We start from the raw sequence: 288,358 nt of genomic DNA, 5'->3' as shown, positions 1-288,358 counted from the left end.
AATTTGTATTGTACAGAAGGCCGTCACGGACACAAAAGCGGCCGGCGGCTCAAGGACGTGATGCCGCGACAAGGAATGGCTCCAAGCTAATATCAGCCCCTTGTTCTTTCTTGAAAGTAATTAAGTCTGGGTATGTAGAAGAAATGGAGGCAAAACAGTCGTCAAAACTGTCTTCTCCACACTCAGTCGTCTTCAGGGGAAGGCGGGAGAGACAGTCGGCATCTACGTGGCGGTGTCCAGACTTGAACGAGATGACGAAGTCGTACTCCTGAAATCGAAGAGCCCAACGCACCAGTCGACCAGTCGGCTCACGAAGATTCCCTAGCCAGCATAAAGGGTGATGGTCGGTAGCGATAGTGAACGAACGTCCATAGATATAAGGTCAAAATTTGTGCAACGCAAATACAGCTGCCAAGCATTCTTGTTCTGTTACGGTATAGTTGCGCTCAGCTTTGTTGAAAAAGTGACTGGCATAAGCCACTACGTGCTCAGCTCCTTGAGGACGCTGCACAAGTACAGCACCGATGCCGATGCCACTAGCATCAGCATGCACTTCCGTGGGCAAGGACGCATCGAAGTGGCGCAGTTTAGGCCACGACGTTAGTAGAAACTTTCGCTGGCGGAACGCATCGTTGCAAGCTAAAGTCTAGTTGAAAGGGACGTCCTTTTGAGGAAAACATGTTATGGGTTGCACCACGTCGGCGAAACTCGGAACGAAACGACGAAAATATGAGCATAGGCCCAAAAAGCTCCTCAGCTCCCGCACCGATTTCGGTGGTTCCAAAAAGCTGACGGCCTCGGTTTTTCGTGGGTCTGGCCTTACTCCATTTTTGTCAACGAGATGTCCAAGTACTAATTTTCCGTTTCACCAAAACGACATTTCTTAAAGTTTAGGATCAAGCCGGGCTTTTGTATACAATCCAAAACAAGACTGAGACATCTGTTATGCACGTTTAGTGTGCTGCCGAAAATCACCACATCATCTAGGTAGCACAAACATATTTCCCATTTAAGTCCTCAAAGTATTGTGTCCATATATCGTTCGAACGTTGCCGGTGCATTACAAAGACCGAATGGCATAGCATTAAATTCATAAAGGCCGTCAGGTATCACAAAAGCCGTTTTATCTTCGTCGTTTGGGTGCATGGATATTAGCCAATACTCTGATCGCAAATCTAGTGACGAAAAGTAGGCAGCGGAATGCAGGCAATCAAAGACGTCATCAATTCTAGGAAGCGGATACACATCCTTTTTAATGTCAGTGTTTACTATAGTCAACGCAGAACCGCCATGATCCATCCTTCTTTCTTACTAAGATCACAGGCGCTGCCCACGGACTAGATGACTCTTGGGCAACACCTCTCCGTGACATGTCGGTGACCTGTTCAGTATATCACTGCCCTTTCTGTCGACACGCGGTAACGTTTTTTGACGAACGGGGTGTGCAGATCCGGTGTCGATTCTGTGATGAGCACGAGAACCCGGTAGTGAAGTCTCCGTGTGAACTTGTGTGAAATCGAACACTGAAAGATGTCTCATAAGGACTCGTCCAAGAGCTTGGCGTTCATGACTAGCTGATCATTCTTAGGACCAGTTCTTCGGAATTGCTTCTCTGGGGGTCGCTTTTTACAGACTGTTGCTCTTCGCTTAAAACGGTGATAGTGCCGTACGTGATTCCGTCGAACTCGGCAAGCTTCATATCACGCGTAAGAACAGCAAGCACCGAAGAACAATTGAAAGCCCATACGCTTGAGGCGCCATTCACAACTGTCACGAGAGAACGAGGCACAAGTACATTTTTTTTCTTCACGCAATCCGTCGCAAGTGTTTGAATTTGCGCGCCAGACAACGAGAGGTCGGCAACAGCACGATTAATAGGAACACGTGATAGAAACCACGGCGCTAAATGAGAATTGCTCGACACTACGAAACAGTTTTCCCCCGGTAAAGATGTCTCAGCAAGCGTAAACAAAAGCGCGTTATTCACCGTAATTTCCCCTGTGCTACAATTAACAGAAGCACCACAATCCTGAAGAAAGTCGATCCCGAGAATCACATGACGAGTGCACCGCAGTAATACCAAAAATTCAGCGACGAGATATTCAGCACCAAACAAAACACTTGCAATACAAATTCCTAAATTTAAAAATGAAACTTCAAGTTTTATTTTCTCGGCTACGAATTAAGTTATGATTTCGAAGCATATGGTATTAGAGTTGCCAGAGTGCAGTTTGTAAATCTAAAGCAAGTCCTAATTCCTCTTTTGTATTCCTTTAAGGAAGAAACAGACACGGCGCGTATAGTTTGGGGACGAAGTGAATAAACGCACCTACGGACAGTAGTTTCTCGAGGCCTTCAACAAGTTACTCCCTCCTACTCCCGCACAAAAAAATGTTCCTGGCTACAGGCCTGCTTCTAGCACCCCATATCTTTCGAATGAGCTTGATGGATCTCTGCGCCGACCGTTCGGTGCTGAGCAATTCGAAAAAGAATGGCTTAATCACGTATTGTGTTGAATTGTATTTTTTTCCACTGCGTTAACCATTTGTAATCGCTGCTGCTATGCCTCAAAACCCGAGACAGCAGTATTTGTAAATAAATAAATAAATAAATAAATAAATAAATAAAACTGCCAATGTATCAAAAGAGAATGGTAGAGAAGGGAAGGAGGGAGGTCATCCAATCGAGGATAACGTGTTTGCTACCCTACACATGGGGAAGGGATGGGGAAAATTGAAAGAAGGGGAGGAGAGAGACAGAAAGATGGCACATCACACAGCAAGCGCACAAGCGTCTATTCAGTAAGAGTCCATCAATATGGCGTGTAAACACGTAGTCACACAAAGCCGGTTGCTTGTCCAGGTTCTTTTTTAATTAGAAAACCTCAGCAGTTCTTCAGTGGCCCACAGCTGAAATGCCCTTTGTCGAGGACATGCTAGAAGAGATTAAAGAGAAATTTCTCTATTGTGAAGGCAAGCTATAAAGCGCACTATTGATCGTCCCTGCCCATAATAGACCGGACAGTCACAGGGTGACTCGGAAGCCACTGAAACGTCGCGAAGGGGCAACAAAGTATAAAGCGATTTTCGTTTGGTGACGACTATGGCGAACAGTATCTCGGTTTCAAGATGGCAGCAAACACGATTGGGCATCTAATCGCGGAGCAAGTGTCTGCGTGCGATTCTATCCAGAATGAGACGAGAAATGTGGCGTGCCTGCTGAGCATCGCGCCACTCCTGGAAAGCCACTCTAGGCACTTTCGCGTAAACAAGTACACAAGCACATAGGAGGTACTTCACCTATTTAAGAAGACAGCGGAACTCAGTTTCTTTTATTATTCTTTCTTATTTAAACGTCAGTGAGTTAAAGGGGCCCTGAAACACTTTTTTCAAATAACCACGGAATGAATTCGATGGAAAAGCTTATTACCTCACAAATTTAACGCCACAAAAGTTTTAAGAATCCGTCCAGTACAAGCGGAGTTACAAAAATTTGTCACACGCTGCAATCGCATTCTCTCTTCTCTCGTCCCGACGAAAGCGCTGGAAGCTAAGCACGGAAGGGATGGCAACTTTTTCAGCGTTATCACGCGCGCACGCGTGGACAAGAAGCGGCCTCCCGCGGCGATCTCTGTAACGAGCGAGCGCGCCATGTTCAAAATCAGCCAATGGCTGATAGATGGCCTTGCTACGTGTGATTTTTGGGCATATTGCGTGATTTGTCGAGAGAAGAGAAAGCAGTTGTTAGCTGACTTTGATAATTTATTGTGAATTCCAGGCCGCGTGCTGCCCTATAATTTTTGGCTCACGTGTTGTCGGGAGGCTCTACTAGCGATCGGCAGCGTTTTCTGACGACGCTCAAAAAGTGTTCGGGTTACATTCGGGGTTTTGGGACACAGAATCAGTTCATTGACAATTACACTTGGAATAAGGCCGATGTTCCTAATGAGGAAAATGGGAGATAAGAGTCGAGCGAAAAACAAAGGACGCTCGAGCTTCGCCTTCAATAGTAGAGCCCCATAGCGTAATCAGGCCACGTGCACATCACCTCAATTGCTAGCCTATAGCTTCGATCCTTAATGCATGGCAACCATGGTGCAAGAAAACGGAAACGTCGGTGCGTATACCATCGGCCGTTCCGAGCAATCCTATAAAATTCATTCCGAAAGTACAGTCACGCAGTCGCGCCAATACGCCATAAGTCTTCTTTGCCATCCATGGTGAGGGGCTCAACAGGCGTCCGTAAGGCAACACACAAAACTACGCAGCTGCTTACATTGTTGATACTTTTGATGCTGCTGATTTGAGCATGCGCGGGCGCTTCGTAATGTGCGTGCCTTTGAAACGACCGCTCGTTGCGCTATTCTCTTGTTCTGACGCCTGGCGCGATTCTGCGCTTCTGCTGCGCAACACCACACGCGTTCGAAAGGCTCCTGCCGCCGCATGGCTTTTATCGGGTGTCTTTTCCGAAGCAGTTTCCGACAACTGCACGGCTATAGAAATAAAACACCTGCTTTCCACGCAGAAAGCCTGGATTCGATTCTCACTACAGCGTAAGATATTTAGTAACTATTTTATCTGATTGATTGATTGATTTGTGGGGTTTAACGTCCCAAAACCACCATTTGATTGTGAGAGACGCCGTAGTGGAGGGCTCCGGAAATTTTGACCACCTGGGGTTCTTTAACGTGCACCCAAATATGCGTACACGGGCCTACAACATTTCCGCCTCCATCGGAAATGCAGCCGCCGCAGCCGGGAATCGAACCCGCGACCTGCGGCTCAGCAGCCGAGTACCTTAGCCACTAGACCACCGCGGCGGGGCTAACTATTTTATCTGTATTTCTCGATATTTCGCTCACAGACAACAGCATCGACACCGCAACTTCTGCGAAACGAGCTCGTTAGCACTATTGCGTTAAAATCTAGATTATAGATAGATATGTGGGGTTTAACGTGCCAAAACCACCATATGATTATGAGAGACGCCGTAGTGCAGGGCTCCGGAAATTTCGACAACCTGGGGTTTTTTGACGTGCACCCAAATCTGAGCACACGGGCCTACAACATTTCCGCCTACATCGGAAATGCAGCCGCCGAAGCCGGGATTCGATACCACGACCTGCGGGTCAGCAGCAGAGTACCTTAGCCAACCACCACGGCGGGGCTGCGTTAAAACCTATCTTGCTGCTGCCGTAAACCAACGCTACCGTCACTGTAATAAAACGTTTGACGGCCTCCTACAATGTGAACTACGACCACATAGTTTTAGGAAAAAGCCGCAGACCTATGCCCCACGGAGTGCTAGACGGCGTCATTAAAATGCCCTGGTGAAGGTTACGCAAAATACAGTTCGCTGTACGCGTCATGTGCTACGTTATATAATAAGATCAGGCTATATATATATATATATATATATATATATATATATATATATATATATATATATATATATATATATATATATATATATATATATATATATATATATATATATATATATATATATATATATATATATATATATATATATATATATATATATATATATATATATATATATATATATATATATATATATATATATATAGCAAGCCTTCTCATATGTATACTACTCATGCATGTGGCACAAAAGCTGTCCCGTATGCACCAAGAGCCTCGCTATCCGATGAATAATGGGAACAGGTAAATACTTGCAGCAAAAGACGCGTTAGCTTACGAGCGAAGCACTTTTAACACTATAACTGACAGCTGAAACGATGAAGCGGTTACAGCGGTCCTGTCTGGGAAGGAATACCATCAAACATGTGTGAGAACGCTGAAACGAATTGGGTTAACTGTCGCTCAAATGCACGTCAATAGATACACATGTACATGTTTTACTTCCGTTTTAACAAAAATGAAAGCACGTCAACACCCTCGCTATGGCTCTCATCAACGGGAGGCTGTTCTGTTACACCCGAAGGGCACAAACGATGAATGCATTCTCGACGTAAAAAATGACCTCATATCTACGAAGAGAATGACGATGAAGAAGCTTGCTCCGGAGGTTAGATCTGGTAAAGCTAATCACACGCGAGAGCTAAATCCCACTGCTCCACGGACCGAATAGTCACGTGATTGGTTTCATCCAGTGCAGCAACGGGGACGTCGCATACACACAGCCAGAGCTACGCTCGCGGAATTTTCGTGCATACTCTCGACTCCTATGCTTATTATGCAGCGCGCTTATGTGGTCCTGCAGGCCACGCGCTGTGAATGAAAACCACCAATCCACCACCAAAAACCACTCGCCTCTTCTACTGTCACACAAAACACATTCGGTCGTTGCCGCAAAACTAAAATATGTGGATTTGAAGCCGGCAGCCTGCTTGCTAGCTATACGCCAATCCGACCAATGTTGACAGATTTGACGCGAATTCCTCAGGATCGAGAGCAGACCACCGTCAAACGGAGGGACCGAAATAGCGGCGACACATTTCCATCCGTGCCGCGAGCGGAGGAGAGCGGATGAAGCGACGACGACACGTTTCGATGACGCGCACGTCACGTGATGCGCCGTACGCTGCGAAATTACGATGATTGATATAGGGGGTTAACGTTCCAAAACCACCATATGATTATGAAAGACGCCGTATAGTGGAGGGCTCCGGAAATTTTGACCACCTGGGGTTCCTTATAAAACGTGCACCCAAATCTGAGCACACGGGCCTACAGCATTTCCGCCCTCATCGGAAATGCAGCCGCCGCAGCCGGGATTTCAACCCACGCTGCGAAATTTCCTCATGTGAATCCCCCTTAAACCGTGAATTCTCCGTACATCCATCCACTCGACCATCACACAAAGACGTGCCGTATGAGGGGCAGCGAAGGCTTTAGGACGTTAAACCCAAACTTATTATTATTATTATTATTATTATTATTATTATTATTATTATTATTATTATTATTATTATTATTATTATTATTATTATTATTATTATTATTTAGCGAACATTCGTGGCAGCGTCTTCCCCCTCCCTCCCCTATACTCCGAGAAAATTGCCGGATTCGACCGCAAGTCGCAAGCGCCTCTTGGAACGGTGCCAACTGTGGGCGCGCCAACGGACGCCGCTGGCGTCTACGTCGCTTGCGTCTCGCGTGGCAGCTCGCGTTTTGCTAGCGTAGCGTCGCTTGCCCAGCGTGCCCTGCAAGAAGAGAAACATGCGCATCGCGGTTTCATTCCGACCCTGTCATTTGCTCCCGAGGGAGCGTGGCTGCTATACACACGGCGGGATGGACGGACAAGGCTCGAACATAACGCTAGTTATAGCGCGAGAACAAAACGACGACACAGAGACAAGAAGGACACGAAAGACACGAGCGCTAAGGAGCAAGCTGAGGAGACGCTGCTCTCGTCGGAGCGAGTGGACGCGCGTCGTGTCGGCTCCGGTTTCAACGAATGTTTTGCAGCGGAAGTCACCTAGAAGCCCACAAGACTTTGGTACCCGCGTATTCAGCTTGTCATCAGGAATCGCCCGGCACCAAGTTCCAGGTGGGGACTTGAGTTTTGACACCTTTACCGACGCATTTTTGTCAACCACGCTAGCGAGAGAGATAGGCCTAACGCCTGCCAAGCCACCGGCAGCGCAGCTGCAAGATACGCTGCTGCCTAGGCCGGCCTAGCTCTGCGGGCACCAAGAAACGCCGGTCAGCGCGTTTGACGCGTCCGACCTTTTGAGAAGACATGGAGGTCACTGTGGAGGGAGAACCCATTTCTCGTGAAGAATTCGAAGAAAGTACAGGATGGAGCACCGTAGGATCAAAGAAGTCGACCCGCGGGCAATCACTAGAACCCGGTGCGGATTCTCAACGAGGGAATAACAGCAGGAAACGGCGTGAGCAATGCCTGAGTCAAATAACAAGATTAAGCCGGATGCCTCCACTGCCCCGAGGTGACTACAAGATCATCATCCGACCTAAAGGCGGCCTTCGACTCACCGATTATGGAGCCGCCCGACTGGCGACTTGCATTTACCACGCCGCTGAAATTCCGAGAGACGCCCAAGATGAGGACACAATATGCCCAAATTTCCAGCAAAATATCATCGTTGTGAGCACACTCATCGAGGCGCATGCTGATAGATATCAGAAAATCTCTCGCATTGTGGTCGGCAACAAGACGTACGATACCAGCGCATATGAAGCAGCACCAAACGGTACGTCGAAAGGCGTGATACGTGATATCCCGTTGGAAGATACTGCCCGAGATATTACAGCTAATGTGATTACAACAAGGAACCCTACAGCCATCGCTGCAAAACGCCTCAGCAACACAACGACGGTGATCGTACTGTTCGCTGGTCTTCGCGTGCCAACATACGTTCGATACGGTGGGGCAATGTTGAAGTGCTCCCTTTACCGCAAACAGATAGAGACGTGTTACCAATGCGGTCGCCTGGGGCACCGCGCAGATGTATGCCCAAACCCGGAAGACCACGTGTGCCGTGGCTGTGGTACGACCAACCCCCCGCAAGATCACCAATGCCAGCCCACTTGTCAACTGTGCGGCGGCGACCACCAGACGGCCGAGAAGGCGTGCAGGGCACGTTACAAGACGCCGTACCTGGTGAAACGCCGGCGATGGGAGCGACAACAACAACGATATGAAGACTACCCGACGAAGCCAACGCCTGTCGACAACAGCCTCGAGCAGCGGGACACTACTCCTACCCGGAAGCCCGGAAAGAAAGCCTGGTCGAGATCTCGGTCGCGGTCTCGCCCCCGGCCCCGCTCCCGGCCCCGCTCCCGGCCCCGCTCCCGGCGCCGCTCCCGGTCGCAGTCAACATCTCGGAGCCGTACACCTGGACCTGGCGCAACCTTCAAGGTGGGCTGGGTAGACGTAGTCAAGGGGGCGCGCTCGGGGTCTGAGGAGGCCGCTTCTCAAGGCAAACTTGATAAATTAGAGGCTGAAATAGCACAGCTAAAGCAGATGTTAGCACATTGTAACCAGAAAATGACAGCTTTAGGAGAGGAAAACAGGACCCTCAAGGAGGAATTACACCACTATAAAACAACAAAACATGCTCCACCAGTAGTACCACCACACTCAGCTGTTACACCCAGTGAAAAATTGGAGGAAGGTACAACACCACCACCTCCCAAGCGCAGAGCCGAAACCCAGGCCAATGAATACAAACCCGCACGCGTAACGCCCGAGAATAAAGTCCTGAAGGAAGTTCAGCAATCAGTCAAAGAATTAAATGAGTGGATGAGCAACGCATCCCGACTGATCTCATCCCTCACTGACCGCGTAGAGACTATAGCTAAAATTACCCAGCAACAAAACGAACACCTACAACAGCGACTCATCGCTGTGGAGGCTAGAATCACCCCTCTGCCACCTAGCGGACTGGACCCCACAGCGAATGTAAAGCAACCTTCCTCGTCGGCATTCAGTGTGATACAGCCGGCGACATTCCTACCCCCTGCATCTCATCATAGCTAGAAATCACGCCTACACAATTTGGCAATGGAATTGTAGAAGCTACGCGAATAAGCAAGCAAATCTTAACCAATACCTTAAGGGGAAAGTTAAGCCCGATATTATTTTATTGCAGGAGACACATTGTCTCGCTAAATTGGCAGGCTACCGCTCGATCGGACATGTCAACGGGGAGACGACTGTCCTTACCACCCTAGTTAGACGAAACCTTACGTTCACGCAACACGACACGGAAATTACCAATATAGACAATATATTTATTGAACTCGTTCCGCAACGCAAGACACAGGAAAGCCTTTTTATACTAAACATATACAGCAACCCTAAACAAAAAAGCACAGATTTCTCACACTCTTTAAACGCGCCCTCAACATCGCTGGCCAAAATCCCATCTTAATAGCGGGGGACTTCAACGCACCACACACTGCCTGGGGATACTCTTATGTGTTTCCTAAAGGTAGGGCCCTCTGGTTTGACTCGCAGCAAGAGGGATTAACTCTCATCACCAACCCTAGCACACCCACACGTGCGGGCACTAGCTCCAGTAAAGACACAACGCCTGATCTGACGTTCACGAGAAACACATCAGCCGCCACCTGGAAAAATACCCTAGAGGACCTGGGTAGCGACCACTACATCATCGAGGTACATGTTCAAGGTGGCCCACGTAAATTCACGGGAAAAGAGCTAAAGTTGGTAGACTGGACCCAGTTCCGCAAATCACGTGAGAACCAGGTCCAACCCATCAGCGACATAGAGGACTGGATACACACGCTTAAACAGGATATTAATAATGCCACCCGAATCGTACCTCCTGAGGCACACCTCGAAGAGATCGATAGCCGGCTCCTCCACATGTGGGAGGCAAAGCAATCGCTCCAAAAGAGGTGGAAGACACAGAAACACAACAGAAACCTCAGGAAACGCATAGCACTCCTCAACACAGAGATAGAGATGTATGCAACACAGCTAAGCCGGCAACACTGGGATGAAACCTGCGATGCGATGGACAGGCAACTAAGTCTTAGTAAAACTTGGCATTTTCTACGGTTCCTCCTCGACCCAGAAGACAGCAAAACCGCCCAACAACAAACCATCAACAAACTAATACATGCTTACAAGGGCACCGAGGAGGAGTTTCTTAGGGAGGTAGAGCTCAAATATATTTCTCAGGCTCCTACTCAGCAGCATCCAGATTATACGGGCCAGATCAACACTACTCTAGACGAAGAATTCACCGAAGCGGATATCCGTGCCGCCCTACAAAAACTTAACACCAAATCTGCACCAGGTCCGGATAACATCACGAATAAGATGATACGCAATTTGGACGATGAGTCGATCACGCATATCACAGACTATATTAATAACTGCTGGAAGACCGGAATCTTGCCCCCGCATTGAAAAACGGCCAAGGTGATTCTGATTCCGAAACCAGGCAAACCACTGAATACTGACAATCTTAGGCCCATCTCCTTAACATCTTGCATAGGCAAATTGACGGAACACGCTTTCCTGGCTAGACTGACAAATTACCTCGAAGACAATGATTTTTTCCCACACACCATGATTGGCTTCCGCAGGCATCTTTCAACGCAGGATGCCATGTTGAAGCTTAGGCATGACATCATAGACAGTACGGGACGCTCCACTAAGGGCATACTTGGTCTTGATCTGAAGAAGGCTTTTGACTCTGTCACGCATAGCACCATTCTAAATCAGGTAAATACCCTAAACTTGGGGCTTCGCACGTACAACTATATTAGGGCATTTCTTACGGGCAGAACGGCCACGATCACTGTGGGAGCACTCAGGTCGTCCGAAATAACCATAGGAAGTGCGGGCACCCCGCAGGGTTCCGTGATATCTCCCATGTTGTTTAACCTCACCCTCATTGGTCTTCCTTCAAAACTTCAAACCATCCAAGGACTTCATCACACCATTTACGCCGACGACATCACCCTCTGGGTGTGCGACGGCAGTGACGGTTTCATTGAACAGAGATTACAGGAGGGGATTGACACAGTCGAGCGATATTTACAAGGAACTGGACTATCCTGCTCGGCGGAGAAATCTCAGCTACTGCTATATCGCCCTACACTTAGAGGTCGGCCACCCAAACAACATCCCCAAGCGCAGGCACACGCTGATATAAAACTCACTACAAGCGATGGTCACGCCATACCAACCGTGGACAAAATCAGAGTGCTAGGTTTGATCATAGAAAGTAAGGGTACCAACGGAGAGACAGTTCGCAACATTGAAGCCAGAGTGTCTAACACGATGCGCCTCATTAGGCGCATTACCAATAAACACAAAGGCATGAAAGAGGCCAGCATCATCCGTTTGATCCAAGCGTTTGTTCTAACTCACATCACCTATACAGCGGCGTACCACCGATGGTTCACCGCGGAAAAGTCAAAACTCAATTGCCTAATTAGGAAAATTTACAAACAAGCGCTAGGTTTGCCTCAAAACACCAGCACCGAACTACTCCTTCAACTTGGCTTACACAATACCCTTGAGGAACTCATTGAGGCGCAACAAATCTCCCAATTCGAGCGTTTAGCCAAGACTAAGCCAGGCCGCCAGATTCTATGTAATCTCGGTATTACTTACCACACTCAACACGGAGATAAACACGACATACCACGCACTATCCGTGCTAAGCTAACAGTACCACCCATACCAAGAAACATGCACCCTGAACACAACAGGGGCAGACGTGTCAGTAGAGCCAGGACCATGTCAAAGATGTTTGGGCGCAACCATGAGGCAGTCTTTGTCGACGCAGCACGCTACCAGGAGCGTCACCGCTTCGTGGCTGCTGTCGTAGACCACACACAACAATGCAAAAGCAGCGCGTCAATCATAACACGGAACGTAGAAACGGCAGAGGAAGTGGCTATCGCGATGGCCATAGCCCACACTAACGCCTCATGCGTAATAAGCGACTCGCAGACAGCCGTTAGAAACTACGCCAGCGGCAGAATCTCCCCCGAGGCATTGCGGATTCTTAATACAGGCAAAATTCACGAGGCGGACAAATACGTACACATCTTGTGGTTCCCGGCCCACACACCACTAGGTAACGCGGAGGCCAATCCGAATGAAGTGGCGCACAACGTGGCTCGAGGTCTTACGTTCCGAGTCACGTCAGACGAAGCGGCCACCCAAACGGACCTTTCTGCGCCGGTGTGGGAATGGAACGATCGGCTCACTAAATTTAATGACATAATTCAACACTATCGACTGCAAAGGCGGGAGTACCCTCCGCCTCACTCCAAGCTAAATCGGGCCCAGTCCGTTCAGTGGCGACAGCTACAAACACGCACATACACGAACCCTGTCATCATGCACCACATATATCCTGACGTCTATAGTTCTAATCTATGCCAGTACTGTACCACCAGAGCCACTCTCGACCATATACTATGGGAATGTCCAGCATTATTCAGAAATTCTGGGGTCGCGGCCTCCAATGAAGACCTTCGGGCGCGTTGGCGGACTGCGCTGCTCAGTTCGGGCCTGGACAAACAACTTTGGGCGATCCAGCAGGCCAAGGAAGCTGCCGGGAGACACGGTCTCTCCGTTGGCCCCTAGGTGGGAGCCCATGCCAGCAATCTGCCGGAAATTAATAAAGTCTATTTCTCTCTCTCTAAGGAGCAAGCTCCTATAAAGCGCTCGCGGTAACGCCAATCGCGCACACCACACAATTTTCACGCTTGAAGCGAGATTCAAACGTGACATTACAACGACTGGTACTAGCCATTGCTCGAGAACCTGCGCTAACAATTAGCTTGACTCTGATTGATATGTGGGGTTTAACGTCCCAAAACCACCATAAGATTATGAGAGACGCCGTAGTGGAGGGCTCCGGAAATTTCGACCACATGGGGTTCTTTGTAAAACGTGCACCCAAATCTGAGCACACGGGCCTACAGCATTTCTGCCTCCATTGGAAATGCAGCAGTCGCAGCCGGGATCCGATCCCGTGAACTGCGGGTCAGCAGCCGAGTACCTTAGCCACTAGATCACCGCGGCAGGGCAATAATCTTGCCTCGGAACGTGTATATGACAAGAACCGCTGACAATGGATGCAAACTGAGTACGAGCATAACGTGGTATTCAAATGTCGCATTTGAATACGTCAGCGACATACTGCATGATCGACCACAAGCAAGGCAAACACTTCATTAGTAATTGAGCCAGTAAAGCTGGAACGTTCATTCTAATTTACTATGAAAATGCTTGGTACATGACGTGTAATCATGGTGACGGTAAGAACAATGCTTTTTTTCTAATTGTGTACATACAATACGAAGCACTTTATTTAAGCACCCGGAAAAGAGCCACCCTTTAGAGCGAATGGAAGAAAGCATCAGCATCTGTGTGGTCTTGAAAAATGTTTACTTTAGATACCTGTGGGCAACCCTGCACAGTCAGCGTCAGCCGCTTTTCGCGCCTCATGGAACGGTTATCTTCGAGAGTTGTATCGTCTAAATAGCGACGCGAAGACGCGTCTCTGTATAAACCACTCGACGTTCTTTTCGCGGCGCCTTGAATGTCAAAATGGTATACATAAGGCCACATTGCTTAGCGCGGCAGACTTCGTCATTGACTAACTAAGCGCACGCATGCTTAAGCCCGACTCGAGTGGATTAGCATACGTGCAAGGGACGCTTCCCTTCGGCGGTATACCCTCATGTCTGAGCGTATGGATGTCGTCGCAGCACAGCATCCTTCCCGAAGCGAACGCAGCCCCGTCAATAGTAATGCATTTCTCGGACCTATGCTGGATCGCTTAGATCCCTTTATCAGTATAATCAGCGATAAACGAACATAAGCGAATCTGGCCATTCTGCACTATATGCGTCATGCGTTCCCGATACATAGGTGTTTATCGTCATCACCTGGTCGATTACTTGTAGTCGATTGGGCATAAAACATTTAGGAGACATACCATCATGGCGGCACTGCGGTGTACTCAGCTGCTGACGCGGGAGTCACATTTAGGAGAAGCCGGAACGATCGAGGCTCGCCTATACGCTGCGATTTGTGTCAACGTTAAAGAAGGCCAGATGATAGACGAAGTTCTCCGAAACACTCCTCCGCGGAGTATCTCAACGCCTGGCTCACTCTGGGTGTTTTAAAATGTTTACTTAACGTATCGTATAAAAGTATATTTAAGTGGGGAGGGGCAAAGGTTCATGCATACATTACAGACTTCGCTATATGAACAAAATTAACTAAATACCGAATAATGCAATGGCATTTTTAATAAATTTCAGTGACAGCGGCAAAGGAAAGGACAGGCTATAATTGATTGATTGATATGTGGGGTTTAACGTCCCAAAACCACTATATGATTATGAGAGACGCCGTAGTGGAGGGCTCCGGAAATTTAGACCACCTGGGGTTCTTTAACGTGCACCCAAATCTGAGCACACGGGCCTACAACATTTAGGACAGGCTATAGGTGAGTAATTAATGCATTCAGTCAAGTCAACAGACGCGAAAGTGTTGAATGCACTGTAACACCATAGTTCAACCAACCAGCCGATATCGTTCGAGAATTCACTAAAACCGTCACCCTTCAGTATCTCACATGCAACGAGAATAAAATAGGCCGAGAGAAAAACGAACTTTTGAAGAAGCACGATTCATCGGCGGAGTTCAAATGCCACCTAAATTCGGATTCCCTTGCACAGAAATTTGCGCTTACTACGGCACTGATATGGGGCGCACGCATTAACTTTTTTTTTTTCTTTTTCCTCCTACCCACGTCAGTTAGCTTATCAGCGGGGCAACCCGACGCCCCGAACGAAGTATATAGTCATGCGAGTGTTACGTTTCGCCAGTTTTGCGACGCGGTTCAAGTGATGCGCTAAAGCTAGGACTTGACAAGCTTTTCGACGCCATCACGCACCGAGTAGCCGCTGCCACTGAAAAATGCGTGTTCAGAGGCTATGCGGCCAAGTCACTCACAGATGACGCGCTTGAAGCGAGCGGGCAGACTTGACAGATTTCACTCCCCCATGAAACACACACACACACACACAACACACACACACACACACACACACACACACACACACACACACACGCGCGCGCGCGCACGCACACACACACACACACACACACACACACACGCACACACACGCACACACACACGCACACTGGCGCTACTGACAACAAAAACATTTATTTTCAATACCAAGCCGACTAATATACCTGTTTTTGCTACACTACCATAAATGCTCAAGCCCACTCGATTTTGAAAAGGCATGGGTAAGTCTTGAATCACTAGATTATAGTAATGAAAGCTGAACAGATATAAGCTATTTCGGCGAAAGTGTTGTTAGCAAAACGTCACTGTCATTGAGCTAAGAAAGAAATTTGACTTGCGGGCGCGTGTGCTAAGCCCCGTCTTGTTGCCGGCTTTCGAGAAGAGTTCAATTTCGTCGTTGGAAGTTTCCAGCACTGCAATAGTAATTGTGTTCTTTTTGTGTGTTTTCTGAACTGTTCACGTGGCTGTCGCGTGCAAAAATGCCGTGTGCAAAAAACACGTGAACTCCAGAAATGTGCCATTACGTGCTCCCATATGCGTTGAGTTGTTAAAAACGCCTTTTCAAAAATGGTGCATTTTCCCTCTGTATCTTTCTTTTTTTTTCCAGTTCCTGCATCACTTTCTTTTCGTCGGTGCATCGTGTACACAGTCACTTAAGAACGTTCGCGAAACTACTTGCCTTGGTCATATACGGTCATTGCTGTGGCGAACTTTTCGCCTTTCCCACCTAACCTACACATGCAATGTGCTCGATGCAATAAAAAATAAGAACGAAATATGGAATGAGAACGAAATCCGCTGCTGACGATGCAACCCCGTTCGCAGCCGCACCATCGGATCTTCAATAAATAATGTGGCACAGTCGCCATCGTGACAGCTTGCGTCACGGAGCCATCTGTGTGCGCGTTGCACGTATATTCCTACGCTCCGCGAGCTTACGCGATAAAATCCGCGATTCTGAACCGCATCGTCCGTGTCGTCATATAGCGACACGGATGACACACGCTTTCATTTAACGACGACCTGCTCTGCAGATTGGCCTTGCGTTTCAGTCACACCATTTCAAGCGAAGCTTCATGGCAATGAGTTAAAGGGACCCAAAAATCAAATAACAGTTTATGTCACAGTGAAAACTCAATGTCTGACAACGTCTAAAACGACAATATTATCAAGAGCAGTGCCCTACTTACCGAGAAATTAAGATAAATGCGCGAGAGCACATGCGCCACGAGTAGGACGTTAGCAAAAAGATCCTGATGACGTCATACTGACCGCCTACAATTATTAAGTAGTAATCTAAATAGCTGCGCTAAATTAAGAACCTTCCGTTCATCAAGAGACGTCATAAAATGCTGCGTGTTCGTTTCTGTTTGATTCACGGAAAAACGAACCACCGGACGTTACTATGGGGAACGGCGCAAGTGTCGCATTTCATTGTTCCACGCATGACCGTCGTTGTTGCCCGTAAAAAATAAGCGTCACGCTGCCAATGACGTGCGTGAAGGTCCGATTCCAGGCACACAGAAAGGAAAAACAAATATTTGGAGCTAGCAATGTGCAAGTCTACAGAAAAGATGTGAAACAAGGGATATAGACAAGCACGCCCTCTTGTTACGATAGATCGATTGATTGATGTGGGGTTTAACGCCCCAAAACCACCATATAGGATTATGAGAGACGCCGCAGTGGAGGGCTCCGGAAACTTTGACCACCTGGGTTTCTTTAACGTGCACCCAAATCTGAGCACATGGGCCTACAGCATTTCCGCCTCCATCAAAAATGCAGCCGCCGCAGCCGGGATTCGATCCCGCGACCTGCGGGTCAGCAGCCAAGTAACTTCGCCACTAGACCACCGCGGTGGCGCTCTTGTTACGATAGAGAAAGGGCTCCTGTTCTTTTTTTAAGAACTTAATGAAAAACTAATTTGCCGACGTGTTATCTTCCCTTCGATTTTCCCTTGACCCATCTGCCCTTAACGAGCAGAGACCAGTAAAAACCCCCTTCCTTTTCTAATTTTCACTCTCTCCCTATCTCATTTCACAACCTCCCTTTTATGGTTATGGCAAGATTTTTCTCTCTCATCTCCCCTCCCTCTCTCTCTCTCTCTCGCTCGGAAAGCACTGCTAACGGCAACGATCGCTCAGTTTCCTTCTTATAGTACATCTACCGCATTTTTATGTCGCTTCCCTCACTTCATTACAGTGCGTTCGGACGTTTGCACAATCTGCCAGTTTTCTTTTTTTTAACTTTTCTGACCTCGGGCTATGATTCGAAGCACTCCGCGACATCAGCAAGCAACGCCCTGCCATTTTCCCGGCCCAGTCGGCCCTTTGCGACCTTCATTATAAAGAGAAAAAAGAAGAACATCTCCTCGCCCCCCTCCCTTTCCCCCATTCGTGCTTTTCAACAGTAATCAACCGAGCCTCGGTTTCTAATGAACGCGGCGAGGCAGCGCTCTATACGATTAGCCGTCGTCCTTAACCACGATCCCCGCATATTGTGTTCCCTCGTTTTTTTTTTTTTCCCCTATATGTTGTCCACCCCCTCCGCTCATATATGACAAACACGCGCAGCTACACGCTGCATGTAACGTATACGCGGCAGGCAGGAACACATTCTGACTAGGCCCATATTCACGCACGCACGCACACACACACACGCACGCACGCTCGCGCACAGGGAGAGAGAGAGGGGGGGAGGGAGAGAGAAGGAGAAAGAAAGAACGAAAGAAAGAAAAGAAAGAAAGAAGCTTCAATAACAATAATCAGAGACGATAATAATCAGGACTACAGGCTGGTTTTAGCAAAAACAAAAACAAAACAAAAAAGAACAAACAAAAACAACAGCTTGTTTTCAACAAAACTAAACGAAAAGGCCTGAATGACATTGTTGTGCTATTTTCTTGAGCATAGATACATATTTTACCTTTCAAAAATATAAGGGACACTAAAATGAAACATGGATCGGTTCTGATTGATATATTGTACCCTGAGAACACTAATGTCGTTAGTTTAACAATCACAGAATTATCAATCGAGAAAATCAGGGTCACAGTTTCACTCATAAATTTCGCGCCGAAATGGGCGCACATAACGACGGTTTACTGAAGAGCACTGACGCTGACAAGAGCTTTTTCTACCCATGCCCTCTACTTCCTGAAGTGATAAGAAAATAAACATATTAATTAATTATGAATTGATTGATTTGAGCAGTCGAACGGTCCAACACGAACGGAGATGCATGCGCACAGAAACAGACGCCCGAGCACATATACTTCATCCTCTTCACTTCAGTCGCTTTTGGGAGAGATGAGAAATTGATGAGAGACTAGAAATTGCCGCGAAACTGCATAGGGCCTAGACGCCATGAAGATATGTGACGTCACGACATTTGATGCGCAAATTCCAAGGTATACCCGTGGCGAGCTTGCCGAATGGCTCTTCGAGCGTTTTCTCACTTAACAATAAGCGCATACGGCCTCCTGCGACAAACGCGCGGTGATTTTGCAATTTCGAAAGTAATTTACTAATACGAGAAAAAATCGTTTTTTTTTTATTGCGTACCTCTTTCAAACCGAAAGTTGTGTGCAAGTAGATAACCTCGCGTGTCATAAAAAAATACAGTAAAGCCCGGGCTAATATAAACGACCGCCTCGCGTTTTATACTTACGAGGTTGCACGCAACGTATGCATAATAAGCGTGAGTGACAGCGCGTCCTGCAGCCTCGAATTAGAGAAGAAAAGCGCAGCTGGTCCGTCCGGCGCGCACGCACGGGCACAGGCGGAGCGCTACGCTTCTGGGGAACTGCCCCGGGCCCGGCCCGGGACGAAATTTCTGGGAACTGGCAAATGCGCGCAGGCACCGCTTGTGCTATACGCCCGCGCTCCGCTCGATAGGCGCAGATGTCGGGACGCTTCCCCACCGACTCCCTCGATTCCCGGTCGAATTTTTGTGATCGTTAGCTTAGCTTCTAAGTCCCGTGTATCCTATGCCTCCACCCCCTTTTTTTCGTTTTTTTTTTCATTCCCTCTCTTCGTTCTGTGCCATCTTTTTCATGGGCGCCCACAAAGCGCCCACCCTGACGGTACTTGATTTTCTACACGTTGCTCCAGCTCGTTATAGACACGAGTATGTCGCGCACTTGAACGGTGGTGGAGAGGGCGCACTTGGAACAAGTCATTAGCAAGCTTTCACGTTTAGTTTATTACAGCGAAGCTGACTTAGTCTGTTCCATGGTCGTCGTCGTCACCGCAATAGTAGTAGTAGTAGTTAGTAGTAGCAGTACTAGCAGTTATTATTACTATTATTATATTTAGTAGTATTAGTAGTAATTGATGGCATTTAACGTACCAAAACCACAATATGATTATGAGAGATGTGGTAGTGAGGGGCTCCGGAAATTCTGACCACCTGGGGTTCTTTAACGTGCACCTAACTGTAAGTATACGGGCCTCAAACATTTGCGCCTCCATCGAAATTGCAACCGCCGCAGCCGGGATTCGATCCCGCGACCTCGGCGTTAGCAATCGAGCGGCATAACCACTAAACCACCACGACAGGAACCAGCAGTAGTAGTAGTAGTAGTGGCAGTAGTAGTAGTATACGGCGGCGGCGGCAGCAGCAGCAATAGAGGTACGCGTTACAGAGGTCGCGTTGACAGAAGGGTGAGTGCATAATTAAAATAAAATAAATGATCATCATGATGATGATGATGATGAGGAGTAGGATTTTGTTTTTGTTTTTTAGCGGCAGTTATCATCATCACTAAAGCTTCGCTGTTCGGTGGTTTTCACGGTGTGGTACTGCCTGAATTATTTTGTTTTGCTCAAGGGTCGTGCACTGCAGCAGCTTTTTCAGGCATGCCTTTTGATACGCGCACACTTTTTTGATACACGCACGCTGCCGAAGTGGAAAATGCATTCAAGGACATATACAGAAACTGAATAGAGTTACGTTTCTTCTCTCTCGCTCTCCTCTGGGCACACGGGTATACACACACACACACACACACACACACACACACACACACACACACACACACACACACACACACACACACACACACACACACACACACACACACACACACACACACACACACACACACACACACACACACACACACGCACACACGCACGCACGCACAGACAACTTGAGTGATCCTCTTAATCGCAAAAGATGCGCGGTCTGTTGTGAAGTTTTTGCGATGCATTTTCTTCTCGCAAGGACTTTCTCGCATGGAGGGTGAGCTATCTTCGGGGATGCAAGCAGTGGTGTAGGTGTTCAACAAAAAACCAAAATCGGAATTGACGTTGTGCGCCAAAGCCGCAGGAGCTTAATATATTTAACGTCAGCTGCAGGAGTTGTTAAAAAAAGATGCTGAACAAAGGCGGCAATGCTGCTGACCCATAATCTTGAAATAGTTATTCCTACGAGAGCACGGTTAGATGACTCCATAAAAGATAATGAGTTTGCCGCTTGTGGGTTACAACGTGCACAGTAAAGATCGAGAGATCAAAGGTGGGGGTGTAGCTTTACCATACAAGGAGCGTTTCAAAATTATGCCAACAGAGAATATTTTGTAAAGCCTGTCATGGGGCTATTAGATATAATAGGGGCACTTTACGGACCACTTGATTCTTCACCTGATTTTTTCGCTGATTTTCAACGTTACTGGAGTGGAGACTTCAACATGTCAAATGTGGATTGGTCAACCTTCACACCAAATGTTTCAATGATAAGCTACAGAAAGGAGTGTTTGATTTAATCTTCTATTTTGATCTGCGACAAGTAGTCGAAGGTTTCAAAAGAATACAAGGCAACAGCTGTTCCATCCTCGTTTTGTTTTCCCTAAGCCAATCCCTTGCAAGGCGGGCGAAGTGCGAAGTACTGCCTGAAATTTCCGATCAATCCGTTGTGCTGCTAAAAGCATCTCAAGCATCTCTGTTAACAAGTCTGTTGATGTCACTTCCGTGCCAAACTTCTCGCGCGGAGATGACGTTGCTATATGAGACATGCTTTCGTTTAGCTTTGACTCGTTCCGGAGCAGTATAGAGCAGACATACATATACTTCGTAATCAATTTAAAGATCTTATTAATAACTGCAAGATCACTTTGTCCCTAATATGCTAAAGAAACGAAAAGGCCAATCTCCCATAATTTCTCATGACCATTTTCGATTAAAAAGACGACTAAAACGCCTCAGGACGAAAAGAGTTGTTAACGCGCAAGAGATGCTGACGTTTTACCTGCTAAAATTTCCGAGATTCCTTCGAGCTAAGAACTAAAGTTTCTTCGGACAAGGAACGCCATATACTTTGAGGAGAAACTTCCAAAGTTTATCTCAACATCTCCTGAAAAGTTCCGAAGGTTCATTTATCCTAGTAAGCCCATTTTTTCCAAGTAAGCCCAGTTTCTAAAACGGTAATAAGCAGCACAACGTGAACTATGGTCCTATCTCGCTGAGTTCAACATCATGTAAACTTCTGGGGCGTAGAGTACATAAGCACATTAGTGCATTTCTTTAAAAAAAATAATAAGACACTGCTATGCAATCAACATGATTTCATAAAAGGGTTCTCGGCATGCACTTAACTAGTAGCTACCGTACACAATTTCTCTAAGGCAATAAATTCAGGTAGGCAAGTTGATGATTGATATGCGGGGTTTAACGTCCCAAAACTACCATATGATTATGAGAGACGCCGTAGTGGAGGACTCCAAAAATTTTGACCACCTGGGGTTCTTTAACGTGCACCCAAATCTGAGCACGCGGGCCTGCAGCCCTTTCGCGTCCATCGGAAATGCAGCTGCCGCAGCCGGGATTCGATCCCGCGACCTGCGGGTCAGCAGCCGAGTGCCACTAGAGAAAACCACGGCGGGGCCACCTAAGCAAGTGAATGCAATGTTAGTGGACTTGGCAAAAGCATTTGACAAAGCTTCCCACAAAAAGCTACTCCCCAAGTTTGATGTCATTCTGCGTAATGCCAAAATTATTACTTAGCTATATGCTCGCGTTTCAAACTGACAACAATATGTTTCATTCAAAAGCCACGCATCTCAGGCGCGTCCAATTGACGCTGGCGTTCCACATGGTTCAAAACTCGGGCCGCTTTTGCTTCCTGTTTTTGTAAACATTACTGTTAACGACATCGCCATGAAAAATGAACTGTACGAATATTATTGTGTATTGTATTCAAAAATTGATAGTTTGAGCGACTAGACACGGTGACTAAATGAAGCCGTTAAAAGAATTGTAAAATAGTGTAGTGATTAGCAGACGACTATCAAACGTTTGACAAAACACTTTGTATGAAAACTTCACGCAACCGTGTACCAATCTGCATTTTCAGTATTCGGCACGCAATGTCTGGAACTCTGAGGTGGACCACATAAAACATCCAGGTATTTGTAAAGACCTCAGATAGAACAAACACATCAACACTATGTATAATTCTGCCAATCAAAATCTGTTCATCCTCAGGCGGGCTTTGAGGCTGACAACTTCCGAGGTTCGAATCGTATTCTTGCATTTAACGCAATTGTGCAGCCTGTATTAGATTACGTATCAATTCTTTGGTATCTTTTTTATAAAAAGAACATATATGACAAATCAGAAAACATTCAAAAGCGAGGGGTTCGATGTATAAACAAGAGCTTTCGCAATAAGAGCCAGTCTGGCAGTCTTGACACATAAATCGTGCTTAGTTTAATTTTCTTGTTTTAACTAAGTAGGGAAAACTACAGCTTAAATATTGCTGAGGTCATCTCCTTTTCAGCTGCTTATGCTACAACACAGCGACATGAAGAACAATCACCCCCTTCACTGGCCGCAACAACTGCTTTAAATACTTTTTTTTTCATATTAACAAGGGACTGGAATCAACTGTCCACCAACGATGTGGTGTTGCAGCCATCCCTCAATTCGTTCATGTCCCATATTGTGTAACTTGTTTTCTTTTTCGTTGCGTAAACAGCTGTACCTGATGCGCTGTTTCAATTGCACTTGAGGCGTATTTTATCTTACACGTGCATTGCCTTTGTACCACATGCCTTTTTTTTCTTTCGTTCTTATCGTTTTCGTTAGCCCTACTAATCTTATCCAGTCCTGCGAAAATTTCTTATTGGGACTGGAGCATTTGTAAATAAGTAATAAATACTTATTTCATTGTTGATAAATGAACTCATTCCTATGAACATAGGGTGACGTTATTTCCTTTATTTAGACTGACAGATGGTCACGTCGAGGGCCGAAACAAAGCAGCGTTTTTGTGAGGATTGTAGTACAGCTTCCGCAGGCGGCAGCGTGCTTTTGGCGACGCACAGCGCGCACGCAAACGGGGCCGTTGGTGGCCCACTTCCTGGGAGAACCCGCATCCCGTTAAACGAGTACGGAGAAGTGCGAGGGAAGCGGGCACAGGCCCGGCTCCCATCATCGACCCGGAACCGCAGCTGCTTGTGACTCACGGGAAAACTATGTCGTTCCCTCTCCGTCGGGATCCTTCTCGCTGTCAGTCAGGCGACGCTGCGCGCTCGGCGTTCTTCACTCCCTCCCGACACCCCTTCGCTTCCCCGATAACCCACATTCGATCTCTGATGTTCGCAAGCGACATTCCCGCGACCGCTTCCTTTCTGTCCTCTTCGCAGTGCAGGCGCGAGATGGCGGACCACCGCGCTGCCCAAATATTGAACGACCTCTCCTCCCCGTAGCATACGTCGCCGCGTCGGATAATGAATCCACCATGCCTGACAAGTTTGAAGAATGCCACGAGGAAGGCACCCTGTCCGCTTCTTTGCCGCGTGCCTTCTGGGTTCCCCGAGAATGCAATCTAGTCGAATAATATTGAACGCCCATGGTTCCAGGATAGCCTAAGATAACGTCCAGAGACATACGGGCCAAACGTACGCACTTTTGGCCCATATGTATGTATGTATGTATGTATGTATGTATGTATGTATGTATGTATGTATGTATGTATGTATGTATGTATGTACGTATGTATGTATGTATGTATGTATGTATGTATGTATGTATGTATGTATGTATGTATGTATGTATGTATGTATGTATGTATGTATGTATGTATGTATGTAATACTATGGATGGATGGAGCATTGACGTCTCGCAGCCGCTACACTCCGGAGCTCAATAGACCACTCACTGTACCTTACTGCACATTTTTATTACGCATTGGAAGTTGCCAGGAGACTTCTAGAAATAATTTCAACGTAACAATTTTTCTAACCTATAGTTCTACATTCAAACCAGAAGATGAAGCTTCCTAAGCCATAAATCCCGTTGAAACTATTGACGGGTGGCGATGAAACCGTGATTATACCGCAATTGCTCGCTGTGACGTCACAGTTTTAACGGCGTCTAATTAGTCTAGCTCTGGAGTTTGCTCTGGAGAGAGTGACTCTTAAACTAGAAAGTTTTCAGAAAGCTTCACTATACGCCACGACGGCCAAAACATGAGAAAAGGCTTTGAAATCGGTGACGTCACACTAAGTGACGTAACGGCGCTGGAATTCCAGCAAAAAAATTCAACAAATGGAAATTAGGTCCTTGTCACTTCAGTAAGTAGATTTTCCGCATGGAAATAACACCTGATTTCTAAATAATCATTTTTCTGGTCTAGTCAGATAAGGTATACAAAGTCACTTTTAGTGGTTGGTTGGACGTTTAAATACAGGCTATAATAGCCGCTATGGTGAAGGTATCTGGTTAATTTAGACCGAGTCCTTTGACGCGCACTGACACCACGCAGTTCACGGGCATCTTGTATTTCGTCTCCACCGAAACGTGACTGACATGGCCTGAATCGAACCCGCGACTTCTGTGTCAGCAGCCGCGCTCCATAAACACGCATCCACCATGCATCGCGCCCGTATAGGTTGATATAATGCCCTTCTACCTATGGAAGGTGTTGAAACTGAAGGCAAGAAATGTATGGAAGAAAAAAAAAAGGAAAGGACGACACAGACGTCAAGAAAGGTATGCGCTAGCGGGAGGGTCAGCGGTTGTCGGCGCAAGGGTCATGGGGGCTCCCTAATCTGTGCAGCTGCATTCTTATTGGCCGGTCTCAGAATCAGCTGACACTTGCAATTAAAGAAGCTGAGGCCATAGCAGATATGGGGGACGTGTGTGAGTACGCCATAAATGGAATTGACGGATAAAGAATTGTATCTTGGAGTGTGACCATGTATAAGACAGTATAACACATGCATAAGACAGATGTTAAGGACATGAAATAAACAAGTGGATGTTTAGCGCCTACCTTTCTTGACGTCTGTGTCATCCTGTCCTTTTTTTTTTTAAATATGTGCCACGCTAGCCCAAGCTACGTTGTGAAATCTTGCCAAGTGCATCGTCAAACGCTTTCCTCCAGACACGTGTGACACACACCCGTACACAACTGGCCGCTGTATGCGGGTGTGAGCCACAGGTGATCGGCAGTTTATATATAACCAGGAACGGCGAAAACCGACAAATTTAAATTTAAACACAAGAGCCTTAAAAACAGACATCGGCATTGTCGAACCAACGAATGCAAAGAATAAAGATTAGCATCACAGTAGGACTCGAACCCAAGCAATCTGCATGGCAGTCAGGTATATTCTACGAGGTCTTGAATTTGCTCTGAAATATTGCCCTGCACGCAGGCGTAATATCGGTGCTGCGTTAAATGTGGTTGCTGTGCTGGCTACTTTCACTCACTCTCTGGATTTCGTGCCGAGCAGTTGTGCCCCCCCCCCCCCCCCGTTCTCTGACGACAGCTCAGCTCTAGCCGACTGGGTTCGCCCTACGCCATCTCCTGACGCCGACAAGAGCTCTCGCCGAGTGGTGCCCCGTCCTCAGACTCATGCGACCGTGTCCATCTTTCCTATCTCCTCCTTACTTCCGTCGTGTACTGGCGTTCGCTGTCCCTGCGCCTCGCTCTCTCCTTCATCTCGCTATTTCTTTACCATTTAATCCTATCCTTTTAATCCCTCCTTTACCCCCCCCCCCCCCCCCCTCGTGAGCTACTGTTGAGGTGTCCTCCCCATGAGAGACAGTTACGGGGCTCACTTTTATCTTATTTTAAAATCCCACACTCACACGCACTATACCTAATTTCATATGAAAATAACAAGCATCACATGAGTTTTCCTTTGGTACAGGCGTCATGTAGCTTTAACGCTAATTGTGGTCTAAGTTCTGGCTGCGGTTTACGTCAGTCTGATAAGCATTATATTTGTATTCCTATGCTTCAGTAAGCTATATTCAACCGTTGCTCGAGACAGGACGAATACGCAAACGAATGTTAGGTGTGATATTCGCATCAACGCACCATAAAGTGCATTTCAGTTTGATAACGCTCACGTCTGTGCTCTAACGCGACTCGTGAGTTACCCTTTAAACGCCAATGTAGCCGATGTTTGCGGTAAGCCCACGACGTGGACACAACTGCTACACTTATAAAAGCGCGTGGTTTCACCTCGTTACACCCTGCTGAGCGCCTTGAACAAAACGAGACCAAGTCCATGATACCAAATTCCACCTCTCCGTCATGAACAAGGGAGCTTTCTCAAACCACATTAGTTTTCAACCACCAGCTATTTGAGAAAAGATTCAAGAGATGGTTATATCGAGCGTCTTCAAATAATTTTTCCGGGGCCCTCTACTAAGGCGTTTCTCATAATCATAAGGTCGTTTTGGGACGTTCAACCCCACTTATCAACCAATCTTCTAATGGTTTACTTTAATTATTATTGTTGCAGTTATATAGTATACTACGAGGCTGAGCTCAAATATATTTGTTACGTACGAAAGGCAGTACAAAAGCAGGCCATGCAGATTTAGTGCAATTATTGTCTGTCCGAACGCAAACGCCAAAAGCTGAAGTAAATATAATGTCAAAAACAGATAAAAATAGCGCGAAATGGGCCACCTTCGACGAAATCGCGCTCACACACTCCTAAAGCAATGAATGCACCAAAAAGAACGGACTTCATACGTGCGCAAAGAACAAAACGAAAAGCGCCATGCTTGCCCCCCTCCCTCTTTTGATTATTACTTATCAATTATTAACTACGAAAGTGTTCAATGAGTATGCATGCCCGTTATCAAACCCTGTCTAGTCAATGCTGGATAGCCCATGCGAAACCATGCAATGCCGCTAGAAAAAAGTGTGAAGATGTAGCTCGAGAGAGGCGTGAGAGGTTGTTAACCCTCTGGCGTCATCTGCCGGCAGTTAGCGACAACAACGACACAAATACGCGGCTGACGCTGGTGGGACCCACCTCGGCACGCCGTTACATTTTTCTCCCGCCGCCGCGATCCATCGTAGTTCAGTCCGTTCGCAGAGGGCGACCACTGAAATGCGGCGGCTGAATCCGGCCCGATACGAAAAGATGCGATCAGCCCTTTAATCCTCTACAACCTTGCCGCATTTGTGCTGGACAACTTCCCGGTTCTGACGAGCACTGTCGGCACCAACAAAGTACAGCGAATCATTGGGTTGAGCGCGGTGCAAAGCAGCCAGCCAGCGTAGGGCACACGATGGTAACGCGCGATGCCGTTGGGTGGGTACTCGATCTTAACGGAATGTTGTTGTGGACCCGGGCGCACCACACAGGCAACGGTGCACAGTAGTGCACGGGCAGAGACTACGGGCGGGCGAGATTTTGATCGTAGCCGAGGATTTTCGAACTGTGTACTTCGGGGAAGGGCAAGACAAAAAGCGAAAGTTCCGACATCGGCGCAGTTAACCAGTGAGCTCGCAAACAGCGCGGAAGCAGCGCGCGTGTCGCCACCTCGCGGAAGCGACGGTAGATACTGTCTGTATGCACAAAAAAGCTCCCGTGATGGCTGTGTGGCCTGAATCTCAAAGGCCATGCCGAGAACGGCGCTAACCGTGTCGCTTCCGAGAAAACTTCGCTTGGGTCCGCAGGCGCTGATCGCCGCGAAATTTGTATTTTTGTAAAGCGGGGCGAACTATTTCATTGTTTTAGAAGAAAGAGGAAAAAAAAAAGTGAAGAGCTGAGTACATTTCGTTCCAGAAGTCACCAGCGTCTGTGTGCGGAAGGACGTTCTCCATACCTGCGTCAGTCGAGGTATCAGCAGTTTCGGCAAAGATCTTTTCGCAAGTTTTATTGCAAAGTTAACATGGAATCGTCGTCCCAAGCTGACCGCAATGAATGCGTCGAGGCACTCGAGGAGGTTGACAACAAGAAGGTAAGGTTCATGCGACCTTAAACAGTTACATGTATCCATTTTTGAGGTCCCAGCAAAGTAACTCTCTCCATGCAGGCGGTGCAGGCAGAAATAAACGCGCTGCAACAAACGCCGTCCGTGTCAGCCGAAAACTACAACCCCGAACGTAAGTTACGACGTAGGTAAATATTTTTGAACGAGTGTTCTTATTATTTTGCCTTACCTTTGCAGCTGTAGAACCAGCAACACCCGAAAATATGCAGGCCAGTGGCTATGCGTTGGCGGGCGAACGTAAGTGACCCAACGTATGAACGCTGCTCTGGCATTTTGAGTAAGACGAAAGAGGCTATTACGTGGTTACATTGCATTGCAGCATAATACTAGGCTCACATAAGGATGCAATTTGCAAATTTTCATGAGCATGGGTCGGAAAAATTTGTGGAGCTCAATCAGCCTCCCTTATGGAAAAAAACAAACAAAACGGGCGAATCCCACGTACGTTGGAAATTGATGTTATAAAAATCATGCGGATGGAAGGTGACTGTGTTGTAATCTTTTTGTTCATTGAGCGAAACGTCATGAAGTGGCGCTAAATATATGTACAACTGTAGACACAGGCATACGTAACGATGCCTACGGCAACATAGATAGCAACACAGTAGTGGTAAGCTGATATGAAGCGCTAGTGCTCGTGAAGTTATAAGGTAAGCCGGACTCACTCAGACTCAGTAAAACTTAAAGAAACTGTCGAATCGGACGTTCCTCAAACCAATCTACAGCTTCCTCACTGGATTCTTTTTTTGAAGTGTGAATGCAGTTTATAAGCGACCCCAAACCATCCACCGCCGTCGGCGGCGTCCGCAGTCTTCTCTCTATCTTTAAAAGAAAGGAGGACTTGGCGGGCCGCAGCGCGACGCTCTACCGAATAAGCCAAGGACGCGACGCTGATATCGATGTCAGTAACGCGCCTTATACCCCCTCTCCCTTCGCTCGCTCCACCACTCACCTCGCCCGCTGCAGCTGCGCGCGCACCCCTCTCTCTCGCGCGCCCGCCTTCTCTCTCAGTCTCCCGTCGAGAGCGGGTCGTGAGGGGGAGTAAAGTTAAAATCCGTCGGCATTCGCCAGTGAGTTAACGTAAACTCCCCCCTGTGATCAAATTGCGATTCCCAGGAACCATTACACCATAAAGGCACCATAGTGTGAATAATAAATATAATAGTACGAATTAATACATACCCCTCATAGCATCACCCCGTGTATTCGCACTTAACCATGTTCACCCTCGGGGAAATGCTTGGGAGTTTTTTGCAGAGCTGCGTTGCTTCAAAAGTTATTTATTTAAACTACCTAATCCGGTAATTAGGAAGCACACAAAAGCAGTTCAACGTATTCCATGCAAAAGTAGTCAACCTGTGTTTGGATGCGTCAATATGCCCCATAGCTTTTGTTGTTTCGGACATTCACAGTGTCATTGCAATGTTATGCACAATTTTAAATTAATTGTTCACATTTGTTCGGCGTTTACAGGTGAAAATGTGCCTCCTAAAGAACTGGAAAGTTATGGCACAGTCGGGTTTTCATTCGAAAGACCTGATGAACGTAAGTTATCCCGAATAATTGAAACGTTTTAAACGCATGATTTTATCTCTGATTAAGAAACGGGTGCCCATCAACTTCTGAGTGCATGCAGCAGTATAGAACGCTCAGCTATAGTGCATTTATTTATTTATTTATTTAATATTATTTATTTATTCCAAATTGTGCTTTATAATAATGAAAACGCGACATGACAGTTCGCCGTCATGAGCTTGAATTCACATTATTAGGCAGCTCTAGAACAGGGATCGTAGGCAAAGTTGCGCATTGGTTCACATGTGTTCAACTTTTGCAGGTGAAAATGGACTTCAAGAAGAGCCGGAAAGTCACGGCGCAGTTGGATTTTCGTTCGAGAGACAAGATGAGCGTAAGTTACCTAAAAAGATAGAAACATTCTAACCGCGCGATTTTGACTCTGATTAAAAAACGAATGCCCATCGACTTCCGAGTAGCTGCAGCAGTAAAACACCTAGAAAATGAATTTATGTATTTATTTTTATCCGAAATTGTGATTTATCCTAATAAAAATTTTCAATGACAGCTTGCTATCGTGAACTTAAAATCCCATTATTAGGCAGCCTATAGGGAACATGCAGACAATGAGTACCCAGCCCACGCATTGTTTTCAAAACATTACACGCGTACACGCGAGATTATCGTGGGATCCCGACCACCTGGATTATCGGCGTTGTTGTCTGGTGCATGTGCGGAAGCAAAAAAAGCAAACACAGCCCATGGCTTCACTGACCAGGCGACCACCGTGCAGTCGAGGGGGGCTACACGGATAGAAAATCCTCGCTTTAATGCACGTATTGCGTTATTCAGCAGTAGTCTCTTACATAAAACACCTTGAGACCTTCCACGCATTCATGTCTAAGTGGCCCACCGTAATACCGTATCTCTCTTTTCTTTCTCTCTCTTTTCAGTGTTTCCTGAAGACGAGCCCGAAGAACCTGCAGATTCTCCCGCTAATGATGGCGTTTCACAGTTCACGAGTGAACGTAAGTCACCCTACAAACGGTGCGTGTATGTATGTGTCTGTTGCGTTTACAATAATAATAATAATAATAATAATAATACTTCATTTATTTATTTCTCATAAATACAATTGAACTTGGTGGAAGGTGTGAGAGTAAAAGCGAAGAATGCTGTAGGTCTCACACCTTTTACAATGGGCAGCACCAGGAAACATCACTATATTGCATCTGTGTTTACAAGAGAGCAACACAAAATAGAAATAAACTCAAATAGGTAACCCCCGTATTCAGAAACGCTCCTTGACTTGACCTTTGCCCCGCATCAAAGCAGCCCGTTTGAAACGGGCTTGTGCTGCATTGAAGGGGGTGGCAAGTGAGGGATCGGTTCGGGTGTAAGTATGCGGACTTCAAAAATTTTCGCTCTTCACTAAATATGGGGCCGCCGCGGTCGGGATTCGATCCCGCGACCTGCGGGTCAACAGTTGATCACCATAACCACTAGACTGCGTGCGTGTGTGGATGCGATATTTCCAGGGGACGGTTGGGGGGGGGGGGGGAGTCAGTGTACAATAAGTCTGATATCTAGAGATGAGCATGGGGCCTGAACACCACGACTCAGCCCATACATTAAAAAATTACCAAGGAACATTGATACTGAGCGTGATCACAAATACAATGTGAATAACTTGTATCTATATATCTGTTCCCACTCGCTCCATGTTGTTCATTGTTACTGTGTTAAATAAGTAGGACGATCGAAGGATCACGTGACATTCGCAGATGCCTCCATTTTTCTACGCAGGCCTTGGTGCAAGAGTGCATCGTCTGGCCGAGAAGATTGCTGAAGACGCGGGCAAGGTTTCCCAGAATTCCGAAAACCTCGCTCTTCGAGTGTCAGCGCGTCGCGACGATCTCTTTCGACGAAACGAGCAGCAAAAGCAAAACATCGACACCCTCAAAAGCATGCTCCTTGATAATTTGAAGAAGTACTCGAACGATGGCGAGTATAGCTGAGTCGACACTGACAGCAGACAGCGAAGTATGTGTACATGTGAGGCAGGGATAACATATTTGAAGGACTCGCTCCGGGCTAAATTGCATCGATGACACATGTGCTCACTATTTCGCGTATTAGTTTTATTTATTTATTTATTTATTTATTTATTTATTTATTTATCTATTTATTTAGAAATACTGTCAACCCTCTATTGAGGGTCACTACAGAAAAGGTACGACACACTGTACAAAAAGTTGGAGATATAACTATACATCTCCCAATGATAAACCAGATATACATATATACAAATCCGTGAACGCTCTGCATTCCTAACGAAAAACGAAAAACACACACCCTTATTCGCAATGCAACGAATAACAATCGCAATAATATTTACAATAAGTCACATTAATGTAAATCAAGTAAATGCACAAATTCATTAACATCACCCACATTGACTATGTTACTCGGTAACCCATTCCAATCTTCAATGACATCGGGCAAGAAAGTATTACGGTACGCCTTCGTTCGTGCAAAATAAGGTTGCAGTACTCGTGTATGGTTTGACCTCTCGTTTCGTTTCCGAGGTTGTTCTATGTAGTCATTTCTGTTAATTTGAAACTCACCTTCTAATGATTGAAAAAGAAACTTCAATCTATTTTTGCGTCTGCGCTTGTGGAGCGTCTCCAGATCACATAGTTGTAGCATTTCTGTGACTGAGTTGTTCTGCTTATATCTCGAACATATAAAGCAAGCTGCAAGCCGTTGTATGCGTTCAAGTTTATTTACAAGCACTTTTTGGTGGGGACTCCGGACAATACCGGCATATTACGGTATCGGCCGTATGAAAGTTTGAAAGCAAGAAGTTTTACGTCCATGCTATCACCCGACAGTTTTTTTTCTTAATATGTACATTTTTACTTCCAATATACTTCCTTGCAATATACACCTTTTTTTATCACAACACCAATTTCTTGCAAGTTAGCACGCTACTTTCTATTTGTGTTGTTATATGTATATGTACTTATTTTGTTTGTATTTATGTTGTTATGTTCGTGTTGTATTTATGTTTAATTATTTGTTAATAATAAAGAGGTCATATTTTGGTGTTCCACGTCAACAAACACAATCCAGTGTGGTATGTATGTACATATGAATTTAATAAACATTTTAAGCAAAAGTTTCTAAGGTACGTATGCATTGTGAAATGTTTTATGTAGCTTTTGCGAATTTGGCGTTATGGACTCGTTTACTACTACAAATACATGTAGCGCAAATATTAACACGTAAACGAGAAACACGATAGACGAGCGCTACTACCATTGGCGTAGCCAGGCGGGAGAGAAAGTGGGTGTTCATTGACAGTTGTGGTGCGCAGGAGAATAACTTCATCTAAATTCTAAATCACCTGCGATCTCTCCCAAATTATCTCTCCTTTATCAGTCGTACGTCAAAATAGGCGCTGGTCTGACGCATCGGCACACCGTGTCATGTTTGTTTCAGTGCGTTCCTTTCTCAATCCGAAGGCTCGCTGGCTTAGCCGGATAAGGGAGGGGAGTACAACTTTTTTTACGCATACATACGCACTCACGAACATAGAAAATACAAGTAACATTTGCCCCCTTCCCCCACCTCCTGTAAATAAGCTCTAAAGTTACGTCTCTCCTGTTCACCTGTGGTAGACATCATCTAAACATTGCCTAACGAAAGGCTGCAGCAACAGGAATTGTCTGCGGTGCGTGCATGGGCAGTTCTCTTATGGTATCACTGGTATCCCAATCGAACATGGTTAGCGAAAACAGGTGCGCCCATCACCCACACAGCATACGCGCGGGTATGAATATTTCAGCGGATCCAGTAGGCTGTTTGCGACGCACGTGAGGATAATATGTGCATGCGCAAGTGTGATCCGTTGTTTCCTTTGTATGGATTTCCAGAACAAATATATTCGTGCACATGCAAATGAACTTTTGTTCAATAAAGTCAGCGTTACGGTTGCTAAATAAATTGTGCCTTTCTTCGGTCACGTTGTTGTCCACAGCGGTGATGTAGCTCTTACCCTAAAGTTGCGGGCTCGAGCCTGGTCGGGGTGGTCGCGTTGTAATGAGGGCGATACGCTAGTGGCCACCATGGTGTACCTAACAAACATATTGTGGTTTTGGGACGTTGAACCCCAGATAGTATTTATTTTTCATAGTCTGATTTGTTATCCGTGATGTCAGTACTATATTGTAAAAAAAAATCCAAGTGGTAACACCACTCAAAACCACGAAGAACTGAAACCACAGTAACGAAGCAAAAATTCACGACGATAGCGGATCGGATGGGTTTGTGTCGTGGAGGAATGGTTTGTCCGGTGTTCTCTTGTTTTCAGTGTAACTTCGGTTAAACGAACTGAAAAACAAGTCGTCTGCTGGCCTCCTCTTTATTTTATTGGTTCTTCCAGGTTTAGTTTGAGCAAAAAGTCGTTTTGAGCCCGAAAGTACCATGGTTGAGCTTTGGTAACATGACAAGAAAAAGCGCTGCTGCCCACCTTCCGCCCTAAACAACATATTTCACCGTTTCAAATGAGGCGCGCACGCATCAAATGCGCATGTCGCGTTGCTAGCGCCACCTCATAGAAGTTCTGCGTACCTACTGATTTCTCGGTATGGCTCCTGTGATTGCCGCGCAGTGAAAAACTTGGAGGCAATGTGCTGAGCGCTGCCGGCACCGCAGACCGCAAAAATATACGTTTTATAAAAAGAGATTTGTTCGGGCTAGACTAAAAACGGAAATGAAACAATCGATCGGTTAACCTGTGTCTTACAGAAGTAAGCCGTCTGCTTGCAAAAGGTGTAAGCTGTTTGCAGAAGCCGTGCTCATTCTGGGATATCCCACAAGTTATCACTACCTTGTTGCACCAAATGGATTTTTCTGGCGAATGCACTGAAGGGCAAAACAACGCGGTAATGTAACCTTATTTCTTTACAATAACGCAGTTGTATGTAGTCGCTCATGATGGTTGTTAACTGTCTCCATGCAGCCCCTGCTGCTTCAACTGGAGCAAACGCCGACGACATCACCTGAAGACTACGGGCGCGAAGGTTTCTGTCCGCGTACGTCATCGCGTGTTAATACGGCGTGCGTCGCATGCGAATACATTTAAAATATAATGCCGCCGAACACACGTTTTGACATTTACAGGCGGAGATGCGCGCCCGGGAGAAGCTGGAAGCTTTGGCGCTTGTGAATTCTTGATGGAGAGACCGGATAAAGGTATGCCATACAGCAATATATGAATGACACTGCTACCTCTGAGAGTACAATAGAGTGTAACATTACATGCTGCTAACACACTTATCCGTAATAATATATGCGGCGTGTTAAGAAAGCATCGGGCAAATATTTATATAATATGTATTACAAATATAGGCATAATTTAATATCGTGGTTAAGCAAAGACTTATTCAATCAAATATGTATTCATTTATTGAAGGTACACTATAAAACCGCAAATGCTTTCCGTTGACACACGCCCGGCGAATAACCCTTTCCCATAATTTGCCAATCTCATAAGGGTCTACGTTAAACATCGCCATGTCGTTTCAACCCCGTTTATGGAATGTGGCAGCTTGGGCTAGTTGGTATGACAAGTCGATATTTATAGCGCGAAAGCAGAACAACGACGCAGAGACAAGAAGTTCTTCGTGTCCTTCTTATCGTCCGTTTATGGAGTAAATATACCGGTGATATGCGGTTTAGATCACTTGCAAGTTTAGATACCCATTGCAAGTTTAGATTACCTACACAATGAAAGTTTTAAGGTGCTGTTTCGGGAGTATTACGTAGACACTTCTTTTTTCCATCGGGTACTTATTAGGCATAATAGCTAGACATTTCTAAGTGTTAACGTACTTAGGCTGACTTTCTCTTAGCTACTCTTGAGGGACAGGGGGATTGCGCGTCGCCCTCTGTTCCTAATTTCGTTTTACAACTCGCAATCCTGATAAGGCGCCCCTGGAAATTGCACGTTATGGGGCATGGAGTTGCTAACGATTTTTGTATGAACAAAACAATTCTTTTAGTGAACTCGAATGATTCTCCGATTCACCCTTTACCGGTAATTTTTCATCCATGGAGTCACGACTTGTACGTAAGGCGAACTTGCAATATTTGTAATATACGTACCTGTACTGCGTTGCTGTAATCTTTGTAGGCGTTTGCACGAGAGGGAAAAGTGGCAACGCCTGCCCCATACATGTTAACCTAGTGGAGAGGAGGCGGGGACCGCGATGATCTACCACTTCCTGCGCTCCCAGTCAGGTAGCCAGGATTGGCACTCCAGGCCTCGGCCCCCAATCAACACCACCTAGAAAACTTAGGTGGTGTTGCCCCAATCCGAATTCTTTTTCCCCATGCATACATAGCGCAAAATGACCATTTCCCATTGGCGTGCTCGGCAGTGTGGCGTACCAACTCTTTCGCTAGTGGGGAGGGGGGGGGGCAAACTTACCTTCACCTCACCCGTCAGCGGGCATATATAAATATATATAGGAGCCTACAAAAAAAATTACCACAGCGGAAATGTTGGCAAAATTTCACTATGTTAACATAGCCTCGTAACAATTCCATTCTCCCGTAAGAACATAATTGAGTTATTACTGTTGTGATGGAAAACTACGCCCTACTTTTGGTTTTCCCAGTGTGACCACTGTCAAAAGGGAGGGTGGACTAAGCCTCCAAATTTCCTCAATGGGGGGGGGGGGGGGGGGGGGGGGGCTCGCGTTAATTTTGCCTTCCGGCCTATATGGGTGCTCGGCCCCCCACTTTAGACCAAAAAATAGCCTTTCCCCAAAAAATAAAGAAAAAGATTCTGCATACAATCCTGCCCCCTCCCCCATTAAGTTGAACCTAACGCTACCTATGTGTATCTCATGTAACTTAAGTTTGATGGCATCTGATTTTGTGTGCACGTCTCGCACAGGTGATGCAGATAATGACGATCCCGAAGAGGAAGCTGACGGTTACCGTGGGGATGCATCACTCGAGATGGCAATCGAACGTAAGCGGCACACATTTGTGACATCACTTCGTGCTATGCAGCGCGCTAATGCCGACGCCTAGAATTTCATGCCGCTAAATGTAGCAGCTCAAAAGTACTCAGAAGTCCTGAAACAATTTTTCAACATTGTGCGAAAACGTTGTCGATATTCCTTGAACACGTGAACAGAATATTGCACTGCATGTAGCAAGAATTACACAATCAAAAATACCCGAAAAATACTCGCGTGTATCACGCCCGCCCTCGGGGTGTGGCCACGGGCCGATAACACAAGCAGTAGCGTATATGCTTCCTTCAGGTAGCATGCAAGCTATCTGAATCTTAGCAAAGGCATCGTGAGATTTCAGGCCACACCAGCCACCCAAAGAGAACATTCTGAAGGTTCTAACCCGCGGCAAACACCCGCTTAGCGTCGGGTATAGACAGGGTCTGACTGCAGTTTATCCCGGCCGCCTGGATCAGGCGACTGTGAGTTGATTATGCAGATCATGCCCTACACTCACGGGGACGCCACAATCGCAAGCATTCATGCCATGGAGGAAGGCAAAACTCATTCCATGGCTACAGTGTTCTAGCTAGTACACTCTACCATGGCTACAGTGTTCTAGTTCTAGAACACTGTACCATGGCCCATGAAAGAAGGAAAAAAGGAGTTCTTCTTTCCCCCGTGATTCATGTCCTCACGAGCTCTGCTCTTGCGAATTTCCTGCGAACCATCATTCCGGAAATGACGTCAACTTGGCGTACTCATGTACACGCGTACTCGTGTGGTCGATCACGGGCTTTCTAATCCGAACGACGCGCGTCAACACGCGATCTGGCTTGCTCGGCTGAGGCTGACGCTAAGCAGCGCGTTCTGACGCGTTGCAACGCGTTCATGAGGTAGGGGCTAGTACAGACCTTGGCAGCCCCAACCACATGGTAGTGTACAGGTGTTCTGTGGCCCATCTTCCCTTTGCCACCCATCGTCTTCCCTTGTTTCGTTGACACTGCACTCTCGGGGATGGCGTGAGATGCGAAACGCGTATTTAATGCAATAACTCCGCGCGAAAAAAAAAATAAACACAAAAACACAACGAACGCTTTGACAAGAGACTCGTGAGGCAGCGGGATCATTCTGACTTAAAATAATACCTTCGAAAAGTGTTGGCAAACCCAAATGAGTGTGAGGATCGCGGTGTATGGGGGGGGGGGGGGGGGGAAGGCGCTGCTTTTATGTGGACTTTCGGGTAATACTTTTTTTATATATCAGCAATAACCTACACAGCTTCATTACCACGCCCCGTTAGCAGCCTTCAGGATTGCCAGCCAAGTTAGCTCGTTACACACCACTGACTATATACCATTTTCGGTCATGTCATGTGGTTGAAAGAAAAGCAGCCAGTATTGAATGCCCTCTCATCCCCCTCCCCTTCTTCCAGATGCACTGATCTGCAATAAGGTCTGCATACTCCCTTGAAAACCCGTTTAGAAAATGAGAGCATGTTGTTCGGCCAGTGATGCATCGCAGAGCAGTTGGGTGAGAAGGTGCATGTATGCACAAAGGTACATGTGAGAATAAATTATAATAGTGGTCAGTAAGCCCCACCGCAGTGGTCTAGTGGCTAAGGTGCTCGGCTGACCAGTAGGTCGTGGGATCGAATCCTATCTGCGGCGGCTGCATTTCCGTTTGAGGCAGAAATGTTGTAGACCTGTGTGTTCAAATTTGAATGCACGTTAAAGAACCTAGGTGGTCAAAATTTCCGGAGCCCTCCACTACGGCGTCTCTCATAATCATATAGTGGTTTTGAGACGTTAAACCCAAGATACATATCTATTAGGGGTCAGTAAGAGGAATTTACGTTCATTTCGTCCACTCACTGGAGCATGGTGAAGTTTCGAGAATGCAGGGAACATGCATTGGAAAAAGTGAGCATACTTGACAGAGGTCTATCTGGCTGGGTAAAATTGTACGTATAAACAGACTCTCCAGCCACCTTTAGTCTATAGTTTTTAATATTAAAATTTAAAACTGGCTCTGCATATCGAGACCTATTTATTCTCTTCTTCAACCGGTGACTGATTTGGGATGGGTCTCAAAACATCGGGCCAATTTTACTTTTAAACTAGTAGTGGCTGGATAGTCTATTTATTCGTATGGGACAAAGTTGTTCGAGTTAGGAAAAGGACAAGATTTCTGTTGTCCACAAGGCAACAGTGTCACGGGGAATTAGGTCAAGGAATAAATAGAAAGAAAAGGAAAATAAAGCAGTTCAAAACCAATGTGTGGAGTGGACAAGCGAATATCTACAGCCAACAATGAACAACCGTGCTGAAGACCCAATAGATTGCTCCACTACATATCATCGTGGCATAATGTCGTAGTGTCATGTATCAACTTAGCCAAAGACAACTATTTCAACACAAATGTAGTACATAACTGATATTTTCATGGAATTAGCACTTGCTTTTGAAAACTACTCATGCGACACACACAGACGGCAAATATGAACTTGAATCTCAAGTGAGTGAGATGTTCTCATTTTGCAGAACTTCATGCTGACCTCTTTCCTACCTGCTTTACATAAAACATTCATGTTCTTTTCCTAAACTCTTCCTGTTTTCAGACTTGGTTCAGGTAAAGACAAAGTTTGGTGTAACAATGTTTAGTGGTACACGTTGCCAGAATAGGGAATCAGATAGAGCTGCTACGGCAGCAGCTTATAATTCCTCTCCTTGCAAATGTATCACATTATTCTTTTCCTATCTGTTTCCTTGTACACACTACTATTGCATGTATGAACACTGGGCAAGTTTTAGAGGAGAAAAGCAGGCTCAATGAACTTAAACGTCATGCAGGATGTATTGAATATCTGCATATAATTTTCCATTGCAGGTCTTGGCACTGCGGCGCAAAGAATAGTTGCAGAAGTGGGTGACACCTGGCGTAAAATTCTTCAGAAGAGTGAAGAAATCCTTCAGCGTTTATTGAAATTACGGGATGAAGTTCTGCAGCATGAACAAGAGCAATTGCAGAAGTTTGAGCGTGCCAAAGCCATTATGCTTAGTGTTTTTGAAAATCGCACACAGGAGTATATGGGTGATAATGGCGGCACTCTAGTTTTTGAATTGCACCAATGTATGAAAACTTTCTATAACAGCGAGGGCCAGTACGGATGAACAAAATTTCAAAATTTACTTTCTTTTGATCACACATCAAGCCCCTATGTGCAATTTGTTCAGGCAAGAATGCACTTTTACTACCTTGAATACATTTAAGTAAATAAAAAAGTTTTAGTTCCACATTTCTTGGCAGCGTTATCACTATGGGTGAAATGATTACATTTTCTGTCTTGTTATCTCAAACCAAACGTGTCATTTATTAACACGTTGGGACAAATGACGTCATTTCACATAAAACCAGTTCCTGTCCCACTGTGCAAGCATGTGACAGCCAGGTATGGTTACGTCTAACATCTGAAACATCGATAACCTATTTTACAACCACTGCCTCTGCATGTCACAATGAGGAGGAGGAGGAGGAGGAGGAATAAATTAGGAAGGACAGGAAGGTTAGCCAGTTCTCAGACCGGCTGGCTACCCTGTACTGGGGAAGGGGCTAAGGGGGATAAAGGATGAGAGAAAAGAGACGTTGTAAAAAAAAAGAGAGAAGGTCATCAGGCGATCCACGACGCTGTTTACAGTCTGTCTCTAAGACCACTTGCCCGCAGAAAGCGCAACAACGCCCTCAATGCCTTGCGTGCAGAGGACGGTCTCGGCCAGTGTCCTAATACCCTTTCTTCCGACAATTGGCGATTGTCTATTCTATCTAAAGCTTTTGACAGTTCTTTTTCTTGGCACGCTGAAGCAGGGACACTCGCAGAGAAGATGGGAGAAAGTCTCTGCGCAGCCACAGTTGTCACATGTCGGGCTTCTGGCTATTCCGATTCGAAACGAATAAGCATTCGTAAAGGCCACCCCAATCCACAGACGGCACAAAAGTGTCTCCTCTGCTCTGGTTATTCCTGATGGAAGACGGAGCTGTAGGTGCGGGTCCAAATTATGAAGGTGGACGTTGGTGAATGCCGGTGAATTCCACTGAGCGAGTGTCAGTTCTCGTGCAAGTGATCGAAGCCTTGCAGCGGCGTCCGTTCTTGATAATGGTATAGCTACACAAGGGGCATCATCATGAGCAGTTCGGGCTGCTTCATCTGCACGGTCGTTTCCATCAATGCTGCAGTGGCCTGGTATCCATTGATACGCTATGTCATGTTGTTTCTCTATAGCCCGGTGATGAAGCAGTCGTATTTCAGCAATTAGCTGTTCGTTTGGTCCATGACGATACGGCGAGGCAATTCCCTGGAGAGCTGCTTTGGAGTCGGAGAATATTGACCATGTCTGTTGCGGTTCTTCAACTAGAAACTCCAGAGCGGCACGAATGGCGGCGAGTTCTGCCACCGTGGGTGATGTCAGATGCGAGGTCCTGAACTTTATCGTGATGGATTTCTCCGGAATCACCACTGCGCCTGTTGAACTTGTTGAAGTGACCGACCCATCCGTGTAAATGAGAACGCGTCCACTGTGTTTCTCATGCAGAAACAGTAATGTTGTTTGTTTTAGGGCCAAATTTGACAAATTTTTCTTTTTTGCAATCCGGGGATGGCTGTCAGGGCTTCCAGTGGATGTAGACACCACAATGGTAACGACGGTCTTGCTGCGTGCGTGAAGTTCGTGGGAATCACCGTGCGATGTGGGGCAATAATAGAGCAGAACGAAGAGCATGGCCTGGAAGTTGGAAGGGAGGCGAGGTGATGCGATTGAATCCGGGTGGCATGTCTTATGTGCGTTCTTAAAGCATGGACACGAATGTAGGTTGTGATAGGGTGTTCATGAGCGATTGCGACAGTCGCTGCTGAGGATGCGCATCTCGGCAGCCCGAGGCATATTCTCAGTGCTCTAGCTTGTAATGACTGGAGGACGTGTACGTTTGTTATGCGGGTCTTGCCAAGCACAGGTAGGCTGTAGCGCATGAAGCCAAGAAAAAGTGCAGCATACAGTTGAAGCATGGCTCGTACCGATGCACCCCATGATTTTCCCGCAAGAAACCTTAGGACGTGGGTGATCATGGTCAGTTTCTTCTTCGTGTAAGCGATATGAGGGCTCCAAGACAAATCACGATCTATTATTATTCCCAGAAAACGGTGAGTCTTTTGATAGCTGATTGTGTGTCCATTAATTCTGATGCGATATGGCGTCATTGTCTTGCGCGTAAACGCAACTAGTGAGCATTTCTCATATGACAGCTCCAGTCCTCGTCCTTGAAGGTAGTTCACGTCAGTGTAGCCGCTGTCTGAAGCCTGGCTCGTACGTGTAGACGCGTGACCCCTGATGCCCAGATGCAGATGTCGTCCGCGTATATCGACAGATGTACGGATTGTGGCAGGACGTCAACGAGGCCAATCAGCGTAAGGTTGAAAAGTATGGGGCTTAGGACCCCACCTTGAGGTACGCCGCGATAAGTACGATGTTGCCTTGTTGCGCCATCTTCTGTCTGAACGAAGAAGGTTCTGTGCTTCAAGTAGCTGTAGATCCATTGGTAAACGCGGCCTCCCAATCCAATGCTGCCCAAGGCGTCCAGGATGGTTTCATGTAGTACATTGTCGTATGCAGCCTTAATATCCAAGAAAAGTGCCGCTGATAATCTCTTTAGGCTCTTCTGCTGTTGTACAGACGTGACAAGATCAACAACATTGTCTATGGAAGACCGCCCACGTCGAAAGCCGGTCAAAGCATCGGGGTATATATTGTTATGTTCCAGGTACCACTCCAGGCGAGTCAGCACCATTCTCTCCATCACCTTTCCAAAAGAGCTGGCAAGCGCGATGGGGCGATAGGAGGCCATGTGCAGAGGCGATTTGCCTGGTTTGAGCAGGGGCACAAGGCGGCTGCACTTCCACGAAGGAGGAACCAAACCGTTGCTCCACGAGTCATTGTATACAGCTAGAAGGGCACGCCGAGCTGTTCGTCCTAGGTTAGCAAGGGCCGTGTAAGTGACTCCATCGGGTCCAGGCGATGACGAGCGCTTGCATGCTGCCAATGCTGCCTGAAGCTCCTCTAGAGAAAACATATTGTCCATCCGAGTGTCTCTGGACTCCGGCGCGTTTCGTAGGTTACTCATGTTGATCCCGGACCCCTTGTTTGCAACCCTGGCACAGAAGTCTTCCGCTAAATCAATTTCACGCCGGCCTTGGTGGAGAGCAAGGCATTTGAATGGACGATTCTGTTGTGGCAATGTTCGTAGGACGCGGATTATTCTCCATATTTGCGAAAGAGGTTTGTGGGGATCGAGCGACTCGCATAGTGACTTCCATCGTTGCGACTGTAGTGCATTGATTCGACGTTGAATCTTCTTTTATAGACGCCTCACTTCCCTCAAGTCGTAGATGGATTTCGTGCGCCTATAACGTCGTTCGGCGCAACGACGGATTGCGCGAAGTCGCTCCAACTCCACCTCATATTTTCAAAAATCTGGCAAAGGTCCACAATTAAACGTTGCCTCTTGAATAGCGGCCTTCATTATACCTTCTAGGCTTTCAAGAGAACCTTCTTGGTTTCTCTCGCATTGCTTCTTTGTGGATGATCTGTACTTTGACCAGTCTATCCGTGAAGTGGGCGCGATTTGCGACTTGCTCAGCCCCTTGATTTTTATATAGGTGGGGATGTGGTCACTGCCATGCGTTTCATTGTCCGCAAACCACTGCACCTTGGTGTTCAGGCTACTTGACACAAAAGTTAGGTCGAGACAGCTACTATATGTCAGACCCCGTAAAAACGTGGGAGCGCCGTCATTTAAATAATATAGTTGGTGGTCAGATGCAAAGGAGGACACATCTCTTCCCCGATGGTCCATCTTCTGGCTTCCCCACAGGGGGTGATGAGCGTTAAAATCACGGGTAATAATCCATGGCCCAGGTGTCGCTGATGTAATGGCGCTTAATCTTGCTGGGTCGAAGCGGCCTGAAGGCGAAATATATACTGCCACTAGCGTGAAGTTCACGTTCTTACGCTTAACTGTCAGGCACACGTATTGGTTGCTGTCGTCTGGTATTACTGGATGCTCAATATATGTGAGTTCGCACCTGATGTAAACAATGACCTTACTGGTTTCATTACGAGTTGCAGATCTGAAAGCCTCGTATTTAGAAAATCGTATAGCATTGTGAAGACGTGGTTCACAAATTACGATAATTGGAAACTGATTCTTGAAAACATATGGTCGAAAATCCGAAATGCGGGGTTTAAGACCTCGGGCATTCCGTTGAAAAATTGATGCCTCTTTCACTTGTTTACGAAAGGGCTGCAGGGAAAGAGCCATGGTGCTTCTGTAGATTTGATAGCACCGGATTCAAAGTGTCCAATATTTGAAGAGCGCTGTGGGCAGCCGGAGTCTGAATATTATTCAGGAGTACTCGAATTGTCTTCATGAGAGTCTTAATCACGTCTATTATTTCGTTATCTTGACTGTCATGACTTACTCGCTCTGAAGTAGCTTTCAGTGGGCGTTGCTGCCGCTCTACTGGCGGTGTCACTGACGGCAGCGCTGGCCACGCGTCAGGGTCAATGTTTCTTACGTCTTTCTGAGGATGCTTGTTGTTGGCACTTGTTGATGCTTGTGGTGGTGAGTGCGTGATATGGGGTAGCGGTGTATCCCTGGCCTTGGCAGAGGATGTCCTAGGAGTTTTCCTATGGCGCGAACGCCGACGTCGCACTTTGGCAGCAGCCTCCTTGTGGGTAGAACCGTCTCTGACCATCTGCCTCAGCACTTGCATTTCTTTCTTCACATTTAGGCACTGCTTTGATGACGCCTCGTGAGGGCCTTGGCAATTACCGCATTTGCGATGTTCTGCCTGGCAGGCCTCCGTGTTGTGCGACTCCGAGCATCGGGAGCACACAGCAGAACTTGTGCAAACAGCACTCACGTGTCCTATTTTACAGCACTTCCGACACTGAAGAGGTTTCGGCACGAACGGCCGTACTGTGTGTCGAAAATGACCAACTCTTACTTGAGTTGGGAGGCTGTCACCTTTAAAAACTAGTTTCACGCATCGTGAGTTCCCGATACGGCGGGCTTGCAAGATTATAGTAGCTTCCGTCGCTGGTTTGATAAGAGTGGGAAAATCAATATCGCTGATGGAAGTGTCAACGTCGTAGATAACGCCTGCCCTTGAGTCCTTGCCATCTGGTATGAAAGAACGTACGTTGATGTTCCCGAGCACATTCACCTTTGTCAATACGTCGAGAGCAGTACGTTGCGTAACGTCTATCGCCACAACGTTCTTGCGGCCATTGATTCTCACGTCTGTTATTTGTCCCGGAACGAGCGCCTCAAGTGACATAGACGTGACCTGGCGATTAAGTCGGTTCATGCTGTCAGCGGCATTCTGCGGGACAAACAAAATAGTGTGAACCGGGGGCTCTTGAATATTCGTGGTGGCCTTACTTTTGGAAAGAGATGTCGTAAGCAGCCTCCTCTTCGCCTTGTGTCTTGCCACGGGCACAAAGTCACTTTCATCGGAGCTCTCATCACTGGCCGTAGAGTACATGAGCGTGTCCTCACTGTCGACATCACTTGGGTGGCCGGAGCGCTTTCTTAGAGTGGCCACAGACGACGCGGGACGTATGGGTGGAGGCCCTGGTGATTCTACGTCCATTTCCGCAGGCAGAAGAGCGGCGTCTTCCACTAGCACCAAACAAAACGAGAAAAAATAGCAGAGACTGAAACCAGCGTTCCACTCAGGAAAAGCTTCGTCTTCTTCCCATGTCACAATGAAAAAAAAAAAACGAAAGCAGCCAATGAGGTGAAGGCACTGCCTATTTTTTTCTGGACTATTATTTTGTGCTGCTTAACCATATACAGTTGCGGACTCAAATTTCGATAAGCAGTTGATGACGGGCGTGCGCACCTTTTACAAACAGTTATTTGTTTACTTCCGCGGACGTAACGAGACTTATTAGCGTACAGTCGCCCCGTCCTTTTTAACGGCCGTTAACCCCGAATTTTCAGGCGCAATTACCACACGTTACCGGAAAATGATGGGTGTCGCTGTACACCACTCTGTTTTTTGTTAAAACCACAAAGCACATTTACTAAATGTGTCGGCTGTATTTGGAAGACGTAATTGCCGTAAGCCACGTACATTATTCAAAATTTCAGTGTTCGCAATGAAGGTGCAAATGTACTTTAGTGATGCCTGAGTCACTGTAGACGGGTTAACAGGGCTTACTATGTCGCAAAAATAAATCTGCCAACTGCAAAACACACACAGACATATATATATATATATATATATATATATATATATATATATATATATATATATATATATATATAATGTTGAAGCTTTGATGTAATACGTTGAAGGACTGCACAGCCAGCGCGTGTGCGCAGGCATGAACGGAAGCTGTAACGCCATGATGCAATCCTGGTTTCCCGAGGGGGGGGGGGTAGAATATCAGCTATCGGCTTCCGATATAATCAATGTTCAGACCCCATGTCATGGCATTGACACTTAAATTCACATAATGCTCTTTATAAGTCCTACCGGGTATTATCGACGGACACTTTTTTGCGTGGCGCGAGTCACGTATTAATACATCTGTGGGTGTGTCGAGTTCAGCTCAGCTGTTCGCTTGCACAAACACATCATTGATGTCACCGATTCTGCAGTATGTGACAGCTCTGTACTGTACAAGTGCAGTACAGACCTGTTTCTTCTTTTCTTTCCTTTGCTAGATCAGAGACCTCAAGAACACTCAACTAAGCAGTTTTATCTTCCAGCACAGCCGATGCTGTGGCTGTTGTGACTGGCGCCCGAGCTGAAGAGGGAGCGGTTGAAACGCTACGTTCATCACGAAGGAAGAAAAAAAGCTAGGACAGAGCACTGGTTCCCGCAGCCAGCATTCGCAGTCTAGGTTTTTTGGACCCACCGCATGACCTCTGATCGAGGTGCATCGTATTGGCAGAATATCTGAGAGTCTGTGAAGGCGTAGCTTATTAGCCCAATTAGTACTGCCATAACTACAACCCTAATTATACTAATATAATTATAACCGGAATTCCTGGTAGCAAGAAAAAACTGTTTATTTACATCAGCTCCACAGGTGCGTGATTTGTCGTTTCCAATTTGTGATGTCTGTTACGGTTGCAGGCAAACTTGCCAACACAACCTGTTCTGCTCAGAAAAGAGTTTTAAAATACGGGACGAAGAGGAAACGCACGTATCACACTGCTCTGTGTTCGGTGAGACAGTGATCGGCGAATTCCTTTTGCGAAGGTTGCAGGTTCGGTCCGGCCGGCAGATAGCCATCCTTTCGTCTCCTAGCTATACTTTCTCCAAGTCAATATCACAACTACTACAACACTCTGAAACAGCACAGTTAACGTCCCCTATATACCTTCCTTGGCTTCACTACCTACTGGCTTTCGTTAAGGTCGTGTCAAACAAAGAAAAATACGAGCCCTCAAAATTAAAAATTTTGTACGTGCTCCTGTTTTTGTTATGATTTATTCTCGTAAATATTGTAAGGCATCGAGCTTGTATCAATGAGAGTGCAATTTATAGGTACCAATATTATGTAACGATGACACCAGATGACTATAATTACAACATGTTACCCATTCAGACCTAAGCTGATGTTGAAGCTTTGACCTAACATAACACCATTATTTTTTGTTTTGTTTCTTTGAAATAATTCCAGCCAAAACTTTGACTCAAACAGGATGGGTTTCATGGGCAATGATAATGTGTGGTTACGAAAAATCTGCAGATCCCACGTACAGTGGGAATAGATGTTATGCGAAGCACGAATGGGAAATGTCGATATGTCACTTTAGAATCAGCACAACGTCACGAGGTGGAGGCAAATGATGCCGTACATGACTTCCGTGTCATGATTGTCATGTTTGGATGTGTCGTTTACCTTCGTCATCTATTAACGTCACCTGATACCAAATTTAGTATATCTGGAGCTATCAAAACGGCTGCGAGCACGCTACGAGCGTGGTATGTTGTCATGTTCTTACATGACACGCGTGTCAAAATTATCATGTTTGCACAAGTCATATATCTCTCGATCTACTGACGTCACGTAATGGTATATTTGGAGCTAGCAAAACAGCCACGAGCGCATAATGAAGGGCCCAATATACTCCAATGTTGCGTTGACGCGCGCGCACGCTGGGCACAGCGACGCTACGTTAGCAAAACACGAGCACTCTGTGGTCTGACGCCAGGCGAGACCAGCGTCCGTCGGCGGGCCCGAGGGCAACTGGCGTGAAATGCGACATGCTGCATTTCACGCCGATGCATTACCCAGACAACACTGCGTCTCCTTCTTTCCGTGACGGAGGGACGCCGGACGCGCTAAAACGCGCATGCGTCAAAGCAACGCAGCGTGCGTCTGCGAGTATATGGCATGACCGGTGCCTGGCGTGGCAACGACGGCGTGACGCGACAAAATGAACGCTGTGAACAGGCGCACCGCGACACGTCGAAATGTATTGGCGCCTTGACTGTCGCATGTAGTCATGTTCTAACATGACACGCATCTCATTATTATCACGCTTTTACCAGTCACATACCTTCGACATTCATTGGCGTCACGTAATATCAAATTTGGCATATGTGAAGTTGGCAAAACGGCCGTGAGCACATGATCAGTGTGGGACGAAGTCATGTTGTTACATGACAAGCATGTCGTGATTATCATGTTTGGAAGTTTTCAAACCGATGCGTCCGAAACGATGGGTGAATATGAAAGCGCGCAGTGTCTTCAAACTGCCTGAGCTTTCGCATGACAGTTTTCTGTACACAGCTGCGTCTGTAAAATCGTATTGGCTTTCACCCATGAAGTTTTTTTTTTCCAAGACAAAGGTACCATATACACGAAAAGACGGGTGCGTTTTAACTAGCTACTTGCTTTCCATAAAAAAAAATACCTTCGAATAACAAAAACTGATCTATCAAAATGTACTAATATACGAAACATCCCTTCCTGAATCGCAGAAAAAAGAACAATTAGTAGATCACTCGTATCTTCGCAGTCGGTGTTATGCGAAGCCTGCGCATGGAAAGTGACTGTGCTGTAATTTTTTTATTGACTGTAACGTGCTGATATGGCGCTGAAAATACATGTACAAGTGCATGAACATGAATAGCGTTGGAAAAAACGTGTGCCATCCGTTAATTGACCGCAGCGCTAGCGCCTCTAGCAGCGTAAAGATGATTCGTGCTTGTTGCGCTAGAACTGCTGTTATATTTGATAAAACTTGAGCTTTTTTAAATCCACAATCAGAGCTACGTTCAATTTTTTTTAACAGGCCGACGCATATTAGTGGGCCTGAGTGTTTCTTCAAATGGCTCCTTAAAATATGCAAGAAGAAAACAGTAATCTTCGACCGTCGTCTGCACCTAACCAGAATAACACAAGACGTCGCGATGGGTGCTGACCGAGTGCGACCCGTTGTCTGGCATACTTACCTGGTGTCGGGGTAACCGTGGTCAAGATGGCGGTGCCCCCAGGGAGAGGCGTGGGCATTGCACTGCGCTCGTGCTGACCCCTGCCACTACCCCAAACTGGGGCAGATGGGGCATGTAATTTTTGGTAGTGGGGGACTGCGTTCGCGCTCTCCCCCTATTTTACAATCCAAAGGAAGATCTATACGCCTGCTGAGACACTTGCGCGGCGGAGGATAGTGCAAGCTACTGAGAACCGGGTTCTCCGTTATGGTTTCCGATGTGTCGTTTTCTTGCGTTAAGCGAGAGTTATTTAAAGCCCTTAAAATATACCTGCCCAAGGCTGCATCTGGAGAAAAAATTGCGATATTCGAAGTTTTTGCGCTATCTCTATTCGTATTATGTCTTCAAATTGTGGGTGAAGAAGATGAAGAAATATGCCTGAGGTAGGTAAGAGACTTTCTTGATCCTCGGAAGAATCATTTGAGGGCAGGTGGGGCAGGGAAAGTGGAAGCAGGATGACGACGGGCCCTCGGGCCGCTCTAGATGACCGCACGTTGCTGTGCTTCGGCGACCCTTCTGACCCAGCTAACTATCCCGAGCTGTATTCCCGGTTGCGAGCTGCGAAGAGCGCCTTACATCGCTCCTGCTGGGCGCAAAATTAGGTAAAGTAATGTGAAATCGTGATAGCTGGCGATTCACCTAAAGTGAAGGCAGGTAGGTGGAGCCTGGTTCCGAGTGTTCGGGCTTCACCTAAAGTGAAGGCAGGTAGGTGGAGCCTGGTTCCGAGTGTTCGGGCTTTGGTGTCAGCAGCAGTGTTCTGACGAGAACACGCAAACGTAAGCGGCCAGATAGATAGATAGATACCCTTAAAGTCGCCAAAGTTCGCAAAGAAATGCTGCAAATTTTATATAAAGTACCTATAATGCTGTCTTGGTTGTCCTTGACTTTAACATATTTTTTCTTTTTAATCGTGATAATACACAAACAAGCTCAATTTCACAAGCTTTCTCGAATTGCACTAGGAGGTGGAGGAGGTAAGTTTATTTACAGAAAGGCTGAGAGGTTGGCCTGAGCGATAGCTTGCTCTCGCCTGCTACTCTACACTGGGGGAAGGGAAAGGGGAAAAGAAAGATTAATGGATGACGATGGTGGGATATAGAGGTGAGTATGTAGTGTTCTTTCTAGCTGAGACACATCTTATAGCCGCGCACATAGTCCAGTTGTTTCTAAAAAGGTAATAACTGCTCTTGTGACCGCAGTTGCACTGTTGGTGTCTGGCCAAGGGCCCAACATGGTCTCATCAGTTAATGACCTACTGCGATATAGTTCAGTAGAAGAAATCAGTGTTTGTCGTTCACGTGCGTATGCTGGGCAGACACAAAATATGTGCTCAAGTGTTTCTGGCACATCACAGTGTTCACAATTAGGACCGGTGTCACTGCGACCGATGATATGTGTGTAACGTCTGGTGTACGCTACACCAAGACGAATGCGGTGGATCATGCTTGTGAGTTGCCGTTTCAATTTAGGAGGCATGCGGAACCTCATTTCCGGGTCCCATTTGTGAAGTCGCTGGTGTCGCCGTTCCGGTTTGGTCCAGTGCTGAAGTGTGTAGCTGCGCATCATGCAGCGAAGCAGGGCGTTCGTGTCAGCTCGTGAAAACGCAATGCGTACTTCGGGGGCACTGCTTAAGGCATTTTTAGCTTCAGCGTCTGCCTCTTCGTTTCCCATCACGCCGCAATGAGCGGGAATCCACTGGAAAGTTATAAGATGGCCATTTGTTGAAGCAACCTGAATAAGTTCTGTGATTTCTATTCCGTCTGTGATTCTATTCCGAGTTCCGTCGCGCCGGCGGCCAGCCGGCGTGACGGAACGCCCCTGCCTGGGAGCACTTGCCACGCTGGAATCCCTTGACCGGTCCTCTTCGGCCAGCTGTTGCTGAGACTTTTTGACGCGCTTTCGGCGCCGTCGTCTTCTCCGTCACCAGTGCTCGCCGAAATGTGCCCTTTGCGGAGGCCCACATCCGACGGCGGACAGAACGTGCAAAGAACGCTTTCAAGTATACTACGAGGCTGAGCACAAATATATTTGTTATCTGCGAAAGGCAGTACAAAAGCGGGCCATGCAGCTTTAGTGCCATTTTGAGTCTCTCCGAACAAAAACGCCAAAAGGTGAAGTAATTATAATATCAAGGACAGATAAAGCTTGCGCTTATGGGCCACCTTGGACAAAATCGCGCGAACACGCTTCCAAAACAATGAACGCACGAAAAAGAACGGACTTCACACGTGCGCCAAGAACAAAACTAAAAGCGCCATGCTTGCCCCCTCCCCCCTCTTTTGATTGTACTTATCAATCATTAACTACGAAAGTGTTCAATGAGTATGCATGCCCATTATCACACCCTGTCTAGTATACACTGGATAGCCCATGCGAAATCATGCAATGCCGCTAGAACAAAGTGTGAAGATGTAACTTGAGAGAGGCGTAAGAGGTTGTTAACCCTCTGGCGTCATCTTCCGGCAGTTAGCGACAACAACGGCACAAATGCGCGGCTGACGCCGGTGGGGCCCACCTCGTCACGCCGTTACATTTTGTTTTTGCGCCCCCGCGATCCTTCATAGATCCCCTTCAGTCCGTTCGCAAAGGGCGACCACAGAAAGACGGCGATGAATCCGGACCGATACGAAACCATGCGATGAGCCCTTTAATCCTCTACAATCTTGGCGCCTCTGTGCTGGACAACTTCCCGGTTCTGACGAGCACTGTGGGCGCCAACAAAGTACAGCGAATCATTGGGTTGAGCGCGGTGCAGTGCAGCCAGCCAGCGTAGCGCACACGCTGGTAACGCGCGATGCCGTTGGGTGGGTCCTCGATCCTAACGGAGTGTTGTTGTGGACCCGGGCGCACCACACAGGCAACGGTGCACAGTAGTGCACGGGCAGGGACTACGGCTGGGCAAAGCTTTTATCGTAGCCGAGGATTTTCGCTCGAACAGTGTACTTCAACGAAGGGCAGGACAGAAAACGAAAGTTCCGCCAGCGGCGCAGTGACCGAGCGAGCTCGCAAACAGCGCGGAAGCAGCGCGGGTGTCGCCACCTCGCGGAAGCCACGGTACATACTGTCTGTATGCACAAAAAAGCTTCTGTGATGGCTGTGTGGCCTGAATCTCAAAGGCCATGCCGAGAACGGCGCTAACCGTGTCGCTTCCGAGAAAACTTCGCTCGGGTCCGCCGGCGCTTATCGCGGCGAAATTTGTATTTTTGTGAAGCGGGGCGAACTATTTCAAACTTTTAAAAGAAAGAGGGAAAAAAAGTGAAGAGCCGAGTACTTTTCGTTCCAGAAGTCACCAGCGTCTGCGCGCGGAAGGACGTTCTCCATACCTGCGTCAGTCGAGGTATCAGCAGTTTCGGCGAAGAGCTTTTCGCAAGTTTTATTGCAAAATTAACATGGAATCGTCGTCCCAAGCTGACCGCAATGAATGCGTCGAGGCAGTCGAGGAGGTTGACAACAAGAAGGTAAGGTTCATGCGACCTTAAACAGTTACATGTATTCATTTTTGAGGTCTCACCAAAGTAACTCTCTCCATGCAGACGGTGCAGGCAGAAATAAACGCGCTGCAACAAACGCCGTCCGTGTCAGCCGAAAACTACAACTCCGAACGTAAGTTACTGCGTAGTTAAATATTTATGAATGAGTGTTCCTATTATTTTGCCTTACCTTTGCAGCTGTAGAACCAGCAACACCGGAAAATATGCAGGCCAGCGGCTATGCGTTGGCGGGCGAAGGTAAGTGACCCAACGTATGAACGCTAATCTGGCATTCTAAGTAAGATGAAATAGGCTATTACGTGAGTGCATTGCATTGCAGCATAATACTATAGGCTCACATAATGATGCAATTTCCAAATTTTCATGAGCATTAGTCGGCAAAATTTGTGGAGCTCACTCAGCCTCGCTTATGAAAAAAAAAAAAACGGGCAAATCCCACGTACCTTGGAAATTGATGTTATAAAAATCATGCGTATGAAAGGTGACTGTGTTGTAATTTTTTTGTTCATTGAGCGAAACGTCATGAAGTGGCAATAAATATTTGTACAACTGTAGACACAGGCACACTTAACGATGCCTACCGCAACATAGATAGCAACACCAGAACTGGTAAGCTGATATGAAGCGCTGGAGCTCTTGAAGTTATAAAGTAAGCCGGACTCACTCAGACTCAGTAAAACTTAAAGAAACTGTCTAATCGGACGTTCCTCAACCTAATCTACAGCTTCCTCACTGGATTCTTCTTTTTTTTTTTTTCTTGCAGAGCTGTGCTGCTTCGAAAGTTATTTAATAAACTACCTAATCCGGTACTTAAGAAGTACAAAAAAGCAGTTCAACGTATTCCGTGCAAAAGTAGTACCTGTGTTTGGATGCGTCAATATGCCCCATAGCTTTTGTTTTTTCGTGCATTCACAGTGCCATTACAATGTTACGCATACTTTTAAATTAATTGTTCACATTGGTTCGGCGTTTACAGGTGAAAATGTGCCTCCTAAAGAACTGGAAAATTATGGCACAGTCGGGTGTTCCTTCGAAAGACCTGATGAACGTAAGTTATCCCGAAATATTGAAACCTTTTAAACGCATGATTTTATCTCTGATTAAGAAACGGGTGCCCATCAACTTCTGAGTGCATGCAGCAGTATAGAACGCTCAGCTATAGTGCATTTATTTATTTATTTATTTATTTATTTATTCCAAATTGTGCTTTATAATAATGAAAATGCAACATGACAGTTCGCAGTCATGAGCTTAAATTCACATTATTAGGCAGCTCTAGAACAGGGATCGTAGGCAAAGTTGCGCATTGGTTCACATGTGTTCAACTTTTGCAGGTGAAAATGGATTTCAAGAAGAGCCGGAAAGTCGCTGCGCAGTTGGGTTTTCGTTCGAGAGACAAGATGAGCGTAAGTTACCTAAAAAGATAAAAATATTCTAACCGCGCGATTTTGACTCTGATTAAAAAACGAATGCCCATCGACTTCCGAGTAGCTGCAGCAGTAAAACACCTAGAAAATGAATTTATGTATTTATTTTTATTCGAAATTGTGATTTATCCTAATGAAAATTTTCAATGACAGCTTGCTATCGTGAACTTAAATTCCCATTATTAGGCAGCCTATAGGGAACATGCAGACAATGAGTACCCAGCCCACGCATTGTTTTCAAAACATTACACGCGTACACGCGAGATTATCGTGGGATCCCGACCACCTGGATTATCGGCGTTGTTGTCTGGTGCATGTGCGGAAGCAAAAAAAGCAAACACAGCCCATGGCTTCACTGACCAGGCGACCACCGTGCAGTCGAGGGGGGCTACACGGATAGAAAATCCTCGCTTTAATGCACGTATTGCGTTATTCAGCAGTAGTCTCTTACATAAAACACCTTGAGACCTTCCACGCATTCATGTCTAAGTGGCCCACCGTAATACCGTATCTCTCTTTTCTTTCTCTCTCTTTTCAGTGTTTCCTGAAGACGAGCCCGAAGAACCTGCAGATTCTCCCGCTAATGATGGCTTTACACAGTTCACGAGTGAACGTAAGTCACCCTACAAATTGTGCGTGTATGTAGGTGTCTGTTGCGTTCATAATAATAATAATAATAATAATAATAATAATAATAATAATAATAATAATAATAATAATAATAATAATAATAATAATAATAATAATAATAATAATATCATTCATTTCTCATCAATACAATTGAACTTGGTGGAAGGTGTGAGAGTAAAAGGGAAAAACGCCATAGGTCTCACACCTTTTACATTAGGCAGCAGACGCAAACATCACTATATTGCATCTGTGTTCACAAGAGAGCAACACATAATAGAAATAAACTCAAAAAGGTAACCTCCGTATTCAGAAACGCTCCTTGACTTGACCTTTGCACCGCCTCAAAGCAGCGCGTTTGAAACGCGCTTGTGCTGCATTGAAGGGGGTGGCAAGTGAAGGGAGCGGTTCGGGTGTAAGTATGCGGACTTGAAACATTTTCGCTCTTCACTGAAAATGGGGCCGCCACGGCCGGGATTCGATCACGCGACCTGCGGGTCAACAGTTGATCACCATAACCACTAGACCTCGTGCGTGTGTGGATGCGATATTTCCAGGGGAGGGTTGGGGGGCGGGGGCAGTGTACAATAAGTCTGATACCTAGAGCTGAGCATGGGGCCTGAACACCTCGACTCAGCCCATTCATTAAAAATTACCAAGGAAATTTTATACTGAGCGTGATCACAAATACAATGTGAATAACTTGTATCTATATATCTGTTCCCACTCGCTCCATGTTGTTCATTGTTACTGTGTTAAATAAGTAGGACGATCGAAGGATCACGTGACATTCGCAGATGCCTCCATTTTTCTACGCAGGCCTTGGTGCAAGAGTGCATCGTCTGGCCGAGAAGATTGCTGAAGACGCGGGCAAGGTTTCCCAGAATAACGAAAACCTCGTTCTTCGAGTATCAGCGCGTCGCGACGATCTCTTGCGACGCAACGAGCAGCAAAAGCAAATCATCGACACCCTCAAAAGCATGGCTCTTGATAATTTGAAAAAGTACTCGAAAGATGGCGAGTAGCTGAGTCGACACTGACAGCAGACAGCAAAGCATGTGTACATGTTAAGCAGGGATAACATATTTGAAGGACTCGCTCCGGGCTAAATTGCATCGATGACACATGTGCTCACTATTTCGCGTATTAGTTATATTTATTTATTTATTTAGAAATACTGTCAACCCTCTTTTGAGGGTCATTACAGAAAAGGTACGACACACTGTACAAATAAATTGGGGATATAACTATAGATCTCCCAGTGATAAACCAGGTATACATATATACAAATCCGTGAAAGCTCTGCATTCCTAAGAAATAAACGAAAAACACACACCCTGATTCGCAATGCAACGAATAACAATCGCAATATTATTTCCAATAAGTCACATAAATGTAAATCAAGTAAACGCACAAATTCATTAACATCACCCGCATTGACTATGTTACTCGGTAACCCATGCCAATCTTCAATGACATCGGGCAAGAAAGTATGACGGTACGCCTTCGTTCGTGCAAAATAAGGTTGCAGCACTCGTGTATGGTTTGCCTCCTCGCTTCCTTCACGAGGTTGTTCTATGTAGTTATTTCTGTTAGTTTTAAAATCACCTTCTAATGATTGAAAAAGAAACTTCAACCAATTTTTGCGTCTGCGCTTGTGGAGCGTATCCAGATCACATAGTTGTAGCATTTCTGTGACTGAGTTGTTCTGCTTATATCTCGAACATATAAAGCGAGCTGCAAGCCGTTGTATGCGTTCAAGTTTATTTACAAGCACTTTTTGGTGGGGACTCCAGACAATACTGGCATATTCCAGTATCGGCCGTATGAAAGTTTTCGAAGCAAAAAGTTTTACGTCCATACTAGCACCCTGCAGTTTTTTTCTTAATATGTACAATTTTACTTTCAATATACTTCCTTACAATATACACCTTTTACAATGTACAATATTCTTCCTTTAGTGATAAGGGTATCACATCACAAATTTCTAGCAAGTTAGCACGCTAGCTTTGTATTTGTGTTGTTATTTGAATTTGTTGTTTGTATTTATGTTGTTCTTTTTGTTTTGTATTTATGTTTATTGTATTTATGTTTATTGTTTATTGTATTTATGTCTATGTTTATTATTTGTTATTAATAAAGAAGTGAGATTTTGGTGGTCCACGTCAACAAACACAATCCAGTTTGGTATGTATGTACATATGAATTTAATAAACATCTTAAGCAACTGTTTCTAAGGTACGTATGCATTGTGAAATGTTTGATGTAGTTTTCGCGAATTTCGCGTTATGAACTCGTTCAATACCAGAAATATATGTAGCGCGAATATTAATATGTAAACGAGAAACACGCTAGAAGAGCGCTACTACCATTGGCGTAGCCAGGCGGGGGAGAAAGTGGGTGTTAATTGACAATTGTGGTGTGCAGGAGAATAACATCATCTAAATCGCTCGCGATCTCTCCCAAATTATCTCTCCTTTATCAGTCGTACGTCAGAATAGGCGCTGGTCTGACGCATCGGCACACCGTTGCATGTTTGTTTCAGCGTGGTCTTTTCTCAATCCCAAGGCTCGCTGGCTTAGCCGGATAAGGGAGGGGGTGGGGAGTACAACCTTTTTACGCATACATACGCACTCACGAACATAGAACATACATGTAACATATCCCCGCCCGCTGTAAATAAGCTCAATAGTTACGCCCCTCCTGTTCATCTGTGGTAGACATCTTCTAAACATTGCCTAACGCAAGGCTGCAGCAACAGGAATTGTCTGCGGTGCGTGCATAAGCAGTTCTCTTATGGTAAGTCACTGGTTTCCCAATCGAAATTGGTTAGCCGAAACAGGTGCGCCTATCACCCACACAGCATACGCACGGGTATAAATATTTCAGCGGATCCAGTGGGCTGTTTGCGACGCACGTGAGAATATTATGTGCATGCGCAAGTGTGATCCGTTGTTTCCTTTGTATGGATTTCCAGAACAAATATATTCGTGCACATGCAAATGAACTTTTGTTCAATAAAGTCAGCGTTACGGTCACTCAATTAATTGTGCCTTTCTTCGGCCACGTTGTTGTCCACAGCGGTGATGTAGCTCTTACCCTAAAGTTGCGGGCTCGAGCCTGGTCGGGGTGGTCGCGTTGTAATGAAGGCGATACGCTAGTGGCCACCATGGTGTACCTAACAAACATATTGTGGTTTTGGGACGTGGAACCCCAGCTAGTATTTATTTTTCATAGTCTGATTTGTTATCCGTGATGTCCACTTCACTCAGTACTATATTGTAACAAAAAATCCAAGTGGAAACACCGCTCAAAACCACGAGGAACAGAAAAAACAGTAACGAAAGCAAAAATTTACGAAGACGGCGGATTGGATGAATTTGTGCCGTGGAAGAATGGTTTGTCCGATTTTCTCTTGTTTCCAGTGTAACTTCGGTCCAACGAACTGAAAAACAAGTCGCCTGCTTGCCTCCTCTTTATTTGATTGGTTCATGCAGGTTTAGTTTGAGCAAAAAGTCGTTTTAAGCCCCAAAGTATTATGGTTGAGCTTTGTAAACATGGCAACAAAAAGCGCTGCCAAGCGCTGCTGCTCACCCCCCACCCTAAACAGCATATTTCACCGTTTCAAATGAGGCGCGCATGCTTAAACGCGCTTGTCGCGCTGCTAGCGCCACCCCATAGACGTTCTGCGTACCTACTGATTTCTCGGTATGGCTCTCGTGATTGCCGCGCACTGAAAAACTTGGAGGTTATGTGCTCAGCGCTGCCGGCATCGCAGACCGCGAAAATATAAGTTTTATAAAAAGAGATTTGTTCGGGCTAGACTAAAAACGGGAATGAAACAATCGATCGGTTAACCTGTGTCTGACAGAAGTAAGCTGCCGTCTGCTTGCAAAAGGTGTAAGCTGTTTGCAGAAGCCGTGCCCACTCTGAGATATCTTCAAGTTATCAGAATCTTGTTGCTCAAATGGATTTTTCTGGCGAACGCACTGAAGGGCAAAACAGCACGGTAATGTGACCTTATTTGTCTACAATAACGCAGTTGTATGTGCTTACTCATGATGGTTGTTAACTGTCCCACGCAGCCCCTGCTGCTTCAAATGGAGCAAACGCTGACGGCATCACCTGAAGACTACGGGAGCGAAGGTTTCTGTCCGCGTACGTCACCGCGTGTTAATACGGCGTGCGTCGCATGCGAATACATTTAAAATATAATGCCGCCGAACACACGTTTTGCCGTTTACAGGCGAAGATGCGCGCCCGGGAGAAGCTGGAAGCTTTAGCGCCTGTGAATTCTTGTTGGAGAGACCGGATGAAGGTATGCCATACAACAATATATGAATGACACTGCTACCTCTGAGAGTACAATAGAGTGTAACATTACATGCTGCTAACACACTCATCCGTAATAATATATGCTGCGTGTTAAGAAAGCATCAGGCAAATAATAATATAATACGTATTATAAATATAGGCATAACTTAATATCGTGGTTAGACAAGGACGTATTCATTCATTTGTTTATTCATTTATTGAAGGTACACTATAAAACCGCAAATGCTTTCCGTTGACACACGCCCGGCGAATAACCCTTTGTCATAATTTGCCAATCTCATAAGGGTGTACGTTAAACATCGGCATGTCGTTTCAACCCCGTTTATGGAGTGTGGCAGCTTGGGCTAGTTGGTATGACAAGTCGATATTTATAGCGCGAGAACAGAACGACGACACAGAGACAAGAAGTTCTTCGTGTCCTTCTTATCGTCCGTTTATGGAGTAAGTATACCGGTGATCTGCAGTTTAGATCACTTGCAAGGTTAGATACCCATTGCAAGTTTAGATTACCTACACAATGAAATTTTTAGGGTGCTGTTTCGGGAGTATTACGGAGACACTTCTTGTTTCCATCGGGTACTTATTAGGCATATTAGCTGGACATTTTTAAGTGTTATAACGTACTTAGGCTGACTTTCTCTTAGCTACTCTCGAGGGACAGGGGGATTGAGCGTCGCCCTCTGTTCCTAATTTCGTTTTACAACTCGCAATCCTGATAAGGCGCCCCTGGAAATTGCACGTTATGGGGCACGGAGATCGCTAAAGATTTCCGTATGAACAAAACAATTGTTTTAGTGAGCTCGAATGATTCTCCGATTCACCCTTTACCAGTAATTTTTCATGCATGGAGTCACGACTTGTACGTAAGGCGAACTTGCAATACTTGTTATATACGTGCCTGTAATGCGTTGCTGTAATATTTGTAGGCGTTTGCACGAGAAGGGAAGGGGGCAAAGCCTGTCCCATACATTTAACCTAGTGGGGAGGGGGCAGGGGGGGGGGGGGCGACGATTATCAACTACTTCTTGCGCTCCCAGTCAGGTAGCCAGGGTTGGCACTCCAGGCCTCGGCCCCAACCCGAATTCTTTTTCCCCATGCATACATAGCGCAAAATGACCATTTGCCATTGGCGTGCTCGGCAGTGTGGCGTACCAACTCTTTCGCTAGTGAAGGGGCAAACTTACATCCACCTCGCCCATCAGCGGGCATATATAAATATATATAAGAGCCTACAAGAAAAACTACCACAGCGGAAATGTTGGCAAAATTTCTCTATGTTGTAACATAGTCTCGTAACAATTCCATTCTCCCGTAAGAACATAATTGAGCGATTACTGTTGTGATGGAAAACTACGCCCTACTTTTGGTTTTCCCAGTGTGACCACTGTCAAAAGGGAGGGAAGACTCAGCCCCCAAATTTTCTCAATGGGGGGGGGGGGGGGTCGCGTTAATCTTGCCTCCCGGCTGATATGGGTGCTCGCCCCCCCCCCCCTTTAGACCAAAAAATAGCCTTCCCCCCAAAAAATAAAGAAAAAGATTGTGCACACAATCCTGCCCCTCCCCCATTAAGTTGAACCTAACGCATGCCTATGTGTATCTTATGTAACTTAAGTTTGGTGGCATCTTAATTTGTGTGCACGTCTCGCACAGGTGATGCAGTTAATCACGATCCCGAAGAGGAAGCGGACGGTTACCGTGGGGATGCATCACTCGAGATGGCAATCGAACGTAAGCGGCACACATTTGTGACATCACTTCGTGCTATGCAGTGCGTTAATGCCGACGCCTAGAATTTCATGCCGCTAAATGTAGCTGCTCAAAAGTACTCAGAAGTCCTGAAACAATTTTTCAACAATGTGCGAAAACATTGTCGATATTCCTTGAACACGTGAACCAAATATTGTACAGCATGTAGGAAGAATTACACAATCAAAAATACCCGAAAAATACTCGCGTATACCACGCCCGCCCTCGGAGTGTGGCCACGTGCCGATAACACAAGCAGTTAGCGTATATGCTTCCTTCAGGTAGCATTCAAGCTATCTGAATCTTAGCAAAGGCATCGTGAGATTTCAGGCCACACCAGCCACCCAAAGAGAACATTCTGAAGGTTGTAACCCGCGGCAAACACCCGCTTAGCGTCGGGTATAGACAGGGCTTGACTGCAGTTTATCCCGGCCGCCTGGATCAGGCGACTGTGAGTTCATTATGCAGATCATGCCCTACACTTACTGGGATGCCATAATTGCAAGCATTCATGCCATAGAGGAAGGAAAAACTCTTGCCATGGCTACAGTGTTCTAGCTAGTACACTCTACCATGGCTACAGTGTTCTAGTTCTAGAACACTGTACCATGGCCCATGGAAGAAGGAAAAAAGGAGTTTTTCTTTCCTCCTTGATTCATGTCCTCACGAGTTATGCTCTAGCGGATTTCCTGAGAAACGTCATTCCGGAAATGACGTCAACTTGGCGTACTCACGTACACGCGTACTCGTGTGGTCGATCACGGGCTTTCTAATCCGAACGGCAGCGCTAGCTCTTTTCGACGCGCGTCAACACGCGATCTGGCTTGCTCGGCTGAGGCTGACGCTAAGCAGCGCCTTCTGACGTGTTCCCACGCGTTCATGACGTGTCCCCCCCCCCCCTCCAGATGCACCGATCTGCAATAAGGTCTGCATACACCCTTGAAAACCCGTTTTGAAAATGAGAGCATGTTGTTCGGCCAGTGATGCATCGCAGAGCAGTTGGGTGAGAAGGTGCATGTATGCACAAAGGTACATGGGAGAATAGATTATAATAGTGGTCAGTAAGCCCCGCCGCAGTGGTCTAGTGGCTAAGGTGCTCGGCTGACCCGCAGGTCGCGGGATCGAATCCTATCGGCGGCGGCTGTATTTCCGTTTGAGGCGCAAATGTTGTAGACCTGTGTGCTCAAATTTGAATGCACGTTAAAGAACCTCAGGTGGTCGAAATTTCCGGAGCCCTCCACTACGGCGTCTCTCATAATCATATAGTGGTTTTGAGACGTTAAACCCCAGATATATATATCTATTAGTCGTCAGTAAGAGGAATTTACGTTCATTTCGTCCACTCACTGGAGCATGGTGAAGTTTCGAGATTGCAGGGACCATACATTGGAAAAAGCGAGCATACTTGACAGAGGTCGATCTGGCTGGGTAAAATTGTACGTATAAACAGACTCTCCAGCCACCTTTAGTCTATAGTTTTTAATAATAAAATTTAAAACTGGGTCTGCATATTGACACCTATTTAGTCTCTTCTTCAACCGGTGACTCATTTGGGATGGGTCTCAAAACATCGGGCCAATTTTACTTTTAAATTAGTAGCGGCTGGATAGTCTATATATTGGTATGGGACAAAGTGGTTCAAGTTAGGAAGAGGACAGGATTTTCGGTTGTCCACAAGGCAACAGTGTCTCAGATAATTAGGTCAAGGAATAAATAAAAAGAAAAGAAAAATAAAGCAGTTCTAAACCAATGTGTGGAGTGGACAACCGAATATCTACAGCCAACAATGAGCAACCGTGCTGAAGACCAAACATATTGCTCCACTACTTATCATCGTGGCATAATGTCGTAGTGTCATGTATCAACTTAGCCAAAGACAACTATTTCAACCCAAATGTAGTACATAACTGCATACTTTCATGGAATTAGCACTTGCTTTTGAAAACTACTCATGCGACACACACAGACGGCAAATATGAACTTGAATCTCAAGTGAGATGTTTTCATTTTGCAGAACTTCATGCTGACCTCTTTCCTACCTGCTTTACATAAAACTTTCATGTTCTTTTCCTAAACTCTTCCTGTTTTCAGACTTGGTTCAGGTAAAGACAAAGTTTGGTGTAACAATGTTTACTGGTACACGTTGCCAGAATGGGGAATCAGATAGAGCTGCTACGGCAGCAGCTTATAATTCCTCTCCTTGCAAATGTTTCACATTATTCTTTTTCTACCTGTTTCCTTGTAAACACTACTATTGCATGTATGAACACTGGGCAAGCTTTAGAGGAGAAAAGCACGCTCAATGAACTTAAACGTCATGCAGGATGTATCGAATATCTGCATATAATTTTCCATTGCAGGTCTTGGCTCTGCGGCGCAAAGAAGAGTTGAAGAAGTGGGCGACAACTGGCGTAAAATTCTTCAGAAGAGTGAAGAAAGCCTTCAGCGTTTATTGAAATTACGGGATGAAGTTCTGAAGCATGAACAAGAGCAATTGCAGAAGTTTGAGCGTGCCAAAGCCATTATCCTTAGTGTTTTTGAAAATTGCACACAGGAGTAGTTGGGGGCTAATGGCGGCACCCTAGTTTTTGAATATCACCAATTTATGAAAACTTTCTATAACAGTGAGGGCCAGTACGGATTAACAAAATTCCAAAATTTACTTTCTTTTGATCACACATCAAGCCCCTATATGTGCAATTTGTTCAGGCAAAAATGCACTTTTACTACCTTGAATACATTTAAGTAAATAAAAAAGTTATAGTTCCACATTTCTTGGCAACGTTATCACTATGGGTGAAATGATTACATTTTCTGTCTTGCTATCTCAAACCAAACGTGTAATTTATTAACACGTTAGGACAAATGACGTCATTCCACATAAAACCAGTTCTTGTCCCACTGTGCAAGCATGTGACAGCCAGGTATGGTTACGTCTAACATCTGAAACATCGATAACCTATTTTACAACCACTGCCTCTACATGTCACAATGAAAAACAAAAGCAGCCAATGATGTGCAGGCACTACCTAAACTTTTTTTTTTCTGGACTACTATTTTGTGCTGCTTAACTATAGACATTTGCCGACTCAAATTTCGATAATCAGTTGATGACGGGCGTGCGCATCTTTTACAAACAGTTATTTGTTTACTTCCGCGGACGTAACGAGACTGTTATTAGCGTACACTCGCCCCGCCCTTTTTAACGGCCGTTAACTGCGAATTTTCAGGCGCAATTACCGCACGTCACCGGAAAATGATGGGTGTCGCTGTACACCACTCTGTTTTTTTTTTTTGTCAAAACCACAATGCACATTTACTAAATGTGTCGGCTGTATTTGGAAGACGTAATTGCCGTAAGCCACGTACATTAATCAAAATTTCAGTGTTCGCAATGAAGGTGCAAATGTACTTTAGTGATGCCTGAGTCACTGCAGACGGGTTAACAGGGCTTACTATGTCGCAAAAATAAATCTGCTCACTGCAAAACACACACACACACACACACACACACACACACACACACACACACACACACATATATATATATATATATATATATATATATATATATATATATATATATATATATGCGGAAGCTTTGGTGTAATAGGTAAATACGTTGAAGGACTGCACAGCCAGCGCGTGTGCGCCATCGGCATGAACGGAATCGGGAAGGCCATGATGCAATCCTGATTTCCTCGGGGGGGGGGGGGGGGGGGGGGGTAGAATATCAGCTATCGGCTTCCGATATAATCAATGTTCAGACCCCATGTCATGGCATTGACACTTAAATTCACATAATGCCCTTTATGAGTCCTACCGGGTATTATAGCCGGACACTTTTTTGCGTGGCGCGAGTCACGTATTTATACATCTGTGGGCGTGGCGAGTTCAGCTCAGCTGTTCGCTTGCACAAACACATCATTGTTGTCACCGATTCTGCAGTATGTCACAGCTCTGTACTGTACAAGTGCAGTACAGACCTGTTTCTTCTTTTCTTTCCTTTGCTAGATCAGAGACCTCAAGAACACTCAACTAAGCAGTTTTATCTTCCAGCACAGCCGATGCTGTGGCTGTTGTGACTGGCGCCCGAGCTGAAGAGGGAGCGGTTGAAACGCTACGTTCATCACGAAGGAAGAAAAAAAGCTAGGACAGAGCACTGGTTCCCGCAGCCAGCATTCGCAGTCTAGGTTTTTTGGACCCACCGCATGACCTCTGATCGAGGTGCATCGTATTGGCAGAATATCTGAGAGTCTGTGAAGGCGTAGCTTATTAGCCCAATTAGTACTGCCATAACTACAACCCTAATTATACTAATATAATTATAACCGGAATTCCTGGTAGCAAGAAAAAACTGTTTATTTACATCAGCTCCACAGGTGCGTGATTTGTCGTTTCCAATTTGTGATGTCTGTTACGGTTGCAGGCAAACTTGCCAACACAACCTGTTCTGCTCAGAAAAGAGTTTTAAAATACGGGACGAAGAGGAAACGCACGTATCACACTGCTCTGTGTTCGGTGAGACAGTGATCGGCGAATTCCTTTTGCGAAGGTTGCAGGTTCGGTCCGGCCGGCAGATAGCCATCCTTTCGTCTCCTAGCTATACTTTCTCCAAGTCAATATCACAACTACTACAACACTCTGAAACAGCACAGTTAACGTCCCCTATATACCTTCCTTGGCTTCACTACCTACTGGCTTTCGTTAAGGTCGTGTCAAACAAAGAAAAATACGAGCCCTCAAAATTAAAAATTTTGTACGTGCTCCTGTTTTTGTTATGATTTATTCTCGTAAATATTGTAAGGCATCGAGCTTGTATCAATGAGAGTGCAATTTATAGGTACCAATATTATGTAACGATGACACCAGATGACTATAATTACAACATGTTACCCATTCAGACCTAAGCTGATGTTGAAGCTTTGACCTAACATAACACCATTATTTTTTGTTTTGTTTCTTTGAAATAATTCCAGCCAAAACTTTGACTCAAACAGGATGGGTTTCATGGGCAATGATAATGTGTGGTTACGAAAAATCTGCAGATCCCACGTACAGTGGGAATAGATGTTATGCGAAGCACGAATGGGAAATGTCGATATGTCACTTTAGAATCAGCACAACGTCACGAGGTGGAGGCAAATGATGCCGTACATGACTTCCGTGTCATGATTGTCATGTTTGGATGTGTCGTTTACCTTCGTCATCTATTAACGTCACCTGATACCAAATTTAGTATATCTGGAGCTATCAAAACGGCTGCGAGCACGCTACGAGCGTGGTATGTTGTCATGTTCTTACATGACACGCGTGTCAAAATTATCATGTTTGCACAAGTCATATATCTCTCGATCTACTGACGTCACGTAATGGTATATTTGGAGCTAGCAAAACAGCCACGAGCGCATAATGAAGGGCCCAATATACTCCAATGTTGCGTTGACGCGCGCGCACGCTGGGCACAGCGACGCTACGTTAGCAAAACACGAGCACTCTGTGGTCTGACGCCAGGCGAGACCAGCGTCCGTCGGCGGGCCCGAGGGCAACTGGCGTGAAATGCGACATGCTGCATTTCACGCCGATGCATTACCCAGACAACACTGCGTCTCCTTCTTTCCGTGACGGAGGGACGCCGGACGCGCTAAAACGCGCATGCGTCAAAGCAACGCAGCGTGCGTCTGCGAGTATATGGCATGACCGGTGCCTGGCGTGGCAACGACGGCGTGACGCGACAAAATGAACGCTGTGAACAGGCGCACCGCGACACGTCGAAATGTATTGGCGCCTTGACTGTCGCATGTAGTCATGTTCTAACATGACACGCATCTCATTATTATCACGCTTTTACCAGTCACATACCTTCGACATTCATTGGCGTCACGTAATATCAAATTTGGCATATGTGAAGTTGGCAAAACGGCCGTGAGCACATGATCAGTGTGGGACGAAGTCATGTTGTTACATGACAAGCATGTCGTGATTATCATGTTTGGAAGTTTTCAAACCGATGCGTCCGAAACGATGGGTGAATATGAAAGCGCGCAGTGTCTTCAAACTGCCTGAGCTTTCGCATGACAGTTTTCTGTACACAGCTGCGTCTGTAAAATCGTATTGGCTTTCACCCATGAAGTTTTTTTTTTCCAAGACAAAGGTACCATATACACGAAAAGACGGGTGCGTTTTAACTAGCTACTTGCTTTCCATAAAAAAAAATACCTTCGAATAACAAAAACTGATCTATCAAAATGTACTAATATACGAAACATCCCTTCCTGAATCGCAGAAAAAAGAACAATTAGTAGATCACTCGTATCTTCGCAGTCGGTGTTATGCGAAGCCTGCGCATGGAAAGTGACTGTGCTGTAATTTTTTTATTGACTGTAACGTGCTGATATGGCGCTGAAAATACATGTACAAGTGCATGAACATGAATAGCGTTGGAAAAAACGTGTGCCATCCGTTAATTGACCGCAGCGCTAGCGCCTCTAGCAGCGTAAAGATGATTCGTGCTTGTTGCGCTAGAACTGCTGTTATATTTGATAAAACTTGAGCTTTTTTAAATCCACAATCAGAGCTACGTTCAATTTTTTTTAACAGGCCGACGCATATTAGTGGGCCTGAGTGTTTCTTCAAATGGCTCCTTAAAATATGCAAGAAGAAAACAGTAATCTTCGACCGTCGTCTGCACCTAACCAGAATAACACAAGACGTCGCGATGGGTGCTGACCGAGTGCGACCCGTTGTCTGGCATACTTACCTGGTGTCGGGGTAACCGTGGTCAAGATGGCGGTGCCCCCAGGGAGAGGCGTGGGCATTGCACTGCGCTCGTGCTGACCCCTGCCACTACCCCAAACTGGGGCAGATGGGGCATGTAATTTTTGGTAGTGGGGGACTGCGTTCGCGCTCTCCCCCTATTTTACAATCCAAAGGAAGATCTATACGCCTGCTGAGACACTTGCGCGGCGGAGGATAGTGCAAGCTACTGAGAACCGGGTTCTCCGTTATGGTTTCCGATGTGTCGTTTTCTTGCGTTAAGCGAGAGTTATTTAAAGCCCTTAAAATATACCTGCCCAAGGCTGCATCTGGAGAAAAAATTGCGATATTCGAAGTTTTTGCGCTATCTCTATTCGTATTATGTCTTCAAATTGTGGGTGAAGAAGATGAAGAAATATGCCTGAGGTAGGTAAGAGACTTTCTTGATCCTCGGAAGAATCATTTGAGGGCAGGTGGGGCAGGGAAAGTGGAAGCAGGATGACGACGGGCCCTCGGGCCGCTCTAGATGACCGCACGTTGCTGTGCTTCGGCGACCCTTCTGACCCAGCTAACTATCCCGAGCTGTATTCCCGGTTGCGAGCTGCGAAGAGCGCCTTACATCGCTCCTGCTGGGCGCAAAATTAGGTAAAGTAATGTGAAATCGTGATAGCTGGCGATTCACCTAAAGTGAAGGCAGGTAGGTGGAGCCTGGTTCCGAGTGTTCGGGCTTCACCTAAAGTGAAGGCAGGTAGGTGGAGCCTGGTTCCGAGTGTTCGGGCTTTGGTGTCAGCAGCAGTGTTCTGACGAGAACACGCAAACGTAAGCGGCCAGATAGATAGATAGATACCCTTAAAGTCGCCAAAGTTCGCAAAGAAATGCTGCAAATTTTATATAAAGTACCTATAATGCTGTCTTGGTTGTCCTTGACTTTAACATATTTTTTCTTTTTAATCGTGATAATACACAAACAAGCTCAATTTCACAAGCTTTCTCGAATTGCACTAGGAGGTGGAGGAGGTAAGTTTATTTACAGAAAGGCTGAGAGGTTGGCCTGAGCGATAGCTTGCTCTCGCCTGCTACTCTACACTGGGGGAAGGGAAAGGGGAAAAGAAAGATTAATGGATGACGATGGTGGGATATAGAGGTGAGTATGTAGTGTTCTTTCTAGCTGAGACACATCTTATAGCCGCGCACATAGTCCAGTTGTTTCTAAAAAGGTAATAACTGCTCTTGTGACCGCAGTTGCACTGTTGGTGTCTGGCCAAGGGCCCAACATGGTCTCATCAGTTAATGACCTACTGCGATATAGTTCAGTAGAAGAAATCAGTGTTTGTCGTTCACGTGCGTATGCTGGGCAGACACAAAATATGTGCTCAAGTGTTTCTGGCACATCACAGTGTTCACAATTAGGACCGGTGTCACTGCGACCGATGATATGTGTGTAACGTCTGGTGTACGCTACACCAAGACGAATGCGGTGGATCATGCTTGTGAGTTGCCGTTTCAATTTAGGAGGCATGCGGAACCTCATTTCCGGGTCCCATTTGTGAAGTCGCTGGTGTCGCCGTTCCGGTTTGGTCCAGTGCTGAAGTGTGTAGCTGCGCATCATGCAGCGAAGCAGGGCGTTCGTGTCAGCTCGTGAAAACGCAATGCGTACTTCGGGGGCACTGCTTAAGGCATTTTTAGCTTCAGCGTCTGCCTCTTCGTTTCCCATCACGCCGCAATGAGCGGGAATCCACTGGAAAGTTATAAGATGGCCATTTGTTGAAGCAACCTGAATAAGTTCTGTGATTTCTATTCCGTCTGTGATTCTATTCCGAGTTCCGTCGCGCCGGCGGCCAGCCGGCGTGACGGAACGCCCCTGCCTGGGAGCACTTGCCACGCTGGAATCCCTTGACCGGTCCTCTTCGGCCAGCTGTTGCTGAGACTTTTTGACGCGCTTTCGGCGCCGTCGTCTTCTCCGTCACCAGTGCTCGCCGAAATGTGCCCTTTGCGGAGGCCCACATCCGACGGCGGACAGAACGTGCAAAGAACGCTTTCAAGTATACTACGAGGCTGAGCACAAATATATTTGTTATCTGCGAAAGGCAGTACAAAAGCGGGCCATGCAGCTTTAGTGCCATTTTGAGTCTCTCCGAACAAAAACGCCAAAAGGTGAAGTAATTATAATATCAAGGACAGATAAAGCTTGCGCTTATGGGCCACCTTGGACAAAATCGCGCGAACACGCTTCCAAAACAATGAACGCACGAAAAAGAACGGACTTCACACGTGCGCCAAGAACAAAACTAAAAGCGCCATGCTTGCCCCCTCCCCCCTCTTTTGATTGTACTTATCAATCATTAACTACGAAAGTGTTCAATGAGTATGCATGCCCATTATCACACCCTGTCTAGTATACACTGGATAGCCCATGCGAAATCATGCAATGCCGCTAGAACAAAGTGTGAAGATGTAACTTGAGAGAGGCGTAAGAGGTTGTTAACCCTCTGGCGTCATCTTCCGGCAGTTAGCGACAACAACGGCACAAATGCGCGGCTGACGCCGGTGGGGCCCACCTCGTCACGCCGTTACATTTTGTTTTTGCGCCCCCGCGATCCTTCATAGATCCCCTTCAGTCCGTTCGCAAAGGGCGACCACAGAAAGACGGCGATGAATCCGGACCGATACGAAACCATGCGATGAGCCCTTTAATCCTCTACAATCTTGGCGCCTCTGTGCTGGACAACTTCCCGGTTCTGACGAGCACTGTGGGCGCCAACAAAGTACAGCGAATCATTGGGTTGAGCGCGGTGCAGTGCAGCCAGCCAGCGTAGCGCACACGCTGGTAACGCGCGATGCCGTTGGGTGGGTCCTCGATCCTAACGGAGTGTTGTTGTGGACCCGGGCGCACCACACAGGCAACGGTGCACAGTAGTGCACGGGCAGGGACTACGGCTGGGCAAAGCTTTTATCGTAGCCGAGGATTTTCGCTCGAACAGTGTACTTCAACGAAGGGCAGGACAGAAAACGAAAGTTCCGCCAGCGGCGCAGTGACCGAGCGAGCTCGCAAACAGCGCGGAAGCAGCGCGGGTGTCGCCACCTCGCGGAAGCCACGGTACATACTGTCTGTATGCACAAAAAAGCTTCTGTGATGGCTGTGTGGCCTGAATCTCAAAGGCCATGCCGAGAACGGCGCTAACCGTGTCGCTTCCGAGAAAACTTCGCTCGGGTCCGCCGGCGCTTATCGCGGCGAAATTTGTATTTTTGTGAAGCGGGGCGAACTATTTCAAACTTTTAAAAGAAAGAGGGAAAAAAAGTGAAGAGCCGAGTACTTTTCGTTCCAGAAGTCACCAGCGTCTGCGCGCGGAAGGACGTTCTCCATACCTGCGTCAGTCGAGGTATCAGCAGTTTCGGCGAAGAGCTTTTCGCAAGTTTTATTGCAAAATTAACATGGAATCGTCGTCCCAAGCTGACCGCAATGAATGCGTCGAGGCAGTCGAGGAGGTTGACAACAAGAAGGTAAGGTTCATGCGACCTTAAACAGTTACATGTATTCATTTTTGAGGTCTCACCAAAGTAACTCTCTCCATGCAGACGGTGCAGGCAGAAATAAACGCGCTGCAACAAACGCCGTCCGTGTCAGCCGAAAACTACAACTCCGAACGTAAGTTACTGCGTAGTTAAATATTTATGAATGAGTGTTCCTATTATTTTGCCTTACCTTTGCAGCTGTAGAACCAGCAACACCGGAAAATATGCAGGCCAGCGGCTATGCGTTGGCGGGCGAAGGTAAGTGACCCAACGTATGAACGCTAATCTGGCATTCTAAGTAAGATGAAATAGGCTATTACGTGAGTGCATTGCATTGCAGCATAATACTATAGGCTCACATAATGATGCAATTTCCAAATTTTCATGAGCATTAGTCGGCAAAATTTGTGGAGCTCACTCAGCCTCGCTTATGAAAAAAAAAAAAAACGGGCAAATCCCACGTACCTTGGAAATTGATGTTATAAAAATCATGCGTATGAAAGGTGACTGTGTTGTAATTTTTTTGTTCATTGAGCGAAACGTCATGAAGTGGCAATAAATATTTGTACAACTGTAGACACAGGCACACTTAACGATGCCTACCGCAACATAGATAGCAACACCAGAACTGGTAAGCTGATATGAAGCGCTGGAGCTCTTGAAGTTATAAAGTAAGCCGGACTCACTCAGACTCAGTAAAACTTAAAGAAACTGTCTAATCGGACGTTCCTCAACCTAATCTACAGCTTCCTCACTGGATTCTTCTTCTTTTTTTTTTTCTTGCAGAGCTGTGCTGCTTCGAAAGTTATTTAATAAACTACCTAATCCGGTACTTAAGAAGTACAAAAAAGCAGTTCAACGTATTCCGTGCAAAAGTAGTACCTGTGTTTGGATGCGTCAATATGCCCCATAGCTTTTGTTTTTTCGTGCATTCACAGTGCCATTACAATGTTACGCATACTTTTAAATTAATTGTTCACATTGGTTCGGCGTTTACAGGTGAAAATGTGCCTCCTAAAGAACTGGAAAATTATGGCACAGTCGGGTGTTCCTTCGAAAGACCTGATGAACGTAAGTTATCCCGAAATATTGAAACCTTTTAAACGCATGATTTTATCTCTGATTAAGAAACGGGTGCCCATCAACTTCTGAGTGCATGCAGCAGTATAGAACGCTCAGCTATAGTGCATTTATTTATTTATTTATTTATTTATTTATTTATTTATTCCAAATTGTGCTTTATAATAATGAAAATGCAACATGACAGTTCGCAGTCATGAGCTTAAATTCACATTATTAGGCAGCTCTAGAACAGGGATCGTAGGCAAAGTTGCGCATTGGTTCACATGTGTTCAACTTTTGCAGGTGAAAATGGATTTCAAGAAGAGCCGGAAAGTCGCTGCGCAGTTGGGTTTTCGTTCGAGAGACAAGATGAGCGTAAGTTACCTAAAAAGATAAAAATATTCTAACCGCGCGATTTTGACTCTGATTAAAAAACGAATGCCCATCGACTTCCGAGTAGCTGCAGCAGTAAAACACCTAGAAAATGAATTTATGTATTTATTTTTATTCGAAATTGTGATTTATCCTAATGAAAATTTTCAATGACAGCTTGCTATCGTGAACTTAAATTCCCATTATTAGGCAGCCTATAGGGAACATGCAGACAATGAGTACCCAGCCCACGCATTGTTTTCAAAACATTACACGCGTACACGCGAGATTATCGTGGGATCCCGACCACCTGGATTATCGGCGTTGTTGTCTGGTGCATGTGCGGAAGCAAAAAAAGCAAACACAGCCCATGGCTTCACTGACCAGGCGACCACCGTGCAGTCGAGGGGGGCTACACGGATAGAAAATCCTCGCTTTAATGCACGTATTGCGTTATTCAGCAGTAGTCTCTTACATAAAACACCTTGAGACCTTCCACGCATTCATGTCTAAGTGGCCCACCGTAATACCGTATCTCTCTTTTCTTTCTCTCTCTTTTCAGTGTTTCCTGAAGACGAGCCCGAAGAACCTGCAGATTCTCCCGCTAATGATGGCTTTACACAGTTCACGAGTGAACGTAAGTCACCCTACAAATTGTGCGTGTATGTAGGTGTCTGTTGCGTTCATAATAATAATAATAATAATAATAATAATAATAATAATAATAATAATAATAATAATAATAATAATAATAATAATAATAATATCATTCATTTCTCATCAATACAATTGAACTTGGTGGAAGGTGTGAGAGTAAAAGGGAAAAACGCCATAGGTCTCACACCTTTTACATTAGGCAGCAGACGCAAACATCACTATATTGCATCTGTGTTCACAAGAGAGCAACACATAATAGAAATAAACTCAAAAAGGTAACCTCCGTATTCAGAAACGCTCCTTGACTTGACCTTTGCACCGCCTCAAAGCAGCGCGTTTGAAACGCGCTTGTGCTGCATTGAAGGGGGTGGCAAGTGAAGGGAGCGGTTCGGGTGTAAGTATGCGGACTTGAAACATTTTCGCTCTTCACTGAAAATGGGGCCGCCACGGCCGGGATTCGATCACGCGACCTGCGGGTCAACAGTTGATCACCATAACCACTAGACCTCGTGCGTGTGTGGATGCGATATTTCCAGGGGAGGGTTGGGGGGCGGGGGCAGTGTACAATAAGTCTGATACCTAGAGCTGAGCATGGGGCCTGAACACCTCGACTCAGCCCATTCATTAAAAATTACCAAGGAAATTTTATACTGAGCGTGATCACAAATACAATGTGAATAACTTGTATCTATATATCTGTTCCCACTCGCTCCATGTTGTTCATTGTTACTGTGTTAAATAAGTAGGACGATCGAAGGATCACGTGACATTCGCAGATGCCTCCATTTTTCTACGCAGGCCTTGGTGCAAGAGTGCATCGTCTGGCCGAGAAGATTGCTGAAGACGCGGGCAAGGTTTCCCAGAATAACGAAAACCTCGCTCTTCGAGTGTCAGCGCGTCGCGACGATCTCTTGCGACGCAACGAGCAGCAAAAGCAAATCATCGACACCCTCAAAAGCATGGCTCTTGATAATTTGAAAAAGTACTCGAAAGATGGCGAGTAGCTGAGTCGACACTGACAGCAGACAGCAAAGCATGTGTACATGTTAAGCAGGGATAACATATTTGAAGGACTCGCTCCGGGCTAAATTGCATCGATGACACATGTGCTCACTATTTCGCGTATTAGTTATATTTATTTATTTATTTAGAAATACTGTCAACCCTCTTTTGAGGGTCATTACAGAAAAGGTACGACACACTGTACAAATAAATTGGGGATATAACTATAGATCTCCCAGTGATAAACCAGGTATACATATATACAAATCCGTGAAAGCTCTGCATTCCTAAGAAATAAACGAAAAACACACACCCTGATTCGCAATGCAACGAATAACAATCGCAATATTATTTCCAATAAGTCACATAAATGTAAATCAAGTAAACGCACAAATTCATTAACATCACCCGCATTGACTATGTTACTCGGTAACCCATGCCAATCTTCAATGACATCGGGCAAGAAAGTATGACGGTACGCCTTCGTTCGTGCAAAATAAGGTTGCAGCACTCGTGTATGGTTTGCCTCCTCGCTTCCTTCACGAGGTTGTTCTATGTAGTTATTTCTGTTAGTTTTAAAATCACCTTCTAATGATTGAAAAAGAAACTTCAACCAATTTTTGCGTCTGCGCTTGTGGAGCGTATCCAGATCACATAGTTGTAGCATTTCTGTGACTGAGTTGTTCTGCTTATATCTCGAACATATAAAGCGAGCTGCAAGCCGTTGTATGCGTTCAAGTTTATTTACAAGCACTTTTTGGTGGGGACTCCAGACAATACTGGCATATTCCAGTATCGGCCGTATGAAAGTTTTCGAAGCAAAAAGTTTTACGTCCATACTAGCACCCTGCAGTTTTTTTCTTAATATGTACAATTTTACTTTCAATATACTTCCTTACAATATACACCTTTTACAATGTACAATATTCTTCCTTTAGTGATAAGGGTATCACATCACAAATTTCTAGCAAGTTAGCACGCTAGCTTTGTATTTGTGTTGTTATTTGAATTTGTTGTTTGTATTTATGTTGTTCTTTTTGTTTTGTATTTATGTTTATTGTATTTATGTTTATTGTTTATTGTATTTATGTCTATGTTTATTATTTGTTATTAATAAAGAAGTGAGATTTTGGTGGTCCACGTCAACAAACACAATCCAGTTTGGTATGTATGTACATATGAATTTAATAAACATCTTAAGCAACTGTTTCTAAGGTACGTATGCATTGTGAAATGTTTGATGTAGTTTTCGCGAATTTCGCGTTATGAACTCGTTCAATACCAGAAATATATGTAGCGCGAATATTAATATGTAAACGAGAAACACGCTAGAAGAGCGCTACTACCATTGGCGTAGCCAGGCGGGGGAGAAAGTGGGTGTTAATTGACAATTGTGGTGTGCAGGAGAATAACATCATCTAAATCGCTCGCGATCTCTCCCAAATTATCTCTCCTTTATCAGTCGTACGTCAGAATAGGCGCTGGTCTGACGCATCGGCACACCGTTGCATGTTTGTTTCAGCGTGGTCTTTTCTCAATCCCAAGGCTCGCTGGCTTAGCCGGATAAGGGAGGGGGTGGGGAGTACAACCTTTTTACGCATACATACGCACTCACGAACATAGAACATACATGTAACATATCCCCGCCCGCTGTAAATAAGCTCAATAGTTACGCCCCTCCTGTTCATCTGTGGTAGACATCTTCTAAACATTGCCTAACGCAAGGCTGCAGCAACAGGAATTGTCTGCGGTGCGTGCATAAGCAGTTCTCTTATGGTAAGTCACTGGTTTCCCAATCGAAATTGGTTAGCCGAAACAGGTGCGCCTATCACCCACACAGCATACGCACGGGTATAAATATTTCAGCGGATCCAGTGGGCTGTTTGCGACGCACGTGAGAATATTATGTGCATGCGCAAGTGTGATCCGTTGTTTCCTTTGTATGGATTTCCAGAACAAATATATTCGTGCACATGCAAATGAACTTTTGTTCAATAAAGTCAGCGTTACGGTCACTCAATTAATTGTGCCTTTCTTCGGCCACGTTGTTGTCCACAGCGGTGATGTAGCTCTTACCCTAAAGTTGCGGGCTCGAGCCTGGTCGGGGTGGTCGCGTTGTAATGAAGGCGATACGCTAGTGGCCACCATGGTGTACCTAACAAACATATTGTGGTTTTGGGACGTGGAACCCCAGCTAGTATTTATTTTTCATAGTCTGATTTGTTATCCGTGATGTCCACTTCACTCAGTACTATATTGTAACAAAAAATCCAAGTGGAAACACCGCTCAAAACCACGAGGAACAGAAAAAACAGTAACGAAAGCAAAAATTCACGACGATAGGGGATTGGATGGGTTTGTGCCGTGGAGGAATGGTTTGTCCGGTGTTCTCTTGTTCCCAGTGTAACTTCGGTTCAACGAACTGAAAAACAACTTCTTCTGCTTGCCTCCTCTTTACTTGATTGGTTCATCCAGGTTTAGTTTGAACAAAAAGTCAATTTGAGCCACAAAGTACCATGGTTGAGCTTTGTAAACATGGCAACAAAAAGCGCTGCCAAGCGCTGCTGCTCACCCCCCACCCTAAACAGCATATTTCACCGTTTCAAATGAGGCGCGCATGCTTAAACGCGCTTGTCGCGCTGCTAGCGCCACCCCATAGACGTTCTGCGTACCTACTGATTTCTCGGTATGGCTCTCGTGATTGCCGCGCACTGAAAAACTTGGAGGTTATGTGCTCAGCGCTGCCGGCATCGCAGACCGCGAAAATATAAGTTTTATAAAAAGAGATTTGTTCGGGCTAGACTAAAAACGGGAATGAAACAATCGATCGGTTAACCTGTGTCTGACAGAAGTAAGCTGCCGTCTGCTTGCAAAAGGTGTAAGCTGTTTGCAGAAGCCGTGCCCACTCTGAGATATCTTCAAGTTATCAGAATCTTGTTGCTCAAATGGATTTTTCTGGCGAACGCACTGAAGGGCAAAACAGCACGGTAATGTGACCTTATTTGTCTACAATAACGCAGTTGTATGTGCTTACTCATGATGGTTGTTAACTGTCTCCACGCAGCCCCTGCTGCTTCAAATGGAGCAAACGCTGACGGCATCACCTGAAGACTACGGGAGCGAAGGTTTCTGTCCGCGTACGTCACCGCGTGTTAATACGGCGTGCGTCGCATGCGAATACATTTAAAATATAATGCCGCCGAACACACGTTTTGCCGTTTACAGGCGAAGATGCGCGCCCGGGAGAAGCTGGAAGCTTTAGCGCCTGTGAATTCTTGTTGGAGAGACCGGATGAAGGTATGCCATACAACAATATATGAATGACACTGCTACCTCTGAGAGTACAATAGAGTGTAACATTACATGCTGCTAACACACTCATCCGTAATAATATATGCTGCGTGTTAAGAAAGCATCAGGCAAATAATAATATAATACGTATTATAAATATAGGCATAACTTAATATCGTGGTTAGACAAGGACGTATTCATTCATTTGTTTATTCATTTATTGAAGGTACACTATAAAACCGCAAATGCTTTCCGTTGACACACGCCCGGCGAATAACCCTTTGTCATAATTTGCCAATCTCATAAGGGTGTACGTTAAACATCGGCATGTCGTTTCAACCCCGTTTATGGAGTGTGGCAGCTTGGGCTAGTTGGTATGACAAGTCGATATTTATAGCGCGAGAACAGAACGACGACACAGAGACAAGAAGTTCTTCGTGTCCTTCTTATCGTCCGTTTATGGAGTAAGTATACCGGTGATCTGCAGTTTAGATCACTTGCAAGGTTAGATACCCATTGCAAGTTTAGATTACCTACACAATGAAATTTTTAGGGTGCTGTTTCGGGAGTATTACGGAGACACTTCTTGTTTCCATCGGGTACTTATTAGGCATATTAGCTGGACATTTTTAAGTGTTATAACGTACTTAGGCTGACTTTCTCTTAGCTACTCTCGAGGGACAGGGGGATTGCGCGTCGCCCTCTGTTCTTAATTTCGTTTTACAACTCGCAATCCTGATAAGGCGCCCCTGGAAATTGCACGTTATGGGGCACGGAGATCGCTAAAGATTTCCGTATGAACAAAACAATTGTTTTAGTGAGCTCGAATGATTCTCCGATTCACCCTTTACCAGTAATTTTTCATGCATGGAGTCACGACTTGTACGTAAGGCGAACTTGCAATACTTGTTATATACGTGCCTGTAATGCGTTGCTGTAATATTTGTAGGCGTTTGCACGAGAAGGGAAGGGGGCAAAGCCTGTCCCATACATTTAACCTAGTGGGGAGGGGGCAGGGGGGGGGGGCGACGATTATCAACTACTTCTTGCGCTCCCAGTCAGGTAGCCAGGGTTGGCACTCCAGGCCTCGGCCCCAACCCGAATTCTTTTTCCCCATGCATACATAGCGCAAAATGACCATTTGCCATTGGCGTGCTCGGCAGTGTGGCGTACCAACTCTTTCGCTAGTGAAGGGGCAAACTTACATCCACCTCGCCCATCAGCGGGCATATATAAATATATATAAGAGCCTACAAGAAAAACTACCACAGCGGAAATGTTGGCAAAATTTCTCTATGTTGTAACATAGTCTCGTAACAATTCCATTCTCCCGTAAGAACATAATTGAGCGATTACTGTTGTGATGGAAAACTACGCCCTACTTTTGGTTTTCCCAGTGTGACCACTGTCAAAAGGGAGGGAAGACTCAGCCCCCAAATTTTCTCAATGGGGGGGGGGGGGGGGTCGCGTTAATCTTGCCTCCCGGCTGATATGGGTGCTCGCCCCCCCCCCCCCCCTTTAGACCAAAAAATAGCCTTCCCCCCAAAAAATAAAGAAAAAGATTGTGCACACAATCCTGCCCCTCCCCCATTAAGTTGAACCTAACGCATGCCTATGTGTATCTTATGTAACTTAAGTTTGGTGGCATCTTAATTTGTGTGCACGTCTCGCACAGGTGATGCAGTTAATCACGATCCCGAAGAGGAAGCGGACGGTTACCGTGGGGATGCATCACTCGAGATGGCAATCGAACGTAAGCGGCACACATTTGTGACATCACTTCGTGCTATGCAGTGCGTTAATGCCGACGCCTAGAATTTCATGCCGCTAAATGTAGCTGCTCAAAAGTACTCAGAAGTCCTGAAACAATTTTTCAACAATGTGCGAAAACATTGTCGATATTCCTTGAACACGTGAACCAAATATTGTACAGCATGTAGGAAGAATTACACAATCAAAAATACCCGAAAAATACTCGCGTATACCACGCCCGCCCTCGGAGTGTGGCCACGTGCCGATAACACAAGCAGTTAGCGTATATGCTTCCTTCAGGTAGCATTCAAGCTATCTGAATCTTAGCAAAGGCATCGTGAGATTTCAGGCCACACCAGCCACCCAAAGAGAACATTCTGAAGGTTGTAACCCGCGGCAAACACCCGCTTAGCGTCGGGTATAGACAGGGCTTGACTGCAGTTTATCCCGGCCGCCTGGATCAGGCGACTGTGAGTTCATTATGCAGATCATGCCCTACACTTACTGGGATGCCATAATTGCAAGCATTCATGCCATAGAGGAAGGAAAAACTCTTGCCATGGCTACAGTGTTCTAGCTAGTACACTCTACCATGGCTACAGTGTTCAAGTTCTAGAACACTGTACCATGGCCCATGGAAGAAGGAAAAAAGGAGTTTTTCTTTCCTCCTTGATTCATGTCCTCACGAGTTATGCTCTAGCGGATTTCCTGAGAAACGTCATTCCGGAAATGACGTCAACTTGGCGTACTCACGTACACGCGTACTCGTGTGGTCGATCACGGGCTTTCTAATCCGAACGGCAGCGCTAGCTCTTTTCGACGCGCGTCAACACGCGATCTGGCTTGCTCGGCTGAGGCTGACGCTAAGCAGCGCCTTCTGACGTGTTCCCACGCGTTCATGACGTGTCCCCCCCCCCCCCTCCAGATGCACCGATCTGCAATAAGGTCTGCATACACCCTTGAAAACCCGTTTTGAAAATGAGAGCATGTTGTTCGGCCAGTGATGCATCGCAGAGCAGTTGGGTGAGAAGGTGCATGTATGCACAAAGGTACATGGGAGAATAGATTATAATAGTGGTCAGTAAGCCCCGCCGCAGTGGTCTAGTGGCTAAGGTGCTCGGCTGACCCGCAGGTCGCGGGATCGAATCCTATCGGCGGCGGCTGTATTTCCGTTTGAGGCGCAAATGTTGTAGACCTGTGTGCTCAAATTTGAATGCACGTTAAAGAACCTCAGGTGGTCGAAATTTCCGGAGCCCTCCACTACGGCGTCTCTCATAATCATATAGTGGTTTTGAGACGTTAAACCCCAGATATATATATCTATTAGTCGTCAGTAAGAGGAATTTACGTTCATTTCGTCCACTCACTGGAGCATGGTGAAGTTTCGAGATTGCAGGGACCATACATTGGAAAAAGCGAGCATACTTGACAGAGGTCGATCTGGCTGGGTAAAATTGTACGTATAAACAGACTCTCCAGCCACCTTTAGTCTATAGTTTTTAATAATAAAATTTAAAACTGGGTCTGCATATTGACACCTATTTAGTCTCTTCTTCAACCGGTGACTCATTTGGGATGGGTCTCAAAACATCGGGCCAATTTTACTTTTAAATTAGTAGCGGCTGGATAGTCTATATATTGGTATGGGACAAAGTGGTTCAAGTTAGGAAGAGGACAGGATTTTCGGTTGTCCACAAGGCAACAGTGTCTCAGATAATTAGGTCAAGGAATAAATAAAAAGAAAAGAAAAATAAAGCAGTTCTAAACCAATGTGTGGAGTGGACAACCGAATATCTACAGCCAACAATGAGCAACCGTGCTGAAGACCAAACATATTGCTCCACTACTTATCATCGTGGCATAATGTCGTAGTGTCATGTATCAACTTAGCCAAAGACAACTATTTCAACCCAAATGTAGTACATAACTGCATACTTTCATGGAATTAGCACTTGCTTTTGAAAACTACTCATGCGACACACACAGACGGCAAATATGAACTTGAATCTCAAGTGAGATGTTTTCATTTTGCAGAACTTCATGCTGACCTCTTTCCTACCTGCTTTACATAAAACTTTCATGTTCTTTTCCTAAACTCTTCCTGTTTTCAGACTTGGTTCAGGTAAAGACAAAGTTTGGTGTAACAATGTTTACTGGTACACGTTGCCAGAATGGGGAATCAGATAGAGCTGCTACGGCAGCAGCTTATAATTCCTCTCCTTGCAAATGTTTCACATTATTCTTTTTCTACCTGTTTCCTTGTAAACACTACTATTGCATGTATGAACACTGGGCAAGCTTTAGAGGAGAAAAGCACGCTCAATGAACTTAAACGTCATGCAGGATGTATCGAATATCTGCATATAATTTTCCATTGCAGGTCTTGGCTCTGCGGCGCAAAGAAGAGTTGAAGAAGTGGGCGACAACTGGCGTAAAATTCTTCAGAAGAGTGAAGAAAGCCTTCAGCGTTTATTGAAATTACGGGATGAAGTTCTGAAGCATGAACAAGAGCAATTGCAGAAGTTTGAGCGTGCCAAAGCCATTATCCTTAGTGTTTTTGAAAATTGCACACAGGAGTAGTTGGGGGCTAATGGCGGCACCCTAGTTTTTGAATATCACCAATTTATGAAAACTTTCTATAACAGTGAGGGCCAGTACGGATTAACAAAATTCCAAAATTTACTTTCTTTTGATCACACATCAAGCCCCTATATGTGCAATTTGTTCAGGCAAAAATGCACTTTTACTACCTTGAATACATTTAAGTAAATAAAAAAGTTATAGTTCCACATTTCTTGGCAACGTTATCACTATGGGTGAAATGATTACATTTTCTGTCTTGCTATCTCAAACCAAACGTGTAATTTATTAACACGTTAGGACAAATGACGTCATTCCACATAAAACCAGTTCTTGTCCCACTGTGCAAGCATGTGACAGCCAGGTATGGTTACGTCTAACATCTGAAACATCGATAACCTATTTTACAACCACTGCCTCTACATGTCACAATGAAAAACAAAAGCAGCCAATGATGTGCAGGCACTACCTAAACTTTTTTTTTTCTGGACTACTATTTTGTGCTGCTTAACTATAGACATTTGCCGACTCAAATTTCGATAATCAGTTGATGACGGGCGTGCGCATCTTTTACAAACAGTTATTTGTTTACTTCCGCGGACGTAACGAGACTGTTATTAGCGTACACTCGCCCCGCCCTTTTTAACGGCCGTTAACTGCGAATTTTCAGGCGCAATTACCGCACGTCACCGGAAAATGATGGGTGTCGCTGTACACCACTCTGTTTTTTTTTTTGTCAAAACCACAATGCACATTTACTAAATGTGTCGGCTGTATTTGGAAGACGTAATTGCCGTAAGCCACGTACATTAATCAAAATTTCAGTGTTCGCAATGAAGGTGCAAATGTACTTTAGTGATGCCTGAGTCACTGCAGACGGGTTAACAGGGCTTACTATGTCGCAAAAATAAATCTGCTCACTGCAAAACACACACACACACACACACACACACACACACACATATATATATATATATATATATATATATATATATATATATATATATATATATATATATATATATATATATATATATATATATATGCGGAAGCTTTGGTGTAATAGGTAAATACGTTGAAGGACTGCACAGCCAGCGCGTGTGCGCCATCGGCATGAACGGAATCGGGAAGGCCATGATGCAATCCTGATTTCCTCGGGGGGGGGGGGGGGGGGGTAGAATATCAGCTATCGGCTTCCGATATAATCAATGTTCAGACCCCATGTCATGGCATTGACACTTAAATTCACATAATGCCCTTTATAAGTCCTACCGGGTATTATAGCCGGACACTTTTTTGCGTGGCGCGAGTCACGTATTTATACATCTGTGGGCGTGGCGAGTTCAGCTCAGCTGTTCGCTTGCACAAACACATCATTGTTGTCACCGATTCTGCAGTATGTCACAGCTCTGTACTGTACAAGTGCAGTACAGACCTGTTTCTTCTTTTCTTTCCTTTGCTAGATCAGAGACCTCAAGAACACTCAACTAAGCAGTTTTATCTTCCAGCACAGCCGATGCTGTGGCTGTTGTGACTGGCGCCCGAGCTGAAGAGGGAGCGGTTGAAACGCTACGTTCATCACGAAGGAAGAAAAAAAGCTAGGACAGAGCACTGGTTCCCGCAGCCAGCATTCGCAGTCTAGGTTTTTTGGACCCACCGCATGACCTCTGATCGAGGTGCATCGTATTGGCAGAATATGTGAGAGTCTGTGAAGGCGTAGCTTATTAGCCCAATTAGTACAGCCATAACTACAACCATAATCATACTAATATAATTATAACCGGAATTCCCGATAGCAAGGAAAAAACTGTTTATTTACATCAGCTCCACGGGTGCATGATTTGTCGTTTCTAATTTGTGATCTCTGTTACGGTTGCAGGCAAACTTGCCAACACAACCTATTCTACTCAGAAAAGAGTTTTAAAATACGGGACGAAAAGGAAACGCACATATCACACTACCCTGTGTTCGGTGAGACAGTGATCGGCGAATTTCTTTTCCGAAGGTTTCAGGTTCGGTCCGGCCGGCAGAAATTCATCCTTTCGTCTCCTATATAGCTAGACTTTCTCCAAGTCAATATCACAACTACTACAACACTCTTAAAACAGCGCAGTTAATGACCCTGATACCTTCCTCGGCTTCACTACCTACTGGCTTTCGTTAAGGTCGCGTCAAACAAACAAAAATACGAGCCCTCAAAATTAAAAATTTTGTACGTGCTCCTGTTTTTGTTATGAGTAATTCTCCTAAATATTGTAAGGCATCGAGCTTGTATCAATGAGAGTGCAATTTATAGGTACCAATATTATGTAACGATGACACCAGATGACTATAATTACAACATGTTACCCATTCAGACCTAAGCTGATGTTGAAGCTTTGACCTAACATAACACCATTATTTTTTGTTTTATTTCTTTGAAATAATTCCAGCCAAAACTTTGACTCAAACAAAATGGGTTTCATGGGCAATGATAATGTGTGGTTACGAAAAATCGGCAGATCCCACGTACAGTGGGAATAGATGTTATGCGAAGCACGAATGGGAAATGTCGATATGTCACTTTAGAATCAGCACAACGTCACGAGGTGGAGGCAAATGATGCCGTACATGACTTCCGTGTCATGATTGTCATGTTTGGATGTGTCGTTTACCTTCGTCATCTATTAACGTCACCTGATACCAAATTTAGTATATCTGGAGCTATCAAAACGGCTGCGAGCACGCTACGAGCGTGGTATGTTGTCATGTTCTTACATGACACGCGTGTCAAAATTATCATGTTTGCACAAGTCATATATCTCTCGATCTACTGACGTCACGTAATGGTATATTTGGAGCTAGCAAAACAGCCACGAGCGCATAATGAAGGGCCCAATATACTCCAATGTTGCGTTGACGCGCGCGCACGCTGGGCACAGCGACGCTACGTTAGCAAAACACGAGCACTCTGTGGTCTGACGCCAGGCGAGACCTGCGTCCGTCAGCGCGGCATATCTTTCTCTATGGGCGTGGCCCGACGGCAACTGGCGTGAAATGCGACATGCTGCATTTCACGCCGATGCATTACCCAGACAACACTGTGTCTCCTTCTTTCCGTGACGGAGGGACGCCGGACGCGCTAAAACGCGCATGCGTCAAAGCAACGCAGCGTGCGTCTGCGAGTATATGGCATGACCGGTGCCTGGCGTGGCAACGACGGCGTGACGCGACAAAATGAACGCTGTGAACAGGCGCACCGCGACACGTCGAAATGTATTGGCGCCTTGACTGTCGCATGTAGTCATGTTCTAACATGACACGCATCTCATTATTATCACGCGTTTACCAGTCACATACCTTCGACATTCATTGGCGTCACGTAATATCAAATTTGGCATATGTGAAGTTGGCAAAACGGCCGTGAGCACATGATCAGTGTGGGACGAAGTCATGTTGTTACATGACAAGCATGTCGTGATTATCATGTTTGGAAGTTTTCAAACCGATGCGTCCGAAACGATGGGTGAATATGAAAGCGCGCAGTGTCTTCAAACTGCCTGCAGCTTTCACGTGACAGTTTTCTATACACAGTTGCGTCTGTAAAATCGTATTGGCTTTCACCCATGAAGTTTTTTTTTTTTCCAAGACAAAGGTACCATATACACGAAAGGACGGGTGCGTTTTAACTAGCTACTTGATTTCCATAAAAAAAAAATACCTTCGAATAACAAAAACTGATCTATCAAAATGTACTAATATACGAAACATCCCTTCCCGAATCGCAGAAAAAAAAAACAATTAGTAGATCACTCGTATCTTCGCAGTCGATGTTATGCGAAGCCTGCGCATGGAAAGTGACTGTGCTGTAATTTTTTTATTGACTGTAACGTGCTGATGTGGCGCTGAAAATACATGTACAAGTGCATGAACATGAATAGCGCTGGAAAAAACGTGTGCCATCCGTTAATTGACCGCAGCGCTAGCGCCTCTAGCAGCGTAAAGATGATTCGTGCTTGTTGCGCTAGAACTGCTGTTATATTTGATAAAACTTGAGCTTTTTTAAATCCACAATCAGAGCTACGTTCAATTTTTTTTTAATAGGCCGACGCATATTAGTGGGCCATTAGTGTTTTTTTCAAATGCCTCCTTAAAATATGCAAGAAGAAAACAGTAATCTTCGACCGTCGTCTGCACCTAACCAGAATGACACAAGACGTCGCGATGGGTGCTGACCGAGTGCGACCCGTTGTCTGGCATACTTACCTGGTGTCGGGGTAACCGTGGTCAAGATGGCGGTGCCCCCAGGGAGAGGCGTGGGCATTGCACTGCGCTCGTGCTGACCCCTGCCACTACCCCAAACTGGGGCAGATGGGGCATGTAATTTTTGGTAGTGGGGGACTGCGTTCGCGCTCTCCCCCTATTTTACAATCCAAAGGAAGATCTATACGCCTGCTGAAACACTTGCGCGGCGGAGGATAGTGCAAGCTACTGAGAACCGGGTTCTCTGTTATGGTTTCCGATGTGTCGTTTTCTTGCGTTAAGCGAGAGTTGTTCAAAGCCCTTAAAATATACCTGCCCAAGGCTGCATCTGAAGAGAAAATTGCGATATTCGAAGTTTTTGCGCTATCTCTATTCGTATTATGTCTTCACATTGTGGGTGAAGAAGATGAAGAAATATGCCTGAGGTAGGTAAGAGACTTTCTTGATCCTCGGAAGAATCATTTGAGGGCAGGTGGGGCAGGGAAAGTGGAAGCAGGATGACGACGGGCCCTCGGGCCGCTCTAGATGACCGCACGTTGCTGTGCTTCGGCGACCCTTCTGACCCAGCTAACTATCCCGAGCTGTATTCCCGGTTGCGAGCTGCGAAGAGCGCCTTACATCGCTCCTGCTGGGCGCAAAATTAGGTAAAGTAATGTGAAATCGTGATAGCTGGCGATTCACCTAAAGTGAAGGCAGGTAGGTGGAGCCTGGTTCCGAGTGTTCGGGCTTCACCTAAAGTGAAGGCAGGTAGGTGGAGCCTGGTTCCGAGTGTTCGGGCTTTGGTGTCAGCAGCAGTGTTCTGACGAGAACACGCAAACGTAAGCGGCCAGATAGATAGATAGATACCCTTAAAGTCGCCAAAGTTCGCAAAGAAATGCTGCAAATTTTATATAAAGTACCTATAATGCTGTCTTGGTTGTCCTTGACTTTAACATATTTTTTCTTTTTAATCGTGATAATACACAAACAAGCTCAATTTCACAAGCTTTCTCGAATTGCACTAGGAGGTGGAGGAGGTAAGTTTATTTACAGAAAGGCTGAGAGGTTGGCCTGAGCGATAGCTTGCTCTCGCCTGCTACTCTACACTGGGGGAAGGGAAAGGGGAAAAGAAAGATTAATGGATGACGATGGTGGGATATAGAGGTGAGTATGTAGTGTTCTTTCTAGCTGAGACACATCTTATAGCCGCGCACATAGTCCAGTTGTTTCTAAAAAGGTAATAACTGCTCTTGTGACCGCAGTTGCACTGTTGGTGTCTGGCCAAGGGCCCAACATGGTCTCATCAGTTAATGACCTACTGCGATATAGTTCAGTAGAAGAAATCAGTGTTTGTCGTTCACGTGCGTATGCTGGGCAGACACAAAATATGTGCTCAAGTGTTTCTGGCACATCACAGTGTTCACAATTAGGACCGGTGTCACTGCGACCGATGATATGTGTGTAACGTCTGGTGTACGCTACACCAAGACGAATGCGGTGGATCATGCTTGTGAGTTGCCGTTTCAATTTAGGAGGCATGCGGAACCTCATTTCCGGGTCCCATTTGTGAAGTCGCTGGTGTCGCCGTTCCGGTTTGGTCCAGTGCTGAAGTGTGTAGCTGCGCATCATGCAGCGAAGCAGGGCGTTCGTGTCAGCTCGTGAAAACGCAATGCGTACTTCGGGGGCACTGCTTAAGGCATTTTTAGCTTCAGCGTCTGCCTCTTCGTTTCCCATCACGCCGCAATGAGCGGGAATCCACTGGAAAGTTATAAGATGGCCATTTGTTGAAGCAACCTGAATAAGTTCTGTGATTTCTATTCCGTCTGTGATTCTATTCCGAGTTCCGTCGCGCCGGCGACCAGCCGGCGTGACGGAACGCCCCTGCCTGGGAGCACTTGCCACGCTGGAATCCCTTGACCGGTCCTCTTCGGCCAGCTGTTGCTGAGACTTTTTGACGCGCTTTCGGCGCCGTCGTCTTCTCCGTCACCAGTGCTCGCCGAAATGTGCCCTTTGCGGAGGCCCACATCCGACGGCGGACAGAACGTGCAAAGAACGCTTTCAAGTATACTACGAGGCTGAGCACAAATATATTTGTTATCTGCGAAAGGCAGTACAAAAGCGGGCCATGCAGCTTTAGTGCCATTTTGAGTCTCTCCGAACAAAAACGCCAAAAGGTGAAGTAATTATAATATCAAGGACAGATAAAGCTTGCGCTTATGGGCCACCTTGGACAAAATCGCGCGAACACGCTTCCAAAACAATGAACGCACGAAAAAGAACGGACTTCACACGTGCGCCAAGAACAAAACTAAAAGCGCCATGCTTGCCCCCTCCCCCCTCTTTTGATTGTACTTATCAATCATTAACTACGAAAGTGTTCAATGAGTATGCATGCCCATTATCACACCCTGTCTAGTATACACTGGATAGCCCATGCGAAATCATGCAATGCCGCTAGAACAAAGTGTGAAGATGTAACTTGAGAGAGGCGTAAGAGGTTGTTAACCCTCTGGCGTCATCTTCCGGCAGTTAGCGACAACAACGGCACAAATGCGCGGCTGACGCCGGTGGGGCCCACCTCGTCACGCCGTTACATTTTGTTTTTGCGCCCCCGCGATCCTTCATAGATCCCCTTCAGTCCGTTCGCAAAGGGCGACCACAGAAAGACGGCGATGAATCCGGACCGATACGAAACCATGCGATGAGCCCTTTAATCCTCTACAATCTTGGCGCCTCTGTGCTGGACAACTTCCCGGTTCTGACGAGCACTGTGGGCGCCAACAAAGTACAGCGAATCATTGGGTTGAGCGCGGTGCAGTGCAGCCAGCCAGCGTAGCGCACACGCTGGTAACGCGCGATGCCGTTGGGTGGGTCCTCGATCCTAACGGAGTGTTGTTGTGGACCCGGGCGCACCACACAGGCAACGGTGCACAGTAGTGCACGGGCAGGGACTACGGCTGGGCAAAGCTTTTATCGTAGCCGAGGATTTTCGCTCGAACAGTGTACTTCAACGAAGGGCAGGACAGAAAACGAAAGTTCCGCCAGCGGCGCAGTGACCGAGCGAGCTCGCAAACAGCGCGGAAGCAGCGCGGGTGTCGCCACCTCGCGGAAGCCACGGTACATACTGTCTGTATGCACAATGACGCTTCCGTGATGGCTGTGTGGCCTCAATCTCAAAGGCCATGCCGAGAACGGCGCTAACCGTGTCGCTTCCGAGAAAACTTCGCTCGGGTCCGCAGGTGCTGATCGCCGCGAACTTTGTATTTTTGTGAAGCGAGGTGAACTATTTCATTGTTTTAAAAGAAATAAGAAAAAAAATCAAAGCGCTGACTACTTTTCGTTCCAGAAGTCACCAGCGTCTGCGCGCGGAAGGACGTTCTCCATACCTGCGTCAGTCGAGGTATCAGCAGTTTCGGCGAAGAGCTTTTCGCAAGTTTTATTGCAAAATTAACATGGAATCGTCGTCCCAAGCTGACCGCAATGAATGCGTCGAGGCAGTCGAGGAGGTTGACAACAAGAAGGTAAGGTTCATGCGACCTTAAACAGTTACATGTATCCATTTTTGAGGTCCCAGCAAAGTAACTCTCTCCATGCAGACGGCGCAGGCAGAAATAAACGCGCTGCAACAAACGCCGTCCGTGTCAGCCGAAAACTACAACTCCGAACGTAAGTTACTGCGTAGTTAAATATTTATGAATGAGTGTTCCTATTATTTTGCCTTACCTTTGCAGCTGTAGAACCAGCAACACGCGAAAATATGCAGGCCAGCGGCTATGCGTTGGCGGGCGAACGTAAGTGACCCAACGTATGAACGCTAATCTGGCATTCTAAGTAAGATGAAATAGGCTATTACGTGAGTGCATTGCATTGCAGCATAATACTAGGCCCACATAATCATGCAATTTGCAAATTTTCATGAGCATGGGTCGGAAAAATTTGTGGAGCTCACTCAGCCTCGCTTATGAAAAAAAAAAAGGGCAAAGTCCACGTACCTTGGAAATTGATGTTATAAAAATCATGCGTATGGAAGGTGACTGTGTTGTAATTTGTTTGTTCATTGAGCGAAACGTCATGAAGGGGCGCTAAATATTTGTACAACTGTAGACACAGGCACACATAACGATGCCTACCGCAACATAGATTGCAACACCAGAAGTGGTAAGCTGATATGAAGCGCTGGAGTTCTTGAAGTTATGAAGTAAGCCGGACTCACTCAGACTCACGAGAACTTAAAGAAACTGTCTAATCGGACGTTCTTCAAACCGATCTACAGCTTCCTCATTGAATTGTTCTTTTTTTTTTTGCAGAGCTGCGCTGCTTCAAAAGTTATTTAATTAAACCTACCTAATCCGGTAATTAGGAAGCACAAAAAAGCAGTTCAACGTATTCCATGCAAAAGTAGTCAACCTGTGTTTGGATGCGTCAATATGCCCCATAGCTTTAGTTTTTCGGCCATTCACAGTGTCATTGCAATGTTATGCATACTTTTAAATTAATTGTTCACTTTTTTTCGGCGTTTACAGGTGAAAATGTGCCTTCTGAAGAACTGGAAAATTATGGCACAGTCGGGTGTTCCTTCGAAAGACCTGATGAAGGTAAGTTATCCCGAAATATTGAAACGTTTTAAACGCATGATTTTATCTCTGATTAAGAAACGGGTGCCCATCAACTTCTGAGTGCACGCAGCAGTATAGAACGCTCAGATATAGTGCATTTAATTATTTATTATTTATTTATTTATTCCAAATTTTGCTTTATAATAATGAAAACGCCAGATAACAGTCCGCCGTCATGAGCTTGAATTCACATTATTAGGCAGCTCTAGAACAGGGATCGTAGGCAAAGTTGCGCATTGGTTCACATGTGTACAACTTTTGCAGGTGAAAATGAATTTCAAGAAGAGCCGGAAAATCACGGCGCAGTTGGATTTTCGTTCGAGAGACAAGATGAGCGTAAGTTACCTAAAAAGATAGAAACATTATAACCGCGCGATTTCGACTCTGATTAAAAAACGGATGCCCATCGGCTTCCGAGTACCTGCAGCCGTAAAACACTTAGCAAAGGAATTTATGTATTTATTTTTATTCGAAATTGTGCTTTATCGTAATGAAAATTTTCAATGACAGCTTGCTATCTCCAACCTAAATTCCCATTATTAGGTAGCCTATAGGGAACATGCAGACATTGAGTACCCAGCCAACGCATTGTTTTCGAAACATTACACGTGTACACACGAGGTTATCGAGTGATCGCGACCACCTGGATTATCCTTGCCGTGGTCTGGTGCATGTGCGCTAGCAATAAAAGCAAACACAGCCCATGGCTTCACTGACCAGGCGACCACCGTGCAGTCGATGGGGGGCTACACGAATAAAAAAGGCTCGCTTTAATGCATGTATTGTGTTATTCAGCGGTAGTCTCTTACAGAAAACACCTTGAGACCTTCCACGCATTCATGTCTAAGTGGCCCACCGTAATACCGTATCTCTCTTTCCTCTCTTTTTTTTTTCAGTGTTTCCTGAAGACGAGTCCGAAGAACCTGCAGATTCTCCCGCTAATGATGGCTTTTCACAGTTCAGGAGTGAACGTAAGTCACCCTACAAATGGCGCGTGTATGTAGGTGTCTGTTGCGTTCATAATAATAATATTATTATTAATATTATTATAATTTATTTATTTCTCATCAGTACAATGGAACTTGGTGGAAGGTGTGAGAGTAAAAGCGAAGAACTCTGTATACGTCTCACACCTTTTACATTGGGAAGCAACAGGAAAGACCACTATATTGCATCTGTGTTCACAAGAGAGCAACACAAAATAGAAATAAACTCAAAAAGGTAACCTCCGTATTCAGAAACGCTCCTTGACTTGACCTTTGTACCGCCTCAAAGCAGCTCGTTTGAAACGCGCTTGTGATGCATTGAAGGTGGTGGCAAGTGAGGGAGCGGTTCGGGTGTCTCTATGCGGACTCACTGAAAATTGGACCGCCACGGCCGGGATTCGATCACGTGACCTGCGGGTCAACAGTTGATCACCATAAACACTAGACTTCGTGCGTGTGTGGATGCGATATTTCCAGGGGAGGGTTGGGGGGGGGGCGGGTCAGTTACAATAAGTCTGATACCTAGATCTGAGGATGGGGCCTGAACACCTCGACTCAGCCTATTTATTAAAATTACCAAGTAATCTTATACTGAGCGTGATCACAAATACAAAGTGAATAAATTGTATCTGTATATCTGTTCCCACTCGCTCCATGTTGTTCAATGTTACTGTGTTAAATAAGTTGGACGATCGAAGGATCACGTGACAGTCGCAAACGCCTCAATTTTTCTTCGCAGGCCTTGGTGCAAGAGTGCGTCGTCTGGCCGAGAAGATTGCTGAAGACGCGGACAAGGTTTCCCAGAATTTCGAAAACCTCGCTCTTCGAGTAGCAGCGCATCGCGACGATCTCTTTCGACGCAACGAGCAGCAAAAGCAAAAGATCGACACCCTCAAAAGCATGCTCCTTGATAATTTGAAAAAGTACTCGAAAGATGGCGAGTAGTTGAGTCGACACTGACAGCAGACAGCGAAGTATGTCTACATGTGAAGCAGGGATAACATATTTGAAGGACTCGCTCCGGGCTAAATTGCTTCGATGACACATGTGCTCACTATTCCGCGTCTTAGTTATATTTATTTATTGATTGATTTAGAAATACTGTCAACCCTCTATTGAGGGTCATTACAGAAAAGGTACGACACACTGTACAAACAAATTGGGGATATAACTATATATCTCCCAATGATAAACCAGGTATACATATATACAAATCCGTGAACGCTCTGCATTCGTAAGAAAAACGAAAAACACACACCCTTATTCGCAATGGAACGAATAACAATCGCAAAAATATTTACAATAAGTCACAGAAATGTAAATCAAGTAAATGCACAAATTCATTAACATCACCCGCATTCACTATGTTACTCGGTAACCCATGCCAATCTTCAATGACATCGGGCAAGAAAGTATGACGGTAGGCCTTCGTTCGTGCAAAATAAGGTTGCACTACTCGTGTATGGTTTACCCTCTCGCTTCGTTTTCCAGGTTGTTGTTCTATGTAGTCATTTCTGTTAATTTTAAACTCACCTTCTAATGATTGAAAAAGAAGCTTCAACCTATTTTTGCGTCTGCGCTTGTGGAGCGTCTCCAGATCACATAGTTGTAGCATTTCTGTGACTGAGTTGCTCTGCTTATATCTCGAGCATATAAAGCGAGCTGCAAGCCGTTGTATGCGTTCAAGTTTATTTACAAGCACTTTTTGGTGGGCACTCCAGACAATACTGGCATATTCCAGTATCGGCCGTATGAAAGTTTAAAATCAAGAAGTTTTACGTCCATACTAGCACCCTGCAGTTTTTTTTCTTCATATGTACAATTTTACTTCCAGTATACTTCCTTACAATATACACCTTTTTTTATCACAACACCAATTTCTAGCAAGTTAGCACGCTAGCTTTGTATTTGTGTTGTTATTTGTATATGTAATTATTTTGTTTGTATTTATGTTGTTATGTTCGTTTTTTATTTATGTTTAATTATTTGTTATTAATAAAGAGGTCATATTTTGGTGTTCCACGTCAACAAACATAATCCAGTGTGGTATGTATGTACATATGAATTTAATAAACATCTTAAGCAACTGTTTCTAAGGTACGTATGCATTGTGAAATGTTTTATGTAGTTTTAGCGAATTTGGCGTTATGGACTCGTTTAATACTACAAATATATGTAGCGCAAATACGTACACGAGAAACACGATACACGAGCGCTACTACCATTGGCGTAGCCAGGTGGGAGAGAAAGTGGGTGTTAATTGACAGTTGTGGTGCGCAGGAGAATAACATCATCTAAATTCTGAATCGCCTGCGATCTCTCCCAAATTATCTCTCCTTTATCAGTTGTACGTCAGAACAGGCGCTGGTCTGACGCATCGGCACACCGTTGCATGTTTTTTTTTTTTTTCAGTGCGTTCCTTTCTCAATCCGAAGGCTCGCTGGCTTAGCCGGATAAGGGGGGGGGGGGGGAGTACAATTTTTTCACGCATACATACGCACTCACGTAGAACATACATGTAACCTATGCCCGCCCGCTGTAAATAAGCTCTCTATTTACGCCCCTCCTGTTCATCTGTGGTAGACATCATCTAAACATTGCCTAACAGAAGGCTGCAACAACACGAATTGTCTGCGGTGCGTGCATGGGCAGTTCTCTTATGGCAAGTCACTGGTATCCATATCGAACATGGTTAGCGGAAACAGGTGCGCCTATCACCCACACAGCATACGCGCGGGTATGAATATTTCAGCGGATCCAGTAGGCTGTTTGCGACGCACGTGAGGATAATATGTGCATGCGCAAGTGTGATCCGTTGTTTCCTTTGTATGGATTTCCAGAACAAGTATATTTGTGCACATGCAACTGAACTTTTGTTCAATGAAATCAGCGTTACGGTTGCTCAATAAATTCTGCCTTTCTTCGGTCGCGTTGTTGTCCACAGCGGTGATGTAGCTCGTACCCTAGAGTCACGGGCTCGAGCCTGGTCGAGGTGGTCGCGTTGCAATGAGGGCGAGACGCTAGTTGCCACAACGGTCTACCTAACGAACATATTGTGATTTTGGGACGTTGAACCCCAGCTAGTATTTATTGTTCATCGTCCAATTTGTTATCCGTGTTTGTCCACTTCACTCAGTACTATATTGTAACAACTAATCCAACTGGAAACACCGCTCATTACCACGAGGAACAGAAACCACATTAACGAAAGCAAAAATTCACGACGACGGCAGATTGGATGGGTTTGTGCCGTGGAGGAAAAGTTCGTCCGGTGTTCTCTTATTTCCAGTGTAACTTCGGTTCAACGAACTGAAAAACAAGTCTTCCGCTTGCCTCCTCTTTACTTGATTGGTTCAAAAAGTCGTTTTGAGCCACAAAGTATTATGTTTGAGCTTTGGTATCATGACAACACAGCTGCCAAGTGCTGCTGCCCACCCCCCGCCCTAAACAACATATTTCACCGTTTCAAATGAGGCGCGCACGCACCAAATGTTGCTGCTAGCGCCACCTCATAGACGTTCTACGTACCCACTGATTTCTCGGTATGGCTCCCGTGATTGCCGCGCAATGAAAAACTTGGAGGCAATGTGCTCAGCGTTGCCGGCGTCGCAGACCGCGAAAATATAAGTATTATAAAAAGAAAATTGTTCGGGCTAGACTAATCGGGAATGAAAAAGGCGATCAATTAACCTGTTTCTGACAGAAGTAAGCTGCCGTCTGCTTGCAAAAGGTGTAAGCTGTTTGCAGAAGCCGTGCTCACTCTGGGATATCTCACAAGTTATCAGAATCTTGTTGCACCAAATGGAATATTCTGGCGAATGCACTGAAGGGCAAAACAACGCGGTAATGTAACCTTACTTCTTTACAATAACGCAGTTGTATGTAGTCGCTCATGATGGTTGTTAACTGTCTCCATGCAGACCCTGCTGCTTCAACTGGAGCAAACGCCGACGGCATCACCTGAAGACTACGGGTGCGAAGGTTTCTGCCCGCGTACGTCACCGCGTGTTAATACGGCGTGCGTCGCATGCGAATACATTTAAAATATAATGCCGCCGAACACACGTTTTGACGTTTACAGGCGAAGATGCGCGCCCGGGAGCAGCTGGAAACTCCGGCGCCTGTGAATTCTTGTTGGAGAGACCGAATGAAGGTATGCCATACAACAATATATGAATGACACTGCTACCTCTGAGAGTACAATAGAGTGTAACATTACATGCTGCTGACACACTCATCCGTAATATTATATGCTGCGTGTTAAGAAAGCATCAGACAAATATTTATATATTATGTATTGTAAATGTAGGCATAATTCATTATCGTGGTTAAACAAAGACGTATTCATTCATTTGTTTATTCATTTATTCAAGGTACACTATAAAACCGCAAATGCTTTCCGTTGACACACGCCTGGCGAATAACCCTTTCCCATAATTTGCCAATCTCATAAGGGTCTACGTTAAACATCGGCATGTCGTTTCAACCCCGTTTATGGAGTGTGGCAGCTTGGGCTAGTTGGTATGACAAGTCGATATTTATAGCGCGAGAACAGCATGACGACACAGAGACAAGAAGTTCTTCGTTTCCTTCTTATCGTTCGTTTATGGAGTAAATACACCGGTGATCTGCGGTTTGGATCACTTGCAAGATTAGATACCAATTGCAAGTTTAGATTACCTACACAATGAAATTTTTGAGGTGCTGTTTCGGGAGTATTACGGAGACACTTCTTGTTTCCATCGGGTACTTATTAGGCACATAAGCTGGACATTTCCAAGTGTTAACGTACTTAGGCTTACTTTCTGTTAGCTACTCTCGAGGGACAGGGGGATTGCGCGTCGCCCTCTGTTCCTAATTTCGTTTTACAACTCGCAACCCTGATAGTGCGCCCCTGGAAATTGCACGTTATGGGGCATGGAGATAGCTAACGATTTCCATAACAACAAAACAATTGTTTCAGTGAGCTCGAATGATTCTCCGATTCACCATTAAGTGGTAATTTTGCATCCATGGAGTGACGACTTGTACGTAAGGTGAACTTAAAATACTTGTAGTATACGTACCTGTATTGCGTTGCTGTAATCTTTGTAGGCGTTTGCACGAGAGGGAAAGGTGGCAAAGCCTGCCCCATACATGTTAACCTAGTGGAGAGGGGGCGGGGACTGCGATGATCTACCACTTCCTGCGCTCCCAGTCAGGTAGCCAGGGTTGGCACTCCAGGCTTCGGCCCCCAATCCGAATTCTTTTTCCCCAAACATACATAGCGCAAAATGACCATTTCCCATTGGCGTGCTCGGCAGTGTGGCGTACGAACTCTTTCGCTAGGGGGAGGGGAGGGGGGGGCAGACTTACATCCACCTCACCCGTCAGCGGGCATATATAAATATATATAAGAGCCTACAAGAAAAATTACCACAGCGGAAATGTTGGCAAAATTTCTCTTTGTTGTGACATAGCCTCATAATAATTCCATTCTCCCGTAAGAATATAATTGAGTGATTACTGTTGAGATGGAAAACTACGCCCTACTTTTGGTTTTCCCAGTGTGACCACTGTCGAAAGGGGGGGTGGGGTGGGGGCTCAGCCTTTAACTTTTCTCAATGGGGGGGAGAGGGGGCTCGCGTTTCTCTTGCCCCCCGGCTGATACGGGTGATCGGCCCCCCACTTTAGACCAAAAAATAGCCTCCCCCCCCCCCTAACAAAAAAAAATATTCTGCATACAATCCTGCCCCCTCCCCATTAAGTTGAACCTAACGCATGCCTATGTGTATCTTATGTAACTTAAGTCTGATGGCATCTGATTTTGTGTGCACGTCTCGCACAGGTGATGCAGATAATGACGATCCCGAAGAGGAAGCTGACGGTTACCATGGAGATGCATCACTCGAGATGGCAATCGAACGTAAGCGGCACACATTTGTGGCATCACTTCGTGCTATGCAGTGCGCTAATGCCGACGCCTAGAATTTCATGCCGCTAAATGTAGCTGCTAAAAAGTACTCACAAGGCCTGAAACAATTTTTAAACAATGCGCGAAAACGTTGTCGACATTCCTTGAACACGTGAACAGAATATTGTACTGCATGTAGCAAGAATTACACAATCAAAAATACCCGAAAAATACTCGCGTGTACCACGCCCGGCCTCGGGGTGTGGCCACGTGCCGATAACACAAGCAGTCAGCGTATATGCTTCTTTTAGGTAGCATGCAAGCTATCTGAATCTTAGCATAAACATCGTGAAAATTTAGGCCACACCAGCCACCCAAAGAGAACATTCTGAAGGTTGTAACCCGCGGCAAACACCCGCTTCGCGTCGGGTATAGACAGGGTTTGACTGCAGTTTATCCCGGCCGCCTGGATCAGGCGACTGTGAGTTCTTTATGCAGATCATGCCCTACACTCACGAGGACGCCATAATCGCAAGCATTCATGCCATGGAGGAAGGCGAAACTCATGCCATGGCTACAGTATTCTAGCTAGTACACTCTACCATGGCTACAGTGTTCTATAGTTCTAGAACACAGTACCATGGCCCATGAAAGAAGGAAAAAAGGAGTTTTTCTTTCCTCCGTGTTTCATGTCCTCACGAGCTCTGCTCTTGCGAGTTTCCTGCGAATCATCATTCCGGAAATGACGTCAACTTGGCGTACTCACGTACACGCGTACTCGTGTGGTCGATCACGGGCTTTCTAATCCGAACGGCAGCGCTAGCTCTTTTCGACGCGCGTCAACACGCGATCTGGCTTGCTCGGCTGAGGCTGACGCTAAGCAGCGCGTTCTGACGCGTTCCCACGCGTTCATGAGGTATTAGTACAGACCTTGGCAGCCCCGACCACATGGTAGTGTACAGGTGCTCTGTGGCCCATCTTCCCTTTGCCACCCATCGTCTTCCCTTGTTTCGTTGACACTGCACTTTCGGGGATGGCGTGAGATACGAAACGCGTATTTAATGCAATAACTCCGCGCGAAAAAAACACAAAAAACACAACAAACGCTTAGACAAGAGACTCGTGAGGCAGCGGGATCATTCTGACTTAAAATAATACCTTCGAAAAGTGTTGGCAAACCCAAATGAGTGTGAGAATCTCGGTGCATGGGGGGGGGGGGGGGGGCAGGCGCTGCTTTTATGTGGAATTTCGGCTAATACTTTTTTTATATATCAGCAATAACCTACACAGCTTCATTACCACGCCTTGGTAGCAGCGTTCAGGATTGCCAGCCAATTTAGCACGTTACACACTACTGACTACCATTTCCAGTCATGTCATGTGGTTGAAAGAAAAGCAGCCAGTATTGAATGCCCTCTCATCCCACCCCCTTGCAGATGCACCGATCTGCAATAAGGTCTGCATACACCCTTAAAAACCCGTTTAGAAAATGAGAGCATGTTCTTCGGCCAGTGATGCATCGCAGAGCAGTCGAGTGAGAAGGTCCATGTATGCACAAAGGTACATGGGAGAATAAATTATAATAGTTGTCAGTAAGCCCCGCCGCAGTGGTCTAGTGGCTAAGGTGCTCGGCTGACCCGTAGGTCGTGGGATCGAATCCTATCTGCGGCGGCTGCATTTCCGTTTGAGGCGGAAATGTTGTGGACCTGTGTGCTCAAATTTGAATGCACGTTAAAGAACCTGAGGTGGTCAAAATTTCCGGAGCCCTCCACTACGCCGTCTCTCATAATCATATAGTGGTTTTGCGACGTTAAACCCCAGATATATGTCTATTAGGGGTCAGTAAGAGGAATTTACGTTCATTTCGTTCACTCACTGGAGCATGGTGAAGTTTCGAGAATGCAGGGACGATACATTGGAAAAAGTGAGCATACTTGACAGAGGTCTATCTGGCTGGGTAAAATTGTACGTATAAACAGACTCTCTAGCCACCTTTAGTCTGTAGTTTTTAATATTAAAATTTAAAACTGGCTCTGCATATCGAGACCTATTTAGTCTCTTCTTCAACCGGTGACTGATTAGGGATGGGTCTCAAAACATCGAGCCAATTTTACTTTTAAACTAGTAGTGGCTGGATAGTCTATTTATTCGTATGGGACAAAGTTGTTTGAGTTAGGAAGAGGACAAGATTTCTGTTGTCCACAAGGCAACAGTGTCACAGGGAATTAGGTCAAGGAATAAATAGAAATAAAAGGAAAATAAAGCAGTTCAAAACCAATCTGTGGAGTGGACAACCGAATATCTACAGCCAACAATGAGCAACCGTGCTGAAGACCCAATAGATTGCTCCACTACATATCATCGTGGCATAATGTCGTAGTGTCATGTATCAACTTAGCCAAAGACAACTATTTCAACACAAATTTAGTACATAACTGCATATTTTCATTGAATTAGCACTTGCTTTTGAAAACTATTCATGCGACACACAGACGGCAAATATGGAGCTTCACTTGGAATCTCAAGCGAGATGTTCTCATTTTGCAGAACTTCATGTTGACCTCTTTCCTACGTGCTTTACATAAAACATTCATGTTCTTTTCCTAAACTCTTCCTGTTTTCAGACTTGGTTCAGGTAAAGACAAAGTTTGGTGTAACAATGTTTACTGGTACACGTTGCCAGAATGAGGAATCAGATAGTGCTGCTACGGCGGCAGCTTATAATTCCTCTCCTTGCAAATGTTTCAAATTATTCTTTTCCTATCTGTTTCTTTGTAAACACTACTATTGCATGTATGAACACTGGGCAAGTTTTAGACGAGAAAAACACGCTAAATTAACTTAAACGTCATGCAGGATGTATGAAATATCTGCATATAATTTTCCATTGCAGGTCTTGGCACTGCGGCGCAAAGAACAGTTGAAGAAGTGGGCGACAACTTCCGTGAAATTCTTCAGAAGAGTGAAGAAAGCCTTCAGCGTTTACTGAAATTATGGGATGAAGTTCTGCAGCGTGAACAAGAGCAATTGCAGAAGTTTGAGCGTGCCAAAGCCATTATGCTTAGTGTTTTTGAAAATTGCACACAGGAGTAGTTGGGGGCTAATGGCGGCACCCTAGTTTTTGAATTGCACCAATGTATGAAAACTTTCTATAACAGCGAGGGCCAGTACGGATGAACAAAATTCCAAAATTTACTTTCTTTTGATCACACATCAAGCCCCTATGTGCAATTTGTTCATGCAAGAATGCACTTTTACTACCTTGAATACATTTAAGTCAATAAAAAATTATAGTTGCACATTTCTTGGCAGCGTTATCACTATGGGTGAAATTATTACATTTTCTGTCTTGCTATCTCAAACCAAACGTGTAATTATTAACACGTTGGGACAAATGACGTCATTTCACATAAAATCAGTTCTTGTCCCACTGTTCAAGCATGTGATAGCCAGGTATGGTCACGTCTAATATGTGAAACATTGATAACCTATTTTACAACCACTGCCTCTACATGTCACAATGAAAAACAAAAGCAGCCAATCAGGTGCAGGCACTACCTATTTTTTTTCTGGACTATTATTCTGTGCTGCTTAACTATATACAGTTGCGGACTCAAATTTCGATAAGCAGTTGATGACGGGCGTGCGCACCTTTTACAAACAGTTATTTGTTTACTTCCGCGGACGTAACGAAACTGTTATTAGCGTACACTCGCCCAGCCCTTTTTAACGGCCGTTAACCGCGAATTTTCAGGCGCAATTACCGCACGTCACCGGAAAATGATGGTTGTCGCTGTACACCACTCTGTTTTTTGTCAAAACCACAATGCACATTTACTAAATGTGTCGGCTGTATTTGGAAGACGTAATTGCCGTAAGCCACGTACATTAATCAAAATTTCAGTGTTCGCAATGAAGGTGCAAATGTACTTTAGCGATGACTCACACACACACACACACACACACACACACACACACACACACACACACACACACACACACACACACACACACACACACACACACATGCAAGCTTCGATGTAATACTTTAAGGACTGCACAGCCAGCGCGTGTACGCAATCGGCATGAACGGAATCTGGAACGCATGATGCAATCCTGGTTTCCCGGGGGGAGGTAGAATATCAGCTATCGGCTTCCGATATAATCAATGTTCAGACACCATGTCATGGCATTGACACTTAAATTCACATAATGCCCTTTATAAGTCCTACCGGGTATTATAGCCGGACACTTTTTTGCGTGGCGCGAGTCACGTATTTATACATCTGTGGGCGTGGCGAGTTCAGCTCAGCTGTTCGCTTGCACAAACACATCATTGTTGTCACCGATTCTGCAGTGTGTGATAGCTCTGTACTGTACAGGTACAGTATAGACCTGTTTCTTCTTTTCTTTCCTTTGCTACATCAGAGAGCTCAAGAACACTCAGCTAAGCAGTTTTATCTTCCAGCACAGCCGATGCTGTGGCTGTTGTGACTGGCGCCCGAGCTGACGAGGGAGCGGTTGAAACGCTACGTTTATCACGAAGGAAGAAAAAAAGCTAGGACAGAGCACTGGTTCGCGCAGCCAGCATTCGCAGTCTAGGTTTGTTTGGACCCACCACATGTCCTCTGCTCGAGGTGCATCGTATTGGCAGAATATGTGAGAGTCTGTGAAGGCGTAGCTTATTAGCCCAATTAGTACAGCCATAACTACAACCCTAATCATACTAATATAATTATAACCGGAATTCCTGATAGCAAGGAAAAAACTGTTTATTTACACCAGCTTCACGGGTGCGTGATTTGTCGTTTCTAATTTGTGATCTCTGTTACGTACGGTTGCAGACAAACTTGCCAACACAACCTATTCTGCTCATAAAAGAGTTTTAAAATACGGGACGAAAAGGAAACGCACGTATCACACTGCTCCGTGTTCGGTGAGACAGTGATCGGCGAATTCCTTTTGCGAAGGTTGCAGGTTCGGTCCGGCCGGCAGAAAGTCATCCTTTCGTCTCCTAGCTAGACTTTCTCCAAGTCAATATCACAACTACTACAACACTCTTAAAACAGCACAGTTAACGTCCCCTATATACCTTCCTTAGCTTCACTACCTACTGGCTTGCGTTAAGGTCGTGTCAAACAGACAAAAATACGAGCCCTCAAAATTAAAAATTTTGTACGTGCTCCTGTTTTTGTTATGAGTAATTCTCCTAAATATTGTAAGGCTTTGAGCTTGTATCAATGACAGTGCAATTTATAGGTACCAATATTGTGTAACTATGACACCAGATGACTATAATTACAACATGTTACCCATTCAGACCTAAGCTGATGTTGAAGCTTTGACCTAACATAACACCATTATTTTTTGTTTTATTTCTTTGAAATAATTCCAGCCAAAACCTTGACTCAAACAAAATGGGTTTCATGGGCAATGATAATGTGTGGTTACGAAAAATCGGCAGATCCCACGTACAGTGGGGATAGATGTTATGCGAAGCACGAATGGGAAATGTTGATATGTCACTTTAAAATCAGCACAACGTTACGAGGTGGAGGCAAATGATGCCGTACATGACTTCCGTGTCATGATTGTCATGTTTGGATGTGTCGTTTGCCTTCGTCATCTGTTAACGTCACGCAATACCAAATTTAGTATATGTGGAGCTATCGAAACGGCTGCGAGCACGCTACGAGCGTGGTATGTTGTCCTGTTCTTACATGACACGCGTGTCAGGATTATCTTGTTTGCACCAGTCATATATCTCGTGATCTATTGACGTCACGTAATGGTATATTTGGAGCTAGCAAAACAGCCACGAGCGCATAATGAAGGGCCCAATATACTCCAATGTTGCGTTGACGCGCGCGCACGCTGGGCACAGCGACGCTACGTTAGCAAAACGCGAGCACTGTATCGTTTTACGGCAGGCGAGACCAGCGTCCGTCAGCGCGGCCCGAGGGCAACTGGCGTGAAATGCGACATGCTGCATTTCACGCCGATGCATTACCCAGACAACGCTGCGTCTACTTCTTTCCGTGACGGAGGGACGCCGGACGCGCTAAAACGCGCATGCGTCAAAGCAACGCAGCGTGCCCCTGCGAGTATATGGCATGACCGGCGCCTGGCGTGGCAACGATGGCGTGACGCGACAAAATGAACGCCGGTGAACAGGTGCACCGCGACACGTCGAAATGTATTGGCGCCTTGACTGTCGCATGTAGTCATGTTCTAACATGACACGCATCTCATTATTATCACGCTTTTACCAGTCACATACCTTCGACATTCATTGGCGTCACGTAATATCAAATTTGGCATATGTGAAGCTGGCAAAACGGCCGTGAGCACATGATCAGTGTGGGACGAAGTCATGTTGTTACATGACAAGCATGTCGTGATTATCATGTTTGGATGTGTCATTTACCTATGTCATATGTTCGCGTCACTTAAAACCAAGTTTGGTATACATGTGAAGCTAGCGAAACGGGCGCGAATGCATCATGAGCGTAGCATGTATACATGCTACGCTCATGATGTCATAGTCATGTAACAACACGACTATAGTCGTATGGTTACATGACGCATCTCATATTTATCGTGTTTGCACCAGTATCGTATACCTTCGTCATCCATTTACGTCCCGTAATACCGAATTTGGTATACGGGACGCTAGAGAAACGGCCGCGAGCGCATCATAAGCGTGACATGTAGTCATGTTGTTACAAGACAGGCATGTCATGATTTTAATGTTAGGGTCTGTTACTTGTGTTCACCATGCAGTCATGCCATACCATACCAGTTTTGCAACATGCCATGTGAACGAAACCACCGCTAGAGCTGCAGAACCACGAAATGTAAATCATGTTATCCGTTACATACATATAATTTTCACATTATGACTAGTCAAATATGTTCTTTATGCAGTCATGTTATGCCAAACGAAGTTTGGTATCGATACCGCTATCGAAATGGCCAGGAGAGCTAAAAGTCGTAGACAGACAGACAGACAGACAGACAGACAGACAGACAGACAGACAGACAGACAGACAGACAGACAGACAGACAGACAGACAGACAGACAGACAGACAGACAGACAGACAGACAGACAGACAGACAGACAGACAGACAGACAGACAGACAGACAGACAGACAGACAGACAGATAGATAGATAGATAGATAGATAGATAGATAGATAGATAGATAGATAGATAGATAGATAGATAGATAGATAGATAGATAGATAGATAGATAGATAGATAGATAGATAGATAGATAGATAGATAGATAGATAGATAGATAGATAGATAGATAGATAGATAGATAGATAGATAGATAGATAGATAGATAGATAGATAGATAGATAGATAGATAGATACGCTCAAGTCGCCGAAGTTCGCTAAGAAATGCTTCGCATTTAAAAAGAAAATGAGAGAGGTGAGCACAGAAAAACAAAAATAGCATGACAGTCATCTTAGGGATGAGGCCATCAAACGGAAGGAACAGAAAACGCATATCATAGGAACATAAGAAGTAGAAGCGGTAAAGGACTAATACTATGGCAATATTATCTGACGTTTTATGTCGCAAAACCACGCTATGATTTTGAAGGACGCCGCAGTGGAGGACTACAAAAATTGTGACCATCTGATGTTCTTTTTTTTTATAAACCGCACAATACGTGGGTTTTTCGCAGTTCGCTTCCATCGAAATGGGGTCAGCAACCGGTAAAAAATAACGCGAGACGTTCAAAACATGGTACTGCACAAAACTAACAAAGTAATCGGGTCCGAGATAAATATGCTATATGACAAATGATACATGACAAAGAGTACGTACTCTATTTTGATGATGATGCTGATGCTGATGACCTCTGATGGATGGCGCTCACCCACAGAGGGGGATGGGCCAAATAACCGGGCGGCAGGATACGTAAATGAAACTATAAAATTAAAATGAAGCCAATGTGAAAAAGTAGTTTAAAAAATAATACTACCAAAAAACAAAAATGTTTGCTGAGCAAGCGGTCAAACCATCTCTTGTTTTTGCTAGCCATAGCTACGAATTATAAACAAAAGATCTGAAAAGGTTAGGGTTCACAAGCACGTCGAACTTTTAGTTGCGTTGACGTAATCAAACACACTAGAGCATATATCTCTGTGGCAGTAACCAAATTATGTTCCGCAAAGTGATAAAATTACTGATAAATTTACTGGTATTCCTAGCTTTTGTAATGGGGCTACTAAAAATGTTTTTTCTAATAAGAATAACGATGACAGAATAAAAAAAGGTTCAATTTTTTCAATTTCGTTGCACCAAATGCATAGCGGTGACGCCTTGAGTCGAGCTTTGTTAAGGTAATAATTTAGTTGTGGAACTGCACAGCGCAATCTGGTATAAGTGACCTCTAACTGGCGAGATACACACCACTGTTTATACCAGCAATACCTCAAATGCTCGAAATCTTTGAATTTATCCAAATTACCTTTTCCCCATTGCAGACAAGCTTTTCGGAACCTTAGCGCTGTCACGTAAGCCGCATCTGGCAAAACTGGGATGAAGGGCCCACTAAGAGATACTGCTGCTAAAGAGTTCGGCATTTCGTTCAAATATAATCCGCGGTGGCCCGGTACCCATAGCAAATGCAGTTTTTTTATGTTTTTCGGTACTAAATGCCTAAATGTATTCATCAGCTCTGCATTTACTGCCGTAGAAAGTGCATTACCAACTGATAACAAATCTGTAATGATAACTGCTAATGATTCGCTTGAGGGCAGTTTGCGTAGGGCAAGAACAATGGCCGATAATTCTGCAATGAATACAGGGGTATAATCTGGGAGTCGAATCAAAAAGGACTAGTTCAAACAAGGAGAGAAGATGCCAACCCCAGTCTTTTCTTTTGACACAGATGCATCAGTCGCAATGATATTGCTTATCTCTAGGTGAGCTAGATAATCTGCTAACTGGTCATTTAAGTACCTATGTGCCAATTGTTTCGCGTTATAAGGAAATATATCATGAAATTGTATGCTAAGCATTTACTTTAGGTCGTGTATTGGACCAATATGTTTAATTTTTACATTCAGTTGCTGTAGTAGCGCTTGTGCAAATATTATTTGCGGGGTGTGTAGTCGCGACCAACGTGTTTCGAAAAATAAAGCCGGTTCTTGAATGAAAGCGTAAAATGAGAGTCTTTTGTGTGAACATCTTTAAAAATGCTTGCACAGTAAGCATTTTAAACCTATTTAGCAGAGAAGGTAGGCGAGCTTCCATATACAACACGTTATTTGCAACAAATTTTGGTAGACCCAGACACAAAGGCAACGCTTCTCTTTCCAGCAGTGTTAGGGGTCTCATTCTATAAGCTGCGCTGCCAGAAATTAATACACATCCAAATTTCATAATGGGCCGCACACAAATTTTATATATCATTATTAGCACATCTCGCCTTAAACCCGCTTTATACAGTTTGCGAGCTTCCGTAGCCACCCCATGGCCCGTGCTGCCTTGGAGTACACATCATAAATGTTACTTCTTCAATTTAATCTGTCATCATATATGATGCCCAAATATTTAAGGAAATTCGCCTGCGGAATGAGCTCATTACTGTACGTTAACGAGATGTTGATAGGCTGCAGAAAAGAGAAGGCAAGAAGCACACTTTTCTTTACGTTCAGGGTCATATGAATATTCTTAAGCCATCTTTCTATCATATTGAGATAATTTTGTAGACTCTGGTATAGGGATTGAAGGTCGGTATTGCTTGCAAAGAAAGCAATATCGTCCACGTACACATTTAACTGAATATCCTTAGTTGATGCAATGGAGCTTAAGAAAATGTTAAATAAAACTGGCGACAGGACAGCCCCCTGTGGTACGCCACGTGTCTGCCTAAATCTATTCAACGAGCACCTATCTTTAAAGCAGTAATATTCTCTCCCTCTTAAAAACTCCGACACCCACGCAGTTATGTAGTTGGGAAAGTGGTGATATTCCATCTGTTTTAATAAAACTGAATGTTCAACCCTATCGCGCGCTTTAGCCAAATCTAGAGTAACTAATGCGCAGTATTGGCGCCGATGCCAAGCCAGTTGTATTCGGCTCTCTAAATCGACATGCGCACACCATATTGAGCAACCGGATCTAAAACCAATTTGACTGGGGTTTAATATTGCGTTATTAATAATATATTTCATTACTGGGTATTCAAAACTCTTTCAATAAGCTTAACCATATTTGACGTGAGTGTTATCGGCCTTACATTGCCCAAGGCGAATTCTTTTTCCTGCTTTTTAAGAAGTAGAATCACTTTAGACAGCCTCCATTCCGCAGGTATCCAAGCTTTTGTCAAAGAAAAATTCACCAGATTAAGTACTTCAGTTGGAGAAATCTCGAATATTACTTTTATCGTTGCATTTATTACCCCGTCCAGTCCAGGTGCTGAAGGAGATAAGTGCCTTATTATCTCTTTCAGCTCATCTAAATTAACCTCCTCGAAATCCTCGCCTGCCATTGGCTTCACAATGTGCAGTGGTATAGATGAAATAAATCTATCTTGGAGCCCTTTCGCAATATTTTCTACTAAATCAGAGAGTTCACGGGGGGAAAGAACAGAAGAGTCAATATTTTCAGCGGGTGGTAACATCTTTTGAGATCTTAAAAATCTGAAGAGCGCTTTTTGGTTTTTAGCCCTAGAAAAATTATCATGTCGTTTCATATTATAACCATCTTTTGCTGTACTTACTGTGCGTTTGAAGTCTGCTGCTGCGAATATATAATCACACCAATGTTTTGGACATTGGTTGACCAGCAGTTGTTTCCATGCAGCTTTCCTTTTTCTATAGCTCCTCATGCACTGTTCAGTCCACCATGGACTAAAAGAACCTCTTGCGGCCGAGTTTAATTTAAAAGTTGCGTCTTTTACTGAGTTTTCTAACACTGCACACAGACTTATAGCCGTAAGGTCACCTTGTCTCTCCTTGCGGCGATCAAAAGTGGCCCTCAAGTCTTTTTCTAATTCTCCATATTTGAGGAATGAGCGGGCCTTTTTGGCAACGTGTATTCTCGGAAAGTTCAGTACAAAACTAATAGGCAAGTGGTCACTGTTAGTAGCACAGTCTAAAGTTTGCCACGAACATATATTTAGAGATGAGCTTGAAAATGTCAAGTCAATTACAGATTTATAGAGACCTCGGAGAAAAGTAGCAGATTGCGAATTTAAACAAGGTAAACTCTTGTCAATAGCCCATTCCCACAAGCGTTCTCCGCTTAAATCTGTTTTAAAACCCCAAGCCACATGATGTGAATTGAAGTCTCCAGTGATTAATATATCCTTTCTGCATGCAGAGAACATATTGTCTAGATTCCGTGTGTCTTGCACCCCGGCTGGGAAATAAGCATTTACAAATGAGAAGGGAGAACCGTCGGGTAATATTATGTCTACTATCAAAATTTCACAATCTGGAGTCAAACAACGACAAGAGATCGCAGCTTTGTGACTAAACTTAGTTGCTATCAAGACAGAAAGCCCACCACCTCTGCTAGGTTGGTCCAATCAAAATAGCCGATAATTTTTTAGGTAAAACTTCTGGCTGGTTGAAAGCCAGGTTTCTTGCAGTGATATAATATCAGGGGAAAGTTGTGAAGAAAGGTATGATAGGTCTGTGGCTGCGGAAAATATAGACCTGCAATTCCACTGTAACATGGTTAGTGAACCTATTTTGACGACAGAACCGTCGCAGAAACTGCTTGGTCTAAAATGTCCTTTCACAAAAAGTTTTTCTTAGACATGTTCTCAAAGAATTCTTTTTTGGATAGATACTTTTTTAGATTTTGCTTTATGCTAAGAATTTTTTTTATTGGGGAAATCGGGTTCGCTTCAGAGTCTTATGAGAGTCCATATCCATATCTGCACATGCTTCCGAATCATCCGTTAGATCACCGTCTTCCGTGGTTTTGGAAGTCCCTGCCTGAGGAGAAACCGCTCGCTGACGTGTTTTCGCACTTTCTATTTCCGTACACAGCGATACCAATGATGTCTGAGGATCCCAATCGTTCGTAGATGCTACACCTAGAATTTGAGATAGTTGATTGGAAACCAATTGTGCCAAGCTTTCAAAAAGTTTGTTTGCGAGGCGTTCCACTGCCTTTTCCATAGCCTTCTCTATGGCTTCTGCGATAGATGTTGCGAGAGAGGCATTCATGGCGGTGGTATTACGTGCAGCAACACCTGCATATACTTTGGATCTCTCCTGCATTTCTGCAACGGCTTCTATCCGAGAGTACCGTTTGCGTTCTACAATATCCAATATGGCAAGCTCCCTTTCTTTTGCTGCACAGTCTGCGGAGTCTGCAGGGTGCGCCCCATTACATAAGCAGCACCTCTCTTTCTCAGAGCTGCACTTGCGGCTGTCATGATTTTCACCACACCGACGGCATCTAAGAACTTATCGGCACCCTCTGACGCTATGTCCACATCGCCAACTTTTCAAACACTGCAGGAATATAGGGGAAAGTGGCTCTATCCTATAGATCAGTGGCCATGCCTTAATTTCGGAAGGTCGGACTGTTCCTAAAAAGGTCACTATCAAGGATTCCATTGGGGATTTTATGTTGTCAATTGTACGGGTGCACCTGTACACTGAAATTACACCCGCCACCGAAAACAAATCGAGCACTTCTGCAGGCGTCAGGTTTGTGTCTACACCGAGGACTAGTCCTTTCGAGCATGCGGGGTGTGCCAGAATAAAAGGGCTTACCGGACGCGCTGCGAATTCGGAACATTGCAGGAGCCCACGAATGCATTCCTGATCTGCGGAACAGCACAGGATGCCTCCGCGACCAAACTGGTGGACCTCAGTGATCTCCTGGAAATGCGAAGTGGCTTTTCGAAGCTCCAATTGAATCGCCTTTGGGTTCTTCATCGGAATACTGCCCCTGTGGCGAAACGGATCGGCACCGCTTCTGCGCCTGCGCGTTGTGGCGATGCCTCCAAACACGGGCGCCGGCGGTAAGAACACTCTCGCCCGAAAGAAGCAAGAAAACTTTGTGTGTGTGCCACGATTCAGGTGCAGTCGTTTTAGAACCTTCAGTGCGGAAACATTTAAGTGTTGTTATCCCACACCCCCATCTGTAGGTACCAGCGCCACAGGGACACTTCTCGACCTACTGCGTAACAAATTGTCTATCGACCAATCCTTGGCGGGAGTGGAAGCTAACCAAGGGGAGTGCCTTGGCAGGGGAAGAAAATGACATCAAGATCGAATGACTCGCTTCAGCAGAGAAAGACTGATACTGTTACCGGAAAATAACGAACTCTCAAAGAACAGTAAGGATACTACTGCCAGATTCTGAGCCCGGGCAGCTTCTTCACAGTCGAGTCTCACAGTACAGGTCAGGCGTTAGGCTTGCCCCAGGTACAGCTGGGATCAGGCAAACAATCCACCTGTGCTGCCTCTTCTTCTTATTATTTCGATGAACTACGTACAACCAAGGCGGAGAACCTACCTCTTTTCTTTTTCCTTTTTCCTAGCGTGGCTCCAAGGTTTAGAAGGGTCCAGAAACACTTTTACAAGTCGTCATTTAATAGGTTCATTACAAAAGCAGATTACCTCGCTGATTCACTGCCGCATTTTTTTTAGAATTCGTCGAGTACGAGTGTGGTTACAGATATTTGTCACACGCTTCAGGCGCTTTCTCTCTATAGCACCAGCGAGGGCGCTGGAAGCTACGCACGGGGGAATGACAAAGGGGAAAGACGACGCATCCCTTCGTCAGCGCACGTCATGGCCTTTGTTTCATGATTTATTAGAACGCGCAGCTTCTTCTCAGTGGATGTGGCGTCATCACGTGGCGGCCACGGTAAGCATGCAGCTCCTGACGCTCAAATCAACCAACTTCCGTGAACTTTAGGCATATTACGCAATATTTCGGGCATATGATGTCACTTGTAGAGAGAAGGGAAGCGATTTCTAGCTGAGTGAGAAATAATTGTAAATTTCAGGCCGCGTGCCACGCTATAACGTTTGGCTCTAGTGTTCTCGGGAGCCTCAACTGCCGATCGGCAGCGTTTACTGACCGTTTTCGAAACGTGTTGCGGGGCCCCTTCAAACAACAACAACAACAAATAAACAACGTAACTTTTATAACCATTTATAGGAGTTGTCACTGGCCCAGTTGATGCTTGCTTTCAGACATGATTGCCCGAAAGATAAATTTCTTCCTATGCCCCAGCATCTAAACGATAGTCTTTATACGAGAACAAAAGTATTCTTTAGGGCATGTATTCGACAACCATTGGAATACCACCAGCGCTTTGGACTCTTCGACATGTGCAACCGTCACTTGCGATTTCGGTTTCTTTCCGCTTCAATAAATAAATTTATTCAAATCAATCAATCAATCAATCAATCACCAGTGTAGGATGTAAAACCACGCGCTACTGAGCTCATCTCCCCGCCACTCGTATCTTGGTTCGTGAGACCTACGTTTTCGCCCGCAATGCGACAATGGCCGACTTGCTGGCGATTCACCGCCTCTCTCTGTAGTGAAACACGCAACACCGATGGCGCACCTTGTAAACAAGAAAGGATCACCGTGGCTCCTATCGGTCATGCGTGCTTCTCTTTGTTTACCAAACACTACCCAAGGAGAGAACTGTTCTCAGATAACCCCACGCGTGGCTGCGTGCGCTGACAAAAGAGAGACGAAAAGAGAGGCCAGGAAGTTAACCACATATTAGCATACGGTTTGATACACAGCACTAAATGGTGTAAATAGGATCGAGGGCGAAGGAAGAGGCCGGCGTAGAAAGATGGTAAGAGAAGCTGACGTTGTGTAACCTTTTGTTTATTTACGTTATCCAACGTAACGTGCAAATATTCATTATTTCGCACAGGTGCAGCAGCGCATATGCCAGCGGTTTTCGTACAATGTACGACATGGCCACATGCCACTCGTATGCTGTGGTTCAACGTGTATTATTCATTCATACATAAGCCCTCTTTGCCCGGAGGCGTTACAGCAGGAGGTTACAAACATGAAAAAAACACATCTTCATTGTTACTGCTCACTTGCTCAGACATCAGACCATTTCACTCGTTAATGGTTTTCACAAAAAAAAAAAACGAATTCACGTACAGGTTCGTCCTGGCCCCGTGTGGCCTTATTTTGTGTGTATAGTCTATACGTTCAGATATCTACTCTGGCTGTTTTAAATAAGTGTCTCTCTCAATTCCTGTTTTATTGTGAAATATCGGATATAACAACTTCAAATGTATTTTTTTACGTCGTGATGACAGTGACCCCCAGTTTAATTCTTTTTTCATTTCGGTACCACCGTGATTTCATCCATACCGACTCAAAACGAACCTGGCTGCTCTGTTTTGAATGTTTTCCAACTTATTAATCAAGCCAACTAATGACGGGTCCCAGAGAGAACAAGCATAGTCTAATATTGGTCGAATACAGGTGAGGTAAGCTATATTCCTAAGCTGATAATCTGCACATTTCAAATTCCTTTGAATATAGTTCAATGCCACCGCATCCTTAGCAACCACATAATGCACATGCGCATTCCAAGAACAATCGTGCGACTATAATACCCCAAATATTTGTACCTACACTTTCTATCTAAAATATATCTTGTTATATAATAGCTTGATTTGTTTAGAAAGGCAAAATTAAAAATTGACGGCTGGTAAACGTTTAGATAGAGAAGGAGGAAGGAGAGACGCGAAGGTGAACCAGACGCGCGTCCAGTTTGCTATCCTTTATATACGCTGGGGGAACGAGGGATTAAATTATAGGGAGACGGAAAGAAAGGAACATACGAAAAATTCGTGTGAGCTTGAACTAAAATTCTTATATTATATACGTGCCAAATCATAATTATGAAGTACGCCATTATGGTTGACTCACCTTGGCATACTTTTGAACTTCTGGAGTTGTTTAACGTGCACCTAAATGAAAGTACAACGGTTTTTTTTTTTTTTGCACTTACCATCAAAATTTAACCGCCGAGGCTGGGAATTGAAATATCTACATCGAGATTGGCAGCTAAACAACCTTATAGCCGCTAACCTATATACAACCGCAGGAGAACCGCATAATATCAGTGTTCCAGAACTATGAACATACCTAAAAGGAAATAGTAACTGCTTTTGCTGACGCCGTGCCGTTATGCTCTCTGTATTACCCGAACGTGTACCTATTCGATACCTGTTCACACAAGCGTGTACCTATTCGAAGTGCCAACCTGTAAGTGTTTTTGAGCGCACCGCTACCTTGCAGGTGCACAAGCCTCAAGAAGTAACGCAGTGGAACATACCTGATCAAAAGCTGAACACCGATCAAAAGCTGGGCAATATGTGTCAGGACAACTGACAACTTCGAACGACGGAGACATTGACACTATATAGTCCTTCACCCGTTCAAACCGTTTTAAGCAGTATAAAGAAGTGCGAACCATCAAGTTTATCAGGCATATGAAGGTGTCCCTATGTCATATACACTTCCAGTTATCGAGCACTAAGACAAATAAATAAATAAACTGTTATATACGTCACACCAGAAAAACCTAACACACATTGTGTCCAGTAGACTGCAGCCACCAGTGACTTCTTTACTACATTTAACTAGTTAGCTATACGAACTTTGTAACTCGGGAAGTAATTTCAACAGCATACTGACTGTGACCCGCCGCGGTGGTCTAGTGGCTAAGGTACTCGGCTGCTGACCCACAGGTCACGGGATCGAATCCCGGCTGCGGCGGCTGCATTTCCAATGAAGACGGAAATGTTGTAGCCCCGTGTGCTCAGATTTGGGTGCACGTTAAAAACTCCAGGTGGTCGAAATTTCCGGAGCCCTTTACTACGGCGTCTCTCATAATCATATGGTGGTTTTGGGACGTTAAACGCCACAAATCAATCAATAAGCATACTGACTGCGCACAATATATTGCGTGGCTGAGAAAGAAAGCTAGCGAGATATGCAAGTATGACGTGACAACACTGCAACTACATACAGCGACCAACTGTGACGTACCCAGAACTAAAGGGGGAAAAAAATCAGCAGCTAAGACTTGTGCTATTCGTAAACATGCCACTCGCCGACCTAAACGACGCGTCGCTTTGACCTTGTTATGAAACGAGCTGTGACAGCTGTTGTAGCGGTTTCTTAAGAGCGTTCGCACGCATCTCTTTAACGCGTAAACATTTCTATTCCCATCCCACGAGCAAACCCGTTCGTCGATTTCCATGGAGACGAAATGATTGAGGTGCGCGTATATTTTTCGGAGCCCCCCGTTACAGCGTCCGCCAAAATATTATCGTGGTTTTGGGACGCAAAACGTCACGTTATTATGCGCGTGCTTCCGTTCATCTGTCAAGTTATAGACAAGTCGTTATTTTGACACAATGAGCTCCACGCGCTTTCAGAGCACGGCTTCTGCGGATGCTCCTCGTGCACGTTCCCCGGAACTACTTGCAACCTTTCTAAACCATAAGCCTTTTACTTAAAGATCCTGCCGCCCGGTTCTTGGCCGATCCCCCTTGTGGGTGCGCCCGAGTAACAAGGATCTTCTTCTTTCTTCTTCTTTCTTCTTCTTCTTCTTCTTCTTCTTCTTCTTCTTCTTCTTCTTCTTCTTCTTCTTCTTCTTCTTCTTCTTCTTCTTCTTCTTCTTCTTCTTCTTCTTCTTCTTCTTCTTCTTCTTCTTCTCTTCTTCTTCTCTTCTTCTTCTTCTTCTTCTTCTTCTTCTTCTTCTTCTTCTTCTTCTTCTTCTTCTTCTTCTCTTCTTCTTCTTCTTCTTCTTCTTCTTCTTCTTTCTTCTTCTTCTTCTTCTCTTCTTCTTCTTCTTTCTTCTTCTTCTTCTTCTTCTTCTTCTTCTTCTTCTTCTTCTCCTTCTTCTTCTTCTTCTTCTTCTTCTTCTTCTTCTTCTTCTTCTTCTTCTTCTTCTTCTTCTTCTTCTTCTTCTTCTTCTTCTTCTTCTTCTTCTTTCTTCTTCTTCTTCTTCTTCTTCTTTCTTCTTCTTCTTCTTCTTCTTCTTCTTCTTCTTCTTTCTTCTTCTTCTTCTTCTTCTTCTTTCTTCTTCTTCTTCTTCTTCTTCTTTTCTTCTTCTTCTTCTTCTTCTTTTCTTCTTCTTCTTTTATGCGAGCAGTAGAGCTGTCACGAGCTATTTTTGACATTTCGCTTGCAGCCGTAAAGAGAAAGTTAGCCACATTTACAACTACAATCGATATTTCTCTTAAGATGGCGTTGTTATATTGGTTATATCATGTGTCTTGGCAAGACTGGTGTGAGTTACTGTATAGTTGGGTTCAGGATTTTACTGCAGAGCTGCTATGGTTGAAGTTTGTCGTGTGTCGTAGCACGGGCCGGCTCGGTGAAAACCATGGTCGTAAATAATCAATCATCCACGTCATGAGCCAGCACGGGCGCAATGACTGCCCGAACTTTGTGCAGATGGTTATCCAGGAAAGCTGAAATGAGCGGCCCCGATGTTCATTACAACTTTATCACCATTGGTTCATTTAAGTACCTCAATTATTGGTTACGTCTGTACAGAAATATTAAGCGGTGTTCACTGCCCGTGTATTTCTTGGCTATTTTTTAGTCAACTATAGCGAGATGGGTAATAGGATTTTCCCAATTTCTGTGGCGCAGTCGCACTCTGTAGTTTTACAGAAAAGCTGTTGGATTTTTTTAGCAAGATGATGAAAAATCGAGAATAGATGAACCATTGGGGTCTATATATTGGTTGCGGTGTTCGACCACTAACTCCAACGGCCGTGGGGTCGAATCCCAGCCGCGGGGGCTGCATTTCGATGGCATATCCAGATACCCGTGTACTTATATTTAGCTGCATGTTAAACTATATCACCAGATGGTCAAAATTTCGTAATGCTTTCACTACCGTGTTTTAAATATCCATATCGTGGTTATGAGATGAAAAACTCTCACAAATATATCATTAATAATAGCCGAGAAACAAAAGAACACAGGGGAGTGCTGGCTTTCAGCTGTTCAGTTTCGGTAACCCAACAATATTTATACCTAAACCATTCAAAATGCGATGGCAATACAATTGCACAACATTTCAAGCTTCCAATAACTGCGAATTGTCCTAAAGATTATGGAAACCATTCGCACTCAGCTCTCGTCTGTTTTTTTTTTTTTTCATTGACTAAAACTATTCCAATATATGTCCCTTATTTACGCCTAAAGCTACTGCCAAAGCAGTTTATGATACAACCTGGGGGTCACATGAAAGATATTTAAACTAGTTAAATGTCATTCACGAAAGAAAAAAAATTACTGGCACATGTTTTATAGCACTTGGAACAACAAGTAAGGTTTTCTTCGGGAACCTATAGCCAATTTTTTTTTTTTTTTATGGGGAGGGGGTCAATTATACTTTATAAACATTCGAGCGTGCGTTGGCATCCGTACGTGTATACAAACGCGTGCTAAATTGAAAAACTTCAGAACCTGCCCTATTCCTCAGTAGGCTAATAGTGTTCTTTCCTTAACGCAGTTGCTCTTTTTGATCGATTATACCAGCTACATCGCGCATACATTAAAGCCCGGCGGCGCAGAATTGCGCAGTTGGCAGACGCTCACGATCGGTCACCCAGTTGCCGTCCCGTTACAGTTGTTGTCGCCAAATATGCGTTTGGAATGAGCGCGCCATAAAGGAGGACACTTCCGGCACGCTTATTTTGATACAACCCACGCCGCCGGCGCGGCGTCAACTTCACAGCACCTGCGAGGCGCTATCGCGTACGTCCGACCGATAACGCGAAAGGACCGTGTTTACAGCGACGCCGACTGTCCTGTACGGCATCAGTAGTCGCCGAGAGATCGAAGCGGTGAGTTCGGCGCATTCGTTGGAGACACGGACGCCCTTCTTTTCTGCCCCCGAGTCATGGTCCCTAAGCCAGAGAACAAGCTGACCGCGTGGTACGTCAACGAACCTGAAAAGGTGCTGGACGCCCAAAGGATCAAGCAGATAATGGGGGATGGTGCAGAGATTTACGAGGTATGCTGTAACACCTCTGTATATACTACTATGATACTATAATTGTTGGTCTTTCAGATCCAAAGACTAGTGTATGATTGGGATGGACGTAGCGATATAGTGGAGTGATCCAGAAATTTTTAACGTTCGCCTAAATCTAAGTAACCTGGGGGCTTGCGAAGAGGGCACAGCTTAAATTGAGGACGACTCTTTGAGCAATGGAGAGATAGGTGTAACCTTGACTACAGGAAGAGAGCAGAGTGGGTCAGGGAACAAACGGGGGTCTAGGATATAATACTTAATATCAAGATGAAGAAATGTACACTGGCTGGGCATTGTAGCGCGTAAGCAGAATAACCGCCGGTCATTACGGGTAACTGACTGCATTCTAAGAGAAGGCAAATGCGTGAGGGGGGAGACAGCAAACCAGGTGAGCAGACGAGATTAAGAAGCTTGCAGGTAGTTGAGTGGCTGCAAAAAGCACAGGACCGAGTTGATTGGCGGCCGGAACATGGGAGAGGTCTTTGCCCTGCAGTGGGCGTAGTGAGGCTATCACAGGCGGCGCAAGCGGGCAGTATGAGAAACCTTAATCAACCCCCGCCCCCAACTCCGGAATTCTCGCTTATCCTCCTATGCTCAAGAGCAAAAATAGTAAAATAATACGCAAGTTACCCGCCTTCCTGCCCCCCTCCCCCCCTGGACATACGAACTCCTCCTCGTGGATACCCCCGCCCCCTAGTAAAGAAATCCTGGCACCGCCCCTGCAGGCTGCTGATGATCATGATGATCATGATGATCATGAAGTAGACGGCCCACTGGCCGGTGAGCGCAAGAGCGCGATCATTATGAAGCTGGCTGGAAAGGTGCATCGAAACCACATATTCTTACGTATGCGCACAAATGATGCAGACTTCGTCGTACGAAGACGCCATCGTCACGCTGGAGTGCATCAGGCAGAGGAAGAAAATTCGCTACGAGGACCGCCTCCATCTTTCGCCGAACAAGGAAGACTACGTGAGCATGGTAAGAATATAATACGAAGCAGATCTATATAGTTGTGGGCAAGAAGGGTAAAGTTGAGGGCTCGTTTTTTTTTGTTAGACAAAATATTGATGAGAATTGACTGACAGACAAATATGAACTTACTAACTGAAATAGTTAGTATATGCAAGATTTTGCACCGGTATGCATGTGCGCTACATATCGCGGACTCTAACGAATCACGATACAGGAATTTAAGACGCATATATTACACTATCCCACAAAAATTAAAGAGACACGAAAGTGAAAAAACACACTGTAAGCTTTATATATATATATATATATATATATATATATATATATATATATATATATATATATATATATATATATATATATATATATATATATATATATATATAGAAGCAGGTCCCAAAACACAAGGTTGAAAAGACCTCATCAGTGTCGTTTTTACACTGATACTTTATAGTTTTCACTGATAAAATATACTCTGAAAACTAGTGTCCTTAATTTCACCATCATACGTTTAATAGATGAGAAAATGAATATCGGGAGCTTAGAGGGGCACTGAAGTCAAATACTAAGTCAACGTTCATCGTTGAAACAGCTGTCCAGAAATCTTATAGTGCAACTCTTATGCCAAGGAAGTGCTTATTTTGAGATGAAATCATGTTTTAATGGTCCACATCGCGTTGTCGCACTTCAAATTCCCCGCCTGAAAGCGGAATGTTGGACGTCACTGTTACCATGCTCAACGTTGCCCGCCTTTACTACGCGGCCGCCGACACCAGTAACAGCAGAGCGAAAGTAGAGTGTACCAGAAGTGTACATTGTAGCGAAAGTAGCGGGAACCACAGTAGCAACAACGGCAATTGAACGATTTTTGCCATCTCGGAGGTTATAGTTCTGCTTGCTTGGTTCAGCTAAGCTCCGCTAGATGACGCTACTTATTGAACCAAAAACAATTTTTGAATTATTTGCGCTATAGTAACGCCAGACAGTCGTTTTTTAATTTAAATATAAATCCATCAGAAACACGTACAAGCAGCATTTTATTACGTCTCTTGATGCACAGAAAGTTATTTTGTTATTGCAGCTAGTTTGATTACTAGTGATGAATAGGTGAGCGCTAAAATGGGAAATCGCAGGAAACTGTGGGATACACGGAGGAAGGACTTTCGGTTCGACGCACCTCGCGGGTCAGCAACGGCACACGCGCATTTCTGCACTGCTCCGTTGAAAAAAAAAAAAAAGCACCTGGCCGTGCAATGTCAAAGCTTTAGAAATGTTTTTTTTTTTTTTTTGCCAACCGTGACTGTAACGATGTCAAGCTACGAAAGCCATGAACAGTCCGGAAACTTTTTTGTCGCACTAAAATGATCTGCAATACTTTTATGCTGCTCGGGGGTGCTGTATTGTGTAGTGTACTATAGCATGGGTTGAGAAAGGGAAGTGATGGCGAAGAAGGGGTGTGGGAAAGGAGGGCAGAGAGTGTAGATTTGAGTGGGACGGGGTTGAGTGTGAGAAAGGAAAAGAGTAGGATACTTCTTGTATAGCATAGTACGACAATGGGCGAGGAGGAGGGAATTGATTGATATGTGGGGTTTAACGTCCCAAAACCACTATATGATTATGAGAGACGCCGTAGTGGAGGGCTCCGGAAATTTAGACCACCTGGGGTTCTTTAACGTGCACCCAAATCTGAGCACACGGGCCTACAACATTTCCGCCTCCATCAGAAATGCAGCCGCCGCAGCCGGGATTCGAACCCGCGCCCTGCGGGTCGAGGAGGAGGGAAAGAGTAAGACATAAAATAGTCTTGTGTAGTATAGTATTGCAAGGGGTGAAAAAATTACGCTCACTCTCCCCTCTCACTCCCTGCGTCGGCGAGGCGAGAGGGGGTAGCATGGGAGAGGAAAGTTGCGCATGCGTAGTACGAGTGCGGACGCCGACAATGTGGGGCATAGGCCTGAGCAAATGATGCTTTGCATGTAAAAAGGAATTGAGGGTGACGTGGAAGAAAAGGAGGACGAGAAGAGCACTAGCACCGCCGTTTCCTCAGCCTCCACATTACTGTGCATAGCTGCACTATTTTTCTTTTTTTTTTTTTCTGTTGAGGAAGGGGATCCGGGCGGTAACACCACATCAAAAGTCTATACTGGTGATTAGAGCAAAAACCGAGTCTGCCATACTATCTGCTGTCTCTCATCAGCTATGACGTAAACGATGCCATGGCTGCTTGCAGATCGACATGTTCCGGCGCGAGCACAAACATCCCGACGAGGAAGTGCGCTACTTTGAGCGTGGCACGGGCTTCCTGGACGTACGCGACAAGTCAGACCGCTGGCTGCGGGTGCAGGTCAGGGCGGGCCACCTGCTCGTTCTGCCACCGCAGATATACCACCGCTTCTCACCAGCAACGCAACAGGTTTGTATGCTTTTGTACACCAACATCTGCATGAGATTTTAATGCAATAGCGTTACAGAGCTTGTTTCGCATAAATTTTGGTGTCAGTGTCTTTGGTTGTGAGCCAAAATGAAATGCTGTTCGTGACCAAAAAATCAAGAGAGATGCAAATAAAATGATTGCAATCTCGGGCTTGAGTGAGAATTGAGCCCAGGCCATCTGCACGGCAAGCACGTGTTCTACCACAGAGCCACACCATTGCTTTGAACTTCTTCAAAAAATAAATAAATACATAGGCAATAAAACATATTAATTGTGCAACAAGTGGGTGTACTAAAGGCTCACCTACTACTAAGAGCTTAAGGCATTTATCATTATAAGCAGCAAAAGCATCAACACAGCAAGCAGCTGTGTAGGTTTACTTGTTACTGTACGAATACAGTTCCAGCACACTTTAGTATGGATGCATAGTGGGCCCTTTGCCGATTTCAAAAAGGAAGGATTATGGCATAGTGAGCACTGCATAAATGCACTTGAAGCAGGAATTCTAGGATAGTTTGCAACGGCCTAGGTAATTGCACAGATGTGTAACTTGAAACTAACAATGGAGAAGACGATGTGAACGTGGACTGCTTACGCTATCGTGCTCTACTCATGAAGGTGAACTCAAGCATTCTTTAAGCTTTAATCTATCAATGCCAACAACAAGGCTAGGAATGTTGCCATATCGATCCCATCATCTGACATGGTGACTGCAGCACAGCGCAAACATTCCACACCGTGATCTGCACCGATCTGGTGGTACCACCTCCTATGTGGAATAGTAGGTTGGTTAGTGTAAAGTGGTAGTAAAGCTTGTATTAGTGCATTTCCCTTTTGTGATGTCATATACACCATACTGGCTATGAGAACATGTGCAAGAGGAAAGAAAATTTCGATGGTAATGCCACCTTTAAGTTCCTGCACCAGTCTCCAAGACATCAAACACTTGGCGGCTTTCACTAAAGCCTGGGTAGTTATTAATCGGTAAAATTGAAGTACATTGTTATCTGACAGGCCTGGAGACTTAATATACCAAGTTTCAGAAATTTTCACGGAGCCACTGAGGCCAAAGTACGAAAGAAACATCTCGAAATTCGTGACGTCACCGCTGGAAATTTCAGCAAGAAATTGAAAAGTGATATACCTGACATTGATTTTCTCATCTATTAACTTACAGAGGTAAAATTACTGTTGCTACAATTCTCGAAGTCTAATTTATTAATATAAACTAATTTGTTATACCGTAATATAGTTTCCTTGTCTTTTTAACATACCACAGCAACCGAGGCTAATAGAGAAGCCATTATGGAGGGCTCTGCTTAATTTAGACTACCTGTGTTTCTTTCATGTGTGCTGACATCAAACAGTACAAGGGCCTCTAGCATTCAGACTTCATCGAAATGTTACTGCCACAGCTAAATGTGAACCCACAAATTTCAGGCTAGTAGCCAAGCACTGTGACCACCACAATATCATGGTTACCCTAAATAATACCCGGCTGCGGCTTTGAAAGATTGGCTGACGCTGTACTCATCATATGGAGGAAAAAATATAGTCAGAGTACATTTAAGTAATAAATATACAGCTGCTAAAATAATCAATGCAGCTTGCACAGAGTGTATAGCTATTGCACGCTCAGTTGCGATTGCACATTAGGTCTCGTAGCTTTCCGTACAGCAGACGACGGAATGTGTTAAGAAATGCCCGTTAGTTGTCAGACAATAGTCTTGTGTGTGCCCTGAAAGTTGTATATAGTATGACCACTGTACATGCACACTGCACACGCTGAAAGTTTTCATAAGCGTCGCTACGAATTCGAGACTTGGAATTGTATTGACACATCAGACTGCCAATCCACCACTACGACAAAGCTGCACCATGCTTGGGTTGTTTTCCGTAACACCCCCCTACAAAGTCTAATAGCTCCCAAAATATTCAAGAGACTAGTCGCAAAGATGAGGTGAATTCCTCTTGTTACTTGCAATGCACTACAAGTTTTCATGTCCACCCAATAAAATTCACAACAATCACTTCCCACGTGATCTTGCTCATGTGCAGGAGGAATTAGTGATTCACCGCCTCTTTGAGGATGTGGACACCTGGACAGCAGACTTCAGGGATGAAGAAAGCGACCAGTGACTCGTCCAATTGATCTCCACACTTAGCTTTGTTGTACGCGTCTGCTTGGCGCGTGCTCTACTTTGTATGTGTGGAACACTTGTACATTTCACAAGAGTTGTATTGTGCTTTTCCCTTTGCTTCGAACTTTCTTCAATACACAGCAGGTAAAAGTCACTAACACCTTGCAGCTTCGCTCAGCACCACAACAAGGCAAACAACAACCTCCTCAGACAACCTGCCAAATTTAAATTTAGAACAGAAACAGGTAGCCACTTCAGATCTAGTTACCTCGTTCAAATATATTTCTTTGGGTACTTTCTACAAAAGTACCCAAAAGGACAAAAGTAACCCTGGATGCACTAATTTCGTGCATCCAGGGTTCATGCTCATTTACATGACAGCAATTCAAAGGTTTTCAAGGACTTTCAAGGCTACATGTGTGAATTTTCAGGGACCATTGTCCGTTAGAAACCCAATTTATGCATTTTCAAGGGAGGATGGCAGCTTTAAATAATTAGAATTCAACAAAAAAAAGTAACATCGCTGGAGCAAACATTAGAAACATGGCTCTGATAACATTTACTTTCCAGAGAACTCTCAATCATAGTTTCTTAGAGGTTGATAGATAATCGCTTTCAGTATGACACAAGATACAATGGTGTATTCTGATAGGCAAAGCTAAGAAACAGTTATTATGCTACTCCCATTTCAATGCTCTCATATCAATGTCCACTACTATCTCCTTGTGCTTGGTGTTGGCAGTCCACATTAGGCTGTTTGACTTGATAATGCATGTCTCGTCACTAGTTGCCTCTGCCTTTCCTGCTTATGAGTCTGCTGTAGCTGCTAGTTCCGCTACAGCGACTTCTAACATCTTTTTTTTGTTTTTGTAAGCATTTTGTCCTCCTCCTCAATGCAACATTTTTTTCTAATCCTCCTGCTACTTCCTCTTGCGAGTTTTCAAAAATGCACAGTGTTGTCTTCCACAGTGGGGCAGTCGTTATGGTGCTTGACTGCAGATTCGATGGTCATGGGTACGACCCGGACCACAGCAGTTGCATTTCAATGAAGGCAAAACAGTTAATGCCTGTGTAGTGTGCAATACATATCAGTGCATGTTAAAGAGCGCCAGATGATCAAAATTTCCGGAGCCTTCCAATACGATGTCTCTCATAATGATTTCCTTGTTTTGGGACGTAAAGGCCCAGATATTATCATTATTAAAAATGCATGGTGTTGGTTCCTCTCAGAAGATACTGCTGTTCTCAAATCTTTTAAGATAGGCACATTACGTGTTCCACATGCTACATTTACGGCATCCCAAATAATGGTCTGTGAAATGTGCAAGAACGTTAATGAAAAATAAAAGGAAATTCAAGGATTTTCAAGGACATCCAAAATTCCAGCACATTTAAGGCCTTGAAAACAAACCTCAAATTCAAGGGTTTGCAACATTTTCAAGGACCCGCAAGAACGCTGTGCATCATAATGCTAGAAAGGGGCTAAAAACACTTTTACACGAGAAGGCATATGTTGGTGCTCCCCAAGACTTTTGAACATTCTACCAGCATGGACTAGCACTAGCTTAATGCTGGCTAATCGTTTGTGTAAATGAAACACAGCCTTCATTCAATCTGAATTCAATGACCAAGTTGCCCAAGAATCTTGCATAGTTGCAATCTTCCACATATATCTCATACAGTACTTCAGCATTTCTTGCCATAATGACAGTGGGGAATGACATGCCCACTGAAAAGCTATCAAGAGCAAAACTGTGTGCACGTAATATGTCTGCGAGCATACGCTCCCATATGATCACATGCATGCAAAAAACTTAAATGTCATACTAGCATTTATGTTGAGGCAATGCAGTCGCAGCACTTGCATATAACACTATGAACACATCTCGTGTGTGATAGCAAGCAATGCACAAGTAATATCTTAACTAAACGTTTTATTCAGAGTGAGACATTACTTGCAAAGAGGATTCCCAATACTGTTTAAACTTACTAATATTTACATTCATATGCAAGAAAGTTGTTGCTGTTTTTGGGTGAATAAACATTGTATTCAAGTGCAAAGCCAAAAACGCCTCAACTAATTTTCCATTACAACCACCTACACGGTCTGACAGCTTGCACGAACATTTCCAACCAGAGCATGTATTGCTTTAGTATCAAACCTATGGCTTGGCCTTTAGATCAAATGCCATTTAGATTAAAAGTATTGCATACAGTATATTTTCTCATTGAGTGGGAAATTATATTACTTTAGTATAACAAAAAAAACATATTGCTTTGTCCCTGTACTTGAAGCTAAAATAAACTAGTGGTTTCAACAGCCTAAGGAGTGTCGTGTTTCCAAGATACTAAAAATCAGCCTCCATTCGTCAATAACAGTGGTAAAACTGCAAACATTTATTACTGCAACGGCGGAGCGGGCCAGCATCTAAGTCATCCTTGCAGCAAGAGCCACTGCCTCTCACCAACAGATGAACAATGGTGATAATTTATTCTTGAGCATGGCAATGGGTGGGAGTGGAGGAGGCAGTGCCTCAAGCTTGTCACCGGTGTAACCAATTCATAGCTTCTACTTTGTGGCTTGCTCCAGGTAGGAGATCAAGTCGGCCCGATCTTGCACCTTCTTAAGGCCAGCAAAGACCATCTTAGTGCCCGGAATGTACTTCTTGGGGTCCTCTAGGTAGATGAACAGCGTATCCTTGTTCCAGGTGATACCTAGATGAACAATGATGAAAGCTTTGTTAGTATCAATCGTGACTCATGACAGGGCACTGCCATGGAGTGCACATACCACATATTCTCAGTTAAAACAAGACAATGAAACAATGTACATCATAATGGGGTGCAGCTTACGTAATGGAAGTTTCTTTTTTTTTTTTTTTAAGGCGCCTTGGAACACTTTACCGAATAGCCATAAAATGAATTCACTAAGGAGATTACTGCTTTACGAATTTGTAGAATCTGTCCAGTAGGAGCACAGTTTCAAAGATTTGTCGCACGCTGCCCTTGCATTGTCTGCTCTCGTCTGCGGCAGCACCAGTAACAACAGAGCGTGCCATGCTCAAGTCAACTAATGGCGGTGACGAGCGATTTTTGAGCTTGTAATGTCATTTGTCGAGAGAAGCAATATTTAACTGACTTTGAGAACAAACTTATTGTGAGTTACATATCAAGTGCTGTGCTATAATATTTGGCTCGCATGTCCACGGGAGCCTCGACTATTGATCGGCAGGGTTTTCTGACCATGCTCAAAAAGTATTGCAGGGCCCCTTTAAAACTCTTGAAGCGACCAGTGACTCGTCCAACTGATCTCCACACTTAGCTTTGTTGTACGCGTCTGCTTGGCGCACGCTCTACTTTGTATGTGTGGAACACTTGTACATTTTATGGCGTGGGGGGGGGGGGGGGGGGACCTATGTGTTGACCCAAGTTCATGTTTTATTCAGCTTATGCACTCAGTGATCACTTATAATCACCTGGCATACACTTTATGCATTAATGGCTCCTGTTTAAAGATACTTTAAACAAACTAATGCAAACCCACATACCATTACGTTCATTTCGCATGAATCCATCTAAACCCTAGTTTAACAAGGCTTTTGTGCACACTAAAACAAAAAAGTGAATAAATAATTAAGTTCACTTTCAATGAACTTTAATTATCACCAGGGAACTGTGGAAAGGTATGCAACACATGCAAAGTGAGCCCACTACCAGTCTTTGCAAAATGTGCATGGTCATCAAAGCAAACAAACAATTAGATATACTTTTTTACGTTATCTTTATTTTTTTGATGAAAGATGCTGTTGAATAGCACCTCAAGTTGGGTTTTAAACAAGCAGACGTGACCTTCCATATTGACACAACATGTCGAACGCACATATATCACAGACATCACCTCATCTCCCAGTAGATTCCGGCATACCACAGGGTAGTGTTCTAGGTCCGCTGCTGTTTATAATTTATTGCAATGACATTGTTAATGCTATTACTGATCCGGTTAAAATAAGACTTTTTGCAGACTGCATTATTTTCACAGATGTACACTCGCCAGATGACCAGGTCGCTCTCGACACTGCCCTTAGCAATATTCTTTCGTGGTGTAACAAATGGGGCATGGTGCTCAATTTCGATAAATTTGTTTGCCTTCGAATTTCTAACAAGAAAAATCCCCTTCAGTTTTCCTATTCCTCGAAAAGCCAACCCTTAAAAGAAGTCAGTCAATACAAATACCTAGGTATAACGATAACAAATAAGTTGTCCTGGAATGCACACATTGCTGATGTTTCGTCATCGGCTTTCCGTAAACTGTGTCTTTTAAGGCACAAACTCAGAGACACCCCGTCGCAAGTGAAACTATTAGCTTATAACACTTTAATACGTCCAAAGCTTGAATACGCTTGTATTGTATGGGATCCGCATACTAAGTCTAACATATATTCCCTCGAAAAGATTCAAAGACGAGCAGTGCGTTTTATTTACTCAAAGTATGGTCGTGGTACATCAGTTACTGAACTAATGCGAGATAACGAATTCCAGACGCTACAATCGCGGCGCCAGCTTCTCCGTTTAAAATTCTTGGACTCACTAATTAACAATAAACTTGGGCTAGACCGAGCACATTACGTTACCCCAGTTTCGACCAGGCAAACTCGTCATTCTCATGTCCGATCTTCAACTCCGTATTTTGCGCGGACAGATTTATTTAAGTTTTCCTTTTTTCCGAGAACTGTAACAGAATGGAATAACTTGCCTTCTGATTTCCTCCAAACCTTCAATCTTGATGAACCCAATGTTTAATTCTGTGAATCTTGACCCCCCCCCCCCCCCCCCTCCCAATATCGCTTGATTTTTTTTGTTTTGATGTTTCTCTTCTACTCTCTCTTCTCCAACTCAGATTTATTTTAGTCAAGCTGTGTTACTCATGTACTGATTGCGTGCTTTCTTTGTTTCGATGTTTCTCTTCTACTCGCTCTCCTCTTACACAGATGTATTTTAGTGAAGCTGTGTCACTCATGTACTGATCTTGTGGTTGTGTTTGTGCCCCTCCTGCTTGAGCCTTTTTGGCCTGCAGTATTCCACAAATAAATAAATAAATAAAAATGTAACAAATTATTCTTTACATCGAACATTTGTAACGTCCCCTTGGCTATATTTTGGATATATAAAATATTCCACACATCCAATTGTATATATAACTCTATTGCGATCCCAGTCAGATTAAATATATCTGTGTTCAACTGTGGTTAAATCAAAGTTCAATATAATCTATGTACATATACATACGAAGAATTGGAAATGAGGTTCAGGGGTCTCAAAGGCTGAAGAAACGTCAAGCACGACTGCGCGGCAATGTTCAAGCTTAGCATAACAGTTCATTGAATTCTTTTAATTGAACTGTTTATGTCCCCACTGTTGCTTGATGCAATGATTATAGATTACAATGAAGCGGCTGTAAACTAACCGTTGTTGCTAGTAGATGCCTGCATACACGTGGCACGACTAAAGACGTGGGCAAGTTTTACCATTTAGTATATTTAGTAATCAACATTCACTCAAAAAATACCTATGAAATGTTGACCTTTGAGAGAAAAAAAAAAGGTCAGTGAATAAGTGTAGTGCAGTGTACTGTCCACCTGGAGGCTTGCAAAAAGGGTTCATCCTAAACTGAGGATGACTCAAGACGCGATGTAAAGAAAAATAACAGGTGTAACATTAAGAGACAAGAAGAGAGCTGAGTGGGTCAGAGAACAAGCCGGAGTTGAGGGTGTCATAGGTGAAATTAACAAGAAGAAATGGACACGGACCGGGCAGGTAGCACGAAGGCAGGATAACCGCTGGTCCTTCAGGGTAACTGAATGGATTCTCAGAGAAGGCAAACGCTCGAAGGGAAGATGGAAAGTTAGGTGGGCCGATTAGATGAAAAAGCTCAAAGGTATAATGTGGCAGCAGAAAGCACAAGAGCGGGTTCATTGGCAGATCATGGGAGAGGCCTTTGCCCTGCACTCTAGAGGTCGTGGTCAGACTAATGATGATTGTGATAAGTGTACTCTCCAAGTCGCACTATTTTCAAGTGATGCGATGTTGCTCCATCACAGAACTATGTTAATGAAATTCACCTTTGCTCTTGTTGGCATCTGTGTAGCTGAAGCCAGGAGATTGTCCCGTCTTGCGTCCGAAGAGACCATGCAGGTTTGGTCCGGTCTTATGCTTGCCGCCAGCTTCAACCGTGTGGCACTGCGCACACCGCTGCACAAAAATTTTCTTGCCCTTCTCAGGGTCACCCTTAGGGATATCGGCCATGGCCTGGAGAAAACAGAAGAAAGGAATCGCTTGTCTGCAGTTACAGAACAAGAAAAGGATCACGTCGTCATAGCGTGAACAGATCAATATCTCGCGTAGCTTCACAGCGGTCGACCATAATCGAGCATCGGTGTAACTAACTGGGACCATACTCCTTCACCCTCCCTCCAAATGAAGTCGGGAGCTGACGCAGTTCAGTGATTGTGCCTGCACGTTAACGCTTTCCGGACTCTCATTGAAACACTTGCACTGCAAACTTAACGCTGTAGTTATTTGCCAGTGAAACGTCCCGTTACTAGGATTGAAACGGTACCCGCCTAGCAATACACAGGAGCTTTGCAGAGAAGTAGTTCTCCGCGCCCAGTGCGGTCTCTTGTCAGTTTGCCGCACTTTCACCCCAAATCAGCGCTGTCTTAAGCAACGGAAATATTCAGAAGCGACCGAACAGTAGTGCCGCGGGGTAAAATACGAAAGACGGTGCGAGAGATCAATACATGCGTCATTAACAGTTATAGGTCAAAGTATATGCCACGTCCTTTGAAAACTCGAGGGCACCTGAAGCAGTACAGGTGACGCAAGCTTGCGCACGTCGATTACAGTACACTACTTGCACGAAACATCACGTTGCCTAGAACGACAGCTCTGCTCAGCCGGCAGTGAAAGCAGTTGCAACGGGTACGCGACCCGTTTCCTACGGGCGCTATAGTCACGGTCACCTTGTGCGGCAGGAGAAATATGCCGAGAAAAATCGCACACACCACAATCGGGAAGTCACGCGAAAGCCACAAAGCACCTCCACAGCGCGAACTACCGGGTTCGTCCGAGACCCGACAATAGAACCGATCACATGTGAAAGTAGTATGTTGAAATCTGATGCAAACTATCTTCCGGGGAAGCACATTTTTCATTCATTCGTTAGGCCTATCACTGACCTCCTACTGGCGATTAAACTCAAGGGTATACACATGAAAACCAGTTAACAGAATTAATCAGAAGTGACCAGCACAGCACTTATAACTTTGCGCGTTCTGGTTAAGTAAACTAAAAAAAAAATTAACACATCGATGAGCGGTACTCACCTCGCAAGGTTAACACGCTGTCGCTACCGCCGGAGTAATGCAAGGAAGGTGACCCACTGCCAGCCGGCAGATCAGGACACGCCACACTTGCGCACATTGCGCATGCGCGTGGAGCAAACGCACATGCGCAAAAAGCAGCAGGAAAGGAGGGGGTATTCTTCCACCGTGGGAAGGGCGTATCATCGGCTACGGCGTGTGATGACGCAAAAGATGACGCAAAAATGACGTGTAGACTCGCGCCCGTCGAGCACCTTCGTTTATCGTTTCGTTGCGTCAGAAACGAACCTGTGCAAGCGGTTCTCGGGCCACTCACAAAGGCCAACCACCTACTTACGTTTACGTAACGCAAATAAAGAGTAAGCAAAAAGGTACTTAATAGAGGGCCACGGGGCTCGATACCGTTTATTTCCCAGTGGTGTTAAAACGATCGTGCTTCAAAATGCTTTTTTTTTTTTCCTCTCTCCTGTGATAGTAAAAATTACACCGTATAAGAAGATACGTCAAGGAAACCAGTACACACACACACATGGACTAAGTGGGCTTTTTAATTTTTTTATTTTTTGTGTTTGTGGGATAGTTCTCGCGACATAATCATAGCAAGTTGTCCAGTATAATCAGGTTGTACAAAAACATTTTCTGTACTGTGGCATGAGGTTAGTTAAATAACCTTTACATGCACACCCTGGGAATCAACTGGGGGACCGGTGGCTTCGGTGCTTATGTTTCTTGTGTTTTTCTTTCTTGTGCTTCTTGGATTTCTTGTCCTTCCTAAAAAAAAAAAAAAGAAAGGTTCTTATCCAAAGCAACCAATATTGCTCTTGAGCAATGAAACAATTACCAGCTGAGCTGTAAAAGACACATCGTGAGAATTCAGGAACTTGAAACTATAAGAAAGTGGCAAGCAACTAAACCTACAAGGCAAATAAAACTTACCAAAAAAAGGTAATTTTATTTTGTGCATATTAGAGCCAACAAACTTACACATTCCAAGTTAAAACTTGTGTTTGGGTCGTAAACTACTTCCTCGTGTGCCAGTGTTACGGGGTTATTCAGAGCAAGCTCTACAAGCAAGCCACACACACAAGCAAGTGCATAAAAATACTGACTTGTGCTTCTTTCTGGAGCTCTCTTCTTTGTCTGTCCGGCAATCTTGTGTGGTGGCTGCATGGGAAATAAACTCCACACCTTCGGCCGGCCGTTTCCCACGAGTACAGAAATCACCCCTGGAAAATGAAACATTTCCAATCCCATTTCAATCAGCCAACTTATAACAAATCAAGCTTGCCTTGTACCAGTTCAACTGAAGCCAAACATGGCAAACATGGTAGTTCACTGAAATAAAGTACAAGCTATTATAAACTTTTATGACCTTTCTGGAAGCATTATGGGAGTTGATTTACAGCGAAATTTCATTCCTATCATTTTATTTTTTGTGCTTTACCAGTGCATTGGTTGGTGCTTTTTCCACATTAGGAGATCTGGCTAGTTGTGAATGGTGTACGATGAGAAAGGATAACGACAGCGCAAAAGAAATCTCTACACTATCCACGACTATAACAAAGGTACAAGTGATGTTGTCTACACTGCACTCTTTATTCATGTTAAAGCAATGAGCCGAAGATAGTAGTTTTGCGCAACATTTTATTCTATGCTTTTCCAAACAACCATGAGTAGTTATAGGTCTCAAAGCCAATTGGCTAGGTGCATGATTAAACACACAAGCCAGATGGCAGTAATGCAAAGTGAATGGCATACCTTGCATTGGTACCTACGCCTGAGACACGGTCTCCATCTCCATCGCCTTTGCTGCCATCACCCCTGCGCAGTGCTTCAGTCACCTCCTGGAAAAGTCGAACACAAAGCAGTGCGAGATTTCTGTTGTTGAGCTACAGCTTTGACTTGCCACACGGACGCTGTAAATCTCAGTCGTGGCAGACCCAAACGTGTGATGTGGGCACCAATTTCCATAAATATCCTGCACATAATGCGCTCCAGTGGTTCATGCATGTCTGTGTAGCAAGTCCATAAGAGGACTATAGGAAGGTTAAAAGCAGCATACCTTCTGAGGAATTGCTTTATGACTGGACCAAATGCACTACAGTAAAGTTCAAACAAGCCCACCCCCCCCCCCCACCCCTCCTCAGTGAGCGCTCCCTTTTTCGAGAGATTTGAAAGTGGGGAAACTGCCCCCCCCCCCCTTCAAATCTGATACAATTATCCCTCATCGTAAAGGGGACACTTGCTCAGTATTATAGGGTATATACTGGCAAACATCAGACCAAAGAACAGGTGAAAAAATATACAAAATGTCAAGCAGACCCAATGCTGAAAAAAAAACAAGGTAAATAACAAACATAACATAGAATAATTAGCAATGTGACAAGCAATTAATATAAAAATTTGCCTGCTCTTTATTCAGAAATGAGTAGCAAGAGAGGACTTCTAGTTTTGGGTGTAGTGTTACTGCCAAAGTACTGTTAATGCCATACCAGCCTTCCAGCTTGTTTAGTGGTAATGACAGTCTGCGATATGGCATTCAGATGCCTGCCCTATTCTGATCACCCATTGTTGCCCCCTGGACATTGTCAATAAATTGAACAGATGAAACGAGTCAGCATTTTCAAAGTGATGAAAAATGTGGCACTACTAATTACTACACATCACAACCAAACGAAATTTTCTCACCAAGAATTTATATACTTTTTAGACATTCAAATATGTGTTTTATGTCAAATAGATGTTGGTAACTTATACTAGCATGATTATTTTATGTCTGCTAATTCATCTCATAATAAATTATTAGGTTTGAAATTTAATTATTCATGTGAATGCAGCTTCTGTCAATCTAAAAAAAAAAGTTGTATATCTATATACAAATATGTTACTGCACTACACTGTTTCTGCAATTTTTAGTTTGTAAATCAGACAATGTTGTACCGCTCGAAAATCATAGAACACCAAATAATTCTAGTGCAGCCTCTGGTTAGTGGAATCATAGGAAGAAACATACAAAGCACTTACCGCTTTGCTCAGTGGCTGGTGTGTCGGTTTTGCTGGAGTGGCAAAGCCCCTATTGGATTTAAGATTACATAGGTTACTAACATTGAATGTTGGGCTAGTTCATGTAGCATTATTAGACATTTCACAGTGCAAAGTATGAGGACGACAATGAAAGACTGTATGTGTTTTTCTGTCATCCCCGTTCCTTGCACTGTGAAAGACAGAATTACATAGAATAAATACGGAGACATTTGCTTCTGCGCAGAGCACATGAAGAAGATCATGACTGCGAAATTACATCTTCGATTACCCGTTGCAGCAGCAACACTTTGGTGATGAGGAATGCAAGAATATATCTGTCTACTTTGACAAAACATGAATTAAAGATGCATGTGATCAATCATCACATTTAACTTGGAGCCCCCCACGTAGGCATTCTAGTGGTGCACCTGTTACTTCAATCAATTCCAGTTCAGTGCACCTGGCAACAAGACAACAACAGACTCACAATGCTGCCAGCATGGCTTCTTCTTCAGCTTTCTTGGCAGCTGCCACCTCACTCTCTCTCGATGTTGATGCAGCCTGTTGCTTCTCCTTGGCATACCACGTCAAGTCTTTGCCTTTTTGCCATCGTCCCACCGGTGCTCGAAGGGAGTGTCCTGTTCAGGGAACGGGAAGAGCTACATAAGTACAGCACACAGAGTGACACCACGTCTTCTATTCATGCTAATACACAGATATTATCCACAACACTATCAAATTCTTCAACCGAAGCAAACGTGAAAATGCACGAGTAGCACAGCCATAAAAACAGTTCGCGCTGCAACCTACAGCAATGTAACGGTGAGCTGCAAAGAAATTGAAACTTGCGCGTAACAGGCTACAGGCTTGAGAAAGAGGGTTTTCGGCAAGGTTCTGTTTGGAGAAAGAGAATCTTGCCAGAAAGAGAATCTGAGGATTGATGACGATTGATATGTGGGGTTTAACGTCCCAAAACCACCATATGATTATGAGAGACGCCGTAGTGGAGGACTCCGTAAATTTCGACCACCTGGGGTTCTTTAACGTGCGCCCAAATCTGAGCGTACGGGCATACAACATTTCCGCCTCCATCGTAAATGCAGCCGCCGCAGCCGGGATATGAACCCGCGACCTGCGGGTCAGCAGCCGAGTACCTTAACTAGACCACCACGGCGGAGCAAGAATTTGAAGGCGCAAGAACAACGAAGCGCAGAGAATTCGCAAAGAGCGTTCAGGTATTCAGCCCTGCGGCATTTTCTGAGTTATTAATCAAGCGCTCCAGACAAAATTGTGGATGCCTGCACAGGTCTTGCCACATTGATTGGATCACACGATTTGCACATTGCATAGTAAGAGCTACCTCTGAGGCCAGTGGTAAGCAAGTGCCAGCGTGAACAGCTGAATTTCATACGGTGAGCCAGCATTGAGACAAAAGTGTATTCCCTGCTGCAGATCTGGACGGAGTTCTCAGATAACGAGGGAATCCAATAAGTGGGCGAAACCATGCGGACTCCAGCCGCTCGTCACACTACGCATGCAAGGGCACCACTGGCAAAACTTACCCAGATAATTTTCCCGGTATTTGTCGTCCTTAACGTCTTCCCAGTTGAACTGGTCAGCACCTCCACGGGTACCGCCACGAACAGGGTGAAACATGTTCCCCAAATCTTCGTCGGCACGCTGAATTCCTTCCAAGCGACTGACGCTACTCGCCTCAAGGGAAGGACATCGTCTCGGAGGATTTAGGAGAGCCTTTAGCTTAGTGTAGATCTGCAAGTCAACTAAAGCAAGCAGCAATACGAATATGAATGCACTGGTTTATTATTCAAGCGATTTCAGATTTTCCCTCCAGCAATCTAACCACAACTACGATACCACAACAAACGCTGACCACAGCTGCAATCACAACGTACTTGGCTTGGCTACTTTACAAAACAGCAAAATCAAAACTACTTGAATAAAAAAAGAAATAAAACTTTCACAAATTTTAGTAGTCGCAGACAACCAAAAAAAAAGGGCCATAGTTTTTTTTTTAATTTCTTTCTATTAATGTATTGATCCTACCCTATCTTCTAAAGCTTTCTGCCATCTCTATGCTTTCTGCACCAGCGTGGTTTGCATAGCCCCCCAGATTACAAACGTTGCAAGCTTTTTGCACCTGCCTGTCCTGGCTTTGCACTGCCTCCTTGAATAACCCACCTTGACCAAGCAATGATGTCACGACTTCATGACGACGTCACAAGCCTTGACGCCACGAGTGCAGCATTCAGTGACGTACTCACGTGATGATCTTTTCGTCACATGTGTTGACGCCCCCCCCCCCCCCGGCGGTCAATTTTTGGCGTTTAATGCGCATCGAAGGCTTTCGCCTTAAAATCACTTGTCTTGCATTCAATGTGCCACAAAAGCATAGCCTTGGAAATTTGTCTAGGACTTCTACCATTTGTTTTGTCGAAGCTCAGCTCTAAAAAAACATAAATTAAGCAGAATTTTTATGCTTGCATAAACAAGTAGTTTTCCAGCTCAGCTAATTATTCTTCGCAATAGGATGGAAAGCTGGGCTGGTTGGTAATTCATAATTGTTCAGCGAACTGGGAGCGCGGGACGAATACACACACGAAGCAAAGAGGAGGCACACAGCACGAGCACTTACGAACAACCGAGAGCTGATTGATGGATTGATTTGCGGGGTTTAACGTCCCAAAACCACCATATGATGAGAGACGCCGTTGTGGAGGGCTCCGGAAATTTTGACCATCTGGGGTTCTTTAACGTGCACCCAAATATGAGTACACGGGCCTACAACATTTCCGCTTCTATCGGAAATGCAGCCACCACAGCCGGGCCCGCGACCTGCGGGTCAGCAGCCGAGTACCTTAGCCACTAGACCACCGTGGCGGGGCAAAACAACCGAGAGCTGTGTGCCCCCTCTTTGCTTCATGTGTGTGTTCCTCGTGCGCTCCCAGTTTCCTGCATAATTATTCTTCACCATTGCAGCAAAACAAAACACTGACTAGCATGAATAACATTTGCACTCTTCACTGCTGCCCTTGAAGGTATATTTCTAGACATTGAACATAAGCAGAATAAGTATTGCTGTATTCTATACTTCGTTACTGCACCTACAGTAAGCTAAAGAGGACAACTGCAACATGCAGTCAAACAATTATAAATTTCATTGAGATAGCTGTGTCATTTGTTGTCATGCAAGCAATGTTTGCCAATACGAGAAATACAGCTTAGACGATATTTGTCTCGGGCATCATCTTGTCTAACCGCACAAGTGAATATGGTGCCTCGATGACTGAATTATCGAATACATGCATGCTGAATACATGTAAAGATCCTATTCTCTCTACCTGCATGCTTCCATGTTACACGCATGCAGCATGGCTCTTATGTACGAGCTCGAGAAATTGCCTAGAAACTTTCAATGGTTGTGAAACCACATGACTTCTGGGACATGTACAGTCCCTACACGTGCATCTATCACTGCATTCAGCAGTAGGACTGTTCCAAATTGGGAAATTGGTGTTGGGACATGTACAGTCCCTACACGTGCATCTATCACTGCATTCAGCAGTAGGGCTGTTCCAAATTGGGAAATTGGTGTTCCAGAATATATCTGATTGTTGCAATGGCCTCAGCTTTCCATAGTGTGAACAACTAGAAATTTGTGAAAAGTAAATTTTAGGTTTTAAGCGAATTTGAATCAAATAGCAATTTGGTCAGAAAATTACAAATAGAATTCAAATAGTATATGTTACATATTATACAGAAATATGAGCATATTCGTCATCACCCAAAACAAAACATATGTAAATTTATTTTCGGTTCAAAAGAAGATGAGGCAACTTTGAATACCAGTAGGATTTGCCTTTCAGAATGTGCTTTAAAATTTACTACACTTAAGAGGATATAAGCCAGTAAAAAAGCTTCTAAACTTAAAAGATGATGAGTCTATGTGAGCGTAACATATCTTTATATGTTAGAGCAAGTGGGGCTTCGCGGCAGTGCGCATTTTTTCTGGATAACTGTAGTCAAGGTTTATTTCCCCTGCTCTGCAGTGCAACCAGCTTTACAAAGGGTTTCATGTGGAATAATGTACAACTAGCACTTCATTTTGAGTACTTCGAAATTTCTAATGATTCGAATACTCTAAAATTTGTCCAAATATTTGCACAAGCCCAGCTACAAAGAGCCTAGCTACAACGACATAATCTATGTCGCTGTAAATTCATTTTGGCACTGAAATGCTGGCAATATTTTAGTCTTGTCAGGGAGCACTTGCAGTTACTTCCGCCTATGTGCCCACATCGTCGAAATCAGTTCTGCCTCATGAACTTCAATAATAGACAATAAAGAAGTGTCTGATTCAATGGACAGAGCACATTTGACAAACTGATGTCAATAAAAACAAATTGAGCTTATGTTGGCACCCCAAGTACCATCTAAGAGCGCATGCCGATGGGTGATTTAGTATGTTATCATTTTCGTTATGATCTTGTCAAGAATTTCACAACTCTACACACACTGCCAAAGAACAAGACAGCATACACAGCAACAAAATGATAAATATGCTTTAATAGATGAATTGTGAAGTGTGAGAACCTAGATATAATTCCTTATATTTCATGTAGTGTCATCTCTTTTTAGTCAACCAGGCAAAGTGCTTTGCTTTGGCTAGTTTGACACTGTCTGTTGAACTGTCTTGTGCTGTCTTGTCCGTGTCCAAAGCTTTGCACTCCCGGGGTTCTTGATCAACGTCCATGCCCACATCAGAGTCAGACTCATCTTGGCTCATGGCTTCGTCATCATCAGAAGCAGTGGCTTCTTTATGCTTCGTACCGAGTCTGCAAAAGGTAAGCACAAAACAGACCTAAAGCTTAGTCTCAATTACATGTACTCAAACAAGTTTTGCTATCATCAAACACTAACATAAACCATGCTTGTCTTTCTCCGACAAACAAAAGTAAATCAAGCTGTGCAAGTGCAGCTTTTTCTGTAATCCCCCATTTTTGCATTGACAATGCAGTGTACTATTGTTTGCAGACAAAATAAAGTTTGATTAATTGATCAAAATGAAGCTGTAAATATAATGCAATGTGTGAGCTCTGGTACAAGTATTCATTCAACTGAACAGACAGGTGAGGGTAAACTGTGTGTCCAATAACAAATTAAAACATCCTCAATTTGTATGGTTTGACCACAGTTAGTTCACAGCTGTATCACTACAAAAAGCATGATCCAATGACAGCACTGTAAAAGAGGCATTTTCACACTCCAGTGTCAATGCACTTTAGGGGCAGACTTTCATATCAGGCATTTGTCCTTACTTATGTTAGCAATAAGTAGGGTTCAGTATCTCTCCTTCCACCTAGAAATCAAAAATTTAGTTTAATGCACAATGTGATTCCCACGCAGAGGGGCAGAAATATCAATCAACATTACCTAACATTGTGTGTTTACCAGTTTATCATCAAGGCCACAAAACTCTGACATTTGGGACATTAAAAAAAGCACAAGAAATTGTAGACAGTTTTCCCACATCACAGTTTTCAAGTATGAACTGTCCAAGTCGCACAATGCCAAACTGCACTGACAAACTAATGTAATGCGAGTGTTGTTTTCTCAAAGGGGCCATGACACCCAATTTTCAACCCCAACCTATGTTTTGAGGGTTAATAATTGTGCATTCACAAATGAACTAGCGAATTTTTAGTGCATTTATTGTGGCACTTAATTTATAATAGAATATTTTTATAAACACGCACGCAACATGAGAGCTGGGCGAGCCATGTCGTAACAAGCAGCTGGCTCAGCAGGCGTCTGCATTTCGGCAAACGATGCTTTTTCGTGGTCAGCTGTGTGTGAAATAGAGACACTTTAGTTTTCTTCAGCTTGGCAATGAATTTGTACGACTTGCAGTGACTTAAACCTTGGTAGCAGACAACGACTCCGCTCCTTCCTGCTCATGATATCACACACCCCCTGCAAAATGGCGGTCGCCGGCAGTGGGAGAGGTTCACGGCTGGAGACATCTAGGGCTTGTTTTGCAATGAAACATCCTTTTAGAGCTCACTTTTAATGTCTGTATAGGCATAATAGGCCCTGTTCTTCTATACTTAGCTGAAAATCACATATTACTAGGTGACCCTGTGATGGTCCCTTTATAAAGCAAGAACTCTGAAGCCTAAGCAGTGAGGTAATAAATTTTTTTATTTCTTTATTTTTCAACTTGCTCTCTAAGCACTGTATTCTGCAGCAGTTTCTAAGGCTTCAATAAAAAGAATTCCACATTGAATTTTTGTCCGTACAGCCCTTCAACAAAATGATATCAACCAACAATTTGAAAGACTTGACTGCATTTTTGTTCTCATTTTCTTTAAAGGTGAAAAAAAAAGAAAGAAGTAAAAATGTTTCACAACATGCGATACGAGCTCTCGGCAGACACAAGTGCTTTTAACCAACAGCTACACTCACTAAATTACTTAAGGGGGCAGACTGGTCTTAGACAATTTTTGTTTATTTCTTCAGTGATCTTGATCAAACTGCACAGTACTATGCAGTTTTTTCTGCTGATTTTAATTATTTAATTAGTTTTTCTATAACTCATCTTGCTCCTGAGATAACTTGACTTCACATCCTTTTGTTTAAGGCCTCCATATAAAAAAAGTGCTTAATTGAAAGTGATATTTGGGATATACTAACATAGACTAATGACTATGTATTGCAACTATGGAAGAGATTTTTGTTTTTAGGCCTTTCTTGGTTATTTTATAGCAAAATGAACTATTCATTTTCAAAAGCAGTTGGAATTGTGTTACAATTTTGATGAGTAATTAATTAAAAGGGCTTGTGCTCCAAATTCTGCTCCGATACTTGCACTCTACACACACACAGGTTTCGATTGCAAAAAAATTATTGTTGTATCTGCCCTGGCTGCTGAGATATTGAGGCCTCAAAATTGAACAGTCGTACATTTACTTTTTTGAGAAAAATGGAAAAACTGATAACACACAGCTTCTTCAAAAAGCGACAATCATGGTGTGCACGATTTTCAATCCTCATAAAGGTGCTCATAAATTCGTAGCAGAGCTTCTAACACAGGTTTAGGCAAATTTTAAAGAAGCCTCAAAGTCGGTTCCCCATTTTTTTTGCAAGTTCTGCATGTTAACAGTTCTGAGAATCTGGACAGTTAGAATGACATTGCAAGAAAATTACCACGTCTCAGTGTGTGAAAATTTGCAGAGAGATAGAAAAATACTTGCAGAAACCAAATACATCAATTTCAAAAAATGAATTTTTTGTCACTTTTTGGTCCCAAAGACCAGTCTGTCCCCTTAAGTGATGATGTCTGGATGCACAAACAAAGCAACCAAGGCTATCTGCACAGCCTAATGATAGCGTACCTCAATACAAAGAACTAAGACAGCACAACCCGACCAATTTCATCCATTCCTCCATGGTTGTAGCATGGTACACTTAAAATTACAGCTCTAATTTTCCGACGCACAAATTTTCGCACCAATCCTTCTTGTTTGCTTATTTCTTTCTTGGTTCTTTCTGTGACTATTTGGTTAGCAAACTTCACAAACCTGATGAATGCTGTTCTACAGTGCAGACCTGCCTCTTGAAAGCTGTACAAATATTACGAGGAATAACAAAGTTTTTGAGAACAGTCTACAAAAAATCAAGACGACTATGCTGTTTGACTTTTAAACAATTACATTTCTTGCATTGTATAGATGTACACACTGGCACCTGTGTACTGACTGGTGAGGTATCCGCTGTGTTAATTTGCTTTCACTGACCATTATTGCATTAAAACAAAATTCCAAGTAAAAATTCACCTCACAGTTTTTAATTCTAGCTCTAAATCTAAACCTTCACTATAGGAAATTACACAACAAGCTCACTTCCGACGTTTGCATGCAGTTTCTGTGGAAGTCAAGTAAAGTGACTTCAGAATACCCCATATGTAGGTATGGCAGTAGAAAAATAGAAACAATTGGATGATTCTGGTATCAAAAGAGAGAGATGTAAGCAATTACCTTTTTCGTTGTTCTTTATTGCTCAGGAATGCTGACAGCAAGTTTTCGTACAGACTTGTCATCGGTGGTAAAGTGTGAGAAGCCACATCCAGAAGCTGTTGCAGAAGAAAGCGCAGCGGTTGAGCCAATCGAACACTTTCTCTCAGCTTTTTCATATGTGTTTTTAGCTAAGCTACAATATTCAAACAGAGATCATGAACAAGCATTAGTGGCAAAGGGCTCTGTGAATCAAGCCAGTTATCTCTGACACCAAATGAACAAGACAACTCGTCTAGAGGGTGCTATCCAAATAAGCTAGATGACTTAGGACTAAAAAATAACAATCTAGAGAAACATCAAATAGGTAGTAAGGTTGGCTCACAAGGTGAGCTGGCACGTGAGCTCAAAATATAGTACGCACCTGGCGTACTTCTCGAAAGCCAGAAAGTCCCAGCCTGTGCTGTTCAGGGGCCTCGGTTGCCACAGCTGACCGGATCTCTTGAGCCACCAGAGCACCAAATGGTGTGGGAGGCACTACAGACTCCAGTTTTAGAGACTAAAAAAGGAAGACAATAAAAACATGTTTTAGCTATGAAGGAACGCCCATTAATTTCAAAGCAAAGATTCTACAAGATGCCAGGATTTGTTTGTGAATCCTCTTGCATTGAACAGATGCCTCAGAGATCTGTTCTCACAAAAAGTTTATAGTGACATGAAGTTATACATATTTTACTAAGTTTTTACATTGTAGTAGCATATGTCGACCTGTGTGAAGGCTTTTGCATGTTGTAATATTAATTGTAAGGGCTTAATGTCCCCAAAACCACTCGCATTTAATGTATTAATGATGAGGAGGGAAAAAATGAAGGGGAAAGCAAGGCAAAGGTGTGCAGGGGAACATTTTGAGGTAACAACAGGTGCACTAATCTGACGACTAAACAATCAGGACACAGCCATCAAGGGCATTGTTTGTAAGAGAAATTTAAGAATGCTGTCAAGAGCCCTCTGATTCACAGTGTTCAGTGTTACGCGATGAGCATTTTTTGAAGAGCTGCAGCGACAGCTGGCAACAACCTTTATGCTCTGCAGATGAGAGAACCATTTCTGTAAACAACTCGCACCAGAATGGCTAAGTTTCATTTTGAACAGCACACACATATGAGCGAAGTCGACGTCATCTTTTCACGACGAAGCTGTTTACGCTAGCCGTAATTTGTCTGAGCGGTCTGCCACAGAAAACTACCCTCATAATTGAGTATGCGCCGCGGAAATTGGGTAAGTCCCACTACTCACAACTGGTGCACTAAAAATGAAGCAGGCATCAGTTGGCTGAACAAATGGCTGCGAAGTTATGGCAGCAAACGGAAGACCCCTAGTATTTACTAAGAAATAATGCCAGGAAACGGGAAAGGCAACGGCAGCTGCGAGAAGACAAGCAATATGAGGTATGAGTCAATGAGTATGTGCCTGTAGATCTACAAGAGGGGCGAATTCTCAGTTTCTGTGCGAGTTCCGGTCTCAGGGGTTCGGACATCCACGCAGTGTCAATGACCGTCTGTGGTTTAACTCGAGCCTCTCTGTGCTGAGAGTTGTGGGGGTGCTGACACCCCCTGTAAAGTTGTTTGCGCCACGTGGCGCCCATGTTTCGCACAGAAGCCGTATTTCGGGGGTGACAAATATTGAGCGACAGGTGGCGTGTTCACGAGCGGTGATCACCGCTATCATCATTATGGTTGGTAGAGCGGTAGCGCGGGCGGTGACCCCTGGCAGAAGAGTTGAGAGTTGAGGCGGGCGAGAGAGTTGAGAGAGTCTCTTTTGGCGTGGGGCGGTGGCGCGGACGGTTGCTTCCAGCGGTGGGTCTACCGTGGACGGCACTGCAGACTGTCTGAGGTGGGCCCACGTGGTTAGTCAGGCGTTAGCGACACCGCCTTGTTTGTCATGTTGTTTACTATTGTGTAAGGATGTCCTCAGCGTGTTAATTACAATTGATGTACGATAATTTGGCTGATGATATCATCGTTCTAAAGCAGTGAAATGATTGTGTGTAGTATTGTTTGCTTGGTTTGTCCCGACCGCGTCTGCTGTGTCCGTTCACCCTAAGAGCGTGACGGTCTCGCCATTTCAAGATCCCACAGAGTCAACGTTTAGAAACAACCCAGCATCGCCTGCTTAAATCCTAGCAACGACCTAGAAGCAACAATATTCAGCTGAAGTGCATTTAAGAAATGAGACTCGGCACTCGAAATACAATTAAGTGACAGAACGCTGCCACTGCTTCCGTTGAGATGTCTGCTACAAGGTAGGTGACGGTGCATTCAACCAACGTCTTTACCACAGCAGCCCATGCAAGCCTTGAGGCTACGACACTACGTAACCATCACGCTAGCAGCAGTATACATAGGATGCCAAGCCAGACAGTGCCTTTGTACATTTATAGCTCAGTGGACGACAAGTGCCATCAGGGACTGGCTGGTTTACCAGTGACCTGACACACAAAGCATATACAATGACTAGTCTAGGCAAACCTTCTGGCTTGGTGTTGGGGGCTTTTAAAGAAAGCTCTTAATTTCACGAATTATTAGGAATGAGCAAGTATTAGAATTTTCGAATATTTTTTGAAAAGTGTTTGATATTAGATTCGATTCACAGCAAAATTTTACTATGCAAACTTACCAAAGACAACAGCAGTAACTGTTTGATTGACAATGACCCCTTCAAACTTTTGCAATATGCTTCACCCCATCACACAATCGTGTCGCAGCAAAGCTGCCTTTTACACTGTGCTGCAATATGGTAAGAGGAACTTCATCTAAAGATCTAAAAAAGTGCCACCTTTTTGCGCGACACCACGGGCCTCTACGATTGCAAATTTAATAACTCAAAATAAAGTTGGTTTCAATGTGAAAATGATAGATGCAACAGATGTGGGGGATCAATTAATGCTGTTTTGGACGTGAAATTTGGGCAGGAAGGTTGAAGGCCAAAGATTTTTTTAACACCCAAATTTACCACCTCCACCACTTGTGAGGAACTGGTTTATTCAGCCAGGCTCGAGCTAAATCACACTGGTAATAATATTTACAGATGATGAAGATGTACAGGTGATGATGATATCTAAAGAGAACGAAGAGTCATTCGCTTGTCGCGCTCACAATATTGACATCTCGGAGGTAGATTTGAAACTCTGGACTCGAAAGGAGCACACCCTTGTACACCACAAGTTCGGCTTTCACAGATGTTGAAAGAAGAAGAGAGGCTGAGGAAATAGCATATTTGCCTTTCACACGTGACCTGCCGTCGGCAACAGTTTGGTTACACCAAATCAAGTACATACCTACAATTAAGTTTTTTTTGCATAACCTCACTCTTGATAAGCTTCATCAACCTTGCCAAAAGAAACACTTTCATTTTGCCATCTCATTAGAGTAAGCTTACAAGTCCTCTCCAAATTTTTTGCAATTTCACTTCGAAGAGTTCAAAAATTTGATAAACATTCTAAAAATATTCAGTTCGATTTGCACTCAGACTTCAATATCCCGATTTGCTTCGCACACAAAATTTTGCTATTCCCACTGCTCTATTAATTAATGTACAAAATCAGAAGTACGCCTACTTATTTTTATTTCCACTAGATGCTGGGTGTAGTATTCAGATTTGCCACAACAGTGCACACTAGTGTGCAATATACATTTTCAAGCCCACGCAACAACATATCGGTCATGAGGTCCTACTGTATATATTAAGGCTTTCGAAGTTTATAAAATAGGGCATCTCAGAAAGTGCCACATTATTTCTGCATCTTCAGCTGAAGTGCATTTAAGGAATGAGGCTTGGCACTTGAAATGTGCTATTGCATATCTATAGTTTTTGTTTAGGGCTGTATGCTCACGACTCTTTGGTCAGCTGGACTGTAATAAAGCTGTGTAAAATAAGTTTTACTGAAATGGCCCACACTGCTTACAACAACATTTCTCATATGTAAATTACGCGCATGAAGATACTAGTTGGCAGTATTTGGAGAGAAGGATTGAATCTTGATACAGCCAAAATTTCTAGTGAGTACAGATTCACTGCATCAAGAGCAGGAGTGCTATGTACCTGATGTGCCATCGTAACTTCCTTTTCCTTGGTGTCATCTACCCAGGAATAGAGTTCCTATAACAAAGAAAAAAGAACATAAAAAAATAAGAATGATAATATAGGACAGCATACTACACTTTCACAAACACATGTGAAGTGCCTGCTGACACTTAAGGTCATTAGAGAATTGAGACAACAGTTAGTGGTGACTGCACTAAGCATTCAAACCACATTAAAAAACACATGCATTAGAAGCTATTCCACGCAGGAGACATGAGTTACAAAGATAAGTTGGGCTATCTTTTTTTCTTAGCCAAGTCAGATGAAACCGCAAATATTTGATCACTTTCCTGATGTGGATTTAACTATTTTGTTACAGTAGTTACAAGGCTCAAGTAAATCCAGAGACAATTAGCAATCAGATTTTTTTGTTTTCCAAAACAGTGAGATATATAAATCTAACATGGCTTCAATTTCATTATCACATGGATGTATGCTAACATGGACAAGGAGGAAAAATCCAAAAGTAAACTTGAAATGGATGGCTCAGTGAAGTTCAGTGTTTGCAATGAACTATTAAAGGGCCCCTAAACAACCACCGATAAATTTTACCATTTCAATTAAACATGTGCATTGAGTTCAGAATGCTGTCACAATTAGCAATGGCAAATGCAGCAGTGCTGCGACCCGTGGGTGCAGCCCAAAATAAAAATGAAGAACAATCCTTTGTCCTTTCAACATCCCCAGTGCTGGCCGCCACGACAACACTTTCGTCTTTTCACGTCAGGAACGGAAAGAACATGCTTGTCTGCTCGCAGGTACAGATATTGGACACTCTTCACTGAGGAGGATCACTTGGCCAGAAGTAGAAACAGGATGACAAAAGGAGTGTACCGCAAAGAGAGTGGGGGCCACTTTGGGATCATCAAACGTGTGTAATTCCATTATTATGGCACCATTTCAAAAAAATTCTTGTGGCTACATTTTCATTGAAGACTTGTGCGTGACTACAACACCACTACTAATTTCAACCTCTGAGCAGTTAAGGGGTCCTTTAAAACTGAAGTAGTAGTAGCATTTGAAGCTGTAAATGCTGCACCTGCTCTTTGCTGAGAAAGCAGAGCCGCTGCAAGGCATCACCAGAGTCTGAGCCACTGGGCAGAAACGTGGCTGCTCTGACTGGCTGGCATTCGGCAGGGACATCATTGGTCTGTACAGAGTCCTTGATCCTTGGCTCAAACAGGAGCACTGCAGCGGCAACACAGAGCGAAAGACGGTGAGGATTGCAGACCAAGAGCAGGTCATCACAGTGGGCAACAAAAGCATTACATTCACTCCGCTATTTGCAGAGCAACTCACTTGAGTTGTTGCTGCAGAATGCTGCCACTGCTTCCGTTGAGACGTCCGCTACAAGGCAGGTGACGGTGCATTCAAGCTCCCACAGTACTGCACAAAAAGGCAGTACACACAAGTGAATTCCAGGGGTCAAACATGATCAAATTGCTTTCGTCCCCGACACATTCTTAATTATTTGATTCAGAGCTGTTTCGCATTTTCCACTGCGCATTTCAATTAATCTGAATTCATGCAAACTGCTCAGTCTTGCACCACATGACAGTTTGAGCTATACTAGTACAGTGCAAGATGTTTGTTTCCAACAGCTTTATCAAGAAAGTGGTACTGACAAGAAAAGTTTCAATTCTCGTTTACTATCGTCCAATCAAAGGACAAGCCTTGAAGAGAACAATCTATAACAGCTCAGGTAATGGCCCACCTGTGAGGCAGATGATGTCCCACACAATCAGCTTTACTTCTGTGCATGTTGTGAGGAGGTGAGAGGAGGCGCCTTGACCAAAACACAGTTCCCTGCGAGTACAGATTGACATTTCAACAAGGGCAATCACTGTAGCTCAAACTTGAGTAAAGCAATATACAATATTGCTTTTGCCTCCAAATAGAGGTCTTACATCTGATATATAAAACATGTCACCTACAGTATCCACAGCATGCCTGTGGCCAGTGCACACAGACATGGTTATCACTTGCCACAATCCTTGTGGACGAAGCCACGGTCGCTATTGACGTGATCATGTATGGCGACAATGAAACTTCAAAAACAGAGGTGCATCCAACACTTATGGAGTTATTCATCCTGCATGCAGCAACAGCAGCAGACAAAACCACTGCTAACGCAATCGTTGCTATACTCGGCGACAACTTATACCGATATGGAAATGAAGGCTACGAAGGCAAGGCATCCACACATTCTTGTTGCTCTGCAAGTACTAGCAGGCAACTTGTGGCCGGCGAGTTCGCATCGTCAACACGTTTACACAATTATATACACGTAAATGTGAATAGGAGAAACATTTCGATGGTTCAGTGTAATTTCTGGTGCCATATGACCGGTATATATATATGTTCTTTTAGAGCAGCAGGCATGTGCTTCGCTTCTGTAGCTTCCACAGTGCTGCCAAAAAAAAGTTATTGAATATAGCAACGACGTAGTTTTGAAGGCACTTGCACGGCAAGCACACAGTTTGAAAACAGAACTACTGTTAGCTGCAACTGCTGTGCACAAAGCCTCAATGACTAACAGCCCGATTATAGACAGCGACAAACGATGCCAATTACACAGCTCCAATTGTAGGTGGCTAATGTAGCAGTAGATTAAAGATGATAAAGCCATAAAAAACACGGAAGTTTTTTGGCACTTCTGTCATTTATTTATGACCATGGTTCAGAAATCCTCAAGTGAAGTATTGACACCTGTGTTCGTAGCAGCCAGCTATGCCATCCTAACTGGTCTGTCTGTCTGTGTCCCAGACAGACATACAGGAATTCTTTTGATGGGCACAATAGCTTTGTGCGTATATCATAGTATGAAAACCGATTTTGCTAGCTTTTGTAGGAATGAAATTTTGGCCGCTAAGAATATTTTTTGCTCCTCCTTTACACTCATATATCCGAGATTTTACTGTATCTTTAACTTGGAACACTTTGTTGAACCTTACTGAATTCTATACAGAGCAAGTAAACAAAACAGTAGTAAAGCATGGTATAGTAAACAGTAGTTTGCCATCCACTGTAGTGCTGCCAAACATCTGCATAACATGGCCATAAAATATAAACTTGCAGGCGATCATGAACGAATCTCTCAGTGCCTTTACAGAGAAAGATGAAACAAGTATTCTCACTCATCTCTTATTCATGGTCTACACTAGTGCAATTAAAATGCAAACAATGCAACTATTTTTAATGCTCTGCATCACATACTTGGGAACAAATCTTTCATTCACATTTCTTTCTTTTATCAGATGACTACTCAATCATTCAAGTAGCCAATAAATCTATTAAAACTGGTAGCAGAAGGAGTGGCATTATCTGTGTGGCAAATAATACCTCATATTATCTTACTTTATAAAACATATAGAAAAGAAGTGGCTGACAGATAACCAGATCTCACAAAGCCAAAACTGGCCTGAAGTTGGCTACGAGACTGGCCACCAAAAATAAGAGAAAGCAGAGAGGACGACAGAGAGAGAGAGAGCCGAGGCGAGGTATGTAGGTACAGCCCAAAGACTGCCGGTGACACTCACGTGATGCTAGAAGGGCACTGAGGGTGGGCCAATGCAGCCCTCAGGGCACAGTCCTCAGACCAGAGTGTTGCTGATCGGCCAAAGCCGACTGCCAGCAGTGAGCCATCTTGGGAAATGGAGCCCTTGCCAGCTACAAAGCCTCTGAAGGACCCCGAGCCAATGCAGTTCCACGAGCTCACATGCACTGCCGACGAAAAGGAGGAAGAGGCAACACGGTAAGCAAGCCTGATGTAGCAGCAACCTTTAGAAGCGGGCTAAGGAAATGCTTTTTACCCCAGTACCCTGCCCACACAATTACAAAGTGGCTACCGTATTTACTCGATTTTACCGCGCACCCGATTTCCACGACGAAAAAAAAAAAGAAAAAAAAACTTAAGACATCGATTGCAACGCGCACCCATTTTTCTCGCTGGCCCGCACGATCACACCACTCGAAAAAACGGCTCCTTTCGGGAGCGTCTTCCATTTAAATATGAGGTACGGCGAAGCTTGTGCCCATCTGACGTGTAACAGAGCATTGCCGTCACTGTATTTTTACCGTGGACCGATGTCAGCACGTGAACTTGCTTCGCCCCCTTCTTCTCGACAGTTGTGGTGCCAGGCATGTCAAAGTAAAGAGGCGTCTGATCGGCATTCCAGATTTGCCCAAGCAGGTAGCCGTTGTTGTGCCGCAAGTTTAGGACGAACCTCTGAAAATTGTGAAGCTTTTCATCGTACTCCTCCGCAAAACTTTTCGCATATGCCCGGACGCCTTCGAAGGGAAAAGCTTTTCCTCTTCATAAAGTTAGTTAGCCAGCACCTGCTCGCTTCAAACTTGCTCCGCATCAGCCCTTTTTCTATTCTAAGGCTAACTGCATAGCCCGCACTTGGAGCAGTTCTGTCGTCACGGGCCGACGTGTTGCTCGCTGCTCAAGCACATACTCGCCGAGCAGCTCTTTAAATTGCGGAAACCGACCTTGCTGTGGTCCACTGAAGCCTTTGCGTGAAGCTTTGCTGTCGACAATCTTCTGCTTTTGTTTCCGCCAGTCCCGCACGCACGTTTCGGGAACTCCAAACGACCGCGATGAAGCCCGATTTACGTCCGTTTCGGCACACGCGATGACTTTTCTTTTAAAAGCGGCACTGTGGTGCACTCGTCGAGTTTTTGGAGTCGGCCCTTCCATGCCGTCGATGCTAATGCACACCAAATGACAAACTCCTCAGCACACGTACGAAGTGCCGCACATGGGAAACACATAGGCAGAAATGGCCGACGCGCCATGCCGACACACGTAGGGGGCGGCCATTTCGGAATGCCGATGGCAATAGAACGACCGTATTCATTTTTTTTTTTCGTACTCGATTCTAACGCGCATGCAATTTATGAACTCGCTTAACCGGAAAAAAGGTGCACGTTAGATTCGAGTAATTACGGTATTTTGCAATGTCCTAAAGCGACACATAAAGTATCAAAGGCATTAAGCGGTCAAAAACTGGCAACAGCGTGAAACATAAAAAAATGACAGAGACAGACAAAACACTTGATTAGTCTCCGTCACTGCCCTGCATTTTGCGCTGTTTTTCATTTGCTTTATTATGAGTCAACTGGCCTAAAAAAGCACTCTAGCACTTATGTGGTGGTAGTTCCAGCTCAGCTTTCATGACATCCTTTTACCATTCTGCCCACAAAATTTGTTGTAGGCAGAATAAAAAATCTTCTTTTCTTGCTTTCTTTTTGTCAGTGGTGTTCTAATCCTCCTCTGCCGTAGCAAAAAATGGCTGCCTTATTTGAAATTGTATGTTTTTTTCTTAAATTCACACAAAAGTATCACAGTAACATTTTATGTAACACATAAAAACAGACTAATTCTGCTTTGCAGGTATTACTATTGGGCTGAGACATTATCCTCATGTCACATTGCCACACGATAATGAAACGGTATGCACCTTGGCTCTGCAAAGCGGCTGCTGGCCCATCAGGAACTGCTACCTCATTCTGTGGTGCCCAGAGACGAAACTTGCGGTCGTCACCTGTTGTGAGGGCAAGGAAGGTGCCGCCACTGCTTTCGCTGCCCGGATTATACAGCTGCAGGTCTTTCAGGGGGCCATTGTGCGGTGCGTAGACACTTGTGTCCAGGACAAAGCTGTCAAGGATAGAGCGGGGATGGCAGGAACAGGCTTTACAGAGGGCCCGTGGAGACCTCACAGGGGTGCATTGTGCATTCGCTCCTCTCATCAAGGGACAACAAAAACAGAAAGTTCCCCTTCTAGAGAATGGCAATGAACACATAACTTATCAATAAAAAAGGGATTTCAAGTGCATAGTAGTCGAAGGCTAATGCTCACGGGCAAGCACATGTGGGAAGATTCAAAGGTAACAGTTGCCATGCACCACGAATTGACTGTAGCAACAATCAAACCAACCCCCCCCCCCCCCAAAAAAAAAGCAAACACGCAGCAAACTACAAAACAATTCCTTGAACCAATATACACCAATTGGAGAAAAGTTGTCCGTAGTAAAGAAGACAATTCCTCAAGCCACATGCCACATTTTGGTAGCACACTGATAAGTGCAGGTTTCCGTGCCTACAGAGGATTTCTCAAAAATAATTTTTCAGATTTAGTTGAGCCAGTGTTACTGAAACAGAACAAAAACACATTGATCCGGAACACCAGGCACGGAGATTTCGACGTGTAATTTATTAGTCAAACTTTGAGTGTGATTTTATCCACTATTAATAAATTTATTACAGTAAATTTAATGATATTAGAGTCTCTGGCGCAGAGTTTATAAAACATATGATGGTGAATTTAGCAATATTAGAGCTCTTGAAATAAAATTTATCAAGATAAAATGATTCATTGTTTCACTTCAGTGTCCCTTTATGTTTTTCAAAACACCAGATGGTCAAAATTTTCAGAGCTTTCTACTATGGCATCCCTCATAACCATATTGTGGCTTTGGGACGTAAAACACAAACAATTATTATTAATATTATCATTATTATAACACAAACCAACTCACTTCTGGAGCACATGGTCAAAACGCCAGAACTTCAGGCGAGTCTCAGGGCCTAAGTTGCCATCAGCCCAGTGCTCGACGGTGACGAGCCAGTCATCAGCAAGGGCAGCGAGGACCACCTCTGTGTTGACAATGCCGCCCTCGCGTTCTTGGGTCATGTAGTTCTGGCCCACCACGTCCAGCTGCAGGGATCGTGCATACATTTTTATTCACGCCAACCTGGTGCATCAATTCATTCATACTGTAGAAAATGCAGTCATGTGACACATTTTTTGTTAGGTATGTCCAGTATCATTGACGACAAACCGCAGCGAAGGAGGCCAAAATTTTTAGACTCTCAGAAAGTTTATCACATCCATAAGTGCAGACGTCAAGAAAAAAGGTTGTCAATATTTAGGAAGAAATTTCATAATTTGCATACTATGTAATCTTTCAGGACGACTGTGCAGTAGTCACCAGCTTCCGAGCTGATGGACAGAAGAGAGATAAATCAGTTTTATTGAAACTTGAGACATTTTTTTAACAGTGTTACTGCACAACTACTAACATTTTTAAATGCAGTATTGTCATCACTCAACACCTGGCAACACGCTGGTTACATTCAACATAGAGTAGCCAATTGGTGTCATGGCCATTTTTTTTTAACCTTTTGACCAATCTTGAACCACATTGACAGAAATATGCTGCCAAGTGTATGCAGGGAGTTGCAGTACAAATGAAAAGCCTTGACTGCTTTTTGGTTTCATGACAGCAGCTTTACACTACCCTATAATGCTAGGGGGAAGGGAAAGGCTGATCTACTAACGCAGAAGAGCTGCTTGTCTTCGTGGGGTTGGTAGAACTGCAAATGCCCTGGCAGTCCTCGTAGGAGCAGGGCACTGGAGCGGGGGTCGTGAAACAACAGCTCACGTGCGGACCCTTGACTCAGTGCAAGCCCTTGCACTTGCTGAACCACATTCATCTGGCTGCTCACCAACCGCAGACCTAGAAGACAGAAGGTCAACAAAACCCTTAGGAACAGAGTTTGTTGTCACCCTTGTGCTTTAGGTGAAGAAAATCGCAGTGATGTAAAAGCTCAAGTACTTTACTCCAACAGGCAGAGAATGACCAATGGGAGTATACGACCAGACCAGAGAAAAAGCCCATTTCCTCAGCACATTAACACTTTACATAAATGAGCTATATATGTAAATGTAGTAGCGCTGCTCTAATGTTGTAAGTGCAGTAAAGACACAGCATTGATGGTAATGATAAGTAAATAATGACAGCAGGTAAATTTAAAGTGTGCGCATCAACCATCTGCTACGCCCTACACATTGCTTCCAAAGATAGTCCGTACTGTGTATACGAAGGCCATGCCCAGATCACGACTGTACATCCCCGCTCGTTGCTCAAACGTTCTTTACATTGTAGCCGCCTCAGAACAGAACTCAGCGACAGTGGACGATGGATTCCGGAACAAAGTAGCAAAAAGTTCCTGTTTTATGCTTCACATTAGATGGCAAAGCTTTTTGTCTCTATCCATGTCAGGATCTGCTTGGTGGAAGAGACGGGTCATGTCCTCTACATACATGGCCAAACTTTCACCTAAAATTCACTATTCACACAATCCTAATTTCAGCACAAGATGGCAGCCTCCTGGTTTTCGAAAGCCATTAGTGCAGAATCCTCTAACGCAAAGTAAACACGTTGTAGCTTGCCAGCACCATCCTAGTCATTCATGTTGTCTAAAAAGTGCAAAGATGCAACCAAGTCTCGTTGGCTACAGTTTTGGCCATGTGATTTTTGTTGGCAACACGTGTCATATGAATGCCATTTGCATTTGCTACGAGCCAGTAACCGTTCTCTTTGTTTCCATTCTGTGATGGCATTTACTTTGCCTTTGTTTTTGTGTTGTTGTGTGTGGCAGTCTCAATTGCAAGGGATTCAGTTGCCCTGAGGTGTTCGTTCTCCCCTTCGGCTCCCCTTGAAATGGGAACATGTGCTCATTACGACGACCGTTTCAAAATGCGTGCTACTGCGACTGCTGAACAAATCAACTGCTGCCCAAAAGCTCGACATGAGCAAGGCAACGATTTGCTAGTGATGGCTTCAGCAAGAGCTTCTTTCCAGGCGTGAGCACGGCTGAAAAGCTTTCTGCGGGTGTCGTCAGGCCACCACATTGAATTGAAGTAGCCTGTTGCTCATTTTATCACAGAACAGTGCAACTGCCATATGGCAGTGTTGAACTGACACAGTTGAAAGAGAGCGATGATGCTTGGCAGATCGGCATCCTGTGAACGAAGTTCAGCACATCATGTGGGTTGGCGTATAATACCACAGTTTGAGACAGTGAAAAATAGTAGAGCTGTGGAAACAGCAAAATTTTGAATGTGAAGTGAACTTGAATATTGAAGTGTTGAGAGTGCAAATCGAACTGCATATATTTCGGACAATTCTAGTGGTGGGAATGCCCTTTATAATTTTGGAGCAGCCCTTGGAGCAGGCAAAATCTTTTGCGGCAGCTAGCTCTGTGTTTGGAGCAACCACGAGCTTTCAGGACACACAGAGAAAAAAATTTAGCTTTCATTTAGCTTAATGTTGCCTCAATTTATATATTTATACGAAAGCAGCAAGCCCACAAAATAAGCGAAAAAAAAAGAAGTAAGATTATGTACAGAAACGGGGACAGAAGAGGCGAAGGATATTGCACCAAGAAGCTCACTGCAGCATGATATTCATAGCAGAGCACGCACACACATTCAAAGCTCGTTACAGTCCTCGTTAATATGTACATATATTAACTATGTTGGCTGGCTAACTATGCACTGAACGTACATAAGCATACCCAGGGTTCCCCTTCATAGGGAAGAGGGCGAAGGTTCATTGCAGAGCACCCCCCCCCCCCCCTCCCTATCATGTCTATGAATAGATCTGACACTGCACCCAAACCTATCACCCCCTTTTTATTATGTCAATGCAGGGGACGGGTTTCCACTCCCCCCGTCCCCCCTATGCGCACATCTATGACCAAGTAACCATTTGCATTTCTTTACGTGCGCTATCGCCGCTAAAGAAAAAATAAGTACAGTGCCACAGCTAATATTTGCCTGAAGTACCCACCATTCAGCCATTTCTCTTTTTTTTTCTCTAATGTTCAGAAATGATTGGCATTATCGCACAACCGTCCGATGACACACGGTGGCAACACCAAAGAGCATTTCGAAACTACTGCGGAGTCTAGGATAGCCAGCCAATGCAGTGACTGGCATAGCGACAAAACGAAAATAGTCAGCTGTCTGTGATAAATATGTACTGCTGCTATTTAGCGAAAACTGACACAGATTTTTTTAGACACGGCACGGTCGCAGGGAGCCGATCGTCTACTGGCTAGTTGCGTGCAGCACACTGCCTACTCGGTGTACACACTTCGCTTCAGACCGTGCACAGATGCAGCGAGAAGCCTGTTGCGTTTACGTGACGATGCAAGCCAGTTTTCTGCAAGCTATGCTCTAGCGGCCCTGGCAGTGAACGGAAGAGAGTTTGGGCTGTCGTCTCATCAAAGAGTGTGCTACGCTTGCTGTCTCAGAGCCCGTGACCCATGATGCTCAACTCCGCAACAGCGGGCTGCTTTCATTTCTGCAAAGCGGTGCACGCTAAACACGGTCCCGCACAACGATTGAGGCGGCAGCGATCGGCGCCTCAGCGCTCTGAGGCAGTCGCCGGCTTTTAAAAGCGTGCAGTAGGCTTAAAGCCGTGCTACGCCACACACGTATGGGTTTTTTATCGGTGATAAGGCATACTGGTGCGCTTTTTGGTAGTCGCCACATTGCCTTCGTTTGTTTGGCAATGGTTACCACAAAAGGCACTGCCACAATTGCGCGGAAATCAGAATAATTGATCAGCTGATTCTGTGCTTTTGCAATACCATAAATGTACAAGATAGCAACCATCACGTAATATTTACTTGTGATGCCTGCTGTCAACATTACTTTCGGTTCTAAAACTACCTAGTGGTGAAGAAATGACGCAAATTATACAAAAAAGACCCTTTTGGAGCAGTATGGCGAAGTAATTTCCCGTTGGCGCAGATTTCCCACCCCTGCATTTCTCGAATATTTTTACATTTTTGTAATAGTTGGAAGCAAAATGGCAAAAAAAAAAAAGAGCCGAAGAGGATTTCTCACATATCCTTATGAGACAGCAACATGAAAGCACTTCTTTTCGCTAGGCTGACAAAGCACCGGTGGGGTGGTGTTCAGTAGCCCTCATATCGAGAATGAGGCAATGCAGAGGCCTAATTGTATTATGTATTTGATTTGGAGCAACCAAAATGTTGCTGATGACGCTTTATACGTGAAAGGCAAAGATGCTATTTCCTCAGCCTCTTCTCCACTTTCAACTTTTGTGGAAGCCCAACTGATGTGGCGGACAATAGTGTGCTCCCTTTAAGGGCGCGATGCAGCTGTTTTCACTGTGAAAGATAACTTTCACTTGACGTTGACATTCATACTAACAGCAGGACATCACTAGTTGCACTTTACAAGGCCACAAATTACAACCTGCACACCTCAATTGCACACAAAGGCATTCTACACACACTCTCTTCATTGAAATGATATTCCCTATCTTCATTGAAATGATATTGTCTCGCGGTGTATATGCCAAACCAGTAAGACGGAGAAGCAGTGAAGAGAGTGAAAGAAGTGTTTGTCGCCATTATGTGATAGCGATGACACTGTGACTCTTCCGATGGGAGGCTATTGGCAACACGGTTTCGGTTTCGTTTTCACGCGCAGGCAATTTTTGGACTCTATTTATTGGTAGTAAGATGCACATTGGATACAATTCTTTTTAAACTTAGAATAGAGATTCGCTCGCAACTTTTTCTACAAAGTTACGCCGCCATTAGCTGTCCCTGACAAGAATAATTTAATCTACCTTTCTAGCAGAAGCACAACGTCGTGTCGTGAGCTTATTCAGGCGGTCTATACCCATTTTTTTGGGCAAGGCTGAGTGTCACTGCTATATTCTTAGTTTTTCGATTATACGACGGTTTTGCGTGGTCCCCTGAAAGTCGTATAATCAGGGTTCCACTGTATTACATAGTTGAAAACCAATTTGAGTTATGATATCAGCACAACAAGCAACACCTGCATGCCAAATTTCATTTTTTTAGCTTCATAAATAACAAAGATAATTTTCATTGCCTCGTCCCCCTTTAAGTGAGCCCCCACTTTTGCCCCATCTATCATTTCCATGTCGGAACCAGGGTTTTCTTGAGTGAATAGATCTGCGACAGTCTTCAGGGAAGCCTGAAAAGGCAGTTTTGCTGCAATACGAAAATGTGATAAGGCGACGCATATTTACCTAAATGGGTCACTTTCGATCTCGCGTTGACTATACTTGTGTTGAAAACTTTGAATAAGTCCGAATAGTGAAATTCCAGTGTAAACTGAATCCAATAGCAAACACTATTAGAAAAATATTCAAAATTTCAAATATTTGCATGCCCCTAAAAAATAATGTGCTCTTCCATGCCTCTGCTTGCCTCCCTCTGCATTGGTGGTCCTTATTCTTGTTCTGTTCAGTGCAAAGAAAAGTCGCCTCTCACTTTACAATCAAGTAAATATGGAACTTTACACGGTTGTAAATTTCACTGCACTTTTAAGGTAAAGTACAGAAGGCTAGGTTCTCACAGTTGTCGGCATGTGCTGTGAGGATCAAAGTGGCATCAGGTGAGGTGGCGATGTGGCAAATTGGTAAGCCCATGCGAGGCACAAACTGTTTTCCTCCTGATGGCAGGCTCCACTTGACCAGCACACATTCACCGCCCCCGCTTAGCAGGAAGCTCCCTGAAACCCAAAAGAACATAGTGATGCACAATAGAAAGCCATGCCAGCAAGTAAGAACTAAAGTAATTTATAATGTCGGAAATTCACACTTAGAGGAACAAAGAATTGAACAAAGCTGGCATGCAGTGCAAGTACCCTCTGAATAATCATCGCCCTGAGTTTACCATACATTATTTGTCTATGAAGCACAGGTAAGGAGAGTTAAATATCCAGGTAGAAGTAGTGCCAATGAAGTTGAAGTACTATTTCTACAGAATTTGCACCTTGTTAGGTTAGGTGCAACCTAGAATTTGCACATTGTTAGGTTAGGTGCAATTTCTTTACAGAAATTGCACCTAACCTAACCCTATGCACCAGGTACTGGTGCATAGTAAAGCTGTACAGTGCGTGACCACCAAGCTGCCCGCAAAAAAACGATAGCTGAACTAAAAGATCTTCGCATAGAGTGGAAAAGGGGAAGGACATACACTCAAACCCAGATATAACAAATTATTGATTATAACGAAGTAGATGAAAAATAGGGTTGTCATAGCTACAATGCTACAACAATATGTTTAAAACGAATTTTAAGTTATAACAAAGTATTTTTTGGCAGGTAGGACTTTGTTATAATGAGGTTTGAAAGTATATATCTTTTTATAAGATGGCCATACGTTTTGATCATTTCCCAGTGTGATAGTCTGAAATGCTGCAAAGATTTTCAATAATACCCACTCCACTTGCCTCTCCGATTCGACTACTTGTTAGATGAATTATAATGGCGCAAAGTTAGGAGCAGCCAACAAACTACATGAGGGAGCACTTGACTCGGGCATAGGGCAACACCTCCAGATCCGCGACTAGAACACAACACGTCGCTGCAGCAAGATGGATGCAGAAGGTGTACCTTCCAGGGATGAGTTTCCCAAAGTACCGACCATACAATTTATATCATTCCGCTGTTTAGCTCCCATTCATACACAGTGGTCTATCCGATGAATCACATGGGCAAGAAGTGAATCTTTCCGACTCGAAGACACTACTATTGAGCAGCGGAAGCACCTCCACAAAAAAAAGCCAACTCGTCCATGTCGCCCGCCATTACCACCAAAAAAAGTTCCAACAGGGGGCCGCCTTCAAGGAGGCAAATGTACACAACACCGAGTTTCGATCAATTCTGCCGATTTTGGTGGAGCAACTTCTCTTGCTCCATAGAGCGAGTTCCGCTTTGAATCGACTTGGACTCTCTTATTGGAGCACATTTGCTTCAAAATGAGCAGGAAAGCTTGCTCAGACTTTACCGTTGAAATTCAACACTGTCCTGTTGATTCAAGAAATATAAGGTCCCCCTCGTTTTGTTAACCTTACAAGTAAAAGAACCGAGCATGATTAGAGCAAGACAGGGAACAGAGAAACACTCATTTCGAAAATGCAGTTTCATTGTAAGGCAGCTCCAGGTTAAAATATTCCAGTCCCATTGGTTCTTTAGCCGGCTTCAGATTTGGAGCAATTTATGAAGCAGGAAAAATAGAAAGCCTACTCTGAGCAAATATAGTGCATATTCATTAATGAGTAATTATGGCATGCTGCCGTAATGTGAACAAGAAGATGAAGTATAAGAGTAGCCATTAATTAGGCTTTCCGATGGAGGCGGAAATGTTGTAGGCCCGTGTGCTCAGGTTTGGGTGCACGTTGAAAAAGCCGAGGTGGTCAAAATTTCCGGAACCCTCCACTACCCTCTCTCATAATCATATGGAGGTTTTAGGACGTTAAATCCCACAAATCAATCAATCAATAATTAGGCTGTTTACACGAAATAATGTCCCATGTAGGCTTCACTGCAAACTCACAAGATATGCATTATGGGGAAGCATTAGTGACAAGTCTAGCACAGCACATGTGATTCCTGAGTGACAGGTGCCCAAACGTATTTCCTCCTAGTATGCAAGAGGGGAAGATTCGAAACGCTCAATTAATGTGCAGTGTCACTTACCGGAAACAGTGTAAGCCAAATCACAAACTGGAAGTGTATGCCAGTGGTGGATTGTACGCACTGGATTTGTCTCTTTTAGGCCCTGCCTGAAAGGACAAAGAACCAATACACTCAAAGCTCGATATAAAAAACAGATATAACAAAACACCGGTTAGGACGAAGTAAATGAAAAACGGTCTTGCAACGGTCTTGCTGCTAAAAATAACCTTCATAACAAATTTTTGAATAAAGCAAACTCATTTTCTTGTAAGATAAAACTGCGTAATAATGAGCTTTGGTAGATGGGTACAATGCGTAGTAAAAATGTATTTGTTAAAATAGACCATATTCTCATTTAAGTGAATTATCTTCACTGAAATGATATTGTCTCGTGGCTTATAAGGCAAACTAGTAAGATGGAGAAGCAGCGAAGAGAGTGAAAGAAGAAACGTTTGACGACGTACGCGACAGGAATTTTAGTTTATTCATACCATGGGCACACAGTCAGACTCTGAAAACCCCCTTACGCTCCCATGTTAATTTTGATCTGCCCCAAAGTTAAGGAGGCAATCACGAGAGCGCCCAGACATAGGCGGATGGATGGAATGGGACGAACAGACGAGACAGACACGTAGATAGCATGCTCAAAGTGTCTGCAGTTCACTGAGAAATGCTTGGCATTTAAAACATGGGTGTCGAGAACCCTGAAGAGAGCGCCGTAGTGCATGAGAATGCATTGAATATATCTGAAGTACCACGAGCTTAAATCCTAATTCGGTTTCGGTATCGAGGGGGCGGCTTTGCAATGACGAGTGAACCCATGTCCACATGTCTGATCTCACGGGAAGACCGCAACTTGCGACATACTAGCAACAGCTGTCAGTTTGCTTTCAGTCGCATGCGGTTCACGTAATCAACTGAAAGCTCATCCAGAGGCAGACTAAAATTTCTGCGACTCAGGCTGCATGCGGGAAGCAGATTTCGCAAACCCAGTGAACTGCGTCGACTTGTTCTGATAACGTCCACTGCAGTGGAGCTGGCTAGCAAATGCTGTGCGATGAGAAATTTAAAATCGAAGTAAAATATTTTATTTTAAGTGTGTTCTCTGGCCTTCATGTGTAGAGAGCAATGATAGTGCACCCCATGGAAACAAAAATATCTTTTTCAGGGTGGCTAGAAATTGTGTCACTACTGCTTTAAGTCACGTTCACTGCAGTACTCTCGTGTTAAGCAAAAAAGAAAGCATACTCAAACTGCAAAGGGGCTACTAATGTATTTACACGATTTTAGGTCAACCTATTTGCTGAATTTGAAATCTGTTGGGAAAATCGACCTAAAATCAAAAACAAGTTTTGGGTTCTAAAGTTTTTAAAGAATAATACCCGAGTAATTCTTTTTTTTTCAATACAAGCTTTTTTGCGTGGCTTTCAAGCACAACCGTGAAGTCACCTTTCGTTTCCTTTAGGGACATTTTTAAAAAAAAATGTCCCTTCCGCCCTTTTTTTTTTGCCATGCGATTCTGGGGAAAGGGGGGGGGTGTCAACCTATATTGGAGCCATCTTACAATTATGCAAATGTGGTAACTATAAGTATGATTGTTGACATCAAAAACTTTACTGGCAATCATTCAAAGCTTTTCATGAGCTTCTCATGCTGCTCTGAGAAACAATAAATTAAAATGTACACCAGCCTCCTTTTGTTGCATATAAATTTTCCACGTTTTCTGGTGACACAAATATTTTTGGTGACTGCACTAGATTTGTATCACCAGGTTTAACTGTGTCTCGCTCGCAATGCTCGAACGTGCCAACAGCTGTGGACTTTTGGTATAAGGGGCAGTAATTTGGGTATGCGGCACCATTTGTAGAGGAAACGGAAAGTGATTTCTAGCTGGCTACGGGAATGAATGGTAAATTTCGTTGAGCTACTATACAAGAGAGAGAGAAAAAAAAGAACAACAGTTGCAATGACTGCCCCTCTCTGCCATGAAATTCTCTACCAGCGATGTGTGTCAAGTTCACGAGCGTTTATATCCGGGCCTTTAGTCTTGTTCTTCAGTGGTGTATGACAGACACATGGGTTTTGCATTATATGTGAATATAATTGCATTAAAGATTGAAAAAAAAAAAAAGAATTTCACAGCATAGTAACTCAATTACACAGCTTACCAGCCATCTCAACTTTGCAGTTCAAGAATCTACATTTTTCAATGTTCAGAACATAACTGGACAAATGGCCGATTACAGCGACTAGTATAGTTTTACCTCCCTGAAGATAGGCAGTGTGAACGTAGATAATTTATCTACTTAAAGCTTCATAGACATGATTAGGGTTCCCTTTCAGGAGGGGAGGGGGAAGCAAAGGTTCTTTGCAGAACCCCCCTTCCCATGAGGTCAATGTATAAGCCTGACTTTGCGCTCCTCCCTATGATGTCAATAGCAATGTACCAGATGGTGATGCGCCCCAAGGAGTCACCGGTAGCAAGTGATGGCTCACTGGGGTGGCAGGTAACGCAGCAGAACTTCACGCCTTTCTTGTGACCCATGGCTCGAAACCTGCTGCAACAGTGTTTGAAAAGGCAAGAGTAAGAAATAGCAGCGGCCAAGCGCCACAGACACCGACACATAATAATTTACACATGGACAATAACCAAGGGTGACCCAAAACTGAAACCTCGTGAAACTAAATAAAACGACCTATTTCACAAGAGAAGCACGAAATGTTGGCCGTTGAATCACATAACGAGTGTTAACTTGCACTGACACAACCTGGAAAATTAACTCCAAATTCTAATAATTTCAGAGGCAGGTGAAAAGTGCTCCACATCTCCCTTTAAGTGAAAAACAAGAAATCGTACATAGATGCTGATTGGGAAGGCAGCCCTGTAGTTCCGACGAAGAGCTTGGCCTTGTAGATGGCTGCATAGAAACCACCTTCCGAGTTGAAGGCGACGGGAGAGGAGCTGCCAAGGGTAACCTTCTCCACGAGCACCTGGCCTTCTGCACCATCACGAGACACACTCTCGAGCGTCCCGTGGCTGGCATCTGTTGAACAAAAACACACAGCCTCTGAATGGTTAATGCAACTACCTTCAATAGTCTGCCAATATTACTGCAAAAGGGAACATGACACCTGGACACGTCTCTGTGTTAAACGAATTTCAGGTTCCAAGTGGCACTGGCCAATTGAAAAAATGTGGCACATGAAGTGCGTTGCTGATGAATAAATAAGTAAATAGGCAGAGAATAAAATGCCATGCACAAAAATAGATACAGCACTTTATTTGTGCCAGTGGCTATGATTTCACATGATGTCATTTATGACTGATGATGGTGCACGAACATTTAATTGTACTTGTGTATAAAGGCTAGGTCTGTTTCAAAAGAATTGGACACACAACTTCCACCTTTAGGCAATTTGTTTACACCAAGTTGGACATGAATCAAGGCTAGTAACAGTATTTACAAGAAAAAAAATATATGTTATAGCAAGATACACAAGTACTGGTGAAAGGACGGCGAATACAAAAAAAGTGTGACAGATAATACTGAATATACTCTGAAATGAATAAGGACGACATATCTAGCTAAACAATACATAATAAAAAGGCATGGTAAGACATTTTTGATATCACCTTTTGGGGAAATATTTCTGTCCTAATTTGAATAGTTTGTTAGCAAATATGATCCAACGACAAGCCTAAGCTTTCCGTACACAATGCAGGGCAATATTCCACCTAAAAGAAGTATTAGAGCACGTTACAAATTCAAGCTTACCTGGTTCCTGCCTGAGGACAAACCAGGAGGAAAATGATGGCGGAGCATAGAAGCCTCTCACCTTGGATTCCTTCCCATCTTCAACATGTATCGAAATCTCATGTTTCTGCACAGGAGGAGTCACATGAAGGAAACCAAATTAAGGAACCCACGTTTTTTTCTTTGAAGTATTGCTCTTTGTGAACAAAATGTGACATGAAGACCCTTGACCAGCAACAACACATGTGAAATATATACCGTACTTTGAGAAATGAAAAATTTGTGAGCACGAGTGCCACTCGAGCCGTTTTGACAAGACTTGCCATCTTTAAGGCTGCAAAAAGGCAAATCTGCTTGTCTAAATGTTGCTCTAGCAACACTCCGTGTTCACTAACTTTTCAGCTTATTAAGCTTCCACCTTTCCATGAACTTCTGGTAGTTTTTGAAATACCACATAATTTGTCTCATGAAATCAGATGATGCTATTTCAATTGATTTAAATTTACAGCTAAGACAGTAAAAATAATGCCACTTCATCAACTCCTTTAACAATATTCACACTAAACACACGATACTCTACAAAATGCATTGTAAGTTTTGTCATGCCTCATTATTTTCAGTTAATGCATATAAGGAAGGTATACTACCTTGTTAACACACAGATTAATAATCACTGCTTTGTGAACAGCATGCACGCTGTGCAGGCAACTATGTACAAGCCACATTTACAACTGTGTATGACTCAAGCCAGTTCTTGTGAAATTTTATTATACACTGGCGATGTCCAGGCAAAGGGGATGAACTTTTCCTCATGAATACATTTGAAAGTGTTTCAGACAAGCACAGGCGCAGCTAAGGAGAAGCTGGGGATGTTCAAACTCTCAGAAATTTTCCAATTTTGCAAGTGTACATAAACACGTGCCCATACAAATTCACATACGAAAGTATGGTTTAACCCCCCCCCCCCTAAATTGTGGCTAAGCTACTACAGACGAGCTCCCTAAAGATGAGAGGTCAATCAAATGAAATCTATTGTAATGTCAAATTTCGTTCATACATTCTGCATATGCTTTTCGGCTGGGCACATTTGTCTTCTTATTCCCAGCCAACGTCTCTTGGAAACAATGCCTTTCAATGCATTTTACATGACCAAGATATTTGCCCAAAATTGAATAATAGCAAAGATAAATCTTTACCGATATATCCAGAGATTCTACTTTTTTTTTTTTTTAATATACTAGCTTAAACGGCTTTCCAACAAGCCATGGTCTGCACGTCGCAGAGGTTTTGAGGCCACAGCTCCACTCTTCTTTCGGTGAAAAGACGGAAGTGCAGCTCAAATTGACTAGCTATTACAATGTTGCTCAATAAAAGAGAGTAGCTGAGAGAGTATGAATATTCCCCCCCCCCCCCCCCTCCTTTCGTCAATACAATTTTTGCATGATATGTTTCATTTTCCAGTTCCTGTGAAAAAAGTATCAATGAGACTTCACTGTATATATTGCAGCAATTGTAGGCCTTGCCTTCCCATGCAGTCTCCACATCTGGGCCATTGAACAATGAAGGAAAAAAAGTACATTCGCTAAAACTCCAAAAGGGTTGCCGCTCCCAATAGCCACAATTATTTCCCAGAGCCTTGCTTGACTCTAAGTAATGTTCGTCTATTTCTATCTCCCGTTAAGGTGGAAGGGACCTATGCTGAGGCAGTGAGGCTTGCTTACAAAGCAAGGGACATTAGCAGTTTGAAGAAGTCAAGGTGAATGAGTCCACGATCAAAAGCTTAAAATTCTGTAACCATAAAATATACAAATGCTGAAAGCTGCAAGGCACACCTACAACAGGATCTAGAAATGCCTCCCAAGTTTTTGCGCTGCTTTCCGAAATTCCAGTTGGTACGTTTCACCTTGTGTGGACTTTTTCTTTTATATAGAAAACCACACTTTCGTGTTCAGAAAGCTGTGCAGGCAGTTATACAAATACTTGCTTTGGTCAGTTCTGGCTTCAATGCAATTTGTGACGATCTGAAGAAACACATCCCATGATGTCACACTTAACACAAAATGAAAGAAGTTCCACTAAGCACAGTAGGAATTTACAAGAACGTGAATGTCATACCTTAAGCACAGAACCATCTGAAGGGTCCCACTTGTACACAACACCGTCGTCAGAACAACTTAGCACCTGAAAAATGGCAAAGTGCATCCATTAAGAGACTGATACATCTACAAAATGCCATGCAAAACATAGCTTTAACCATAGTTATTTGACAGATTATTTGAAACACTCCTTAAGCAGATACACATGGAAGAAAAAGAATCATAATCATCAGCACCAGTTTTACATGTGTTAAGTTTATAGAATAATACAACATACAAATGATACATGTTCTTGCTAACTAGCTAACCAAAGCATGATGAAGCAGGGGTGGAAGTGGACTTTACTGCTTTGGAGCAGCTCAGGGAGCAAGAACAATGCTGTTTTGGAGCAGCTTTGGCGCAGTAAAATGGGAGCATCAGAGCAGGGTCAGAGCACCAAAAGGTGTGTTTCGAAGCAATGCAAGTTAGTCTTGGAGCAATTTTCTAGGCTGAAACATCATATTCAATCGAAATTATTTCTAGGAAAAGAAAAATTACAATAGCTTTCACTAAACCTTTAATACTCATGAGCTGACCAGACTTACTACCCACAAATGTGTGTGTGTGTGTGTGTGTGCACACGTCTGTGCTCCAATCATTAAACATCACACCTGACAGAGAAATAACTCGGAGAAAACAAGGAATAAGCTATGCTCATCTCTTGTTTTCATGATGACTAGATATTCACAATGCGCTTCGCTTGGTGGAAATTCGTTATCCCCACCATAATTAAACTACTCTGCTCATCTGTGCTCAGTCTGGAGCGAAGTGGAGATCAGCAATTCACAGGGCAAATTCGCGCGCATGCTACAGTGAGCCACCCGGCAGCGACGGCGTGGGCAGCATAGGCGCCGCATTGTTCGCAACTAACCAGGAGATGATCGAGTCCATGCAACCACTCCGTGTTACAATTGAACTTTCATTTGCCGCTTGGTATCAGATAGCAGTAGAGAAGCGCACATATGTATTGCGGAAAGCCGATCCGTTCTGTTGTTATATCAGTCGATGCGTATCCTAGACCCTGTAATTTTTACGTAACAATATTTTCCCAATTCTGCTTCGCCACTGCGCGCTATCAAATGATCGTACGGGAGTGCCAGCCCCGTATCTTTTTCGCACTTCGGCGAAAAAGAAAAAAAGACTTTGATGGGTACTTTGGGCAACAAATGCTGTGTTACTGTATTTGTTTATTGGTGGCAATGGTGCACGTCAGGAGATGCACATTTGTACTTGTAAACGCGTGATGCCGTTCATGATCATGCCGCAATTCCAGCAGGCCCTCCCCCTTTACTGCATTACTAAATAATTCACAGTTACTCATGTTGGTGCAACCACTTCTGTGCGAAACCACAGCGATAACAACGATGAGACAAGCACTAGCAAGCCCATGAATGAAGCGAGTTATGTGATCATGATCGAACATGTGATCAAACTACATTGGGTATGGTGTGATGGATGTGGCCGCGTCCTCTGTGTGGCCAATGCTCAGTGATGCTCGATTAACGATAATATTCGGCTAAATTTATGCAGTTTATTCTTCCAATGGACAATTGTTGCGGAAATTACCGTTTAAGCGCAGCCTGGCGCAACAAGTCAGATTGGCACAGCACCTCCCGCTCCTGTTTAAAGTGTGGCAGATTACTTTGTCTACAACAAGCATTATTGGTTCTACTGACTTATTAGGGGTATATCCATAAGCTTCCCTCGCAAACAACCAATAAGAAATGGTTTAAATCAAGCAATTTTCAGCAAAAAGAGCATAAGCACACAGCCAGCATAAAAAAGTGCACACACACACACTTTTTGCCCTAGACTGAAACCTTTTCAAAATATATATCATTCTCAAACAAGTTACTGACTGAGAAAAGTGTACTATGCTATCATTGTATCTCTCAGGGAGCAGAACATCAGCTGGAAACTCCACAAAGTTCCTGTTAAAGATGGCACCTTGCGATATTCATTTTCTTTTTTTTTTTCAAACAAGGGACAGGCATGCTTTTCTGCCAGATATTACAAGTACTGCACGGTATATTGTTTCACCAAGGGAGCAAACAGAGACAACAAAATAAATGGCGGTTACTTACACATCTACTAAAGAAAAAATTCAAATTGACAACAGCCCGTCTGTAATGCAAGCTACAAGAAAATCTTGATGGATTTCTCAGAAAGAAAGCTTTTTAGCTGACAAAACATTCATCTTGCCCTACACATCCAACTCAGTGGCTATGCCTTACCATTACTGTTGCTTTTTCATCTGAGCTAACCAGGATGATAGAAATTTAAAGTGCAAGGCTGAATTACTGGGCAAATTGAAGCGCGTGGACACTGAACATTGCAAGTAAGTTTTGCACAAACACACCAGGTGGGTAGAAACCTTTTCCAGAAAAGGCAGTGCCACAAGCGGAAGTTATGATGCGGGCAATGTTCACAGACTTGCCCTTTCAACCATCACGTGATGTCAGTAACATGGAAAGAAGTTATTTGTGAAGTGTTTATGCCTTTCTTTGTACACAGTTTCTGCTGGTGGATGAATTTCGCTCTGGACCACTCACCTGCACCAAGTTTTCTGGGTTCCTTACAACAGCAACTACTTCAGTGTTGTGTTCGCTGAAGGTGCCTGCACGTTCTCCGGTAGCACAGCTGTAGACTTTTACACTTGTGCCGCTCGGAACGAGAAAAAGCCTAAAAGGAGAAAAGTGAGTAGTGCTTATTAGAGGGTTGTAGGTTAAATGAATGTTGTGTCACAGCTTTTTACGCTGCATCGTCTTTATGAAGCAGACACAGAATGCACTGCACACATAGAGTTGCGAACTTATCACAATTCCCATATGTGAAACTAAACAAACTAAGACCTAAGGTAAAGAACAAACATGATGAAACTTTGCACACAATGAATAATCTCCTGCTAAAAATATGTCTTCCTGTCATGAACTTAAAGTGAGACAAGGGAAGAAGCTCCAGCATGTTGGTAATACATGTAAAAGTGAGTACCATGTGAGAGATACATGTATGTGATACATGTACAGAGATACATGTATGTGTATCTCTGTGCCCATCTTTTATTAAGTAAAATGGTATAGGTGCTGAAATCTGGCATGCAGGAAAACTTTCAGCCTACAATGTTTTCTCAAAATGAGAGACAGTATTGCAAACCATAAACCACAAGTTGTGCACCATGTGCAAAAGTATATTGTGGTTCACATTTATTGTTTTTCAATCATCAACAAAGTGATATTTTAAGTAAACCACTATGAAGCAACAGCTGTTGCAACGCTCCTGTTCCTACGAAGCACACTTCATGGCAGCAAACTTGTCAATTTCGAACGACCCAATGACTGTGTCAGATCCACATGACTCCAATGCTTGCCAAAACTTGACATTGTGTTTAAGGTGATGATTTTTGAAATGGCTGACTTCATACATGAAAATTTGGCCAAATGACTGGTGGCTCCAACTGGACTACTAAATAGGTACTGTTTAGCGATAAAGCAATTCAGTTTAGTTCAGGTTTTATAATAGTGTACCACAGAACGAATGTTACCGCAGAACTGAGTTAAATATGAAACTTTATTTTCGGTTGAACAATCAAGAAATATTTTTAGCAGCCATACAAAAAAATAAAAGTGGACATATTGTCCTTCAAGGCAACCTCAGCGGCTGCAGTCTCCAACTTGTCCAAGAAGACGTTGCAAGGTATGGCTCATGCTGTGGGACTTACGGGTGTAAATTTAAACACAGTTGGCTAACGCTTACTGTTTTCACACTCGTGTTGGTTTCTTTTGTTTTCCCTTGTTTTGTGATGCTCCTCTCACTCAATGCTCCCCATGGGGCTTGTAAAGTACTTTTAAATAAATCATTAAATAGATAAAGTATAGTAAAGTATATTTATTTCAAAAATGCAATACCAACCAGCCCAAGTAGCCACCCTTTCGCAGGAAATTACAAAAACCATCATCATTACAGCTTGCGTAGTGCGACTGCCTGCGGTGACGGCTGTGTACCTCTATATTTATAAGTACTTCCACAAGCAGTGCAGCATACTCTCATAATAAAACACATTTTTTTTTTTCATTAACAAGGCTCAATGCAATGCCTCTCCAATCAAAACCTCACAGTGGCAGCTGTTTCTGTGCAGCAAGCGGAATTATCCCTGTCGAACACGCTGACGTGTGTACAGGCAGCTTCGAACAGTTCTTTAAAACAACTTACAAGCATGGGAAGCTAAGGCTAGACGTGAATACTTCGTTTAATCGAAACATTAGTGCGTGGAAACACCTTTGCATACAAATACTTCAAACACTACCGCAACCTTTTTAAACAAAAAAAAAAACACACACACACACTACCGTAACCTTTTTAAACGAAATGTGGTCCAATGCAGATGGGACGCGTGACATTTCAGCGCTTTTTGGAAGGAAGTGAAAACACATCTCGGCTAAAAACAAACACAAACCTGCGATAGCAGACACCGTGAGCTCTTGGGTGTCTACGGACCACTGACCAAATTCACTCGTTTCCACATTCCCAACTTTGCGACTGATTTTAGTAACCTCTGATCTACCTGTGCTGCACTAACTTTCCATGTTCTCACAATAATTCAGCTACATTCACTAATGATCGGGGAAACCTTAACCGGCAGTTGATGCAAACACAACGTCAGCGTTGTTACAGTCTTGTTCTTACTTATAGGATTTTGCTGTGATCCATACTTACTTGGAGTCATAGGAGAACGTCCCTTTGTGTTTTACCAAGCTTGCTCCTGTCCTACAGCGAGGAGTTAAATGGCTTTTGTAGGTCATGCTTACAAAGTTTGAGCACAGACGGACACGAGCATGGTCAATTTGCAGCGTGCACGCGGCATGGGAAAAAGTAGACGCTAGAGTGACAACACTTGCTTACACGTGCTTGCTTAGGACAAGGGTGGTTAGATGGGTGGATTGATATGGCTGTACCTTTTAAATCGGGTGGCGGCTAGCGCCACCTAGCCGCAATGCTTAGTGAACCAAAAAAAGTTGATTTATATTTGTTTTTTTTTTTTCATTTAAATAGTGAAGTTGAGGACTGGTCCTTTGCAGTCAAGGATTTAATTTTAACTCATGCCTTGACTTTCGCCATCAATCAGATAACCTTCTAGTTATTTCTACCCACTTAAAGTCTATTTTGCCCTTGCTGTCCCTAAACTCCAGTGCTTTGAAAAACTCTGCGACATAATCCTGAACTATAGGGTGAAGCCCTTTACAGAATATTATCAGGTGTTCAGCAGTTTCCTCCTCATCTACACACGCACTGCATACCGTCTCTACCCCTTCGTATTTGTCCCGATAAGTCTTTGTTGGCAATACTCCCGTCCTCGCCTCAAACAGTAAAGAACTAGCCCGAGTATTATCATAGATCCTTTCCTTAGAAATTTCCCGCTTAAAAGTTCGATGGATCTCTAGTGCGAATTTTTTAACCATGCCAATTCTCCGCATGCTGGTCCCCGTTTTCTTCACCTTCTTCTTAACCGATAGAACATAAACTTTATTTGTCGAATCCAGACGATTCGAGCCCGGCGTTTTTTAGTGGGCCAGGGCACCCACCGCGGATGCGGTTCCGAGACCTTGTCTCGAAGCGGCTTCCTCGGCACGCTGGACAGCCCAGAGTTGTGCTGTCAGGTTCGAGCTGAGCAGTGCGGCCTTCCAACGCGAGTGGAGGCTGGCGGTGGAAGAGTGAGATGAATCGGCACTGTTCGAATTGTTTATTAGGCCCTGACACTCCCACAGCATGTGACTAAGGGTGGCAACCTCGCCACATGACGTGCATCTGTTAGTAGTGTATATGTCTGGATACATGGCGTGCATGAGTCTAGGGTTTTTGTATGAATCTGTTTGTAATTGTCTGAAGTGTACCGCTTGCGCTCTGTTTAGCCTTTCGTGAGGAGATGGGTATATGCGTCTTTGTAACTGGTAATGTGTGGTGATGTCGTGAAACGTGGTCATACGATCCTCCCATGCCCAGATGTCTTCAGTTCCCTGCGGGGGCTCGTCGTCCTCCGGCGATGCTCGGTGAGTGAGGCCTCGAGCAACGCGGTGAGCCGCTTCGTTGGGGGTTCTCAGTCCGGTATGTGCCGGGATCCATAACAGGTGCCTTCGATTATCGAAGTCGACCTCTCCTGGATGTATGGGATGTCGTTGGAGTATGTGAAACGCTTCTTGCGAGATGCGTCCGTTGGCAAAATTGCGAATTGCTGTTTGCGAATCACTAATCACGTATGTGGCATTGGTCTGTGTGAGGGCCAGTGCTATAGCCGCTTCCTCTGCCGCTTCAGCGTGTGCCGTGTTCACAGTGAGGCTTGTGATGTACTTGCCACGATGGCCGGTAACTACCGCCACGAAACTCTTTTTATTGGTATAACGCGCAGCATCAGTGAAAACCGCTTCAGTGTCGTTGGAGTAGCTTTGAGTAATGCGTTGTGCCCTGGCTTTACGCCGTCCCGTATGATGTTGGGGGTGCATGTTGCGAGGCAATGGAGGTACGTATACTTGCTCGCGTACCGATCTTGGAATTTCGACTTTGATGCCGTGCTGCGTATGGTACGTGATGCCAAGTTTTTCGAGTAGGTGTCGGCCTGGGCGGGTCTTGGATAGGCGCTCGAGCTGGAAAACTTGTTGCGCCTCCACGAGTTCCTCGAGGGTGTTATGCAACCCTAGCTCTAGGAGTTTGCTGGTGCTAACTCCGGGCGCCAGTCCCAACGCGAACTTGTACGTCTTGCGTATCAGGGCGTTAAGCTTGTCTTTTAGATGCGGAGCATCTTATACTCGCGCCTTGTAGTGCGCCGTCCGCACCGCTTCTCGAACATTCGACAGCTGACGCGCGCGCATGCGCCGTCGCCCACTCTTCCACCATCTGTGCATCCCTTGCTCCTCTACACACCGCGCGCGCTTCACTCCTCCACCATCTGTGCACCCTTCCTCCTCTACACACTGCGTTCGACATCTACAATTCTCCTGATTCTCCAGTGGACGCGCATGTGGCGTCGCGCTTCGAGAACATTCAACAGCTGACAGTGCATGCGCCGTCGTGCTGTATATATACTCAAGGTCGGCACTCGCTCGCTCAGTTGCCGCTCGTCGGTTGGTTTGTACGGCGCGTCGACGTCCAAGGTCGCGGTGAAATGAATTCCAACGAATCCACAAACACAATGATCGACGTCCCTTCGACCAGCGCCGCCCTTTCGCATACGTGTGTACGTGTTCACTCATTTAACACCCCCTCCTACAACCACGTTAACCAATTTAGCCATCGACCCAAGTAAGTCGCAATTTAACACCCCATTTCACAACCACGTTAACCAATTTAGCCATCGACCCAAGTAAGTCGCACTTTAACACCCCGTTAACCAATTATATGGTCCGCATCCTCCTCAGTGTTCCCCCGAGGGAAGCTGCGGGCAATTTTTTTCCGCAACTGTCCATTTGTGAAACGGTGCCGTGTACATTGGTTGTGAAATAACAAAGGCTTGTATGAGTCGTATGGCGCTGCCTTCGCGCATGCCCGCATGTTTGTTTGTGATGCGTCGGATGAGTTGCATCGTGCTGGCGGCCTTTGCCATTATCTTGCGCAGTGCTTCACCATTGCCACCGTTCTGCTCAATCATCATCCCCAGTACCCAGATCTTCTTTACCATTGGGATCCCTATCGGAAAAAAACGAATGGTGGGCATGGTGGAAACCACCACCCACCATTATAGTGGATTAATGTAGTGGGTGAATGGTGGGAAACGCCCACCATGGCGCATGGTGGGTATGGTGGGTGCTGCAGTGCCGGCAACACTTGAGCGCGAAATGACGTCAGAATCACCGTGACGAACTGCCACAAAAAATAAAAAAGAATTCTATAAAAACGGTATAAAAAACACCCGTCCCGTAAAAAAAAAAAAAAAACAAGGCGCCACGGAGGCTTGAACGTGCAACCTGCGAATTCCCATTCGAAGACGCTAACTACTGCGCCACACCAACATGACGTTGATTGCGTGTTAAATACTTAGTTGCCATACAAACTTAAGGTTCAACTCTGTTATGTTTGTCGTGTACACAACATAGAAAAGATGTACACCTGCTACTAAATATTGCACATTTATTAAACACAAGCAACTGCGGCCTGTAACGATTGCCACTATGTTAATGACACTAGTGCTATTTTTTGCAATTCACAACTTCAAGAAAAAACCCAAGTGGACTGGGGAGCAGCGATAGTTTACCGGCGGGGTCCGCCAAGTTTAATATCCGTTTCGCGCTCGTTCTAAAGGGCGACATCTGTTCACGCTTTATGACGCTTCTAGGCTCATTCCATAGATACGCCCGCCTAATTTATTTGATTGAGTATTGGGATGCTTTTCGCGCAATGTAGAGGGCGGTCGCGCCAGCGCAATGCTGTAGCTCTTTCGCTAAAGCAACAACTACATAACGGCTTGGCCAAAACGAACGCAGTGTGCCGGAAACATTACGCTATCATATTGGTTCACCAAGCACACGAATTGCCACGTCCGAGTTCTCGTACAAAAGCTACAGAAGTGCCGGCGAGTGTGACCGGCGGCTGTCGGTGAGAAGACACTTAATTACGTTCTCTGGGAGTGATTTAATCGCGTCGCATCGATGTTTGTTGCTTATTGAGCGGACACCATACACAATGAAAAATGCTTCAATTAGGTTAATTGATGCCATATCGCTGCGCTGTATTGTCATACTTAATCGTCGTAATCATGTATTCTGAAACCCGGAAGCACGGATAACACAATTGTACGGGCTCGGTCAGTAGGTCTAACCTTTGGTGGAAATCGTGGTGGTAGAACATGTAGTCTACAGATCCCAGCTTTGTACACTATATAAATTGCACGCCATTTTAAGCCCACCCATCATCTGCTTACTGCTTCCCAGCATTATCGCGATGGTGGGCAGAGCTGCTCAGCTTGGTACACCATGTGGGCCACCATAACAAGCAGCACCCATCATATGCTTAGTGCTTCCCAGTATTATCGCAATGGTGGGAAGAGTTTCTCAACTTGGTACACCATGTAGCCCACCATAATAAGCACCACCCACCATATGCTTAGGGCTTCCCAGCATTATCGCAACGGTGGGCAGAGTGTCCCATTATTGCCCACTATCTAGCCTCTGCTTTCCACCATCATTTCCACTTTACCCATCATCTGTACACCATACCACCCAGTATGTCCCAGCATAACCACCATATTTTCCACTAAGTCCCACCTTAGCCGTCATAATTTCCACCATGCCCACTATTATTTCCACCATGCCCACTATTATTTCCACTACTCCCACCATGTTTTCCAGTATCCACCATGGCAATTTCAATTTTTCCGATAGGGATTGGTGAGCCGTTTGATGATGTTAGTTTGATTTCTTGTTTTTCTGAAAGTACGTAGTTTTTGGGCGGGCGTCTCTTTTTCACCGGTCTATATAGCAGTAATTCGGATTTTTCGGGCGAGCAGGTGAGTCCCGTGCCTACGAGGTAATTTTCCACGCATTCTATGACCGCCTGTAAGTGATCCTCGATCTCTCCGTCACTGCCAGTTGTCGTCCAGATCGTAATATCATCCGCGTATATCGTGTGGTGCAGTCCATCAATTTGATGTAATCTCTCGGGTAACCCCAGCAGGACGAGGTTGAAGAGCATCGGCGAGATCACCGAGCCCTGCGGTGTACCCGAGCTTCCAATGTTGATTTGATTTGATTCTAGCTGTCCCACTCGCATGCGTGCGGTTCTTCCCGTAAGGAAGTCTCGGACGTAGTTGTACACTCGCATTCCGAGGTTCAATCTGTCTATTTGTCGCAATATGGCGTCGTGACGAACGTTATCGAAGGTCTTCTTCAGGTCCAGGCCAAGGATTGCTCTCGTTGAGCACCCAGGATTTTCTATGATTTGATGTTTTAGTTGCAGAAGACCATCCTGTGTGGAGAGATGTCTTCTGAACCCAATCATTGTGTGTGGTAATAGGTTGTTGTCCTCGAGGTAATCTGTTAGTCTATAGAGGAACGCATGTTCCATAAGTTTACCTACACATGATGTTGGGGAGATAGGGCGCAGGTTCTGCAGCTGCTATTTCTTGAAGGGTTTCGGTATAAGTATGATCTGCGCTTCTTTCCATTGCTGGGGTAACTTTCCACGCACCCAACACTCGTTAATATAATCTTTGAGTTTCTCTAGCGATCTGTAATCGAGGTTGCGCAGTGCCCAGTTCGATATTCGATCTAGGCCTGGGGCTGACTTGGTATTGAGTTTGACGAGGGCCGCCTCGATTTCGGAAATTGAGAATTCTTCGTCTAGGATGGCGTTGCCTTCTCCCCTGTAGTCCGGATGTACTTGCGGGGGCGTTTGGGATATGTAATGGAGTTCCGCTTCCCGTAAGAAATCTTGCTCCGTTCCCCCGTAAGCGTGTATGATTCTGCATATGCCTTGCCTCTGTGAGGTCTTGGTGTTCGCGGGATCTATAAGGTACCGCAGTATCTGCCATGTGCGACTCGTAGTGAGCTGACCATCCATCTGCGCGCATTTCTCTTCCATTGCTGTTGTTGCAGGTTAAGTGCGTGCTTTTCTATTTCTTTGTTGAGCTGTGCTATTCGTTTTCGCAGTCTCCTATTATGTCGTTGTCGTTTCCAACGGCCATGCAGTTGGGTCTTGGCTTGCCACATGTGCAGTAACCGGGTGTCTATTCTATCAAGCCCAGCTGTTGACGGCATCATTTGCGTCGCCCTCTCGATGTCGCGCCGAAGTTGCTCGGTCCATTGCTCAATGTTTTTGATGTCTTCAATCTGTTGCTTGTCTCGATTTTTTCGTAGTAGTTCTTAATTGGTGATCTTCATTTGGCGACCGGCATTGTGTTCCTGTGGGCCGCCTTCTACTTCTATAAAGATAATGTAATGGTCACTGCCCAAGTCTTGCATGGTGTTTCTCCAAGTCACCTTTCGTGTATTGCACGTAAAGGTAAGGTCAGGCGTGGTGTCGGTGCTGACGCTGTTGCCCTGCCTAGTTGGTGCCGCTGGGTCAGTGACCAGCTCGAGGCCGGCGAGTTGCGCCGTTTCCCACAAATGCCTGCCTTTCGGCTGATCGTGTTTGTAACCCCACGCCGTATGCACCGCGTTGAAGTCGCCTCCAATGAAGAGTTGTTGCCCCTGGGCGATATCGAGTGCTCGTTTGAAGAGGACGTGAAAGCGGTGTTTGCGGCATCTCGGACTGCTATAGACGTTGAGTACGAAGATGCTGTCGGGCGTCTTACGCGGTGGAATTAGCTCTACGAGGACGTTTTCAATATCGTTGACATGGGTGTCGTGTTCGATGACCGTGAGCTCTCGCTTGACCAGTGTGGTTACGTTTGGATTTTCCTTCTTGCCTGTTATAGACTGGTACCCTGAAAGTTTGGCGGGGCCGTTTGTTTCCTGCAGTATGATGACGTCTGGGGCTTCGGGGATCGTTTTCAGGTATTGTTGTAGGTGCGCTCGTTTGTTTTTGTAACTTCTGCAGTTCCACTGCCATATTGTATGTTTTTGTTTCGAAGGGTGTCTTGCCATGGTTATGTGGTACTACATGTGTGGCGCCGCTTCGCTATGCGACGTCACCAGCGCGCTGTTGGCAGCCTTTAATCTGGACAATCTGAGATAAATGCTCTCCAAGCTCTGTTGAATCGTAAGCGTGATAGTCGCGGTGATAGTTACTCGAAACTGCTCACGCGCGCCTCGAGTGCCTTCACTCGGGTGTCGCCTGTTGCTGCGCGCGTACGCTTGGAACGTACTGACTTTTTAAGGGAGATAGCCGGTCCGCGTTTAGCATCAGGGCCTTCGGCCTCACCGTCCTCTACGAGTTCTTCTTGTGTTTCCTGCATTGCCTGTTGATCAGTCTCGCTGTGAGCGGCAGACTGGAGCTTTTGTATGAGTTCGTCCTTTGAGTGAATCTGTGCCTGCATGCATTCAATTTGTTTTTGCATAGTTTGTATCGTCTGTGTTAACTGAGCTATCTCCGCCTCTATCTTAGTGTGTGTTTTGCCGCCAGCCTGCGCTTTTGTTGCGCGTTTTCCTTTGACCGCATCTGCAAAGCTCACCGAATCAGTTGTCTTCGCATCCCTCGTTGGGGTCCGTCCAGGTGTTCGGCTGCGAGCTCGGCGTTGCTGCTGCTTTCGGGGTCCCGGTGTGCGGCTACGAGATCGGGAGTGGCTTCGACTGGGTGTCCTGGATCTTGAGCGGGGCTTGCTAGTGGAATAGTTGGTGGCAGTGGCCTCTGCCTCCTCGTTGGCCCTGCGTCGTTCCCACTGTCTCTTCGTCACGATGTAGGGCGTTTTGTACCTTACACGGCAGTTGCGGTCCGCATCCATGTGTGCGCCCCCACACAGCTTGCAATGGGGGGAACACTGGTGGTTGGGGCCTGGGTTAGGGGCGTCACAACCACGACACACTTTGTCCTTGGGCTTTGGGCACACGTCCATGCGGTGACCAAGTCTCCCGTAGCAGTGACACATGTCGATTTGCTTGCGATACAAGGTGCAGCGAAGGAGAGCGCTGCCATAATTGACGTAAGTGGGCACTCGCGGTCCTTCAAACGCCACTATGACGGTCGTGGTGTTACTGAGCCGTTTGGCTGCCAGGGCGTAAGGGTTACGTGCGTGAACGATGCTGGTATGAATGGACTTGGCGTCTTCTTCCAACGGGATGCCCTTGATTATTCCCTTCACCGTGTTATCGGGGGCCGTCTCGTACGCACTAACCTCGTGGTGGCGGTCGCCGATGATGATGGCTTGAAGCTGTCTGTACTTATCGGCGTGAGAGGCATGGGGTGTGGTCACGACGATGATGTTTTGATGGTTGTTGGAACACACCGTGTCCTCCCCTGCTTCATAAGCCGGTACGTTGGCCGCGCGGTAAATCGCCGATGCGAGGCGCACGGTTCCAGTGGTGGCCACGTCGAGGCCTCCTCGTGACCGTATCACGATCTTGAAATCACTCCGTGGGAGTAGTGGCATTTTGCTCTTTCTAATGACTTGCTGCTTGATGTTACGCGGTTGTCGACGCGAACGCTGTCGGTTGAAGTCCGCTCCCTCGCCGGTGCAGGAGGGGGCTCCGTTCTGGGTGTTGCTCTGCGCGTTTACGCAGTTAACTTGGGTCTTAGATCCGATGGTGCACCAATCCGTGCCCTCCAGAAACTCTTCGGGGGAGATATCCTCCCCGTTCACTTGGACTTCCGTCGTTGTTGGGCGAAGAAAGCGCCCGCGTCAGAGGAGACGCTCAGCGCGTCTCGTCGGACGGCCGGCTTTCGTGAGCGTCGGGCCAAAGGGGCGCTGGTTGAAAACCTCTCAAATCCGGCAAAAAGTCCTTTCCCACCTTGAATTTTGGTGTCAGTGGAATCCTGGTCACTCTCCGCACGCGTTGTTGTAAAATTCACGGGCTGAATGACCGAAAATTACTGGCAAAAAGTTCTTGGAAGACGGAGCCGACGTGATGCGCGTCCGCTCTCTCTGGCGACCAGCGCGCCCTCCTCCTCTTAACCGATAGTTCTTTTTGGTTTGTTCCCTTGCTATTTTCTAAGTATTTACCCGTCAATTTTCTGGTTCACTTCCTCCATTTTGTATTGACATTCTTCATGTACAAGTAGCTGAAAACCTTCCTAGCCCAACGCTCCTCCCCCATTTCTCTCAATCGCTTCTCAAATTTTATCTTGCTGCTATCCTTCGAATAACGCGTTCGATGCTCTAACAACTGAGCTATCACAGCGGCCTTCTTGCTGCTATCTTCCCTGCCCTCAAATGACGTCCATCCCATATCACCTTGTGCTCCCCGATTTGGTATATTCCCGTGAGCTCCAAAAGCAAGTCTACCACGTTGCTTAATTTTCAATCTTGCTTGAACTTCTGATCTCACGCACAAGACCGCATTGCCAAACGTCAGACCAGGAACCATGACCCCTTTTCATATTTCTCTCACAATATCATACCTATTGTAATTCCACAGTGCCCTATTTTTCATCACTGCTGCATTCCGGTTACCTTTAGTCGTTCCGTATATTTCATCGTTGCGGTAGCCACTTTAAACCCAAGGAGGATTAAAAAAAAATTGCTGGAGTGGAAGCTCCCGCAATGACTTGCCAGCAGAAGTGAAGCCAGCTTTTGCCACTGCCAAGATGTCGGAAACATGCTCTTTTCTGATAGCGCTCCCTTAGAGATTAAGTGGCTTTGATATGGTAGTGTCAATTCTACGTTAGTTATATATTAAAATATAGCTGTTTCCGACGAAATAACGCCGAGAAACGAGTAGGGGTAACTTGACTTCCCCAGAACTTTCCCTCCAATTAAAGGCTCACTAAGTAAAACTAGTAACACTAACACGCACTTGGTGCACTATGTGATCCGCGAAAAATTCCAAATTACATTCGTTGAGCGTGCGAAAGAAACGTTCCATTATTATTTGCTTAATATCATGCCCCTAGTAAGATGGCCGCTACAGTACCCATCTTGTCAGAGGCACGGCTTCACTCCTAAGCAATACTTCCCACTCCAGCGTTTTCTTCAATCCCCCTTGTTTAAACCTTGCCGCCCGAGATTAAAGCAATGTATACTGCCGTCTCGGAGGCCACGCAGTTGTGTCTAGGATGGCGTTACTTTCGAGTCGAGCAGAAATGGCAGTATCGGCTGCAAGCGCTCCGTGAGGAAAAAGCACTACACCCCGTCTCCATGGGAAAGCGTGCGATGTCGCAGGCACCTTATTAGAGGCAGCGGTGTGCCTACAATAGTGAACTAGCTAGTTTACTACAGTACGTGATGATGATGCTCCTTGAATCATTGGCACCTACCCACGCTGGAGGATCGGCCATTAGTCGGGCGGATCATACATACTCCTCGTAGTTTCTGCTTATCCTAGCCTCCACATTTATGGTGCGCACTTAAATCACCTGGCCTTCAAGCATGTGGTGCAACTAAGTCAAAATCTTATTCTAAACGTGTGCACGGCAGTTCAATTTATTTCTTCCCGACGTGAAAACAAGGCATATATTGGCGTTCTGTTTAAAACAACGCTTACGTACGCTCATTTTGTTTTTACATAGCACTCGCACCAAACAGTGGAAAAGCCGATAACGCACACGCAGTTAACAATACGGCGTGCAGACAAGAAAGGGCTGCTAGCTTATTTCAGCAGGGCTAAATCTCAATTACTGCAAACTGATATTTATGTGCCACCAGTAGAACTGCACCGACTAGTGTATTCACTGCAGAGCTCTAGCTACATCCAAATGGCCTTGAACGCAGTGTGACCATTGTAAACATTTTGCAGTTGAATTTTCCTACACTTCTACAGAGCTCAAGCAAGGATCCAAGGATCACAACATTTTCCTTTTATTTTACAGGAGCATAGTGGCAAGCTGCTTGGATATTTACAGTGCAGATTGCGTAATATGGGGAATTGTCCACTTGAGAGAAAATCGCACACACACATAGAATTAAAAGGGGCAGCACAAACCTCCACACAACCAAGAAACAAACTGTAATGTTTTTTGCCGCAGTCATCATCTACACGAAGTGAACCCCTCTTACGAGTTCACAACAAACTCCGCATCGCCTCACACGACGGCGCGCTAGCGTGGCACCACGGTCCTCTAGCATCTCAGTGTGGGCGACACACCCTCTGGGATCCTTTTTCGGGTCTGAAATTGTCTTCTTGAAGTGCCGCAGGCGCCATAACACCCAAGACAAGGCCTTGGTCGAGGCTTGTTCGCGGCCCAAATGGCACATCCATTTTTGTGTCGTCTTCAGGTGCTAGAAGCATCAAGGCTACACTTCAGGCACTGCTGGTCAGTGGATGCTGTGCACTGCTCCGATGTCTCCTTGTTGACATGTTCGAGTGCCACACACTAGTACATGCTCTGGCGAGATGCAGAGGTGGGTTCACTCCATAGTGCAGTGGAAAGGCCACCGTGTGCCATGCAAAAAGCCTTAGTGAGGGTCAGAAATTGGGAAGAAACCTTGCACAGCTCTGGTCACAAAAAGCAAAGTGTTATCTGTGGCAAAAGTTGCCTTTTGAAAACACGAATTCAAACAATTTTTCAGGAGAAGGGAAAAAAAAAGGAACAAAACCCAAACCCCACATGTGACACAGGTGACTGCCAGTACATTACGAAAAAGATGCTTACATTGTCAAACTGGACAGCTAAAGGTAGGTGTAACCATGGCTTTTTTTTATTCGCTTCATTGAGTAAGCGCACTTGTATAAGCTACACACATGCAACATTACAGGAAAGGCCTTTATCCTTACCAGAGTAGCCCCAAGATGAAAAGGCAACATCTTTAATGGCAACTGCAGCAATGCGTGGGCCTGAGCAGACGGCACTTGTCACATTGATGCAAATGTGCGCTTCCATCTCAAATGCTGCTGTATTCTTATATTAAACTGGCCAAAAAGAGACAGCTACACTTTGCACTTCACTGTCTACTAGTTCAGAACTGCTTCTGCTGCTCTAGTGCATTTAGTCAAGGAGGCTTCTGAAGTAGTGTGTGTGTGATGGTCTTCTCTAGTGACTGCAGAGCAAAGGTGCGTTTGCAGGGCAGACACTTCTGGCCCAAGAGAAGCAGGCAGAGAGCACCGAAACCCTCACCACTCATCCCGCATCACAGAAACAGTAGTGTTGCGCAGGAGAGACAGAAAAGAGAGAAGGGGGACCGAGAGGGAGGGCTTTCTCGTTTCCAGTTTATTTACAAAGGGGGATGAACAAGGTGAGAAAAAACATGCCACGCGGAACATTACAAACCAAAAAAATAAATAGTCAGAGAAGCTAATGCCACTCAATGTAAAGCAGGGGGCCCCCGGCACATATTTGTGCAGCCGGCATGCTTTACGCTCTCTTTCTCTCCTCTTCTCACACACACGAGCAGCAGAAATTTTGACCATGGTCTCGGTTCTGTCTCCTCCTACTTGGCGCCATTCACCAGGGAGGCTTCATCTTGGCGTGGTGGCCTGGTTTTAGCCGGTGCACCGGTTGCTGCTGGAGCAGGTGCTGCCGTGTTGTCCGCGCGCACCTCGCCATTCACCTTGCGAGTGGCCGGTCGTTCCTTGGGCTCAGACTGCACGCACACATGCATGATGGAATGTGTCGTCCCATAGAAAAGCACACCAATGACCAGAATGTGGCTCAACCCTTAGCAAACAATGATCACCTTTTTGTTATAATAAATACTACAAGAAAGCATGAGCACTACAGTGGTACCAACCATAAATTGCCTTCAATTTAAAACAACCTCAGTTGCTCATCACAGAAAATTTAAGCTGTATTATAGAAATAAATTCTCGATTACTTTTATAGCGAACAACCCGTTCATGGTGCATAAATAAAGCCAGTGTTGCAAGTACCATACAATATTTGAGTGAGGTTCTTTAGGAAGGGGATCAGGAAGGGGTCAGCACATAATTTTAGGGGACAATTTCACTCCTCCCTTCTAAGCCACCACTACGCCTTGTTTAGATGAGTAGTACTGAAAAGTCATAGAAAGTAAACTAATCATAAGGTTTACTTCTAATTACAAGAATTCAGACACTTAATATTATTTCTATGGGACCACCAAGCTGCGGACTACTGCACCATGTGTGGGCTAAATGAAGCTGCACATGCCTTGCGGTCCCTCGGAGGCAGTGGCTGGGTCGCATTGCCTTCCTTGGCATCGCGAGGCTCAGAGAAGCTGCGTGCGGCCACTCGGTCCCCACTGCCTGCCTGTTGCTGCGACTGCTGCGATTGGGACTGCTGGGGACCTCCCTCAGGGCCACCATAGCGCCTAGGCCGGCGTTTCTGATTGGGTCGTCGGTTCCGTGGCCCTTCTGTCGAAGTCACACTCTCTGCACAGCCAGAACGAAGCATTAACCCTCAACACCTTTCGTGAGATTACAGCAAAAATTGAGGCATGTTTCAATTGACAACTTTGTCTTACACTCGATGACAACTTTTGTTTGGATTCAAGGAAAAGCTAGGAGACGAAGCATCTGCACATGTAGCCCTGCACAAAAGAGTCCGATTTGGCGCATGCATCTCTTTAATGCCGTGGAAAGCGACAGGGGCACACCATTAGCGTTTCATGTAGGCGCAGATGCCACTTAGCGTTTGAGGTACACGTAGAAAGGTGGGACTTTCTCGCACATACTACAACGCTGTAAAGTTAAATAAATATAACTGTCTTGCTGGTGTGTACTGCATCCTGTTTCAAATAGTTCCAAGTAGAAAATAAAGGAGGAATCATTATATTTCACATTGAAAATATGGACACTATTGTGTAACTACATTCACTGGCAGTAGGATGCACATGATTTGGCTCTGTAACCTTCACTTGAATGCCAAGAGAAGTGGTCACCGGGTATAGTAATGGTCACATGTTAACAGCTTGTTATATGCTAGACGTCCCTGTTGCACATTTCAAACCAGTTTCGAGGCCCAGCAGTTCCCACCTTTGGTTGGGCCATCACTTGCCCACTCAATCTGGACTGCTTTGCGATGCCTGTCCACAAAGTGAAATGCCAATGACTGACTGCACGTCCTTCACAAGAAGAGAAATTCCGGGGACTTTGTAAGGCTGCATTCTTCCTGAGCAAGTAGCGCAAAATACAAAGAAGTAAAGAACAAAAAGACAAGACTAGCGCTCACTTATCTTGTCTCTTAGTTTCTCACTTTTCTTTCCTTTTTCCCTTACCTGCACTGTACAAGCAGCCACAAACCTATACACAACAGTGTGCTCAGAGAGCACAATTCTTCATAAGGCTCTGTTATAGCGAGTCAAGCTTTTTTTTTTTCCCCTTCAGCGTTAGCCATAGACACCACTGTTATTGACATTGTACTCTAATTGGGCGTTAACTCCCCTTTACACAGCTTCCTGAAATGATTCCGTAAGCACAATGTAAACCACAAAAACATGCACATGTGGCTGGTGCATTGCACCAGTTCACATTGTCCAACGCAAAAAAACATTTACAATAGAGCTTGATACAAGCACAGATTCCTGCACTTGACAGGATGTTAAGAATGCCTGCATTCGAGCAATGTAGATGCCAGAGGGGGTGAATTCTATAGCTCAATTACCATGCAGTACGGCCAAGTTCAAAACATACCACTAGAGCTTGAAACTTACGATTAACATTCATAAGACATCAAACGGCCATCAGCTAATTTAGATAACAGCTCCAACAAGTTGAAAATTATCCACCACAAATGCTAAACTAGACAACTGCTCATCCAGTGCCAACAAAGTGCAATGAGCCACAACGAAGCTGAAAATTTATACAGCAGGAAGGATATTTCAATATGGTGCCACAATAGATTGAGGTATCTGATGAGTGACAACACAGCCACTGCTTCCTCTTATTATTCAGCAGCACCATAACCTGCCCGCACAGCATGTCACAGTGCATAACACACTACCCCGTGGCTGTACTTCCTCCTGTGTGGAAGCAAGAGGGTTTCACTGATGTGACAACATGCCGATAATCGAGCTACTTGCCCCTGTCCAGGCTGGCCACACTCGACACCTCATGGCTGTCCAGCAGCGACTCGTCCTCGTCGGTCACTCGGCGGCGATCGCGGCCCCCTCCACCTCCTCGCCTAGGCAGCTCTGGAGGGCCATTCTGTCTGTCGGACCTAAAGCCTGCAAGGGACAGCACTTGTGGCAGAGATGCATCATAGCGACCAAGCTAGTAAGCTAACTGGAAGCACACCTCAACAGGGTGGTTCTCTAGCTAAATCAGTACCGAGAACTTTTTCGATGTGCCCCAGCCACCCTAACCAATAGAGTTCTTTTCATGCTGCTATGTACGAGTCGGCAGTGATGGTGTAGTGAGCAGAAATGTCTCATTGCTCAAAAAATCTGTGATGCTTCACTTGTAAACTGCCATGACAAGAAAATTTGAAGTGCCATCAAGGTCCAGTACTATGGACTGCAACACGAGAATGCTGTCTTGTATATGGTAGCCACTGCTTGAGACAGCAGGGCGTTGGTATTCTCTACTATTCATGCAGCTACTTTAGCATTTCTTTGCAAAATTGAAAAGCATCGCTAAGTAATTCTCAGAGCAGACAACTGCATTACAAGCAAACAAGCTTGGCTAGACTTAGTAGTGGTTAGTGCATCAGCTGGCATTCAGGTAACTACAGCCCCAACACTCACTCAGAAGAGGAAGACCCTTGCAGCAGCCAAAGCAAGCAGCGCACTGGCCAGCAGGAGCAAAAGGGTCTCCCCCCCCAGGCAGCTCACACACACAGCCCAGGTGACAGAAGAGGCCAGCCTCGTTTATTGCATGGTCCAGGCACAGACACACAAAGTTGGCTTCGTGTCCAGTCACGGCGTGTGTGGTGATACACACGGACCCTTTTGCCCCCGCTGCAGGCACAAGGTTTCCCCGACCACACAGGCGCACACACACACACACACTGTCCCGCACACACTGTCAAGGCACACCGACGACGGTCCTCGGGGGGCATTTGGCACAGGGTGCAGCACATCCACTGCGAACCGAATTGCCTGCACACACTCCAGGGAGATTCCACTGCTGCCACCCGCAATGCCATTTGTGTCAAGCACTACATGATGCACGAAAGACTAGAATGTTACATCACAGGCAAGGTGCTGGTTAGTATGACATCAGAGAAGGCAGCAGCAGTTACAGCATTGAGCACCAAGCTCCACATCGGTTTTGTAACCTCCCAGTCTTCCCCTTTGCAGTGCCTTTCAGCATGTATGTCTGCACATGCCTTTTCGACAAAAGAAAGCAGGGGTTTTATAAAAAACGTGGGCACATAGGCCTGCTCTTCTATTTGTTCCAAGCACACTAAAGAAAGTGGTTCACTTCTTAGCAGCCGACCGTCTTGCTTTGTGGCTCGTTCTGGTAAGACGGTGCAATATGCAAACTGGTTGTGCAACACAAGCAGCTCTTGGTCTAGCAAGTGTGCCTTCGTAATAATTGGGCTGCACATATTCTTCAGAACCCATTTTTTTTAACTAGTTCAGACCGTAAGCTTCAAAAAGTGGAAACGCTCATATGTCAATTTACATTTTTTTTCCTGAACAGAATCTGCAAAAGATATGTTACATCTCGCTCTTGTGCACTCCGAGCTTCCACACTAGCTTTCAGAGCCCCATCTGCAGTGACTACTACTTTGGCTTTCTAAAGGTGCATCATTTACTGCCTGCCTCGAACCCCAATACCACTGCCCCTCCGGCTGTGCGGCTGCCCACCTGCAGAGGAGCCATAGCGTCCCCCGCCGTCTCCCCCAGCAGCCCAGCGCCGACCGCCCCAGGGGGCACCTCCTCCTCGAGGGGGACCGCCCCGTCCCCGGCCCCCTCGGCCCATAGCCGGTGGTGGAGGACCACCCTCATGATGCTCAGAGGCAGGGTGATAGCTCAGGCCCCCCCGGCGGCCCCCACCTCCCATCGGAGGAGCACCCAGCTGGCTCCGAAGCTGCTGGTCAATCTCAAGCTTCTCTTGGCGCAGCTTCTCCACCTCCTGCACCACAAGAACAAAAGACACAGTGAAACTTCAAACTTTGAGAGCCCTCAGTGGGGAAAAAAAAAAAAAAAAAAACCGTTGTTGAAGTGAAAGTTCACTGAACTGAAACAGCTTTGTTGCAGCGTGTTAAGACAGGCTAAAAAAGAAAAAAAGAGGTGTGGCACACTGTTGGTAGGGTCATCGCGAATGGCACACTAAAGCTAGGCTGCAAAAAAAGGTGCGGCTGTACTTCAAGTAGTCAGTATGACCAAGCAAGCATAGAATGGTATCAAGGAATGTACATGTAAAAGTAAAATAGGCATGTCGCTACGCTATTGAACCTTAAAGGTTCAATAGCGTAGCGACATGCCTATTCACTAGCGCGTGTGCCTATTGAACCTTAAAAGCGAAGCTTAAGGGTCACCCAATTTTTGTGACAATTCTTTTGGGCAAATTTACACCTTAAAGTTCAATTTTCCAGACTAAATTGTTCGTTTTAAGCTGTGCTGTTCAATATTGATAGCCATCATGTTGGACTTTTCCCTTGGCTTGGTCAAGTTCAGCTTACAGTAAGTAGCTAGCTGTGGTGCCTCCAAGATTGGAGGTACACATAACCTTCCAGTTTCAGAGGCAGTGTGATTTTCCTTGGCTGAAAAAACTGTCTACAACTTTTCTTTTTATCCAGCCTTATCCTCATCATCAATATGCCAGTAAGTTTTCTTTTTTATGTGCATTTGTTTTTCTGGTTGTAATTTAGCAGGTGGTCGTGTTGGTGGTGTGTCAAAAGTTTTTGAGCCGTTGTGCACGTTGCGTAACATATAAGCTTGTATGTTTGAAGCGAACCTTGGTTTAATTTTGAATTCAAATAGTTTATATCACATATTATAAAGAAAAAGTGGGCATACCTAACAATGAATTCGTTTTGATCACTACATACAAGAGCTACGTCTGCTTCTACATTATGGGTACAACAAAAAGAGGAGCCCACCCACGAAGTCTCCACCTGACAGTGGTTTCCGTGAGCACAGCAAGATCAATTAATGTGCAAGTACGTACAAAAAAAAAAAAAAGGGGCCAGGTGGCATGCTCACCTTGAGATGCGCCAGGTGATACTCGAGGAGGATGCGGGCGTTGCCAATGCTTTCCACTGTGCCCACAAACACAAAGGGTACCTGCAAAACAGGCCACCTTGCTAATGTGACAACTGCACCAAATATATTTAGGACTTTCAAACAGCAAAAAAGGGCCATTTATTTTCACACCATCAATGTAAAACTCAATTGCACTGCATTCAACAGCTAGATCGGTATGAACTATTCCTTCCGGGCTCATGCATGTCATATTATTATTATGTATCAAAATACAGTGTAGACCACTTATAACATAACCACTTATAGTGCAAAATTGCTTACAATGGGGTCTTTTTTTACTCCCCTTTACCCTCCCATAGAACCACATGTATACGCATACTGCTTATTGTGCAGCCCCCCCCCCCCCCCCCCCCAATATGAGAGACCAGTTATAATGTGGTTGCCAGAAATTGTGACAAAGACGGTAGCGAGTGCGCCTCCCAGACTTTGCACCGGCGCCGACGACGCAGCTACAGCATACTACGTTGCTAGCGTGGCTTTGGCCGCACACCAATCAACGTGGCATGTGCGATCCCATCCTCAACTGCACGCGCTTAACAGTTTCCTGTCAGAAAAGACATTGTCGTTAGAGAGCCTGATACTAATATACTGTTTGCTTCCTTGTTCGTAAATTGAAAACCTTTTATGGTTTTACGACGCAAGCTATCACTTTTGCTGTCAGTGCGCTGTCGTACGTAAGCTTGGCGAGTTGTCGTCGTTGCTGATCTCCCGGCCATGAACACGAACTTCGTATTGTCGCACGTTGTTAGGCACCTACCGAAGTCTTGCGCCGCTTCCTGCTCTTATGAATTCTGCCACACCAATTGACAAGCCAAACGCGCCATGCAACGCTGGCTGCACGTGTCACCACATTACGTGCTGAAAAAGGAACGCTGGCGGTTTTTCGAGGAGCAGCTCGAGGCGAGATGCAAGAGAAGAAGTTGACGAGGTTTTGACTAGTGAGCTCACAACCTTTGTGTATTTAGTTGACGGGCACAAGTTCGCCATTAATAGATAGCTGTTTTAGCTTCCGGCACTGTATTTGTTCGTTAAAAACTGGTAGAGGTGCGGGGTATGATTCCAAGCCCATCTCAACATAGCGAACATAGCCCAGAACCCCGAAGGTTGGAGCCAGCGCTGTTGACTCCCGTACACCAATGAACGAGTCGTCGCCTACGAGGTGAGCAGCCCGAGTTTGGTGCCCTCTTCGATTCTTCGAGACCAGTGGAGAACGTAAGTTCCGGAGCCCCTGCGATGGCCACCCAAGTGACATCATTTCCATCGCATATCGTCATAAACCCGCCCCGCATACCAGAGGTATTTCACAGTGATATTTTCGAGGATTCCGAGGACTGGCTTGACGGTTTCGAAAGTGTGGCCAGACTGAACGGTTGGAACAAAGGAAACTTCGCTACGTCTACGTGGCACTACAAGATTCTGCACGTACGTGGTTCGAAAACCACGAAGCGTCCTTATTATCGTGGGACGACTTTCTAAGAGAGTTTCTTGCTACGTACCCAAACACGGACCGCAAAGAATAGGCAAAGGCCGCTCTTCAGACGCGAAACCAACGGAACAACGAGAGCGTCGCCATGTACATTGAAGACATGTCTCGACTGTTCCGCCGGGCCGACCCGAACATGGCTGAGGAAAAGAAGTTGCGGCACCTGATGCGTGGAGTGAAGGAGGAGCTTTTTGCAGGCCTGGTGCGTAATCCACCGCGCTCTCTTGCCGAGTTCAGATCAGAGGCGACCATGATAGAAAAGACCCTGCAGCGGCGCGCGCGCCAATACAACAGGGACGTAAGTGTCTCATCTGTTAGCGCGGCGACAACAACCCTCACGAGTAACATTGACCTCTTGCGTGAAATGGTGAGGGCTGTCGTAAGGAAAGAACTCCAGAAAATACAAATGACTCAAGCTCATCCAGCGATGTCCTCTCTTGCCGACGTTATGCGCGAAGTGCGGCAAGCGGTTCTATAACCACAACCTCAGGTACTACAGCGCACACAACCGGAGCCTTCGCCTCAGTTGTCGTACGCATGAATCGGACGGCTGCGACTGCTGTGATGCCTCCGACGTTTTCTCCGAGTACGCCGTTACCAATGCCGGAAGCAAGACCACGTAAGAGCGATGTATGGCGCACTGTAGACCGGCGGCCCCTTTGCTATTACTGCGGAGAAGCAGGTCACCTTTACCGGGCGTGCCAGTATCGTCGAGCGGGACTGCGTGGTTTTCTAGTCAATGCACCATGCCCACGGAATGGTGAACGGCCCTACGAAATCGAAGAATACTTGTCTTCACGCTATTCACCTCAAGACACGCAACAACGGGAGTCGCGTTCGACAGCACCGATGCGCTATCGGTCGCAGAGTCCTCGTCCGTCATCAAATCTCCGAAGATCACGTTCACCTAGCCCGCGGCGGGAAAACTAGAGCCAGCGACCTTTGGAGGTGAGGCCGCTGATATACTGACAACTGAAGACCCTCCATTGTTAGCCCGACAGGACGGTGGCAGTTGCGCAACGACGGACAAGTGCAGTAGTAGCGACGTTACCTCGGAGATATTAGTCACAATCGACGACGTCGAGGCCATTGCGCTACTAGACACTGGTGCAGACTATTCCGTTGTCAGTAATGCTCTCGCAAAGAAGCTTAAGAAGGTGATGACTGAGTGGACCGGACCTCAGATACGTACCGCTGGAGGGCACTTAGTCCTGTGGGGTTATGCACCGCAAGGATAGGAATAAGAGGATTTGTGTATGTCGGCAGCTTTTTTGTGCTTCCTGAGTGCTCTCGGGAACTGATTATAGGCATGGACTTTTTGCAGACAAACAATGCAGTCATTGACTTGCAAGAGTCCCAGGTTTTGTTTTTTACGGAGAATGCCGTCGTCTTCTGTCATGCGGAGAAACCAATCGTTCTACCTCTCCGCGTTGTGAATGAAGATGTAACCGTGCTGCCACGTTCCAGTGTGACTGTTGTGGAGGTGCTGACACCCCCCCCCCTCCCTGTAAAGTTGTCTGCGCCGCGTGGCGCACGTGTCTCGCCCCAAGGCTTTATTTCGGTGGTGACCACCGCCGGGCGATAGATGGCGTTGTGTTCGCTTTGAGTACCACTGTTGGTAGAGTGGTAGCGCCGGCGATGGCCTCTGGCGGAAGGCAGGCCTTGGTGGTGGGCGAGGGTCGAGCGAGCCTCTTCTACGCGTGGCGGCTGCCGCGGACGGTTGTCTGTAGCGTGGGTCCCCGGTGCTCGGCACCGCGGGCTTCGCGCCGGGGTCCCACGAGGAAAGTCAGGCGTTGGCGACGCCGCCTTGGGTATGTGTTAGTGTGTTGGGTGTGTTTAGTGTGTCACTGCGTTATGTTTGTATGGTAGCGGGTTAATCGAAATTGGTGTGTCATTCGGCGGACGATATCGTCGTCTAAATTAGTTAATAAATGTATGTATGTTGTGTGCTTTGTACCGATCGCGTCAACTGTGTCTATTTCACTCCAAGAGCGTGGCATGGCGATGCACGCGTTCGTCTCGCCGAGACCCCACACTGGCTGCCCAACGTGGAGCTCTTGGAGTATCGGACGACAGTTTTTGCGGTTCAATACAGGAATTTTGTTAGAGCCGGAGTAGAGTAGGCCTAGGGGGGACTTCTTTGCTAGCGTCGGTGGTGTGCTTTGTTGAGAAGCGAGGAGATTGGTTTTGTAACGTGTTTGAATTTGTCGGCAGGTTGACTTTCTATTTGTTTTTTTTGCTCGCAAGTGTTGTTATTTTTTGTTGTTAGTTTTCAAAAACGTTGTTGAATTAGGACGAGAGCCATGCGGTCAGCATCCTGGGGTGAGCAAAGCCTAGAGCACGTGGTTTGTAGGCCAGGCCCGAAGCGAGTGAGTACGCAAGCCTCGTGGGTGGTCCGATTTTCTGTAAATAGCTTCTATATCTTTGGGCTCAGGGAGCCGGGCGTCGTTGCTGTCTGGTATTGTAACTCGACGCCGAGGCGTCGTGACACCGCCCGGGGCGGTGGACGCCGATCGCTCGGTAAGCTGCTGTGTGCGGCGAGCGATAGGGCCACCTCACAGAGTGGAGGTCTCCTCGCGGCTGCCTCTTATGCGCCTAGGCTGGGTGCTGGGTGTATGCCGGTTGTTGCCGAGCGACTCATTAGGCCCAAGGCTCTGCGCAGCCGCCTGTCGCACGAGGCACAACTAGGTGGATCGTGGCATTGAGGTGTTGCGCTCTGCTCCCCTCACTTTTTTTTTCTTGTGAGCACGAGTTAGGAAAAGTGATTTTTGTTTTATTTTGATGGGCGTCTCGGCCGCCACCGATGTATTAGCTAGCAGTACTGACCAACGTACCACGTGGACGAAAAGCTCGAAGCTCCCTTCCCGAGGACCTGCTCGATTGTTTTCTTTCAAGTTTTTTTGTTGTTGTTATTGATGTATTCGGCGGGAGGGATGTCATCCACGGCCGGCTGTCCTGCACATCGTGAGCGTCGCTGGCCAGAAATGCGGTCGGTAGGCCGGGCGATGGAGATGCCTGGGACCTGCGCAATTGCCTGCAGTCAGGTGCCCTCGCGAGTGCTGGTCGCAACTGGAAGACGTGCCGGCGCTAGCGACGGATCGTCGCGCCGACGGCAACGTTGCTGTTGCGGGGCCGGTACTGAGGTGAAGTCTAGCCGGACAGTGCAGCAGTGTCGACCGGCGGCGGTGTCGTGGTGCAAGGACATTATGGTTGTGCGATATCATTTTTTTGTTAAAGCTTGTGTAGCTAATTTTTTATTTCGGGATATGGTTTGATTTAAGGTTAGGGGAATGTGGGGGTGCTAACACCCCCCCTGTAAAGTTGTCTGCGCTGCGTGGCGATAGATGGTGTTGTGTTCGCTTTGAGTACCACTGTTGGCAGAATGGTAGCGCCGGCGGTGGCCCCTGGCGGAAGGCAGGCCTTGGTGGTGGGCGAGGGTCGAGCGAGCCTCTTCTGCGCGTGGCGGCTGCCGCGGACGGTTGTCTGTAGCGTGGGTCCCCGGTGCTCGGCACCGCGGGCTTCGCGCCGGGGTCCCGCGTGGCAAGTCAGGCGTTGGCGACGCCGCCTTGGGTATGTGTTAGTGTGTTGGGTGTGTCACTGCGTTATGTTGTTTGTATGGTAGCGGGTTAATTAGAATTGATGTATCATTCGGCGGACGATATCGTTGTCTAAATTAGTTAATAAATGTATGTATGTTGTGTGCTTTGTACCGACCGCGTCTGCTGTGTGCGTTCACTCCAAGAGCATGGCGTGGCGATGCGCACGTTCTCCTTGCCGAGCCCCCACACCGTTCTTGTGAGGAGTGAAGTTCTTCGCGACTGTGACGGATTAGCTGATGGAAACATCGGACTGCTACTAGAAAAAGGACTATGCGTGGCAAGAGGCCTGGTGAGCCTTCGTGATGGATGTGCGTATGTCCTATTAACTAACTTTCGAAATGAGCTGCAGCATGTTGCGAAGGGAACATCCGTAGCATCGCTGCATGAGTACGTGCAAGTCTCGGATGTTTGCACTCTTGATAAAGCTTCAGAGACAGTAGATAACGTACTCCAGTCAGTAAACATTGACAGAGAGCTCTCATCATCTCAGAAACAACAGATTGCTGACCTCATCAGAGAGTTCGCCGAGTGCTTTTCCACCTCGTCGAAAGTCTGACGTACTCCCGTCGCAAAGCACCGTATCATAGTCGAAGAACATGAGACCTGTGCATCAGCGCCCATACCGAGTAGCGCCAAAAGAAAGGGAAGCCATCAAGAACCAAGTGCAGGAAATGCTCAACGATGATGTAATCCAGCCATCCAACAGTCCGTGGGCATCACCAGTAGTGCTAGTCAAAAAGAAGGACAACACTCTGCGGTTTTGCGTTGACTACAGAAAGCTGAACCAAGTCACAAAGCGTGATGTTTACCCACTTCCACGGATCGATGATGCCTTGGATAAGTTACGCAATGCTCACTTCTTTTCATCATTGGACTTAAAAAGTGGATATTGGCAGATCGAGGTAGACGAACGAGATCGCGAGAAGACTGCGTTTGTGACCCCAGACAGACTATACGAGTTCAAAGTGCTCCCTTTCGGTCTGTGCTCTGCTCCCGCTATCTTCCAGAGGATGATGGACAATGTGCTCTCCGGACTCAAGTGGCAATCGTGTCTCGTCTACCTCGACGATGTAGTGGTTTTTTCTTCTACCTTCGAGCAGCACATCCACCGACTGAGAATGGTACTGGATTCCATTCGCGTGGCAGCACTGACTATCAAACCGGAAAAGTGTCACTTTCGATTTCGTCAGCTTCGGTTCCTCGGGCACATAGTTAGTGCGGAAGGCGTCCGCCCAGACCCGGAAAAGATTGCAGCAGTTGAAAATTTTCCGAAACCGCAAGACAAGAAGGCCGTCAGAAGTATCCTGGGACTATGTGCCTTCTACAGACGCTGTGTTGAAAACTTTGCCAAGGTCGCTGAGCCTTTGACACGGCTAATGAAAGAAAGTGTACCATTCTCTTGGCGGGAGGAACAAGAAGCGGCTTTCTCAGAGTTGCGACGCCGTTTGCAGTCTCCTCCAATACTTGCCCATTTTGACGAAGAGGCCGATACAGACATACACCGACGCGAGTAACGTTGGCCTCGGTGCCATCCTCGTTCAGTGGCAGAATGGAGAAGAAAAGGTCATTGCTTACGCGAGCCGCACTCTATCGAATGCTGAATCCAATTACTCAGCGAAAGAGAAAGAGTGTCTCGCAGTTATATGGGCCATCAGCAAGTTTCGCCCATACCTCTAAGGCAGACCGTTTCGAGCAATCAGTGATCATCATTCATTGTGTTGGCTGGCAAACATCAAAGACCCTTCAGGAAGACTTGCTAGATGGAGCCTGCGTCTGCAGGAACATGACATCACTGTGGTCTACAAGTCCGGTCTCAAGCACAATGACGCGGATTGCCTGTCTCGCGCACCTGTTGAGTCTCCATCATCTGACCAAGAACAAGACATCCCATTTCTTGGAGTTCTGAATGTGTCGGAGATGGCTCGTCTTCAGCTTGAGGGTCACTTGGAGGGTCACCAAACTAAGGTACCACAAGTTTTCGTCCGTGGTTTGACATCCTATGTCCTCCGGAACGACGTCCTATACAAGCGCAACTTCGTAAACACTGGCGAGACGTTTCTGCTTCTTGTACCATCATCACTGCGAGCAGAAACCTTAGAAGCGTGTCATGACAACCCATCGGCTGGCCATATGGGTAGTAGACGCACTTTGGCCAGAATTCGCCTAATTTCGGCCAGAATTACTGGCCGAAATTAAGGGATTCGGTGCACCATTATGTTAAGTCATGCCGAGATTGCCAGAGACGTAAAATACCACCATCGAAACCAGCGGGTCTGTTGCAACCAATAGAGCCACCAAAAGGGCCATTTCAGCAAGTGGGAATGGATTTGTTTAATCTATTTCCTCTCTCTTCATCGGGAAAGCGCTGGATTGTTGTAGCAGCAGACTACATGACTCGATATGCTGAGACATCACCTCTCGCGAAAGGAACGGCGAAGGAAGTAGCCCAGTTTTTCGTCACTCATATTGTACTACGACATGGCGCACCGCAGGTTGGCATTACAGACAAAGGAACAGCATTTACTGCCCGTTTGATGCAGTCAGCTATGAAGCTCACCCACACCGACCACAGAAGGACTACAGCATACCATCCGCAAACAAATGGATTAACTGAAAGGTTCAATAGAACTCCCGCCGACATGATCCCGATGTATGTGGACTTTGAGCACCAGACATGGAACAGTATTTTGCCTTATGCAACATTTGCGTATAATACTGCAGTACAAGAAACGACACACTTCACGCCATTTCAACTTGTTTATGGTTGGACGGTCACAACGACCTTAGACGCGATGTTATCTGTCAACGATTCGAATGAGAGTGACCCACACATTAGCGACTACATGGAAAGGGCAGAAGAGGCACGGCAATTGGCAAGACATCGTATCATTTTGCAACAAGGCTCCGACGCAAGTCGCTATAATCTGAAGTGGAGAGACGTATAGTACAACCCCGGAGACAAAGTGTGGGTGTGAACGCCTATACGCGCACCTGGCCTATCGGAAAAACTGATGCGGCTCTATTTTGGCCCTTACAAAGTACTTCGCCGGTTAGGCATGCTAAACTACGAAGTAATTCCTGAAGGGCAAGTGTGCTCAACCCGACGCAGGAATCGCCCAGAAGTCGTACATGTAGAACGAATGAAACCGTACTACGAAAGGCACTGAACGAGACAACTGATATATGTGCTCAAACATCAGATAAATACTCCTTTACAAAACTGTTCGACGTCAGCGTACGCATCGGGACGATGCGTTTCGAGAGGGGGACTAATGCCGCATGTTGTTAGGCACCTACCGAAGTCTTGCACCGCTTCCTGCTCCTATGAATTCTGCCACATCAACTGACAAGCCAAACGCGCCCTGCAACGCTGGCTGCACATGTCACCACACCACGCGCTGAAAAAGGAACGCTGGCGGTTTTTCGAGGAGCAGCTCGAGGCGAGACACAAGAGAAGAAGTTGAGGTTTTGACTAGTGAGCTCACAACCTTTGTGTATTTTGTCCACAATATCGAGCATTTAGTTGACGGGCACAAGTTCGCCATTAATAAATAGCTGTTTTAGTTTCCGGCACTGTATTTGTTCGTTACAGTATCACACACACTGTTCTTGGTTCACTGCTAGTGCAATCTTTTAGATGCCGAATCTTCACGTTTTGGATAAACTTTCCGCGACAACATACCAAACAGCAAGCTAGGCCTAATCGGTGTTGGTTGCGCTTCGATCGATAGCGGTCGCATGAATTTAAGCTGCGGTTTGGTACCGAATCAACCAAACTTTTTGTGGTGGCCGCACTTGACGGGAAAGGGACACATATCGCTAACGAAAACGAGGGCAGCACCTGTAGCTCTCAAATAGTTGTTCGCGATTCGACAGTTTCTATGTAATGCATTTAATCGATGTGGTCTAGTAGCCGGCAAATTTCTGCGATGGTGCTTTCATTTGTTAGACCCCTCCACCCTTTCGCATTGATTTCATTGGCAAAGCGTGTCTTTGAATGTTAAACTTTTCCAACATTCAGACATTTTAATGTTAGCAAGCACGCATCACACATTTCGATTTTCGGACACGCAAAGCTGCATGTTCAACACGTTTTGCGCAAGTGCGGCCCTTGAAAAAGGTTGTTCTGGTTACAGTGCGGTACCACTTTTAGTGCGGATATTCACGACTCCCGCGACTTACGTTATAAGCGGTCTATACTGTATACGCACAAAGACTGTAAGGATGCTGAAACTCCCCTTAAAGGACTATGGCATCTGCTGGTGAAATACACATTTCTTCATTCAAAAAAGTACATGCTTTATGAGCAAGCGAAATCATGAAGCCATTTCACAGCACCGGCAGCCTATTTGTGCACAAAGTGAAGAAGAGGAGGCATTCGTGTTTTTCTTTTTTCAAGCACTGACCACAACATCTTCAAATTATCATTCCACTATGCCTTATGCTTAAGCACTTTTTTACTTTATTCACCTTCATATTAAGCATTCCATGCCTGTCACTATTCATTAAGTTATCCAAACACACACACAGCTTTAAAAGTCCCCCAAGGAAAATGAAAAAAATATCTCTTGGTGACCACACTAGCACGGCAGCACTGATGTGTTTCTAAAGCAGCCACTGCAGAGTATAATTTTTGTTTTCAAGATACATATGTGAAAATTATCAGAGCGCGTAAAGAAGCACAGTTGATGCAATATAAATGTTCCATCACAAACAAAACATGTGCAGGCCTGGCAAAATACTGCAATAGATACATATCAAATAAGTCTACACTAAGAGTAGCACGGCTCAAGCAGTCAACACAAGAAAGGGCATGCAATCCTTTCAGACAGCCCAACAGCGCCACATGCTGACAGAGACAGGTCACCAAGCACCAGCCCACCTTTCCCAAACCCACGGTGCGTGCAAAAGCAACTTGGAAAACAAGCATGTGCTCCCCGCGAATGCAGAAAGTCAGACTAAACAGCAGAATGAAACTTCACTTGAGTGAACTTTTCGATTTTCAAATATCCAGCAGAATTTTAACTTTCCCTTCTGCAAGCTTCGTACCACCTCACATTACAGAGAAAGAAAAGGGGGAGGGGGATGGGGGAGGGAACACTCGCAACCCCCATCCTAACATCAGGCATGCTTTGACAAACCTGTATTAATACGAATGGAACACAGCTCACCATTGAGGGCCCAATAATGTCTGATGCATCCGCTTTTCCTTGCCATGTAGAATGGGGTAACTGTTGGAATAAAGCACTCTTGGACTGCACGCACTAGGGCCCAAAAACAGATGCACCTTTACGCAGTTCAGAACTGTAACCTTTTGTTTTGCATGCTTTTCATGTGAATGTAGGCCTGACTTCTGCTGTTCAGTCAAGTGAAGTTCTACTGCTTGAAAAACTCGTTGAAATTGCATCAAAGGTGATGTGCCATCCCCACTAGACTTTAAATTGCTAAGCAGTGAGCTCTACTAGACTTCCTAAATAGTTTCTCGCTTTCCATCATAATTTGTTGTTTTGCAACTGTTATACCTCTACCTGATGACAATTCCATTGTGAACTGAGGTTATGGTTGTTTTCTGCCTCCCATGCTGGTGCTGAATACAAGGAGCCACTGTTGTTGTTCACCTTGTGCGTCCCAAAAGAAGTTTGCTACCGTTTTTCTGGGTGCATTTCTGTCATTAACAGTCGCCCCAGCGACAAGAAAAAAAAAACTTAAAAAAAAAAAAACACTAACCATTTTTAAAGGCAGCGAGTGTGCCTTAGCCTCGGAGCTTCCCAGTACCCAAGCTGTAATGTTCTCTCCTCGAGAAAACGATCATTACATAATCTTAAAAGGCGTCCAACATTGCGACCGGAGCTGTGATCGCAGCTGCATACTGGCAGACCTACCTCTTGGGCCGTTTTCATCTCTGCAAGACGTCTTATCAGTGACCAACAGAAAGTGCCTCGCGTTTCTCCCCCAAGCTATGCAGCGTTCCAAGGGTACAACAGCAGCGATTGAACAAGCACCACAAATATGATCTCTCAAAGGCCCCACGGCTTCAAACTTTTGTTTAGAGACTGCATGCGAATACAAGGCCTAATCTGCAAACAGGAACTCACCTCCTCTCGCGGGCTCTCGTTCTCGTTGTCGCCCTCAATCTTGACCCGTACCACACCTGACTTGTCCACCATTTCCTGAATAATGCGGCCATTCTTTCCTATAACCTTGCCTGCAGGAAGAAAGCGGGACCCAGTTATGTGTCACGCGCCATATCACAGGGAAACTATTACATGTACCTATCCGAGGGGCTTAGCATGGCCTCGATTGAATGAATGAGCATAACTATTTTCAATGTAAGCTATCTCTTGTGGTAAGGTGATACTTACACAACATACCATATCTGGAGCCGCTGCATGAGACACGAATGCCATCTGGCAGTAATTTCAGGATGTAAAGCTTGTGTAGAACACAGAGCCAATGGTAGATGGTAGCACTGTTTTGTCTTAGCAAGCGTCGCATTGTCAGCGCAGCATAAGAAATGCTAGGGTTTTACGATTCCGCATCTATGCATTTTCTAGTAAACAAACACACTACCTAATATTTCTGTATAGAGGTTGTGCCTTAGATATGCATAATATTTGCCTTTTTATCAAGAATGTTAACAAGTATAAAAGCAGTCACCAGATAAAGATGACTGGGCGTTCAGCAAGGGCTCAAACCTTCGCCGGGTGGCTGAACCATGATGGACAGACAAACAGAAAGACAGACAACAAAATTTCTGCATCGAAGTGTCCTAAGAAAGACTATCGATTGATTGATATGTGGGGTTTAATGTCCCAAAACCACTATATGATTATGAGAGACGCCGTAGTGAAGGGCTCCGGAAATTTAGACCACCTGGGGTTCTTTAACGTGCACCCAAACTGAGCACACGGGTAAGAAAGACTATCGTCTCTAAAACTACTACTAATAATTGTCGAATTCGAACTGCCTGCATATTTCACTGCTAGCTCTAACGCTACTCTTGCACGCACTTCATGACTGGGCTACTACTCAAAATGACATTAAAAATGCTTAAAAAATGAAATGACAGATAGATGAAAAAAAAATGCAAATAAAAGCAATACAATAAAAAAGAGGTTCCGCCTGCCACATTCAGTACTTACCGACCAATAGCCTAGGCACTTGGATGGACTCCTCTGCGTACTCCAGCATGCCCCGTGCTGTTTTCACTGACTCCTCCGTCTGGAACAAAGAGCTGAGAACTTAGTGACTACACCAACTGTCCTAGAAGCAATGATCTTTACTCTTGAGCACTTTGTTAGTTTCGCTTGTTATTTTAAAAAGGATAATTCGGAGGCTGCTCCTCACATGGACAAGCGCATGCAATGAATCTAAGACTTGTTACAGAAATATGATATGCATGTTCACATTGCCATTAATTAGACTACTAATTTTCAAGGTAGCATGCCACATGCAAATCACTGCAAAATAGCAATAACAACAATGAAGTTTAAGTAAAACAAAGCATGGTGATTAAATGCACAAAAAAGTATAATGCCCATACTTGAAGGACTGCCGTTTTTTTTTTTCACTAAACGTTTCAGAAAAAAATATTTGACAGATTTTTATCCAGAGTGCACTCTGTCATATCTTAATTTTTTTCTGAACAGTTTAGCGCACAAAAAAGGGTTTTTCTTTAAGAGTGCATACCAACCAGCCCAAGCAGCTACCCAGTTGTAATTCCCATAGTTAAATACGGCAACGAAAAAATTTTTAAGCACTCTAAAACTTGCAGTCATCAGGGCCTTCAAAATGACAGCTTTGCAAAAAAAGTGCTTGCATAATCGCTACGAAACGTGTCCAGGGGCGTAGTTAAGAAGAGACTCACTCACACAAGGGGAAACAAATAGAGGCAGGATAAAACACGAGCCCACCTCGCCGAATATCTTGAACGTGCAGGTTGCCTCTTGGAGTTCAATGCCCGTGACACCATCCAACTTCCGAGCATTCTGGATGTTGGCCCCATGAGCCCCGATGGCCAGGCCCATCAAGTCCTCTCGTACACTGAACTCCTCCACAAAGCCGGAGCTTGACTGTAGGCGCGTGCTCTGCACATCACCACACATTCACATTGATTTTCACACCATTAGGGAGGGCACACAAAACTTGCAAGGATTGCTACAGTAAAACTTTGAAGGGGCCCTGCTACACTTTTCCAAGTAACTACTGAAACAATTTATTACATACGTTTATTTTTTCAGTTTTTAGAACCCACGAAGTAAGAGCAAGATATACGTAATGAGTTGTAATTGCTTGCTCTCGTCCCGACAAATCGCTGGAAGCTAAGCCAAGGGGTAGCAGGGAGGGGATAAGGTTAACGCTATGCATTCGTGATGACCTTAGCACAGTTTTTTTCTTCATCTCTTCGAACACACAACTTCCTTTTGATGTGATCGCAAGCAAGCACACGGACACATGGCAACCTTGGTAGCTGTGCAGCTCACAATGCTCAAATCAACCAATTGCCATGAATAATTTGTAAAAGGAAAGTGAGAATTTTAATTAATTTTCATCATTAATTTTTAGAAGGAACAGTTTCAAGCCAACTCCAAAGTTTTTTTGTAAATTCTGGGCCACGTGCTGCACTATAATGTTTGGCTAGTTTTCAGGAGCCTGGACTACCCACCGGCAGAATTTTCTGACCATGCTGAAAGTGTTGCAGGGCCCCTTGAACATTTATCCACTTCAAACGTTCAAACAATTAAAGCGTAGTTGTAAAGAATCCCCGGCCGAGTCTCATAGAGCCCAAAGCTTAAGCCATGGTGGCTTCATAGAAGACACCCGAAGCGCACTGTGCCACTATTCTGTTGCAATCTTACGCGGGACCTATTTCAAGTATTCGTCACTTTGTGGATAAAACAAAATAAAAAAGGTACTCAAAATATTCCTGAACGATCAGGCACGGCATGGCAAAGCACTAAAATCTTGTTGCGGTAACACAACCACAGCAAATGCACACAGCACTGTTCTAAGCGTACTGCACGTTTACTGCACAACTCAGATGTGCTCAGACTCAATGTTGCCACCTCCTTGTGAAGGACCACAATCGCATTGCAGGAACATAGTTTGTGTGTGGACAGCTTGCAGCATGCTTGTCATTACAATGTTAACTGAACACTCACCGCGCATAAGTCAGCAATGGGGAGAGGCCACTCTTCAATGCAACATACGGCACAGCAAGCATGTGAGCTGAGTAGACAACGCACTGCATGCAACCAACCAGGGACAATCGGCTCGACGCAACAGCAGATTACAGTATTGGTACGCACACGCCCAAGGGAAAGACAACATGTGCTGTATACCCTGTAATAGTTACGAAATTCTCCTCAGCGCTGCCACTCCACACTACCAAATGGATGTGACAGACGGACAACTTGTTCTGAAAATGCCTTGCAACAGGTACTTTACGCATTTGTTTGTAGTGGCAGTGAGCATCAGGGGATGCAAACTTGTACTTGACGATAACTGCATGCTATTTGCGTCGTAATGATTCAACCACCAAAAATCACATTCTTTTTTTTCCTCGTAGTTCGAGATGTATGCAAACCTCCGATTGCCGGAGGCTCCAGCAATTTGCACACTTGCACCACTGGCATAGTTCTTGGCTGCAACGCCTACTTGGAAAACTAAATTATAGCGCTTCAGTGATAATGTTTGCCAGCCAAGACATATCGACATTTCGTCTAACTGGCCATCATTAAATTTTTTTATTTTACAACAACAACAACAAAAAAAAAAGGCAAATGGTCCGATCATGACGTGCTGACACAGTGAGGAGCAAGTGACATGCTGCCGGCATATCACAACTGTGTTGTAGTGAAGCAAGTCTTGTTTTCAGTAGGCACACATTTTACTAGACCATGACAGCGTTTTTTTTTTTTCCTCGTGGCAGCAGTGAGGCCCGCCATTCCTCCATGTTTGCGGGATATTGTGGAAAAACATAACCTTTGAAGCTGCAAACTAGCCGGCACAACGAATGATCAGCCCTCATTACTTCGAATAGTTGGAAGTTCCTCGTCTCCCAATTTTTTTTTGTTTGTTCTGTTCATTCAAAAACCTGCTTAATTAGAAGATTTCCCGCGGCCCCAGTGACTTCGAATAAACCAGGTTTCACTGTACATAAATTAACCGCAAAGAAAATGCATTTAAGCTAAAAGTGAAGTGAACATGCTTATTTAACAGAATTAGCACATACATTAAACATCCAGATTCGGTCAAGCGTGGTCTAGTTGGATTCACTGGTCGAGAGGTCCGGCAGGAAATAATCGAAGTGCCTGCTGTCGCCGTTCTTACAAAGCGTGCAGTCCTCGGTTCCGTCGAGCGCGTTCAAATGCCCCATTTTCTTGAGGTTCTTGTCGACAATGCTAGGAGAAACCAGGCCCCATGACACGACAATACCGGAGCACGCACTCTGCTTTCTTCCACACCGACAGTCGCATACTGAAGTTCTTGGTGGCAGCACGATTCCAGTTTTCTTGGGCAAACCTTGATATCGTAGTCCGTCGCAAAGGAACAGTAAAAACGTGATGGACGAATGAAGAAACCTAAACTTCTGAAATCAACCAAGGGTGCATTGCAGCACGGATGCACAGAATGAGGGGAACAGTTGGAGCCACAGGCCCTCGCACGTCTTCAATGGAAAAAATTGTCCGTGCTGTGTTGCAGCGTGCATTATCAAGGTGGAAGAGATGGAGCAGTCAACGAGTTAGGGGAGAGTACGGTATCCTAGAAACCATATTTTGGTAGAAGTCCTTGCAAAGCCTCGAAAGAATGGGCCTCGCACTCACTGTCTCTTTTTATCTACGACTATTATGCTCGCCTGATCAGTGGAGTACCCGCCTAAAGCTTCGAAGTCTCTTCTTGTGCACGCCGGTGAGCTGGCTCGGGCGGGTCAAGATACACACAATATGCGTGTAGGTGTGTGTATGTATGTATATATATATATATATATATAGATATATTGTCACGATGTGAAAACGTCACGGTATGGGCAAATGCGGAAAACGTGGCCGGCTTCTCCGCAATGGAAGCAAAGTGGTCACAAGTCCGTCTTACGAATGAATGGTCGACTGGTGGGCATTTGCGACCAAGACGCAGATGTCGGCGAAGTCTACATCGGCGAAGCTTGCATAGGTACGTTAGGCTGTGGATACAGCAGCGGCGGATTGGAAGCTGGGGCCCACGGCTCGTTGTAAGGCCCTTGGCTGACGTCGCGATAGGCCAGTGGTGTCGAGTTGTACGTCACTGGAAGGGGTCGACGGACGGCCGGTGCGTAGCTCACAGACCGCTGGTCTGAAAGCGATTCGGGCAGCGCATATGCCTGGAGGAGTTCTTGCCGCACAACTTCTGCAACACAAGCATGGCATTTTCTTGCGGAGTCACAAGGAGGTTTCGAATCTCTTTATAAACGAGCTCATGCAGAGAACACTCACTGCTGGCAGTCAAAGCAGAGGCTGGGAGATGTGTTGTTTGGTTGGTTGTATCCGCGCCGTTGCTGCAGTGCTCGCTCGATTGTCGTAGCCTCTTTGATAAATTCCACTACGCTTGTTTGGTGGGTTGTGTAGCAGACCGGCAAACAGCTCTTCTTTGACACCCTTCATCAGATGTCGGAGTATTCTACCTTCAGACATCTCGGGGTCAGCCCGCCCAAATAGTTGGGTCACGTCCTTCGCAAACATGGCGACGCTCTCGTTCGGTTTTTGTATGCCTGCCTCGATGAGCTGCAGAGCAGAATCCCCGTGGTCGGTGTTTGCGAATGTCCCGAAAATTTGCTGCCGAAATTCATCCCACTAGACAGCGTTGACTCGTGGTTCTCGTACCACGTACGAGCGCTGTCTGCCAAAGCAAAGTATACGTGCGATAGCTTTTGTTCAGTGGGCCAGCGGTTGGCCTTGGTGACGCGCTCATACTGGGCTAACCAGTCCTCAACGTCTTCATAGACCTCACCGTGAAAGGTCTCAGGAATTTGAGGCTGCTCAACAGTAAGCTGTGAAGGTCCTCCGGTAGCCATTTCTCCAGGCACGGTGTGTTGCTGGAGAAGTTAGAGGGGGATTGCCTCAGGACAAAGGCCTCGCTGTCGGCGACTGTAGCGGTGGACAGGAGTATCCACTGCAGGAACGGGTTGCGGTGGGGAACAGTGCTAGGGCGCAGGTGTCCCAAGCATCAGTTGGAGAAGTCCAGCACCTCCACCAATGTCGCGACGTGAAAATAACAGGATACAGGACGCGGGTGTGACTAGAAAAAACAAGGTCTGTATTAACAGAACAAAGGAGCAGCCGCTTTGACGTCGTCTTTCTCGAGCAACCGTGGGTGCTGTCCGCGCTCATCACTTCGTCGTCCTCTTGCCCGGCCTTTAGCCGTGACATTATATGCACAGTCGAACGTGTATATATCGTGTTCGAAGGGGATCGTGAATTAGATATATCAAAAATTCAATATAAAGAATACAGGCCCCCCGAGAGCTTACCTGTAGCAGACTATCACCTACGAAAGGCGCATTCAAGAATGGCAACTAATTTTGCACACATGCCGCAAAAGAATGTTTAATTCGCACGAAAAAAATCTTTTGGCCCGCTAGTTCATTTTAAAAATGAAGTTGAAGACGTTAGTCTTGATCTTATCAAGGCTGTCCAGTTGCGACAACCTGGTTCCCTCCATGTCACCGCCACTTTGGCGGTGGAGTACGTGTGTGCAGCCAGCACCTCGTCTAGACAATCCTCCTTGTCACTGAGCCTGAGCATCCTCGGTCCCTGTGACCGCAGCTACGATGTCCTCGTCAGCGAGGATTGCAACCGCCTGAACATTGCAGTCCGCTTCCACGAAATTGTCTGCAGACACTTCGTGTACAACCGCTGCCCGAAAGAGGGACGACAACTCGCGAAGCGTGTTATCTAAGCGCACTGTCTTCCTCGGTTTCTGCAAATTCCGCCGTCACACGACAGGCTCCCGACGTTTGATTCTCGGCCACCTTTGCCTTGTTCTTAAACATTGTACTCAGAGGCTCCGTGGTATCCCGAAGTTGTCCGCGATGGTCAAACATTTCTCGCCCGCCACAACATGCTGATTAGCCTTCAACTTCGTCGCAAAAGTGAAGGGTCTTGCACTTTTTGACACTGGCCATAGCTATACGAGAAGTCGACAATTCAAGGAATTGCCAGCAGCTTTGTACCCCACGCACGCAAAAGAAGAATGCTGCACATGCGGCGGTACGTAGGCGATGCGACAACGGAAGCGCACTCCAGCAACGAAGCGCTCTTGAGGTGATGGTTACCGGCGAGGGCAACAGCAAAAGGTGCGAGCTGTGGTTGGCTGATCAAAACTCGCAAAACAGCAAGAAAAAATTTTACGGGGAGATGCTTCTCAAAAAACTTTTTCTTCAGATATTTGCGACACCTCTATGAAGCTTTCACCAGTTATAGAGTTTGAGCTCTTCTTTTCAAATCTGCTTTTATTTTTTTATGGCTCATTTAGTTAATTCTTCACAGACCATGCATTTGTAAAAACAATGCATTTGTGTGCAAGATTAGGCAACAAAAGTAAGCACAAGAAAGCTCTAAAGAAAGCAAATGTTGCTCCTAACGAGTTGCAGAATTCAATAAAGCAAGGAATCATTGTGTAACATTTGTGTCCTGGCCTAGAAAAAAACACTAATGCTGAGTTTTAGTTTTACCATACTCAAGGAACAAGGTTCTGAAATCTAGCTGAATATGCTTGTTTATTTGAATTCAGGACACGTTAAACTTTAAGCATGCCAAGTTTCATTGCAATCCGGCTACGTAAAGCGCACAAGTTATAGTGCACACGCTCTAAAAACACTAAAAAATGAGGAACTGAGAAAAAGATTTGACAGTGCAAAAACATGTTTAATACTATACTTTTCAACTAATCTGCATGAAATTCACAGAGAATGTCAGCAAAGCTATCCTGAAAAAATTGACAGTTTCAGAATAACCCAGCACTATATATTGGACCCTTACAGTCACTGCAAGCTGCCTTCTCCCGACGGGTTTTTTTTTTTTTTTTTTTTCGGTACTGTGGCGATGGGCCGTTGCTCTCGGGCTCGTGCAAGGTTTTCGGTGGCGGCATGCACTTTATTTTAGTGAATGGCAGTTCCTGTGACGCACTACTTTTTTAACACCAATGATTGTGCAAAACCACACAAGCTGCTCATGTGCGACGCCGATCGCACGCAGTGCGACCACCAACTTCACGCTCACAGCGAAGCTGTCTGATACACTGCCGCTGGCGGACGTCTCCTCGCTTTCACTGCATGACGGATACCCGCGGCTTGACGCGTACGTGGACGAAACAAAAGTTGCAGCACATGCGTCATTTCGGCGCTTAAGTTTCGAAAACGATGCCAGTCCTTATCGTCTACTTGCCATTACTCGAATGGACAGCTCGCACCGCCTGCAGTTGGAGGGAGCATACTGCGCTGCTGACGAGCTTCTGCATCGCATCGGTCTCAAAAATAAATGTGCTTCCGCGTGCGTCCTGACAGTTTCTTTAGTCGTCGAACATCTTTATCTTTCACTCTGAAGCACTGACGAAGTCATCGACGCTGAGAATGAAGCTCGAACAATCCAAATAGGGTGCGTCACTGCTGCCGCGGGTAGGCCTAGCAGCAAACGAACTTCTCGCCGGCGCTCACTGCTTGCGTTTCGGGTGCCTTCCCTCATACTAATGCCACGTAATGAACTTCTGTGAACGTAAGTAGTGTTTCTCGCCGGCATCTATGGCGCAGAAATAATAACTCCAACGGTTGTAATCGTCGACGTCTCGGCAAAAGCAGGAGAACGAAGAAAGCGCTTGCATCCGACTACGCGGTGGAATGCTCGCAACCAATGACAGGGCTCCGATCATACCACGTGATTTCCAAGGCCCACTCGCCATGCTAGAATGCAGTAGGAAAATGATTTTTGTTGTATTTTTAGCGTGAATGCCGCTCTGACGAAGTGGGCTTTGGGAGAAGAGGGATAGGCCTACATGCCCGCGAAATTTCAAGAGTCGGAGATGCCGCAGAGCGAAGTGCCGCGTGCTCTAAAATCGGGTAATTTCACTCTTTTACGAGCTACCTTGAGTGCTTTAATTGTATTTTTCAATAACTTTGATTTTCAATAACTCAACTTTGATTTTTTAATATATTAAGGAGAAGGCTTGGAGGAATACAAAACAAGAAAACACAAAATTGACCTTTCAAAAAAAAAAAAAAAAAGCTGTTTTTCGACTTGCATCTTCCCTTAAAAAAGAAGAAAGGAGGAAGTCATAGGCTCCATTTCTGCTCTCCGAGCCGACGGGTACACGGAGAAACCATGAGAAAGACAAAAAAAAAAAAAAAACAGTTAAGCAGTTCCGCGAGTTCGAGACAGTGCAGTCCGAGCCCTTTCGCCCTTAAATTTTTGCGAGCATTTCGGGTTTGAACAGAGGTGTGGAGCCGCGCAGAGGTCGCCGGGCACTATGAGTGCCAAATCGCACCTTGAACTCGCGTGCCCAGTTGCGCCACTGTGGAGATTGCAGGGCACGGCGAGTACTGAAGCGCACCTTCCAGCTCGCGCGGTGTTCGATACATCCGAAGGCGACTAAAAATATTGTTCGATATAACTGTGCAAATTTCCATTCTTTTACAAAGGAATTTCGAGGGGGATAACTTGCGAGTTTGACATACCTAAGAATTTAATATATGTGGGTTCGATATATCCGTGTTCGACAGTACCTATTGGGGGTGTGCAAATTATGCAAGTAAGTATGCTCATTTCGACCACATGCATCTCGACCAAAGGGCACCTACATATACAAGTCAAGTTCGCTTCAGTAGACAGTACAACTATCGTGAACTATACAAAGGTTAAGGCAATGAGGCAAAAGCGAACAAAAACCTGTTGTAACAACTTTGAACCAATGAATTGCAAATACTGTAATCCTGCACTGCTGTCCTTGAGCATTCAAACATTGATTGATTTGATTGATTGATATGTGGGGTTTAACGTCCCAAAACCACTATATGATTATGAGAGACGCCGTAGTGGAGGGCTCCGGAAATTTAGACCACCTGGGGTTCTTTAACGTGCACCCAAATCTGAGCACACGGGCCTACAACATTTCCGCCTCCATCGGAAATGCAGCCGCCGCAGCCGGGATTCGAACCCGCGCCCTGCGGGTCAGCAGCCGAGTACCTTAGCCACTAGACCGCCGCGGCGGGGCAGCATTCAAACATTCAATGCCAAACACATTCTATTATTTAAAGTGGAGGTAAACACTATTAAGAGAACCATCTTAAAGCCCCGATTGTTATACAACATCTTATGCACCACTTTACGGCATAATCATGTCCTGCCGTAGCACATTAAAGGGACTCTGAAACTGTTTTTTGAAGTTTTATCAGCGTTTAGGTTAGAGCATCATCAAACCATTCGCATCACAAATTTAGTAACACGCTGTGTACCAAAACCACTACGGACAATTATATCTACTCTCCTTCTCACCTCTACCTAGCCTCAACTCATGAGGCACACTGGTGATTGCAGAGCTCTCATGAGCACACACGCTGATTTAATAAGCTTTTACCAGTCTAGACCTCCGAGATCACATGACGACAGGTTGCGCGCAGTTTCGCAGGCCATCACACACGCGATCTGGCAACAGAGATGATCGCGGAGAGGTTCATATCTGCTCCGACAGGTGCCTCCACCCTACCGGCCAATCTTACTTCCGTACATTCTACAGACCACGACAGCCATTCTACAGACCACGACAGCCTATCAGATCAGCAGCCACGGTGACGTCAAGTGACCAGAGCATGTTGCTCTATATATGCACGTTTGAAAACGCATTTGGCCGAGTCGCAGCGATATGCATTTATCTGCAGTGATTCGCAGCTTCAAAGCATTGTATAAATTACAATTTACATAGAGAGCTCAAATTGGTCTCTAAATGACCCTTAGGTCTACCAACCCAATGTGTGTGTACAAAATCGCTAAAACCGTTTCAGGGTCCCTTTAACATGCTTCCTTGTTATGTTTTGTGTTTTATTTTCTTGCCATTTTGCTGATTTAGTGAGTGCAGCTGTGTTTAACTTAGTTTTCTCTGAAACCTACAATTTACTGGGCAACACAGTATCAAAGGCCACCTGTGGCAGTGCCTCCGACAGACACCCCTACTTTGGAAAATAGCGTGTGCCTGGCACCTTCGGGACTAAAAGCATCACTCTGCAAAAAAAGTTCAGTTCTGCTAATTGTAAGCGGAACTGGCCCCTCTGTATCCAACTATAGTAGCGTGCAGCATGTCATTAACTAAGGTCACACCTTCACTGCGGAACTTTCGCTGGACAGCATATACAGCAGAATCTCGATCATACGAACTTGAACGGAACACGCAAAATATTTATGTTATCCCCAAATTCGTATGAACCAAAAACAAGTTAAAGCTGATATTAATGGTGAATAAAACTTTATTGGCAACTACTCATTCCTGAAAGAAGTCGACGACGTTCTTTCGAACTTTCCTGCCTTCACAATCTCTCAATGAAGTGCCGCGGTTGCTCATGACTCGTGCTACTACTTCTCGACAGCGCCGACGCAATCCCCAGCCGACGCCTTTGTGCCATATTGAATTAGCAGCTGTGACGCACGCCTAATGTACGTGTTGAAACATGCCTGCGTCACCTCTATCGCTTCACCCTCTCCACCACTCGAGCGCATGTGGAGTGGAGTGGCTCGTTTATCAGCGATGAAAAGGATGGCAGAAGACGATGCTCCTTCGCCCACTGAAACATCCACCGAAGCGATTAGGCCTAAGCCGGTTGTCGCCAGCGTTGCGAGGGTTAGTGATGCCAATCGCGTTCGCGAATGGCGACGTCGCGCCTGCAACATCGATGAGGCGGGAGCCAGGGAAGCCAAACGCGAATGTTGACAGCGAAAGGCCAACAACACCAGCGAGGCGCGAGTCGAGAATGCCGATCGCGTTCAAGAACGAAGACAGCGCGCGGGTCACACTGACGAGATGGGAGCCAAGGAAGCTGAGCGGAAGGCAACGTCGCCGATGTGACGCCGCCCGCAACACGAGGCCGACTCTCGCTTTCAATGGGAGTTCCTCGAATGTAGCTTCGGTCACAGTTGCTGCCCATGCGACCACCTGTGGTTCGACAACAACCTGTCTAACCCGTTCACAACGTTGCTGCTTCGCATTCCATTAGTGTTCTCTCTGGGAAGATAGTGTGAATTTTTTCATTTCGGCCTCGCGGCGTCTTTTTCCGGCCACTAAAGCGAGAAAAATTCCGATGAGTTTTGCCGCATGCACTCCCTTCGAGGCCCATAGTGAACAAGCCTTCCTCCCACAGACAAGTCGCATTGCACTGCTGGTATGCAGCGATCAATCACACATTCGTATCATCAGTGGTGGCTGGGGAAACCGTATAACACCAAATCGCAGAGTATGTTATATAATGTAGTCCATCCAAACCAACCTTAAAATTTGCATCACAAAATTCGCATCAACTGTAATCATATCATTGAGATTCTACTGTATATGCTTGCTAAGGGAGTGTTTGTACAGTTAGGTTCCTATATGCCTATTCTACTCTTTGCCGTGCATGAGTAATGAGTGAGCGTCATGTTGGGTCAGAACGACAATGGCAAACTGCTTTCGTTTCTGCAAAAAACTTGCACTGCCCGGTCCACTTAGTGGTCTCACACAAGAAGGCTGCAGTTAACAGCAGCACAGAATGTTTGGATCGCAGTCTACAAATGCAGTGTAGCATCATTTACATAGCACTACACTACCTGTGCAGAAGGAATCAGGTAGTTAAAAATAAGTATAATAGGGCTGCTAACATTAGACCGTACTGGTGCATTTGTAGGTGGATACCATTTCGCCTTCAGTTTGCCGATTGATTCTTATCCCAGCCATGCTCGAATGATTGGCTGACCAGCCTCTATACTTACTGTGAAGGCAGGAGACCTTTTAATGCTGTAGTGTACTCGTATCCCGAAGGATTACGGCCACTAGCATGGGTCCTGTCTCAACTAGCCCGCAGGGGTGGCAGGCTAGCCTCGATTCCCACAGTGCATATTGAGAAATTTGCATATTACTCATTGAGTGGTCCCTATGACCTTCAAGGAATGTGATCCTAGTATGCAACAAACAATAGGCACAGCACAAGCCATGATGGATAGTGGTCAGCAAATATATTAGGCTGAATAGAGACACATTCGGGGATTTTCCAGAACTACACTTTAACCATCTGTATTTCTAGACCGGGCACACATAAACAAGGTTTTACTGTACATGAAATTGTGGCCCTATTCGCACAAAACTCACGTGGAGCACATGTCATGCATCTGTATCATGCACTAGCCCATATGCATGCTGGGGCTTGAAAGCACGAGCAACCATGAAATCCCTCAGGCATAAACAATGATTATGCTGCCCAATGTAAGAATTGGTATTACTGGTGGTCTTCAATTGTTTAAAAGTTGGCTTCCACAAGATATATCAGCTTGGTTCTTTAGACGAATCCATGCAGATGACTAGTGCTAAAAGTTGAATACAACCTGAACAAATTACTACTTAAGATCCAGCTTGTGAGACGATTTTATCCGACTAGCCCACTTCATGATCAATGTGTTGCGTGATTATGTCACAGTGGACTCAATAAGCTATCACACCTGTACTATTTCAATGAGAAGTAAACATCACTACAGGCGCAGGTCGGCTTACTGCTGTAAAAAAAAAAATATTCATGCTGTTAAGCGACACCTTGGTGCAGGCCCAAGACAGTCCTGCTTTCAAATTCAGCGATTTAGACCTACGACACGCTGGTTAATATAACTGTTCATGCACGCTCGTGTAACAAAAAAAGTGTTGTTACCAAACAGCACACCTGCAAGCAAATGCACATGGAGTGCAGGTGCCTCGTCTATATGTGTGCATGTCTCAAGCAAACTGACCAGGACGTGAACAAATGAAGCCTTTTGGACAAACATGACAGTGAGGTGATGAAACAAAGCTGCTTGCATACCTTTTCAACAACAAACTTACACGTTCATTTGCAAATGTACGAAAAGTGAATGAATGTGCAAACAATAAATTATCGGCACAAAATCAAAACTGAGGGCGCTTTTTAACTATACAAGTAACAAGTCCAAACTACATGATATCTATCTGCCCAAAGAACACAATGCAGGATGTTACTTTATATCCCCAAGGACACTTTCTCAGGCCTATTTGCTCTGAACGAGTCATGCACACAAAGCTGGGGTCCCCATGCTCAACACCATGCTGTAGCCCAGCACACACGCACACACACAGGCATGATAAGGGTTAGCACACACACCTTTTGCTTCGAATTCGGGTCCCCTCTCTGAGAAGATTTACGACTCTGCAAAGGGAAACGTTGCAAAGCACACGCTGGTTGGCACAGCAGCTGTTAAAGAGTGACAGCCCTGACGGCTCAGCATATGGCACATGTTCCACACAGCTTGCCTCATTTCACACAAGTGCCCAACAAGGAAAAGCACACTTCAAGCTGAGACTGAGGTGGCAGTTAAAATAAATTGCATGTTCATTTCAGTTCTCATATACTCAAGCAGCTGGAGAGTGAGGCTCTTATGTATTGCAAGTAACAGTCAAAAGACTGTGCTGCAAAGGGATCCAGTGCAGCACAACTGCCTGCAGTTAGCCTACAAGTTCCCACGAGAGAAACATTTCAATGCCTTGAAAGTGCCGGCAGTATAGTCCTTATTTCCTCAAATAGACATACACAACGTTAGCTGTACTAAAAAATAAAGTGATGCAAACTGAATCTGAGAACTTGACGTAATACTCAAGGTACGCAGTGGCCAGAAATAGAAAAGACAGACAATTCAGAAAGTAATGACATTTTCCTGCGACCATAATGCAAATTAGAAGGCAGCTATACGTACACAATTAAGCATATGCTAACCAATATTACCATGTCTCCACAGTAATAACAGTGCCTAGTGTTTTTGCAACTAGCCAAAGCAACTTATAAATTTCAGATGATAAGTTGCAAATGATCAATCTTGTGGCAGGAAACCACTTTTGAGTTTTTTAGCATCTGTACCACCACAGCCTTGATATATAACATTCTACAAGACTTACAATTGCCTGCATGAATGGTACAGCAGACAGAACTATGTGTCATCACAACTGTAGTCTCAATTTCGCAGCTTCTCTGGCGAACTAACTTAACCTTTTCCTGTACCAAAAGAGCCAATACAATTTTTTTTACTATGTTCGTTGAAATAACAAAAGAAAGTTTCTCAAGTGGATTTGATTTGCAAGGGAAAACAGCATGAATGTATCATATAATAAATTTACATGATGTAACCTACTCTATTGATAACGGTGTAACTGCTGCCTGCGGGAGCGCGACTCCTGGCTGTTTTTACACACAGAATGTCGCGCAACAGGGAAATTCTGCCCAACTAGCGAATTCAAGCTCCATTAACAAATCTATGTAGAGGGCACTAGTTAAACCACAGTGCAGTGTACAAGACAATCGATGCACTAAGCAAAAGTGTATCGAGATTAATCCATCAACCAAGAAAGAAGGGCAGACTCGCAGCAACATATGTCACACTCCATTGTTGTTAGAAGCTAAGCATGAATAAGCGAATACAGCGACTTGTAGGCCCTGGGCTCCAGGGCATGGTGCCTTAGATCAAATTCCAAACAAAACTCCCTCCAAATTTCACCGCTGTGAAAATTTCCATGCCGCTCCGGGGAAAGCTATCGCAATTCCTCTGCTCAGGATGCAGTTCTAGGTATAAGACAGGTGCAGCAAAAATAATTTGATTGTACCCAAAACGCAAATGCCAACTAATTTCGGAAAAGCTGTAATGTTTAAAAGCGGCTTCTCTTTGCCGAGATCCTAGTGTAATGATAGCTCACCAAAGGTCTTGCCCACCCCTGTTGAACAATCAGCTGGCCTGCAAGGTGACTCTTAAATTATATTCTCCAGTTTCAATGTGGCTGAAGTTATTAAGGAGAAAAGCGGCGAATAATAAACCCCTATTTGGACAGCAAACAACCAGCAAAACTGATCAAAATGTGTCATGTTCCCAATATTTTAATTATTGATGGTCAATAAGTGTGCAAATAATAGCAGAGATCAAATATTGAAACCCCCTTTACAGAACACTGTTAGCAACAATTTCAAAAAGCAGAATGTGTGTGAAAAACAGATTCCAAAACTCAATGATTGACCATAAGAAACACCAAGAGTTGACCATCAGCTACATTTTGGCACTTAGCAGTAATGAAACATGTAGCATATACAACTCTTAGAAGCACCAAAGTACAAGATTGATTAACATATGGGGTCTAATGTCCCAAAACCACCATATGATTATGAGAGATTGTCGTAGTGGAGGGCTCCGGAAATTTTGGCCGCCTGGGATTCTTTAACGTGCACCCAAATCTGAGCACACAGGCCTACAGCATTTCTGCTTCACCAAAGTACCAGATGGCCAATTTAAAGTCCTCTCTACTTAAAGGGGCCCTGAAACACTTTTTTTAGTCTCCACAAAATTAATTCACTAGAAGAGCTTAGTGCCTCACAAATTCAACGCCAAAAAAAAAATTTTAAGAATCCGTCCAGTACGAGCGAAGTTACAAAGATTTGTCACACGCTGCTATCGCATTCTCTCTTCTTTCGTCCCGACGAAAGCGCTAAAAACTAAGAAGGGAGGGATGGGAGGAGCTAACAAAAAACGTCATGCGCGCCTCGTGACCTTCAGCACTCCCCCACCCCCCCTCTTAGAATATGCGGATTTTTCAGTGAGATTGTCCCCGCATGCGTGCCATGTTCAAATCAGCCAATGGCTGATAGATGGGAATTCTACAAGCGATTTTTGAGCATTTTTTGTCATTTGTCGAGGGAAGAGAAAGCAATTTTTTGCAGACTTTGAAAATTTATCGTGACTTCCAGACCGCGTGCTGCACTAAAAGATTTGGCTCGCGTGTTCTCGGGAGCCTCTATTACCGATCGGCAGTGCTTTCCGACTATGCCCAAAAAGTGTTGCAGAGCCCTTTTAAGAAGCAGGAGTGAGAATAAAAGTGAACACCGTGCTGTCGTTTTAATAGCGAGGATGTGGTACACAAAGGATTCCTATCGCAAACAGAAAGCTGCCTATTAGCAGTATGTGGATGCGCTAGAAAGACGAAGAAGGGTTGTCCTAAAGACAGCCAACATCGTGCATTTGTACCAAAACAATACTTCCAGTCTCCTCTCTGCGCATCCAGGAGTCCCTGACGAGCACAAATTAGCAACGCTTCCAGCCCACCATTAGTCATGACCAAGCAGTGGCATTGACTATTTTCTGTTTCAGAAAATCAGGACTGACCTAAATGTGGTGCATTTTGGGACCAGATATCCAAACGACCACTCAAAACAAGACTCCTATTGACAAGTACACAATGTGTTTTTCCCATATTTGTCACGTGGTTGGATAAATTAACTTAAGGGGAGACGCGGGTCGAAAAGTCGCGTTTTTTTTCCAAATTTCACCTTTTCTGTTTTTTGTTGCTTTATCATCTTTATACATTATATTTTGACATCTGAAAATATCACAGCGAAATAAGCATCAGAAGTCAGTGAAAAACGCGTCTGAGTGAGCGGCAGTGACGCGCGGCATCACGAAATTTACACAAAACGGGCTGCTGTTCGCGTGCTCGCGGGGCCGCGAAGAGAGCTGTCCGCCATATTGCGGCCGCTGGCTCGTGTAGAGTTGTCCTTACTCTCCACGATCCCGGTTCTTGAAGTCTCGTACGTTCACGAAAAATCTAAAAAAAAAGCAACAAAAACAGTCTTTTCCCGCCGTTTCAAACCGCGCGCCACTAACGCAGGGCCGCCATTGGCTGACAGCGCCCGTGTTTTCTTGCCGTAGCTCGCTTCACTGTTTTCCGGAGTTATTTTTCGCTGTTTTCGTGCGATGGCAAGCCCGAAAAAGGCCGTTGCCGACCATCGGAAATACAGAAGTAAGAACAAGTTCAGAGGGAAGCGGCGGAGGACGTACAAGAAAGCCACCGCCAACGAAAATGTCCGCGACGGGCCAGCGGCCGGTAGGCCTAACATCGACCACGGCAACGTCGACCATGGCAACTGCGACGACGAGATCAACGCTGCAGTGAATTTTGTGAGTGCATCGCAGAAAAAGATCGCGTTATTCGAAAACGACGTCAGGCCGAATGCCGATCGTGCCGAAAGCGTAGTGCTGTGCGAGTTGGGTGCATTGACGGCCGTCGTCGCAGGCGCGGCATGCCCCGTTTGTCACGAGAGTAAACTCGCAGTTCGGGCACCGAATAAAAAGCGGAAAGGCCTTTCGGCGTTTCTGGAGCTACACTGCGAGAATGCGGAGTGCTCGGAGAGCATCCTTTCGTCCGCGTACTCGTCGAAGCGGGTCGCGTCAGATGGCGGCCGCGGTGCAAGCAGAAGCTACGACAGCGGGAGTTCGCGTGACGCCTTTGCCGTGAACCTGAAAGTGGTGCTTGCAGCGCGTGCCGTCGGTATCGGGCATGAGCAACTTTCACGATTTTGTGCAGTAGTTGGATTGCCAAACCCTATGCACCATAAGACCTTCCATGCTATCGGCAAAAAGATTCACAGTGCGGCAGTGAAGGCTGTCTGTGAAAACATGCAAAGGGCACGCAGCGTCACCAAAGAGGTGGCTGGTAACAGTGACGTGCCAGTCATGTTTGACGGCACATGGCAAAAAAGAGGCCACAAAAGCCACAATGGTGTGGGAACTGTAGTGTCCTTGGACACTGGTTTGTGCCTGGACTATGAAGTGCTTTCCAACTTCTGCCTGGCGTGCAGTTTGCATAACGACATGGGAGGCGATGAAGAAACATGGCAGGCGTTTCATCATCCCGTTTGTGAGAAGAATTGCGACTGTTCTTCGCATGCCATGGAGGCCGAAGCTGCAGTGCGCATTTGGCAGAGGACTGTGGACTATGAGACACCCCTGCGGTTCACCATCTTCCTAAGCGATGGAGACAGCAAGGCCTACAACGGGGTCTGTGATGCCAACGTGTACCCTGACACTCCAATTGAAAAAGAGGAGTGCACCAACCACGTGGCGAAACGTCTGGGCACCGGCCTGCGGAAGCTGCCAACGCCACTTCCACGAGGGGAGAAGCTGAAGGAGACCACCATCCAGAAGCTTCAAACTTACTTTCAGGTGGCCATTGTGAACAATCGGGGAAATGTCCACAAGATGTACACTGCCATATGGGCCTCATGTTTGCACTCGTGCTCAACAGACGGTGCTGGAAGTCACAAGTTCTGTCCTGCAGGCCCAGACTCGTGGTGCAAGCACCGACGTGCTGAGGCGCAGGGCCAGCCTGCACCGTGCCACACCCCCCTCCTGACCAAGGCCCAGGGTTTGGCAGTCCTCCCAATCTACAAGCGTCTCACAGATGCGAAGCTGCTTGCCCGGTGCCTCCACGGCAAGACACAGAACGCGGCCGAGTCCCTGAACAGCAAAATATGGCTGCTGTGTCCAAAGACCCGGTTTGCTTCCCGGACTGCTGTGGAAACAGCCACAGCCATTGCAGTCCTGTGGTTCAACCGGGGCCACGCGAGCTTTGAAAAGGTGCTGGAAGAGCTTGGGGTGCTTCCTTCGGAGGCCCTGGTTACCCTCAGCGACCGCCGAGACAGCATGCGCATGCACAAGATGAATGTGCGTCAGACCGCTGAGGCGAGGGCACACCGTCGCAGTGCAGCCAAGAGGGCCCGGGTGGAAGAGTCCTGCCGCACCAGCCGGGAAGGGAAAACCTACGGTGCTGGAGAGTTTTAGACAACTGATATTCCCTCTGGACATGTGTGTATGTGTTCAGCACAAGTTTCGTGCTACTGCGTTTTTCATTTTTGTAAATACAGACTTTCAAACTTTCAAACGCGTTTTTCTCATTTCGCAATTTTGGCCAATTTGCATTTTTTGCGGGAAGTGTTTCGGGCACTTAGAATGGTCATACGACGACGAAATTTGGCACACACATTGAGGAGAGTGCGTAGGGTGCCGATATCTACTTGAATCAGCACAACCTATCAGCTGTAAATATCTATTAATAAATTTAATGGTGGTCGAGTGGAAAAAAAAGGGTAGTTTGCTACACAGATGTTTTTTTCATAGTTTCAAAGTTGGAGCACAATTTCTAGCTAGATATCGGCACTCTATGGCTAATAGGGAGCAAAAGGAGCCATTGAACAACTCTCTGCATGAACATTTAGTATGCGCGAAAGTTCCCGGAAAACTTATCAAGTTTCACCATTACTTGAAACACAACTCCCAAACTATTGCACTTATGTAAAAACTGATTACAAATTTGGAATCAGGAGGAAAAACTGCATCAGTGGTCCAATTTCTGAAGCTCTAAGTTGAATAACAAAAAAAAAGTGCTTTCGAGGAGCGTCTCCCCTTAAAGCTAAAAAAAAAAAGCCTTCCAGACCGCACATGGCAGAGCATACTTTGAAGAATTTTAAACAGTTGTGAGTTACTGTGAATATAATGTTATTGTGAACCCTGTTGTGATGCGAGGGTCATATGTACATGAAGATCCCAATAACAAAGCAATTCTGCAGCTCGTTTACGCAGAACTTGGTAGCCTACAACATCCGTCAGGAAAATGAGCTCTTTTTCCAGTAGTACAGTTGACGTCTGATTTCTCGAACGCCCAAAATTCCAGACATGCTCGATTTCGCGGACTCATCTGTGGCTCCTACAAGTTCCCCCCATAGAGTGAATGTATTAAACAGTCCAAAATTCCGGACGCTTATAGCCTTCAGCATCAACCTTCCCGGACTTTTTACTGTTAATCGCCGACCCCAAGTCACAACCGACGTTGCCATATCGGTTGTTTTCATATCCTTGAACCCGATATACTCGCATCACTGGTATGGCCAGCAGCACCTCCGCCAACCGTTGCGGCTGTCGTAACCTCAAAACCGCACGTGTCAATCCATTGCCAGCCGCAGCTTAGCGGCTTAGCCACGCAAGACCACACTGTGTTTGTTCCCGTGTTGTTTTGTCAACTCTGCGGTCGTGTCTGCGGTTGATCGTTTGCTGCTGCGCACTATCTTCGCTGATCACGTTTCCCCACCTTCAGCATTTACAGAGTTCCTAGCTATTTCGTGCTGCACTTTTTGTCGAGCGGATTCGCCGTTTACAGCTATGGCACCGACTGCTTCTTCGTCGTCAACCGCGCCTTCGAAGTGCACAAAGCCCCCTCGCAGGCTCACGATAAAGAAAGCTGTCATCATAGAACAAGTCTAACGCGGTTGGTCGCAGGCAGAGATGGGGAGGGAGTTTGGAACTTCGAAGCAAACTGTTTTATAGTTCATCAAAAACAAGGCAAAGATCGTGGAAGTGGCTGCCAAATCAATCGGGGCTGGAAAGAATAATGCGAGTCAGGCTGTTCACCAAGCTCAAGGAAGCGCATGTTGTGTGGATCAGTGCCATGATCGCTAAGAAAATCCCGGTGGCAGGCGACATCCTGAAGCAGAAGGCGGAGGTTTTCGCGCTTCAGATGTGGGTGAAGGACTTCAAATTCAGTGATGGATGGCTTCGCAATTGCAAGAGCCGCAATGATTGGAAGTTCAAGATGTGCGGGGAAAATGGCGCCGTTGACGATTCCGTTTTCGCCGAATATTGGGATGGAAAGCTGCAGTCCCTGCTTCACCAGTTTCCACACGATATTTTCAACTGCAACGAAACTGGACCGTTCTACAAGCTGCTTCCAGAGAAAACGCTTGCATTTGCTGGTGACCTCTGCCGCGGCAGCAAGCACAGAAAGGAGTCGCTCACTGTCCTCGTTGGCAGCAACATGTCAGGCAGCGAGAAGCTTCCGTTACCAGCAATAGGCAAGTCGAAACATCCAAGATGTTTCAAGGGGGCAGTGACTCTGCCTCTTCTCTATGAAGCTAAGAAGAAGACCTGGGTAATGCAGCAGTTATTCGAAGCATACGTGCGCAAGCTGGACAGAAAGTTCAAGCAGCAAAGTCTAAAAGTTCTGTTTGTGGATAACTGTGCTGCACATGGCCACATCAAGGACCTAAAGGCTATACAGATTGAATTTCCGTCACCGAATAACAGCAATCCAGCAGCCGATGGACCAAACCGCGATTCAAAACTTAAAGCATCATTACAAATCACGCGTGCTCAGCCGCATGCTGCTTTGCTCCGACAACGGGAAGAACTACGCTGTTGACCTCAGGTCTGCCGTCGGCATGCTAAAGGAATTGTGAAAGGCGGTTACGCAAGAGACTCTGTGGAACTGTTTCCGCCACGTGGGCTTCACACTCGACGCCGAGTCTCGCCCCAAGTGGACAGCGTGTGTGACGAACTGCCATCCGCGGATGTTGCCTTCGACGATCTGCGCGCTGTCGTCTTGTCAATTCCAGGCGGGATAACCTTTCAGGGCTTCCCTGACGCTGACAAAGACCTCGAGGTATGTGAGGACTTGACCGATGACGGAATCATTCGTCAAGTTACGAAGGATTCCGACGACTCTGACACCCGAGAACGAAGAGGCATCTCCTGCCCAGCCAACGAGCTCGGAGTTGACGAGAGCCCTGATGACACTCATCGGTGTACAGAGGCAACATGATGCTGACCGAAATTGAGGCAGACATGATTGTGGGCAAGAGGAAAGCCGTGCAAAGGAGAATAGGCGACTTCTTTGCACCCAAGTGCCGACTTATGAGGTAGCGCCGGCCACGATGAATTTTGTTTTTATAGATGGCTCTTTTCAGAGCCACCTAAAAATGCATTGGCTGAAATGCAATGGGAAGCTTGTACTCCAGCCGTTACCCTCTGCATCAGTGAAAAATACCTACAAAACAAGGTGCGTTTTCACATGCATTTGTTTTTACGGAATGCCATATTTTCCGGACGTTTACGCGGTCCCTTGAGGGTCCGGGAAACGGTACGTCGACTGTATTCACATTCCCTATTAAATACTTTAGCTAGGTGGCTCTGTGGTCAAGACTCAAAGCCTATTTCTATCAAAGAAAAACTCACTGTTGGAAAATCCAAAGCTTCTAACAAACGCAAACTCACAACCAATTACACCTCCCAGCATCGCCCGTGCTTTAAAGCATAGACATGCAAGCAATCCCAAGACCACAGGCCAAGGCTCCATGAAGACACAAATGTTAGTTGTTGCTGCTGCTGCTGCTGTGTGGGCATGCAAGGCTTTTTCTTTTAACGTGCGAAGGTAACATAATGCAACACACCCAGGCACCCTCATGTGACATACTTGCGTACTATTATTCCAACCACAAATTATGCCTCAACAAGAACACATCTTACTGACCTCTGCTAGGAAGCAATGAGAGCTTCTAAGAATGCAATTCAACCACTACACTTCAACACAACTAGTTATGCACACTATTAATGAATATGAACAATGTGACAAAAAAAACGTGATTCGGCTCTGGAGCTAAAGCCTGCACTATTCAGGGATAGTATATTAGATGAAAGCTCAATAATACGAAGCTGCTGGAATTAATACAAAGCAGTGGAATTCGCCAGGGGAACTTTGCAAATTCGCGTCACCGAGATTCTACTGTACGTTTATATCGATGCCTCCCAATTCGTGAAAGTTATAATGCGATAGTACAATTTCACCAAAAGCATTGATCAGGTTGGATTGAATTTTTGTTAATGGGGCCAGATGACACACAGAAATATAGATTTCCTAAAGATTTTCCAGCCTACCGTACAAACATAAGAAATATTCAAAACTGTGGAGTTTCCCAAAATATCCGAGTCTTGGCAGGTATGAGCCTGGCTAAGATTACAATCCTGATGCCATTTTTAACCCAAAACTGCTCTCAAAACTAAAACAATCGTACTGTGAAACATTTGACAGTATTATACCATTACTTTTGGCTCTAAAAGGCAACATTTCATAGGCCAGAGAGGTTTGGTTCAGCCACTGCTTTCAAGCATCTTTGAAGTACTCTAATTTGTGCTGGCTGCCTAGAACTATAAAGTAATGCAGATCCTGTACTAGGGGGTCTCGTACGGTGACTTGTTTTACAGTAAAAGCTCGTCTATGTGACCCTCATCAATTCAGATAATCGGAAATGTTCTCAAGTCCCAGCCAGCACATAACATTGTTTAATTGCATCAAACTTTCGTTAATAGTCATACTTGGCTACAATCCAGTTAATTCAGAGTGTGATGCCTACGAGTTAAGGGGAGATGCGGGTCGAAAAATCGCGTTTTTTGCGAAAATTTCCACTTTTGAGATATTGCTGCTAAAATCACTTTTGATCATTCAACTATCATTTCCCCAAAGGTCATAGCTGAATTCAAACGAGAAAGTGGTAAAAAGTCGATCTGCGCTAGTGAAGGTAGCTGCCGAAGTCGCGAATTCACGCATCCGACGGCTATTTTTGAAAATCCGCCACTCGGCAACACGATGACGTCCGCCATCGGGGTTTGTTCGGTGGTGTAGATCAAGGCTCCTTCTAGTGTACAGGCGTCCCCCTAGTTTCGTATTTTAATGAGGAATTTCACAAAACAGTCGTTTCCAAGTCGGTTTGCAGCCAAGCTGCAGCCGCTTCGCGCATCTCTACCGGTCACATGGTACGCTACCGAGGCCGCCATTGGCTACATCTGATCGGCCTCGCTCGCTGAGCGCTTGCGACGATCGGCACTTGCCGTGCGTTTCTATGTTTTTCCGAGTTCACCATGGATAACTCGAAGAAGCGAGACTTCCGAGCACGAAAGTTTGCAAGCAAGAACAAGTACCAAGGGCGTCGACGTAAACCGAAGCGCAAAGCAGCGGTAGAAGAAAGCGAGCCGCGGGCCACTAGGCCTAATCAAGGCAGCGGGGATACGGCGGCTTGCGGGAACTTTGACGAAATCGACGCCGCGATCAAGTTCATCAGCGCATCAGAAAAAAAGATTGAACAGTTCGAAAGCGAAAGAACGAAGAGTGTTTGTGGCTCTGTGAGCGGAGTATTTTGTGACATCGGCGCACTGACATCGATGGTAAGCCGTGCTGTTTGTCCAACATGCCACACCGCTGGACTCGTCGTTCGCGACACCGCAAGTAAACATAAGGGCCTCTCTTCGTTCCTCGAGCTGCACTGTGATAACAGTGAGTGTCCTGAGTCAGTGGTTTCTGCCGCGCATAGTTCGCGGCGTGTTCTGCCGGAAAGACAGCCCACCGATGCCGGTGATGACTGGAGCTACCGAAGCGGCAGCTCGCGCGACAGCTTCGCTGTCAATGTGAAGGTAGTTGTGGCTGCGCGTGCAATAGGCATTGGGCATGAACAGCTGTCGCGTTTTTGCGCTATTCTTGGACTGCCAATACCTATGCATCATAAGACTTTTATTGCAATCGGCAAAAAAGTTCATGCTGCAGCTACCAAAGCTGTGCAAGAAAACCTGGCGAAAGCGCGGATGATAACTAAAGAGAAAGTGGATGGGGCTGATGTTGCTGTCATGTATGATGGCACATGGCAAAAAAGAGGGCACAAGAGCCACAATGGCATCGGCACTGCTGTGTCTGTGGACACTGGTTTGTGCCTAGATTTTGAAGTGCTATCGAATTACTGCCTTGCCTGTAGCCGGCACCAGGACTTGGGTGATGAGGAAGAAATATGGCAAGCATTCCACACACCTGTCTGCGAAAAAAATACAGAGTGCTCCTCTCATGCCATGGAGACTGAGGCAGCTTTGTGCATATGGGGCAGGACATCCTCATACACAACACCATTGCGCTTCACCAAGTTCCTCAGTGATGGGGACAGCAAAGCTTATACCGCTGTCGCTGAGGCCAAGGTATATGGTGAAGCTGTTGTGGACAAGGAGGAGTGCACAAACCATGTGGCCAAGCGTCTAGGCACTGCACTTCGGAAACTGCCAACAAGACTTCCACGAGGGGAAAAGCTGACAGATGGCACAATTCAGAAGCTGCAGAACTATTACCGTATTGCAATCACAAACAACAGAGGTGATATTCTGAAAATGCATCGTGCCATCTGGGCCTCATATTTCCATTCATCATCGAGCAACACAGCAGGCAGCCACCGATACTGTCCAGAAGGAGCGACTTCCTGGTGCAAGCATAGGCGAGCTGAAGCGCTTGGGGAGGCCCCACCCGACCACACACCAATCTTGACCAAGGCTCAAGGATTGGCTGTGCTTCCCATTTACAAGCGGCTCACAGATGAAAAGTTGCTGGTGCGTTGTATCCAAGGGAAGACCCAAAACGCTGCAGAATCTTTGAACAGCAAAATCTGGTTGTTGTGTCCGAAGACTAAGTTTGCCTCCCGGACAACAGTGGAAACTGCAGCTGCTATGGCCGTGTTGTGGTTCAATAAAGGACATTCAAGCTTTGAACACGTGCTAGAGGAGCTTGGTGTAGTCCCACCAGATCAACTGATCACCCTGGGCCGATCCCGCGACCAGAGGAGAATCGAAAGAATGTCTGCGTGTGAAACAGCCGAGGCAAGGGCCCATCGGCGGAACGTGGCAAAGAAAGCGCGCCTTGATGACTCCCTTCTCAAGCGGCGAGAAGGATCCACATATGGAGCAGGACAATTTTAGGTGCTCTAGCTGTGTCCCTTCTATGATATCACCAAGTTTTGTGCAAATCGCACTGTGTAATCATGAGTAAACATATTTACAACTTTCAAATGCATTTTTCTCGATTTCCATTTTGAGGTAATTCTCTCATCTTGTGCACAATCTTTTTTAGGCATAAAATAGTCCTATCTTGATGAAATTTTGCACAGAGCTTAATCAGCCACTCTAGAATACAAGTATCTACTTTAGGTTGCATTATACATCACAGATTTTTTGTTACACAACTTGATACACTGATAGAGAGATGTAAAATATGCATTTAGTACTTTTAATTTTTTTTTTTTAATGTAGCAAATAAATTTTCTGTTTGAGGTACTTTTCTGTATTGTACTGCTCAAGTGCAGCAGAATGAGCCATTTTGCAATTCTGTGTGAAAATTTTTAGTAAGCTTTATTATGTGCACAAAAAACACTATATTTTGATATCAAAGTTGTAGTAACTCCGGAACTACTATAGCTATCAAACAAATAATTGCAGTTATGAAATCAGCACTGCAAGCTTTACTAACACCTAAAATTTCAAGGAGCTGGGTTATGAAATAAAAAAAAACCTTTTTCGAGTAGCATCTCCCCTTAAAGCAGCGTTCGTGGACCATGGAAACGGGGCAGTGCAATCCACATCGCTATCTTCAGTTGGTAACTATGAATACGCCAAAACAGAGATCCTGCACCCGGTAAGGCTTCATTTTGCCTTGATGCAATGTGCGCGCAATGTCATAAAACTGAAACGAGATGAACTTTTAGCCGCAGTCCGCACGCTGGCAGAACACTCACGACATTGTGATGGACAAACTATCAATTACTGGCGATTTTACAGGCAAAAAACTATCGTAACGAAAATTGCGGCTTTTACATTCCTGTTTGAAAATATAGGCACAAGACTTGCATGTTCACCAAAAAAAATGAAAGTGTACTGGTGTAACAGACATCTGCTTATTCTTTTAATGCTTTCAATAATCAACATTCTTTCCTTCAGCCATTTTCTCCCAGTTGACAAGCTTTTAATACACAGCATCGGTCTTAGAGAGGTATACATAATTGGAGTAGAACTATTTTTGAACTTATGATTCTAATATTTGTGTGAATTACACTAAAGGAGAGTGCTATGTAAGCAGAGAACTTGCCTCAAGTTGCCGGGCAGCCTCCTCCGTCTTGCTGAGCAGGATTAACTTCTGTCGCAGGTTCCGGTAGTATATTTCACTCATCATTTCAGCCCGTTTCTTCGCTGCCTCTGAGCGGGCCTGCATGTTCATAGAACACGCTAGCTTACATGTATAGTTACTAATGTACTCCGCTTCAACAGTGTCGGTACTCATACCCGAACTAGGAGTTTACTCTAGGATACTGGCAACACTCCCAACGTCAAATTTCTCTAAAGCAAAGTGCTATGGTTCATTTCTTCCATCCGGTCGAAGAAAGCGAGTTTGAACAAGGAAATTCGTTGGATCCACACACTTCAAATGAACCACATAAAGTGACAACAAGGAGATAACTGGAATTCACTCAACTTTGTATTGTTTGGAGTTTAGGTAGAATTCCTAAATTCAGCACTCTCAAGAAATAGTTTAAAAAGTTCATACATACCAGGGGTCTCAAACACACAGCCTGCGACCTTTTTGATGGCAGCCAGGCTCACACATGACAGTTTTACATCACATATTAAAAAAAAAAAAAGGTTTTTTTTGTTATGCGGGACCATGGCAATGAGAACTATTTTTTGCAATATAGAGATAGAAAATTAAATTAAGCAGGTAGCTCCGATTAGTTGTACGGATATCGTAAATTGGTTATGAGCTATCTACTGCAGTTCCAGACTTACAATAGAGTAAACTTATTAAACAGAACCTGAAGGGACAAGAAAAGCATGTTTCATTAAGCAGTTCTGTTTACTGAAAGATGAGCAAGCGCACAAATTTAAAGTATGTGCCTTTCGTAGTGGGCGACGACCGGCTTTAAACCATGAAGCCATAATGATAATCACATGTTCTGACACCCGATGGCAATGTACATTTGTACCACGCATTATTACTGTAATATTTCATGGTGTATTGTGAAGCATGTACACAGGACGCATGTGTTTGTAAAGCACAAAAGTTACTTTCACTGCATTGCCAAGCAGAGGAAGTTATTTTCACGGTATTCACAAACAGACGAATGGCTGTGTGATAGGACATCCCCTTGCCACACAAACGATCCGGGTTCAATCCCTACTCGGACCCAAATGACCCAGGTTCAATCAGTACCCTGACTGAGGATTTTTTATATTACAGTCAAACCTCGTTATAACGAAATTGGAGGGCCGCCGCTATTTGCTCGTTATAACCAATATTTCGTTATAGCCGTAGCAAGCATTTACCGCAAATATTATGCACTGTACTTACCCCCAAAAAAATAGCGGGCGAAATAGCATCCCGCCACACGGTGGTATGCAACCATATAACCGCATTCCCAAATAAAAAGGAAAAAGTCATGCACCTGTTTTAATGAACTTCAAAATACACAGCTTGCATTTCAGGCAGACTTAGCTGCAAAGAAGTCCGTAATTGGACGCTGATGCATCTTCCTGATGCGAACGATGGCTCGCTCAGCTGCGGCCGCAATGTTCAAGCCATCTTCGCCGCCCTCGTGAGCGCCGGAGTGGCGGCGCAGTAAGTCCACCGCGTCTAATGCCTCCGACGCCGTCGGCACGTTTGTCTCCTGTTTGTCGACAGAGTCATCGTCACTGGTTTCGTTACGATCACTGACAGCGCGCACAATATCGTCATCCAGGAGCTGCTCCGTTGCCACCACTTCCGAGTCCGCACTCACATAGTCGCAAAACGACTCGCTGTCAGGCACGACACCGGCGTCACGAAGTGCTGTCCATGATGCAGCGACTTCGTCTGATGTGGCAAAACCGTCCAGCACAGTGGGCTCGTCTGATGCCTCATCGCTGGCGTCTGGTGCAGCGGCAAATGAGGCTAGTCGAAAGCAGTTTGCGATCGTGGTCGCCGTCACACTCCTCCACGCCGCCTGAAGCATTTCAAGCGCAGAGTACAAGTCAACGTCGATGTCTCGCTTCATTCTCATGTTGAGCAGGAGCTTGTCTATCACACGCTTGCGGTAACCTGCCATCAGCGACATAATCACGCCTTGGTCAAGCGGCTGTATTTTTGCTGTGCAGTTGGCAGGAAGGAATAGCAGTTCGATGTTTTGAAGCACGGCAGCGGTATGGTGGGCGGTGCAGTTATCTAAAACAAGGCACACCTTGCGGTTCGCCTTTGCTAGCTTCTCGTCCCATTCGCAAAGCCATTTTAAAAAAATCTCCCTGGTCATCCAGGCTTTGCGATTAGCTACGTACTTGACTGGGAGCTGCCTCTTCCCCTTAAAGCAGCGAGGGGATGCACTTTTGCCAATTACGAAAATTGGCAGCTTCTCAGAGCCGGTCATGTTTGCACAAAATAGCGCAGTGATCTGCAGCTTACTTTGTTTGTCGCCATGGCACGGCTCGCCTTTGAGGGCTAACGTCTTGTGCAGCAACATCTTGAAAAAGAGAGCGGTTTCTTCCGCGTTAAAAATATCCTCCGCGAAGTATATTTCTAGCAGCCGCACGATGTTTTCTTTCGCCCACTTGGTAGCCTTTGCTTTGTCGACAGATTGCGATTCGCCGCAGACCCCTCTCCCGACAATGTCGTGGCGCTCCTTGAAGCGTTGGAGCCAACTCGAACTTGCTACGAAGTTGCCATAGCCCATGATGCAGGCAAAGTCTCTCGCTTTTCTTTGCAGCAAGGCGCCGCTCACCGGCAGATTCACGGCCCGCGTGTCCAAGAACCATTTAAAAACGACCCTTTCGACCGCTTCAAAGGCAGGTGCCCTCATCCTCTTAGCGCTTCCTTTCACGCCACGTGCAACGGCGTCGTTGATGGACTCCTGCTTGCTCAAGATGATTGACAGTGTGCTCGTCGATACGCCAAAGCCTCTTGCCGCGTTGCCTTTCTTGGTCCCCGATTCGACGGCTCTTATCATAGCCGCCCTCTTATCTAGCGTTATGCACTTTCGCTTCCCGCCTGGCGCATTCACGTTGCTGGAATCACGAGCGCAGCACGATAAAAGATAAGGCGGAAGCGGTCGAAAAAGAGAAGAAACACGCACGCAAAAGCAACGCGGCATACGTCGGCGACAATTGCAGAGACAGTGAGTGTGAAGAGAAAGGGGCAGAAGGGGCGCTCTTTTGCGCTGCCCTCTAGGAACCGGTTACTCAAGGGGAAGGGGGTATGTAAGATTAGGAAGCGCGCCTCAGTGCCATGAGAAAGGGGAGAGGGAGAATATAAAGAAGACACAAAAGAAAAGGGCGAGATGTTCGCGAAGCTCACCGCTGTTGGTGGTAGCCAAGCGGCGCACGTGCAGCAACCTCTCCTCCGGAAACAGCGCAGGCCGTCTGCTTTGCGCGCGTTGCTGGAGGGTGCATGGCGGGAGTTTTGAACTGCTAAATACACATCTCGCGTTCCATGCCATCTCAAATTCGCGTTGTGCACTGTCGTGACATCGGCTCAAAATTTTACTTCCTAACAAAATATGTTCGTTATATCCCATAACAGGCAAATTTTTGCCTCGTTAAAACGAGGTTTTGAATACATTGGTTTTATGGGGACTTTCAAGGGGAATTAGGATTTGCTCGTTATATCCATTATTTCGTTATAGCCCGTCTCATTATAACGAGGTTTAACTGTATTTATTTTTAGTTGCATTCTCGATTTTTCAGTCACGCATAAGGTCATTTTTCGCTCACAACCAACAACGCCAACGCTAGAATTTCAGTGAAATGAGCCCTTTAACGCTATCGCGTTAAAATTTGAACTAACAGTTCCTTCTCTCCTAACCATTCGGCAGTATTCAGCACCTGAAGTGTTTGCTGTGATGTGAATATGTCATCTGCTCATCATTTACAAACCTGTTTTATCCCTTAGAGGCAGGTACACTCGCCACTTTTTGTACTCACACGATGAGAAGTACCACTCTGCCTAAAGTAGAGACGAGCCGATGAACAAAAGACCTCCTTTGCACCATTGAATATGTGTAACTCTGTTATTGCACCATGGCATCGGTTGGAAAAATTCTCACTACGCGTTTGTTGGTAGACGCGCATAACTGCAACACCACAAATAAAGTTCAACCTGTGGGTGGTATAGAGCCTTAAACGTTATTCACGGCTTCGAACCTTGAGGGACAAAATTTTGTGACTCCGCTGGCTGAGGTGAGCTTGATACCCGCAGTCAGAGTGACAACGGCACCACAACAAAGCACATCATTAAGCAAGAGTAGAAAGATGCCCACTCACGATAACCATGAGGCACTCCTTGGAAGGGTTGTAGCGAACCACAGCTGCCCCGATAGCCTTCTTGAACTCCTTGTGGGCAGAGTCATCCTTGGAACTGCCACAGCCACAGAAAGAAACGCGGCCGAAGGTGCCAGGTCACGCCAACTGACCCAGAAACCAGCCAAAATTCTCTCACCACTTTAAGTTGGCTAAGATACTCACTATTCACGTAGGTCGTCAGGCACATCCAACTCAAACTTGGTGAATGTGTTCTTGGTGATAGGTGGGCTACAAACAAAAAGACCGGCACTTGTCACAGATGAGACCAGAAATTTCAAAGCACATATAGCCAAGGTGCGAAGAAGTGCCTCTTTTTTATTAGGCCCTACAATTACAATGCCACCGGATGATAATTTTTTGGCATCACTTTAAAGCAGTATAATATGTCCTGTTTCAATTTTGGTGACATTGAGAGTACTTTTTGAAAACAGCGAGCTACAAGTGGGAAGTAAAATGTGGGTGCTTAAACATTGGTGAGCGTGCGACATACCAGCAGCTGAAATGACATGCCCCTACTTCACGATAAAAAGTGTGCCCCACCCCCCATTAGAATATTGCTCTCCTACACCAACAGCAGAGGCAACCAGAACCCCCGACAGAGCAACCTGAAACAAATTGAGGGAGGAAAGAGATTAAGCTTGTGGGGGTGCTAACACCCCCGGGGGGTAAAGTAGTTTGCGCCTCCTGGTGCACGTGTTCTGCGCATAAGCCGCATTTAGTGTTCACAGCTATCGAGCAGTAGGTGGCGTTCAAACCATCATCATCATGGTTAGAACGGTAGCGCCGGCAGCGACGCCTGGCAGCAAGCATGGGTGGCGGCTGGCACTAACGGTTGTCTGTAGCGGTGGGTCCCCTGTGCACGACACTGCAGGTTGTGTGCCAGGGGCCCTCGTGGCAAGTCCAGCGTTGGCGAAGCCGCCTCGAGTGTGTTCTTGTGTTTGTTTTCTCATGTTGAGTGTGGTGTAATATTGTGTTGTTTAGCGTGTTGATCATAATTGATGTTATAACTCGGCTGACAGTATCATCATTCTAAAAGCATTTAAATAAATGTGTATTGTTAGGTTTGGTCCGGCAGTGTCAACTGCGTCCGTTCCCTCCAAGAGCAGGGCTTCTCTCCACTTCACTATCCCACAAGATCCCCTTCCCGTGCCAGTCTAGGTGGTGCCACCTACGCCCCAGTGAATAGTTTGCCCCACATTAGAAAATTTCACAACCCGGAATGTAGCACTCTGTACAATACTTTCAACAGACCAACACTCATGGCATCTATTCGTTAGTTATTGTTTCAAACATTGGCAAAGTCACTGCTTCCAAAAGATGCGTTGTGGAAAGCGGTTGTTCCACTTTCGATGCATGTGTAAACTGACTGGGCTACATGTTCTAGAAGCTAGCAGCGAATGCAGGTCAAGAATGGTGGACGAGTAAACTTTCTGTGCATCTCCAGGTATAACCTTCGCCTCAAGCAAGTGATCAGGTACTCAAAGGTACTCAACACGTCAAGTATTATCTTTGAGTACCATATTTACTTGCGTAATGAATGCACTCGCATAATAAACGCACACCCAACTTCAGTCAGCAAAATCTGGATTTTATTTCTCCCACGTAATAAAAAACGCACTCCCTATATTCGTCACTGCAGTACCGCTAACAGGCACATGGCACCTCCTTGCCCGTTGAATGTCTTCTGTTTATTATTATTATGCCAACACAGCTCGCTCCCTTCTACCTTTATCACCGCTGCCATATTGTTCTTTCTATTTGCACATGGCACGTACCCCTGTCCTTTTTTTTTCATTATTATTATTATCCATGTACCACAGCAGGGTCCACAAACTGTATGAATGTAGAGACATCGCAGCTGATAAGCAAACAGCAAGCGAAGGTCATGAAACTGCCCGCGCCAACCGACGGTCGCTTCCTGCAAATACGGCTCACCCAATTGTTCGCGATTTTCGAGCAACATCGACATAGTTTCATGTTTCCATGGCTGTCGCGAAGGGCCATTGGTCACCATCGTGTCACAGGTTTCTGGAAACCAGAAAAAATTGCTTGTCGCCCAGGAAAGATCGTGACCATTCCCGTAATATGGTCGCACCCCTGATTCTCGCTTCGGTTCCGATTTGCTTTCATGCTTGTTATTCGCACATGTTTCAAGGAACACAAGACATAGGCTACCATTTCTACAGTAGCTTCTTATGTGAACAGCGAGACTGCAGCCATACTTTGCCATTAAACTTGTTATCGACGGCTTATTTTAACGCTTGAGTGGTAGATTGGTGCATTATCAAAAAAGTTGCGGTCGTCATGTGAGCTTGCCATGAAGCACAAAAAGTGCAAACAAATAGTCGAGATGTTGAATACCATACGCAAAGCTTGTAAGCATTGCGGTAGGGTTCGTTGCGGTAGATGCGCTTTGAACATAAAACACATGCTAGGATTACTAGGATAGGATGCTAGCATAGAATTATGCGAGTGCTAAAATTACGCGAGTAAATACGGTATATATAGCCCGTTCCAAACACCTTAACAGAAATGACTCCCGCAACTTATTACAGTCACCTACCTATTTCCTTATACGAGACTTCGATGTATCGCATTTCTTCGGAGCCATGCAATGAAGAAAGTGTGAATTCACCACTGGCTTGTGATGAAACAGAAAACACTGATAGAACTCATTAAAGAGGAGTAATGTCTGCAAAATCAGTAACCACAGTATTATATACTAAAATTCTATGCTACTCATTCTTCTTTTTCAATGTGTGACAACATGAGACTTCGTGAAATAGGTCAGCGCTTCCTTACAATATATTTTTTGACTTTAGCAATTATGAAACCCAGCTTCGCAGACAATCCAGCTAATTTTTAAAATATTCTCTTGTTACTTTTTATCTGGAGTACTTTATTCTTTGTTTCAGTTAGACGATTTCCCTGCTGATCCAAGAGACCTGAAATAAGAATTCACTTTTGTCTTCTGGAATGAACTAACCTATTTTGTTTCAGTTTGACGATTTTCCAGCTGAACCAAGAGCCCTGAAATAAGATTGATTAATTGATTGATTGATAAGTGGGGTTTAACGTCCCAAAACCACTATATGATTATGAGAGACGCCGTAGTGGAGGGCTCTGAAAATTTCGACCACCCGGGGTTCTTTAATGTGCACCCAAATCTGAGCACACAGACCTACAACATTTCCGCCTCCATCGGAAATGCAGCCGCCGCAGCCGGAATTCGAACCCGCGACCTGCGGGTCAGCAGCTGAGTACCTTAGCCACTAGACCACCGCGGCACGGTGCCTGAAATAAGAATTGACTTTTAGTCGTCTGGAGTGAAATAATCTATACATTTTATCTGTTGCTACAATGTGGATGGCAATTTTGTGAGGCATATAGCTTGACACTATGGCCATCTTTAACCCTTTGTGATCTGAACACTTTCCCACCTTTTGTTCGTTCTGGTCCAAATGTAAAAGGCTCAATCCTCAAGTGAAGGAAGTTTACTTGCTCTTTCACAGAGGGTGTATATTGTAATGAGAAAATGTGCGACTGAATCGACCACAAAAGAACTTGTACAGCAGCGCATGACAACGGACCGCTACGGCCATGTGTTGTCAGGCAAGGAATGACATCCGACCGCACCAGGTGAATCAATGAACTGCTGCCTTTTGTCAAGTTTCATTTTTCCAAGAATTACTGAACTACTAATATTGATAAATAAATAAAAAAATACTATATACTTTTTTTAGAATGCAATCTTTGAATCTATGTTTCTTGGAAACTGAAAAGGTAAGAGTACGAGTGGAGGTTCAATTTTAAGTGCAAGGGGCGCAGCTCCAGAAAAAGAAAATGGCTCCAAAGTAATGAGTTTAAGAGGGCTGTCTTACTTGGGGTTTTTTGGCCGCAGACGGTCGGAAGGTACAATCTCCGAGTAAGCCGTGTCCCAGCCCAGGTACTCCACCACATGGAAGTCACCCTTAGTCATCTTGACCCTCGCATCCCACCAACCAGAGGCCTCCTGATCATTGGCTTTAGAAAACACTTCCACTTCCTGGCCTTCGGTAAAAATTTCGTCACCACGTGTGCTCGCTGGCAGTCGCACTCGTTGGAACGGGAACTTGTTTGGTGGCTGCCAGCTGCACCACAACAAACAATTCAACATGTCATATCTTAGGCTGCCTCTCGACATAAGAATACCCGCACCTATTAAAAAAAGGGGGAGGGGGGAGTGCCATTCATTGCTTTTTAGATAATGTTCAAAGTACCTTGCTGCATTGGCATACCCACCTCATGGGCCAGGAACCAAACTCAACCAGTGATGTTGTGGTACTACGGCGAAGAGTTCCCATTTCAGGGACATGAAAATTCCATATTTTGGGGATTTTCCCCCGTAACCATTGACAGAATTCCCAACATATTTCCTGCACAACAGTATTAATTTCTGCCCCCATCCGCGCACACACATACTTTAATTACACGTGTCTCACGCACTGGGGTCTTTTGAAATCATGACCAGCCCCTCGACAGCTGCAGAACAAAAACTAGACTATTAATTCATATACTGTTAGTACACTGCACATTGTATTTAACAATTCCTGAAAATTCCTACAATATCTAGATTCCCTTTGGCTCAAAATGACAGGCGAAAATCTTGCTGAAAAAAAAAAAAATTCCCTGCACGAAACATCACTGAACTCGACGCAACTGTCTAAAATATTAGCAGGCACCCCGCGAGCAGTTCAGGGCTTCCACATGTAGAACAAAGTGTGCGGGCCTGAGTATTATTAACTGGCATCGACTTGTCTCAGACAAGGAAACCCATGCAAGCTCGAAAGGTGAATACAAACAAAGAAATAGTTCACGCTGCTCTCTTTGCTCTCAAGTATTTACTAACAATACAGAAGTGCTCATATCATTACAGTGATTAGATGCGCTTTGAACATAAAACCATAGGGCACAACAGATATCCCAATTAGGTGGCACGCATACTTCAAGCACAAAACTGCCAGATCAATGGATAAACTAGGATGATGAGCCCTGTAGCGATGATGAGCCCCATTTGAGCAATTAGAGCATGCAGAACACTTGACTTGTGTACCTTAAGCACTGTGAATGCGGCACTTTCTTGAACTTCTTGTATAACCAATTTTAACGAAGATGAACAACAGTATCAGTGAACATGCGCATTCTTTTACATTTCACTAATACCTTGCCCGTAAAATATGTATGGGGGGGAAATGTACAGCTGCAGCTTCGTCTGTGTATAACGCAGGAGCAGCCAGTTTTTGCTCTACGGGCAAAACCTCGGGGCAGTATCGGGCGCTGATGTGGTCAGCCTGACAGCTAGGCCGCACACGCTTATGATACAGCACACCTCAGAGCCCACAACTGCCTCGAGGTTTCGCCCCCCAGGGCAAGAACTGTCTGCTTGCAGGCTATACACAGACGTGGCCGCGGCTGTACATAATGTAGTGGCGATCATGTCAGAGAAGTATGAAACGGCAACACATGCACTAATGCCCCCATGCTACCACTCGAAGTACCGTGTGAAGGAAACAAGTTAAAAAGAAAATGTGGGGTAAAGGGAAATCTAAGCATCAATATGTGGGCTTGAAAAGGTCCCTCAGCCACAGTAAATGAGAGAATGAGGAATGAGCGCCCCTATGTGAACATTATATGAAGCAGGTAGAAAGAGCACATTTGAGGACAGTTAAGCATCACATACTGATGGCATGGTGAAAATTTTGTTAGTTACAACTTTTTGTACATTCTGCAGATTTGAATTTTTTTCCCTGTAAGGCTCCACCTAGACAGAGCCTTGCAATTCCATTCTATGCATGAAATATGTTTCTGTCTACGAGGGCAGCAAATCATATTACTAAACTCATATTTCAGCAGACTACTGTTTGCGAAAGACACCTGTAGAGCTATGTTTCTAGTCAGTATTTCATGAAGTGTATGTAACTATGCAAAGCTCAAAGTAAAAAAACCCTCCCAACGGAGGCAAGTCCCAACTTCGAGGTGCGTGACGATGACTGAACACGTACTGGTGATCAGTAACAAGAACGACAAATTTGTTTACATCCCAGTGAGTTCTGCAAAAACCCAGTAACGGCTGGGAACAGGAACTTAAAGAATTTAGCCTTTTGTGGGACAGCAGGACACATACGTCCTACTTTTTCTTTTGCAGAAACCTTTTTTTCCCACATCAATTGTCACAATTAGCACAACACTAAGTGGCTACTGTCTCATATAAGTCTCGAGAAAAATTTAACTCGAGAAAAATTATTTAAGCGCGATTTCGAAAGGTGGCGGCTGTGCCATAATGCTTTTTAAATTTGCAATTTTTGGGGAAGCTTTTGAATTTCTGTCCCATTCATATAAAAAAAAGAACTGTCAAATGAATTGCCAGATATTCCAGTTCTGGTTTATTAAGTAGGCAATTTCAGTTCCCAGTCATCCTGTGTTTATGTAGACTTGCACAGTATATTGACTGAAGAATGCATTGAAACATCGTTATCTACGAAGCTGCCACACTTTTCAGTAAGCGTAATTGTGGATAATGTTACAAGATAATAATTTTCTTGGTAGCATATACCTCTTGAGAAGTGAGGATATTTTGGAATAACTAGAGTAAACGACCATTTCGACAGCGGAAAAAGGGACCGCGCGATTGGCAAAGAATGGTTTGTGTGTGTGGTGAAGCAAGCTTTACAGGAGCAGACCACAACTTCACGAAGTCTTGTAAGGCGTATGTGCAGGTGCTGTTCCACTGCTGGAAATAAGGTGCCCACAATGTTCCTCTGCACAACATCACAAGTGCTCCTCTATGCCACTTGTTATGACCGTTTCCCAAACACTCACTGATGTGATCGCGTGCAGGCACCTTCACTTCCTTTTTTGAGGTTAATGCCGCAGCCAGTTTTTATAACATCATGCCAAAAATATAGGCGAACCTACAAAGGGTTAGCATGCAGCATTCTGATGCTCCGCACGCACGAAGTGAAGAAAAGAGAGACATCTATCATCTGCAGATGATAGATTTGCAGTTGTCAATGTTATGCTACATGGGACCAGTGACTGATTACGAATGTTTCTTAAGGGTTCCGACCTTGACTGGCTCATGATTGATGATTTGTGGGGTTTAACGTCCCAAAACCACCATATGATTATGAGAGACGCCGTAGTGGAGGGCTCCGGAAATTTTGACCACCTGGGGTTCTTTAACGGGCACCCAAATCTGAGCACACGGGCCTACGACATTTCCGCCTCCATCGGAAATGCAGCCGCCGCAGCCGGGATTTGATCCCGCGACCTGCGGGTCAGCTGCCGAGTACCTTAGCCACTAGACCACCGCGGCGGGGCAACTGGCTCATGAAACACAAAGCCATCTTGCAAGTTCAGTAAATTAGAGACAGTGTAGAACTTAGAAATTCTTGAACATGGGCATGCACGTGCCCATGCAACCAGAAACGGCAGCTCCAATGCCATTTTCTAAAGTTGCTTATATTGCTTCGCAGAATAGTGTACAGCGCGCATGTGGGGGTTGAGTAACCACACGATCAAGATAAGCACTCCAGCGTGAAGCTCCCTTACTGTTAATTCCTCAAGACAAGTTCTCAAAATAATGCCTCAAGTCAGCCATTAATTATATTGTGCAAAGCATACAGGTACAGTCAAGCACAAAAATTTGCAGACCACATGAGTGTGCCAAACTGCCTGCTCGCGCTATTCGGTCGAGCACCGAATAACACAAGCTGTTCATTTATATATATATACCCCTAATTCATTTATATGCTAATGAATAACTAAATTCATTGGTATATAAATTTTCTGCTGGCACACTATTCAGTGTTTTCATGCAAAGCACTCATCTGCTGCATGACCGCCCCACTTCTACTTTGATAACAGTGAAAGTTATCATGGCGTGCTTCTATGGGTGCCCTTGAGCAGACTCACTTTGAGGGAAAGATTGCATCTGATAAGAGATGCTGATAAGTTGCTCTTGAAACAGATGCACATAGCCACAACTTCCGAACAGCGTGTGCCGTTAAAAAGTGAAAGGTGGGAATTATAGACAGGCAAACCACTTATTAGCGAAAAGATGCGATTGGGGCATCACACTGCTGTTTTAGTGGAAATACAACAAAATGCCCTTAGCCCTGCACTCACCTGGTCGGTAAACTTTTGTGGCTGACTGTACATACAACAAGTTTTGGTGTTTATGGCTGTAGAAGTGGCAAAAGCACACCCAGCCACCACTTTCATTACCACATAATGCACACGAAATTGTGCGATAATTCTTGATCAACCATTTATAATTAGTGGCGAAAGGCAGTAAAACAACAATAGCTCAGAAACACTGATACTGAACATACTCTATCGTGTGACCCACTCAGGATGCCCCAATACACATAAGCAGTTCGCTCACTTGACGCACTTGAAAGTCACCCCAAGCAACTGTGTGTGTGTGGGGGGAGGGGAACTAGCATTTCCTTCTCTCATTTATTCATAGCGAGCGACTCATTGTGGCAGACTTGATGCCTTGAAGGGGCCCTCCGCCTGCCTTGTTTAACACAAGAATGCGTACAGTAATAAACACAGAGACGAATGCAAAAAAAAAAAAAACATTATGTAAATGAGCGCATAAAAACTAGCATTAGTCTTCAAAGTTCAAACCTCGAGCAGACAACACTAAGAAATGTTCTCTTCGGCATTTCACCCTCCTACCGTCATCAAATGCACTTGCAATTTCCACCGTGTTTTTTAGATCCATACTGGAAGACTCTCCTCATGGTCGTAGTTGTGCAGTGCCCCTAGCATAGTTTAGAAATCGTTTTCATAGTTTCGTATTTATAAGTGGAAATCCTTTTGTTTCAAATGAAGCAGTGATATTTATCATTTTTAGTACACATGGCCTAGCGGGAACCATTTGAGTATCACATGTGCCTTGTCGCGTCAAACCAATCAAAACGCCCAGCCAATGTCATCGCTCCCACGGGATGAAACATCACTTCTAATCTCAAAAATAGCCACTCTGTGTCGCTCTAGTCGCAAACTATTGTGCTTTTTCTGCTTAAATAAAACTATACCAGTGTTGTTTTTCGCGTTGCCACTTGTACGACGACATCAGTGAATCCCACAGTTCCAAAAGAAATGAAAAGAAAAAAAAAAGCTCAATTTGTGACACAGGGACCCTTTTAATGCATGAAGTGCACGAGAGGACACAGCAGTCACAGCTCAATCGGAAGAGCATCAAGCGAGTTTTCCGAAGGTTGCGAATTTGGTCCCTGCTGGCGGCAAGTTGACATTTAGTTTACATTTATCACATCTATCGTACTACAATACCATTAAAACAGAGCAATCTATGTCCTCCCTCCCCCATACATTTCATGACTTTATTATCAGTTGGTTTTCATTCGGGTTATATCAACAAAGAAGGATGCCTTTAAAAAAAAATTCCCATCTTTCATTCAACCAAGTGCCTGTGACATGCGAGTTTGTTACTTCTGTAAAGCCAAAGCAGATGCGTTTTTTCCTTTGCAATATTAAATACAGTACATAAGCATCAAGCAATTTAGGGCTTTGTCGCATTATTTCAAGCAAGCTTGTTTCGTTTTGCAACATTCACCTCCAGGCTATGCAAAGCCCCCCCAAACTAGTTTCCCGAAAATACTAAGGCAAAGCTTGGAATCCCAAACGCCCCACCTCCCAGTACGTTTTTTTTTTATTCCAGACATGGTTGAATCGCAATTAAGTCAATGCCTTTTTTTGTGTGTGCAGATAACAAAACCGTAATGGTACGCCCACTACAAACACTGCAACGTTAAGGGCAATTACCAGAGCCGCTAAAAGAGCCCGAAACCTGCATGCGAGGTGGTTGATCCCGCCCATGCGCACCCCGCTCGCGCCGGAGCCACGCGGAGAGGCTGACCGCAAAAAAAATCGTGCACAGCGATGAGTTTCACTTTCTCGAGCCTTCACATTCCGCACAACAAGAGCCAAAATAGAGACTGCATCCACTTCGGTCAACGCGAACTTTCGTTAAGAGCTCAATGCGGGAAACAAGCGGAGGATCTCGTATCAGGCGTGCGCCCGCTATGCTCGCTCGCACACCGAGGGAGGAGCCACACCAGATCTCGCCGCGTCTGACCACAAGGGCAGTACCAAATAAAGAAAGCACTCACTCATTTTCGAACGCGACTGTGATGTCGTTCTCGTGGACGTCGACGACGAAGGCCTGCGCAGAAAAAGAGCAGCAGCACGTGAGCCTCGCACAGAGGCGTTTCGCGAACGCGAGGTCCCGAGACGCTGGCAACGCCGTAGCGGAGGGCACATATCTTCGCCGTTCGGCGATAAGCCACTTCAACCCGCTAAGCTTCGGCGTTAGGTCGCCACATTATTTCACAGCATGCACACGGAAGCTAGCGGCGATTTTATTAGGTTCAGTGACCCTATAAAGGCAGACGCCTTCGCAAAGGGAGAAACAAAGCTGTCACAGGCAGTGCTGCTTGGCCACACCGCGCGTGGTCCGATGGCACGGCGCAACAACAAAGCACGCTGCCAGGAGCGTAAAAAGCGCGTTTTCCGTCGCAAATCCTCACAAAAGAACGCGTTCGCTGGTACTTAAGCCTAAATTAAGGCCGGCAGCGACAGTTTGGATGGAGAGCGGCAACGCATTTCTAACCCTAACAAAACTTTCGAGTTCGGTCTGGCGTCCAACACGTTTAAGCAATGCGCGGCGCCTGGAAATTAATCTGGAAACTATCCTCCAGCTTCAACAGTGTCTCCTATGCAACAGAAAAAAATAATTTAAAATAGTATCAGCAAATTTACCTTATAGTGGGCTCCGTTTTCGCCGCGTACTTCGACCGTCAGGTCCTCCATCTTTACAGTCATGAGCATCATGGGATTTGGATCGGTGCTATTTTTTATGCGGACTATTCGTATCCACCGATGGTCGCTATCGCTTTTCTTCAAATGCGCTTTATGCGTAAATTTTTGTGTATCAAAGTAATCAAATCTCTATCACGCCAAACGTTGATGCGATCTTATTTTTAGTTTGCACAAAATGCCCGCTGGCTGCGCAAAGTGCAAACATGGTTGTCTGTCGCTGCTGATGCGGGCGCGCGATGTCTTTTTCGTGTAGTGGTTTCGTTGTACGAGAAGAAACATCTACGGTTTTTTTTTTTCGTCAGATGTAGATTAGCCTGTTGAGACGCTTCGCGAGTGCGTGTAAATGGCCTCCGACAGTGACGACTCGGAGGAATTCTTCGATGCCGTTTCAAGTCCGATTCGCACTAGTGAAAATAAGTGAGTTGTCGTCGGTCATCCGAAAGCTTGTTTCCTTTTTTTTTTTTTTTTCCTCGCACGATCATGCGCAGGATTGCCTTCGAACTGTCGATGTCGCGGATGGTCTCGTGTTTGAGTCAGCGTCGGTGCTGTTTTTTGGCCCCGCGACGTAACGGGTTGCTTGTAGTGCGGCAGGAATTCCGTTTGCTCGAGTTGAATGGCACGAGCGCTGCCGCCCTTCTTTTGAAAAGTGCTGTGTGACCACGCGCTTGGGACACGCCTCGCTCCGGCGTGCGTTCCGATGGCGCGTGCCAAACTTGCCGAAAGTGGCGCCGATCTGAGGAACCCGATAAAAACGCGCCGGTGGTACGGGACCCTCGGATAGTTGTCAAACGGCTGCCGCTCTGGGTGTACTACCACGTCCTCTGCCAAACACTTTCTTTTTCTTCCCCTTCCTCCATGCAGCTGTTCGCTTCAGAAGTAAAAAAAAAAAAAAAAAACGATAAGCGGCTGCACAGCGCACCTGGATCCGTGCTTTACAATTGCCTGCCAAGCGAGGGTCAAGGTCCAACTTTGTTTTCGAAAAGCTTTCGCTGTTGAGCCGCACACAGCGAGCTACCACATTTGACAGATAGCGCGCCGAAAGAAGCCACAGAGGAACAGTTATCTTAGCGTCAAAGGCAACTCCGATTTAGTTGATGACAAACGCAACGGGATGCTCGCGAAATGCCTGACGCATTACGTCATAGATTGTGGCGAATATGGCAATATTGGATGCTCGTAACTCGGTGGTGGTGTGGCATGCATTCCGGTCTGCGCGTGAACGTCATTGGCGAAGTATGCGTGTCGCACTTCACGTTTTAAGACTCGTGCCATGGTTTAACACTATTATCATTGTGACTTGAAAACAGCCTGGTTTAACAAGTGTTTGCAACAATTCTGTTACTGTGTGGAACATAGACCCTGGCTGAGAAACATATGTTTTCCTTATAAACAGCTCCTCGTGTATCGGCTAAAGCTTGAGCGCTTCTGTGGTATCGAAGCTCTTGAAAAATAACATGGTAACTCAAGAAATATGTGAACCATTTGATCGATGGAATGGGAACTAGAACGTAAAATGCATTTTGTGTTGTCAGTTATAAGTTTCATCTCTTTTACTCGCAGTGCTGTTGGGTGTGGTTAAATTCTTTTTTTCTAATATTTCATTCATACAAATCCTCTGTATTTATTTTTGTAGCTTCTATGCAAACCAAAAGTCATTAGCATATTTAAATATTTTAATGAAAATTGTTTTCAATGTCTTTCAGTCTTTTTTTTTTTTTTGAACACCAGATATCCATTCAGTCATGAAGCTTTTTGTCCCGAGTAGTCATTTTTCAATGCATAGTTGTTCTAAACCAATATAAGGATTTTTTTCACTTTGTTACATCGATATATTATTCCAGCTGATCCGACTGATAATTTAAGTGGAGTGGCACTTATGCCATCAACAAATGAGTGGTAGTGTCATTTCTGAATCCTGGCGTAGGACACTTTTATTAGGATTCCTGTGTGCTGGTTGACCTTTAGTTAACATGCAATAGCTAATGCTGAGAAAAGAAAGGGAGATACTAGAAAAAATTTCACTAGGTGCAGTAGTTTTTGCTTTCAGCCACTACGTAATCCTTTGTTATAATTGACAATGAGACACGTACCAATTGTAGTAGCTAAAGATGTCAGTGCAGCTGACCTCACCACAAGTGAACACCTCCAGAATGTTGAATAAAATAAATCCAGGAATGAAAATCTCCAGAGCGAATGATCCTGCTTCAGTGTGTCATCAAAAAGCACGGAGGAAGAAACACTTAGGAGGTGCAACTATGCTCCTTGAGACGACCAGATAAAGTCACATTGCCAGAGGACCAAATCATGCTGGGGGCGTCTTGCGGTAGAAAAGGGAATTGCCGCCGTTTCAATTTTCGAGAGAACCGCTCGCGCGCGTTGCTCGCGTTCTGCCACAGTCACGAAGAGGTGACACGGAGTGCTTTCTTACACGCTTGGCTGCTAGTGTTGCCCTCTCTTCTTTTTTCGTGGTTGCAGCTTGGCGCCGCCAACTGAAATGTCTCCTTTGGAGCATGTTATTTTTGTATTTTTATGTGACATTATCTGGACGCCTACAGAGTTACACCTCCTAAATATTTCTTCCTCTGTGATCAGAAGCCATTCACGCAGTTCACACTGTGGTGCTCATAGCAAACAACTGCACTTCCCAGAGGTGAAAACATAGATAGCAGGCTTTGATGACCTTTCATATGGCGTACCTGACTTGCTGTTTTCATGCGCTCTTGAGTGCTCTCAAGTTTCGGTAAAAGATAAACTGAAGACGTTTTTCAGAATCATTATTCACTTGTTTGTTGTGTACACTTCGGGATGAAAGCCTCTCCCGATAATTTTTAATTCATCCCGTCCTACACGAGTAGATTCCACTTTTGATCTGTAATTCTCCTAATTTCATTGCCCCACCTAACATCTTTATAGCATTTGTCTGTTCTATGTTTGATTACGACACGAGAAAAAAAATGTCAGCTTCGGCCACAGGCATAACTCTCCTTCCCATAATTTACATAAATTTACATAAATGCTCCATCGATAGCACGTACTCATTTTTTATGATGTTGAGCACATCTGGAGTGTTCCAGGTAGTTCACTTTGATATACAGACAAGCATTCACTTTGCTGGTTCTAGTTCGGGAAGTTTATTCTCGTAGTCACTGTGCTGTCTTCCTGCCTCGAGTGAGACAGGAAGAACATTCAGCCTCTTAATAATTAACATAAGACATTTTGTTTCATTTCTGCTGGATGGGCGTGGCTGTGGGCATCGATGAGGAGGTTGCAAAAGGGGCACTTGCCACCACTCGCGCTGCACCAGGGCTCTCTCCCCCAGTTGTGATGCAACGCTGGTTTGCATCCCCCCAGACAAAATCCTGACAACACTCATGGGCGTGGTCGAGTATCCGCTGGCAACACCTGGTTCCTATAGAACACAGTTCTGGTCCAAAGTTTGAAACTTCAAATTGCAACTACTGAAGCCTGTTAAGTCAAATACATGTGGGAGCAGTAGGTTGGACTGCACTGACTCGGCCTGCTTGTAGCCTTAATGTCTATCAGCAGATGGTAGCTTTACTTCATGATCTGCCCAGTTACTTTGGGGGGGCAGCTTCTGGTACTGCTTCACTGTGCTGTCTGGGGAGACTGTGTATCAACTTTGCCCTTCACTTGTGAACTCCACACTCTGTGCACAGATGCACAGTTTGGCTGAATTGTGCACAGCTTCATTCATCTGCAGTGTGTTTTTTCATCCAACTCTAGGGTCAGTGCAAAGGCCCCTTCCAGCAATTAAAAAGAATGTTGTAAATATGATGTACATGTTAAATGTGTGGGCAGAACTTGGTGTAGCAAATTACTAAACAAGATGCACCTAAAATTGCTCTTGATGACATGTATCAGCCTGTGTGAAATATTTGCTTATAAAGAACACAGGCTAAAATAAAAGTATTTTAGGTCTCATGCTATTTCATTGTATAATGAGTTATAACAGTGTGTCTCTCTCTTTTATTTTGTGCATTTCGCCACAAACGTGGTGCCAGCAGTCGTCACTGTATTTTGATATTTCTCAGCACACGCTGTATACCTCTCTTGCCTCTGTATTTGGATCTCACACGCAACGCCTTTCATGCCGTTAATAGTTCCTCCATTCTGTATTCAGGGATGTTGTCGAGCAAGATGGCAAGCGGTCCTCACAGGCAGAAATGGAAAAGGCAGTTGAGGTAGGCTCGTAATTTTCATTGCCAGGCAGATAATAAAAGGTTGAGGGCAGCCACTTCAGTAAATGGGCATTGTGTATGTTTATGTTACTGTTTTCTCTGTGTTTTCTGCTTTTTTGTGTATTTTGTTACAGTACTGTATCGGTACCAGCTTAGCTAACAAAAATATTGCGATACTGCACCTTCTTGCGAGATATACTGCATTCAAATGAATTTGTGGGGCATGTTTCAAGTATCCTATCTGATTTGAAACAATCCAGTAACACTTTAAAACAAGATGCAGAACAAAATGCCTTGCACACCAACCAGTCATTAGAATGCAGAAATGCTAAGTGATATACATAAAGCAAAATTAAAGTAAGATATACCAACTTGCATTCTCCTGTGGGAGTAGCTGCAATGCCCATACCAGCACCTCAGTAAATGACCGATTTAGGTCATACTATGCGATTGGGGTCACTTAGCTGACCAGTGTAAAAAACTATCTGCTTGAACTTTTATTAATGTGAATATATGTATCATCTTAAGGATGTTGACACAAAGGTAGCTTGATGTTTTTTGCATAAGAAGGTACACTAGGTGATAATCGTATCAAAATTCTTCCTTAGTGATAATTTAACTTCGGGTTTTGCTCTGTGCGTGTCATTACATGACTTGTACTTTGTTTAGCTCTGTTAAATTACGAAGTGCAATGTGCGTAACCAACTGTTATAGCTTTCGTTGGTTGCTTTTCAATTTGCTTCCTCTTCTATGTGTCTTTTTTGATATCCCAGAATATGCATTTAATTGCAGTTATTGTATAATAACTTTGCACTTTAAAGACTTTGCCTTCTGTGATGATTCTTTAATGCCTGAGTAAACTTGTGTCCCCCCCCCCCCCCCCCAAAAAAAATGATTGTAGCTCACTTAGAAGTTGTTGGCGAATCGCAGCCATAAGGTCTTTTACGTTGGTACGAAATGTTTGGGTTTAAATGTTAGTGAAATTTTGAGAAAATGTGCATCTCCTGCTTGGTGCTTCCACTTTACAATGGTGCATGTTTAAGTGTTATTCTGGAATTACAAAATGTAGGTGTTTTGATTTATTATATGCTTTTCCACATGATTTTTTCTCATACATTTTTTCCCCATTAAAAGTAAGGTACTGTAATAGCCATCCTTTCTAAAAGCTCTTGTCTTTCAATTCTTCTCATCATCCCAGTTGGTTTTGCACGTAATATTTCACAATGAATCTTTTGTAACTCGCCCAACTGCCAGCTCTTTCTCTTATTCACTGTTGCATGACTCTCCCTTGGTGTACTTGCAATGCTAGCTTTTTGCTGCTTTGCTGCAGGAGGCAAGTCGCAAAGCCCAGGAAGCTGAGCGGCGGCAGCAGCAGATTGAGGAGATGCGCCGCCGTATGCTGTACGAGGATGAGGAACCAGGGTTCTCTTCGGAGCAGAGCTCTGCCGAAGGCCTTTACCTGCAGCAACAGTGAGTCAGTCATGCCATATAGTGCACAAAAAAGCAAAACTGAAAAATGAGATGTGCAGGTGGACATGCTTCGCCATTTGATGCACAAAATTTCGTGGCCACTATGGTGGCCTTATCTCTCTAAAAAGGCGGCAGTTGCCTTAATTTCTTGTAAATTCTAGAAAGCTTATTTTGCCTCTTGTCTTTCCCCAGTGATCGTGTGCTCACAGAGGACCACAGGTGAGTGTTTCGAATTGCTTTACACCTTTATTTGTTTAATATGGAAAACTTCTAACTTCTTTGCAACGTCAACTTTGATTGGTTTTCTTTCTTTCTTACTTTTTTCTGTTTTATTCTTTTCTTGTGTTATATAGCTAGCAACATGACATAATGATATATAAAGCTATTGTTCTATAATAGAGGGGTAGTTGATAGCAAAGTTAATAAGCTAAATATCTTGCCCTAGTAGCAGTTGAAGCAGAGGTAGTGGCATAAAGACCGAAGAGAAAAGCCTGTTTTGACTAGACTTGTGCGACTACTCAAATGCTTCGAATATTCGAACCAATAGCGCAGTATTCGAATTCGTCTTGAATCAATTTTAAAATTTTGAAAATTTTGAATTATTGGAAACGAACTAGTAAATACGTATTAATCTGCATGTAACTCCCTGTAAAGGTAGTTTCACTGCAGTGGAAGGGTGACAAGCTGTGAAAACACATTCAGACGAAATCCGCACTGCCGCCTCGTCGGTTAAATGAAGATATTAACCTCACATCGATTTATTTGTCAAGTTTAAAAGCTTGTTATACCAAATTATAAGCACATACTATATCAAATTTTAAAACGTAGCATATTTTAGAGGCCATCACTTTCATTCTACCAAAAGTGAAATCCTTCTACTTTTCAATGCTTCCCCTTCTTTTGATGCAAAAAAAAAAAAAAACCTATTTGCAAGAGCCTTGTCTTGATTTCAAAGAAAAAAACACTGTGCAGGTTAGTTTGGTCACGACAAATATGCACATTTTCTCTTATAATATGCGACACGCATATTTTTCAAATTCACTTTGAACCTGAAATTCACTCTTCATACAAGCCTAGTTTTGCCCGGTTGCTAGCGAAAACTTTTCACAAAGACTGTTCTCTGGGTAGGGGTGCTGAGCCAGACCTTGTAGCCAGCACCAAGGAGGGTCCCATGCCGCCGCCACGTCGTCGTCGAGGGCAAGCGCCCAGTACCAGCGGAAGCGGTGATGCCACTCCACGGGGCTTGCCACACAGTCCAGCACCATCCATTGCGGAGTTCTCCATGGATCTGCCAAGTGCCTGCAGGGGCCAATATGTCGTCAAACCTCAGGTGCACTTTCTGTGCTTGCAGTACACTTGAATCCCGTTTTGTTTCTATACATAGAGTGATAAATGTGTAGAAATCGAATGTGGACTGTCGTTTGTAAAGAACCCGATTACTTCACTGTGGAAAAGGCATGAAGGAGTGCAAATAATAGGCAGTGCTTGGTGAAAAAGAATGCAGCCTTCTACTAATTTATAAATGCACGTTGTTGCTGCTAGATGAAAAGTTGTGAAGACACAAGGATAACACTGGGTGGGAGACCACAAAGGGTTTTTTTAATCATAACAATCGCTTTGATAAATTTTCTGGTGCTACACAAGCTTGCGATAGATTTTTTTACTTATTATATTAAAACTTCTTACATGTGTAAATGTGTGCGCTGCACAATATGAGGGTCTGACCACAAAGTAATGAGACTGTGTCTGACAAAAAGAACTTGGTGGTCCTATCTGTACGTAATATATACATTCTTAAAAGTAGTTTTCTTGGGTCTGAAAGCTTAAGTGCACTTAAGGTCACCTATGCACTGCAATAGGGTGCAGAAAAAGAGGGTAAAATTCGTGCCATGGTAAAATCCGTGCCTCGCGCCATCTGCACCAGTCTGCACTGGTGCCCTTTAGCCTGGCAACGCTAGCGCAAATATCGCTCGCTCAGTGCAGAAAAAGCCGCCTGGCGTGGGAGTGTATCAAAAAGTTTGCGGGCACTTTGGCGGCGTGGGCGGTCGCTCGCCCGCTCTTAGTGCCATCGTGAATACGGATCCGCTACTTCTTACTTCGCTCTAGGTCGAGCAAGCTGTGGACATGCTTCAAGTAATCTGGTCTAAAATACACGTATTGGGATCAGGACTCCGTGACACTTCGATAAAAGCGAATTCAAATAAAGTGACTTTGTTATAACGAGGGTTTACTGTACGTAGTTGTGGTCTACTAAGCTTATTTTTTTCACATTGCCTTGTTTTCTTTAATCTCATTTGTTATGGCTCCATAAAACCTGAGCCATTCTATTGCAGTAGTTGTTGCTGTGTCTCTAAGCTTTAATTTCTCATCACGTAGCTTGCACTTTTCAACACAAAATTGTAGATCTATCTTAGTTTATATTTGTAGCTGTAACACTGTGTGTAGCTGTAACACTGTGTGTAGCTGTAACACTGTGTGGTGCTTGAGAGTAACAAAAGTGTGTTTCTGGATTTATGTTCAATAAACTACTTTAGTGAGATGAAAAAACTGGTCCTTTCTCTTGCATTTTTCGACAACTTGTTCATGCTTGAGTAAGGCTGTGTGCTCAGGACAGGCAACATCCAAATTACATAAAAATATGCTTATCAGTGCGTAGCACATAGCCATGCTGTTGTTAACACTGCCTGTGCGAAGACACCAATTTCCTGAAATATTTTTAGTGTTTCCTAGTAGCATAGCCAGTAACATTTTCAACAGATTCACGAATGCAGTGGACATTTTGCAAGAAAGATTCCTTGTTCATGTGAGCTTGCAGGATGATGAACGCGACCGTGGTAACCCGCGGAGTCCAGAGTCACGTGTAGAAGGGAGCTTGCGCCAGCTGAACATAATGATGCGCACCCGCTCCGATTCTGGCCGGCCACTCACCGACAAGGTAAGTCCTGCTAAAAAATCTGTAGTGTTTGCAATTACACAACTCATCCTGAGCATTGTGCTTAAATATATGTTAAATAGCTGGTTCCATCCTCCTATTTTCCTTTTAAGAAAGATGGGACAAACATTTTCCTGCAAAAGCTGTTGTGTTTAAAGGGGTACTCACACAAAATTTAGCGTCCGAGATAGCCTGTGGTATCGATTCCCATGAACATGCGTATATCATCTGCGAAATATCGACAGCGAGACATAGCTTGGAAGATATTTGAGTTAAAGCACACTCTTCCAGTGGCACTTAGCTTCTTGTTCATGCTTGTGCTAAGTGCTAGTGAATTAAGATTCAGTTGCATCAACAGGCCCCAATAAGTATGCATTCACTTTTGATTTGACTAAGTGATATCTCTCTAGCACGTGATGACGTCTTGTACTCAGTGAAGCTGCTGGAATGCAGGAAATACTTGATCAAGTGGAGGTGCTTAATTTGGACACGGGCGAGAAAGTGCCCCTAAGTGTGGCCGAGGAGCGCCTTCCACGCTGTCTCAACCCACTGGCTCTGCACATCATGCGCATCACGTCCGAGTATGTCGGCCAGTCAGATGTGGGGCCTGCCTCGGACGAGGAGAGCCATAGGCCACCGGGTGACTCCATTGATAGTCTTCGCCGCAGAGCGTAAGAGCACTATTCTTTGTACATTGTGTCCATTGTACATTCTTGTACACTGGCCCACCATTGAGACAGAGCTGAACACTTAAATCTTCTACAAAAAGACAACTTAATAAAAAATATATATATATAAGCTACACCCACAGCCATCGCTCTCCTTCCCAGAAAAAATGTGCAAAAATGCTCCATCCAAAAGCGCTTGGTCGTTTTCGTGACACGAAAAAGTTCTTCAGCGTTTCAGATAGTGTTCTCATACAGACATGCATTTGTGATGCTGGTTTTGGGTCAGAAACATGAAACAACCTGGTAAATTTCATTCTGCATTCTGATAATGCTGCCGAGTCAAACTTAATGTTTTGTATTTCTATCATGTTTTAGTATTGTCATTAACGCCGAACCTTCAACTCTTAGAGATGTGCAAATAGCACAGTTTTGGGTTTGGAGAGAGTTCGAATGTTGAAGTCAGCGCAAATTGAATGGAATATGTTTATAATATCTCTTGAATAAAATTGAACAGTTCTTTGGTGTCAGAAAGACACCAATTATTCAATACTGCAAAACCTTCAATAATATTTCGGAGCTTCTTATTCCTCAAAACACGAGTCCACAGACAGCGCCTTGTCAACGTCTGCAAACATAACACTTGTCTCAGTTCTCTCGGAGCATTGAGTCTGGCTGGCAAACACATGTCATCTTCTCTGCGTGTGGCTGCCTTGGGCAGAGTAGGCTCTGTGATCAAGAAAACCTAGAATACCTCATGAATGTTGGTGATAAACAAGCTAAGAGCAGTAACAATAAATATAGAAAGGAACTTCTACCCCTTGCAAGCGAGTACTGATGAAGGTTAAAATCAGGTTTTGCACGTCTCTGTTACGATCGTGCCACGATTCTGAAACTACAAAATGGCATTGTCACAGATTATGCAATGTGGTGGTGGTGCTAGTGTCAGTTTTGTATATCTTTGCAGAAAGGTGGCACAATCATTTCCCCAGTTTTTTGTAAGTCTGAGGAGGTGACAGCACCTCCTAGTGAGCATGCGTCATCATTACAATGTGATATATGAAGTGGAGAGTCGAAAATGCACCCATACGGCAAAGACACTATAAGACAGAAAACTGCCGCTGTACTTGTACAGTAAGAACACCCAAAGGGTTAATCAAACAAATAAGTTTCAAAATTGTGGTGAGGTAGGTTAAGGTAGGTTAAAATGTTGTAATGAACTTCAAACTGAGCCTGATATTCTTCAAAAGCTTGCATTATAAACTATTGTGCATTTTTTTAGGGGCCGTCTAACCAGAATGCTGGGCCGGAAAGTGGGCCAGAAGGTGGGTCAGACGGTGACACGAATCAAGTCTGCAGCCGATGAAAGTACGTCTATTATTACTTGGCAAAGCTGTAACAGTGGCGGCATGCTGTGTTATTACCATAAGGTGGTTAGCAACTAAGTGGCTCTGGTATTTTGCTGTTGAATACAAAGTTACAGAACCGTATGCTGGTTCGAGCCGTATGCTGGTTCGAGGGACATTTTGGTGTTGCTACTAGCGGAATTTCTGCATAGATGTAGCAAAAAAGTGCCCTCGATCTAGTGGCCCTTCAGCATACACTGAAAGCATGTTATTTGCTCAAAATTAGCCGACTCGGAGCCCTCTGCTGGGGCATTGTTTGTCATCACTACATAATTCAACCAACTTTTGATTTGAGTTCGTGCCCAGGTACAGTGTAGGCACCCATGTTTGCCAAACTAATTGCGTTGTCACAAGACGGGACCTAAACATGCGCTACATCTGCAACTTTGACAGCTTGCCTACCTTTGGAAGACATAATGTAGCTACGAATCAACAAGGCTGTGTGTATTTTATCGAAACAACTTCAACTCATCCCAGTGATTGAGGGTGCATCTGAGGCTTATACAAAACTAGTACGGCCATCCTTACAATTTCTTCTGTTCTAGAATAGTTATGTCACTCTCATGCTATGGTCTTGTACAAGATCAGCAGTACAAGATCAACCTAGTGTCACCAATTATCAACTTGCATTTTCATCAAGCTGCTAAAGAGCAGAGCAGACTACCCAAGAGCTCCTTTGTGTAAAGTGGATGTAAGCAGTGAGACCATTTTATAGCCAAAGGGGAAACGGGGCCACCCTTGCATTTAATACTAGCACTTTCTTAGTGATGCATTAGTGACTACAGGGTGGCTATTTCTCTGATAGTCAGAGAATATCCTTTAACTATCAAGAAAGCTCTGACCAAAGGTGGTGGTGAGCCTTTGGCGAGGCTTTCCTTGCAAAAACCAATAAAAGGAAAGTATGTACATAACACAGACACTTGTGGTTCCAACACTTTTTCAGCCATCTGTTATCAACTGCTAACTGTTTTCATTAACTGTGATCTTACAAAAACATTTTGACAGCCCGTGCAAATGAAATATAAAGAAAAATATTGTTGTGGTTGTGTACATATTAAAATTCACCCCTTGTTTGTTGTCCCTGTCTTTCTCGGCACGAAATGTGATCTCATAGCTATCATCGGCTGCCTCAAATGTGATCTGGGCATGTCCAATGGCCAAACTGGGAGGCTAGATGAATTACAAGTGCTCGCTGCACCGGGACAAAGCTGTTTATAAGCTTCACTCTTTGACTGCTGTCATATTGCAGGGTTACGACCAAGTGAAGAAGAAGGGAGCGAGGAGGAAACGCTCAAGGTCAAAACCAGCCATCGAAACCCACCGGACTTCGATTCTGTTCGTCTTGTCCAGGAAATCGCCAATGTGCACACGGTAACACAAGCCCCTTATTGTGCCCTACGTTGTCACACTTAAATTAACCCTGTATAAAAGAAGTTTTCAGTTCTCTGAAACTCTTTATGGAGCATGAGCTTAAGTGGGCTTTTACCATATATTTTTATTCCTCTGATGTCAGTACACTTTTGAGCCTCAGTCACCCGAGCATGCTCACTTGAGAAAACAGAGGAATTGAAAGTTGTCTGCTCGTAGTGCTATACTTTCATGCATGTGGCAGGCTGTGCTTAGCATCTGTTCATAATGCTCCACTGGTCATGCTTGAAAGGTGAAGGAAATGGCACATTGTCATATTGTCCTTCTTAAGCCAGGTGGCTTTGGAGGCAAAGGCTCCAAATCACTTACATATGCGACAATTAGGTAAAAAAAAATTGTCAGAAGTTGATTGCGAGACTGAAGGTCATTCTGTAATAGAGTGGCAAAATTCAGGCATCAGCTGCATGAGATAATGTTAGATGTTAGTATGAACTTTTTTTGTTGTGTTGACCTATCTGTGGACCTTTTGCATGTTAAATAATTTGCCATATTGTGTAATTTTCTATAGGGTGCTGTCTGGACCATGAAGTTCTCAGCTTGTGGACGCCTGCTGGTGAGCTACTTGATGACCCCCTTGCCATTTTTCTTCTTTTTCTTTCTCTCAAAAAGTTGGTTTTATGAAATCAAGGTTACAGGCCAGCACTTATGCAAGAAGCTTTTTCGCCAGCACTCGGGATTACATTGAGAGTGCACTTGTGGCGCTGAAAACTTGCGTTTGCTGAACAAGTCTGGTCATAGTAATAAGCTCAGCAGTTTTTGTGCCATTGTTTAGTTGGTCATAGTACAAATTATGCGATTTCAGTTAATCATGTAAATGTCTATCTGTCTCTGATAAAGGGGTGCAAGAAACCTAAGCTATGTGTATGCTAGTCAACAGTTTGTCAATTTTTTTAGTGCTGCCACTGTAATCAACATTTTAAGAACTCAAATACGTTTAAAAATTTAGCAATGCTGTTCTTATTAGGACAATAAAAAATGACCGTAGAAGAGCTCTACAAGGTTCTGTATCTCAGTAGTATTGAATGACGAGTTAAATTTTGTTTTTTAAGAGACCTATATTGTATAGTGCATATGTGTATGTACTGCATATTATGGTTAAACAAACGTATTTCTTAGAATGATACTTGATCATGAATAATCTGTAACGCAGCAGTTACCTACTTGTAATGTCACTTCTCAACATTTCTTGCAATGCATAATAACGCAATTTTGCCTTTGTAAAGGGACATTGAAGAGTGATTTCAGCTGGTAAGTTATTCCATCGGCCTTGTCCGAACATTTATTTGACAGAGCCATCACTGTTATATCCATCATGTAATTGTTTTTGTTTCGAATGTTATAGCTTCCCTATATCTATGGATGTGGCTGGCTGATCAGAAAAGTTCAACATGGATTATGTTGCCTCAGCAATGGATTCATTTTGGTTCAGCGCATTATGTTGATATATTTTTGAAGTAAAAATTTCAGCACATGTGTCTAGCACATCAAATAAAATGGCACTGAGTGGACATATAGGTTGAGAAACAAAACCTTACTTTTATTTTGTGAGAGATGAAATGGAGTAGGGAACGCGTGTGTGGGCGCGAGTCTCTCGGAGGCTGTGTGTGTGGTTGACGGCGAAGGATAGAGATGGCGCGAGTGTTGGGTGAACAGCGTGGGCGGTGCTTGCACGTGCGGGAAGATGGCAGGGAGAGACAAGGTACGAGGGGAGGAGTCGTACATGTTGGAGATGTGGCGGGGAGAATAAAGGACGTGCGGAGTTGGTAGTGAACGTGTGGGTCGTGAAGTATATCGTGGAGTCTAACAATTTCATACCTATTGTGCATCAGTAGGACTAGGTATAATGATGTTAGTCATCAAGGAATAAGCCAGTGTGTTGCACACATTTCGTCTAGCGTGATTCACATTTGGCATTCATACCATTTGAAAGAAAGAAGCAAACCAAGGTGTTACAATACTGCAATGCTTCGCCTTCCGAGTGGTGTACGAAATCCGAGATTCGTCAGTATTTTTCTGGGGTTGTTAAAAGGTTTTGATGTCTGTTGAGCATACAGAAGAGAGGCGATTCGGGTGTGTGGCCACTCATTAAGCAGATAAATGAAACATATCTGCTCATTAATGGGTCTAATGCACCATCCTGCTCTCCCCTGCTAGGCAACGGCTGGCCAGGACACCATCCTGCGTATTTGGGTGTTGAAGAGTGCCTTCCAGCTCTTTGACGACATGCGCAACAAGTACAAGCAGGAAAGTAAGCTTCAAAATGTTATCATTGCCATAGAGACCATTATGCAGGCACCAACGCTGTGGTTTGTTGTGTGAAATGTTGGGAAAAAATTTGCATCCTTTCTTGCCGGTCAGAGCCACGAATTTTATCTTAGTCATGGTGTTTTATGGTGTCATATTGAAAATAGTTGCTGCTGCTGCTGCTAGTATTTATAAGCTGATAGTTTTATCTGTAAGGGGCAGTCAGTGTTTTTAAGTAATTTAGTACTGCATCTCTGTATGACACATTCTTGCAAAAAAAAAAATAATAAAATTAAATGTTCTGATTTGTGCCGTAGCATGCAGGGTCAATGGTGATCGGGGAAGCTGCGTATCACGAGAAAGATGGCTCATACTTAGTTTATATTAAATTTCATCGATCATATCAGTGCAGACTTTGAGCTGTCACTTGAGGCATCGCCATCATAATCGATGCAGGATGAGATGGGACAGGGGTCAATCGCCTCTTTCCCGCCTCACCCTAAGAAAACTGCCGGACTTCAAATAAAGTTCATTCATTTATTTATATCCGTGCAATGTCGAACTTTGTTGCCCACAAACTTGTGTGCTCTTCCCATAACCCATGTAGGAAGCTTTAGTTTGGCCTCATACTCCTTAGTGCTAGGATTTTAGCCGATCGCGGCGGCGACATACTTGAACAACCTTGACAGGTGGTGCCATCTGGCAGAGTAGTGAGCAACTTGTCAAGCACATGACTAAACATTGACAAGTTTGTTCTTCTTCAAGGAGGATTTTAGATTTTAGTTAGCAGTTAAATGTACCAATATCGCAGCAGTTATTGTCAGACAGCTCCGAGTAGCTTGCGCACATGGAACGATCAGTCATGGCGCGGCTATTTTCGGCATGGTCACCTTTCCTCTGAGCGTCTGCTTTTTGCCACTTTTGCATCTGTCTTGCTCTGTTCTGGCAAAACCGGCATGCTTTGAATGATTTATGGCTTTTACCAGCCTATACATCATGCGAAGACAGTACTGCTTGGTTGGGTTTCGTTTTCAGTAGGCTTGTGCGAATAGTGAATTTTAGGTTCGAAGCGAATTCGAAGTGAATAGTGATTTTACTTTAATAATTTCGGATCGAAATTAAAGAGTATGTATCATATATTGTAAAAAAAAGGGGGGGGGTGCATATTTAGCTTGGTGGAACTAACCTGCATAATGTTTTTTTTTTTTTCAATTGAAACACTATGTGCAAATGCCATTCTTTTTGGTTAAAAAAAAAGTAGAAACGATTTTTAATAGTAGCAGAATTTTACTTTAGGTAAAGTGCAAGCGATAGCCTGTAAAATATGGTATGTTTTAAAATTTACTGTAGTGATATAAGCCAACCTAACAAGCTTTAAAACTTATAAAAAATTATGAATTTATGTGAGGGTGATACGTTTCTTTAACTTTGAAGGGGAGCTTAGCAGTAGTATGTAGATTTTTCAACAGTTTAAATTTGAATCTAGGTGAATTAGAATACAATATTATTTGTTCAAAAATCCAAAACTTTTGAATATTCGCTCAAGCCGAGTTTTCAGTGTCATGCTTTTTTTTGCTTATTTAAGATTATTTTCCAATTTGCTTCGTATTTTTGCTATCTAGCTCATGACAGGAGCTTCTCGGGAACATAGAAAACACCATTATTTTGACACGTGAAAGAAAAAAATTGCCAGAGTCGATGTCCAACTGATTTAATGTGTCTCTCTATGTCCCTTCAACTTGTGCAGCTTGGCTGTATGTAAGGTTAACATCATGGCTTCTGCTTTTTGCCCTCTTGCAGCTACCAAGAACGATACCACAGAAACAGCGGATCCACCACCAGAGGAGGAGGAAGAAGGACCTTTCCGTTCCTTTTGCAAGTACGCGGGACACACAGCCGACCTCTTGGATGTGTCATGGTCACGGGTACGTTAATACACTCACAACTGTAGCTGTTGTTAGGCATAAATTTCCAAACACCCTGTTAATTAAACAGTTTTATATAACATTCAGCACCATAGAAGTGCTGTGTAAAATGAAAGTGCATTTGCAAGTGCAGTTGAACCCCTTTATTTGGGACATGTACCTTTTATATGAGGCGTCTTATAAGCAGGGTACCACGGATAAATTTTTTTATCAAACCCTATTTCAGTGGAGGCCGACTTGTGTCTCTTAGATCAGTGTCTCTTATCAAATGGTTCAGCGGTACATAGTATAGCTACCCATGCATGTGTAAAAAAGTTTTGCTTTGCCAATATTTCCTTCTGGTGCAAATTATGATGGATTGTATGAAAATATGCATTCAGTATTACATCCTAATGAAGAAAATGAGGGAACACATTGTTTTGTGCAACTTTAGGCAATTGATGTTACTTAACATGTAATTAAATATCTAGTTATTCTGCAATCAGTCAGCTTTGATTCTTGCATAAAAAATTATTAAATATGCCTAGTTTGTTTTTGGTTGTGTTCCTTTCGAGCAAATGGATATAGTACTTTTGACATTGATCCTGGAACAGGACAAATCAAACAATCATCAAACATGGTAGTGTCTCCAGCGAAGCGATCCTCTGCAGCAATACACAGCACAGTGCAGTTTAAGTTGTTCATTCAGAAAGCCTATACAAATATGCTTACACTATTTCACTCTATGCGTGACCGACCTCCATAGTTGATTTGTACAATAGTACACACCGGCGCTGAAGAGGATACACGTTCCCACCGCCAATACGTAGCTACAATGTCTCTATTGTGCCCATACCAGTAGAACCTCGTACCATTTAATACATAACCTTATTTAATGTTTTATTGTATTTTTACAGCTGTTTTTTCCTACAGCACTGAGTATTCCGGCCCTTTTTCTTTTTGTGCAGAACAACTTTATTTTGTCATCGTCCATGGACAAGACTGTGCGACTGTGGCACATCAGCAGTCGCGACTGCCTGTGTTGCTTTCAGCATGTCGACTTTGTCACGGCCATTGCTTTCCACCCCAGGGTAAGGTTGCCCACGCTAGTGTGCGGGGTGCAAGATGATGCTCACTTGTGATCACTTGCAGGATGACCGCTACTTTTTGAGTGGTTCCCTCGATGGCAAGCTTAGGCTTTGGAACATTCCAGACAAGAAAGTTGCCCTGTGGAACGAGCTGGACGGCCAGACCAAGTTGATAACGGCTGCCAACTTTTGCCAGAAGGGCAAGTTTGCCGTTGTTGGCTCCTACGATGGGCGGTGCATCTTTTATAATACTGAGGTAAAGCCAATCTTTGGCCGTGGTGCAGGGTCCTCACTTGGTTTCTTTTGTGCAGCAGCTCAAATACTACACCCAGATTCACGTACGCTCTACACGGGGAAAGAATGCTCAGGGACGCAAAATCACTGGTATTGAGCCTATGCCTGGAGAAGACAAGGCAAGTGTACAGTCAGCGGCAATTTATGCCCAAGTTGCTAGTGCAAATTACTACGTATGTTCTTACACACTTCATGTCAAGTGTAATTGTGCGTACATGCTATACTCTGGTGGTTTACAATTTCAAATCTCCTCTTGCATCAGACTGGGAGATTATTAACTCTTTTTTTGAGGTTTGTAATTTATAGGAGTCTGTACAGCACTGTAACAATTGCTGTTATAATTCAAGGTTCAGGGCTTCACAAAGTGAATTAGCTGTCAGATGGTATGGATCGAGGGGCCTAAATGTCTATGTGTTTCCTACTTGTACTGGATATTTCATCAACATAATTGAATCTGCATTTAACTATAATCTGAAATAATGCTTTATTGCTTGAAAAGTCTATGTGTGCTCTGTATTGCAGATTCTTGTGACATCTAATGACTCGCGCATTCGTCTGTACGATCTGCGAGACCTATCGCTCTCGTGCAAGTACAAGGGCTACGTCAACCTTAGTAGTCAAATCAAAGCGTCCTTCAGGTAAGCCAGAGGCATCATATTGGGATCAGGCAATTGAGAACCCTACTTACTGTGCACAGCCATGACGGGAGGTACGTCATCAGTGGCTCGGAGAACCAGTTTATCTACATCTGGAAAACCTACCATGACTACAAGTTTTCATCAGCACGGCGGGACCGGAACACTTATTGGGAAAGCATAAAAGGTATAATGATTAGTCTGGTGGCCGTACGTAGTGGGATACCTTGTACATCTAGTTTCCGTACCTTATGGTAATGTGATCGTTGTCAGCCTATTTTTAATGTCCGCTGCAGGATGAAGACTTCTCCCAAATAACTCTAAGTTACCCTGTCTTGCACTAGCAGATTTCACTTTGCGCCTGCAAATGCTCCGATTTCATCACCCCGTTTGCCATTCTTGGTAGCATTTTCATTTCTTGGTACCCTTATGTTGCTGCAACCGATCACCGATCTTACACATTATCTGATCTGTCCAGGCTACTTTTTTTTTTCTTTTAATGCCAACAAGAATATCTACTATTAGTGTTTGTCGCCACGCCGTGGTGGTCTAGTGGCTAAGGTACTCGGCTGCTGACCCGCAGGTCGCGGGTTCGATTCCCGGCTGCGGCGGCTGCATTTCCGATGGAGGCGGAAATGTTGTAGGCCTGTGTACTCAGATTTGGGTGCACGTTAAAGAACCCCAGGTGGTCAAAATTTCCGGAGCCCTCCACTACGGCGTCTCTCATAATCAAATGGTGGTTTTGGGACGTTAAACCCCACAAATCAATCATCAATTATTAGTGTTTGTCCTCTGATCCACTGCCCCGTTTGCATCTTGTAATGTTGTCCCTATCTTCCACTATATTGCACGCTAAATTATGGCAACAGTTGAGAAAATGTTTCCAAGGCTAAGGGGAGCGGTTGAGTGGACACTAAGAGCAATAGAGACTATGGTTATGCCCATTAGGCATGCTCTCTAAACTTCTTTTGACATAAACTGCAGCCTTGCCGCAGAGCACAATAAAAAAAAAAAAGCCAGGCCTGCACGCAATGTGCAGCACAGTCACAGCGAAAGCTGGAAGAGTGGCTTTTCAGAGCCTTTTTTTAAACACTCGTTGGAAAACTGCATTAAGTGCACTTGCAGGGTACTTACTACCATATAAATCATCATAAATTTTGTGTAGTTAGGCGGCATTCCGTTGGTTTTTTTGTGGCCTGTCAACTCCGGCACATACCCACTCTGGGGGATTGGCCAAGAAAACCTATTGTAGTCCGTGGATGTTAACTACACTATTGTTTACCAACCTATAATTATAAAGTTTACAGTGAGGCATTCACTATGCTATCCTTCCTCATTCTTTGGAAATGCGTGGTACCCACTACACACTTGCAAATAACTTTGTGCAATCTTTTATGCTGTGGCTGATGCCCCGCCGCGGTGGTCTAGTGGCTAAGGTACTCGGCTGCTGACCCGCAGGTCGCGGGTTCAAATCCCGGCTGCGGCGGCTGCATTTCCGATGGAGGCGGAAATGTCGTAGGCCCGTGTGCTTAGATTTGGGCGCACGTTAAAGAACCCCAGGTGGTCGAAATTTCCGGAGCCCTCCACTACGGCGTCTCTCATAATCATATGGTGGTTTTGGGACGTTAAACCCCACAAATCAATGAATCAATGCTGTGGCTGATGACAATGAAGTATTATGCCTGAAGCTTTAGTGATGGGTTGGAGCACCCGACGAACCACTCGTTACGCAATTCATTGTTTGACGCCCGATTGTTCTTTGGCTGTTCTAAAATGCTTTAATACTCATATTAATGAGATTCCTTTCCTGACATCAAGCCTGCCTAGAGTCGGCTTACATCCAAGTTTCAAGGACCGGCGTGGGTCAGTGGTAGAACACTGGGCTGGTACGCAGGGCACCCGGGTTCGAATCCAATAGTAACCTTTGGCGTTCTTTATTTTCTTAGCTCTTTTTTCTCATTGCACGCGATAGTGGTTACAGGCACCAGTGGCGGTGGTGGACAACTACGGCACGCGTGACCCTTGTAGTCTCATAACAGCCTTCGCTGTAAAACTGTTGTAATGCTTACGACTACTGTGCAGACAGTCTGATTAGAAAAATGAGGCTCTTTCCGGGGGATCTTTATTTGAAATTGGCACACTTAATTTGGAACCTATGAATGCTTAGCTTTAATGTTAGTTAGCCAGAAACTAGAACTTTGGGCTTGCTCTGCTTCTCTCTTAACGTAGAAGTAGTAAGTGCAAGATAGTAATGCTTTAACATTTCTTCACACATCATAAATTTTAATACTATGCTTGAGCAGTTGTCCTGTTGTATTCATGCATTGCCCAATGTTTACATTTCCTTATGCGAGTGAAGACATGTCATTGTTTAAGTGCAGCAAAAAACAATTTTTACGATTATGCAAGTCGAGGAGCGCTGTGCGTTTTTTTTTTTTTTATTAAATGTGTTTGTGTGTCAGAAAAAAAAAACACATCTTAGTGGGAAACAAGCAATAACTCTTTACCTCTAGGAAAGAAAGAACAGAGATGAAGCAGACATGTGTATTCATAAATAGCAGGATCACACGTACAATTTGAGCGACAAAGAAAACAAAAGGTTGTCAATTACCTCAAGATGCCTCCTGCGTAAAGTGTAGCGGTGTTGGCGATAAGGTAGACATGGAAATGTGCTTACAAAGTGTGCTACATGTCGTCTTGCAGCTCACAATGCTGTGGTGACAGCAGCAGTGTTTGCACCCAACCCCGACCTAGTTCTACAACAACTGGACGAGAAGGAAACCACGACAGTGCCAGAGGGCCCCGCAACGGGCAATTATGTGATCATCAGTGCGGACTTTGGTGGAACCATCAAGGTGTTTGCCAGGCGCAGCCGTCCTAGGGCGAGCCTCCATTGAAGGAGAGGCAGATGTGAATAAAATGCATGTTTTCACTTGTACAGTGGCGACTTGAGAATGAAGGCATTCAGCTGTTCCTTGAAAAGTTCACTCGTGATGGGCTTGCCCAGCTGGCACTCTGGGTTCTTGACAACATACTCCACGTAGACCTGCACAGGAAAAGTCAGACGCTAACTAAGAAAAGTGGCTTTTTGTACGAGTTCGTACTGCATCATTGCGGAAAGCAGGGCAGAAAATGAAGACAAGGTAAGGAAAACATGTACACACTGCAAAATGAAAACACATTGAGGAGAGCCCAGGAAACTGGTGGTGAACTTCAAAATATGGCTTACTGGTATAATCAATGCAGTACTATCATAGGGAACAGCACAGAAAGGGTACACGTACACAGTTACGTTTTAGTGGTATACAGAAACAGGCGCATGTTTGAATAGCGCAACGATTAAAATTGCAGGAGTGTAGATAGAAGAGCCGAGAAAAACTTCTAAATCACCAACACGGTCATGCATTCAAGTTACTATTTACGCACAATGTAGCTGCATGCATTGCCAATATTTGGGAAGAAAACGTAGCTACTACAGGAATGTCGTGGGGAAAACCGTCAGACAAGAACTCATCCTTGTGCCACTATGAGTTGCATGTTCTCCTGCTAATTTGGGGGCTGTTTGCTTGTTCAAGTTTTGCCTCGTAGTTGTCGGTGCTTAGCTTATTTTATATGATTTGTGCTGTTTGACCGTGTTGACAGTGAATAAGCCAAGTGTGGTAGAGCCTTTGGCACCATGCCACTTGTTTACTTGAGTGTGCGCTCTTATGGTACGCCTCGCACCCTTACAACTTTCAAAAAGTTTGTGAAGGTTTATCTAAGGCACACAGTAAAGCAATATTGAATTGGTGACAGCGTTGGTGCATCGAAGCACAAATTGTTCGCATAGCAAACCACATATCAATGTTCATGACAAAGTGAACCTTAAATGTGCGTTATTCTGGGTGATTGCAAAAGCTGTAAATGGAGCACACCACCGTTAGTGCGAGCGATTCGTTTAGGAAGTTTGTCTTAATTTCGGAACAAAAGCGCAATAAAAGGAATTGGTGAATGTTCGTTCTGTTGATGTTCCCAGTGGGTTGTGCTACTTCGCACAACTGTTGCAATATCAAGAAGAAAAGTGCTCGTCTCCCGTACGAACAAACTGGCAATCGATGGCTACTTTTACAAAATAAATACTCCATATGACACACACAAGGTTTCACGAAGGTGACAACATACCTGATGGTAAATGTCGTGCAAAAGCTCTCGCACGTTGCTGGCGTTGGTGTCCGTGTTCATGATGAACTTCAGGCCAGACGGTGTCTCGTAAAAGTTCAGCCTGTACTTGTTTGTTTTGAAGTTGAGAAAGCCGTCGTTGCTGCGACGAAATCAAAAGTTCTAGGAACAAGAACCCCACGCAGATTTATTATCCTTACCAATCCGCAGGGGCAATCTTGGCCACGAAAGACTTGAGTGAGTATATCATTCCGTACATCAGTTTCGCCTCCTGCAACATAACGACAGGTTTCGCCTGTGGAAGCAACAATCGCGCGCAACACTCACCTCATCCCTCGACATGCCCGAGTTCTTGCTCCTCTTCCACTCGTCGTAGTAGAGGAAGGCCCCATTACGGCTGAATATGTACAAATTATGAATGGTCATTTCCCGACACAGCAGCTCCTTTCAATGCAGCTTCGAAGCCATTCGAAGCAGACGATGATAGTGATGATGATGCCGATCGCAAATTTATGTATTCATTTAATACGCTCAACGTAAAACTCTGTGACGCTAATAAACAAATTTATAAACACAATCACTGCTATTTTCGATCAAATAAAAAATATTTAAAGACACGCACAACAACCAGTTGCTTTTAATCAAAGCTCCCAACGTGTCGGGGTGGCCAGCGTTGCTCCACTAAGAGGAGGTCCTGACGTCACTTGTTGTGAAGCCATGGAGGAAGAAAAGGTCTTTCCTTTCTCTGTGTGTGAAGCCGAAAGTCGGCCATGTTGACTGGGCACATTCTCCTCTCTTGTTTACATCCAAATGTGAAGCAGAGGGCACGACTCTCTCTCCGGCGCAAAAACCACGTGCACTGCCCCGCATGCGCGTCGTGGCGAACCGAAACCATCGGAGCGGGGCTCAACACGCTGGGCCAGCGCGACACCGTTGGCGAAATCATTTCGTCCGAGTATCAACAGCGAGTAACAGCTGTGTGATAACAAATCAAGGACAAAAGAACGCGCGCTAGATTCACTGACAACAACGAGTGCAGTGTCAGTGTTTTCACGTCATTAATTCACGCACTGTACAGGCAACGCGAACAGCCGCGCACCGCTTTCTACGGTTGCATTCCGTCTCTCTCGAGACTGACGCGGTGCCTGGCTACCGAGCCCGTGTTACACGTAAGACTCGCCGACGTGAGCATTGTACAATTCCGCTGACTTTGAGTACGGTGCAAGTGACACTTGAACGTAGTTACTGTAACGCCACGAGAACAATGCTGGGGGCGAGCATAGGAAGCGAGACAGAAAAGGTGTTTTAATACGCACGTGCGAGCTGTTACTGTACACATTTCGAACACAAAGCTACGTATATGTGCACATGACGTCCTCGTGCCGTGCATCCTGCTGGCCACAAATGTTTCGTCTGTGCTCACAAGCAAGAACACTGCACAACCGTCACTTACCTGCAAGGCGTCCGTCGTTGTTCCGTTTTGTCATGGTAACCAAACGCAATTTCGCACGACACATGCATATGCGCTCGTTATGTGCACTGTTGAGGGCCAGTGGCTAACAAGAGCTTTCGTAAAAGTTTCCAGAAATACAATAACTGCCGGGAGAACCCTGCGTAACTGACAACGGGGCACAGAGCGCGGATATTGTCCGCCACGGCTCTGTACGAGACCTACGGAGGCGCACATGCCGCCGCCGCTCACTGCTAGATCACCTACACTGCACAACACGTAACCATAACAACAGCATCAATGTGCCTAGAAAATATGGCCGCTATGACGTCACTTATTTTTATGGAGAAATTTTTTACGTAGCGCGCCGGATGGGCATGCCCTCTCCTCTTTTTTCTACCTCCGTAAACATAACCACGGCCGCTGGATAAAAAAAACAAGGCTTTATCTTAGCTGCCGTGGCAAAACGCTTTGTTCACTCATAAAACCGAACGGCGAGGATGATCTGAACCGTCTCAACGAATGTTTTCGAGAAAGTTTTCAACCGCACCATCATTATCATCATTTTAAACAACATGGCAGCGTCCAGAAAGTTGGCTAGGCGTTTTCTATAGCCTTTATTAATTGTCTAGTTTCAAACGAACGCATCAACGCCGGGCCAATAGCGCCGCATTTGGTGAAATGGGTCGCGCTGTCCCGGTTCGTGTAGTTGAGCCACACTTCCATGCATTGGACCACATCTATCGCGCGATAGGATCCAAGAAACTGAACTTCGATGGCCTGTTGATGATTCATTTCGATGCCCATCCGGACCTTGTGATTCCTGCGCAGCTCGAACCGTCGAAGATACAGGATCGCGAACATGTGATGTCGTCTATTGACATCGAAAGCTGGATCATGCCTGCCGCTGTGGCAGGCCACTTTGACCGCCTGCTCTGGGTTCGGTCACCTTGGTCTGATCAGTTGCCTGACGGTGACCACTGCTTTCTTATTGGTGAAAAGGCAAGCTCACTTTGACACTGTGGTTCGCTCGCACGAAAAAGACGAAGTACATCTATGTGCGATTTGTTTATTGCCTCAGTGCCGCCTTTACTTGACCACTGCTGTCGTGCGGATTCCTGGTTCCAAATGCTGCCGGGTTGGTTTAGTTCTTTAAATACAGTTAAGAACTGAGAAACTTGTTATTTCTCTGCAAGCGTTGCCAATCTAGCAACCAATTCGCTTGATATACAGCACTTGTGGACTAGTAAAATGCTGCCGTGCAGTAAAACTCTCGCACCTAGGTTTGATGTCTAGAGTTTTATCCAAGCGGCATATGAAATGTTTTTCGTGCTGTTTACCTAGCAAGTGTGAACGAACCAGCCCGAATACGTTCGCTTCGCGTCCGATTTCTTATTCTGGTTGTTGTATCTCGTTGTAAATTGCCCTCATTTTCACTGTATCTTATTGTACGTTTTCGTAATTACTAAGTTACTTAATTTAGACCAAAGGGACAGAGATAGGATGAGTGCGCGGTTTCGTTACATCTCATTCAACTTCGTGGCTTTATTCCCTTAGCTGGGAGACGTTGGCTAAAACTTATAATTCATTTACCCATTAAGGCTCATGCAGAAACTACTGGTTGAAATTTATTGAGATTTTGCACATTCAATTAACTGTGATAAAAACAGCACGTGCAAATCGCCATAGAGTTTCACGCATTTTTTTTTTCAGATGTTGATACTGTATTTTATAAAGTATGGTGGGCTCTCGACATGGCAACAGTCAAGTGGGTCTGATGCACGAAATGAGAGTGCGTTAGTTAGGCTTTTGACAAACTAATACCAAAGCTACCTTGGCCCACGCAACTTTTTAAAGCACCAGAACTTATTGCAAAGCATAATGTTACGCTTTGTGCAAGACCATTTCGATATATTGTGGCACATCTCAGTGTTTTTACAAGCTTCTTGTGAAAACTTTCATATGGATGATGGTTGTAGCAAGCACAGCAGACGCTGGAGATCTCTTAATACTTCACCTGGGTGCTACAAGGCGCAGTGTCTCGCTATTATGCGATTAAATAACAATAGTTAATACGTAGAGGTTTTGCTGAAAGTTCTATTGCAGTAGCAAACCCTGTGTGCGTTGTCTGCGACCATTTCGATCATCAGGGGCTGGTACCATTTTTTTTCAGGGATGAAAATTTTGCAGTTATTCACAGCTTGGTCCTCGAGTTAAACCTTTTTCATGCGTTCCATGTGTTGTTGTTTGCAAGCACAGCAACTGTGCGGTTGCCTTTGACCTTTACGAAACAAAACTTGTTTTCTGGATCAGAACTTTAAGCGTAGACAGATAGCATCCATTTATACTGTCGTCAGTCTGCTTCTCCTCATAAGTTTCTGTGTTAGGGCAGCCTCGCGTGTCCCAGATAACTGAAAAAAGCTCCAGTCTCTCTCTCTCTCGCACGCACGCACGTGTGCACACACACACACACGCGCGCGCACGCACGCCGGAGGCAACGCACAACAATAGACACATGTATGCTCCCACAAAGTCCCATTGTACTATGCAAAGCGCACCAATATTTGATCGCACCTGAGAGTAAAACTATGCACTTTCTGTGCTTTTTGCAGGGATTGCTGAAGCGCAAACAATCAGTTTTTTCAACATATATTTTGTAAAACCTCCAATAAATTTATAAAAAAAGGAGCACTGACCACGGGCATTTGGAGCACTCTCGTTTTATCATAGAATGGAAAAATAGAGCGGAGTCAATATGCCAAGGTAAAATTATTTTGCTGCAACCTATGGCGTCTAAAATTCCAATAAGCAAGATCAGAATATTCTTGTTCCATTCATGAAGAAGGAAGTGTACTTTGTTAAATACAAAACGCTTTAAAGGGGTTGCTGCTTCATCGGCAGAGTTCATTCAACAGCTATAAAATCACAATTTGGATTTCCCGCTCACGTTCCCCTCAAGTGTACAGTAGATGACACTTCAAGTCAACCAATGAGAAGCCTGTCGTTGGCAAAACATGGCAACGCAGCCATGTTTGCTGAGCCATAGTTGACCGAGGTTCGTAGAACCGTAGTCTTGATTGAGGCACTGTAAATCCCGTCACGAACATTGTTTCCGCTTGAATAAGTTGTGCAGCATTTTCTGATGATGCACACAATAAGCATAGCGAGAACTAAGCTGCCCAAAACACGCCATAAGGTACGTCCCAGCGCAACCAGTAAGAGGAACACTGGAACGCTGCACCGAGCTATGGTGGCCGAGCGAGCAAAGGCAACACATGACGGAGCCCAGATCTACTTAAAAATGGAACCAAGCAGAAGCTCAGAGCACAAAAATTGCTGTGTTATTTCTTTATTTTCTAGGGTCCTGTAAATATATCATTTTGGAGCAAAAGAAAGCTGAAGCTCTGTTTATAACTTCTCCTACCACGGCGTTTTACTGACGTCATATGTTAGTGCCTATGGAGGCCGGTAGGGCTGCATGGTCGTTTATGATCCCGAAAAAACTGCAACTTCAAGTGTAAGTAATTATAGACTGGATATTGCACAGAAATATTTCAAAATATTCATGTCTAATCCTTATTGAATCAGGGAAAATTAAAACTTGGCAGCTTTTGTTTCATGACCCCTTTAATGGGTTAAGAAAAGTGGATGGGCAGGTTAGTAACATTGTGGGGTTAAAATGAGACACTCTTCACTGCACTTCGAAAAATGAACAGCATGAAAACAACACAGATAAACTCTATGGCATTCTCCAAGAGCAAATGCTGTATGCAGATATGTCATTGTAAAACGCTATGTTTCAGCAATGCCCACCAACAAGCTCGGGCATCGACTCATCTTGCGGCTAATGTGTCTCTTGTAGGATGGACGAGCAAAGGTTTCCAGCGCACTACCATACTTCCTTAGTGAATGTGCTTGGTCACCAAGTGAAGAGTTGTCTGGTGCACATGGTATGACCCTTAGGGTGCGACCGCTAGACTGGCTGCTTGCACAGCGATTCCCAGAGGAGGCCTGGCGGCCAAGCTCGCGACAGCTGGTGCTAGACATTGATCTGGACTTTTACAGCACGCAGGACCCATTTTCACTCATGTTCACTGCTAGCCAGATGGCCTGGCTGAGAAAGCTTTACCATTGGGACTGGCCCAAAGATTCGCAGGACACCCAAAAGATCAAGGTTTGTGGTCACAGAACTTCGGCAGTCTTATACACGATCTGGCGAATAACAAAATATAAGTGACGCCTTTTGTACTTTAAATTAGCTGATGTGGAATATTTATTGTTCTGATTGTGCTAGGGCACCAAAGGACATGCATAGTCTCGGTGCATGAGAGCTGTTCATTGAATGTATTCCTGTGCATCAAATGACGTGGGTAGAGCAACAGAGACTGAACACTGTCTCAAGTTATTTGAAGAACTTGTATTAAGTATATGTCACTAGCGTTCATATACCCATGGTTTCACCGAACAGTCTCTGTGGGGAACAAGCTGTTCATGTGTTACTGGGTTGAGTGGCAACATTAACAGAACAAGTATCATTTCCACAATGGACCAACATCTGCTGGCAGCTATTGCATACCAATCAAGGAAATGCATTGTTTAATATTGTGTCCTTTTGGAATAGTTTGTATGTGACTTATTCTGGACAAACAACGTAGATAGCAAAGAGAGGACAAAAATCAACATGTCACTGCAGTTGCGTCTTACCCACTCTGCTCCGTCATCACCCTATTTTTCAAGAATTGCTTTGAGATGAATACATGAAATTGAACAGAGGCTGTTTGAAAGTGTTCTTACACTGTATGTACAAATGTCACATGATTATTCTCATATTTCAATGACTATTTGCTAGCAATAGTAAACATACAATTTGCTGGAAACACTGTAAATTTCTCTGCAATTCTCCTTTTTGTACCTTGACAATTATATCCACAATTAGCCTGTTTTGTTAGCTTACTACTTTTATTGCTAATTGGATGGCAAGGCCTAAAGTGTTTCTGGCAGTTTTTGCGCAAGACGTTTTTTTTAGTGACATGCTTGATACAACAAACTTGTGGGCCAATTGATTAGTTGAGGGACATAGAAGCATGAACAACAATGAAGAATAAGCACAAGAGTTGTGCTTCCTGGGCATTATTAATCAATAATATAATCAATTTGATATAATAATCATATAATACATATAATAATCAATTTTATTTTTCCCATCAATCTGTTATCAAACATGGTAAAAATAAAGTGCCATTACAGGCTGGGTATGCTTGTAATGGCAATTAAGCTGCTTTTCACAGTTATCTGCCCAGGCAGATTCACATAACTGGGACGTCAGTCACATGAACAAGCTAAGGCATGGAGCTACTAAGAAGCTAAATGAAACCTTGATGTCCTTTTATTCGACTCTGTCAAGGCACTTAAACATTTTGAAGTAAAAACTTTGTGGTTCCCTTGGATTCTTTTGGAAATTATTGTTGAGCTATAAATGTTTTATAAAAACTGCTGCAGGAAGCTCAAGAGGGCCGCGCAAGGCAACTCGAACATCTGAAAACCTGTCTTGACTATGAGTTGCGTGACATCGAGAACCTAAAGGAGCCGCTTGATAAAAATGGCCTTGAAGAGCCTGCATGCCCCTCTGAGCTGGTGGCTTTATGCCGCGACCTGAAGGAACGACCCCCGATTGGTGAAACTCTGGATGCGGATTTGGTGCATGCAGCTGGTTGCACATGCGATTTAGATTCAACGTTGCCCCACCACCCAAGCTCGAAGCAGGAAGTCTCAGATCTCATTGCCAGCACAGCTCGTTTCCTCCAGAGTTTGTGTGCAGTGCCAGCGGTGATAACAATAGCTCGTTCTAGCATTGATGCTTACTGTCCTCCGGAAGAAGTAGATTTCATTCAGTGTTCAGTGATCGACATGCTTAGGAGTGTCTATGGTGAATTGGACATTCAGCTCGATTATGACGGTGCTGGTGACGCATAATCTTTATGCATGGTCGATGCTGAAATGTGTGTGTGTGAAGCTGTTTGAAGTGGGCAAATCTGAACTGTGCTTGTATGGCCTGTCAAATTATTGTGAAATGTGAAAGAGAATGTTTCCCGTCACTGTCTGCTCGAGTTTTGAGCTTTTGGGCTACAACTTCACTTTTTGTGCACCAATTTCCATGATTCTTGTTGCCTTTGTCTTAGTAATTATTGATACATATGTTCCGGTGCTAAATAAAGCTGTCGAAAAAATGTCGGAGGGCCCCTTTAAAATAGCTTTACCATGTGCCACAGTTGGAAGCCATCTTATGCATCTTTACAAGCAACTTCATAGGCCACAATGATATTGCGGTGTTTCAGCATATTTGTGCGAAGTATTCTGATTAAATCAGTATTTCAGTTGAAATCAATGTTTGGGCTAGAAGTTTCATGTGAACTACAAATATGGACCTTATAACATCATTACTTGGGATTCCTACAGCAAGGATGCACGATTCAAGTTTATGATCATAGAGTAAGAGCTCAAGTAACTTGTGTTACTTCTTTTTCTGTGATGGTAATGCACTACCCCCCCCCCCCCCCATATTTTTTTTTTTGAGGTAATGCAACATAGTAACGCGTGTGTTGTGTTCCAAGCACCCCTGTGTCACGAGCGCCCCGAACCCGCGAAGGACCGGTTGCTGAAACTGCTTCCAGATGTTGACTCCTCCCCTTCCCCCGCTTGGCGCAAACGAGCCACCGTTCGTTTCCCCCGGCAGTTCGGCCGCCGCCTCCATCCGAATAGGAATAAACTTGTTTTTAACCGTTCGAGGCTGTCTGAGCTTTTTGGACTACCGCGACCAACCCGTACGTCTATGGGCCGACGACAACGCCGGACATAACAGTGGCGACGAGGAAGTGGATTTGGACCAACGCTACGCAACGATATTGACAAGCTACAAGCTATGGCTACGCACGGGCTCCCAAATTGGCTACCCGAATTCAATGGCTCATCATGGTCATCGTGGTTTGGACGCCTGCAATTTTACTTCGAGGCTAACAACATCACTGATGCAGCAATGAAGAGGGCCAACCTGCTAACGCTGTGTGGGGAGCAGACATACGACACAGTCTGTGCCCTGATTCAGCCACGCACTCCAGCAGCCGTTGACTACAACGACATCGTAGCAGCGCTACAAGAGCACTATGACCCAAGGCCATCGGAGGTCTACTGTCGAGCCCGCTTCCAACGGCGAGACCAACTGGAAGGCGAAAAAGTGGCCGAATACATAGCAGCTCTCAAAAAGCTCGCTGCTGACTGCAATTTCGGGACGTTGACCGCGACAGCTGCAGCTACTGCGCAGGAGGGAGGATCGACTGCCACACCTGCTAACACCACTATGCTCCCCTTGGACGTTATGTTGCGTGACCGTTTTGTGTGCGGACTGCGTGACGCAGGCCTACAACAACGCCTGTTCGCGGAGACGGGTCTCACCTTCTCCAAAGCCTACGACATCGCCCAACGAGCGGAGAGCGCCGATCACCAGCAGAGGAATATTCGACGGAACGTCGAGCCGGTGCATCACACCAGTCAGCAGTCAGGTCATTCCACGTCTAAGGCGAAATCAAGCAGAAAGACACAGCGCTGTTGGCGATGCGACGACATGCACGATCCCCAGGTATGTCGATACAAGACAGCGACCTGCAATTTTTGCCAAAAACTGGGACACATTGAAAAGGCATGCATCTCGAAGCGCAAACAGCTCGGACCGAAGACTTCAGTGCAACGGAACAACAATGTCGACGCACAGGAGGGCCAGACGCAAGATACAAGCCGAACAGCACTAACGTCATCGGCACTATATGACTTAAACGCCGTTACAGTTCACGATTGTCAGCCTTGCCAATGCAACCACAGAAGCCCGCCAAGAGCTCCTATTCCTGAATGGGAAAGACCAGACACGCCTTGGCACACCCTGCACATTGATTTTGCTGGACCTATCGAAGGGTGTTCGTTCCTGGTGGTTGTAGACGCATACACCAAGTGGCTGGAGGTAAAACAAATGGCTACGACATCGGCAGCAGTTATCGACACTTTGCGGTCGTTGTTTGCAACGTTTGGCCTACCGCGCAAGGTGGTCTCGGACAACGGCACTCCGTTTGTGTCCACGGAGATTCTCAAGTTTTACAGCGACAATGGCGTCTCGTCTGTTACATCAGCTCCTTACCACCCGGCTACGAACGGACAAGCCGAGCGCTACGTGGCTGAGCTAAAGCGCGCCCTTACTAAGGACCAGACTGGGACAATGCAACGCCGCATCGCGCGCTTTCGCTTCAGACAGCACAACACTGTTCAAAGCACTACTGATCAAACGCCAGCGAAATTGATGTTCGGACGAGAAATGTGAACCCAGCTGACAGCAATTGTCCCGGAGCCCTCAGCGAAAGCACCGTCAGAGGAAGAAAAGCTCCCACATAGCAGGAGAATTGAAAGTAGACAGCGCATATGCGCCCGCCAGTTCCACAGAAAGCCCGGCTGGGTTGAAGCGACGGCACTCAAACGCATAGGTTTGCGGTCATGGCTCGTCGAAATTGGTGGAAGGGCCACACGCCGCCACCTTAATCAGCTACGCCGTTTAGGTAATTTGCCAAGGGAACCTCCCATTCAAGCAGCCACCTCGACGGAAGCTTCGTTCCACTTAGCCTGGCATCTCGCACCAGATGAATCGGCGCCGCCGCCCGTCCCGCCGCCCGCCGGCCCTGAACACAAGAGAAACGACACCCAGCGAGCGGAGGCTTCTCTCCTAGTGCGTCCAGAGCGTCAACGCGCCCACGGCGGCCCCCAGATCGCTTCCAAGCGACAAGCTAAGGAGGGAGGAGATGTTGTGTTCCAAGCACCCCTGTGTCACGAGCGCTCCGAACCCGCGAAGGACCGGTTGCTGAAACTGCTTCCAGATGTTGACTCCTCCCCTTCCCCCGCTCGGCGCAAACGAGCCACCGTTCGTTTCCCCCGGCAGTTCGGCCGCCGCCTCCATCCGAATAGGAATAAACTTGTTTTTAACCGTTCGAGGCTGTCTGAGCTTTTTGGACTACCGCGACCAACGCGTACGTCTATGGGCCGACGACAACACCGGACATAACAGCGTGCTTTTTTTTGTTAATATAAGTAACGTGTTTAGTTATTCATTCAGTTATGCTTACAACAATGGAAGAGAGGTACCGAAGCACTGTTATGTATGGTGTTCATTATGAATAGTGAAGCAACTTTAATTGAATTTAATATACATATTTAAGAAGGTCATTGAATATCAAATGTACTACAAAAGGCTATCATATTAAGCAACATAAAATATAAACCTTTCGCATAATCCATTTGATATAGTAAAAATCAGGCTTATATACATTGAAGCTTATGTGTATACTACTGTTCATAATGAACCATACAATTAACTGATGGTCTTGTAAATGATCAATGATAGCTTTGAATTATTTATGGCAATATAGTAATATTTTCGAAGCATGTTACCCGATGTATGTACGTACTGTTGTGCCTGCGGTAGAGGAGAAGTATGGTGCTACACACAACTACACATTATTTTAAAGAATGTAAATGTAAGGATACTGGTCAAATAATAAGTAGCTACAAATTTATGTACAAACTATAGTTACCTAAAAGCAAGCCACCCAAATTGAGTTACTGTAAATTATTAAATGTTCATTGTGTGGTGCCTTGTAGATTCATTAGGAAGCCCTTACACATCAACTGCAGCTATCCTGTTGAGAGTAGCCCTACATTCACAGTTATGTTTTTCTTTCAAACTCCGATAAGTGTTCTTGTCCCTTATAGTCTTGTTTGAAATAAATTATTATTTTACAATTTCAAGTAGTGATCTGTAATATTCATAGCAAACACTAGTCAATCCAAGTGAAATATTTTGAATATTAGCTTTCCCTTTCTGTTAGTCTCCTGTTGATGTTCTGTTGGTCTCCTTTCTGAAATGTGCAGGCAGTTGCCATGCTGGTTGTCTGATAGGTTAATTAACTACACGTTTAATATGCACATTAATATGTGTACCTTTGTGCAGCACTCTTCTACAGGCAGGTATGTGATCATTTTTTATTATGCAAAGCTCTTATTTTTTGGATGTCAGCAGCACTTTTTTTCAAAATAGTGGCGATTCTTGTCATCTGCCATCGAAGTTTGAAATAAAATTTGATAACTAGTGCTTAAAGCAGCAGAATAAAGCTCGAAAGCATGTTTATTAAAAAACAGGTGCCTTTTATTTTATAACATAGGTATATATTCTACAGAGTGTTGTTTGATTGTGAATTTCAATAAAAAGTTTCTTTACTTGGATAAATAAATTAGCTACACTGAGATGTGGTTTGCTTACCTGCTATATAGTTTTCTCACAAATTCTTTCAGAACATGGCTATGACATTTACGTGTCCAAAACAAAAACACCTTGCGAGATATGTGAACCAATAGAAACCTTGATCTGCTTGAGCCATAAAATAGACAGCATGCGATCATGTCTATCTATGTACTGAATGTAGAAAACAAGAACTCAAACCTTAACAAATGCATACATATGCAAAAATTAGCATTTTTGAAGTGATAGTGTTACATCTAATACATACCGTGTATGCATATAAAAGCAAGTTGGACAGAGAAATTCAGTGATTACTTTAGATGCACGTTTCTGCAGCAAATTCAGTTTGTATCATGACCATGTTCCTGCATTATATTTGTGCAGTGTGCTAATTAAAAAAAAACATCTTCGTTTCTATGTATGAGCTTTTTCTGCAAGTTGATCTAACTACTTCCACCGACTCCACCATCCCTAATAGTTGAGTGACAGATTATGTTCACATGTGTCGTACAGAAATATTAAATACAATGACCTATGGTTCTTATAAGTGTCTCTAGTCAGGTACTCAGCATTCTAATGTCTCACTACCTGCTCAAATGGGAGAGAACTCAGGCCATGGCCATAACACTGCACGTCACAGCTCACATGGAACACAATAACAGATGAAGTAATACTAACACCTTACCTTGAGCTTCATTGTTCTCTGCTTCCGAAACAAACCTGTGACTGAGGGATAATTGACAAAATCATTGAAAACATTCCTGGATGCACATTTTTTTATGTGCAGTTCTTATGGCTGCTAGACTAAGAGCAGTAGATTGATTTAAACTAATAAAACCTAGTTTGTTTAGCTGCGAACTTGTAGTTGGAGATGTGTGGAAAACCTCCTTGAGAAAGTGATTGTGTAAATCACTTGATTTTACAAAACACTGTCTGGAAGTCAATAACCTTATAACAAAAATTATAGTTTGATTTTATAGCTTTAATAAGTAGTGTTTCTTGCCAAGACATCCCCCTCCCCATTTTTTATTTTCATTTAATTTTTTTCACTCACTGAAAAACCTGTACGGCCACTTATAAAATGGTATGCCAACCCTGGTTATCTAAAACTACATAAAATCCTGTACGCTTACCGTTCATTGCGAGTGCTTTTTCCCTTGCTCTAAAAACTTCACATAGTACCATGTATGTCTGCATACATTAATATTAATAAGTCCCCCCCCCCCCCCCCCCTTTTTTTTTCTCAAGCAGCATGACAACTTATACCTATATCAATGCCTGTATAACATTAACAAGGACAGTCTTTGGCAGGGGCCTCAGACATGCCACCTGCAGGCGGGACCTTTGGCTAGTGACCCGCCACGACCCTGTGCTACATTGACAAGCTACTAGGATCATCACCATGTTCGGAAGCACTTACATTTGCGAAAGCCGGTTCTCTTGCTCAAGATGAACAAATCCAGTCAAGGTTGAACAGCTGCGATCGACCATGAAGATCCCCTCCACAAAGGATGCTAATCTCGGCGTTTTTCTTCTTTAGTTGCATCTGAATGTTGCCAGGCATCACGTCAACGTGTTTAGAACTTTAGCAATTAGGAATAAAGTTTATGATTTTACTAAATGTTACCAGAATTATTTTCATGGCTATTGCGATTATAATACTTCATTTGGATAAGATACACGGATGTGGCACGCCTCCAGCATTTTTTTGGGGGGAGGCACCCCATGTCTTGAACATGAGCATAGAAGAGGAATCTTATTTCAGAATCTGCACCTTCAGACTCAAGTTGCTCCGGAGATGGGTATAAATAAGTTTTCTGAATGATAATTTTTACTCTCCTGTGAAAAGGTGTATACGAGATATGAAAAATGCCTTCTTTCAAACGACAGCGTAACCTGGCATTGTTTTGAAGCTAAGTGCCCCGCCCTCTCGCTCCCGCCTTCATTTCACTTAATTTTGTGACTTCCACTAGCTGAAGCAAGTTTGAGACCTCTCATCTATTGTGTTGCTTGTTTAGTGACAGCATGCACTCTTTCAGAATAAACTTTTGATTATAGCGAGAGTAGAGAACAGTTTAAAGAGGGCTATGCAAATACAAATGTGTTGCTAATACAAATAAAATAGTTCATGCCACTCTATTGACTTTGGCTGCAATTGCGGGACGTAATGGCTCTAGCTGAGTTAAGTGGCAATGGCAACTCAGTGTTTTGGCAAACTTTTAGGACCCTCTATGTAAACTTGTGGACTGTCTGACTGGAATATGGAGCTGGACGATGATACGATACTTCCACATAATCTTTCATGAACATTACAGTTGATACAATTTGAATGTAATTATTCAAGCATGCATTAACACACGAAGTAGCTCTCCTCAACCTCTGCGCAGTATCTGCAAGTAAACATAGCTAATGGCTCTTCTTAGTCTATAATGGTTGTGTTCTAGTAACAGCGTGACAACTTCAGAAAGAGCCAGAAAAAAAAAGGACAGGAAAAAACACTGTCCTTTTTTTTGTCTCTTGCTGAAGTTGTCGCGCTTTTACTAGAACACAACCATGATGAATTGACTCGCCCAAATTAAGCTCTTGTTAGTCTATAGTGTTTGCCCAGACCATATAGCCAAATGCAAAATAAGTTCAGAAGTACACATGATCAAACTATTTTATTATAGTTCAGAAAAATTTCTGAGATCTTCACCAAGAAGTGGCATAAGTATTTCAGAATTTTAATAATCAAATTTCATAGAATGCAAAACTCGTGAAACAACAAGAACCTCTAAAATCACAAGGGTCAGTGTTTGACGTGACTAGATATCACAGTGCACATCATGGATGACTATTTCAAGTGCCTTTATGTTTCTTCTGCTTAGGTTAAATACAAAGGCAAAACATCAATGGCTGCATACAAACTTACAAAGACTGCAGTCCGTCATATACAAAGCATGGCAGCACATAATACAGACCAACCGATTATCTTTTCACAAGCACAGTTGTACATTCACAGGTAAAGTTTGACATGATTTGACTTGGTAAATATAGATAGATGTCTTAGGTTGAATGAAATAGTGCATATCACAGGGCTTGTATCACAAGAACACACTGCCACAACAGCCGCTCCAAGAGACTTTGAAGCAACAAAAAATTACGAATTTTTTTTTGCCATTGGAAAATTGAATGGCAAATATTGTACTAGTGCAATTGCTCTTCCTAGGCTTGGCATTGGAGGCCCATACAAAATGTTGAAAGAAGGAGTGTTTATGTGCCACAACACTACATATAAGTACATTATTTGGTACACATTAAAAGACATGTACTGACTTGATAAATAGTGGCCACTGTATGGCAATCAGAAATGAGTGAACGGTATTCTTTAAAATATAATACGGGATGCCTTACCTCTTTCATTCTGATAAAGCAGGTATGGCCTAGGAACTTTAAATGGAACAAAAAGCACTATCCAAATCCTCAGATACCTGTAGCCAGTGCTCATCCATTTCATAACCATATGCTTTTTTTTTGTAGTCTTAGCCAATAATTTGTGCAATTAGCAATAACTTATTGCCATTTATGTGCTGCAATATAAAGTACTTCTTTACGTGACAAGCACAAGGCTTTAGCTGTTTTCTGGTCAAGCTCAAGCGATACTAAACTGGCATACATTTTTAGTGGCTGAGGGTTGAGAACTAGTAACCATGGAAACAGATTTTAACCTGCACTGTGTTCGATAAGTACACCTATGATCAGAAGCATGTAGACCAGGCTTTTGTGAAGAAAGGAGTTGTGTTGCATAGATCTGTTGTAGTTTCATATGTGTTTTCCAGCACATGCTGCAAAGAGACCCCGTGACCCTGTCATGCCTCACTAAGTTGCTTATTACATGAGATTTAGTTAAATATGCAAAGCACCAGTTTCCTTTCTATGCAGATGAATAGGTCCGTAATGTGACTAATATTTTTCCAGCACATCAATTAAACAAAAGGCTTTAGTGTATACGCCTCCCATGACACAGTCATTCAGTACGAGACTCCCATTAGCCAGAATTTATAATATTTGAAAGATAGAATCCATAATCATATTGTGATTTTGGCATGTAAAACCCAGAAAGTGTTTAAAATATTAATGTAGGTGCATCCCCATTTTAGCAATATGAATGCTGCTTCTAGCATAACTGCCTCTATCATATAACCATAATAACCTTATAGTTTAATGTCCCAGAAGGGCAAAGTGGGTTCTGAGAAATTTGGCTTAGTGTTAATGAAGTCATAAAATGAATTGTGACAGAAAGATAAGGCATACATTTTCACATCAAGGTCAACTCTGACTCAGAGAGTGCACGAATTGCAATGTACCCTGAAAAAAATGCAGGTTTCCCTCTATTATGCTTCCATTCTTCCTTCACTAAAAATTTAAATGCATGTTAACAGAACGAAAGATTACTAGTATTGCACCATGAACCCCAAATACGAAGATCATAAAGAGAGAACACAATATTTAAGCTGCCGTAAAGTCTCTTTCACGGAAGTTGTGACAGAAACAATTGCACCCTGATGAGGAAACCAGGCATGTCCTTGGTAAAATCACCAAGTGGTAACATAAAATGTTTTAGTCCAACTAGAAAATGCTGATTTGGCAACCTAGTAGATGGAGGGCTTTTAACACGCATAATATGAGTTCAACTAAAGTATCACAAACATGAGGGGGAGCCATGGATTTAGCAGGTAGCCAACTATACAAAAGCAGCTCTTTTGCTAAGGCCCAATTATCTAAAAAGCCAGCACAATTCTACATATAAGAACGAAGCCCACATTGAAAAGGTGGAGCACACAACAAGCGCCAAATGATTGAAAGAGCAATAATAGTAAAAAAAAGTGCAAGCTTACAAAAAAAATGAATAAATGCAGGCTGTTCTTGCATGGCAATTTTAAAGGCAAAATATAAAGAAAAATGCTACAAGAATAAAAGAAGTACACTCCACGACATTCCTAACAAAAAAATGCACATTTCGCATTAGCACGCTGTGAAGCAAGGTAAGTAAAAGAATTGAGTGCTGGCGATTACGACAGTCAGTGCAGCACACACGTCCAGTATTACAAACACAGAAAGTCCAGGTGCAACACTGCGGGACGGCAGCACAAAATGATGATAATGTTCGTGAAAGCAGTGTTTCATAGCAGCACACCAAGTATGTGAACGTCTTAGCTTCAAACAAAGACACACTCAAAGCAAAATAAAATTTCAATAGTCAAGCTGAGCACAGGGGGTTCATACTTACCTCCTCTACTGAAGCAAGTTTTACCAGCAGACAACAAAGCTGTGTAACATCACTATAAATGGTTTTGGCTAAACCTACAGTTCTCACATAAATATCTCTTTGCAACTGCTCATATGAAGTTCAAAGCATCACAGCTGCTTTCCTCTTTAATTATAAAAATAAGTACAGTGCACACAACAATAAGGAAAGTGGCATGAATGCAGGCATACTCGAAATACTACTGATGCAGCAAATTTGCAGGGAGCTTTTAAATTGAACCATTTTGGCAACATCCATCCTACCTGTTTTGTTCTGAGCTGAAAAGTTCTGAACAGTTCGTGTACACCAGATTTCATGAGACAACCAAGCTACTTGCTTAATTGATTCCATAAATAGTACGCACTATTAACATTATGAGAAACATAAGTCGTTTTCAACACTTTTGTGTTTAGAATATTTTTTTAGCAGCTACTGATTGGGTTAAGCCTAGGAAAGCCAATAGGAACAAAAGATACGTAGCCATGACTACAATTCTTTTCTTCATGTCGCATGTTTCTTCAATGCACTTACGCAAGTTATAGTATGACCACTGGGCGGCACCAGGACGAAATTCTTGGCAACCCATTACACATTACAGCACAAACTAAAAAAAGAGAAATAAATGCCAATACTAGTACTAATAATAAAGGGCCAGCTACAGGCAACAATTGACATGTTGACTTATTGAAGACCTGCCCTAAGGTACAGGAATGCGCCACAATGGATGTTGCACTGCGTGACCAATTATTATATCCAGTAATGCCTAGCCTTTCTCAAAAGTTTCAAACGCACTGAACGAGTGACCTGGGCTGCCTTTAGGCCTCGTGGCATGATTAACATTGAAGATCTGGCTCTCTAAAGCTCAAATGACTGAGGACATATAATTTCAAGGCGGTGATTTCTTTTTCCCAGAAGTACTACAGAGCTTGTAGGAGACATTAGTGTCCTGAATATGCACAGTTGTGTCCTCTTAATTTAGTATAGAATAATTTTAATATCTCAGTTTCCCAATTCGAAATTCCAGTTGCTGCGTAAATGACCTTTCAATCATGTAAATAAGAACCAAAGCATAGATGACTGCTAGCTATCTATTATCTTGTCAACAGCATTGATCAAGGTTGACAATGCCAGGAATAGGTGGGAAATGCACACTTATGTATCCTAGCCGCGTGCTAATGCTTTGAATAGATGGTTGACAGTCTTTCATTGAACACCAATTTACTGCTAAATTTTCATAATTGTTGTCATAACAAGCCCAATAAAGGGAGTTATGTTTCATTTTTAGACTTTAAAATTGGAATAAACTTTCCCTCAGCTCTATACTGCATAGAAATGTTTCCGCAAGCTTTCCTATTAAGCATGTATAGTCTAGTCGGCTTAGGCCCTGTAAAATTGTCTGCTCTCTCTTTATGAGAAAGTTGACAAGGATAGTGTAAGTACTGAAAGTTCTCAAGAACGTTTTGCGGTGCCTGAAAACTGCTGCTTACATGCTACACAATATCAGAACCTTTGACAAAGGCTGTTGCACCAGCTGTCCTCATTGTTGGTTGCACCATACATGCTCTTAAAACATGCAAATATTACCACCCACTCAATGAGGCACTTATGTTGTACAAGGACAATCATGCCCATGCAGTTGATCAGCAAAGCTAAGTGGACTAGACAGAATTTTTTCCTGCACAATATTATAGGTGAACTTTTTACAGCGAGTAGGCCTACGAAAAAACTGTTCTTCTGAAACCCCGAAATATAACAATAAAATAAGGGAAAGGGCCTAAAATGAAGTGCATGCAAGGACAAGCATACGTCCTTGTTTGCTCTTCATTTCATGTCCTTATACCGAATTGATATGTTACATTTTGTGCAACCCATGCAAACCAAAGTAGCCCAATACTTTGACTTGCCTCTTACATTCTCATCGCCCAGCTCTTATAATTGTGTGACAGCTGAAAATTGCAGAACAAGTGATCAAAAATTAAGCTGGTGTGTAATAAGGTTAGCCTTAGAAAATGTAGGAAGAATGACTGATGCAGATTTGTGTAATGTATACGTAGTGCTGGAGTTCAGTAAGTTGATGAAAAAAAAAAGAGCATGGTTAAAATAAGATAAAGATGACAAAAAGAAGAATAATGAGGGAAAAAAAGACAGGAAGAAAAGAAACTGAAGAACCCTTAATGATGCATATTTCAAAGTCAAGAAACTGAGAAAAGTACAGTCCAACCCAAATATATCGAACTTGGGGTAAATATAATAACCCTTTAGATTGAACTGCTTTTGATCCTACCAATGCATGAAAAAATGTACGGCTACAATGAACGTGGGGGAACAAATTACTTTAGACAGGGTGATTGCACCCCTACAAAAACGTTAAGGCAGCTTTGCCCTAGTGGCACCAAGCCTGGAGGAAGTATGGAGCTGGCCAGCCTCCTCTATTCCTCTTCGGTTTCTGTTTTTTCCTCCTCTTGTTTCCAGTTATTTCTGTCTTTTTTTTTCTATTTATTTCCAATTCTATTTTTCTTCCTATTTTTTCTTTCTCTTTCTATTTCTCACTTGCTACCTCTTTCAAACTATATATGTGATTTACAATGTCATGTTTCCCTAGCCATAGTAGTAATGTTCGCACTTTATACCATCATCAAGGCGATTGAAAAATAACAGGAAGAAGACTTCTCTCTGGCACAAGCTCAATATCCTACGGGAGATCGAGCGGTGTGCTAAGGACAGTGCCGTGTGCAGCGAGTAGGAAATGCCTTACGTCATTACACGCGCCCTTCCCTTCGATTTCTAGCTGTTGTATTGCCGGCCCATTGTGCGAGGTCGCCATTTGCTTCATTCCTCTAATTGTTAATGCAGTGGATGCCATAAAACAGAAGAAATTGATGTTTTTCGCAAAGTCGGCGAAATACAGTCGTGTTTGAGGAAAAGAAGCCTTTCATCGCCGCTTCGTACAGCACCCCAAAAAGCAGGCTAAGTATAATATTAAAAAACAAGGCCAACAATATGGCTGATGCAGACTTTATAGTCCTGCCTTCTGGTGTCCGATAAGCAAGTACAACTAAGCATGAAAATTTTGAGGCACTCTTTAGGCCAATACCATATTTTTTTGCATATGTATATACAGACGCATAATATAGCTCTGCAACTTCAGCCATACGCAATGCAAAAATACATAATTCAAAAACAAAAATTAACATAGCACATTGCTCTGAAGACATCTTCGTTACATTATCATGAGGCAGTGCTGTGACGCCAACTTGCACACCAAGATTTGCACCTGAAGGACAATATATTAATTAAAACTTGTATGTCAAATTATTTATTAAATCATACTAGTTTCTGCTTGTTTCCACGTTCGATATATGTGGGTTTGACTGTACATGCAAACATTAAACAGCGTGATTAATTTAGAAAGAGTAACGAAGAAAGAAGGAATCATGTAAATGTAAAATGAAGAGGATAGGAGGCAGAATGGAAGGAATGAAAGTGCAAAATGAACCTCAGCTTACTTCAACATGACCAAAATTGTATCAAAGTAGTAGTAAAGACAGCACACTGCAGCAGGGTTCGTACAGGTTTCCAAAGCGAAAATTCAAGGATGTTGAAAGATTTTCCCGGACCTGTTGTAGGTTTTTCAAGGTTTCAAAGCGGCATGCAAAGTTGGAAATTTTTCCCTCTAAAATCTTCAAACATAGCTAGTTTTATTGCACTTACGTAAATGAACATCATTAATTAATTAACATCACAATTATAAAAACATGTAGTAGTAGTCTTGATAGGTTCTCACGAACACAATACGTACTGAACGCTTACAAGAGTGGTTGAGATTATGAGAATGATTGAGATAGCATTCACTGCTACGCCACAACGACAGATAAACTAAATTTTTTTTCCCAGCGCAGTTCAGCAAAACAGAAGCATGTGTGCTCACATTAAATTACTGTTTATAAACTGGAGAGTTTGTCAGGTCGACAGCGATCTACCACATTAAGGTGGTTGAAATGTCAATCTGGGAGTGCACTGCTCAGGAAATCCAAGAATGAGGAAAACTTCCAGGACTTTCAACGGCCTTGAAAACCCGTCTTTCAAATTCAAGGTTTTTCAAGAATTTCAAGGACCTGTGCGCACCCTGTGCAGATAATGCAATCGAACACGAAACTTCACACTTGGTTACATTCCTATTTTTCTGTTTTCATTTTTTCCCCCCATAGTATGCTATGTTTAATGCTATTGTAAGTCACCCTTATGTTTATATAGCACCATTATTGAAAATCTGCATGTGCCTTCTAGCCACAGTCATAATTTTCAGAGCTCTTTTTTTTTTATCATGGCACAATAATGCATAACCACAAATGAGAAGAACTATGCCTATTTTATACAAATCAGTAAAAATCAGCACTTTTTTGTTTGTTTGTTCACTTAAAAAATTGCCAAAAATGAAACAAGACATACCGAAACAAAAACAACAATTCTCACAAGACAATTTGATATATCAAAATATTCACTTGTCCAATAAAAGTTTGGAAATGTCCATCCATAACAACTAAAGGACCACAGACAGCACACGAAAACACCGTGAACAAGTTTCACAGTTCTTCATCAAGTCACTGGGAGCAAGAAATTTGGAGTGAGACATACAACGATGATGTAGGGTGCACATATCTTGCGCAGATTTCCTGTAGATACACCTTGGTGCAGACAGAAGCATAATGACGGTACGTGGCTTTTGCCACAAGACACCTTTTGCCACAGCCATCACACTGTGTGTCATCGTACAAGATGTCATCAGCATGAGCGCTTCAAGCGACTGTGATTTGATGATCAATAGATTTATCAATGTATCAACCCACTAACTCTAGTTCCGGGTTCATATGGCACGTAACTATGTAAACATTATATTTCATTACAAATACAAGTGAGTGCACCCCCCCCCCCCCCTCCCCCCAAAAAATGGAGCTTGATCGTGACTATTCCACAACCTATGCATGTGCATACTTACCAGTAAGCAGCCTCTGATCGAGGTAGCTGCGACTTCGCACAACCGCACGAGTGCACATGCTGTATTGCTTAAGCAGGCTACAGTAAGTACAAAACGCTCTCGCGCCTTGTACTGTAGCCTGCTTTGCAATTCCACAGCTGCATTCATGACGAATTGATCTGATTATGCAAAATATGCAAATGTATGAGAGATACATGCATAATTCTTACCGTTTCACTCATGCATGTACAACATTTGCATATATAAGAAAACATGTGCATTTAGTGGGTCTTCAAAAATTGTGAATGGCGATTTTCAGAACTACCAACACAGAGTAACCTGAATATAATAAAAAACTAATATGTAACGAAGTAAATATGCTTTGGTTGGTCAAGCTTCATTTCAACGGACTGACTATCCTGCTATAATTGAACTGAGAATGTGGGGTTCAACATAGCAGCGATCACAGTTGAGCAATATTTCGTTGGCATTTGCCCCCCATCTCAAAAGGAACAAATTCATTTAAAATGATAGAAATTGTAGGGACTACCCCAAGAAAAACTCATTGTAGCAGTGATGTTCTGTATGAAGCGTGATATAGGCCTATCAAGACTTGCC

The 288,358-nt window shown here is 44.7% G+C and overlaps 13 protein-coding genes, 1 long non-coding RNA gene and 3 other non-coding genes across 25 annotated transcripts in view; 10 read left to right on the top strand and 7 right to left on the bottom strand.

Annotated features, from left to right (window-relative positions):
• The window catches only part of HDAC4 (histone deacetylase 4), a 272,183-nt gene extending 244,332 nt beyond the window's left edge, over positions 1 to 27,851 (bottom strand). For both annotated transcript variants that reach the window (XM_075894192.1, XM_075894193.1), the window contains exon 1: positions 27,837 to 27,851. The gene's annotated coding sequence lies outside the window, so the exon portion shown is untranslated. The remainder of the gene's footprint in view (positions 1 to 27,836) is intronic.
• Positions 27,852 to 28,583: 732 nt separating this feature from the next.
• On the top strand, positions 28,584 to 32,430 carry LOC142816777 (uncharacterized). Its single transcript, XM_075894194.1, has 7 exons — positions 28,584 to 28,770; positions 28,846 to 28,915; positions 28,981 to 29,040; positions 30,277 to 30,348; positions 30,641 to 30,712; positions 31,272 to 31,346; positions 32,125 to 32,430. The coding sequence occupies exons 1-7, from the start codon at positions 28,702 to 28,704 to the stop codon at positions 32,334 to 32,336; spliced, it is 630 nt and encodes a 209-aa protein (XP_075750309.1). The 5' UTR covers positions 28,584 to 28,701; the 3' UTR covers positions 32,337 to 32,430.
• Positions 32,431 to 49,873: 17,443 nt separating this feature from the next.
• Positions 49,874 to 50,037, top strand: LOC119182170 (U1 spliceosomal RNA). Its single transcript, XR_005111257.1, has one exon. It is a non-coding gene; the product is annotated as a U1 spliceosomal RNA (small nuclear RNA).
• Positions 50,038 to 53,191: 3,154 nt separating this feature from the next.
• Positions 53,192 to 54,491, top strand: LOC142767276 (uncharacterized). The gene is made up of 4 exons (XM_075868636.1): positions 53,192 to 53,378; positions 53,454 to 53,523; positions 53,589 to 53,648; positions 54,388 to 54,491. The coding sequence occupies exons 1-4, from the start codon at positions 53,310 to 53,312 to the stop codon at positions 54,489 to 54,491; spliced, it is 303 nt and encodes a 100-aa protein (XP_075724751.1). The 5' UTR covers positions 53,192 to 53,309.
• Positions 54,492 to 54,644: 153 nt separating this feature from the next.
• Positions 54,645 to 56,559, top strand: LOC142769767 (uncharacterized). Its single transcript, XM_075872658.1, has 3 exons — positions 54,645 to 54,817; positions 55,377 to 55,451; positions 56,285 to 56,559. Exons 1-3 carry the CDS (start codon positions 54,727 to 54,729, stop codon positions 56,488 to 56,490), a joined length of 372 nt encoding a protein of 123 aa, XP_075728773.1. The 5' UTR covers positions 54,645 to 54,726; the 3' UTR covers positions 56,491 to 56,559.
• Positions 56,560 to 68,298: 11,739 nt separating this feature from the next.
• Positions 68,299 to 68,462, top strand: LOC142771558 (U1 spliceosomal RNA). The gene has a single exon (XR_012885989.1). It is a non-coding gene; the product is annotated as a U1 spliceosomal RNA (small nuclear RNA).
• Positions 68,463 to 71,591: 3,129 nt separating this feature from the next.
• On the top strand, positions 71,592 to 74,950 carry LOC119182169 (uncharacterized). The gene is made up of 5 exons (XM_075872657.1): positions 71,592 to 71,803; positions 71,879 to 71,948; positions 72,014 to 72,073; positions 73,812 to 73,886; positions 74,705 to 74,950. The coding sequence occupies exons 1-5, from the start codon at positions 71,735 to 71,737 to the stop codon at positions 74,908 to 74,910; spliced, it is 480 nt and encodes a 159-aa protein (XP_075728772.1). The 5' UTR covers positions 71,592 to 71,734; the 3' UTR covers positions 74,911 to 74,950.
• Positions 74,951 to 86,768: 11,818 nt separating this feature from the next.
• On the top strand, positions 86,769 to 86,932 carry LOC119178814 (U1 spliceosomal RNA). The gene has a single exon (XR_005110783.2). It is a non-coding gene; the product is annotated as a U1 spliceosomal RNA (small nuclear RNA).
• A 31,142-nt stretch (positions 86,933 to 118,074) lies between these two features.
• On the top strand, positions 118,075 to 123,966 carry LOC119187533 (acireductone dioxygenase). The gene is made up of 4 exons (XM_037435675.2): positions 118,075 to 118,284; positions 119,173 to 119,286; positions 121,511 to 121,693; positions 123,773 to 123,966. The coding sequence occupies exons 1-4, from the start codon at positions 118,171 to 118,173 to the stop codon at positions 123,851 to 123,853; spliced, it is 492 nt and encodes a 163-aa protein (XP_037291572.2). The 5' UTR covers positions 118,075 to 118,170; the 3' UTR covers positions 123,854 to 123,966.
• A 2,262-nt stretch (positions 123,967 to 126,228) lies between these two features.
• On the bottom strand, positions 126,229 to 131,376 carry LOC119187542 (cytochrome c). The gene is made up of 3 exons (XM_037435686.2): positions 131,238 to 131,376; positions 129,975 to 130,161; positions 126,229 to 126,570 (listed from the first exon to the last, which is right to left on the bottom strand). Exons 2-3 carry the CDS (start codon positions 130,156 to 130,158, stop codon positions 126,425 to 126,427), a joined length of 330 nt encoding a protein of 109 aa, XP_037291583.1. The 5' UTR covers positions 130,159 to 130,161; positions 131,238 to 131,376; the 3' UTR covers positions 126,229 to 126,424.
• A 388-nt stretch (positions 131,377 to 131,764) lies between these two features.
• On the bottom strand, positions 131,765 to 136,131 carry LOC119187523 (multiple myeloma tumor-associated protein 2). Its single transcript, XM_037435665.2, has 6 exons — positions 135,821 to 136,131; positions 134,746 to 134,896; positions 134,259 to 134,307; positions 132,993 to 133,078; positions 132,344 to 132,460; positions 131,765 to 132,005 (listed from the first exon to the last, which is right to left on the bottom strand). Exons 1-6 carry the CDS (start codon positions 135,912 to 135,914, stop codon positions 131,927 to 131,929), a joined length of 576 nt encoding a protein of 191 aa, XP_037291562.1. The 5' UTR covers positions 135,915 to 136,131; the 3' UTR covers positions 131,765 to 131,926.
• A 2,693-nt stretch (positions 136,132 to 138,824) lies between these two features.
• l(2)05287 (WD repeat-containing protein l(2)05287) lies at positions 138,825 to 171,565 on the bottom strand. 2 transcript variants are annotated; one of them, XM_075894190.1, is made up of 19 exons: positions 171,360 to 171,565; positions 169,199 to 169,328; positions 166,627 to 166,692; positions 164,533 to 164,638; positions 163,614 to 163,800; positions 163,204 to 163,314; positions 160,778 to 160,863; positions 158,650 to 158,805; positions 153,777 to 153,955; positions 152,975 to 153,153; positions 151,897 to 152,093; positions 149,971 to 150,154; positions 148,146 to 148,237; positions 147,731 to 147,817; positions 147,471 to 147,619; positions 146,390 to 146,446; positions 142,713 to 142,847; positions 142,313 to 142,407; positions 138,825 to 139,111 (listed from the first exon to the last, which is right to left on the bottom strand). In XM_075894190.1, the coding sequence occupies exons 1-19, from the start codon at positions 171,443 to 171,445 to the stop codon at positions 138,901 to 138,903; spliced, it is 2,493 nt and encodes an 830-aa protein (XP_075750305.1). In that variant the 5' UTR covers positions 171,446 to 171,565; the 3' UTR covers positions 138,825 to 138,900. The 2 variants fall into 2 exon arrangements, with proteins under 2 accessions (XP_075750305.1, XP_075750306.1); XM_075894191.1 differs by having other exon boundaries at positions 163,204 to 163,311; positions 171,360 to 171,564.
• Positions 171,566 to 183,347: 11,782 nt separating this feature from the next.
• Positions 183,348 to 243,368, bottom strand: Fmr1 (synaptic functional regulator FMR1). 6 transcript variants are annotated; one of them, XM_075894184.1, is made up of 16 exons: positions 243,219 to 243,368; positions 242,570 to 242,622; positions 236,270 to 236,518; positions 232,551 to 232,616; positions 232,350 to 232,452; positions 228,157 to 228,273; positions 214,739 to 214,783; positions 202,284 to 202,457; positions 201,513 to 201,591; positions 200,466 to 200,575; positions 199,542 to 199,601; positions 189,229 to 189,309; positions 187,888 to 188,155; positions 186,153 to 186,300; positions 184,287 to 184,503; positions 183,348 to 183,741 (listed from the first exon to the last, which is right to left on the bottom strand). In XM_075894184.1, the coding sequence occupies exons 1-16, from the start codon at positions 243,288 to 243,290 to the stop codon at positions 183,589 to 183,591; spliced, it is 1,995 nt and encodes a 664-aa protein (XP_075750299.1). In that variant the 5' UTR covers positions 243,291 to 243,368; the 3' UTR covers positions 183,348 to 183,588. The 6 variants fall into 6 exon arrangements, with proteins under 6 accessions (XP_075750299.1, XP_075750300.1, XP_075750303.1 ...); XM_075894185.1 differs by having other exon boundaries at positions 232,350 to 232,443; XM_075894188.1 differs by lacking the exon at positions 199,542 to 199,601.
• A 111-nt stretch (positions 243,369 to 243,479) lies between these two features.
• On the top strand, positions 243,480 to 264,481 carry LOC119187635 (WD repeat-containing protein 44-like). 2 transcript variants are annotated; one of them, XM_075894183.1, is made up of 18 exons: positions 243,480 to 243,695; positions 247,420 to 247,480; positions 248,808 to 248,947; positions 249,140 to 249,166; positions 250,076 to 250,277; positions 251,763 to 251,882; positions 252,333 to 252,550; positions 253,827 to 253,912; positions 255,200 to 255,321; positions 255,887 to 255,931; positions 257,533 to 257,626; positions 259,423 to 259,547; positions 260,495 to 260,617; positions 260,679 to 260,870; positions 260,929 to 261,027; positions 261,431 to 261,546; positions 261,606 to 261,730; positions 264,247 to 264,481. In XM_075894183.1, the coding sequence occupies exons 1-18, from the start codon at positions 243,622 to 243,624 to the stop codon at positions 264,438 to 264,440; spliced, it is 2,163 nt and encodes a 720-aa protein (XP_075750298.1). In that variant the 5' UTR covers positions 243,480 to 243,621; the 3' UTR covers positions 264,441 to 264,481. The 2 variants fall into 2 exon arrangements, with proteins under 2 accessions (XP_075750298.1, XP_075750297.1); XM_075894182.1 differs by having other exon boundaries at positions 260,926 to 261,027.
• LOC119187645 (uncharacterized) lies at positions 248,706 to 250,229 on the bottom strand. Its single transcript, XR_005111877.2, has 2 exons — positions 250,092 to 250,229; positions 248,706 to 248,936 (listed from the first exon to the last, which is right to left on the bottom strand). It is a non-coding gene; the product is annotated as an uncharacterized LOC119187645 (long non-coding RNA).
• On the bottom strand, positions 264,455 to 266,186 carry Bet5 (blocked early in transport 5). Its single transcript, XM_037435715.2, has 4 exons — positions 266,029 to 266,186; positions 265,902 to 265,972; positions 265,705 to 265,843; positions 264,455 to 264,589 (listed from the first exon to the last, which is right to left on the bottom strand). The coding sequence occupies exons 1-4, from the start codon at positions 266,125 to 266,127 to the stop codon at positions 264,473 to 264,475; spliced, it is 426 nt and encodes a 141-aa protein (XP_037291612.1). The 5' UTR covers positions 266,128 to 266,186; the 3' UTR covers positions 264,455 to 264,472.
• A 1,411-nt stretch (positions 266,187 to 267,597) lies between these two features.
• On the top strand, positions 267,598 to 273,382 carry MESR6 (misexpression suppressor of ras 6). Its single transcript, XM_037435740.2, has 3 exons — positions 267,598 to 268,153; positions 271,014 to 271,325; positions 272,651 to 273,382. Exons 1-3 carry the CDS (start codon positions 267,833 to 267,835, stop codon positions 273,122 to 273,124), a joined length of 1,107 nt encoding a protein of 368 aa, XP_037291637.2. The 5' UTR covers positions 267,598 to 267,832; the 3' UTR covers positions 273,125 to 273,382.
• The last annotated feature ends 14,976 nt before the right edge of the window (positions 273,383 to 288,358 follow it).

The sequence above is a fragment of the Rhipicephalus microplus genome, chromosome 1, assembly GCF_043290135.1.
Source record: "Rhipicephalus microplus isolate Deutch F79 chromosome 1, USDA_Rmic, whole genome shotgun sequence".
Taxonomy (NCBI): domain Eukaryota; kingdom Metazoa; phylum Arthropoda; class Arachnida; order Ixodida; family Ixodidae; genus Rhipicephalus; species Rhipicephalus microplus.
This window is presented reverse-complemented; position numbering and strand designations above follow the sequence as displayed.

Coding starts and splice junctions, on each gene's coding strand:
- LOC119182169 (XM_075872657.1), top strand. CDS start 71,735: ATGGAATCGTCGTCCCAAGCTGACCGCAATGAATGCGTCGAGGCAGTC. Junction 71,804..71,878: donor AGGAGGTTGACAACAAGAAG/GTAAGGTTCATG, acceptor CTCTCCATGCAG/ACGGTGCAGGCAGAAATAAA. Junction 73,887..74,704: donor TACACAGTTCACGAGTGAAC/GTAAGTCACCCT, acceptor TTTTCTACGCAG/GCCTTGGTGCAAGAGTGCAT.
- LOC119187635 (XM_075894182.1), top strand. CDS start 243,622: ATGGCCTCCGACAGTGACGACTCGGAGGAATTCTTCGATGCCGTTTCA. Junction 251,883..252,332: donor GCCGGCCACTCACCGACAAG/GTAAGTCCTGCT, acceptor GCTGGAATGCAG/GAAATACTTGATCAAGTGGA. Junction 252,551..253,826: donor GATAGTCTTCGCCGCAGAGC/GTAAGAGCACTA, acceptor GCATTTTTTTAG/GGGCCGTCTAACCAGAATGC.
- Fmr1 (XM_075894184.1), bottom strand. CDS start 243,290: ATGATGCTCATGACTGTAAAGATGGAGGACCTGACGGTCGAAGTACGC. Junction 202,458..214,738: donor ACCCGAATTCGAAGCAAAAG/GTGTGTGTGCTA, acceptor GGTGATGTGCAG/AGCACGCGCCTACAGTCAAG. Junction 199,602..200,465: donor ACGAGAGCCCGCGAGAGGAG/GTGAGTTCCTGT, acceptor TTATTCCAACAG/TTACCCCATTCTACATGGCA.
- Bet5 (XM_037435715.2), bottom strand. CDS start 266,127: ATGACCATTCATAATTTGTACATATTCAGCCGTAATGGGGCCTTCCTC. Junction 265,844..265,901: donor AAGATTGCCCCTGCGGATTG/GTAAGGATAATA, acceptor ATTTCGTCGCAG/CAACGACGGCTTTCTCAACT. Junction 264,590..265,704: donor TGCACGACATTTACCATCAG/GTATGTTGTCAC, acceptor TTTCCTGTGCAG/GTCTACGTGGAGTATGTTGT.
- LOC119187533 (XM_037435675.2), top strand. CDS start 118,171: ATGGTCCCTAAGCCAGAGAACAAGCTGACCGCGTGGTACGTCAACGAA. Junction 118,285..119,172: donor ATGGTGCAGAGATTTACGAG/GTATGCTGTAAC, acceptor CAAATGATGCAG/ACTTCGTCGTACGAAGACGC. Junction 119,287..121,510: donor AGGAAGACTACGTGAGCATG/GTAAGAATATAA, acceptor GGCTGCTTGCAG/ATCGACATGTTCCGGCGCGA.
- MESR6 (XM_037435740.2), top strand. CDS start 267,833: ATGGGTCGCGCTGTCCCGGTTCGTGTAGTTGAGCCACACTTCCATGCA. Junction 268,154..271,013: donor GCTTTCTTATTGGTGAAAAG/GCAAGCTCACTT, acceptor TGTCTCTTGTAG/GATGGACGAGCAAAGGTTTC. Junction 271,326..272,650: donor AGGACACCCAAAAGATCAAG/GTTTGTGGTCAC, acceptor AAACTGCTGCAG/GAAGCTCAAGAGGGCCGCGC.
- LOC142816777 (XM_075894194.1), top strand. CDS start 28,702: ATGGAATCGTCGTCCCAAGCTGACCGCAATGAATGCGTCGAGGCACTC. Junction 28,916..28,980: donor CGAAAACTACAACCCCGAAC/GTAAGTTACGAC, acceptor TTACCTTTGCAG/CTGTAGAACCAGCAACACCC. Junction 30,713..31,271: donor GTTCGAGAGACAAGATGAGC/GTAAGTTACCTA, acceptor CTCTCTTTTCAG/TGTTTCCTGAAGACGAGCCC.
- LOC142767276 (XM_075868636.1), top strand. CDS start 53,310: ATGGAATCGTCGTCCCAAGCTGACCGCAATGAATGCGTCGAGGCAGTC. Junction 53,379..53,453: donor AGGAGGTTGACAACAAGAAG/GTAAGGTTCATG, acceptor CTCTCCATGCAG/ACGGTGCAGGCAGAAATAAA. Junction 53,649..54,387: donor CTATGCGTTGGCGGGCGAAG/GTAAGTGACCCA, acceptor CGGCGTTTACAG/GTGAAAATGTGCCTCCTAAA.
- LOC119187523 (XM_037435665.2), bottom strand. CDS start 135,914: ATGTTTCACCCTGTTCGTGGCGGTACCCGTGGAGGTGCTGACCAGTTC. Junction 134,308..134,745: donor GAAGCCATGCTGGCAGCATT/GTGAGTCTGTTG, acceptor TAAATCCAATAG/GGGCTTTGCCACTCCAGCAA. Junction 132,006..132,343: donor AGCTCCAGAAAGAAGCACAA/GTCAGTATTTTT, acceptor TTTTTTTTTTAG/GAAGGACAAGAAATCCAAGA.
- LOC142769767 (XM_075872658.1), top strand. CDS start 54,727: ATGTGTTCAACTTTTGCAGGTGAAAATGGATTTCAAGAAGAGCCGGAA. Junction 54,818..55,376: donor GTTCGAGAGACAAGATGAGC/GTAAGTTACCTA, acceptor CTCTCTTTTCAG/TGTTTCCTGAAGACGAGCCC. Junction 55,452..56,284: donor TACACAGTTCACGAGTGAAC/GTAAGTCACCCT, acceptor TTTTCTACGCAG/GCCTTGGTGCAAGAGTGCAT.
- LOC119187542 (XM_037435686.2), bottom strand. CDS start 130,158: ATGGCCGATATCCCTAAGGGTGACCCTGAGAAGGGCAAGAAAATTTTT. Junction 126,571..129,974: donor AGATGCCAACAAGAGCAAAG/GTGAATTTCATT, acceptor TTGTTCATCTAG/GTATCACCTGGAACAAGGAT.